Genomic DNA, 288,358 nt, shown 5'->3' with positions numbered 1-288,358 from the left:
GCTCGCAGCGCACCTCGATGCGTCTCACGGACGATCGGGTCGCTGGACTGGAGAGCGTCCTGTCGCCTGGCGCTGGAGAGAAGAGAGCTATTTTCCCTCTGCGCCCCTCTATTTATCCTCCCTACCTCAAAGGGGATGCTGCGCTAAACAATGGGCTCGCGATCCTCTGGCACGCGCACGGCGGTTCTGGGCGCTGTTGATATGCTAATCAGTGTGCTGCGTGCAAGGCGTAAATCCTACTTAATCCCTTACCCTCCCTAACAATGGGGCCTGCGCGCTCAAGCGCAATTATCCCAACCCTCCATGACTATGCGCAACAGCCCCTGTGACCCCCCTATTCATGCTGTCCCGTGCCTCCCCTGCTCGCCCCGTCGACCCGTGGGAGTGTGTGTGGGGGGAGATGCGCTTCAACCGCGGTGGCCGAATGCCCCACGCCGCGACCACACCATATTAAGGCCGGCCGCAGCGCCGCGGTGCCACGTAGCACGGGGGAGGTCATCCAATCCCCTGATCGCCGGAAACCGTGAGAATTAATCCCGATAAGGGTCTCTCGGATAAAAACCGGTCGGCCAGGCGACCTCCCCTCGGAGCTCTATGGGGGGGGGGGGGGGAAATGAGTGCGGGTGTGTTCATGTGAGGTGAGGTGAGGGGGACGCGGGGTCGGCTCCGTTGCTTGGTGGTGGCGAGGTCGGGGATTTGGTGCCTGCCGAACGGCTTCGTGGCGGCGGCATCACACGTGAATCCCGTCGCCAGTTACTCTGGAGGACGATTAAAGCATTTATTTAATTCCCCAGTACACAGCAACACTTGTGCTAACACCAATCCCGAGTATCCGCCCCTACAGCCCTTTAAATCATCTCCAATACAACCCCCACACGGCTACGCGTGTGCGAGTGACGTCCATGCCCTCTGACCCCCCGTTCAGCACGTGTGATCGGTGCGCGGGGTTGTGTGAGCGGAGACGTCGCGTTTGAGTGGCTGAGAAGCGACAGGTTGATTCCAGGCAGCCGTGCGCCAGCCCCGAGCTGTGCCCCACAAGCAGGACTCGGACTCGAGGGGCTGCGGCGCGAGGAGAGGAGCCGGAGTGCGGCAGCCCTCCCCCCGCGAGCGAGGAGTTGAGTAGCGGCGGCTCTCACACGAGCGAGGAGTCCGGAGCCCGCAGCCCTCCCGAGATCAGGAGCCGGGGGCCCGCGTCCCCCACAATGCCAATGCAGCAGCAATGGTGATGCAGCAGGAATAGTGATGCAGCAGCAATGGTGATGCAGCAGCAATGGTGATGCAGCAGCAATGGTGATGTAGCAGGAATGGTGATGCAGCAGCAATGGTGATGCAGCAGGAATGGTGATGCAGCAGGAATGGTGATGCAGCAGGAATAGTGATGCAGCAGGAATAGTGATGCAGCAGCAATGGTGATGCAGCAGCAATGGTGATGCAGCAGGAATGGTGATGCAGCAGGAATGGTGATGCAGCAGGAATGCCGATGCAGCAGCAATGGTGATGCAGCAGGAATGCCGATGCAGCAGGAATGGTGATGCAGCAGCAATGGTGATGCAGCAGCAATGGTGATGCAGCAGGAATGGTGATGCAGCAGGAATGGTGATGCAGCAGCAATGGTGATGCAGCAGGAATGGTGATGCAGCAGCAATGGTGATGCAGCAGGAATGGTGATGCAGCAGCAATGGTGATGCAGCAGCAATGGTGATGCAGCAGCAATAGTGATGCAGCAGCAATGGTGATGCAGCAGGAATGGTGATGCAGCAGCAATGGTGATGCAGCAGCAATGGTGATGCAGCAGCAATGGTGATGCAGCAGGAATGGTGATGCAGCAGCAATGGTGATGCAGCAGCAATGGTGATGCAGCAGCAATGGTGATGCAGCAGCAATGGTGATGCAGCAGCAATGCCAATGCAGCATAGGTCCGCCAGGAAATCCCTGCACCCCGCTCCACACACCACACTGCTGACAGTGGAGGTTGATTGACAAGACCCAAAGTGGTTGATGACATCTTTCCAATGATTGCTGAGTCTGTAACCTTCCTCTCGGTTTAAATTGTCTCTGTGTCTGTATATTTGGATGGCTTCATGAACGAATTTTTGTTGATAGCCAGTAGGCTTTAAAAGTACCATCGATGTAGCGGAACACACCGGTCCTCATATACGGTTTGTGGTTTTTGGGCTAATCAAAATTATTAGCCATGGTCTATCCACTGCTGGGTGAAGGGCTCCCCAAGTTGCTGCCACCTATTGCTACCTTACATTGTAATGATCAGCTTAGCACCGGCACATGAGCTGGTTCGGGATAGGTTTATGGGTTACTTAGTGGGTTAAGGCTAGGCATATGGTTGGGTTGTAGGCCGTAAGGTGAAGACGTTTTACGTTTAATCCCGTTCCCATATATGGGGCACTAAATTATTTTCATTCTAATAAAAAGATCTATTGCTGTTGGCCGTGAAAATAAAAGTTCTCCATGTCTAATCCTGCAGTTTATTTTTTATTATTGTTTAAAGTCGGCAATATTTCTTTCCTCGCGTAATAATATTTTGATCATCAGTGATGAGAATTTGCGTCACGTGCTTTCCGCTAGACCAATAAGGTGGCTGCTTTTTGGGACGAGAGGTAAACATTAGTCCAAGATGTCTGCGCCCTTGTTGTCAATGTCGAGTAGTGAAGAGGAAATTACGGCCAGACCTCCTACAAAAGTCCGTAAAAAGTATTTTAAACAATGCTACATGCATCTCACATCCATAAAGAAAGAAGAAACAAAGGATTTTACACGGACACGGTGGGATACATTCAGAAACTGCGTCAAACGGTGGCTTTTTTTGCAAGGTGAGAATCGGAGAATAGCAGAAACATACAAACATTGTCTAGAAATCGAGTTTGACAATGTTCCCGAAGACGCTGGGTTTCACTCCACTTGCTACAGGCGTTTCATTGACAAAAAGCGCTTGGATGCGGCCGAGAAACGGGCCACACAGCGTCCTGAAGCTCAAGATCAAGGCCAGTCTGTGCCATCGGGTAGTAACGTTACTATCGCTGCAGTTGATTGTCCCGCAAAAAAACTTAGGTCCAGGACCGGCCTGCCAGTAACTTGTGCTGGTCCTGTGCTTTCTGCCTTGTGCATAATTTGTAAGAAAACGGACAAGTACATTACTGTGGGAGGCAAACGCCAGAAGGACCATCTTTCACAGGCAGAAACGTCAGCACGTAGGTAAAAACAAAACACACATATACACACGTTTGAACTTTTATTCCCTTATGCTGGGTACCATGGCTAACTTTCAATTACAATTACATAATTTATGTAATGTTTATTTTACAGTCAGAGACAGATTTGCATTGTTTTGCATACAGCTACAGCCAGAACACTCAATATTGTTTAACTCTTAACACAGTTTTGTATTAGTATTTATTTATTTACAGGCAATTTGCTGAAAGCTGCTGAGATGAAGGAAGACACTAGCATTCTTGTGCATATTCGAGACAAAGACTGTGTGTCTCTGGAGGTGCGATACCACAAGTCCTGTTATAGACAGTACACCAGGTTCTTGACAAAGTCTAGTGCATCAGTTACTGTGACCTCAGAAGAACAGTGAGTTAGCAATATTTTATATTAATAAATATTAATGAATAATTCCCTCACATTTTCACATTTCAAAAGTAGGAGGTTGGCCCGTGATTTCCCCCAGCTGGTGTTTCACTCCCTCAAGAAGCGCAACATAAGTGAGATGGTTTTCGTTGAGACATTGTCTGCAGATAAGCTGATAGACAGGCTACCTCATCCATCAAGTACAGAAACAACAGAGTCAACTGAGGTAGCTAGCGAAAGTGACTGATGACCTAAATGTGAGCGAGGCAAAATCTGTCGTTCCAATTGAACTGTACAATCTGATTTCCTGGATTATTGGTGCAACTGAGGAACCAACACTGGCCCATTATGTTGATATTCCAGATGATTTGAACCTAAAAGTGATATGTATCTGTCAAGACATTGTGTATCTTGCATCTAAGGGTCAGAGGCAGACCCCTAAATCCTTGTGTCTTGGTCTAACGGTTCGCCATTTAACAGGTTCATCACAAATTGTGTCACTTCTAAATAGACTAGGACATTGTGCAGCATGGGACACAGTTGTCAGTCTAGACACTAGCCTTGCCCAACTTCAACTAGTAGAGGGCAGAGACAAAATACCAAAGGGATTCTCAAAGAAGGTTCCTACAGTACTTGTGTGGGACAATATTGACTTTGGGGAGGAGACACTGTCAGGTCGTGGAACTACCCACCACACAAATGGGATTATGCTGCAAAGTTCTGTAGTTGAACCTGTGTCAACAACAAACAGACAACCACTACAGAAGGGAAAACCCTCATTGAAAGTACCCCCTCGCATCCCTGTCCAACAGTACCATCAGTCTAATAGACAAGGACCACAGAACTTGTTTCATCAGGAAAGTGTTCCATTACAGGCGGACACATACAAATTGAACACGGTGTCTGCTGTACAAACTGAACTGGCATATGTTTTTGTAAAGTCCATAGATGCTGAAAGATGCACAATACCAAGCTGGACAGGTTTACATACATTACTTCAAGGTGATGGCACTCTGCAAAAGTCAGCACTGTATTATCTTCCAGTCATTGAGGCTTCACCGACAGAGATGTCAACAGTAAACACAATTCTAAAGCGAAGTGTCCAAATTTATAATCAGCTAGAACTGGACCATATAGTGTTAGTTTTTGAAAAAGCTATATATGCCAAAGCTCAGCAAATCCGCTGGAAAGATTATGACTTTACTCAGCGTAAAGCGATTAGACTAGGTGAATTTCACACATGCATGTCCTACCTGAGCATTCTAGGAAAAATGTTTGGAGATGCAGGACTGCAAGACATAGTCATTGAGTCCAAAGTTGTTGCCCCAGGATCCATCAATGGAGTGATCAGTGGTCATCATTACAACCGCAGCATGAGGGCACACAAACTTCTGTATGAGAGTTTGCAACGCATGAGACTTCTCACCTTCTTAGATTCTCTGCCACAAGAGGAGAGATATGAGTGTCTGGATGTCATCAATGAGATCAAATGTGCATTCCCGGACAGAACAATGGTTGTTTTGTGCGCAAATGAGATATTTGACAAAATGTGTTCGAAATATGAAGACTTTGTTAAAAGAAGAAGTGCAGAAAACTCAACGTTTGCCTTCTGGAGTTCATACATCGACATGGTACAGATACTCCTTCTATTTGTGAGAGCAACACGAGAATCGGATTGGCAGCTTCACCTGTCAACAGTGCGCTTGATGATGGCATGGTTTTTTGCGTACGATCGTGTAAATTATGCTAGGTATTTATCTTCTTACTGGCTGGAAATGATCAATTTGCCCCTCACACATCTTTCTTGCCACAGTGAGCTCAGTGTTAAAGGCCAGTGGACTGTCTATCGTCAAAGTGTCCATGGATTTGCCTCGATTTCTTGTGACCAGGCCATTGAGCAAACATGCAACAGAGATTCCAAGACAAAGGGTGGTTGGACAGGGTTAACACAGAATCGGGCTGCAGTATATCGCTGGATATTGTCGCAACATGAAAGGGCTGCCATAGCAAGACAATGTGAGGCAATGGCAGGTAAATCTCCCGATATAAGGAAACGAAAAGATCTTGACGGCACACGAATTCATGCTGATGAAAGGGCTGTGACCAGAATAATTTCCACCCTAAATTCCATGCTGAATCCTTTTGACACACACCAAGATGGCATTGTGTGTGTTCGCTCTGGGACAGTAGCAGCTGAAGAAATCATGTGGGATTTGCTCGCAGCTCTGGAAAAAGGGGGAAAATGCTGTCAAAGAGTTTATGGCCCAAAGACTGTTATATATTTGCTCCCATCAAAACACAAAAACTGAAGACCTTTAGTGACCAAGCAAAGACAAAGAAGAAATCTGCAGCAGGCAAGTAAGTGATTCTACGTGCCGACAAGAAACTATTCTCCAGATTACTCGTCATAAGTCAAAGTAGAAAAATTTACCTGCGGGAAATTCTGTCTTACTCCTTGGGAACTGTGTCATATCCTTTAGGCAGTGCTGGCATCGTCGGGTTTTCCAGAACTATCCATGCCCCTTACACGTGAGGCCCTGTACCAACACTGCAAAAGGGCAAACTACCAAGCAGCCATAATGAGACATTCTCTGAAAAGGCATAATGTGTGCCCCTTCACCCGTTGGCAATGGATGGCACCTCGAGGATGGTGAGTTAACAGTGACCTGGATGACTAGAAATACTGCCCCTGAAAGTGTGTTTCAGGCAGTCCACTGCAGTTGCAAGCATAGCAAATGTGAGACTGGAAGATGTTCCTGTATGTCTGCAAGACTGTCTTGTACTGATTTATGTCGGTGCCAAAATTGTGCAAATGTTTCACAGGAAACAGAAGAAAGACCTACATGGGATGATGGCTCTGATTAGTGATAGGGATGATACCGATGAGTAAATATGCGCTGTGTTATAATTTAAGGTGATTTTGAGCTGTAAAGAATCTGTGGTAGAATTGTAATTGTTTTTGGCAGCATTCCAAAACAAGGGGACAGTGTAGCATTTCGAGTCATTTCAGCCAACTTGGGCCAAAGTGTGCTTATATTTGTATCTTTCTGTGATTACACAGTACCTATTGAAAATTTTGATGTACAAAACATCACAGTTTTGCTAAATTTAAGATGTTTATGTTTAATTTTGCTTAGTGCCAATCCGTGAAGTTGAAGCATATTTTCTACAAATGTGCCATATTTCATGGTCTACATTCACACTTGAGTATATAATGCACCAAAACCTGTCTCAAGTGTTTAGGTACATGTATAAGTGTCAGTTTGAGAGATATTTGGTGTTGCTAAAATGTATATAAATAAAGTTACAAACAAAACCAGCAGCATAAGATTTTCGTTTTTTCCAATTCACAATTATATACATTTATGGATTTTGAAAAAAAACTGCAGGGTATTTTGCGGAGAACTTTTAACATAAAGTCGAAAATGGTTTTGTCTATAAAAAAATCATTTAAAAAGTAGTTCCCAGGTGTGGGAACGAAAATCATTTTCTAGCCACTTTTTCCTAGTTCACCTTACGGCCTATTGATCGAACTGCAGCTGACTCTTTAGGAGCCGTCCATAAATGACGTCACGTGATTTTGGACAATTTTTGACCCCCCCTCCCCCTTCGTCACACGGCGTCACAAAAAGACCCCCCCCCCCCAAATATGACGTCACAAAGCTCTGCCCCCCCCTCCAAATAAAACATACTTCAAATCGCTTTAAACTATTGTCATTGTGGTGCGTATTTAATGTGGCGCTGCACTCTGATGTCGTAGGAGAAAACATTTATTAAAAAGTCTATTTAACTAAGTAGAACGTGTTGTCTATATTTATTTAAAGTTGCGCATTTTGATGTGACGTCACATTTCTCAAATCCCCCCCCTCGTCACACATCGTCACAAATGTCTGACCCCCCCCCCCCTAGGTGCGTGACGTAATTTATGGACGGCCCCTTACACACCGCACCACGCACTCATTTGCAGTTGAGTCGACCTAGGGGAGGCCCAGGACCGGTTCAGATAATCGTCACTGGTGTTGGTAGCCGCGAGCAGGAATCGAACTCAGATGGCCGGAATCGCAGCGCAGCGCGCTAACCGATGCACTCCCGCTCCCCTGCAGTAGCGATGTGCCCACGCACACCCCCTGAGTCAGGGGGTACCTGATTGCGACCTCTGCCCCTGACCGTCCCAATCCACTAGAGGTCGGCCTTGTGTAGTGCACGGATCGGCAACACGCGGCTCTGCAGCTGCGTGCGGCTCTTTAAGGACTGCGAAGTGACGTTAAACATTGCCCCATGCTCTTAACATCACCCAGAGTCTTAACATTGCCTGCAGACTTACCATTGCCATAAACGTAACATTGCCTGTAGACTTAACATTAACCATAGACTAAACATTGCCCGTGAATCTTGATTTGAAGCTTTCGTGACTGCAGGAACTTAACATCACATGTGGACTTAAGACTGCCATAGACTTAACATTCCCATATACTTAACATTGCCTGCAGACTTACCATTGCCTATAGACTAAACATTGCCCATGAACTTAACATTATCCATAGATTAACATTGGCCATATACTTTTTTGTTTAACACGTAGGCTTTCGCGACCAATATCATCTATAATAGAGGTTTTTTTCGGGTTAGATCGCGTAAATATATAAATGTGTCGTTAAACCCGCCACCACCCAACGCAGCCAACTAGTAAGGATTGTCACGTAAACAGAACGTGCCAATTCGTCACTAGTACAGCACACTGGTGTGTTAGAGAGCCAGGCCACAACATTTACAATCTGAGTACGACGTTTCCCCAGTAATTACAATTAGCTTCATCAGGCGACAGCCAGATTTGTGGAGAAGTCTGTTTAGTTCCTAATATAGAGGCGTAGATGTGGTGAACACGCTTCTGCGCTCTTGCGCAAAGTGGGGGGGGGGGGGGGATTACTGAGTCAACGTACATCATGCATGCGCATTATGCGAGCCCTTTGATCTTGTTCTTCCTGTCTATTGTGTTAAAATAGCCGTACCAACGGTAATCCCTATTGAAGTACGCTGCCCTTTGTATGCATGCATTTTAACAATGTAGTATTTGATTAATCGTTTCCACGCAGCACTAAGGCGGTAGCTATCCGAATGGTTAAATTTATTGAAACATTTTCTAATTTCGATAGATTCTCTTATTATTCTTGGCCAGTAGTAGCTAGTTTTGCACAGAACTTCAAAATAATCAAATCAATTGAGTCCCGTAAAAATGTACCGCAACCCTTGGGATGCTTTTTGAGGGGAGAAGCTTGGGATAAATAAGAGTCGAGGCGGAGTGATGTCCTGCTCAACCAAGCATCGATGGGCGACGTTCAGCTCCCGTCTACAGACCTGAGCCATTGGTGGGAATTCCACATTCCAACGGCGGGGGAGGAAGAAAAGTTTATCCAAATGATTACAGTTGATTTAGAAGAGTAGACCAAATACTCTCTACGAGTTTCCTCTCGTGGAGGCCCCATCCGCCAGCAATTTGAGGGCTGCACCTTTACCTGTTGCTATTACCTCCCTTCCCCCCACCTGCTCTCTCTGTGTTGCTATCCGGCAGGCTGCCCCGGTTAATACTTGCGGATGCAATTCGCTTGAATATCGAGGTGTCGCAAGCCACAGGCCGCCACCGCGTGGAGGCCGTAGACTTAATATTGCCCATAGACTTCACATTTCCCTGAGAGATTTAACATTGCCTATCGACTCACATTACCCATAGACCAGTGGTTCTAGATCACACGTGTGATCTGGTCGAGGTGTCGCGAGCCACAGGCCGCCACCAAGTCGTGGCTACACTCGAGGTTTCCTGCGAAGCGTCGACGATGCGTTCCATCGTCTCTCCGTGGTCACATTGTGAGAAACTTACAACTGGACTATGGCACGTGGCAGATCGATTACGCTGGACACTGTTGAAGTTTCTAGTCTGGCCCGTTTCTGGTCTGGCCCATCGTCTCCATCATGCTGTTGACATGACGACGACCTTCCAAGCAGGATGAAAGAGAGATAATTTGGAATTGTCTGCGACCAATCCATATGTCGCACCTGGCACGCGTGTGGGCGCCCGTGCGTTTCAATGGCCTGAAGGTCCAGGGAGGCTAATCCTCTATATCTGTCGTGCTTATCCCCCCCACCCCCCATTCTCACGCCGTCACCGCAATTAGCTGGGAACCAGAGCACACGGCAAGGGCAGGGGTGTGGGAGATGGCGATAGGGTTAGGGATACCATGAAAGTGATTATTCGGCGTTCCGGTGTAACAGGCCGTAGTATACCCGGGGTTAAAACGGCCTAGGCTAGATTATACCCGGGTATATTATGGCCTAGGCCGATTTACACTTTTAGATATATTATGGCCTAAGCCAAATTATGCCCCTCTAGGCCAAATCATACCCCCATGATAGTACTAGTGTTGAGCGATATACACATGAATTACTAAATTTTTACAACATTTTATTTAAAACTGTAAACACATAGACTTTGATTGCTTCAACCAGAAAAACTTTAATAATAACCCTAACCCTAAAAATGCTTCAATTGATCAAATTGAGAGTCTTACTTCCATTAATACGCTTTTTAGATATCGACTGAAGTTCGTTGTCGGCTGTTCTCTGTGTGGATAATTGCCTTTGAACTTTCACATGGGGCATATTCTGACCTGGAGGGGTATGGTCTGGCCCAGTCGAGTTTAAACCCCCGGGGGGTATAGTTTAGCCTAGGACACTTTATCCCCCCGGGTATACTCTGGCCTGGGCCAAACTATACCCGGGTTTAATCAGGGCAGGGGTTATTTTAGCCTGTTAAATCGGTTATGACTATGGTTATGAAAGTGCTACAGTTAGTGATCCCCAGATTGCTGCTGTCGCAATTTTACAATGTAATGATCACCTTAGCACCAGCACATGAGCCAGTTAGGGATAGGTTTACGGCAAGGGTCGCCAGCCAAAATAACAAGATAATGTTTTTTTTTGTAATTCGGTAAAAAAGCTAAACTTCATATTTCAAGAGCCGCAATGCACGTGAAGAAGCATCACGAAGCAGCCCTTAAAGAGCCGCATGCAGCTCCGGAGCCGCAGGTTGCTGAGCCCTGGCTTAGGGGTCACTTGATGGGTGAGGGCTATGGCTGGAATCATGGGTAGAGCGTGTATTAGGCCAAAGGTGAGTGTGTTTTGGGCGACAGTTAGGATCAGGGATTGGGATAGCATGAAGGCTAAAGTTAGGCTGAACGTGTTAGGTGAGGACATGTGCCGACGTTAGTTAGGTGTCTGGTTGGGGATATGGTCTTTTGGCTATGGCTTCGTGTGGACTGATTTAATGTGAAGTGCACAACCACTTCACATTAAATCAGTCCACACAGCCACTTACCGTAATGGAAAAAAACAACATCACTGGTCGTAGACTTGAGAGACCAGGAATTAACAAAAATGAGGCCTTGAAATCCACGACCAAGTCTGGAAGATTCGCATAAAATCTCACCAGTCCAGCTCTGGAGAGCTCCACATCAGATTTCCACTCTGCTCCGATTGCTAATGGCGCTGGAAATACTACATCTCTTTTCAGCCACCGCCAGCGTCCCCAGAACCCGGATTCCTCAACCGATTCCATCGTTTGCCAGATGTGTACAACTCTCCTACTCTGTTTATAAAAAAAAATCGGGAAAAATCAGACATGGCGTCCTGGTGTGTGTGGCTCTTTTCCTCTGCCCAAACCCCCAAATGCCCGGTGCTTCTGTCACTCCACCATCTTCCCACGACGTCCGTCAGCCAGTCACCATGAACAACATCACTACCGTCATCCCTCAACCTAAATGACGGGAAAACCTTGTGCAACGCAGCTTCATTGAACGTGTGTTCGGATGAGGCCTGAATTCTGGAACAGCACTACCGTCTTCGTCTCCACCTCTTTGCGAAACGTCGCAACGCGAATACATCCGTCACTTGATCAATAACCACAACCTGATGTTGCATCGATTCAACCCCACTCACTTACGTCGCCGACGGCATCGTCCATCCATTCTCGTTATCCGTCGCCACTCAGGCTTTCGCCGCCACCTACTAGCCTGCCATGTGAAATCGCTTTGATTGACGTTTCGATATTCGTCGTCGCACCGACGTAAACCGGGGCATTGCTGCACGCGGTTTGACGCCGTTTAAGATTCTCATCGAATAGTAGCGCCGTGAGAGTTGCCGCATTCGTTGGAAGATGGGAACGAATCGAATCGACTGTGAGAACTATTTATTTACCAGGGGTGTGTTTGTGTTTGCGCGATAACGTAATGCACTCAACACGGACAATGCAAAGGTCACACATTGCCGCGTGCATCTGGCCGTGCAGTCATTGAGCCCGTTAGGTGGACGCCTGAGTTGGCGAATCGTGAGCGGTCAAGTGACAGTGCCAGGGGCGTTTGGGAGCGAGTGCCGCGGTGCGGGAAGAGGAATGGAGATGGCGGTTTTTTGTTGAGGTGAGATCGAAAAATAATGAGTGTCAAAGACAAAGATTCCCCCGTGTAGCCTTAACAGACTGTTGGGGCAAGTGCTGTTAGCGAGCGCCTACGAAGGTTGGAACGGCACACGAGAGGGTTGGTCGCCAGCACCACGCCCGGCCGCCTTTGTCTCCCCAGTGGCGACGTTTCCTACGCACCGCCCTAGGTACTCATTTGAGGCTGAGTCGACCGGGGGGCAGGCCCAGGGCCGTTACAGATAATCGTCGCTGGTGTTAGCCATGAGCGGGATTCGAACCTGGTACGCTGGGTTCGTAGCGCAACGCGCTATCCACTCCACACACACATACGAGACATTGAGAGTGACTCCGCATCATTTAGTAGAATAGCAAGGGTGGATATTATGAATTAGTAAAACAAAGAGGGGGTGATCATTTCAGACCCAGGTATGCAACCCTATATTTCTTCTATGGGGTCTATATTATTTGTCGAATGCAGTTTGCCCAACACGGCGTTACCAGGAACGGAACCCCCGCATTCGGCGAGGTTTGCCTGTATAGGCAATCCTCGACTCGCCAAAGTCGCCCCCTCGTTGCTTGCCCACCCTGGCCTCCTGCATTGCCAGCTTGGTCAACAACTCGGTCAAGATGTCACTCAAGACGCTCAAATATGTGTCAAGTCTCAGCTTCCTGGGGTCACACCCTCTGCTCATTTTGTCACTTTGGATGTAAAAGTTTACACCTGAGAATGTCATTCTACTCAGTTTAGAGTTACAGGTTTCTTAGAACATCCCTCCACCTCCTCTCCGCTGCATCTATGGGGGAGCGGTGGTGTAGCGGTTTGCGCGCTGCACTACGAAACTAGCGACCCGAGTTCGATTCCTGTTTGTGGCCAACACTGGATACGATTATCTGAACCGGTCCTGGGCCTCCCCTAGGTTGACTCAACTGCAAATGAGTACCTGGTGCGGTGTACAAACATTGTCACTAGGGAGACAAAGGCGGCCGGGTGTGGTGCTGGCCACCCACCCCCTCGTGTGGCGCTCTGGCCTACATAAGTGCTCGCTAACAGCACTTGCCCCAAAAGTATGTTAAGGCTATACGGGGGATTTTTGGCTTTGTCTTTTTAATGAGTGGCATCCACTCACCTACTCACTCATCTACCTACTCACATACTCGATCTCATTATACTCAGTTTATAGTTACAGGTTTCTCAGCACACCCTCCTGCTCGTCTCTGCATCTATGCCCCTATAATGACTGTGTGTATATTGAGCGGTATCCACTCACTCACCTACTCACTCATTCACCTACTCAATCAGGAATCCACTATTCGTGTCTTATGCCGACACAATAACTCTGCGTGAAGTGACTGCCGTGCATTGTTCGACTCCATAGAGCAACTGGCAAAATATTGAGCGGTTGTCTCTAAACTCGCAGCGACTTCAGCTTATAGGGCAAATGAATACAACAACTAGGAGGCATGACCTTGACAAAAGTAAAGTTGAATTCAAAGTAATCACTGAAGTAACTTAATTTATCGGTTAAATCTTCTTCCAGAACACGGCACAGGACAAAGCAGACGCACATGTTCCACAGGCACAACCCCTCGTCAGAAAATCAATCTCCCCCAGAGGCCTATTTATATATTTTACGATCGCTCTTATCAAAGACCCGCACGCAATTACAGGGGATCAGAGGGGAGCTTTGATGATGTCCCCCCCCCCCCGCCTCTCTCAACCCTCTGGTCCACTCCCAGGTTCTATAAAAGGGCCGTGGATGAGGAGGAACTCACGAACTTGACTCGGACAAGATGCTCGCCTTGATCGCCTCCGTCTTCCTGCTGGTGCAGGGTGGGTGTTGTCATCATCATCATCCTCATCACCTTCGCCACCACGACCATAATCGAAACTCACTCACCGTCGCTCGAGATACCGTGGCCGCCAATGTGCTAATGCCTATCCGTCCCCACCCATCTCCCCATGGCCCCATGTCTCCCCATGTCTTCATGTGTGCCTCATATCTCCGGTGCCCCCTGTGGTCCCCAATGTCTCTCCATGTCCCACTGTCTCCCTGCATCTGCCCATGGCAACCTGTGTTTCGCCATGTCCTCTATTTCTGTCTCCTCGTGTCTCCCCCTGTTTCCTCCTATCTCCCAATATCTCCCCCTGCCTCCTCATGTCTCCCTGGCGTGCCCGTGTTTGCACAGCGACTGCCCAGGGCTGTGGGGTGCCCAGTTACCCGCCCATCGAGAGCCGCGTGGTCAATGGGGTGGAGGCGAGACCCAACAGCTGGCCCTGGCAGGTTCGTGCCTCGGCCTGGCTCCGAGAGCCCAAGCGAAAACAAAAGAAACACAATTCATAACGTGCACATATTCCGCGTGTTGTTGCGACTGTGATTGTTGTGTTCATGTGGGTTGTGTGATCCCGGATTTTTTGTTCGGTGTATAGCTGTGGTGGTTGGTATGGTTGTGGTCGTGGTTGACGCAGTTTGTTGTGGCTGCTGTAGATCTCCCTGCAGTACCTGTCTAGCGGGTCCTGGTACCACACGTGCGGTGGGACCCTGATCGACCCCCAGTGGGTGCTCACGGCGGCCCACTGCATCTCGTGAGTTCCACCTCATCACAACCTCATCATCACCACCTTATCATCATCACCACCACCTCATCGTCACCACCACATCATCACCACCAGCTCATCATCACCATTATTAACATCTCATCATCACTGCATCTCGTGAGTTCCACCACCACGTCACCAGCATCAATATCTAATCATAACCATGTCTCGTGAGCTCCACACCAGCATCACCACCTCATGACCACCTCGTCATGATCAACATCTACAGAACAATCATGTCATCACCTGCATCAGCATCAACATATCAACCCCTATATTCACGTGCATTTGTCCATGACTGTATATGTTCCCATGTGCTGATATCCGTGTGCCCGCATATCCTTTCATAAATATTATCATCTCATGACCACGACCACCATCCAACATATATCATCTCCACACGTCCATAAGTGTCCGCGTCTCATTGTGTACACATGCCATTTAATTAACTTTACCATCATCCCATTACCAAGACCACCATTTAACAGACATAACCACCATCTCCACACGTCCATAAGTGTCCACGTGTTCATCCGTGTATGTCGGTGCCAGCTCCCGCACGTACCGCGTGGCTGTGGGTGAGCACCTCCTGTCGGTCGAGGAGGGCGGAGACGAGTATCATGACGTGGACCAGATCACGGTGCACGCCGGCTGGAACGGCAACAACGTGGCTGGCGGGTGAGTCACCTCCACATTGAGAAACGCGCATTGAGACTATTTAGATTGTCCTTTTGCTGGATGTGAACGGGATGTTGATGTGCACTCGAGTGCGTTTGTGTCGGGAATGTGAGCGATTGTTTATTCATTTAAATGAAGCCGTTATTCGAATAACCACCTCGTGGAGACTCTCTTTCCCCTGTGTCTCTACGGACAAATGCCCATCGCACAGCAGTCAAACCCGATAGCTTTTTAATTCGCAGAGCTGGAGATGAGGCAAAGTGCTGTAAGTGGAAGAACGCAACACGGTCACTAATTGGGGACTGGGCTGAGACCATCAACTCCATCAGCTCGCTGCAATTGAGAACCCAATTTAACCACGAGTGGCTGAAACCTGGCATCCAAACCCAGGATCTCAGCCGTGCCATTTCGGCACCTCTTGGCCCCTGTGCCACGTGGTTAACTCGCGCCCAGCAACTTGAGATGCCGTCACATTTAAACGCTGAATAAATACAAATTGCAGGCGACGGGTCTAGCAAGAAGGCCACCACCAGAGGGCGTAGTGGGGCACTTTGGCGCTTTGGGGTATTTCGTTGTTCTTCTCCCGTCTCTACTGCAGCGCCGCCACCACCCAAAGTCGGCCACCAGCCGCCACTAGCGGCGCCATCCTTGGGAAGGAGGCGCCCGGAGCAGCCGGCATGCCCAGCCAGCCCATCCCTCCCCCTACATCACCAGGTGTGAACTCTAACCGTGACCTCTGGCCGTAACCTCACCAGGAATGACATCGCTCTCATCCGCCTGGTCACGCCCGTGACCCTGACCAACAAGGTGCAGCTGTCCTGCATTCCCCCCGCTGGGCTGGTGCTGCCCAACAACAACGTCTGCTACATCACGGGCTGGGGCCGTATCGCCAGTGAGTCGTGACCACCGCCTTGCTCTCTCCTGTTGCCAGAGGTGGCGGAGCTGCCTGCCAGCACCACACATACCCTGCCACTGAATGCACTGCTACCACCACTAACACCACCAGCACCACCAATACCACCACTGCCACCACCAACAATGCCACCAGCAACAATGTCACCCTCCCCACCATGTGCTCATGTACTGAGTGTCCCTCCTTGCTCCATTCTCGCTTTACGTTCAGCTGGAGGCGCCCTGCCCTGATGCCCTGCAGCAGGCCAACCTTCCCGTGGTAGACCACGCCACGTGCAGCCAGCTCAGTTGGTGGTCGACCAACGTGAAGACCACCATGGTCTGTGCCGGAGGAGATGGATACGACGCCGGGTGCAACGTAAGGAGGAGCGCTACTCCGAAAATATTTGGAGCATTTGGGCCTGATTAACCCAGGATGGATCATGGGCAGGCCAGCCTGAGAATGGCCTCGCGATATGAAGTAACGGGGGAGGAAAATAGTCTGGTAATTGCAGTCTCCCTGGAGTAAGTCGGACGGTAGGCACAGTGATAGGGACGAAAGATTGGAGAAGAGGTAATGCGAGTCTTAGGTTGAGCGAGAGCAAGACCCTCAATTATTTTAGAAATGGTGGAGAGGTTAGTAATCGGGCAGTAATTGTCAGGGTTGTCATTATCACGTCCGGATTTCTTAAGACATGGTGAAACTTGTCACGTGAAATTAAAGCGGGTTGGCAATGGTGCGCTATCACAGTAGCGAGTTCAATGGAGCCTTTCTTAAAGAGGGGCCCAGGAAGGATGTTAAGAGAAGGTTTCATGTAAAGTAATTTGATTCAAGCAAGAACTTAATTCCGTGATACAGGGAAGAATATAAATTGGGGGAGCGTGAGAAATAGGAGCTGGGAAAGCAAGGGAATTTGGGTATACATTCAAAGAAGCAGTGATGGAGCTAGGAATGAGTGCCAGTTTGTGAGTAAAATAAGTGCTGAACGAAGTGGCGAGTATTGATGTGGCAAGCGAACCACTCAGAGCAGGAACCAAATTTCTGCCTGGGAGTAGGAGGTCATTATGATTTTTCCAGAGGTGTTTAGGACTGTCAGAAGCAGCTGTTATCCATGATTTGATATAGTATAGATCGTGAGGCAAGGATCTGTTTATTTGTAGGCGTACTCTGTAATGTCCGCGGTTAGTGTTGAGTCCACTAGGACAAAGGATCCGCTCCCAACGTCTCCTGCGCCGCTTAGCATGAACGGTTTGTGGTTAACCAACGGTCATCATGGGAAGACGTGCGTTTGATGTGAGATGTTAATGGAGCGAGTTTATCGAATACTTCCAGTAAATCTAGTACGTCCAAGACGTCTCACCAGCGTGGAAGAGTAGGCCAAAAATACCATCTAGTGGGGCTCTCCAAAGCTCCATCTCATGGAGACCCCTTCCTCCAGCAGTGGCATGAGCGAGCAATTGCAAGGCTGCGCATTTACCACTTTCACACGCACACTTACATTGCACCCTCACTCATCATCCCACATCTCTCCTCCACCTCCCCCCACTTCAGGGCGATTCTGGTGGCCCCCTGAACTGCATCAACTCTGCCGGCAAGTGGGAGGTGCACGGCATCGCCAGCTTCGTGTCCTCTATGGGCTGCAACTACATCCGCAAGCCCACCGTGTTCACCCGCGTGTCGGCGTTCAACGACTGGATCAACAGCGTGAGTGTAACAGGAGGGTACTGGGAAGACCTGGGCACCCCTCCCCCACCCAGTCCCCCACCACGGCAGTCGCTCTTAGGATTTGTCGTAACTCCAGCAGGCTACGGTTGTAGTGCAATCATAAATGTCGTAGGATAAAAATTGATCGCGACTCAAATGCAAATAGGGGAGTTAAATTGCGGGGGTGTGCCGGAGGCAAGCCGTGGAGTCATCATCGTGTCGCAAGTCCAAGGGCGTGTAAGATGGCCAGCGCGTTGGGGTGCGCCACGCTGGGTGATGGGAATAATCGAAATGTTAAATGTCAGGTTTGTAAGGCGCCGATTGCCGCACAATCGCTCGCTCACGAAGCGAGAGAGAACGACCCTGAGGTGCAAGGAGCCACACACAGACAAGCAGGAATTTGCACGTGTCATGGTTATATAGTTTGACCTAGTGAAAACTCTAAAGAGACTATTTACAAAAGTGACCTGGGGCATTAAGTCTACCAGTAGGGGGCGATGATTGCTGCTGTGTAGATTATAATTGAAAGGTCAGAGCTGCGTTTGAGCCGTGACTAAGAATACGGGCCCATGTGTGGGTTTATAATGAGGGGCCGTTGCCCCACGCATCAGCTATTAGGGGGTGCTAGTCAGGGCTAAATTAAGGTTATGAGGGGCCTGTGGCTAATAGCAGGGAACAGCCTAATTATGTATGGAAAGGTGTCACTTAACGCGTTCACACGTGGAACGCGACCGTTATAACGCGGGATGCACACCGCTCTAACGCGGAAACGTACACTGCTATAATGCAGAATGCACACCACTATAATGCGGAAATGTACGCCGCTATAATGTGCACCGCTATAACGCGGAACGTGCACCGTTATAACACGGGTTCTGAGCGGTGGACATCAAACTACTTTCTTGAGCTGCACGGCTGCGCGGTGTGATACAGTATGCCGAATGACACAGCACGCGGCAGCATACCCTCATCTCAGTTCTTAGTCCCGCCATGGTATGACTGCAGGCGGATTTTATAGTGGAAATGCGATTCAGTAATGGCAATTCCTCGCTAAACGTGGTTTTCGCTTAATGTGGCACTTTTCAGGAATAACTTTGAGAGAGACTAATTATAATTTTTTATTAAATAAAACATCAAATGTAACACCACAAATTAAGAACCAGTGCTTGTAGGTGCCTGTCCTCAGCGTCTGTAATTAATAAGGCCGTCTGGAATGCTCTTCCTTCCTAATATCGGAAGAGCGTTTCAGACGGTTGCAGAAGCGCATTTTAAAGCGCGCGATGCAAACAACAAACTGCTGTCCACCGTGCGTCGGTCTCTGTTCGTTACGCGATCATTAGCTCGGATTGCGAAATTGGTCTAAATTGTAATTGTTCGTTACAGCGAATTCTCGTAGAAAGAACGCTTGTTCAGCGAGACACGCCCGTATTACAAATAGCAAAAAAAAACATTAAGTCGTCAAACTTATTTATTTACCCATGTAAAATGTAAACATTCGACTCAAGGTAAATTCATCAAACATAATCTACTCACAACACTCATTTATTCTTTTTTTTCGCCCCTAGCTTTAGTTGTGGCAAATTCATGAATAAAGTAATCGCAATTCAACGACGATAAAATCCGTCGCTCGGCTGTTATCTCAATGTGGAATTTGAGGGCCTAAAGGAGGGCCTATAAAATATGAGGGCCTAAGAATCTGGGTTAGTGATGATCGTGGTGTTTTTTTTATAATTAAAAGAGATACGATTGGTATTGATCAGGAGTATTCAGAAGGTAACCTATTTGATCAGATATACTGCTCTCGTGTTAATGTGTTGTATGAATGTGTTCCTATTGATACGCCTTTGTTTTTCACAACAAAGCTGCTTGGCACAGGCTCAATACGCCAAGCGGCCAGAAACAAACAGCACTGCCAAAGCGGTAATAGATTAAGAATGTGCGAGTAATTATTGCCTTCCCACTCTTTTACAGGTTATGCGCACGTACGCGGCCCAAACGCTGGACTCGAAGCCAATCATTTACCAATGAGCGAACCATGTGCACACACACATACACCCCCACGAATCAACCTTTTCTCTCTCTTACTAGTCCCCTTCGGATTTAAGTCAAATAAAGCATCACCTGCTATGTCATGTTATTCCGTGTTTGTGTTAATGTTGCGGATGGATGATTGGAAATAATAATTATGGGTTTTGTGCGGTCATAAGTCACGCGGTGGCCATAATGGAGAACAGTCGGTCACAGCGAGGAACCGGGTGACGTGCTCACAATAAAACACAGGGCTATACATGGGGAACCGAGTTTAAGACGAAGCATCTGGTGATGCTCCGTTGGGAGGAGTGCACAATCACAGGGGAAAAAACTCAACAAGTTCGCCACGAATGCTGTGGCCTTAAATGAGAAAAAATTATAATAGACGTTTTGGGCAATGACCCTTTTTCCTAGTACACAAATGAGAGGTCAAACAGAACGCACCCGAGTTTGGGGACTCGAACCCAGGGCCTTCTTGCCGTGAGGCACGAGTCTTACACCGCTGACGCTGCCACCAAACTGGGTCGGTAGTATCCCAGCGGCGCGTTGACCACCACCGCGGAGAGGGTCGGCACGAGCCGGATGGGCACATAGCAGTGGGAGGTGGCACTCCCAGTACAATCACAATGCGGAGGCGGTGCTCGGGACATGTGGCCTTGGAAGAGTTGTCTTTTTATTTCTTCCGTAGCACCCCTAGTAATCGAGTCGTTTAATGGTAAGGTAATAGCAATTCAGAATTATTTAAATCTGGAACACAGTATTCGCTCACCCTCGTTGAGAGAGGATGGCTCAGAGGCGCGAGGAACTGCAGACAGGAGGGAAGACAGCAAGCCATGCGGTGAGCCAATGCTACCAACAATTGCCCAAGGTCTGTAGTCCTGTCTATATTAATGTGTTGTTGTGCAATTAAGGAGCCAAATACATGTGCAAGGAATCCGAAGCACCCAGAGAAAACCCAAGCGTGTGTAGGCGAGGAACACAATCCCATACAGATGGAACAGGCTAGGTTAGGTCCACGCCCATTCCCGCCAAAATCACCGAAGAAATTGAAAAGGGGGGAATCGCCATCGACGATCAATTCCACCGACTCAGCTCAAAATGGTGCCCGCCCTCACAGGCACGCACGCAAATAAACGCCACACCACACGCAGCGTTGGTGTATTTATATACACAAATAGGCAGGTTGGTGAATTTAGCTTAGCGCTTGAATGGAAAATAAAACAGCTCTGCCCCCACAACGATCGGATACTGTTGCTTGGTAATTTAAATATCCATGTTTACGAACCATCTAATCCTTTAGCCAGGGATTTTCTGGATACTCTTGATTTTTTGGATTTCATTCAGCATGTTCAGGGACCTACCCATTCCCACGATCATACACTTTATCTGCTTTTATCTATTGTTCTTCACATGCATAATATATCCGTGTTAGATATGTATCTATCTGACCACTCTGCAGTGTTCTTTGAAATATCCTTATTATGCCCTGCTCATTCATATCGCAGGATCTCCTTTCGTAATTTGAAATCCCTTAGTCCAACTGCACTTACTGATGCTTTATCAATCTTGGTTTTATCAGAGCCCATTCTACTCCGTATTGATGAGGCTGTGCTTCAGTATAAGAATACTCTCTGACATTCTCGATGCCATGACTCCACTTAGGTCCCGGTTAATTCCAGCCAGCCACCTGTCTCCTTGGTATTCATCAGAACTACGGGCCCTTAAAACGAAAGCTCGTCAATGTGAACGGGTTTGGAGGAAATCAGGCCTCATCATTAATTGAATGTTTAAACAATCTCTCTGGAATTATAAAGGGGATATTAAGCGGGTTAAATAAAAATATCTTGCCAACGTTATTACAGCCAGCTAGTCCCCTGTTGCAATTGTTTCGGCTTCAGCTGTCTTTGTCAACATATTTTACCCATAAAATAACTACCATTATCTCACAGCTGCGTTCATTTCCAGCTAGCTCTCGTCCTCCAGATGTCCAGCCTCAATTCAATGGTACACCACTATGCTCCGAGTAATTTCTTCCACTGATCTTTCTGTCCTGATCGCCAATTCCCGCCCCATATGTCCACTAGACCCCTTTCCGACTAAAATTCTCAAATAAAGTTTTGCTCCATTGGAACCATTTGCACTGGGATCTATTCAACAGATCTCTAAAAACAGATATTGTTCCTTCCGCCTTCAAGGAGGCTGCTGTCACTCTGCTTAAAAAGCCAGGCCTATATCCGGAGTGCTTTATTAATGACCGGCCTATTCCCAATCTTCCTTTTAATTATAATGTCCTTGAGTGTGGTGTGGCAAATCGGCTCTGGCAGCATCTGCCTTTAAATGAATTGCTCAACCCATTTCAATTGGGGTTGAGAGCACAACACAGCATAGAGACGGCTCTGGTTAGGGTGTTTAATGATCTGTTAGTCGCTGCAGACGATGGTACACCAAGTGCTCTGGTTCATCTAGACCACAGCGCAGCTTTCGACACAATCGACCATGGAATTTTAATCGAATGGCTTGAAAATATTATGGGGGTAACAGATTCTGCTCTGGAGTGGTTCCGTTTTTACCTACAAAACTGCAAGCAGTATGTCAAAATTGGCGGCTTTAAGTTCTCGGTCAGTTCAGTTTAGTCTGGGGTTCCTCAAGGATCGGTGCTTGGTCTCATTCTGTTTAGCATTTACATGGCCGCATTTGGAGGACTGCTGTGATTATTGGACTACACTACCACTGTTGTGCAGACTACATCCAAATTTACCTCCAGCTAACACCAGAGTCTACATCAGCAATATATTTTCTCTCATCATGTTTAACAACTGTAAAATCATGGATGCAGGATAATTTTCTCTCGCTTAATTGAATAAGACCGAACTCCTCTTAGTCGGCTCTCCCCAACATTTGATAAAACTGGAACTTTTAAGCCTAGTTATTGATGGCCAGAATGTTTGCCCGAAGTATGAGACTAGTCATCTTGGGGTTATAGTTTAATGTACCCCTTTCCATTGGAGCTCATGTTAATAAGGTTGTGAAACCCTCGTTTTTGCACCTCAGAAACATTTCTCGACTGCACAACATCATTACACCGGTTGATTCTGAGAGGTTGGTCCATACACTTATCCTCTCGCGAATCGATTACTGCCATGCCTTGCTGGTTGGTGTTTCAAATAAGGTCCTTGGTAGACTACTAATTATTTAGAATGCGGAAGTTAGGGTGCTCACCCGAACCACATTACGTGACCATATTTCTCTGGTTCTCTTATTACACATCGCATTAAAACGAGTAGAATTTAAAAGATTTCTACTAGTTTTTAAAGGCTTGCATGGGCTGGAACCGCCACATATTCACGAGATAATCCATCCATACAACCCCTCGAGGTTGTTAAGATCTGCAGACTCTGCCCTTTTGTGTGTACGTCGATCCAGGCTGCATTCCTGGGGTGAGCGGGCATTTGCTGTCTACACCTCGGTTGTGGAATTCCCTACCGTTGGAAATTTGTTTAACCAACAATGTGGAAACTTTTAAATCGCGTCTACAAAGACATTTTAAGTCAGTTTATTATTTATATCTAGCATTCTCTCTTGGCCTTTCCTTAACCTTGCAAGGCACTTTGAGACATTAATGGAAGGCGCCTTACAAATAAACTCTATTATTAGTGACGTTAGGCACAACTCAACGGAGCCAGCCGAGGCAGGCTTGACTTCACTGCATTACTCTCGGGTTCTTTCGGCAAAGTCACGTAGAAATAAAATAAATAATAGAATACGACGTTTTGATTGCAACACAAGCAACCATCATCAGGTATGAATTAATAAGAAAACAAACCGAGTAAACTTAGAAATGTAATGCAATGCAACACAGAGAGTCAGCTAACACAACAGTTAACACTTTACCTGGTTGATTACGTTCTTACAAAGATTGCTAAATTAGAAGTTAAGTGTGAGTTGTGTGGACATCCTTCCCGTAGAGGTGGTTCAAACTTGATTAGAAGCTTTCGTGACTGCAGGAATTACTCTTCGGTTCTTTCGGTAAAGTCACGTAGAAAGAAAATATTATTTAAACTATTTTAGTTTTACTAGGTAAGGCCCACTGAGCAATATCGTTCTTTTTCAGATGCGACCTGGCCACAAATAGCTCAATGAAGTGGCTCATCATGCCAATTCTAAATGTGGAGGGAGAAAAATCTACGAGACCATGGAGAAAGGGGCCATCCATTTAGTACATACGCATGGAGGGAAGAAGTTAACCCAAATGCATATGCTTGCGTATGGGGGGTCTACTGACTACTGACAATGTACGTACACATAGAAAACGGGGGGGGGGGGGTGAAGCCTCGATCATTTGTCTACATTGGCCTTCAAATGAGTTAGATTGTCCGGTGGTGGACTATGTTTGCTTAAACACGTTACTATTATTAATCCTATCGGCCGTTCTATAGGATTCTGGGGGAGGGGGGGGGGGGTGTAAAAACTATGGGTGCGTTAAGGAAGGAGTGGAGGGGTCAAATTTTGACAGATTTTTGCGTGCATACTAAACGGATGGCCCTAAACATGCAAACTCCAAATATATGGAGGTCAGGGTCAGAATCTAACCCACAACCTCCGTGTACCAGGCGAGGTATTGAACATGTCACCACCGTGGTGCCCCCTTAGCAGAGACAGTGTAGTGATGCAACCCGATGATAATGCGACTCCCTTCGAGTCATCAGAGAGGTCAATGTGTAGGCTCGTCCCCCTCCTTAGGCCCCATCCAGGCCCACCCAGATGTGTGGTCCTACTCGTACCAGTGCCCCCCCCCCCCCACCATGGTCTATACCAACTCAGCGGGAGTTTCCCGGGCAGTAGTCGACCCTTCCACTCCTGCTTGCCCATCCCTCAACTCCACCACACTCTCATCCTTATGGTCTCCCCTGGCCCGACTCCCACCCAGGATGGGGTCTGGGCCAGGTTGCCACAAACTCCACATATTTGCTGTACGATATTCTCCAGGCCGGTTAATAAAAACAATAGACTGAATTCGGAGGCGATAACTGGATACTCTGCATTGCCTTCTTCCCTCCTCTAGAGATTCGAGTGACTCCACCACCGAGGGACACCAGAGGGTTGCGGAACGGCAACTCTTTATTTCAAAGTGTTCTGTATTCATGACCAGATGTCCGTCAATCGACCCATGTTACATAACGCCTCACTGGAGTGCCGGATTACCCTTGTAGCATATGCTACGGGCCCCGAACTTTCCAGGGCCCAGCCACTAAATGCTTTCAAGCTATCAATTCCAGTTCAGTGATTCTGCACTTGCTCTATTACTATAGTACTATACTGCCTTCAACTTTTATGAACGACTCGGTGTTTAAGGTTAGCGATTTGTCGTATTATTTGGCTGTATAGCAAATGAAAATATACAATTACTTTACTATGCAAGTTAAAAATGTATGTGTGGTGGGTATAAATGGAGACTCGGGCGTCACGTTGGAGGCAACACGTTTATTCCACGCTAACACAAAGGGGCAACTGCCCTTTTACCAGTTACGCCAAGGCGGTAACCCACCGGGCTAGCTACCCTAACACACCCCCCGCTGCCATCTCTCCTCGGGTCCCACTCGGGTCCCACTCGGGTCTGGGGCCCCGGGATAGCTCCTCTTCAGACGTGGACGTAGCTTCTTCTCCAGCAACTCGCCCGGTCCCAACAGGGGACCCGCTTTTTATCCACCGTGCGGGGCTTGCTCCACCCCCAGCCCCACCCTGCTCCTGGGCCCCCCAGTAGGGATCCCCACCTGGGCATGTGGTCCCCTCAGGAGGGGGGTCCTCGGGTAAGTGCCCCTTGCGCCCTTTCCTCTGGGGATGGTACCGCATCCACCCCCAGCCTTGGCAGTACGTTCCGTGACGTGCCGTAGGCAAGCAGGCCCCGCATCCAGCGACATGCGACGATGTAGCTACATATGTTTTAATATTGATGTATTTTTCTTTATTTAGGGCCCCTTTATAACATATGCTACAGGCCCCACACTAGCTTAATCCTGCACTTCTTCACTGCTCAATCCCTGTACAGCATCCATCCGAATCTGAATAAATTACTTGAACCTCGAATTGATGACTCCACTGGTGGGCGTGGCCTACTGTGCAGTCACGTGATTCTATGGGTCCAATCCATGGTCATCAATAACTCCATTGATTACACTCTGTAACAAACCATTCTTTTTGTTCCTGGGTAGTAAGTGTTAGTTCCTAATTGCTTATGTCTCACAAGTAAAAAAAATGGCTATTATTCCCCACACACTTTGCTTTTTTGACCAGGACAGTGATATTTTAAAATGTACCTATTTTCAACGAGAAAATGGGCAAATTTGTGTCTTTTCGTTCACATAAGGTCAGAAAAAAACATACGAATCAAAATTAACATGTATTTATACTAAAGTAATACCAAAATGACTACAAAAGATTTAGACACCAAGGCGCACTACAACAGGCGGGACTGGCCACAGCGGACCGAGTTCTCTGTGGGGAGGAACAACGTCAAGTGAGAGACACTGGTGGACCCCCGGAAGTTGCTGATGCCACCACTGCACATCAAATTGGGCCTTATTAAACAATTTTTCCGAGCTGTAGATAAGGAGTTGGCAGCCTTCGAGTACCTTCAAGACTTCTTCCCTAAGCTGTCTGAGGCAAAGGTCAAAGCCGGTGTCTTCGTCGGACCACAGATAAAGAAGATCCTGGAGTGCAAATTAATTTCCCAAAAAGCTCACTAGTGTAGTGCAGTAGAACCACGCAGAGACGAGGAATACTATCACGGCTGTTGCCGTTTATTCAAACAATGTCACACTCGACATCCTACACTCACACCAGTTTAGGTGCACTTTATCTCGATTCTTTACCCCGGACAGTGAATACTATTTGGGTCCTACCTCGGCTACCCTATGGGCTCTCTCACGCGTCTGCCCGGAGCGGGGGTTCAGCCAACACCGCTCCACAATGAGATCCTCTTCAACCGATCCTTACCCTGGCTCCCCACGACGACTACGCCTCCGTCACGGGGTCACGCTTAAGAACCCTTTGAGCGGCTCCTCCCCCCAGCTCGGCTCCGCCCATGCTCCCGAACGTGCTCTCCAAAAGCCCCTTACATGACCCGTGAAGTTACGTCATTCTTGACTGTCAACCCACACACACCTACTTCTGTCTGCCCCCTCAATGGTTACTCACAATACTCCTCTACACTAGTAAAGATAAAGCGGCTTGGAACAGCTTTGTCACAGTGGTTCGTGGCTTCCGGGGCAATCACAAGGTAGAAAACTATGTGGAGCTGGTTGAGACTCTGGCAAAGAATTATGGCATAATGGGCTGTAGGATGTTCCTCAAAGTCCAAAATCCTTGATGCTCATCTTGATAAATTCTAGAAGAACATGAGAGCGTACTCGGAGCAAGGCCAGCGCTTCTACCAGGATATACTTGACTTTAAACGCCGCTCCCAAGGACAGTATAACGAGAACATGATGGGAGACTACATTTGGGGGCTGATTCGTGAAAGTGATTTACAGTATAATCCTAAATCTCGAAAAACTACTCCTAAATCTTTTGTAGTCATTTTTGTATTACTTTAGTATAAATACATGTTAATTTTGATTCATGTTTATTTTCTTTCTGACCTCATGTGAACGAAAAGACACAAATTTGCCCGTTTTCTCATTGAAAACAGGTAAATTTTAAAATATCACTGTCCTGATCACAAAAGCAAATTGTGTGGGGAATAATAGCTATTTTCTATTCTTTTAGGCATAAGCAATAACGAAATAACACTTACTACCCAGAAATTAAAAGTGTGTTACATAGTGTAATTATACATGCGATTCGTTACATTAAGCCCATAACGCGTACATTCACATATTTACTACCAATTGTGAGTTCAAGAACCTTTAAACAGAATTCATAATTATCAAACACTTAATTGAAAACCATTTTCATGAGCATTTTGAAGCATCCCTGTAAACTTTAAAAGTTTTCCTATTTAATAGAAAATGTATGTGACATTTTTAAGCAATGGCTCAAATAGGAAACCATTTTTTGCGTAAAAAGCACAGAATCTGAAAAAGCATTAAAAAATAATTTTACCTTAACCTATACATCTATGATCTTACCTTAAGGAGTGAATGATTTGTGTTTAAGGGGTGCTATAATATTTCACGGCAAAGTCCGCGCCAATAACAATGCGCACTCGTAGTTATGCACACGAGAGAACACGATGGGACTGAGAAGATGGTGGCACATGCGCGAGTTGTACAATACCTCTACACACCCCCACAGCCGAGTTCAGCTGAGCAGACTCAAACATGACCATCGAAAACGGTATTCGTCACTGGTGTTTGGCTGTGAGCGGGAATCCAAGTCGGGTCGCCGGGCTCGCACCCACGTACAATGTTTTAAACTCGGCCCAACTGAACTGAGTCAAAAACGTTGTAAATATGCGGGTACATTTTATGTTCATTCCTTAAAAAGTCGGCGACGCGAGTGCAAACAATGCATATTGAAACAACCCTCTGCACTATTGGGACTTTATCGTGAGCCGTGACCTATCCACTGCTGGATGAAGGCCTCCCCATTTCAACCACCTGGGGCATGTGTATGCCGAGACCTCTCCCGATCAAGTAATGCAAGGGTCTGTGGCCAGCAAACCTATATTCTGGCTCGATTCCCGGGCCTTAACGCTGCGAGTGTGGCTGATACGCTGCCGGTGGATATTTGGCGATTTTACTGCCACTTAGTGGCGGGGCTGGAGGTGGCAGTGAGAATCCACGGATAGCGCCGGAATTGCCGCCCACTCTCTTGCCGCTATTCTATTCTTGTACACGATGGTGGCGATGTGTCACTCCCCTTCTTTGTTTCCCTATTAGACCAAAGAAAACACCGAGCGTACTTGCAGCTGTATCTAACTTTTTCTGGTGCCTTTCGCTCTCATTATATTTAAAATTTTAAATTTCCATTAGCGTTTGTTTTGTTAAGACCTTCACTCTTCCTTCAATACTGTGTCCTCATTCTCTGCAACATTGATGTTTTTGTCTTTTGTTTTTTGCTTCTGGTGCTGTGCTAGCGCATCACGGATCAACCCGGAGTAAAATTAGCAAATGGCTACTGCGCAGTATCATCCGTGCTAAAAAAATCTAATAAACTCAATGCTCAAGGAGCTAAATTGCAATGTCGAGGTCTGGTTGCCATGAGAAGGCTTCAGGAGAGACTTGAGTTTTGCTATTCCTCTCCTCCATTGAAGGAACACAGACTACATAGCATATTACATTTTCCAAATACTTCACCCCAAGCATTAATATTTCCCGTAGACTAAACATTGCCCGTAGATTTCGATTTAAAGCTTTCGTGACTGCAGATATTAATCTTCTTGTTTCTTTCGGTAAAGTCACGTGGAAGGGAAATAATAAAATAAATAAAATAAAACATAATAAAATAATTCTCACGACGTTTCGGCCTACAACGCAAGCAGCCGTCCTCAGGTGAAGAACAGGTCTGTCGGAAAGACAGCGTCTGAATGAACACCACCATGCTTGGCAGCGTATATTGAAGCTGGGTTGGAGGGGGAAGAGCGCCTTGACAAAGGAATTTGCATATCAAGAGGAATAAAGGGAAGGAATGTTAATAGTATGGAGCTGCAGCAACTAAACCACCACGTAAAAACTAAAATATGAACTACATCAGTATCATAAATATGTAATAAAGGACTCGACCACTGTGTCTGTCTTCGTGTCCTTTATTCGGGTTCGTATACTTTTCCCACACGGCTCTCTTCCAGAGACTCTCCGCTTGGCAGCCCGAGGCTGCCGTCGCTCCCGTAGCCTCTCTCTGTTCCGTAGCAGTCCCGCTGCTGATCTCCTCGTGCAGCCCCCCCCGGCTGCCCTCACTGCAGCCTCACCGCTGCTCCCCGCTTCTCCGGGGTCGGTCACCGCTGGCCGACGGTGCCGAGCCTTACTCCGTGTGTGTGGCGATCTCGCCACCCCTCCAACCTCCGCCCTGCGTGGCCTTACTCTATCCCAGTCTCCAACAACTCTCCCTTCTCTTCTGGTTTCTCCTATTTAGACTTGAACCCTCTCCCCCACGTGACGTAACTCCTCCCCCCGTGACGTCACATCTGGGAGGTCGTTTACGCCCGCATTACACCACCCTCCCCCGTAGAGAAAAATCCAGCCGACCTCGGCTGAACAATAATTCCAACAAGTAATGCGAGCAAACACGACCGAGACACGTTAAAGGACACGAAGCATACAATAAATATAACAGTAAGAACAAGAACACAACACTAACATTCAACGAAATGTAAGGGATTTTGAGCGTGTGCGGGTCGCCGGCCCGTCCCTGGAAGGTCGGCGGCCCTCCCGCAGAGCGGGAACGTGACGGGGTTTTAGGAGCGACAGGGTGAAGTCCTCCTGTCGCTATTGGAGGCCCACCAACGTCCCGGTCCCGTATCCCCGAAGGCTCAGCCTCAGAGGTGTCCCGCGATTGTGCTCGCAGCGGGGTCGGAAGGGCTGCGGGGCTCGGAGTTCCCGCAGCCGTGGCAGGTACCCCCCGAGCAGAGCCCCTCGTCCCCTGCGGTGTCACGGCTGGTCTGTCTGTAACAGGCACGACAGGCGCTCTTGCAAGATCAAATGGCACAGGCAAGGGTGAGTGGGCAGCAACAGAACCCGGCAAGGCAACATCAGGAGATGACGCATCAGGTAGAGGGGCAACATATGGCTTCAAGCGCGACGTGTGAACGAACCAACGACGAGATCCAATCCAAACACGTGCCGACTGCGGGTTGGGAACCTCGATGAGGCGAACCGGCCCTTGCCATGGTTTATGTAATTTAGGAGAGGTACCTGGCCGCACCTGCGGGCAATGGAGCCAGGCCAGGTCCCCAACCTTCCAGGGACACTCCCGCTTGGAGCGTCGAGCATACCGCTCGTTCCGGGCCTGGGCTTTGGCCGTAGCCATACGGGCCCCCTCCCGCGCCTCAGTAACCCGGCGAACAGTGTCCCGAATGTAATCCGGAAGAGGCTTAACAGGTCTCCTCACTCCAGTTCCCAACTGCACATCCATCGGAGGCACGTTTTCACGACCGTACATAAGGAAAAACGGCGAATATCCTGTAGCCGCATGCGGCGTCATCTGGTACGCCGAAAGCACCCCAGGGATATGCAAATCCCAATCTGATTGTTGTTCACTCACCGTGTGACACAACATGGCGGACAAAGTCCGATTTAGCTGTTCGACCATACCATCCGTTTGCGGGTGGTATGGAGATGTCCGTATTTTCTTAGTCCCCAGAGCCGCGCACACTTCCCCCAACAATTTAGAAGAAAAATTCCGGCCTTGGTCTGTGAGGAGCCTCTCCGGCGCACCCTTATCCATAACGTACCCAAATAGAAAGGTGTCTGTAATAGACGCGGCCGATTGGTCGGGCAACGGCCAGGCCATCGGCCAGCGGGAGAGGTACTCCACCCCAACCAGCAAGTATTATTACCCCTCGCAGATGGTGGGAAGGGTCCCAAAATGTCCAGTGCCACCAATTCATTAACTCGAGACACCTGAATAGACTGTATCGGCGGCACATAGGGATGTTTAGGTGGCTTTTGCCGGGCACAATCGGGACACGCGCGAACGTGCCCGACAACATCTGTCGCCATGCCGTGCCAAAAGTAATTTCGCTGCAACGTCAGCAGGGTCTTCTGTACCCCCAGATGTAAGAGCGTGTCGCAATGCAGAGTCCTGATCAACTCGTACCGCAAGGATGCCGGTACAACCAGACGCCAGCGTTCCTGTAATCCTTCCCTCTACATGAGCAGACCATCCCGGAGAGCGGTTTCCGGCACACCGCCCGTACCTGGACCCCCACTCTTCTCCGCAGACCGCTTCCGTAAAGACAACAATGACTCGTCCAACATTTGTTCCCGAATCCACACAGACCTTAGAAGATTCAAAAACCCCATCAGCCGGTCCCGGCTCCATTGGAGCATCAGGCACCTCGACGGCCAACGCAACCGGCTGAGGGGGAGGCTGAATCGGCGCACACCTATGCGTCCCCGACGCGCACGCGCAAGGGGATCGCTGCAGCAATCTAGAAAGCGCGTCTGCATTCGCGTGACGCACCCCCTTCCGATGGTGAATTTGGAAGGAAAATTCTTGCAGCGTGTCCAACCAACGCGCCAACTGGCCAGGATGGTTGGTCCATCTTAAGAGCATACTGCAAGGCCGCATGATCCGTGCGCAAAATAAACAAACGACCGTTGAGATATGGTCGAAATTGGCGTAGAAAAAAAACAACAGCCAAAAGTTCCCTGCGAGTGACGCAGTAGCGGGTTTCTGCAGGAGACAAAACCCAGCTACCGTACGCCACCACACGCTCCACACCCCCTTTGGACTGAAACAACACCGCGCCAATGCCCGTGTCACTCGCGTCCGTATCCAAAATGAAGGGGTGATCGAAATCTGGATAATCCAACGTCGGCGCCATAGCCAATAGATCGCGCAGGCCCTGAAAAGCCGCCTCTTCTGGCGGTCCCCAACCAAATTTTTGTGCTTTACCTGTAAGGAGGTGCAAGGGCCTCGCGATCGTCGCAAAATTCGGAACAAATCTCCGATAATGAGGCAAACCCCAAAAACCGACGAACATCCCCCACGGTGGCCGGGGTTGGCCAATCCCGGACGCATGCTGTTTTGTCCGGATCCGTGGCCACCCCGTCAGCACTCACAATATGCCCCAAGTAACGGACGGACCGTTGCAGTAGGTGACATTTCTTAGGCTTAAATTTCAAATTCGCGGAACGCATCCTCGTGAACACAGCCTCCAACCGCCGTAAATGTTCATCAAATGTGCGGCTGAAGACGATAATATCGTCTAAATATATCAGACATGTCTCCCACCGCAACCCCGTTAATACCAGCTCCATCAACCTTTGAAATGTGGCAGGGGCAGCATTCAACCCCATCGGAAGACAATTGAATTGGAATAACCCCTGCGGCGTACGGAATGCAGTTTTCTCCCGCGAGGGCTCATCAAGGGGAAGCTGCCAGAATCCCGAAGAGAGATCTAGCGTAGAAAAGAACTTGGCCCCCGACAAGGCATCGAGGGAGTCGTCCATATGCGCCAGGGGATACGCATCTGCCACAGATATCTTATTCAATTTCCGGAAATCTACACAAAATCGCAATTTGCCGTCTTTCTTCTTGACCAAAACAACAGGCGCGCCCCATGGGCTGTTAGATGGAGATATTATGTCCACAGCCAACATGTCATCCACTGCCCCTCGAACGTGTTCTCGCTCGGCCGGACTCATCCGATGTGAGTTTAACCGAATAGGGGCAGCGTCCCCTGTGTCAATATGATGGTAAAGCAACGAGGTGCGTCCCAAATCCAAATCGTCGGAGCTAAACACATCCGAATAACTCAATAACAATTTACGAATCGCACAACGTTGTTCCCCGGACAGGGAAGGATTTTCCCCACATAAATCGGCGATCCAGCGATTATCCTGAAGCTCACGGCCCTGAAACCCCAGCGACCACGCCCTGGCTGTCCAGATAATCCTGTGCCGTAAACGCCGTAGTGGCATGCGCCACAACCGTACCAGCCGGAACACATACATTCTCGGTACTCGCATTAAGCACCTGCAAAAATGGCTGCTGGTCCGGCCGGACAATAGTCTGCACCACAACCAGCGCCGATCCGGCCATTATGGTGGCGGACGGTGACAACAAAACCCCAATTGCACCTTGCCGACCTGGCAGAGGCTTCCGATACCGTAAAGGGATAAGCATCTGTGAGCCAGGTGGAATGTCAACAGATGCCTCGGACAGCGCCTGCACCTGGGTGGCAGGAGCAGGTCGCCCCCAGGGCGACGGCAGTAACGAGATCTTACGGCCACCCGGCAATTCAATACAGTTTTCATTAATTTTAATCAAAATGGGCATCTTGGCCAGAAAATCAGTTCCCAACAAACAAGGGACTGCCAGAGATCTTGAAATTAACACAATTCCCGAGGCCGACACTTCCCCGATAGATATTTTAGCAGTCCACCTGGCCCACAATGCCCATGCTACCCCCGTTCGCAGCGACGCACGACCCGTAAACCGGACGCACGGCCTCTGGTGGGATGCCCAACAGATAGAAAATTACATCCGATATAATGGTCACGGACGCTCCGGAATCAACCAAAATACGCACGTCCACCCCTTGTATAGAACCAGGTACAGTGGACGAACCAGTAGCGGCCGCGACGACCCGCCGTGCCAATTTACGCCACTGCGTTACCGAGCAACATGGCCCAGTCGATGGCCTCCCACTGTTAACAACACCCGGATCGCACGAGAACGGTGATGGGTGAGGTGTAAAGCCTTGCCGGGTGTCTGGTGCGCACCGACTTGCCTGTCTTGGAGGTTCCTTCCTCGGCGCGTCCGTTGACGAGGCCTCCTGCTGGGGCGGATCTGGGATGCGGGCCCAGCAGTCCCTGGCGTAATGGCCCTTACGCCCACAGCGGAAGCAGTCGACGTCGTTGCGCCGCGCCGCAGGCCCCCCGTCCCGACGCGCCCGTGTCGGCGGCGCAGCTCGCGGGCCCGGCCCACTGCGGCCCGACCACGGACCAGAGGCGGCTGTCAGCTCCTGCGGGCCCCCCCCCATCAGGCACGTACACCGCCTTTTTGGGATCCTAACCCACGGCACCTCCTTCGACGATGGGCCCCCCAGTCCATGCCGTGACTTGCTTCCATCGGCGCAGGTTGAACTGGGCATCCAGACATTTGGCCGCCGCCCGGGATGTCAGCTTTTCGTGGCCACACACCGGCATAGGGATCCCCAAATCCCGGGACAGCTCAAGCATCTTACCCAAGATAAGAGGTTCAAGCAGGTCAGGCTCCGTCTCCGGGTATGCGGCCATAGCCAACTCCAGTACCGCACCCCTGTATGCCACCGGCGACTCCTCGGGTGCTCGCTGTCGTTGAACAAACCGGCGATGAGCATCATCCGGTGGCTCGTAAGCATCTGCCATCTCGTCGAAAACTCCTCTTAATGTTTTCTTCTTCTCGGCCTTTATAGAGCGAAAGAATCTGACCGACTCGTCATCGAGAAGAGTCGGCAGAACCTCCAATGCCTCAGCGTCAGTCCACCTTGCAGAGCGTACCGCCGCCAAAAATCTGCAGGCGAAAGCACTCCAATCGCCCCCGATGGAGAATTCTTTAACAGTTGTAAGATGACGACTGCGACTCCTTGGCGCACCGTCCTCAGCCGATGACTCATCCGGTGGCATGTTCAAAATGGCGTCGCATCGCGGCGTGGTCAAGATGGCGGCCCCCCACCGCGGAGAGCGCAAAATGGCGGCTTCCCGCCGTTCTTCTCCTGCCACGCCCAAGATTGCGTCTTCGTGCCGCGTGGCCGATGGCGTCGACAGCGAAGGCAAGGCGGCGACCTGCGGACCACCATCGGCTCTCCCCAACGCCGTCCTCGGTGTGACGAGCTCAAATAACTGCGCCAGTACGTTTTTCAGTGTCTCCAGCTGCTCCGCCATCTGTCCCCATCGCAAGTCCGCGTCCTTTGGTGCAGACGGGTCCGCCGACGCGGCGACATCTTGGACTCCCGGACCCGCACTCATTCCAGCACGGATCTCCTCCTCCATCGCAGTCGGGTCCACCGCTGGAGGAAGGTTCGTCGTCGTCGGATGATGAAGCAGATGATGGCAGTCGGATTATTATTTTTTCTTAGTTGTTTTGACATGCCGTTTCACTTCTGACACCAGTGTAATAAAGGACTCGACCACTGTGTCTGTCTTCGTGTCCTTTATTCGGGTTCGTATACTTTTCCCACACGGCTCTCTTCCAGAGACTCTCCGCTTGGCAGCCCGAGGCTGCCGTCGCTCCCGTAGCCTCTCTCTGTTCCGTAGCAGTCCCGCTGCTGATCTCCTCGTGCAGCCCCCCCGGCTGCCCTCACTGCAGCCTCACCGCTGCTCCCCGCTTCTCCGGGGTCGGTCACCGCTGGCCGACGGTGCCGAGCCTTACTCCGTGTGTGTGGCGATCTCGCCACCCCTCCAACCTCCGCCCTGCGTGGCCTTACTCTATCCCAGTCTCCAACAACTCTCCCTTCTCTTCCGGTTTCTCCCCCTTTAGACTTGAACCCTCTCCCCCACGTGACGTAACTCCTCCCCCTGTGACGTCACATCTGGGAGGTTGTTTACGCCCGCATTACAAATATACTAAATATACTCTCAATAAGCTGAGCTACTAACAGTAAGTCATACATTACAATTCTATGTCGCAAAAAATATAATATGCCTCCAGCTAAACTTTTTTCTCTTACATCACACGGGTCTACCCCATACTATATACTGCCATAGACAAACCCAACATTAAATTATATACTGTATTACTATACACCACCCTATACCTTAGACTATACATTGTAATATTACACTATATATTACTCTACCCACCCTACTGTATACCACACTGCTGTATATTCACTATACAATTACGATACTATATATTACCTTATACATTATATTAAACATTAAACTGTTATACTATTCATTATTATACAATCTGCTATACACTATACCATTGACCGTCGCGTGAAAGGTACTAAGAGGAAGCAACGAAATATGTCAATGGGAAGAGTGGTGGTAGGAGACTTGCAGCGGAGCAAAGAATCCATTCCCTGCGGAGAATAAAAGATATATAGTCAATGCCAGTGAATGGATTGCGGTCTAAAAGTCACCGTAAACGCGAACACAATCAGTTAAGATCCGAAATGGTTTATTACGTCCTTCCAATGATTGCTGAGCCAGAATCCATCTTCTCGGTTGAAATTGTCTCTGTGTTTGTATATGTGGATCACCTCATGAACGAATCTCTCATGGTAGCCAGATGGCTTGCAGAGAACCTCTGTATTGGAGAAGTCAATGTCATGTGAGCCCACTGAATTATAACAGTGATCTGCCACGGCTGAGGTGTTTGTCCTTACCGTGTTTTAGGTCTGCTTTATGTTCACGGATGCGGTCTGAGACATGTAGTTTGGTTTCTCCAATGTAACTGCTACCACAGAGGCAACTTAGTTTGTAGCCGCCAGGGTACTGTATGTCTGGAACCACATCTTTTACAGACGGGACCAGATCACGGATTGTATGTACTGTGTTGAATCGGACCTGGATTCTTGTGTTTTATCAGGATTTTGGAGATCTTTTTTGTGACCCCAGCAATGTAGGGTAAGGTGATGGTTTTGAAAGGCTCCTCAACAGGATCCTTCTTGATGGTTGGAGTGATGGCTTTGCGGATTGTGTAGTCGGAGTAACCATTAGCCTTAAGAGCTTGGCATACGTGCTTGAGTTCACTGGCAATGTGTTCCTGGTCAGAGATGCATTGGGCTCTATGGTATAGAGTCTTGATGAGGGAATTCTTCTGGGATGGATGGTGGTGGGAATCCGGTTTTAGGTAAGCATCCGTATGGGTGGCTTTCCTGTAGACAGAGTGGCTCATTGAACCATCAGGTCTCCTTTTAATTAGGACATCCAAAAAGGGTAGCTTGCCATCTTTTTCGACTTCCATGGTGAATCTGATGGCTGTATGGAATTGATGTGGTCGAGGAATTGGTCTAGAGCAGGCCGGTCATGTGGCCAGATGACAAAAGTGTCATCTACGTACCTCTTCCATAAGGTCGGGCGTAGAGTGGCAGTCTGGATGGCATCAGTCTCAAATTGGCTACAACCGGAGATAGGGGGGAGCCCATTGGGGTGCCCTCAGTTTGTTTATAGAAAGTTCCATTCCAGGTGAAGTATGTATTGGTTAAGCAGTGTCTCACCAGGGGGGTGCCTCAGTATTCAGTCCTTGATGAACCAAGTCTTCAATGATTGCGATGGTGTCAGGTACAGGAACTTTGGTGAATAAGGAAACCACCTCAAAACTGACAAGCAGGTCGTCTGGGGAGAGGGACATCCCCTTGATTGTCGATACCAGGTCAGTAGAGTTTAGTACCGCAGAGGTGGTTTTTCCAGTGAAAGGCCGCAGGATTTCAGAGAAAAAACGAGCCAGTTTGTAGGTGGGGGAGTTGATAGTAGAGACAATGGGACGAAGGGGTGTATTTTCTTTATGTATCTTTGGCAAGCCATATAATCTTGGTGGCCTGGCTGCAGAAGGTTTCAACGAGAACTGTTTGGTTTGATCAATTAATGCGGTTGAATCAGAAATGATTTTGTTGGTTTTAATGACGAGGCTGTTAGTGGGGTCTCTTTTTGTTTTTGTATAGCTGACATCGTTGAGTAGTTCTTGAATTTTGTTGTTGTATTCTATTTTGTCCATGATGACAGTGGCATTGCCTTTGTCGGCTGAGAGGATGACAATGTCATCCCTATTTTTTAATTGAGCTAATTCAAAACGCTCATCTTTGCTGATGTTGCTAGCTGGCATCTTAGCGTTTTTGAGGGTTGCTGCGATTTCAGATCTTGCTACGTCTGCAGCGATGTGACCCAGGCCCTTGAGAGCCACATCTACTTGGGCAATGATATCATTAACTGGTATGTGTCCAGGTGTGACTGCAAAGTTTAGTCCTTTAGCTAAAACGGATTTCAGACCATCAGAAATAGACCTGTTACTGTGATTAATTACGACTTTGTTAACGTCTAGCTTTTCGGTGTGTGGGTCCGGTCTCTTGTTAGAGAGCAGTGTGGTATACAGTAGGGTGGGTAGAATAATACATAGTGTAATATTACAATGTATAGTCTAAGGTATAGATGGTGTATAGTAATACAGTATATAATTTAATGTTGAGTTTGTCTATGGCAGTATATAGTACAGGTAGACCCGTGTGATGTAAGAGAAAAAAGTTTAGCTGGAGGCATATTATATTTTTGTGACATAGAATTGTAATGTATGACTTATTGGAGAGTATATTTAGTATATTGATGATACTGATGTAGTTTATATTTTAGTTTTTTACGTGGTGGTTTAGTTGCTGTAGCTCCATACTATTAACATTCCTTCCCTTTATTAATGCTAACCCTACTCCCTCCCTTTGATGCTGCTAATCCTGCATAATGCACGGGCATAATATGCCTATGAAACCCCCCCCCCCACCTCCTACGCATTCCACAAGTAGTGACTAATCCCATATCTGCATTTCCCATAAATATGCTAAATTCCTCTTGATATGCAAATTCCTTTGTCAAGGCGCTCTTCCCCCTCCAACCCAGCTTAAATATACGCTGCCAAGCCTGGTGGTGTTCATTCAGACGCTGTCTTTCCGACAGACCTGTTCTTCACCTGATGGCTGCTTGCGTTGTGGCCGAAACGTCGTGAGGATTATTTTATTATGTTTTCTTTTTATTATTTTATTATTTCCCTTCCACGTGACTTTACCGAAAGAACCAAGAAGATTGCCCGTAGACTTAACATTTCCCCGAGAGATATAACATTGCCCACAGAGAATAGGTTTTCCCCTTTTTTATGGCAACAAAACGGTGTTGAGATGTTAAAACACCAAACTGAAACCTTTTACAAGGAATCATGTCTGCATTAACCACAATACTTGTGGTCAGAATGCAAACAAAAAACATACTGTGATAATATATGCATTGTCTTTGAAACTGATTGGTCCACATTAGAGACAGATTTCGAGCCGAGTCTCAAATGAAATTAGACCAAAGTTCGGTGTTTTAACATCTTAACACCTGTATTGTTGCCAGATAAAAGGGGTAAGCCTATTCTCATATTTTGGTACTGGCAAAGGAGGTCCCATGATATTGCCCATAGACTTAACAATTGTCCCGAGACTTCACATTGCCCATGGACTAACATTGCCCATGGACTTAACATTTCCCTGAGAGAGGTAACATTGTCGAAAGGCATGGACTAGATCACACGTGTGATCTCATCAAGGTGTCGCGAGCCACAGACCGCCACTCGGTGGTGGCTACACTCGAGGTTTCCTGCGAAACGTCGTCGATGCTTTCCGTCGTTTGGTCACCGTCTCTCCGCGGTCACATCGTGGACTTATATCACCATCGTGAGAAACTTACAACTGGACGACTACGGGCGTGACAAATCAATTGCGCCCAAACCTTTATTTTTATGTTTTTGGTCTGGCCTATTTTTGGTCCGGTCCATCGATGGCCTCTGGCAGGATGGCGACAGATACGGAATTATCTGCGACCGTTCCATACGTCGCACCTGGAGTGTGGGTGTCCAGCAGGTGCGTTTCAACGGCCCGATGGTGCCGGGAGATTAATTCTTGATATCTGTCGTGCTTATCGCTCCCCCCCCCCGTCCTCCATTCTCGTGCCGTCATTGCAATCAGCTGGGAACCAGAGCACACGGCAAAGGCAGGGGTGTGGGGGGTGGCCATAGTGTTAGGGATATCATGAAAGTGATGGTCAAGCGTTCGGACTACATGGTTAGAGAATAGTGCTCCGTTTTGTGGTTCGTAGTTTTTGGGTTCAGCCATGATCTATCCACTGCTGGGTGAAGGTCTTCCCAAGCTGTTGCCAACTGTCACTATCTTACGATAAAATGATCCATATTCAACAGTCAACACCATTCTGCTCAGTTTATAGTGAGAGGTTGCAGGTTCTCTCCTTGGGCATGCCATTTCCGTCACCAGTTTCGAGTGTGATGGTTATCCTTAGTTCATTAATCATGTCTGATTAAAAAGTAATCACTCAAAAACTCGATTGATCAGTTAAATCACCTTCCAGCATATGACACAGGACAAAGCAGACACAAGTGTCCCACAAACCCATATAACTCCTTGCCAGCAAATCAATCTTCTCAAGACCACTATTGATAATTTTATCATCGCTCTTATCAAAGACCGTACGCAATTACAATTGTAAGGGATCCAGGGGGTTGGGGGGGGCATCATATGGGAGCTCTAATGATGCCCCCCCCCCCCACCTCTCCAAACCGCCTCCCACCTCCCAGGTTCTATAAAAAGGGCCTTCGATGAGCAGGAACTCACCGACTTGAAACGAGACTCGGACAAGATGCTGGCCCTGATTGCCTCCGTGTTCCTCCTGGTGCAGGGTAGGTGTTGTCATCATCATCGTTGTCATCATCACCTTTGCCACCACTACCATAATCACAACTCACTCATCATCCCTCTAAAACCGTGACCGCCAATGTGCCAATGCCTCTCCTGTACCAACCCATAGCTCCGCATGGTCCCATGTTTCCCCATGTCTTCCTAGTATCTTCCCACGTATACACTGCGGCTTCCAATGTCTCTCTATGCCCCCCTGTATCTCTCTGCATCCCCTTGAGTCTTGCCATGTCTTCCTGTGTTCCTCGTGTCTCCCCATGTCTCATGTCTTCCTATGCCTCTGTGTCTCCTCGTGTCTCCCTGGCGTGCCCGTGTCTGCACAGCGACTGCACAGGGCTGTGGGGTGCCCAGTTACCCTCCCATCGACAGCCGCGTCGTCAATGGCGTGGAGGCGAAGCCCAACAGCTGGCCCTGGCAGGTGCGTGCCACGGTCTGGCTCCGCGAGCCTAGAAAACAATAACCACAATCTATAGGGCGCACTTATTTCGTAAATCGGACGCGATGTTCAAGAGTCTAGAGGCGTGCAGTCGAAGCCCAGAGTCTCTCGTACAACAGCCTGCACAGGTGAGCCTGGACAGATGAGAGCCGGGACGGGGGAGGCTGGACAGGTGCAACTGAAAAGGATAGCCTAAACAAGTTAGAGCCTGAACAACTGAGCCTGAACAGGTGTCAGTCTTGAGCTGGTGCTGATGGTGGTTGGATGCTATGAATGTGCTGCAGTGGGAGAGTTCCAGATAGCTGCCACTGAAGCTACAGAGAAAGGCTGCTCGGCCAGCGTGGCACTGGTTCTGGGTGTGACGAACCCGAGCGACCCGAGATTCGATTTTCGATCACGGCTAACACCAGTATCGATTGTCTGAACCGGTCCTGGGCCTCCGCTAGGTCGACTCAGCCGCAAATGCGTACCCGGTGCATTGTATGAACATCGCCACTGGGGAGACTAAGGTGGCCGGGTGCTGTGCTGGTCTTCTTAAATGCTCGCTAATATAACTTTCCCCAATGGTCTATCGAGGATATAGGGGGATCTTTGTCTTTAGCGTGCGAATGCGATTGAGAAGCCATTGCACGCAAACCACCATTGATGCCGCGACCCCTCGGCATCGGAAAAGCCACCGAATCGTTCCCAGCCGGACACTCTGCCGACCTTGAATGACAAACCACATTAAAAAAGTTTGCACTGTTCCAACGCAAATGTCTAAATGAGCGTGTCCGCGTGTTGTTGCGACTGTGATCGCTGTGTCCAGTGTATGTTGTGTGATGCTAGTTTTTTTTGTTTTGTGTATAGTTGTGGTGGTTGATGGGTTGTGGTGGTCTCTTGTGGTTGTGGCTGCTGTAGATTTCCCTGCAGTACCTGTCTAACGGAGCCTGGTACCACACGTGCGGTGGGACCCTGATCGACCCCCAGTGGGTGCTCACGGCGGCCCACTGCATCTCGTGAGTTCCACCACCGCCTCATCACCACCTCATCATCTCCACCTCCTCATCATCATATCATCGCATCACGTGAGTTCCACACCACGTCATCATCACCACCTCATCATTTCCATTACCAACGTGCCACTATCTCATTATCATCATAAGCACTAACATCTCTAGAATCGCCATCTCATCATCATCACCTGCATCGACATCGCCATTACGTCAACGCATACGTCCACATGCATCTATCCATAGCCATGTGTCCTTGTGCACGCCTATAATTTTATCAATATCGCCATCATCTCATTACCACCAACACGACCTAAAATATATAAACACCATCTTCACATGTCCACAAGGGTCTGTCTGTTACATACGAGGAAACTAAATTGACTGGGAAATCTGCAGTGAGGACGGCACAGCTCATCTTTGTATTGGCGACAGATTGGACATCAAAGCAGATGTGAGTTTTCAGTCCGGCATTGTTAGTCAACATCAAAGCAAAATAGAGGCAGACCTCGCTTAGCGCGACACCGTGGAATGCCGATTCGTTACGGGGCTCTTTGTTCCTGGAGAGCATTTTGAGAGAAACAAAAATCCTAAGAAAATCAAAACATCTATGAAGGGCTCCCGAGTGAGAACAGGCAACAGTGCTGGTTGAGGATACAGAAAGGTCCTCACCCCCCATCATTCGCTCAGCCAATGAGAGCGACGCCAACCAGAACCCGCCCATTGCAATTCGATTATCGCGGTTCGTAGTCACAATCACATTTATTAATTAATTTTAAATATTTTTCGCCCAATGTTAGCCAAGTGAGAACTGACGAGACCGGAGTAGAGTCTCAGGTTCCATGTTAAACAAACCTCGCCACACAAATGTAGACTGAGGGCACCATCGCCAAGGTCGCGAAGGTCCTTCTCTGAGCATGACCCGGACTGGGAGCGTAGCAGCAGCGGCCTTCCAACCTCGTCTTCTACCGCGGCCATGTAGGAGCACAGGAGAATACACTCGAGAGTAGAGTACACACTGATGCTTTAATCATTTCTTCTTTTTATTTATGAAATCAAGTTTACCATCCATGTTATCACAGTAGTTATCTCGGTTAACGTGTTTAATCCATAACTGTCAACCCGTACGGTTTACCCCGAAATTGAGTTTCAGGTCCATACAGCGTACAGCCGTTTCAATACGGGCAACAGTTTTTTAACGTCTATTTTTGTGTTTCTCTCTTGTGATGGACTTTGTGCGATGAACGTTGAGATTTATAAGGGCACGGGGTGGCCAACAAGGTCTGAATTGGTCTGTAGTAAAGTAGGCACTAATACGGGGTTGATGTTAATCCGTTCCACGAAAACTGTTAACCGAAATAACTGTTGAATCGAATTCACTTATTAATTGATCAATAATTAAAAAATTAGTCTGCAAGAGAGCTGTTGTTTCCACTGCCAAAACAGAAAACGTAATAATGTAAAGCCAGTCGACGTCTCAACGCTCACAAATGGGCGTCGCTGATTGGCTGAGGGCACGGCTCAGCCCCACTAACGAGCGTTCGGATTGGCCGAAATTGGCCATCGTATGCATATCATGCAAACATACTGTTACATCAACAATGTTATTGTTAGTCAACAATGTTAACGCGAACCGAAACCATGGGGGTCCAATGGTAGGCGAAACGTTAACCGAAAAACCATAAACCGATGAATGCATCTTGAGCCACTAAACGAGGTCTGCCTGTACAAGTGAGGTCATTATATCAACCCCTTCCCCTAACCATCCTGTCTGAAAACGTTAAGACATCGAAGCAATCGTCACACCATACAACACTTCAGGATGAAGCAGTCAAAACCCATTTGCGAATGACAAAGCAACTAATTTAAGACCGGAACAATAGGATTTCTCTACAACTCTGGCTGTCGCCTGATGATGCTGGTTGTAATTACTGGCGAGACGTCACAGTACTCGAATTGTAAATGTTTTGGGTTTACACTTCAACACACCGGTGTGCTGTACTCGTAACAAATTTGCACGTTTTGTTTACGTGACAAACCATAATCATTGGCTGTGACGTGTTAAACTCACAAAGTAACTATCAGAACAACATGAGCTTGCATTGACCCCATGGTACAGCGAGTGTTAGATCACCACATTTGTCACACTGTCTGTGGTAGCACCCGCACGTACCGCGTGGCTTTGGGAGAGCACTTCCTGACGGTCGAGGAGGGCGGAGACGAGTATCATGACGTGGCCCAGATCCTGGTGCACGCCGGATGGAACGGCAACAACGTCGCTGGCGGGTGAGTCACCTCCACATTGAGAAACGTGCATTGAGATAATTTAGATGGTCCTTTTGCTGTTATAAATGTCAAAATGATGGGCCACTTTGTTGAGCTTTCGTCTGTGATAGGCAGGTTGCTTCTGGTAGGGTTTAGTTGTATTCGTGTGTTTGGGTGATTCTTTTTATCCCGTGCCCCTGCTGTACATCTGTGAAAAAGAGCTTCATGGCTCATCGGATTACTCCAGTATAAATAGGGGATGTTGACGCGTGCTCGGGGAGAGATTGTTTCCTCCGAGAGCGCATTTGTGTCAGGAATATGAGGGAATTTTTGTATTGATTCAACTAAAGCTTTTTATCTGAAGACCGCCTCATCTCTCTCTACCGATAAATGTCCATCGCAGAGCAGTCAAACCCGATAGCTTTTTATTTTTAATTCGCAGAGCTGGATATTAGGCAAAGTGCTGTAAGTGGAAGAACGCAACACGCTCAGTAACTGGTGAATGGGCTGAGACGATCAACTCCATCAGCTCGCTGCAATTGAGAACCCAATTTAACCACGAGTGGCTGAAACCTGGCATCCAAACCCAGGATCTCAGCAGCGCCATCTCGGCACCTCTTGGCCCCTGTGCCACGTGGTTAACTCGCGCCCAGCAACTTGAGATGCCGTCACATTTAAACGCTGAATAAATACAAATTGCAGGCGACGAGTCCAGCAAGAAGGCCACCACCAGAGGGCGTAGTGGGGCACTTTGGCGCTTGGGGGCATTTCGTTGCTCTTCCCCCATCTCTACTGCAGCGCCGCCACCACCCACAGTTGAGCCACCAGCCGCCACTGGCGGCGCCATCTTTGGGAATGGGGTGCCCGGAGCAGCCGCCCTGCCCGGCCAGCCCACCCCTCCCCCTACATCACCAGCTGTGAACTCTAACCGTGACCTCTGGCCGTGCCCTAACCAGGAATGACATCGCTCTCATCCGCCTGGCCAACCCCGCGATCTTGAGCAACAAGATCCAGCCGGCCTGCCTGCCCCCCGCTGGGGTGGTTCTGCCTGACAACTACGTCTGCTACGTCACGGGCTGGGGCCGTATCGCCAGTGAGTCTGGACCAACGCCTTGCTCTCTCCTGTTGCTTGCGCACACCTATGAAGTCCAGAGGTGGTGGGGCCATCTGCCAGCACCACACATACCCTGCCACTGATGTCTCAAAGCCATTTGCAGGCATTCGTGAACGCATTTATATCACCACACCAATACCGCCATAACCATCGCCGTCATCGCCACCACCACCAATACCACTGCCGCCACCACGACTACCACCAATACCATCACCGTCAGAACTTCCACCAGCACCAATGCCACCCTCCCCCCTCCATGTGCTCATGCTGCTGTGGTAATGTACTGGGTGTCCCTCCTTGCTCCATTCTCGTTTCACGTTCAGCTGGAGGCGCCCTGCCCGATGCCCTGCAGCAGGCCAACCTTCCCGTGGTGGACTATGCCACCTGCAGCCAGCCCGCCTGGTGGTCGACCAACGTGAAGACCACCATGGTCTGTGCCGGAGGAGACGGATACGACTCGGCGTGTAACGTAAGGAGGAGCGCTACTCAGAAAAGACTCGGAGCAATTGGGCCTGATTAACCCAGGATGGCTAGCTTGAGAATGGCCTCGTGATATGGAGTGACCACCATCTCTGATACGTGGTGGGTTTGTCGCAAGTGGTGGCCAGTAATCTTCCAGTGGCTGGGGAGGCAGCACCCAAGGTTGGTTGATCACCGCATAGATGTTACGAAACTCCCTTCCCGCGGGTGAGCGTCAAGGAGGTGTCATAACTGTCTCGCAAGGAGAAGGCGGTGAAGAAAAGTGCGGACTGATATAATCTGTTTCTGTCTGTATGGGATGGAGCATTGCTGCCTCGCATGCGTGGGTTTATTCCGGGTGCGCCGGTTTCCGCGTTAATTTACTGAATGTCCTCATACAAAAAAATCTGCTTGGCTCAAAGACTCTTACCAGCTGAAATATCTTAATATACGCTCTATAGAGCTCCGTCTCGTGGGGCTCTCCAGAGCTCCGTCTCGTGGGGCTCTCCAGAGCTCCATTTAGTGGAGCGAGCAATTCCAGAGCTGCGCCTTTACCATTTTCACACGCACGCCTTCCATCGCACCCTCACCTGTGATCCCGCATTTCTCCTCCATACCCCCCACCCGTGCCACTGCAGGGCGACTCTGGCGGCCCCCTGAACTGCATCAACTCCGCCGGCATATGGGAGGTGCACGGCATCACTAGCTTCGGGTCTTCTATGGGCTGCAACTACATCCGCAAGCCCAGTGTGTTCACCCGCGTGTCGGCGTTCAACGACTGGATCGCCAACGTGAGTTCAACGGGAGGGTACTGGGAGGACCTGGGCGCCCCCCCCCCCCCCATCGCCGCCACCTCCCACCCAAGTACAGCAGTCGCTCTTAAGATTCGTCGTAAATCCAGCCGGCTGTGGTCGTAGTGCGATCAAAAACGAGAAGACGGATCGCGAGTCAAAAGTAAATGGGGGAGTCGTGGTGAGGTCGTGCAACTTCTCATGTTAAGGGTGTTGCTAAAGGGAAACATCATCACTCTCACGGTGTGAACGTTTCTATGAATGTCGATGACTGTGGTGATGTTTGTAGTGTTGACATGAGCGTCATTAATGTTATTATCCACCTTGTTGTTGGTCATTGTTACTTTATTATGGGCGCCACGGTGGCGAGATGTTAACTACCTCGCCTGGTATACAGGTTGTGGGTTCGATCCCAACTCTGACCCGTATATTTGGAGTTTGTATGTTCTCCCACTGGTCACGTGAATTCTTCTCCGAATCCACCAGTTTTTCCCTCCACATTTATAAACACGCGTTTAGAGTATTTGGTTGCTATAAATGTCCACTTGACGATAAGCCACTTCGTTGAGCTATCAATTGTGGCCAGGTCGCCTGACCTAATCAAGTTAAAAATATATATAATTTTTAGTTATTATTGGTTATTGTCGACTTGCGAGTGGTCTTGACCGCTGGTAATATTTTCTCAAAACATTTCAAATACTGTAACTCTTTATTTACTTGGCGTCAAAACTATTGCCATAAACCAGACTTATGACATTGCAGCGGTGTTGTAATATGTTTCATACAGACCTATAGCAATGTTTTGTCATCATCATCCAAATTATCACCACTCATGTTAGCCATAACCAGTAATCTTGCAGCACAGTGCGCAGTAAAGTCCAGGAGGTCTCAAGACATGTCACGTTGTTTTTCCACTGCAGAAACCGAACCGTGCCGCTGATGTCACATGCAGTGAACTGAGTCAAGATGTGTGTAGATGCAACCGAGCTAAATTCATGTCTTGCCAGGATAGAGTTTAATGGTCTGGTTCTGGCTCAGATCGGCAAACAGTGGAAAACCACGCATACTGTGACGACCCTGCACTGTACACCTGTACTTACCTGATACCCACGCCTCTCTCTCTCCTCCCGCTCCTCCCCCTTAACTAGGTCATGGAAGTCTATGGTGCCCGTGATGGTCCCGATGCGATGGTCACTTATTACTAAGCAGATCTAATGGAAGACGGAGCACCTTTGTAAGCTGGTGCGGAACAAACTGAAGACTCCATTGCTAAACTGTGATTGTTTGATGATGATAATTACCATGAGTGAGATGGAATCGTAGTTCAATAAAGGATTTGTTTTATTGTGATCCGCAGTGATGGGCATTTTTTTAATGAATTAGATTAAAGATTGCTTTTGATTTATCATAATCATATTAATAGTTTCAGCAAATACTCGCTCAGAGATCGAGCCAGTATTTGCTCGATTTCTGAGATAGAGAGGACAACTCAGAGGCGCGAGGAGGAACTATAGACAAGCGGGAAGGGCAGCAGCCATGATCCGGTGCCAAATTCCCTCCCCAAGTTCTGTAATCCTCTGCGTATGAAAGTGTTATTGGTCAATTTTTGAGCGTTTACGCGTGGGGCGTGATTGGAGCACCTGGATAAACTTCATGCGTGCGAGTGGGCAACATTGTTCACGCTGGCTTGTACCGCCTTCTCCTGGTGAGCCAGGGTAGGGGCACTGCCTTCGACGCCCACAGGAAGGGAGTTTCGCAATATTTATGCCATCCACCAACCCTCATTGCCTCCACCAGTGCTGGATTACGGGCCATGTGCATAGCCACCGTTTGCTGCACCACCACCATATTACCTGGCCACCAGCCCACCAGCCCACTCATTACTACCCCCCCACCGTCCCCTCCTCGTACATGTGGATTTTCTCCCACTCATTAATGTAGGTCAAATATCCCAATATAGGACCACAGAGCTTTGGCAATAATTTCCGCCGGTTCTAGATGCCTTCCTGCCTTTGCCATTTCCCACGACTCCGTGCAAAAGCTGCCCGCGTTACAAATTTTACAGCCCTTGCCGTCACAGTGTTGGTGTTGTATCCTAACCCTTCTTCCATAATTGAGATTAATAATATTTGATGATTTTTATATATTATCTTTTTACTTGTTTTTTTAATGATTGAAACACACCAAGCGCAGCAAACTGCAAAACACCAGGTGTTGTTAAGTAATGAACTGGAGGAGGGCTAGGATGGCAGAATTTGCAACCTTGCTTCAAGGAAAGATAAGGCCTGATGAACGGGCACATGTCACCCGTGCAGGCGGCAGAGACAGTGGGAGTGTCAGCCAGACATAGTTAAGGCAAAAAGCCCAACCATCCTGCATGGTTTTAAAGTAACGTCAAAATTCGAAATTCAACAACAGAGTAGGCTAAATTATCGATCCTCGCGCTCGCTCAAATTGGAGACCAGGCTGCGAGCTACATAAATGAACCATTGCCCATTTGCTAATCCAATACTGAATGTTAATATTACTGAAGTCAAAACGAATTCTATGACCTCAGCACATGGGCAAATAATAGGGCAGTGTCGACTCAAAGGCAATGAAAGAAAACAGAGGCGCCTTTGTCTAAATCACAACCACAGAAAGCCAGGAATCATCACTGATTGTGTGTTCAGGGATTCCGAGCTAGTTAGAACACGTGCACAGGGGGGGGGAGCTGATGTAAACAACCCTGCGCGTCTGAATGTGAGGGGGCCTTGGACCTGGAATCAAGAATAACACTCCCAGAGCAGAAGGTTGGACAGGGGGAGAGGTGATTTAAAAGAGTGTTGTATATCTCTCAAGGCGGGCAAGACCCAGCTGAGTAACAAGGCTGCGGGGGTCACCAGAAGTTCGCATTCGCCTAGTTAAGACAAAAAGCTCAATTATTCTGTATTGCTATTAAAGTAACGTTAAAGTCGGAATTTAACAACAGGGTAGGCTAAAGTTATTGATATTCACACCCACTCCAATTAAACCAGGCCACAAGTTACGCCTACTGAACCATCACCATTATTAAGTCAATATGAAATGTTATTTCCATACTTCAATACTTTCTATACAACTCGACCCGAAGCATATGACAATCAGAACCTTCCTAAGTCAAAATTGAATCGCACCCAGACAGGAGCGAATAGTCGATATAAGGTTGACGAGGGAAGGAAATTAAGAGCACGGCGAACTGCAAACGTAAGCAAAAAGCCGGGAACAACACCAGCCCAGCAACAGCGAGTGGGGCTTCGACAGGCCATAAAGTAGAATAATAACTCCCGGGGTCAGGGGACACAAGAAGAAGCAGGCAGACAAAAACCAGAGCTGACTCCAAGGTTCAACCGCCCTCACACACAAGGAGTGACGGAAATTAATGAGGCCTTGAGTTAACGACGTCAGCTGGACTGCAACAACCACGGCGAGCAGAGATAGGGTGGGGCAAAGACTGCGGGGCTATGGAATGCAACTTCGTGTCAGTAAAGCCCTGACAAACAAGTTAAGTTAAAGACATCACAATACATAATATCGCACATAACATCAATGTTAAAGCTATTCACCGTAAACTATATTCCGCTTATATAACCATCCAGGCACCAAGGAATACGAATTCCTAGGATCAAAAAACTTACCCCTTAACCTAAGATATCGGAAATAAATTAATAGTAATAAGTATATGCATGAAAAGACAAAGTAAAACTTATGGAAAAGCCAGGATAACGGGATGAATCACAACCAGGTCGAATATAATACATAATAAAAAAAAAACGATGTTAAACCCAGGGTCGGAGAGAAAGGGAGATCCCGGCCGTCTTTGTATCCCCGCAGCGCGGGATAGGAGTGTGTATACGCTCGGGGAAACACCTACACTTGAGTCAAGCACCACGATGGGAAACGACAGACCTTAGGTTACATACAGAATCATAACTGTGAAATAGTAAGGGACAAATGTTAACTTCAAACTTTTAACCATTTCTTTGTGCGCCGGGTCGGAGAGAGTGTTGCCCCTCCCTCCAGGTTGTGCAACACGAACAAAGACGCCTATGAGACATTTGTAACGTCTGTGTTTTGGGTTCATGAAGAAGGCCAGACAAGAGATAAATATTGCACCCAGACAGAGAGACGACCTCGAGGCAATTTGTAACATCTGATTGTTTGCTCGTGGGTTTATAGAGGGAGTGTGACAACGAATATACCGTCAGTGATGCACACAAGGACACACGGACATACGGACAGACACATGGACACACCTGCATACGGACAGATCCTGACACAGCAAAAATCGGAAGAAGCCCCGCCTTGTGGGCGGGATCCAGGGGGATTTTTCGGCATAAAGTAAAGGATCCTGAGCATTGGAAATCAGTGCGACGGGAGGGTCCACTCAGAAGCTCGACCGGGAGGGTCGACTCAAGAACGAGTGCGACGAGAGGGTCCACTCAGGAGCGCGACCGGGAGAGTCGGCTCAGGAGGAGTGCGACCAGTGGGTCCACTCAGGAGTGCGACCAGAGAGTCGACTCAGGAGCGAGGGCGACCAGCGGGTCGACCCAGGAGCGAGCTCGACCGGGAGGGTCGACTCAGGAGCAAGCTGCGACCAGCGGGTCGGCTCGACTCATCTTCAGCTCGTCAATCTCTGCTGCCGCCGGAGGTCTCTGCTGCCGCCGGAGTGGTGATCGTTGCGGTTTGGCGACGATCCAGCGCTGCACGCTACGAGCGAGTTGTGGGCGCCACCTACCGACCGGGTTCCGAACTGCGACAGCGTATCAACAGCCATCCGAACCACCACGGTGACAGGGGATCGACTGATACGTATGACGCGCACCGCCCCCTCACCACACGACCACCAGGCGTCTGTTTGACCTAAAGAATCGACTCCGAACACTGACTATTCAAGACAACTCTTACCACTCAAAAACACTCGAACCCATAAGCCATCCGTGGCTGGAAAGCATCACAACGAGACCGAGGGATGGCCCTCCGTCGTTTATAAGAGTATTCTTAATTTTTATCTTTAATATTTAGTGGGCTGTACTCTTAATCGCATAAATTCCCAACAGATCCATCAATACGAACTGATTTTTGGCACCTCCTTCCGCCGAGCCACGCTCACGTGGGGAGTGGTGGCCCACCGGATCCTTATCAGGTGATCTGGTCCCCAATTAGTAAACTTGGTATAAGATAACGATCTTCGGAAAAGGAGCACCGTCGCAGGCCCTTACTCCGAGCCGTTCTGAGATAACCTGCCGATGTATCTGTTGAGATTGGTGCCTTTAAGAATAATAACTGTTTTTGATTGTGTTTTTTTTATCGCCGTATAATCTTTCAAGTATCTTTCAGTCATAATCGCCGCACGTACTCGCATCCTCTACAGAATATTCAACTGTTCCGTGACCCAAGGTGTTAACAACGTGATAAGGGTTGCGTATGATCAATAAGGAGTGCGGTACTGCGTGAACAATATTGAGTATAATCATTCATTAACGTTAAGGTTTTCTTAGCATAATATTTGCATGTTTTAACGACTCTCTCTCTCACTAAGAACCATCGCGTTATGCGGGATCCATGTGCCGTTGTCAAAGTGAAATCAGACAATCGTTGATGATACTGTATTGATGCCGTATTGACGTTCCGGGATTGAGAGTTCGCATACTATCATAGTTAAGGTTGAATTAGTAATAAATTGATCAATACAGAAGTGGTTGTGTGATTCTTTCCTGAAATCTATGCATAAGATCTGCTTCTGCGTTGAGATTTGAACTTGGTGACCTTAATAAACACACTAATACATACTCAGTAAATGTTAAAGCGATAACGGGGTGAACCGGGGACCTAAATATAACCACGAATACCCACTCTGGGAATGTTAAAGCGAGAATGAGACGAACCTAGACAACGATGCCGAGTTAATCTAGGTTAATCTTGCATACTTACACCACACCTGCATAACCGCATACGATTAATTGCCTTATTCCGATCGATAACCCACCCTCGTCACCGAGGCGGGGTCTGGTTATCATAACGACTTGCATTATCATAATTACACCCACTCGCATAATTAATACGATTACCTCTCGAATTGGCATAATTAAAATGTGCATAATTACATAAATTAACATATTTCCGGATAATTACACATTTGGCCAAATTTCATTTAATTATTATTATTTTCACTGAATATTCATAACCCACATATACAACATAATAATTTCACCCACGCACGCATACAACATAACAAATTTTCATAACCCAACATATACAACATTGGGTTTACGACAGCGATGGAGAACCTGCAGCTTTACGTATTACGGCTCAGGGTCACAACCGGCCTACACCACGGATTAAAACCGCGAACCTCTACAACAAGCGGCGAACACGCTACGGCTAGGCCACGCGAATGGGTTGTTTTGCCAAATGCGCACGCCAGTTGTCAACGATCTATTTCCTTTATTCAGAACAGCCTCAGGGTTGCATCCTCCCAGCACCCTAGATAATAAACAGCTGACTATTGCGGGTTTCCTAGAGACGAAAAAAAAACTCCACACGTTTGTCAATCACACTGTGTGTGTGTGTGTGTGTGGCCTTAAAAGGAAGAAAAATATATGAAAGGCAATGTTTGGGGCAATGGCCCATTTGCATAGCACACAAAGAGGTCAGTAGAGTGATATCGCGGATAGATTAAGAGTTGGAGTTTTCACTTGTTTACACCATGGCTATACGTCTCCACTGTCTGGCCTGTGTAATAATACTCTGGAGACGGCTTGTGGAATCGGTCCTTTTATTGACTTTTCTCAGTTCACAAGCACTCCCCGTTGCCGGCAGGCAACGGAAAGTGGGCAGACAGATCGCAAGAGACGCACCGCCACGTGGCACTCGGAGCCCCACTCGCGCGAGGCCCCTGTCTCTCTTCGTTCCTTGTCTGACCACGTGTCCCTCGGCTCTTCCCTTATTTAATGCCTGGGTCACGTGGTACGCTCCAGCCAATCCTTAATAGCCTGCGCTGAATGTTCCAGATTCCTCCATCAACTCCCGGGACCACGCCCCTGATTTGTCTTCCCATTGGCTGAGGCCAAGAGCAGCAGAACCAATCATCCTAGCTGACATCCCTCGATCACGCCAGGGCCATGCTCACAGGCTCTCCACCCATTGGCTGTAGAGCAGGACCGGCAGAGCCAATCACCACGTGAGCTGGACATAGGCTCTCATTACATCACCCCCCTCCCTCCCCGGTGAAAAAGTCAGCCGTCTCGGCTGGGAAAAGGGTGACAAGCCAATCCCATAAAGTTGCTTATTAGGGCGTCTAAAATGCATTAACAAGGAAAGGGGTGAAACATGCGTCTATGTGCTGAAACAAAAACAAAATCACCCATGAACAACAGACATACATTAGGGTGCCCCTGCAGCGCAGTAACAACAGGGAAGGGACTGCAAGGCAATCAACGCTATCGAAACGGAAGAGATTTCGACCGCGTACGCGCCGCGGGACCCTCTCCGCTTCCTGCGCGTGGTTGCCTTGCCGCCGGATCTGCAGGAAGTGGTTGACGTGAAGAGGAAGAAGGAGAATGTTCGGTTTCGGTCGTGTCCAGGGTAGGTCCCATTGGAGGAGGGACGGTGGGGGTCTCATCAGCCCTCAAAACCTGTTCATCTGCGGGTGGCACAACACAGTTCCGCTGGGGATCAACGGGTGAGGCAAGCGGCATATTCGGCACAGCAGACCCTGGCAGATCAACAAGTGGAGATGAGGGATCGGCATGCGGGTCAACGTAGGGTTTGAGTCGCGACGAATGGACGTACCACCGACGTTTTCCGTATTGGACGTGAACATTCTGTGGGTTCCGAATGTCCACCAACGTCACAGGCCCCCGCCAAGGCCTGTGCAGTTTAGGGGATGTGCCCGCTGGTATCTGAGGGCAGTGGAGCCATGCCAGATCGCCCACCGACCAGGGCATGTGAGTACGCGATCGACGCGCACACCTCTCGTTCCTTGCCTGCGTACGGGCCGTCGCACATCTGGCGGCCTCCCGCGCCTTTGTAACCCGCGCAAGCGAGTCCCGTACGCGATCAGGCAAGGAAAGGGACTGTTGTTTACTCGGCATACCCAGTTGTACATCAATGGGGGGTGCATTCTCACGACCATACATCAGTTAAAATGGCGAATATCCCATGGACGCGTGCGGAACCATGCGGTAGGCCGCTAGGACGCCCGGTATGTGCAAGTCCCAATCGGTCTGTTTTTCACTCACCGTGTGACAAAGCACAGCCGAAAGGTTGCGGTTAAATCGTTCCACCATTCCATCTGTTTGTGGATGGTAAGGGGAAGTGTAGATTTTTTTGGTGCCCAGCGCATCGCAAACCTCCTTGAGCAATTTGGAGGAGAAGTTATGTCCCTGATCTGTGAGCAGCCTCTCTCTCTCTTCGTTCCTTGTCTGACCACGTGTCCCTCGGCTCTTCCCTTATTTAATGCCTGGGTTACGTGGTACGCTCCAGCCAATCCTTAATAGCCTGCGCTGAATGTTCCAGATTCCTCCATCAACTCCCGGGACCACGCCCCTGACTTGTCTTCCCATTGGCTGAGGCCAAGAGCAGCAGAACCAATCATCCTAGCTGACATCCCTCGATCACGCCAGGGCCATGCTCCCAGGCTCTCCCCCCATTGGCTGTAGAGCAGGACCGGCAGAACCAATTACCACTTGAGCCGGACATAGGCTCTCATTACACCTGTACTATGAGGAAAGGCCATTGCTCGTAGCATCGCCTGTGATATTTTTTTCCCTTCGAGGTCACAGCTTTGACGATTGCTTTGAGTGTGTTTTGTGAGTTGTGCTTTGTGAACCACAGCCGACGCAGCATCACTGAGGCCGTTTGCCATTATGACTGCAGGTATTGTGGTCTATGTAAACATGACTCCTTGTAAAAAAGTTGTCAGTTTTGTTGCCAGATAGAAGGTTAAAAAAACAATTATCATATTTTTTACTGGCAAATGAGGTTCCAATGGTGTAAATGCTTACCCCGAGCTCTCATACTCTGATGGTGCATTGTCTTTGAGTTGTGCGCCTTTTGGCGTCATCTGGTCCAACCCATGTGAGACTAGGCTCTAAGGAAAGCTATCTCGGGTGTGGACCAATCAATTTCAAGGACAGTGCACATTATCAGAGTTATGTTTTTTGTTTGCATTATGACTGCAGGTATTGTGGTCTATGTAAACATGACTCCTTGTAAAAAAAGTGTCAGTTTTGTTGCCAGATAGAAGGGTGGCAAATGAGGTTCCAATGGTGAGAAACGGGAGTTGTTTGGTGCCTGGGACAAGAGACAGATAGAGGAAGAGACGGCGCAGCAGACAAGAGAGTATAGTATACGGTAGCAGTGGACAAGAAGTATAGTATAAGGTAGCAGTGGGCATAGAGAGATAGTGTACGGTAGCAGTGGACAAAGAGAAGACAGAGTAGGGTAGCAGCGGATAAAGAGAATACAGAATAGGATAGCAGCGGAGTAATGGACCTTGGTAGAGAAGCTACGACGGAGTGAGACGGCAGAGAGAACAAAGAGCGACCGAGCTGGAGAGAGAGAGAGCAGAGAGGGAGGTCGCTGGAGGAGAGGAGCAGAGGGAGAGCGAGCGAAGCCAGCGGAGCGAGCGAACGGAGGGACATTGAGTGATGTTGATGGGGAGTTTTTGCGTTGAAAGAGAATGGAGGGACATTGTGTGATGCCGACGGAGGAGATGTGAACTATACGCGTTAATAAAGAACCGAGAAAGACAAAGAAGCTGTCGCGTCAGTACGAGTCCTACATAAATGCTCAACAACAATCACCATTCGCCACTAAGTGGCGGTGACGCTTGTGCCAAGCTATGTGCTCTTTTAGGCAACGTGAAGTGTCGAATGTTCGCTAGGTAGACCCAGGTGCCAAGGGTTGACTGACCGAGATAACTGCCAGATGCACCATCTGTACCCCCTATTGTGCCAACTTCCTATGTTTTAGCCGCCCGGCACTCAGCTCGTTCTTCTGTGCGTCGCTTCTCTGCCCACTTCCCAACTCGTATACCGTACTCTCAAAACAAAGATGCTCCGTAGAGCCCAAACAGACTTTTGGGGCAAGTGCTGTTTGAGAGCACCTATGAAGGCCGGCACGGCACGCGAGAGGGTCGGTAACCAGCACCACGACCTGCAGGCCACCTTGGTCTCTCTCATGGCGATGTTTACACACCAGACCAAATACTAATTTGAGGCTCAGCCAACCTAGGAAAGGCCCAACACTGTTTCAAATAAACGTTACTGGTGTTGGCCGTGAGCGGTAATCGAACTTGTGTCGCCGGGTTTATCGCACAGTGCGCTTATCCACTGTGTCACTGGCTCCTCATGAGCAGTTGCGGTGTACTCTCACACAGCAGAACAGGTGGGGAACGTACACACTGACTCACTCGTACAACAACAGCCACCATTCGCCAGAGGTCACCACCGCCCGGTGGTGATGTCACCACGGCACTTGTGCCAGGCTAAGTACACTTTGAGGCCACGTGAAGTGTCGAAGGATGCTGCTATCAGGAGGTCATGGAACAGACCCAGGTGTTATGAGTGGACTGGCTGAGATGACCGACAGATGAATGCCCTGTGGTCCCTGCTGTGCCATCTTGCTGTGTTAAAGCCGCTCGGCATTCCACTCGTTTTTGTGAGCTTTGCTCCTCTATCCTTCGCTGTTGTTGGAGGGCGACTTCCTAAAACAGTCCAGTAGCGTCCTTCATGAGCCTCCTCCACTGAGGCCAATCTTGACACCGCTGGTACCAGTCTTTGGCAAGTCCACTCAGCTTCATTTCCTCCTGTACTTCATCAGTCCATCTCTTCTGTAGCCTGTGCTGCACCCGTTTATCATCCTCTATCCGGCCAAACAACAGCTGTTTGGGCTTGCGGTGACTGGGCATGTGGGCTACCTGTTGATGGACTGTATCCAGATCTTTCAAGGATTTGTGAGCTCCTCACACAATCCAGCCTGGTTAAACTCAGGATGGATCGTTGGCAGGAAAGGCTGAAGGTTTCCAACCTGCGCAGATGTTCAATTAGGGAAAATAAGTTCACCATAAATACATGGAGAAGGGAACACATTACTGTGGCCAAGAAGACCCAAAGCTTCGTGTGAAGTGACAGGTAGCTTCCACACAGCAGCGTTACGCAGTCGATGAAAAGATAATGGTGCCCGACTGATTCGAAGTGAGACCTCTGCTGTCAAACCAGAGCTGGTCATAAGTACACTGCCCAGGAATTATTAACTTCTCCCCTCTCTCTGTAACTGCCCCAATAACAATGGCGTATTGAGGGGGTGGAGTGTTTGATGACACAAAATACCCAGGCAGGTGCTTGGCAAGGTAATGTTAAACAATCCTTGCCAGAACATTTCCTGGCACACAGAGGAGGGAGGTGCCCCTGTATTTGTTACAACCTGTGCGATCCCCCTTCTTCAAGAGGATGACCATTAAGGCATCCTTTCAAACCTGCGGAACCGATCCACTGGTCTAGACTGTTGTAATGATGTCATATAGGGCAACCTGCGCACAAACGCCACCCTCTCTCAGCAGTTCGCTTGGGACATCAATTCTGGCCAGCGTTTTTCCAGGTCTACGACTCTGGATCCATGCATCCTCAACAGATGGCACCTCAGCCAGCCACTGACAGGGTTTGACTACTTCCAATATTTGAGGCACCGCAGCTCCAGAAGGATCATCCTGACCTTGCCTCAGTGTTATCTGAGTGGAGGGATTTCACCTCACCCAAAACCTCAAAGCAACAGTCAGCGAAACTGCAAACTTGTTGCTGGGGTTCAGAGATCGGATCACCTTTCTTTTCCCTACGGATGGTAATCGGTGTGGCACTGCAAGTAAATGTTTTGATGGCATTAAAATTAATAATGATAGTCGACTTACTGAGGCAGATTCAATCTCCTCAGCAACCCGCATCCACCAATCATCATTGCAGCGCCACCCAGTTCTTCAGACCTCAGAGTGAAGGCTGTGGTAGGCCTCCTCATTCTCCGATATGCCATACGGTTGGCATTCAGAGTGGGCCTGTCGCTTTTTCTCAGTTAGCCGGAATACCCCCTCTGCCAGCCAGCGTCTAGACCACGTACCTAATCCAGCCATTGCACCTGCATGAGCCACAGCCCTGAACCTCACCCATTTCCCCTCGGCATCAGGACGATGCCAACCCCAGTTGCAAACAATGATGAAATTCTCGCTTGTAACTTTCATCAGCTTGCTGATAATATAATCAGACTACTGTCGGTTTGATTGGGATCATAATTAGACACCCACCATCGCAGTGGAAGAATGGTAGGCACATTTTACAGATAACAAGCCGATGGTCAGTGGGCAGATCAGCTCCATGGTAGGTCCTGGTGTCGAAGACATGGGCCTGCATCCACTGGTCCATTACGAACTAGTCCAGCAGATGTTCTTGCTTGGACCAGGGGTGCAAGTAAGATACACTGGAGCAAACTTCTCCACATTAAACAGTCACCTTGGCTCATTCGTTTCCACTCAATGAATACTCACTTATTGTTCCCTAGCTCAGCCCACGATCCATTAATCTCCCCCTCATAACCACCACGATTCATGTACCCTCTTTACATTATCATTATACGACTCTCATTCATTCCCCATTCATTGAATCCACTCATCATTGTTTACGGTCTTCAATTTCGCTTTCAACGAATTCACGCATCATCACCGATTCGCCCCCATTGCTCCCCTCATCTATTTCATTCACCTAATCTCCACCACTACATTCATACGTTGTGCCATTCTTAATTCTCTGGAAAACGCCTTGGTTAAGGTGCTATTTAAATCACATTAGTATACAATGTTGTGTGGATGCGCCGATGCTGAAACAGCGCGTTGGCAATTACAAGCCCATTGATTGCACATAAGTCTAGCAGCATCCTGCCGTTATTATTGAGCTGATCTGGCTCACAGCTCCCTTAACAAACACAAACGGAGATATGCACACTTTAGTTAAGGTCGATACACATTTCTTAAAAAATCTGACATTTTTTCCCAGTATCAAAGTATGAAAAAATAACAATGGGTTTTACCCTTTCTGGAAATAAAGCACCAAATATAAACCTTTTGATTCCTGGAAAAAGATTTGTATTTGGTGTTTGAACATCTGTTTTATTGCCATAAAGGGTACAACCTATTCTTATTTTTTCATACAGATTGCTTTATCACTCATCTCGTTATTGATTGGCACACCTGTGCATGGTACAGGTGTGTGCGGAGGGCACAAAGAGGGAGACCTAAACCCTATTTTTGCCTCCGTTATCATCTCATCCATGGAGAGGTCACGGAACACTCATGGGAACGTGAACAGCAGACACAAGACGGGCGCGAGGGATCAAATGAGGTAGGGGTTCGAGGCTGGCGATGGGATTAGTCAGGGCTATGGTTAGGATAATAGTTGGGGTTGGGTTAATGAAAAATTCAGAGTTTGAGTTGTTAGGGTTTGAGGGTTAGGGTTTAGGATATGGTGAAGACTAGAATAAGTTGTGGTTAGTGTTAGGGTTACGCAAAGGGTTTTAGTTAAGGTTATAGTTATGTATAAGGTGTCAAAGTTTGTGTGAACATTAAGAGCTGGGAATTAGAAATGGGGTCAGAGTTTGTGACGCAGTGTGCTAACCACTACACAACCGCTCCCTATGCATATGCATAAAGACAAAGATCCCCCGTGCAGCCTTAACAAACGGTTTGGGAAAGTACTGTGTGCGAGCACCGATGAACACCATCACGGTACACGAGGCGGTGGGTGGCCCGCACCACATCCGGCCCGCCTTTGTCTCACCAGTGCTCATGTTTTCACACCGCACCAGATATTCATTTTTTCCTGTCACCTCCGATTATCGTGGTCAGCTATGTACGGTGCGAAAGAAGTTCAACGTACATACACATATACATTTTAAGCCCGAGTCGGCCGAGGGGAGGCCCACGACTAGTTCAAATATTTGCTGGGTTGGAAGCGTAGTTGCTCAAAACACCATATGTATACAGGCAGTGATCGATTTACGAACAACCGCACTTACGAACCAGCTTCCATGAAACATATACAGGGTGCTTCATAAAATGTGAACACTTCTGAGAATTTGCAACGATACCAGGAGAAATGTGCCTCCGGGCTCTGGAGGCCACCTGGAGAATATTCCAGGCGCGTGTTGATAATGATGGCGAACAAGTGGATACTCTTTGACTTTTGACGCTATTAACATTACATTTTATCATGTTACAGTGTATTATATGTTGTTTTGCCATTATAAACAATAGTCCCATATTGGTGTTCAACATTTTTTAAGCACTATGTATTTATTTACCATTGACTTAAAACACGAACTTGCACTTGCAAACTGAATCGCAGAACTATTTTGTTCAGTGCAGCGAACCTCAGTGAGATGTAATGAGTCAGAGAGTGTTTGTGCATATGTGCGCACACGCGCGCGTTGTGTGTATGGAGAGTGGTAGTTCAGCAGTTAGCGCACTGCTCCATGAACCTGGCGGCCCAAGTTCGATTCCCGCTCATGGCCAACACCGGTGACGATTATCTGAACTGGTCAGGGGCCTTCCTTAGGTCTACTCGGCCTCAAATGAGTACATGATATGGTGTGTAAATATAATCACTGAGGAGACAAAGGTGGCCAGGCATGGTGTTAGCCACCTACCCCCTCGTGTGCCGTCATAGGTTCTCGCTAACGGTACTTTCCCTAACAGTCTGTTAACTGCGATACGGGCAGGCTCTTTTGACTTTTTATACATACACACACATAACCCATTAGGACCATATGGACAACATTTTGGAGGTAGACAGCACCGTCTCGTGAACCAAACCGATCCCCGCCGCCAGCCAATCAATGTCATCCTGGCCTTAATCGATAATTTTATGGTCGCCCTTATCGATGATCTCGCGTGATAGTGGGGATCAAGGGGGGTTGGGAGGGGATATTGATGATGCCTTCCCCCCCCCCGCTGCCCCGGGGTTCTATAAGAAGGCCCTGGATGAGGAGGAACTCACCGACTTGAGACGAGACTTGGACAAGATGTTCGCCCTCATTCGCCTCCGTGTTCCTCCTGGTGCAGGGTGAGTGTCACCATCATCGTCATCATCGACATGATCATCTGTCTGGACAATGAGAAACATCTCGCCTGCATCACCATTCTCATCATCACTAATAAACATATTGTTCATCATTATTCTTCAAACATTAGCAATAATGATCTGTTTTCTTGGTTCTTTCGGTAAAGTCACGTAGAAGGGAAATAATAAAATAATAACAATAAAACATAATAAAATACAACACGACGTTTCGGCCACAACGCAAGCAGCCGTCCTCAGGTGAAGAACAGGTCTGTCGGAAAGCGTCTGTCTTTCCTATCTACGTGACTTTACCGAAAGAACCAAGAAGATGATTCCCTGCAGTCACGAAAGCTTTAAATCGAATTATCTGCATCTGTATAATCCGAAACATCACCATCTACAGAAGCAACATAATTATTTTCGTAATTCTCATCGTTCCTAAATCATCATTATCATCATCATCATCATCCCCGTGTCTCACTCTCGTTGTGTCCTCTGTCTCATGTCTGCCCGCATTCTGCAGGATTCCCTCCCCTTGTCTCCCCATGTGTACTCTCGTTTCTTCTCACGTTTCCCGTCTCCTCATGGTCCGTGTTGCTTGTTGCAGCGTGTCTTCCAATGCCTCCACATGTATTCCTATTTCCCCTCATGTCTTTCCATTCGTCTCCATGTCTCTCCACGTCTCTCCCTGTGTTTCGTGTTCAACTTTATCTGCCCACGCCTCTCTATGGCCCTCAATTTTATTCACATATCTCCATGACGCATGCTCCAATGCTTCCGCATCTATTCCCCATGTCCTGCCACATCGTTCCACGTGTCCACGTGTCTCAACGACCCATGTTCCCTAGGTGTCTCTTGCGAACATCCATGTGCTCCATGGTCTATCGCAACTTCCCGCGTCTCCCCCATGTTGACCCGTGACTCCGCGTGTCTCCCCGCGTGTCGTCTCTCCATGTCTAGCCACCTCCCGGTGTCTCCCCCATGTTGCCCCACGACTCCTCGTGTCTACCCATGCGTCTCTCCATGTCTAACCGCGTCCCCCGCGTGTCTCCCCCATGTTGCCCCACGACTCCTCGTGTCTGCCCATGCGTCTCTCCATGTCTAACCGCGTCCCCCGCGTGTCTCCCCCATGTTGCCCCACGACTCCGCGTGTCTCCCCGCGTGTCGTCTCTCCATGTCTAACCACCTCCCGGTGTCTCCCCCATGTTGCCCCACGACTCCTCGTGTCTGCCCATGCGTCTCTCCATGTCTAACCGCGTCCCCCGCGTGTCTCCCCCATGTTGCCCCACGACTCCTCGTGTCTGCCCATGCGTCTCTCCATGTCTAACCGCGTCCCCCGCGTGTCTCCCCCATGTTGCCCCACGACTCCGCGTGTCTCCCCGCGTGTCGTCTCTCCATGTCTAACCACCTCCCGGTGTCTCCCCCATGTTGCCCCACGACTCCTCGTGTCTGCCCATGCGTCTCTCCATGTCTAACCGCGTCCCCCGCGTGTCTCCCCCATGTTGCCCCACGACTCCTCGTGTCTGCCCATGCGTCTCTCCATGTCTAACCGCGTCCCCCGCGTGTCTTCCCCATGTTGCCCCACGACTCCTCGTGTCTGCCCATGCGTCTCTCCATGTCTAACCGCGTCCCCCGCGTGTCTCCCCCATGTTGCCCCACGACTCCTCGTGTCTGCCCATGCGTCTCTCCATGTCTAACCGCGTCCCCCGCGTGTCTCCTCCATGTTGCCCCACGACTCCTCGTGTCTGCCCATGCGTCTCTCCATGTCTAACCGCGTCCCCCGCGTGTCTCCCCCATGTTGCCCCACGACTCCTCGTGTCTGCCCATGCGTCTCTCCATGTCTAACCGCCTCCCCCGCGTGTCTCCCCCATGTTGCCCCACGACTCCTCGTGTCTGCCCATGCGTCTCTCCATGTCTAACCGCGTCCTCCGCGTGTCTCTGCACAGCGACCGCCCAGGGCTGCGGGGTGCCCAGTTACCCCCCCATCGAGAGCCGCGTGGTCAATGGGGTGGAGGCGAAGCCCAACAGCTGGCCCTGGCAGGTGCGTGCCTCGTGCCATGGCTCCGCGAGCGTTTCGCAGTTTAAACGAAGAGGCCATCCCAAAACAAAATCTCGTCGTTTTTTACCTTCTTCAGAAGTACCTAGGCCGCGTGTCCTATCCTGTTGTCACGGTGAGATGTGGGGACACATGGAGAGATAGGGCAGGACATCGGAATACACGGGGAAGTATGGGGAGACATTTTAGAACATGGGACAAGCTCTAAGCATTGTGAATGAGAATATTTAAAAAAGTGCTAAAAGTATTTGCAAATATGAGAACATGGTTTGGGCCCCACAGCTACCACCTATCACTGGCTTCCGCGCTCGCTAATCAAACACCTCCAGGGAAATTTTAATGATATAATGTATAATTAAACACCTCTAGGGATAATTAACGCACGTTGGAACGTGTTCCGTGATCCACCATGCAGTGCGGGACATTTATCCCCAAGACTAGTTTCCTCGCGTCAGACAACGTGGGACGCAGCACAAGCCATCGCTAAAGTCCAACACGTTGGAGGCTTTCGTGACCAATATCACCCATAATACAGGTTTATTTGGGTTAGATCGCGTAAATATATAAAATGTGTCGTTAAACCCATCACCACCCGACACAGCCAGTTAGTAAGGTTTGTCATGTAAACAGAACGTGCCAATCCATTACTAGTACAGCACACTGGTGTGTTGGAGAGCAAAGCCACAACATTTACAATCTGAGTACGACGTTTCGCTAGCTTAAAGCCTGCTGTTGTGGCTTGGCTCTCCAACACACCGTTGTGATGTACTAGTAACGAATTGGCACGTTCTGTTTATGTGACAAACCCTTACTAATTGGTGTCGGGTGGTGGCGGGATGAATTACACATTGATATATTTACGCGATCTAACCCAAACAAACACATGTATTATGCAAGCCAAAGCTGTGTGGTCACAAGGGAGTTGCCATCTTCCTTAAATCTTCTTGGTTCTTTCGGTAAAGTCACGTAGAATGGAAATAATAAAATAATAAAAATAAAACATAATAAAATAATTCTCACAACGTTTTGACCACAACGCAAGCAGCCGTTCTCAGGTGGAGAACAGGTCTGTCGAGAAGACAGAGTCTGAATGACATACCCCAGGCTTGGAGCGTCTATTTAAGCTGGGATGGAGGGGGGAAGAGCGCCTTGACAAAATAATTTGCATATCAAGAGTAATTTAGCATATTTATGGGAAATGCAGATATGCGATTAGTACTACTTGTGAAATGCGTAGGAGGTTTGGCGGGGGGTTTAAAGTCATTATGCCCGTGCATTATGCAGGATTAGCAGCATCAAAGGGAGGGGATAGGGGTAACATTAATAAAGGGAAGGAATGTTAATAGTATGTAGCTGCAGTAACTAAACCACCACGTAAACAACTAAAGTATAAACTATATAGTATCATCAGTATACCAAATATACTCTCCAATAAGCTGAGCTACTAACAGTAAGTAATACATTACAATTCTATGTTGCAAAAAATATAATATGCTTCCAGCTAAACTTTATTCTCTTACATCACATGGGTCTACACCGTACTATATACTGCCATAGACAAACCCAACATTACATTATATACTGTATTACTATACATATATAATCCGCTATACACTATACCATTGACCGTCGCGTGAAAGATACTAAGAGGAAGCAACGAAATATGTCAATGGGAGAGTAGTGATAGGAGACTTGCAGCGGGGCAAAGAATCCATTCCCTGCGGAGAATACAAGATATATAGTCAATGCCAGTGAGTGGAACGCGATCTGAAAGTCACCGTAAACGTGAATACAATCAGTTAAGATACGAAATGGTTTATTACGTCCTTCCAATGATTGCTGAGCCAGAATCCATCTTCTCGGTTGAAATTATCTCTGTGTTTGTATATGTAGATCGCCTCATGAACGAATCTCTCATGGTAGCCAGATGGCTTGCAGAGAGCCTCTGTCTTGGAGAAGTCAATATCATGTGAGCCCACTGAATTGTAACAGTGATCTGCCACGGCTGAGGTGTTTGTCCTACCGTGTTTCAAGTCTGCTTTATGTTCACGGATGCGGTCCGAGATATGTCGTTTGGTTTCTCCAATGTAACTGCTACCACAGAGGCAACTTAGTTTGTAGCCGCCAGGGTACTGTATGTCTGGAACCACATCTTTTACAGACGGGACCAGATCACGGATTTTATGTACTGTGTTGAATCGGACCTGGATCTTGTGTTTTATCAGGATTTTGGAGATCTTTTTTGTGACCCCAGCAATGTAGGGTAAGGTGATGGTTTTGAAAGGCTCCTCAACAGGATCCTTCTTGATGGTTGGAGTGATGGCTTTGCGGATTGTGTAGTCGGAGTAACCATTAGCCTTAAAAAAAATCTTCCTTAAACTCTGAGGTGTCAGGACACGGAGCTTGCCAGCAGGGCAGGGCTTTAACGTCCGACACAGAGACAAGTTGTCTCAGCCAAGGGGAGCGGGCCATTTCGCATCTCTGGGTCAGGGTCACCAACGGTGAGAGGCAAATGCTCGTTTGAGAAACGAGACGCACAGACCAGAGCCTACCACGGAAAATATGTGCTGTGCCAGCAGAGATCTGTCATGTGTGTGTGATAGTGTCGTTGTAGATGAAGTGGTTGTGGTTGATTTGGTGGTGTGTTTTGTTGGTGTCCTTTGATGAGATTACGGTTGTGTTGGTTGATGTGGTTGTTGTGGTTGCTGTGGTTGATGTGGTGGTTGTGGCTGTTGTGGCTGCTGTAGATCTCCCTGCAGTACCTGTCTGGCGGGTCCTGGTACCACACGTGCGGCGGGACCCTGATCGACCCCCAGTGGGTGCTCACGGCGGCCCACTGCATCTCGTGAGTTCCACCACCACCTCATTACAACCTATCATCACCACCACCTTATCATCACCATCTCATCATCACCAGAATCAACATCTCACCACCTCATCATCATCTTGTCACCATCTCATGATCATCACCAGCATAAACATCTCATCATCACTGCTTCTCTTGAGTTCCACCCCACCTCATCACCACCACCTCCTCCTCATTATCACCACTACCGTCATTTCAACACCACCACCCCCACCATTTTATAATTTCACCATCATCAAATCACCACCACTGGTATGTAGCAGATATCACCACCATCTTAACACGCCCATAATTGTCCGTGTGTCCTTTTATACACACGTCACTTAATTAATATCACCATCATCATCCCATTACCACGACCACCATGTGAACAGATATAACCCCCATCTCCACGTGTCCATAAGTGTCCGCGTGTATCCGTCCGTGTCTGTCGGTGCCAGCTCACGTACGTACCGCGTGGCTGTGGGAGAGCACCTCCTGTCGGTGGAGGAGGGCGGAGATGAGTTCCACAGCGTGGACCAGATCACCGTTCACCCCGGCTGGAACAACAACAACGTGGCCGGCGGGTGAGTCCCTCGACCTGTCAGTCACTCGACCAGTTTTGATACTTAACAAGTCAGTCACTCAGCCGGTTAATTAATCGGTCATGGACTATATCAGGTGGCCAACCACTCGGTTTATGAGCCAGGTTTGTGTCACTTAATTGGGCGGTGACACTGCTGAGTGGTAGGATCGCGGTTCAAAGATCAGCGGGACGCCCCAGTTAATAACACCGGGGCGTATCCATCGGGCAAACGCCATGTTCAAGATCCTCGTCACGTTATATTAAAGAGTAGGCCAGGCGTGTGCTGTTCTCCTCCTGTAAAGTACTGCATAGCGCAACATAAAACACAAACATCCCAGTGCTGAAAAATTACCATAAAATTACTCAATTGGGGTTACAGATGGCAGCAAAATCACCCCCTCCCCCTTACAGCATAACCAAAAACAAACTTGGCAGGACCCTACCGAAAAGGAGTCTTGAGATTCGTAATTTTGTTTTGTTGCTAAATAAGCATAATTAAATATATAAACTTATCTATATGTAATTATATACATAATCATAACCTCTGACTCGCGTCACTCGCCACGTCTGTCCACAAGATCTTACCATAAACCTTATATGGAAATGTACCTCATCTCACTGTAACCCCTTGAACGTGACCTCTCACCATAACCCTCTTACCGTGACCCTCCCAACGTGACCTCTCACTGTGACCTCTCACCGTGACCTTCTCACCGTAACTTCTCACCGTGACCTCCGACTGTGACCTTCTCACCAGGAATGACATCGCTCTGATCCGCCTGGCACAGCCCGTGGTCCTGAGCAACAAGGTGCAGACGTCCTGCCTGCCACCCGCGGGCGTGGTGCTGTCCCACAACTACCCCTGCTACATCACGGGCTGGGGCCGTCTCTCCAGTACGTGCGTGCCTCTTGCGAGCACCTATTAAGGGCCGAGCGGTGGCGCGTTCGCCGCTTTGTTCGCAGAGGTATCGCGGTTCGACCACGGCGGCGGGCCGTCATGACTATTACTGCGGTGTTGCATATTGACTGTTAAAGTAATACCACTACGCGCCGTCTGCTGTACTCACAGCGGACCTTTAAAAGAGCCGTCATTTGAAAAGAGTGGGCGACTGCGCGCCGGGTGGCGTCACAGCTCTGCATTTGCCAAAATTTGAACAATGACAACGGAAGTCACTCAATAGGGTCTCACACACAGCAGAAACATCGTTCCCTCCCTGCAAACTCCTGCGGACTGTGTGACACACAGCGGCGCCTTCCTCTGTGCGATGATCGTCCCTGTGCCACACACAGGGACAGCTGCCACTGGGGGTGCCCTCGGCTAGACCACATCAGCAGCAGCATCGTCCCCTGCAGTCAAACTAGCGCAGACTGTGTCCGTGACACGCAGCGGCGCCTTGCTTGGTTGACGACCGCCCTCGCACGATGAGAACGAATAGTGCCGATACCACGTGCACAATACTCAATGATGATTACTCACAAGGCGTTCACTGTTCGATCTCCAGCCGCGGCAGTTAAGCAAGATTTGTGAGGTGAATTCCACATTCCCATGGCAAGTGATGAATACATGTAAAATATGATTTTGCCTTTGTAAGTAAACAAAAACTGTTTCGTTTAATTAAGGTATAATTGTTGAAAAGATAGCTAGTCTTAAAGCACAGCATAAGTCGATGTTTAGTTTATATACTGTATGTTTATTAAGGTACAGCCGTATTTGTCAATCCACTGCTGGATGAGGGAGGGGGGGGGGGCTTCTATTTGACCATACTTCACCACGCTGGTCAAAGCGAGTTGGTTAAGGAGTGCGAGGGAGCAATCCGACGTGGAACCATAGAAAGTACAGTACAGTTACAATACAACTTCATCTTTCTGCACTCCCGTCGCAACGTTGAGGTAAATGTGCCGGTAGAGTTGTTACTGGTCAGCACACACACATACACACACACAAAAAAAGACAAAGATCCCCCATATAGCCTTAACAGACTGTAGTGGCAACGTAACATAGCAACTATAATGTAGCAACGATAACCTAGCAACGTAACATAGCAACGATAATGTAGCAACGGTAACCTAGCAACGTAACATAGCAACGATAATGTAGCAACGGTAACCTAGCAACGTAACATAGCAACGATAATATAGCAATGATAACGTAGCAACGTAACATAGCAACGATAAATTTCGATTTAAAGCTTTCGTGACTGCAGGGATTCATCTGCTTGGTTCTTTCGGTAAAGTCACGTAGAAGGGAAGTAATAAAATAATAAAAATAAAACATAATAAAACAATTCTTTGTTTTATTATGTTTTATTTTTATTATTTTATTACTTCCCTTCTACGTGACTTTACCGAAAGAACCAAGAAGATAGCAACGATAATGTAGCAGCATAACATATCAACGTAACGTAGCAACGTAACGGAGCTCACCACTAACGTGTTGACGGAGTTGCCTTAAGGGGTGGTGAGATGTTAACTACCTCGCCTGGTGTGCAGGAGGTTGTGGGTTCTATCCCGACCCTGACGCCAGCTGCTGCTGTATATTTGGAGTTTGCGTGTTTCTATCTTTATCTCTCTCTACCCATGGTCGCGTGCATTTTCCTCCGGGTCCTCTGGTTTTTCCCTCCACATTTCGAATCAACGTGTTCAGAGTATTTCGCTGCTATAAATTCCCACATGATGAGCCACTTCGTTGAGCTATCATTTGTGGCCAGGTCGTTGCTGAAAAATTGCTTATATAGCTTAGTGCGCCTTACCTGGTAAAATAAAAAAAAGTTTAGTTTAGTATTGTATTCCCTTTCTGATGGCGATTAGAGTGGCAGATTTGTGCCAGAAAGGCGCCACATTCATAAACAAAATGAAAATTGACTTCACTTTCCCCTCCCCTGCCCTCTTTGTATCCCCCCTCTATCCCTCCCACCCCTGCTGTGACCCAAAGCTGGAGGCGCCCTGCCTGATGCCCTGCAGCAGGCCAACCTTCCCGTGGTGGACCACGCCACCTGCAGCCAGCCCAGCTGGTGGTCGACCAACGCCAAGACCACCATGGTCTGCGCCGGAGGAGACGGATTCGACTCTGGGTGCAACGTAAGCAGGAGGCGGGGGGCGGGGGGCACCTTGAATTACCCTTCGCACAGTCGGTGGTCGGTGATGGAGAGAATCGTGAGCAAAACCAAGCAAAAGCTTTTAGGGTCCCCAAGTAGCTAAATCCCTCCCCCCCCGGATTTAATACATATTAAGAACAAACTATGGGTGCATCAATAATCAGTACGAATTCATATGCGAATTGACGTAATAAGAGACAATTGACATCCAGTTAATCTCTCTCAAACGCAGGCTGCTCATGCAAATGAGACCATATTCGGGCCACTTGAGTTTACCATCTGTTTAAACAAACTAAACCCATGGCTGCATTAAGGTAGATCAACATCGCTACCTTTTTCTCATCGCCATCAACATCACTCCACCATTCGCTACGATAAATCGCCACGTCAACGGGCCACCGGGACAACTCTCATTCTCTCACCCGTTCCGTTTCTCTTGCCTTCGGGCCAACTTCAGGGCGACTCTGGCGGCCCCCTGAACTGCATCAACTCTGCCGGCAAGTGGGAGGTGCACGGCATCACCAGCTACGTGTCTTCTATGGGCTGCAACTACATCCGCAAGCCCACCGTGTTCACCCGCGTGTCGGCGTTCAACGACTGGATCGACAGCGTGAGTTCAACGGGAGGGTACTGGGAGAACTTGGGCACCACCCGCCCACCCGCTCCCCCATCCCCACCCGGCAGTCGCCTTTAAGATTTGTCGCAACTCCGGTGGGGCTGCGGTCGTCGTGCGATCGTAAATGCCGCCGCAGGAGAAAACGGATCGTGAGTCAAACGTAATTGCTGGTGCGAGTGCCGGAGGGATGCGACAATTGATATAAAGTAGGGATGGGTTGGGACGGCAGGGGGCCTCTGGCATTAACACCTGAGCCCCAGGAACAACACAGGTACCCCCGATCTACCTCTAGAAGCCTGTCCGTCACTGAAGATTAATCCGAGCAGCATTCAAGATGCCCTAGTCTGGCCGTCTCAGCCTCAGGAATTAACACTGAGCCCAGTGATCCAACAGTTACCTTGGTCCCGCTCTGCCAAGGGGGAAACCCCTAAATCCAGTCTTGGTGGTGAGACGGAAAGAGTAGCCCTCGAAGGACATGGATATTGGGTGGCAAAAATGACAAGCAGCAAGCAGTGCGATTTGTCGTGTCGGAGAGGGCAGTGTGGTGCACAATTGTTAACGCTCGTATCTCATAGTAAGAAGGGCTTGGGTTCGATTCCCAAACTGAGCGCCTTTCCATCTGGAGTTTGCGAGTTCTCCCCTTGTTTCGCATCGCTTTCCTTGGGGTTCTCCTGTTTCCTCTCATCGCTATAAAGATGACATGCGACCTGTAAATTACTCAATGGGGCGACACACAGTAGCAGCAGCATATTCCCCCGAATGCTAAAATAAGTCAGGACCCCACTGAAAATGAATCTTGAGGCTTTGTGAATCCTCCCTGGGTAAACAAGCATAATTCATGTGGAGTGCATAACAAGAGGGGACGACCCAAAAACCAGACTGTGGTGATGGTTGGTCCATCAGACCCTTGAGGTCGGGCGTTGACTTGGCGACACTACGATTGAGATTTACATGTGCGTGACAATCGGTCGGTTGCCGGCGATCACCCCTGCCAAGCGCTTGAAGGATCTCACTTTTGCACTCGTGACCCTCTCCCCAACCCTCTTCCAGATCATGGGTATCAACCGTGTCTAAGCAGACGCCAGTGGCGGGTGAAGGCGTTGGAGATGGGGGGAGACAGAAGGGGGGGGGGGGGGGGCTCCCATGAACCCCTCCCTCCGTCCTCCCCACCGAAGTCCACTCATCCCCACTCCCTCTTCATCATCGCCGGGCGTGCTTTCGTTATGACCTCTCATTAACATCTCATTAGCGGAGGTGAAGCGAAAGCCGGTGATTATTATTTCAGAATTTACTCATTAAAAAGGAATCTCTGAAAATGTAATTGCATGTGTGGCTGCTTTATTACAACCAGTTGTTTACGGGAGCGGTTAAAGTGACAGTGTACACTTGCGTACACACAGGGTTCCATTGCACATTTTTTCCAAATTCGAAAATGACACCTTAAATGATTCAATTGGGATTACACAGTAGCAGCAATCATCTTCCCCCTACTGGCACACTCATGGGCCCCCGGTCACTGGCAAATGAAACTTCCCATCCTGGTCTCTGAGTTCTCACCTGGAACAAACTTAAAAGCAGTGTTGATTAATAGCAGCAGATTAAATGCCATTTTAGATTTGTTATTCACTCAATTGTGTTTTCAGAAGCAGAGTGGATCTCGTCCATTCCTCCTTTAAAGGAGAATTGTCTGTTGACTTCCGACAAGGCAGTGCCACTCTTGTCAACCCGAGTGACGAGGTCACCAAGTCGCCTCGCGGTTTACTTGCAGGCACCGTAGCTTTGCATTTTGACTTGACACTGCGACTACACCCACCCAGGGTCCCCCCCCCCCCTTGCAAAAGGGGGGGGGGGACGGTGCATCTCTTAACTGTTCTCTCGCTTGGGTGAAGGCCATCGATGAACTCAAATCAAACTGTAGGGATACAGCCGAAGACTTAAAACAAAAATGGCAAAAGCATAGCAGCAATCCCTACGGTTCAGCTTCCCTCTACCGTGTGGCGGGGAGAGGCGTTTTCACGCTTGCGCCCTGCACGGCGCGATGTCCGACGTTCCGTTCCACACGCCAGGCAGAACTTCTTCCTCGTGCCGAACAACGCACGGTGCGGCACCGGGAAAAGGCGTCACGAGAGCTTTCTCCGGCTCAACCGCCAAAGGTTCACGTGGCAGTAACCCTCTTTAATTTGCGTCAGCAATTGATGTACAGGGTTGGCCCAAAAGTCAAGAAACAGGGTTGTTTAATTTATTTCAACACTGGCATTAAAACGTCTTCATTGTTTATCGTTTAAGTTAACGTTTTTAGCTATCATCATTAATATTCATTTGTATTCTTCCTGTGGGGGACACCTCATACACGTTGCGTACAAAATTCGATCAAGAACCCTGAATGAATTGAGACGAAAACACCATTGATGAATGTCCAAAGATTGAACAAGTCCGAGATTCATTTCAAAAGACAATTCATGTACGCATTCACGTTAATATAAGTCCGTTTAAACATTTGATAAGAGTTAAATAACCCTATGTGATTTGTTGACCAATACATAATATAACCCCATGTGTCCTGGTCATTAAAGCACAGCACAAATTAGATATTTTTGTTTGTTTACATATTTGTTTATTGTGAATGTACAGCCGCTTTTGTCAATCCACTGTGCTAACAGTGTTAACTTTTTTTAACATGTCATTTTGGTCATAGTTTTGGACTAGTCAAAGGTAGCCTTTTGGAGTTTTAGAGAAAGTCTTAAGATTGTGAGTTTCCTGTCATTCTTTGGGTCTAGTCAACTCATAAAACATTCAGTCAAACACTCTTAGTTCTTCAATATGGGGGTAAGGGGCGAGCAATTCCAGCCCTCCCATTAAAATCATCAGTTCAGCCAATCGATTAACTCGGTGAATGTTCGTCTATACCGTACGGTCATAGAGAGTTTGGTCTTCTCAGTGAACGGAGTCTCTCATCTAGGGCGACGCTACTCAACCATCTCGGCCCGCTTACGCGTTCATTCAGTCTCGTCACGACGCTCGGTCGTGCTTTGGCCTCGCTGCCGTCGTCACGCACGATGATTCTCGTCTGCTCATCGGCGGTCATCGTCGACTACAATCGTAAAAAAAAAATCACTGTCGCTCCATTGACGAATATATTTTGTTGCATCACTTATACCGGGCCATGAAAGAATCAACATCGCGTGAAAGCCCACTTAGGCCCTGACGAAATTTGACTCCCCCCCCCCCCCACCTGCTTTATCCCAACGCTCATCAAAGCCGAAAGACAGACACAGCGCCTCACCGACCGGCGTAAATGTCCTCGGGGGGGGGGGGGGGGGAGGGGCTACACTATGGCCAACAGAAAGAAGTGCAAATGCAGGGAGGCCTCGGTTCAGCAGTGGAGCGACAAATGGGCTGTACACGAGACTGTAACAGCGGCCCTCGAAGGACACATCGACGTTGTGACGGGTGGGAGACATAAAGCCGGGTGGTGGTACTAGAGAAGCAGACCTTCCAGATGGTATATCACCTGTGCCGCAGCTGTGGGAACTGTGAAAAGAAAGTGACAGTTCTGTGTGATGGCATAGGTGGGCCACTGCCTATGACAGCTTCTTGACCTCGAAGCGGCAAGCAGTGAGATCACTTTCTTTTTAGGGGAAAATCTTCCCCGATTTTATCCCCGGTTGCGCTATCCGCGTCGCGTCAATGAGACGCAGAGCAGTGCGTCCATTCGTGTTTAAAAACAGCCCACGGAAGCAGATATCACCGAGCTTCCTCCGAGATCCCTTCAGTGGCCTCTGGTCCACACAGTAGATGGGACAGCAATTTCCCACCCACTCTGCCCTGTGAGGCCAATGTTTGTCACTAGAGAGCCAAACCGATATTTTCATTCTAAGAGCTGTAAGTAAGCTAAATGGAGTGTCAAAGCTCATTTTCATGGCGATGTTTTTTTGTGTGCGTGTGTGCACTCGGTGACCGGGACTGAGATCACCAAACTCACCGCACCTGAGAACCCGGCTAAATCACAGGCGGCTGTCACCTGGATTCTGTACCCAGAGGATTGTCAGCGGTTCCAGCTCAGCGCTCTGCACCGCTGAGCCACCCGGCCACCTCAACAGTCGGGACATCTTTTCCCCGACAGTAACACCGGCGTGCTAGTGGCAGACTTAATCACAGGGCACGGGGGCAGTACTCTGGGATCTGATGGACGAGAGCTTTGTCTTCCTCCGATTCGTCCCGCGCCAAGAGCAGGGAGTGTGCAAATCCCATCGCCACCTGCACCGTGCAAAACGAGGACCGGGGGGGGGGGGGGGGAAATCCTGTAACATTTCACGGCTTCCGCGGCTGGCCGCTCTCTCTCCAAATGCCCTTTTCCCATCCTTGGGGCATCGTTTAATCAGCGGCCGGTGATGTCGCACCATCATACCTGTTGACCCCTTATTAGTGCCCTACATTATTACAGACCAATTCAGAACCTATTGGTCACCCCGTGCCTTTAGAAATCTCAACGTTCATCCTACAAAGTCCCATCACAAGGGAGAAACACAAACAGACATTTTTTTTTCTCGTATTGAAACGTCTGTATGAAACAGATGTACACTCAATTTCCCTGTACAAGAATCCGGGTAAACCGTATGGGTTGACAGCTATGTGCAACAAACCGGGCGACGTTCACGGAAAACTCCTTCGCGAGAGTAATGACGTCATTGGGAGGGGAGGGCGGTGGGCTAGAGCAGGAGGGCAGCAGAGGCGGCGAAACTGGGGCGCCGACGCTGTTTTTAGGGCAACCGTTGCATTAATCTGGCCCAGTTTTCTATAGGGTGGCACCCTAAAAGGCAACACAACTTTATGCTAGAGCGGTGTTCTTCACTAATGTTCAGAGGCGGGGAGGGGGCCACTTTCGCCGATAAGACATCATCAGTGTGAGGTCCGCTACACACATTATTTGAAACCATTGAGGGTTTGACAGCAGCACGATGATGATGGGGGGGGGTTGTTTTCACTATTTGTGTATTTTTCAGAAGGGCCGCACTAAAGGCCGCCAGTGGCCCGCAGGCCTTGCAATGAAGAACACTGTCCTGGAGTTTCAATTATATTGGACCATCTTGTCCAGAGTTATTATGGACAGAGCTAATGCATTAATGCTCTCAATTTTAGTTGGAAAGTATTCATTAAAAATTGCCTGAATGTGTATCTCCAATCATATTCCAATTTACCTGAAATGATATGGTTGTCAGATCTTCGAAGCTAAGCAGGTTTTGCGCCTGGATAGCACTTGGATGGGTGACCACTGTGCACAACAGGTTGTTATAGCCTACGCGACTACAGCAGAAGGCAGTATAGAAAAAAAAATCATCGTTGTACTGTACTTCTATGCTCACACAGCTTTGCTCCATGCTTTTACCAACCCCGCACTGACCAGCGTGGTAAAGTGTGATCAGATCCCCCCCCACGACCCCTTCACGACGACATGGGGAGGCCACCATCCAGCAGCGGATTGTCAAAAAGGCCTAGCGGTGGATGTGTCGTGTCGTGTTCCAGTGGCGGGGCGGCGGTGCAGCGGCAACGCTCGCAGCAAAGAAGAGCCTGGGTTCGATTCACGACTCAGGGCGCCTTTCTGCGTGTGGAGTTTGTACGTCCCCCAACCCCACTCCCTGTTATATTGGTCCATCTGTACCAGGACCATGAAATGGTAGCGGAGGGGCAGCAAAAAATGGAGGGCAGAAGAAGAAAGTGGGTGATAAGAGAGAAGAGGTAAACGGTATTGTTGTCATCGAACGCCTGCCAGTGTTGTAGCCATGAGCTGTGAGGGGAGTCACCTCGTGAATGTGGATGCCACTCAGCTTCTTGAGCTCCTGGGGCACGGAGGAGGAGCGTTGCTTTCCCTCGCCGTAGCCCTGCGCGCAACACAACAGAAACCAACAAGCGGGGTAACGAGGGAGCGAAACGCAGACGCTGTGGCCGCTATGGGAGCAAGAGTGCTCCTGCGCCGGCCCGCAGGAGCAGGAAATGCCGCCCTTAGATCGCTCGCTTACGGTGGGCGGCCCAGCGTAGTGGTGGCGCGGTTCGCCGCTTGGCGCGAAGTTTCGCGATTCGAATCCGGCTGGCCACCCCCGGCTATTACCTGCAAACGCGCGTACAAACCGTAAAAATAACGTGCGCCGTCTGCCACACACGCGGATGCTAAGGAACCCGTGTCGTCGTCCGAAGAGAGTTGCGCCGTTTCCTAGCAACTGCAGTCGCCGTCGCAGGCCTTGGGCTGTGGTCATGCTGTGGTCATGCTTGGGCTCAATAGAGCCGTGCCCGGCTCAAATAAGAGCTTGGGTCCGAGTCTCCACGTCTTTTGGATGCGCTCACACGGACGACCACAAAAAAACAAACAGCGTGCCACAGGTGGCTTGTTGGACTATGTTGGTGGGCAGCTGAGAGCGGTGCTGCAAAAAACCCATTTGCTGTACTGTACTTACATGCTTCCGGCCCTGCACTCCCCACGTTCGCCAACCCACACTGACCATCAACAACCCACACTGATTTGTGATAAAGTAACCCCCCGCGATCCATAGGGACAAGGGAAGGCGCTCACCTAGGAGTGGACTGACTAAAAGGGCCGTACGTGGTAATGAGATGCTGGAGCATCTCAGAACGCTTCACATGCAACGAGTGACTTCACCGTCTCAACGCATTTCAAAATGGTGGCACCCCCCTAGTGGCAGCTGCCCCTTTGTGGGCATCAGTTGACTCTACACCGGGGCTGCAAATTGGTATTGGTCTGGCAATGATTATCGCGCAGAATCTCAATGGAGCAATTTGTGTATACGTGCGTGTGTGTGTGCACATTTAACATAGTGGGAAGGGCCTCACCAATTCTCCGTACGTTGGCCATGGGCCCCAGCTCATGGTGCTGTCATCTGATGTGATGAGGATGCTGCTTTTACTGATGCACGGACACACACAGAGGCAAGCACGCACAGGTATGCATGCACAGGCAAGCATGTACAGGTGTTCACGTGTGTGCGCACGCTGTTTGAGCGAGCGAGCGAGTGAGAGATTGTGCGTGCGGTTTTTGGACGGAGCGAACGTTTCAGCGAGTGAATGAGCGAGCACGCCATTTAGTGACGATGCGTGCGATCCATTTTCAGCGGGTGATTGGGTAACGGGGGGGGGGAGTGTCGTTTTGTGGAGTAGGCAATTGAGTGATGAGCATGTGTTTAATGAGTGAGCAAATGAGGGAGTAGTTGAGCAAGTTGGTTGCTCGAGCGAGCGAGAGTGTGGAACAAGCGATCGAGCGGGCAGACGGGCGAGTGAGCGAGTGAGCCTCACCCGCATGCGAGGCTGCGCACGTGGGTGCCACACAGGTCGTGGACGGCCTTGGGGTACATGGTCGGGTCACGCGACGTGTTGGTGGAGCCCCAGAAGTAAAGCGTTCCTGCAGGCAGTGTTCACAAGCGTGAGACGGTTTAACAACCATCGCAGTTCACCACCGCCGCTATTCAAAATCATTCACCGGAATCATCATTATGGATAACGGGAGTACAGAAGTTCTTTTGTTCAGATCCGTCATTCAGAATTGTTCAGGACTGCACAGTACGACCTCTGTTCAGAATGATCATCGTTTAACACGGTAGTTCAGAACCATTATTTAAATGCTCAGAATAGTCGCCGTAAAACCACCGGTGTCCTGAACCATCAACCGTCATCACTCAAGGACGACCGGCGAGTGCGAAGACACTCAGCCGGCGGGATGGCGCACGGGGAACCACTGCAACCGCCGTTACTGCCGCCGCGTCCGTCAAACCGCCAGCCCTCACCCACGACGTTGATGGCGAAGGTGCAGGAGTAGCCGGCGCGCACCGAGTTGACTGCGGGCGCCGGCCGGTCGAGCAGTTTGACGAGGCGCGGGAGCAGCTCGTCCTTCTGCTCGGCGTGGCCCAGGCGGCCGTAGCCTCCGAAACCCCACGTGAACACGCGGCCCCGCGTGTCCAGCGCGATCTGCGCGTACGCAGTGCATGCATTAGGGTCGACCCCTAATGGTCTAAGTACAAACAAGTGTGTATACTAGGTTAGCAGATCACAACCTCCATCCTCTTTCGTTAGTAGAGGGCGAATGCCTCCGACTGCCTCGTGACATATTTTGCGAGCCTCCTCCACGGTGGCCAATCTGAACACCACTGGTGCCGGTTATCGGCAAGTGCAATCAGCTCCAAAATGTCCCATACCGCATCAGCCCATCTCTTCTCTTGCCCACGCCAAAACCGTTTCGCCACCTCTATCCAGCAAAACAGAAGCTGCTTAGGAAATGTCGTGACTGGGCATGCGGGCTACATGACCAAGCCAATGTATCCTCGCCTGCTGGAGGAGTTCACTGTTGAGACACACAATCCATCCTGGTTACACCCTGGTTACACCCAGGATGGATCGTAGGCAAGCCTGCCCTGAATGTTTCAAACTGGCACAGATGTTTCTGTAAAGGGGTCCGCGTCTCGCAAGCATAGAGAAGGGAGGGCATGACTATGGCCGAGAAGACCAGAAGCTTCGTGTCGAGCGACAGGCCAGGCAGCTGCCACACAGCATTAGACAACCGATGAATAGACACTGCTGCTCGAATGATTTTATGTGACACCTCCACTGCCAAATCTGAGCTGGTCATGAACTGGTAAATCATGCACATAAAGACAACGATTCCCTGTATAGCCTTAACAGAATGTTGGGGCAAGTGCTGTTAGTGAGCACCTTTGAAGGCCGGCACGGCACACGAGGTGGTGGTTGGCCAGCACCACGCCCAACCATCTTTATCTCCCCAGTGACGAAGTTTACACACCGCATGTACTAATTTGAGGCTGTCCTAGGGGAGGCCCAGGACCAATTCAGATAATCGTTACCAGTGTTGGCCATGAGCGGGACACGCACACACACGTACCGTATGGTTGGCCCCACATGCCACGTCTCGTATCACCACGCCCCGCACAGTGAGCACCTGCCCATCGCGCGTTTTCTCGATGAATCTCGCCAGTCGACGCGGAGCGAGCTCGCACACAAACTCTATCCTCTGCGCCCGCACGATGTAGCGCCCATCTGTGTTGTGGCCTGAACACAGAGACGAAGATCCCTCTTGTAACCACGAGCACCGCTGGAGGGCAGAGTGATATTTATCGAGAACCTAAGAAATATGGAATGGTGTGGCCAGGTTCATGATGAGGCTGAGTTGATCTAAAACAATGAAATTATGTTTTATATTTCCAGGCAAGGTCCCCTGAGCGATATCGCTCTTTTTCACCTGACCACAAATGATAGCGCAACGAAGTGGCTTAGCATCACGTGGAAATTTATAGTAGCCAAAAATACTCAAAATAATTGTTTCTAAAAGTGGAGGGAAAAAACTGAGGACCCGGAAAAAAATCTACATGACCATGGGGAGAACATGCAAACTCCAAATATACAGATGTCAGGGTTGGGATCGAACCCACGACCTCCGGGTGAGGGATTTATCATCTCACCACCGCGTTGGGGAGTCCCAAGACAAGTTGAGATGTCATTGGCCACTGATATTAGCAGTGGTCAGGAATCGAATTCAGGAAAAAGTGCAGTGCACTAACCACTGCACCACCGTTCCAGCCATGGGTAACAAAGACAAAGATTCCCCATCTAGCCTTAACAGACTGTTGGGGCAAGTACTGTTTGCGAGCACCTATGGAGGCCAAAAGGGCACACGAGGGGGTAGGTGGCCAGCACCACGCTCGGCTGCCTTTGTCTACCTAGTGGAAATGTTTTACACATCGCACCAGGTACTAATTTGAGGCTGAGTCGACCTAGGGGAGGCCCAGGACCGGTTCAGATAATCATCACTGGTGTTGGCCGTGAGCGGGATTGGACTCGGGTCGCCGAGTTGGTAGTGCAGCACGCTAACTGCTACACGACCTGCTCCAACCATCGGTAACACACACGCACAGTATGAAGACACTGATATATTGGGGCACTTAATTACTTTGAGTGACATTTTGGCACTGTACCATATGTGTACATTTACACTCACAGTGATTTATAAAGCCACTGCTGGATGAGGGCCACACGTGACGTGGGAGTAATTTGACCATACTTCACTGCGCTGGTCAGTGCAGGTAGGTGAAGTCAACATAGACGTGATAGCGTAGAAGTATAATGCAACAACAGATTTTTCGCCCCCTGGGAAGAAAAAAAGTCCACCAGTTGTGTTCATTGCAATCGCTCAACCAAGCCCTATCCAGGCTCAAGCCAGCTTAGCTTCTGAGAATCTGACGAGATTGACTGCATCCCGAGTGATACGGTCATAGGCTGACCTCCACGTACACATATGAAAGTGGAGCACTGCTGGTAGTAGGGGCAACTATAAACAGCCACTCGAGAGGGTGTTTTGGCCTACTCTTCCACGCTGGCCACGCGTCTTGTAAGAGGCTGGGAGTGCCCCACGCTTTACCCCACTACCGCCGCCGCCTAAACGTGGTGGGCCCATTGCGGGTGGATAGAAGCGTTGGGGGATTGAGGGGTTGAGGATTTGCATAAACTTTGCGGCATCGTTTACACCTGAACCGGTGATCTCTGGATCGTAAGTCCGGCGTGATAACCGTTACAACCGCAGCGTCTCGGTTGGCATGTTGGTAGGATGCTACGTTACGTTATTTTTTGCCATTTTTTTCTCACGTATTTGTTTTTATTGCCATTTTCCTTGCGACCATTATCTTATGCGTGGCAGGGAACCGATGCTTTTTGCTGATGAAACCCGATTCAACGAGAGCTTCTTAGTTCACAGGGTACTTCAAAATAAACTTAAGTGAACTGAGCTGCCGGTAAGAGCCCAGGGAGTGCCGCAATGATCCCCACTTGTGGCGTGGCCGTACCGAGCTGTCCGTACTCTGGGCAGCCGAAGGAGAAGAGATTCCCGTCGCAGTCGATGAAGACGCTAAACTCCGCACCGCAAGCCACCTTCACAACCTGCCTCCCGCTGTAGACTATCTGCACGCGGCGGGGGCCAGGGGGGGTGGGTAGGGGGGGCGGGGGGATGCAGGGGGATGAGTGGCAGGGGAAAGGAAGTTAACCGTTCGCACCCATTGTCTAACAATCATTTTCCTGTATTGTTCACGGATGGGACCTTGTCACACGCACTTTAACAGCTTCTTAATTTTTTGTATAGACGCTTACTTCTAAATCACAGGGTCGGGATCGAACCCACTGCATCTCTCTACTCATATTATCAATACAGGGCGCCCCAGTGGCTAGATGTGAATTACATCGCTTGGTCTACAGGAGGTCGTGGGTTTGATCCCGACCCTGATGCCTGCTGCTGTATATTTGGAGTTTGCATGTTCTCCCTATGGTGATGTGGATTTTTATTTAGGCGTTCTGATTTTTCCCTCCACACTTAAAATCAACGTGCGTTTCAAGAAATGTGGCTGCTATAAGTTTCTACATTATAAGCCACTTCGTTGAGCTATCTTTTGAGACCAGGTCACTTCTGAAAAAGAGCTATACTGCGCAGTGGGCTTTACATGGTAATATACTCAATAGTACTGGTAGAAACCTCTGGTTACACCAGCCCACAGGGGATAATTGTGTCCGTCCATCCGCCGTGCAGGGAGGGGCTGGGTGGGGAGGGAGGGGCTGGGTGGGGAGGGGAGGGTGGGGAAGGGCTGGGTGGGGAGGGTGGGGCTGGATGGAGAGGGGAGGGTGGGGAGGGGCTGGGTGGGGATGGTGGGGAGGAGCTGGGTGGGGAGGGTGGGGCTAGGTGGGGGGTGGGAGGGGTGGGGCTGGGTGGGGAGGGGAGGGGCTGGTCACCCCGTGGTGCCCTTATAAAACTCAACGTTTAACCTACTCACGCCGGCTTGTATCCGCCCTCAGTCGGCCATATTTGCGGAATACACCACGCCGCCGTTGACCCTGGCCATTGACCGAGCAACCCAACGTTACTACCAGCTCCCTCCGCAGGAATGTGTTTAAATAGTAGTACATTGTAAAGATCAAGTACATCAAACCTCACTGTGACAGGGCCTGGGAAGTCAGAATAAGTCAAGAGTGGAAAACATGAAACAATGTGCAGTTTTAGAATATATTTTTGCACGAGGCCATATTTGTGTCTTGCCATATTTGTGTCATTAAGAACCCTCCACCACCCAGCATCCAGGAAGTCAGAAGCCAGGAAGTCACAATACAATCCTGAATCTTGTCCTAATCATGACCAGTGCAGTTAAACGACACCTCATACCCGATTACTACATTTGCCTGTGAGAGTGTTATTACACTTGCCGGTGATCTGAAACGATAATAATTGGCATACTAAACACTTGTACATTCGACAATTACATTTTCTTGGCCGCGTAGGGTGGTGGAGGGTCTTTACTACACAATTTAGTCAGATTATTGCCTGGCATCACCCAAAAATCTATTATTATTAATAATGATAATATACAACACCATTTCCCACCAAGTGGCGGTAATTTCACCACAGCGCTTGTGCCAGGCTACATGCACTTCAAGGTCACGTCTAGCGTGGAAGGCTTCCTGGCAGGAGATCACTGGACAGACCCAGGAGGTCACGGGACAGATCCCGGTGTTATGGATTTACTGAGATGGCACGACAGATGCACCAACTGTACTCCCCACTGTGCCAACAACAGCCACCATTCGCCTCTAAGTGGCGGTGACGTTACCACAGGCGCCTGTATCAAGCCAGGTGCACTTTGAAGCCATGTGAAGTGTCCAAGGCTCGCTAACAGGAGGCCACGGAACAGACCCAGGTGCCGTGGGTTGACTGAGATGACCGGCAGATGAACCAGCTGTGCCCCCTACTGTGCCAACTTGCTGCGTTTTAGCCACCCGAAATTCCTCTCGATGTTGTGAGCATCATTTCTCTGCCCTCCGTTATTGTTAGAGGGCGACTGCCTCCAACTGTCCAGCAGCGTCCTTCACGAGCCTCCTCCATCGAGGCCGATCTTGACAGCAAGTCCACTCAGCTCCACATCCTCCCATACCGCATCAGTCCATCTCTTCTCTAGCCCGTGTCGTGCTCGTTTAGCTCCCTCTATCTGGTCAAACAGAAGCTCCTTAGGCATGTGGTGGTTGGGCATGTGCCAAAACACGCACACACGCACACACTTATAAATGTAAAGTGCTGACGTTACCTGCGTTGGGCTTGGCACGGCATCCGTTTGGTTTCCCAGACCCAGCTGCCCAAGACGGTTTTCTCCAAACGCATACACGGTCCCCGTGTCTGAGGTCACGCCAGCGGATCATCATCATCACCATCATCATCGTTGTCGTCATCACCAGCATTAGCATCACCATTTACTATGAATACAGTGCCTCCCATGCAGAACATCTCAAGGGTTTTTTCGTGTGATAATTACTCAGGAAAGAGGAGATGCTACCACAGTGAAGAAATGGTCAGAAAGCTGGACTTGCATTTAATCGATATGTAGCTGGTGTGGTCCAATATCTCGGCACGGCAGTTGACCAATGGGGCAAGTTTCTATTTTAAATGTTTTTTATTTGTCTGCCTTTGTCCACCCGGCAGCGTAAAAATCATAGTATGCACTTTATCGGGCGTCTTTCACAATGTGTCAAGGTGCCGTGCGTGAAAAGGACGAAGATAATAACGAATTTGGTGGGAATAGAAATTGGGCCAGAGAGGTGCAATGCCAAATATAAGGAATCTTTTTGATTTCTTTAAAATGTGTTTTAGTTGGGACTTAGGAGCATACCTGACAACCCCTTATTACAGACCAACTCAGACCTTATTGGTTACCCCGTGCCCTTATAAATGTCAACATTCGTCCTACAAAGTCCCATCACAAGAGAGAAACACAAAAAATAGACTTTTAAGATCGATTTTTCTTTGCCCGTATTGAAACAGCTGTACGCAGTATGGACCTGAAAACTCAATTTCCCTGTACAAGAATACGAGGTAAACCGTATGGGTTGACGGTAGGGAGTTCCACAGCTGGGGGGGGGGGTGGGGGGGCAGAGAGGGGGGGCACCAGTGAGGAATTCCATAGCTGGGGGGGCAGAGAGGGAGTGGGCAGAGAGGGAGTGGGCAGAGAGGGGGGGCAGAGAGGGAGTGGGCAGAGAGGGGTGGGCAGAGAGGGGGGGCAAGAGAGGGAGTGGGCAGAGAGGGGTGGGCAGAGATGGGGGGCAGAGGCGGGGGCACCAGTGGGGAATTCCACAGCTGAGGAGCAGAGAGGGAGTGGGCAGAGAGGGGTGGGCAGAGAGGGGGGGGCAGAGGGGGGAGCACCAGTGGGGAGTTTCACAACCAGGGGCGGGGTCGGAGAGGAGGGTGGGCGTGTAACAATTCAATGGTTGTTACCGCAATGTTACCAGCGGGTGACCTGCCGCACGACGGGGACACGTGACTAACCTGACAGGGATCCGTTGGCTTTTAACTGCACTCACAGGTGAGGTGGTGAGGATGTGAGAGCACAGGTGAGCTCACCTGTGAGACACAGCGTGTGACTCCTCCCACAAGCCCCGTCCACGATCACGCACTCCTTGAGCGTGTCGATGATTCGAGGGACGTCCACACGGCATGTGTCTCCGTGACCCAGCTGCCCTTTCTCTCCCCGCCCTGCAAAGGTAAATACAGAGATCCCCGTATAGCTTTAACAGGCTGTTGGGGACAAGTGCTGTTAGCGAGCACCTATGAAGGCTGGCATGGTGCACAAGGGATGGGTGGCTAGTACCATGCCCGACTGCCTTTGTCTCCCCAGTGCTCATGTTTACCTACCGTACCAGATACTTATTTTAGGCTGAGGTGACCTAGGGGAGGCCCTGAACCAGTTCAAATATTCTGCACTGGTATTGGTCTTGAACGGGAACAGAACTCAGGTTACCAGATGCATAGTGCAGTGTGTTAATCGCTACACTACCGCTCCCCCATGGGGCACACAAGATCCCCCCTAAAACCTTTAACATACTGTTGGGGCGAGTGCTGTTAGCGAGCACTTAGATGCGTGCGCACACACACACAAAATAGACAAAGGTCCTTCTCTAAAGACACACAGGCTGTTGGAGTGGCTAAAATAACATACAATGTAACCCATTGCTGACGAAACATCCCAATATTGAACAAAATACCGGAAAATTACTCAATTAGGATTACACAGCAAACATCATCATCCCCTTCTGCGTAAAAATTGGCAGGACCCTCTTGAACAAGTATTCAGACTGAGTGAGGCTTTCCTGGCTAAATAAGTGTAATCATAATAAGATTTGAAGTATTTCACTATTATTACTAGGAATTTGCTCCTGATTTTTTAATATAAAGTAGAATCTCGATTATCCGCGTGCGGATTATCCGATTTGCTGATTAACCGCGCACATGAAATTTTGACATAAATGAATAACTCGTGGATTCTCCCTTACGCCCAAATTAATAATCTAAAAAGTTATACATTGTTATTCCAGGAAACGTTAATTACAAGTCACGTGCTTTAACTGAACAAATATGTTGCTCCGGTTAATCCGAAATCCACGTGATTCTGATTGGCATGGTTCTGCTGCTGTCATCCACTTAATGGGCATGAGTCTTCTGTGCGGGAGCAGGAAAGTGTTATTACCGTGCACGCGCATCGATCGGTCCATCGATCGTTCGTATTTGTTATAAATAGAAAGAGTATTTTATTAACTTTACCTATGTTAGTGGTTTTTTGGCATAGACATCCACGGAAAATTTATATTTTTGATTATCCACGATGTTGAATTATCTGTGTCCATCCTCTCTGACATTAGCATTGATAATCGAGAGACTACTGTGAATATAAACAAAATTCAAAATAAGGCCTAGATATGAAATTTTACATCGATTCAGATTAATCTGAGAAACCTGAAGTGACGTCACTAATATGCCGCCACTTTTGTGCTTTTTTTTAGTAAAGGTGATGTCACTGTTGTTAGTACAAAGACATTTTACATGAATGCAAAATGATGTTCTGAAAAATATATTTAATTGTCCTCGTAATTGCGAAATTAGAAATGTTTTCCTCTAAAACTCATCCCAACAATGCATGTGCGCCTGCATGCATGCAGTGCATTATGTCTAAGTCTGTGCGTAAAAGTGCCTTTGTATCCGTGTGGATTTGTGAATATCTATAACTGTACGAGTGTGTGTGTGTAGTGGTTAGCGTACTGCACTACGAACCCAGTGACCCGAATTTGATTCCTGCTCATGGCCAACACCAGTGATGATTATCTGAACCAGTACTGGGTCTCCCCTAGATCGACTCAGCCTCAATTGAGTACCTGGTGCGGTGTGTAAACATCGCCACTCGGGAGACAAAGGCGTTCGTGCATGTTGCTAGCCACCCACCCCCCTCGCGTGCTGTGCCGGCCTTTATAGGTGCTCGCTAACAGCACTTGCCCCAACAGTCTGTGAAGGCTATACGGGAGGGATCTTTGTCTTTGTGTATGTCACACGTGTGCTCGTCACCCCAACTGTACACGAGCCCTCGTGTGGAGATGAGGAGGCTGTGAGCTGCACACGGGCCCGTGATGACACGGCTCACAGCAATGTCACGGAGACTTCCGTAGCGGTGAGGGGCCCACAGGTTCTGGCCCAAATTCCGGAATGCAGCTGCAAAAACCAAGATGTAAACAGACTCATACAGCTATATACTCGCAGACACAGAGGAAAACATGCTGAAGCACGCACAGACACTCGTATAATACACATAGACAGCCGGTAGATACAGACACAAACATTCGTATACTTAACAAAGTCAAAGATTCTCTGTGTCGCCTTTAACGGGCTGTTGGGGCGAGAGCTGTTAGCGGCAAACACCTCTGAAGGCTGGCACGGCACTTGAGGGGATGGTGTGGCCAACACCATGCCGGACCACCTTTGTCTCCCCAGTGCTGATGCTTACACATCACACCAGTTATTCATTTAAGGCTGAGTCAACCCAGGGAAGGCCCAGCACCGGTTCAAATATTCGCCGCTGTTGGCCATGAGCCACTACACAGTCCAGTAGTTTTTTCTTGGTGTGATCCAACATACATCCAATTACACAATATGTTAGCCATTACAAGCCCATGGACTGCACAGAAATCTATCAGCCTGCTAACATTATCGTTGAACTGATCTGACCCATGCCTTGCAATCAATCTCACCCCTAGTGCTCGTGTCATGACCCGGTCGAGCATTAAAGTCACCTAATAAGATGACTGTATTCCGAAGGGCCACTTTAGCCAACACCTGGGACAAGAGGTCATAGAAGGCATCTGATTCATCCCTCTTCAAATATTCATCTAGTGCCCCTGGACCGTTCCATTTCTGCTGTAATGTGCACCGATGCCTACTTTATTGAGGGCAATATTGGCACGTAATAATAAAGATTTATTGACCACCATTGCTCACCTCCTGTTGATGGGGAAGGAAGTCTGCATTGGCTCAGGACTCACAGCTTCCCATATCCCAACACCAAACTCTGATACCCTCATTATTTTATTCAGAAGAGCTACTCACTGTTGCTGCATTGCATTTTGCCCTGTGTAGAGGACTATTCACCTCTTGTGTTATTCTATTAGTCAGAACCAATCCACCAGACCTCCTTGCCTCCCACAGAGGTCTAGGCAGTAACAATCTAGCTCCCAACAGAGGAAGAACACGACCTCTCCTCACCAGCGAGCAATCTGAAATTCCATGTGGCCTGCTCTAGAAATTGCCTATTGCTTCTGGCGACTCCCCGAGAATGTGGTGTCAGTCTCCTGCTCCACCGATTTGGGTTGGGCCGGGGAATACGATGGACGCTCGTCCCCTCAGTGCATGCTTATTTTGAATTAAGATGTTCTCTCCCTAGTCCGTTGGTCACTGAATTTAACGTGGCAGGGTTACCAGCTCCTCGCACCAACACCAATATACCAACACACGCCATTCGCCACTAAGTGACAGTAATGTCACCACGGTGCCTGTGCCAGGCCAGGTGCACTTTGAGGCCACGTGACAGGGGGTCACGGGACAGACCCAGCAGGTGCCATGGGTTGACTGAGATGACTGGCAGATGCACCAGCTCCTCGTCAGCACACACAGACACACTTAAATGTGTCTATTTAACAACACACAGAGGTGTGCAACATTCAATGTGCAAAAGCTCTAGAGCCTAGACCACCGGCTCAAAATAACTGAACGTGTGACCATTTTGTGGTTTTACATCACCGACCAAATGAGTTGAGAAAATGTGTCCATTCCAGTCAGCAGCAGTGAAACAAAGACAACTGTAGACTGGTTTCGCTCTCGTTAGGACTCACAAGTACAGTTGACACAGCTGCCTTCCAGCGGTTCTTGATATATTTAAGGAAGAGGGATTTTTCCAGTCCCTTGCAGTGAACAAGAGCCCCCCATTAGTGGAAATGGAGAATCAGATGTGAAAGTGTGGTTGGTTTGGGGGGGGGGGGTGAAGGTGAGGGGGGGAGCATCTGGGAGACCTTGTTGCTTAGGCACTTCCCGCCGCCCAACCAGATCCCAGTTGGTGGCTCCGCATATCAGCAGCTGCCCCCTGAACTTTGCACCTTCGAGACTCTGCAGGATCAAAGGAGACAATGCACACAACGATGGGGCCGATTCGTGAAGTAGCACGAGCAAAGGTGGCAAAAAGCATGAACTTTTCCAATTATTGCCTGAAAACATCTTGATAAAAAGAGCACTGCAGAGCTTGGGCAGTTGTTGATAGCGCCAGGTCACCGCCTGGCTGCTGCCTTCCAGCTTGCCTGCGGTTCCCCAGCAACTGCGAGATGCAATTTGCACGGAATGGACGACAACGCTATATAAATCCCAACATCTTTATTGTTACTCTCTGGTTCTTTCGGTAAAGTCACGTAGATAGAAAAAAATAATAAAAGAACACAACGTTTCGGTCGCAACACAAGCGTCCGTCATCAGGTGAGAAAGAATGATCTGCTGTTGTGGCTTTATATAGGCACGGGAGGGGGGGGTTGTGGCGTGCAGGGACGGGTGGGGGCTGGAGAAATTAGCATGTCAATGAGCTTGAATTAGTAAACGAAAACAGCACGGGTGGGTGAGTGAAAATCACAGCAGTTAAAACTTGACGTGGTTTATCACGTCCTTCCAATGATTGAAATTGTTGCCACCAAAACGTCGTGTTCTTTTCATTATTTTTTCTATCTACGTGACTTTACCGAAAGAACCAAAGTATGGATTGCTGCAGTCACGAAAGCTTCAAATCAAGATCATTATTGTTATGAAGATGACAAAGAGTTAACATAACAATGCCCGCTTTATGTTATTTAAACAACCCAAATGTATTTTTGGCTTTATGGGTTGGATTTATTTATTTTGAAGCTGTCTTTGAGGTGGAGTATACTGCTTCATAATGGCCAGGTCAGAGACACTTAGCAGCAATGCTGACCTCGTGGCTTTATTAGCCCTAGGTCTGGGTGTCTGTCCCCTGGCTCTCTCCCCGGTCACCCATTAATGGCCAGGTCAGAGACTGGGAATTGTTGTCAATCCACTGCTGGATTAATTCCTCCCCCACACCGTGCCGCTCGTGAGTTAAATGATGACGTCACCCTGCTGCTGCTCTATTTAAGACCGGGAGCAAGTGAGGGCATCACCATTCTTGCGAATTGCCCGATGATGCTGGATTTAAATACCAGCGAAACGTCGTACTCAAAAAATATAAATGTTGTGGATTCACGCTTCAACACACCAGTGGGCTAAAGTAGTGAACTATTTGTCTTTTGTCAACGTGACACTTTTTTGCTGATTGGCCGTGTCGGGTGGTGGAGGGTTACGACACATTTATAAATAACGCGATCTAACCCAAAAACGTTGATTATGAATAATATTGGTCGCGAAAGCCTTCGTGTTAAACTCGTGGAGGCTGTTTGGACATACTTCACCCACACCTGCTGTTACAGAGGATTTAACTGATGGACAATTATTTAAAATTCACCTACCCTCCGCTTGGGTTTATTTCACAACAGGAATTGCGTGACCCGGCGCCCAAAATGCACAAACCCTTGCTGAAAACGAGCCGTGAGTCTCAGCGAGGAGCTTCACAATGATATGCGTTGTAGTGCATACACTACCTGTAGACTGTACATCCCTATGCCAATCCACTGCTGGATGAGAGCCTACAGACGCGTCGGTGTATAAAGACGTATAGTACAAGTAAAGCAGTGGACTTCCATTCACTGCCCTCCGTTGCCAACACGCAGCGTTGGCAGTGGTGCACAAGGCCCATTGCCCAAAATGTCGCATCTGATATATATTTAACATTTAAGGTAGCCTATAAGAATGTGTGTGCATGGGGCACCCAGCGTGGTGAAGTATGGCAATGGTACACCAGCATCACAGTGGAACACATTCCTCCTGCGGAGGGAGCTGGTAGGAACGTCGGGTTGCTCGGTCAATGGCCTGCAGGGTCAACGGCGGCGTGGTGTATTCCGCAAATATGGCCGACTGTGAGGGTGGGCACAAGCCGGCGTGAGTAGGTTAAACGTTGAGTTTAATAAGGGCACCACGGGGTGACCAGCCCCTCCGCACCCACCCCTCTCCACCCAGCCCCACCCAGCCAGCCCCTCCCTGCACGACGGACAGACACAATAATCCCCTGTGGGCTGGTGGAAACAGTGGGTTCCTACTTAAAAGTAATGGGGACGCTTAGAAGCGTTCCGCAAAATACGAGACGGGTGGCAATGCCCACATACAGTGGCAAGACGGCACGCGAACACGGTCGTGGCGGTGTCGTCTTTGCACCACGCGGAAATCAAACGAAACACATTAAAATAGACAAACTTGCAGAGAAGACAAACACAATAGCAACCGCGAGGTTATAAACTTAGCAGCTTGCTAACTTAGCAGCTTGCTAAGTTTATAACCTGCAAAGGCCAAAATCCTCGCGTCAACGCTGGCCCCATGCACCACCACTGTACTCAACACTGCGCGCTCGGCACTGCGTACAGTTGTAATTTTGTGTGAGAAAAATGTTAATTTATATATCTTTAAACAAAATAGACGTTAATTTAGTGTAAGTTTGCGTGGTCTGTGTCGCGAGGCTGTACAGTATACTGTACCGTCACCATAGCAACGCGCGGTATTTATTCATATAACTTTATACAATTTAAACGCACTACGAATCAAATATCAAACATTAACGAATCGTAAGCGATCGTTTTGTAAAAAATACAACATTTACGTGTCATTACTGTCTTTTGGCGGTGGTTAACTTATAGACTGTATTGTACACTTATATAGACTGTATTGTTATATATACTGCATTGTACACTGTTATATATATAGACTGTATTGTTATATAGACATCATTGTACACTGTTATATAGACTGCATTGTACACTGTTATATATAGACTGTACTGTTATATGGACTGTATTGTTATATAGACTGTAATGTACACTGTATATAGACTGTCTTGTTATATATACTGTATTGTATGCTGTATATAGACTGTATTGTGCAGTTATATAGACTGCATTGTACACTTATATATATAGACTGTATTGTACAGTGTATATAGACTGTATTGCTATATAGACTGTATTGTACACTGTTATATAGACTGCATTGTACACTGTTTTATATATATATAGACTGTATTGTACACTATATAGACTGTATTGTAGACTGTCAATCAGACATGATCAATCAACTGCTGGATGAAGGCCGCCCACGCCCGTAGTCGTGGTTGTATGCGTTGTGGTGGTGGTGGCAATATGTACCATACTTCACCGATATGTGACCATACTTCACCGATATGTGACCATACTTCACCGATATGTGACCATACTTCACCGATATGTGACCATACTTCACCGATATGTGCACTTACACGGCGCTGCCCTCCGCTGCGCACAAGCTTTGCAAAGTCTCCGGTCCGAGTGAATCAGTAAAGCAACGCAGATGAGAGACTTTAGAAACCTGTTCACAGTGTCTATTGACGTCTGCGTCGTTCGGATGTCGGGAAAAAGTGCTCGGGGTGGCGGTGCTGGGCACAAAGCGAAGACAGCAAAAATAAGTCACGAAAGTCGCTGCAAAAGGGGCCCCAGGACTCGCGAATAAAGAGAGAGAGGAGTGGGATGAACACATTCCTCCTGCGGAGGGAGCTGCTAGGAACGTCGGGTTGCTCGGTCAATGGCCTGCAGGGTCAACGGCGGCGTGGTGTATTCCGCAAATATGCCCGACTGTGAGGGCGGGCACAAGCCGGCGTGAGCAGGTTAAACGTTGAGTTTTATAAGGGCACCAGGGGGTGACCAGCCCCTCCCCACCCAGCCCCACCCCTCCACCCCCCTCCCACCCAGCTCCACCCTCCCCACCCAGCCCCTCTCCACCCAGCCCCTCCCCACCCAGCCCCAGCCCCTCCCCTCCCAGCCCCTCCCCTCCCAGCCCCATCCCTCCACCCCCCTCCCACCCAGCCCCACCCCCCACCCAGCCCCACCCCTCCCCACCCAGCCCCATCCCTCCACCCCCCTCCCACCCAGCCCCACCCCCCACCCAGCCCCTCCCCACCCAGCCCCTCTCCACCCAGCCCCAGCCCCACCCCTCCCAGCCCACCCCCTCCCACCCCCCATCCAGCCCCACCCTCCCCACCCTTTCCTCTCCACCCAGCCCCACCCCTCACATGTTTTGATGCACGACGGACGGACGGACACAATAATCCCCTGTGGGCTGGTGTAACCAGGAGGTTCCTACCAGTATAATGTAATACAATCTCACAAATAGGCATAACGAGACAGCAATATCCGTAACAAAGTGTTTTGTGGGGGGGGGGGTAGATCGCGTAACTATAAAGATGTGTCGTTAAATCCGCCGCCACCCGACACAGACAATGAGTGAGGGTTGTCACGTTAACAAAGCTCTCCTACACACAACCGGCGTTGCTGTGCGAGTAACGAATTGGCACGTTCTGTTTACGTGACACATCTTTCTAATTGGCTGTGTCGGGTGGTGGCGGGTTTCACGACACATTTACACATTTACGCGATCTAACCCCAAATAAACCTGTATTAGGCACACACCACGTCAACAATTGTTCTTGCACACCGCGCTATCTCTCTCATTTCACTGCACTTCGGTCTTATCTAAACTACTGCACTATTTGTATTGTTTTTACCAGCCAAGGATCCCACTGAGCTGTGTGTAGCTTTTTTTAAAGAAGCGACCTGGCTCTCAACGGAGCGCATTATCATCCTGTGGGCATTCACTACATCAGCCAAATACTCAAAAACGCGTGATGTTGGTTACTAAATGTGCAGGGAAAACTCCCTCGCCGGGTATACAGGAGGTCGTGGGTTTGATCCCAACTCTGACGATGCCTGTTGTGTATTTGGAGTTTGCCTGTCTCTCTCATCATCATCATCACGGTGGCTATGAGATGTTAACTACCTCGCCTGGTCTACAGGAGGTCGTGGGTTCGATCCCAACACTGACGCCTGCTGCTGTATATTTGGAGTTTTCGGTGTCTCTCTTCCCCTGGTCGTGTGGATTTATCTCCGGATTTTCCCTCCACATTCAGTAATCAACAACAACACGCGCTTAGAGCATTTCACTGCTATAACTGTCCACATGACGACCATCCCACTTTGTTGGGGGCTATCATTTGCGATAGCCAGCTCGCATCTTAAAAATAGGGCCACCACGCAACTGAGTTGGGGCCTTACCTGGTCAAATGAACAAGACGCGGCTGTACATCTCTCTTGCCTCCCCGCTGCTTCCCTCACTCCACAAACCTCGTGCTGCGCGTGCACAACTCTCTCTCAGCTCCTCACTCGGACTTTACATTGAAGGGTGGTGGGGGGGGTGGTGGGGGGGTGGGGGGGGATGTGGGGGGAGTGGTGGTGGGGGGGTGGTGGTGGTGGGGGTGGTGGTGGGGGGGTGGTGGTGGTGGGGGTGGTGGTGGGGGGGTGGTGGGGGGGGATGTGGGGGGGAGTGGTGGTGGGGGGGTGGTGGTGGTGGGGGTGGTGGGGGGGTGTAGGGGGGGTGGTGGGGGGGATGTGGGGGGGAGTGGTGGTGGGGGGGTGGTGGTGGGGGGGTGGTGGTGGTGGGGGTGGTGGTGGGGGGGTGGTGGGGGGGGATGTGGGGGGGAGTGGTGGTGGGGGGGTGGTGGTGGTGGGGGTGGTGGGGGGGTGTAGGGGGGGTGGTGGGGGGGATGTGGGGGGGAGTGGTGGTGGGGGGTGGTGGCGGGGGGGTGGTGGTGGTGGCGGGGGGGTGGTGGGGGGGTTGTGGGGGTGGTGGGATGTGGGGGGGGAGTGGTGGTGGGGTGGTGGTGGCGGGGGGTGGTGGTGGTGGGGGGGTGGTGGTGGGGGAGTGGTGGGGGGGTGGTGGGGGGGTGGTGGTGGGGGGGTGCTGGTGGGGGGGCGGTGGCGCAGCGGTTAGCGCGCTGCGCCCACGACGACACCCGCTGGGCAGCGGTTCCCGAGTTCGATTCCCGCTCACGGCCACCGACAACCCCAAGCGAACCCGTCCTGGGCCACCCCCCACTAGGTCGGCTTAGCCTCAAAATTAGTAGCCTGGTGCGGCGGTGTAAACATCGCCCGCCACCGGGAAGACAAAGGCGGCCGGGCGTGGTTGCTGAACCACCCTCCCTGCCGCACAGCCCCAACAGTCTGTTATGGGGGGGGGGGAGATCTTTGTCTCTGACCTGGGGGGGTGGTGGGGGGTAAAGGGTATTCATCCAGCAGTGGATTACACGAAGGGGGTCGCCGCGTCGTCCTTTGTCTTTGCCGGTCCCTTTGTCCCCCGTCCCCCCCCGGGGCTCCATCATCATCGTCGTCGTCGTCGTCCCCTCCCGCGTCTGTGTCAAGTTGGAGGCGTCTCGCTACTCACGCTGCTGCTGCTGCCGACGACGACGTTGGCTGCCGTCCGCTCCGCTGCCGCCACTGCCGCTGCTGCTGATGATGATGATGTCGATGGGGATGATGATGAGGACGACGATGGTGGTGCGGGTGGTGGTGATGATGATGATGGTGGCTGTGGTGTCGGTGACGATGACGACGAGGTGACGATGATGACGCCGCCGCTGCCGCTCGCTCGCCCGTCGTCTCGCCGGGCTCGCTTCACGCCCCGGCGGATGATCGAATCGTCATCGTCACCATCAACGTCGTCGTCCTCCTCGCCATCACCAACATCATCATCATCATCTTCTTCTTCCAAAGCATCATCATCTTCATCGTCGTCGTCGTCGTCATCCTTTGCTGATGATTTTCGTCTCGGCATGTCGGTTGCAGCCGCTGCTGCTGATTATGCTGCTGATGATGATGATACAATGTCCGATCGTAGTGAAGTATTATCCGCCGTGGAACACTTTATCACTCTGGGGGGGGGGGGGGGGTTGTGTGTCCGTGTCTGCTGCAGTGAGTGAGAGAGGAAGGTTTGTCTCTCTATGTTTATTAATATTTTTATTTTAAGGGTTTTCCCCCCCTCTGTACAGAGTTATTTTATTATTTACTCTCTCCCTCCCCTCCCTTCTCCCAAGGCCCAGCGTGGCCACTCGCAGTGTCACGCCGCCGCGGCGGCATCGTCTTTACACCGCTGATGAGACACGCGGAGGTCGAAACCGGTGCAGACTTCGCCGCCTTGAACAAATGCAGCTGAATAGACACCATTGACTCAAAACAAATGTACTCATACCGTTAACGTGTTTTTTTGTTTGCTTTAATGTTTATAAAAAAAATCATACTTGCCATTAAACCGAACACACTTCGTTATCGTATTGTATACATTATAATAATAATGCTGTTTGAGTAGTTGAACAGTAGTAACATGGACGACACCTAACTATACCTATCTATGAACAAACTATATCTCGTCAGAAGCTCTGTTAAAGCTCAGCTAGGAGTTGAGACCGGATTAAAACCAATACTGCATGCACATTGTTGTACCGTACTGCTATGCTCTACGCCCTCGCCGAATCCACATTGACCTGCGGGGTCATGGTCAAATATAACCCTCACGACAAGCAGTGGTTTGAACCAACAGAGCTACACAATGAGTGAAGATCCTGAAGGGAGAGAGAGAGAGCTTCAACTGAGTCCAAGAATGATGTTTTAAGGAGGCTTTTGCCTGATAATGCTTGGTCAGCAAACTTACACAAGTCACGGTGGCTCTGAGACGTTAACTACCTCGCCTGGCACCCAGGATGTCGTGGGTTCGATCCCGACCCTGACGCCTGCTGCTGTATATTTGGAGTTTGCGTGTCTCTCTCATCATCATCACGGTGGCTATGAGATGTTAACTACCTCGCCTGGCACCCAGGATGTCGTGGGTTCGATCCCGACCCTGACGCCTGCTGCTGTATATTTGGAGTTTGCTTGTCTCTCTCATCATCACCACGGTGGCTAGGGGATGTTAACTACCTCACCTGGTATACAGAATGTCGTGGGTTCGATCCCGACCCTGACGCCTACTGCTGTATATTTGGAGTTTGCGTGTCTTTCTCTCATCATCATCACGGTGGCTATGAGACGTTAACTACCTCGCCTGGCACCCAGGATGTCGTGGGTTCGATCCCGACCCTGACGCCTGCTGCTGTATATTTGGAGTTTGCGTGTCTCTCTCATCATCATCACGGTGGCTAGGAGATGTTAACTACCTCGCCTGGTACACAGGCTGTCGTGGGTTCGATCCCGACACTGACGCCTACTGTTGTATATTTGGAGTTTGCGTGTTTCTCTCTCTCTCATCATCGTCACGGTGGCTATGAAATGTTAACTACCTCGCCTGGCACCCAGGATGTCGTGGGTTCGATCCCGACCCTGACGCCTGCTGCTGTATATTTGGAGTTTGCTTGTCTCTCTCATCATCACCACGGTGGCTAGGAGATGTTAACTACCTCACCTGGTATACAGAATGTCGTGGGTTCGATCCCGACCCTGACGCCTACTGCTGTATATTTGGAGTTTGCGTGTCTTTCTCTCATCATCACGGTGGCTATGAGACGTTAACTACCTCGCCTGGCACCCAGGATGTCGTGGGTTCGATCCCGACCCTGACGCCTGCTGCTGTATATTTGGAGTTTGCGTGTCTCTCTCTCTCATCATCATCACGGTGGCTAGGAGATGTTAACTACCTCGCCTGGTACACAGGCTGTCGTGGGTTCGATCCCGACACTGACGCCTACTGTTGTATATTTGGAGTTTGCGTGTTTCTCTCTCTCTCATCATCGTCACGGTGGCTATGAAATGTTAACTACCTCGCCTGGCACCCAGGATGTCGTGGGTTCGATCCCGACCCTGACGCCTGCTGCTGTATATTTGGAGTTTGCGTGTCTCTCTCTCTCATCATCACGGTGGCTAGGAGATGTTAACTACCTTACCTGGTATACAGGAGGTCGTGGGTTCCATCCCGACCCTGACGCCTGCTGCTGTATATTTGGAGTTTGCAAGTTCTCCCCGTGGTCACGTGGATTTTCTCCGGGTCCTCCAGTTTCCCCCTCCACATTTAGTAATCAACATCACGCGTTTAGAGTGTTTGGCTGCTGTAAATTTCCACGTGACGATAAGCCACCTCGTTGAGCTATCATTTGTAGCCAAATTGCTTCTAAAAGATATCCATAGCTCAGTGCGGCCTTACCTGGCAAAATAAAAAAAAAATATGATAATTGGTTCTTTACCCTTCTATCTGGCAACAAAACTGACACCTTTTTACAAGGAGTCATGTTTGCATAGACCGCAATACCTGCAGTCATAATACAAACAAAAGAACATAACTCTGATAATGTGCACTGCAGGTATTGCGGTCTATGCAAACATGACTCCTTGTAAAAAGGTGTCAGTTTTGTTGCCAGATAGAAGGGTAAAGAACCAATTATCATATTTTTGCTGGCAAATGAGGTCCCCATAGTGTAGATGCTTACCCCGAGCTCTCATACTCTGATGGTGCATTGTCCTTGAGTTGTGCGCCTTTTGGCGTCATCTGGTCCAACCCATATGAGACTAGGCTCTAAGGAAAGCTGTCTCGGGTGTGGACCAATCAACTTCAAGGACAGTGCACATTATCAGAGTTATGTTCTTTTGTTTGTATTATGACTACAGGTATTGCGGTCTATGCAAACATGACTCCTTGTAAAAAGGTGTCAGTTTTGTTGCCAGATAGAAGGGTAAAGAACCAATTATCATATTTTTGCTGGCAAATGAGGTCCCCATAGTGTAGATGCTTACCCCGAGCTCTCATACTCTGATGGTGCATTGTCCTTGAGTTGTGCGCCTTTTGGCGTCATCTGGTCCAACCCATATGAGACTAGGCTCTAAGGAAAGCTGTCTCGGGTGTGGACCAATCAACTTCAAGGACAGTGCACATTATCAGAGTTATGTTCTTTTGTTTGTATTATGACTGCAGGTATTGCGGTCTATGCAAACATGACTCCTTGTAAAAAGGTGTCAGTTTTGTTGCCAGATAGAAGGGTAAAGAACCAATTATCATATTTTTGCTGGCAAATGAGGTCCCCATAGTGTAAAAAAAATAGTTTCAATTTTCTGTACTACTGTATCTGCTACAACACACATACACACAATTGAACATCAGCAGAGTCAGATTTGCTGAAACGAATGCCTGTGACACTGCCATATGTTCATAGGGGACGACGGGTACTAGTTCAACCCTAAACCAAATCTAGTGTCCAATCGTCGTGCAGCCTGACTGCCCATGAGACGCTGAAAGTCGAAACTGGAGTCCAGTCTTTGGTTTTTTCAGTAAAGTCACGTAGGTAGAAATAAAATAAAGCATTATTTTATTTTATTTCTACCTACATGACTTTACTGAAAGAACCAAAGAGTATGGATTCCTGCAGTCACGAAAGCTCCAAATCTAGATTAGAGTCCAGAGTTTACCTGGACTGTATTAACAAGCCAATGCTGCCCAAAATGAAAAATCATACAGAGAGGGCGGTGTGGCTGACAGGATGAGTAAAAATAAAACTTTTTTATATTTACTATGTGGGTGGAAACAAACGGAGACACGCGCCTCGTTATTTAACATATTCACCGTTTTAGTTTGTGATCTCAGCGGTTGGGGGTTTGTTTTGTATCATCTGCGTAATGGACCGGCTAATTGATGCTGCAGATCGCTGTGAGATGCAATTGCACGAATGACGCTTGAAACAATTATTATTATTAATGATGTAACTTTTAGATGCGCAACCCCATCCACCAAGCCACGAGTGGTCCCGACGCCAGTCGTTCTGTGGCATGCCAGCGTTATAACAGCAGGGGGCACTCTTTGCCCAACAATGCCGCGTGTTGGTCTAACTCTAACACGTCGCGGTCTCGTAAGCAGGCTTTCTCGACCAGTATCCATAGTAAAGGTATTTTTGTTGCGTATGAGATCGCGTAAATATGTGTCGTAAACCCGCCGCCACCCGATATAGCTGGCCTGATGAAGCGATAGCCAGCCAAACGTCACACTACTGGAATTGTCAATGTTGCGGGTTTACTCTCCAACACACCAGTGTGCCGAGCTAGTTACATAACACTGGTCGACAGTTCTTTTAGTCGTCGTCTGCTTCAGAGATGAAATGTGTTGTTTGTTATGGATTTTGATGTGCTGAATTCAAATATGACAGTTAGAACAACTGAATGGCTACTGTTCCCAAGATATTAAAGTTTACATTTTACGTCTATGTATATTGTGTAGATAGAGTTTCTAATAAATTGTAAACCTAGGTCATTTCATGTGTTTATGGTTGCTTTACATGATAACAGGTCTCCTGTTAATGTAAAACTTAAAACAATCAGCAAAAGGGTGATATAAATACAATGTATTATTAAACAAAAGCCAAACAACTATTATATAGTTTAGTCCTTATTCAGTGTTTACTCGCCCCTTCTTGGCTTGTCTCTTGTATTCATGGAATGGAGCATCTCTTGTCACAGTCCAGCAATAGTCTGCAAGCATTGATGGGCTCCATTTCCACAGATAGCTTTTTTCATTGTTACAATGTCCTGGTGACATGGCTCGCCATGCTCGTTGCTCACTGCTCTGCAGTTCGGTGGGAAAAAATCTAGATGAGAGTGCAAAAAATGTGTCTTTAGTGACATGTTGCAACCAAGGCTTTTGTATGCCTTGAGGAGGTTTTCCACCAACTCCCTGTAGTTGTCTGCTTTGTTGTTTCCGAGAAAATGTGTTGCCACTAACTGGAAGGCTTTCCATGCCGTCTTTTCCTTGCCACACAGATGACTGTCAAATGCATAATCTCGAAAAGGTTCACAAATCTGAGGACCAACAAAGACACCTTCCTTTATCTTAGCTTCACTTAACCTTTGAAATTTTCCACGGAGGTACTTGAAAGCTGCTTGTGTTTTGTCCATAGCTTTGACAGAGTTCTTCATCAGACCCAGCTTGATGTGTAAGGGTGGTAACAAAATCTTCCTTGATTCAACAAGTGGTGGATGCTGAACACTTTTCCTCCCAGGCTCCAATGACTGTTGGAGTGGCCATTCTATATTGATGTAGTGGGAATCTCTCGCATGACTATCCCAATCGCAGATAAAACAGCAGTACTTTGTGTATCCAGTCTGCAGACCAAGCAAGAGAGCAACGACCTTCAAATCGCCACAAAGCTGCCACTGATGTTGGTCATAGTTTATGTCCCTCAAAAGTTGTTTCATGTCATAGGTTTCTTTCATATGGACTGCATGACCAACTGGTATTGATGGCAAGACATTGCCATTATGTGGCAAAACATCAATGAACAGCCTCCACTCATCTGGATCATGATGGATGTTGAGGGCTGCCATCACACAATCGATGTTGTTGCAGGCTACAAGATTACCCTCCATGAAGAATGGAACAAGATCCTTTTGATGATCACGGAACATGGAAACCCTAACACCTGCCAGTAGATTCCACTGCTGGAGTCTGGAGCCCAACAGCTCTGCCTTACTCTTGGGTAGTTCCAAATCCCTGACAAGGTCTTTCAGTTCACCTTGTGTTATGTGGTGGGGTTCAGAGGAGGAGGATGGGAGAAATTCTGGGTCATGTGACCTTGATGGTTCAGCACTAGGAGTTTCATCATCTTCCTCTTCTGGCTCAAGTGATAATGATTCTGGTGCATCAGGAACCGCCAGTCCTTCTCCGTGGGGTACTGGGCCTATAGCTGATGGAATGTTTGGATAATACACATTCCACTTTTTCTTCTTGACACACCTTTCCCAACTGGAGGCACCATACAGAAGTAACAATTGCTAATATGATCTGTTGGCTCTCTCCATATTATTGGCACTGCAAAAGGCATAGATTTCCTTTTCAACCACTAGCGAAGATTTGTTGCACAAGTGTTGCAGCATATGTGTGGGGCCCACATCTTGTCCTGATCTCCATTTTTGCAGCCAAAATAAAGGTGATAGGCTTTCTTAACCATAGTGGTTATACTACGCTTTTATGATGCAAAAGTCACTTCACCACAAACATAGCAGAAGTTACCTGATTTGTTTACACAAGTACGAGGCATCTCTGCTCACTTTGGCTAAACATAAATGTGTCCCTTTGCAAAATCAAACACTGACAAATAAGAGAGCACGACACTGTATGATTTCTAGAGCTGATATAGGGTAATTTGTTCAGCAGAGGGATGTAAAAGCCGAGTTATGATTGCATCATCCATGACTTTTCGGAATAACATGATGCAATTCATTTCATGTATTATGCAATATCAGGTTCAGATTGCATCATTCATTATTTTGCTCAAAAAGCAAGTACTGTACTGTCCAAACCCAGTCATAGATGTATTCATAGATCCAGTCAAACATGTATTTTAGTATTCTTGGTTCTTTCGGTAAAGTCACGTAGAAGGGAACGCAAGTAGCCACCCGTCCTCAGGTGAAGAACAGAGCTGTCGGAAAGACAGCGTCTTTGTTCTGCCTCATGGCAGGAGTTTTGCCTCACGGCAGATGGGAGGGGGGGGCGTATGTACACAGGAATTTCCTGTTTTTGATGCTAATTTTGGTCACGTGACCAGGAAGTTACGATTTTAGATTTCCACTGAACCACGCGGGCGTCGGCCATTACACAGATAAGTCAAGATGGCGGCACACATCGCGTCTCAGTGAAGCCAGACACAGTTGTCCATCGTGGGACTTTGAGAAGCATTGTTTGTAAGTTTGTTTATATTCTTATATTGGCAATGCTGTTGTAATGTTGGAATGACCGTTATAGTGATGTAAATGCCTTTATGGTACCGTTAAGTTGTTGTGGTAAATACGAGGCCTAGTTAGCAACGAAGCCTGCAACTTTCCTTATTGTGGATGTTACTTGTGATTTAGTAGGTCGAGTCAGACTTGTGCCCAGGTGGCTATGTTGCGATCCTGAGAGCAAAGATGACGAAGTATCTCATCCACAGTTTAGCGTTATGTGTAATGCTGTACATTTGGGGTGCAGTGGGATGAATACACAATGTGCCTTTACGCAACGCACCGGCTTGTGCTCTTGTGTAGTTGTTCAGTGGTAATGTAGGGGCCTGGTCCGTCCAGGATCTATTATTATCTAAGACAATGTTCTGATGCTGTGGTGTTCATTGTGTTGGTGTTTCCGGGTTCTAACAGATGCTGTATCTGTGTTTTCTCACCAGTTTTACCTTGTTAAAATCAATAAATGACGATTGGAGTCGGACGTTCATCCTGGCTCCGAGGGTTTATTGAATGCAAGGTTATCTACTCGACTAGCGGAGCAACGCAGCGCACAGCGAGGCCGAGATAGTCTTAATGAACACTGCAGTCATCAACATGCTAAATTCCTCTGATATGTAAACTCCTTTGTCAAGGCTCTCTGCTCCTCCCACCCAGTTTAAAATACTCTGCGAAGCTTAGCAGTGTTCATTAAGACACTGTCTTTCCGACAGCTCTGTTCTTCACCTGAGGACGGCTGATTGTGTTGTGGCCGAAACGTCGTGAGAATTTTATTGTTTTACTTGTATTATTTCCCTTCTACGTGACTTTACCGAAAGAACCAAGAATATGAATCCTTGCAGTCACGAAAGCTTTAAATCGACATGTATTTTAGTTATTTCTCATTTAAATTGAGATCCCTTCCCTTTAAAGCTCACTTATCCTCCACCATTCCCAAGTCAAGGGTCATATATACTGACCCAGTAGCATATCTTGGAAACTAGAGCCAATCAACAATTTTAAGCATCATTTTCATTCTCAGTGACCCAGAATTAGTAAAGTTGGACTACATTTATTTCGGAAGCATTTCGGCTGTAGACCAGTGTAATTGGTACGTTTTGTTTACATGACAAGTCTTACCGATCGGCTGTGTCGGGTGCTGACAGGTTTAACGACACATTTACATGATCTAACCCAAAATAACCTGTATTATGGATAACGCAACGTGTGCCAAGGGGTCAGAGGCGCAGCAGTACAATTGCTCGTTTACGCCACTGCTGGCCGAAGGGGGCCTCCACCAACTCGAGGGGGTGGTAGTTGTGAAGGGAGGCTTTAAGATGGGAAGCTTCTGCAGCGTTTATTTCGGTCTACACACTTCACCCCAACCATACGCGACCCACCTGCTCGCCTACCAATCGTCTTGACTCTTCTCCAGGTGAGCAACCACGCAGAACCACGGGAAATGTAGAGAGCCGTGCTGCAGCTCAGCTTGTGGTGGGAGTGGGGGAAGGGAGGCTGTGATCGGAGGGCAGAGAAGCGACACTCACAACAACGAGCGGAGCGCCGGGCAGCTAAAACGCAGCAAGGTGGCACAGTTGGGGAACGCAGCTTGTGCATCTGCCGGTCATCGAGGCCAATCAACCCGTGGCACCTGCTGGGTCTATCCTATGACCTCTTTCCAGCAGCGAGAGCTTTCCATACACTACGGGGTGGTCTCAGTACACACCTAGCCTAGAATAATAATTCACTGATGGAGTGGCAGCCGTGAGAAAATAAAGTCCACCGTTGAGATGGAGCGAGGAACTCTGCTCATTACATCGCAGGATCATAAGGGATGGAGTCGGCTGGAGAAACCTTCATCCAGCAGTGGATTGACCCGTGGCTCGTGGTAACTACGATGACAGTGGCTCCCAGGAGCACGTAAAGTAAGTTGAATAAACAATGTATTATCTATTTCGTAATTTCCCGCAAAAATGTCATTCAGTGTTGCTATCGGCGTCACGAGGCAAAGAATCTATTCGGAAATCTCACAGCAGAGCAGCCTTTTGTGCGTGTCGGCTATAGAACGGCCCACGGAAGCGGATATCACAGAGATACCTCAGAGATCCCTTCTTCAAGTGACACTCTTGTCCACACTCAGTAGAGGGGCAGCACTTTCACGCCCGCTCTGCCATGAGAGTAAAGTTAACTGCATGACGATCGAACGAAATATTCTAATTATAATCAGAGTTGGCACTTCAAATTAAGTGCAGATGGTTTTTGTTGTGTGCTCACCGGTGACCGGGCTGAGACCGTTAACTCATCGCTACATTTGAGAACCCGGTCTATAATCAGGGCCGGCTGTAACCTGGATTGGAACCCAAGGATATACAGTATAATAATCGCAGCAGTGCCGGCCTCAGCACTCTTCAGCGCCTTGATGCCATTGCTGGCCCTGAGCGGGGGGTTCAACAGGGGCCGATAGCCCACGAATTATCAGCCAGGTGCGCCGACTAAAAGCGTCAGCAATAATGACTTGCCCGCATAAAAAGTTAATATCGCGTGTCTCGTAAAAAAAAGTGAAAGTGAGTTCCCGATCAAATGGGCAGATGATGATGCCATGTGCTCGTCTCCCGTTAACGGCTGTGAGTCAGTGGGGTGGGGGGGGGCAATTCCACATTCTTTATGGCGGGGACGAGTCTATTCATAGGAAAACCGCCGTTGAATCCCCCGCAAAGTGGTACGTATTTTCTCGACCCCGGAAAGGAATGACGGGCTGGGTCATAACTCTCAACCGCTGAGCCACTTAGGGTGCTATAGGCTGTGGAGCTATGTACAGCAGAATCCACTGTTGTACTGTATTATGCGTCCGCATCCATGCTCCACAACCGCCCTCACCCACCCGCCTTCAGCAACCAGCATTGACCAAGTGAGTGGTTGGAGACCGCCAGGCCAAGCAGTTGAGTGACAGCAGTTGGTTTGTGGATCATGAACAACACCAGTAATGGACTGAGACGGATGTGGTCAGGGTCGGGTGGTTCCAACGCCCATCACAAAAGGCGTGTGGGGCCACTTTTAATGGGTGCTCGCATACAGCACTCGTTCAGGCTGAAAGGTGCGTGAACACGTGCGTAGTTGTACAGGGACTCCTCTACTTACGAACGAGTTATGTTCCAGAGGACTGTTCGCAAGTCGATTTGTTGATTCCCAAACACGTTGTAAGGCATGTACACTAAACACGGGGAATGGCTTTTAAAAAGTTGTACAATCTCCTGTAGACGTAGATGCCACTGGTTCTTCGCGTTCTGCAGATGCCACCACCATCATCTATAGCGCGGCAGTTGAACTTACGACTCTCGGTCCGAACAGGCAACTGGACATAATGACAGGTGCGTTCGTATCTCTGAAATTTCGTAAGTAGAATGTTCGTAGGTAGAGGAGTCCCTGTGTGTGCATACCCGTGCGTCTTTTTGTCGTGTTTCGTGTGCGTTTAAATGTCCGCACGCGCGCATGTGTGAGGTCATAACCCTATTTCTGGGAGGTCTCAACCGGGACACGTGGGGCCCGAGCTGCCAACCCCACTCCCCCGCTGCGTGAAACCCCGCCCTACTTTTACATCGCCACGCTCACTCGGCCACTAGCCCCCCCCCCCCGCACTATGACGCCACTTCCGGACACAGGGCCTCGCCTCCCGTTCACATGCCCCAGGAGGTGGCCACTCCCACTGCTCAGGTAACCCCACCACCCCACCCCCTCCTGGCTGTCACCTGAGCTCGTTGTCATTACTGGCGAAAACGTCACAGTACTCGAATTGTGGATGTCGTGGGATTACTCTCCAACACACAACTGGTGTTGCTGTACTCGTAACGAATTGGCACGTTTTTTTGTGACAAACCTTGCTAATCGGCCATGTCGGTTGATGGCGGGTTTAACGACATATTTATATTTACAAAAATGCTCTATTAATCCTATGGGCAGCCCCGCTCACTATTCAGAAAGCCCCTCCCACTCCCAAGTCATTTTGACGTTGCAAACGAGGGCCAGAACATTTGAAAACGAAATCTGCACAACACCGGAATTGGTTTCCATGCAGCCACTAGCGGGGGAGGTTTGGGGGGGGCTGTCCAAAAGTGTAAAGGAGCATTTCTGCAAGTTCTCGCTCGCGGCCACTGCTGGTGGAAGGGGGACACTTTCTACGAGAGCGAAATCTTTTAACAGGACCCTGCGGGGTGGGCTGGTAGGAACGAATAACCAAAGAATATAAACATAATGTATTATTACACTTGTTTAGCCAGGAAAGCCCCACTGAGTCTAAAGGTTTTTGTAGGGTCCTGCCAAGTGTTTGCAGCAGGGGGCAATGTTGCTACACCGAATCGGACGATACGAAGGGAGAGTGTGAGGCGTAGTTCGAGGCTTTAGGCCTAGCTGTAGGCTTTAGGGCGCTGTGAGTTAAATTTTAATTTAAAAGTTTTAATTAAAAGCTATCTGAGGGAATTATAAGGGAATGTTACACTTGTTTAGCCAGGAAAGCGTCACGGAGTCTAAAGGTTTTTGTAGGGTCATGCCAAGTGTTTGCAGTAGGGGGCGATGTTGCTACACGGACAAACGGACGGATGATATAATCTATTGTAGGCTGGTCCACTTCGTTCCTACCACGGCCGCCTGCAGTTTGCGCGCCCGCTGCTTGCTGTGCAAAAGATCCACGGGGGTTCGAATCGAGCGGGCCGCCCCTGGTCCGGCACTGCGGCGCATGTCAACGGCACGAGACACGCGGTGCTGTCTGCGCCACAGCGGATGTTCGCGACACGCCGATTGTCAAGCAACTCAAACTTTGCCAAATTAGAAAAATGCCCCGCACAATTGAGATTGTACACAGACGGCAGCAGCAGTAGCAATCATCGTCCCGGACTGGCAGCACTCATGCCTCCCCTGGTCGCTCTTGTGAACGAGAACTCTCGACCTGGTCTCTTCACAGTTCTCACCTCGTTACACTAAATGCAGTATACACACGTTACAACACAATGCCCCCGATGTGTTATGTCGTGTGTACGCGCGTATTTGTGTTCATCCTTGGGTTGTACACGCATAGCTACACACACACACCTTCCTGAGTGTGCATACACCTGGACAAGTACCTATGGTGTGCACCAGTGTATACCTGTGTGTGTACCTGCCATGAGTATTGTATGTACCTACATGCACATGTACAGTGTTGCCAAAGTCAGGACACATAGGGTTATTATATTTATTGTAACACATCATATGGGGTTATTTAATGTGCAGGGACTCCTCTACTTACGAACGAGTTTGGTTCCTGGGGTCTGTTTGTCAGTCCAACTTTACTCCTGTCGATTCCAAACATTTTGTACGGCATGTACACTAAACACGGGGAATGGCTTTAAAAGTTGTATAATCTCCTGTAGATGTCACTGGTTCTTCATGTTTTGCAGACGTTGATGCGTCTGGTTCTTCATATTCTGCAGATGTAGGTGCCACTGGTTCTTCACGTTCTGCAGATGTAGATGCGACTGCTTCTTCACGTTCAGCAGATATAGATGTCACTGATTCTTCATGTTCTGCAGATGTAGATCCACTGGTTCTTCATGTTCTGCAGATGTAGATGTCACTGGTTCTTCACGTTTTGCAGATTTAGATGCCACTGGTTCTTCACGTTCTGCAGATGTAGATGCCACTTGTTTTTCATATTCTGCAGATGCCACTACCGCCATCTATTGCACGGCGGTTGAACTTATGATTATCGGTCCGAACGGGCAAATGGACATACGGACAGGTTTGTTCGTATCTCTGAAAGGTCAGAAGTCGAATGTTCGTAAGTAGATGAGTCTCTATATTTTAACAAATGTTCAAGCAGATTTCAATGAACGCAAATGCATGCACTAACAATTTTTCCAAATAAATTTCAGACTTTTTTTTTCAAAGATTAAAGGTATCATCTTTGAACATTCATGTTCCGTCTCAATACATTCAGGATTCTTGGGGCGTCGAGGTTTTGTTAACGGATTCGAGGCGAACCTACCAGCATAACAACATTTAAATATGAATAACAGTTGAAATGTTATCTTAAATAAAATAAGCAATTGCAGCGTTTTAATGCGAGTGTTACAATAAATGAAATAACCCTGTGTGTTCGTTCTTTGGGCCACCCTGTGTACACCTGTGTGTACCTGCGGATGGGGGAGCGGTGGTCCAGCGGTTAGGGTGGTGTGCTAGGAACCCGACCACCCGAGCTCGATTCCCGCTCACAACCAACACTGGTGACGATTACCTGAACCGGTCATGGGCCTCCTCTATGTCGACTCAGCCGCAAATGAGTACCTGGTGTGGGGTGTAAACATCGCCACTAGGGAGACAAAGTCGGCCGTAGGCTATACGGGGGATCTTTGTCTTTGTTTGTTGTACCGGCGGTGTGTACCTCGTTGTACACGTACCAGTCAGCACTTGTGTAACGATTGTCGATACGTGCACCTGTGTTAAGGTTTACCTGTGTACGTGTGTGAGTATGCATAACCTTTTTGACAATCCACTCCTGGATGAGGGTTGTGATGTACACACCTGCGTATATGTACCTATGTGTGTACCTGGGTTTAGATACACCTGTGTATGCACGTGTATTCACGTATATCTACCTATGTGTATGTACCTCTGCGTATATGTGTGTGTGCCTTTGTGTGATAATGCACCTGTACCTGTGTACCTATATATGTGTCCTTGTGTGTATCCATGAGTATGTTTACTGAACTGTATGTGGGTACCTGTGCGCGCATGCCTCTGTGTATACGTTTATCTGTGTGTGTGTACCGATGGATGTACCTGTCGACGTACATGTTCGCTTTATCTGTGTGTGTACCAGTGGGGGTGGGGTGCGGTAGAGTAGCGGTTAGCGCGCTGCGCTACGAACCTGGCAATCCGGGTTAGATTCCCGTTCTTGGCCAACGCCAGTGACGATTATCTGAACCGGTCCTGGGCCTCCCCTAGGTCGACCCGGCCTCAAAGGCGTCCAGGTGTGGTGTTGGCCATCCACCCCCTCGTGTGCCGTGCTGGCCTTCATAGGTGCTCGCTAACAGCACTTGTCCCAACAATCTGTGAAGGCTATACGGGGGAACTGTGTCTTTGGGTAACGGTAGTGTAGCGGCTAGCACTGCCCTACCAACCCAGCGACCCAAGTTCGATTCCTGCTCACGGCCCAACACCAGTGATAATTATATGAACCAGTCTTGGGCCTCCCCTAAATCGACTCAGTCTTAAGTGAATATCGAGTGCAATGTGTAAACATCACTACTGAGGAGACAAAGGCGGCCGGGCGTGGTGTTGGACACCCACCCTTTCGTGTGCCGTGTCGGTCTACTTCGGGGCTTGCTAACAGCACTTACCCCAACAGTCTGTTCAGGCTATTCTGGGCACCATTGCCTTTGTGTGTGTAGCTGTCTTTGTATACGGTATTTCAGTAGCCCTGTGTGTATCTGTATAAGTACCCTGGGTTTAGAGATGTGTGTGTGTGTGCACCTGCTTGCATTTAAAAAATTGCTTAATTTAACATTTATTTTTCCATACCTTAAAACACAATAAAAATATCTTCCATCTCCTAATGAATATATAGACCAATATATTATTATTATCATCATAATTAGAATTATTTTGTAAATTCAATTCTTTTTTTCAAAAAGGGGTAGAAAGAGGGGGATGGTGGGTAGAGTTGAGAGGTCAGAGGTCGATGTCACGTGCCAAGGGCCAAGGTCATGGCTGCCATCAGCAAGCACCGCTGCAAAGGATTCTGGGTCCTCGTAGTACCTGTCCAAAGGTGAGAGGTGACGCAGGTGAGCAGTGGCACAGGTAAGCGGTGACGCCGGTGAGTGGTGATGCAAGTGAGCGGTGATACAGGTTAGCGGTGACATAGGTGAGTGGTGAGCGGTGACACAGGTGACGCAAGTGACGCAGGTGATGCAGGTGAGCGGCGACGCATGGAGTTCCCCCCCATCTCACCTCCGGTTGCCACCGCCGGCAGCCTCTGGCGTCCGCTGGCGGCGGCCGGGTTCTCTATGTGGGCCACACACAGACGCAGCGGACGAGACAAAGCCGTGCACGCGTTACCACCGTGCGCGTACCACGGACAACGCTAACCCCGCGCCCGCCGAGGGTAAACACCTCCGACCAGTTGCGCACCGCAACTTGCGGATAAAACGACATCGCTTGAAGGATGATTGCGGCGTCGTCGGAGAAATAAGTGGATCGGTGCCAGTGACGCGGTTCTGATGCTTTGTTTGCAGGAGGGTTCACGGTTCCAATCTGGCAGGTCGACCCCCCCTCCCCTAGTTAATGCTGCGGAAAGTTGTGCGCTAACGGTGTAGAGTAGAACCCGTCTTGACGACCACCCCAGTTCAGGACTAATCGCTTAACGACGGGCCTCCATAGAGCCCAATTTGTAGTGTATAGTAGTGTAGTGTATAGTAATGTATAGTAGTGTATAGTAAATTTTTACTTAAAACTTTCGTGACTGCAGGAATTCATATTCTATGGTTCTTTCGGTAAAGTCACGTAGAGAGAGAAAATTATAACAATAAAATAATAAAAATAAAGTGAATACAAATATTACGACGTTTAGATCGCAACACAAGCAGTCGTCCTCAGGAACAGGGAGGTTAGCCTCTGAGGGCAAGCTGTTTATAAAGGTGTAGAAATGGGCGGGGCAGCTAATGTTAATGTAGGAGAAAGCTCCGACACCGGCAGTAGGTTTACACCAATCAAAGCATTGCACCTCGCTCCACACATCCACACTGCTGACGGTGGAGGTTGACAAGAAAACACAAATCAAGTCATGACCCAAAGTGGTTGATGACATCTTTCCAATGATTGCTGAGTCTATAACCTTCATCTCGGTTGAAATTGTCTCTGTGTGTAGATATGGATGGCTTTATGAACAAATCTTTGTTGATAGCCAGTAGGCTTGCAAAGTACCATCGTCTTAGAGAAATACATTTCGTGTGAGCCAGCCGCATTAAAATAATGATCAGCCATGGCAGAAGTATTGATCCTACCGTGTTTCAAATCTGGCTTATGTTCACGAACACGGTCCGAGACATGTCGCTTAGTTTCCCCAATGTAGCTGCTGCCGCAGATACAGCTTAGTTTGTAGATGCCGGGATATTGCATGTCAGGAATCTTTGTCTTTCGCAGGTGGGATCAGATCATGAATTTTATGTACTATGTTAAATCGGACCTGGATCTTGTGTTTGTTCATGATTTTGGAAATATTTTGGTTACCCCTGCTATGTATGGCAGGGTGATGGTTTTGATTGGATCCTCAGATGGCTCCTTCCTCACGTTCAGGGTGATGGCTTTGCGGATTGTGTAGTCAGAATATGATTTCGCCTTGAGAGCTTGGTGTAGGTGTTTGCGTTTACTGGTTAGGTGTTCATGGTCGGAGATACATTGAGCTCTATGGTGTAGCGTTTTGATGAAGGAATTCTTCTGGGATGGATGGTGGTGTGAATCATGTTTTAGGTAGGCGTCAGTATGGGGGGCTGATTGAGCCATCTGGTCTCTTTTGTATTAGGACATCCAAGAAAGGTAGCATGCCATCCTTTTCTACCTCCATGGTGAATTTGATGGCTGGGTGTATGGAATTACTGTGGTTGAGGAATTGGTTTAGAGCCAGTCGGCTATGTGGCCAGATGACAAATGTGTGTGGAAGAGGTATGTAGATGACAAACGTATCATCTACATACCTCTTCCACAGCGACAGTGGATGCCTGGAATGTGTCCGTCTCAAATTTTCCATTAAAATATTGGCTACAACCAGAGATAATGGATAACCCATTGGGGTTTGTTTGTAGAATGTTCCATTCTAGGTGAAGTATGTGTTGGTGAGGCAGTGTTTCACCAGGGCCAGTACATCAGCATTCAATCATTGTTGGAACAGGTCTTCAATGATTGCAATGGTATCGGGCACAGGTACTTTGGTGAACAAAGAAATTACATCGAAACTGACGAGTAAATCATCTGGGGACAGTCTCTACAGGGAGGGTTTCCACATAACCATAAGATATTTTAACAAACTCCGAGACAAGAATGCTTCATCTGATCTAGTCACTCACATTTCTGAAGAGATGCTGCGACTCTAAGGTAATACCGACCTCATTCACACTGACCTCTGCTGCTGTCACATCTTCCAATGCCAAACGAATTTAGTTCAGGACTAGCTTGACCCTGATCTCAGAGAGAATTAGACTGCTCCGTACTGAACTAGATCATGTAGACAAGAGACTCTTGAAATCACACTTAAAATTGATGGAAAAAATGTCTACATCTGATTGGGAACATGTAGATAACATGACTGCTTCATCAGCCGATTCAATGTCAGCTAAGTTCAACCTCCTTTCCAAGAAGAAATCAAATCCACACGTAAAAAAGTTAGACGTTGACAAGGTTGTTATTAATCTGAGTAATAACCCAATTTCCGATGGTCTAAAGTCAGTTTTAGCTAAAGGGTTCAACTTTGCAGTCACCCCCAAACAGATACCAGTGGATGACATCATTGCCCAGGTCGATGTAGCTCTTAAGGGTTTGGGACACATCGCTGCAGATGTGACAAGATCTGAATTCACTGCAACCCTCAAAAGCACTAAGATATCAGTCAGCAATATCAATAAGGATGATCGTTTTGAGTTATCTCAATTGAAAAAGAGGGATGATATCGTTATGCTCTCAGCCAACAAGGGCAATGCCACTGTCATCATGGACAAATCATGTCAGGACCTACTTAATGATGGTAGCTAGACAAGAAATAAGAGAGATCCCACCAACAACCTCGTTACAAAAACGAACAATATCACTCATTCAGCTTAATTAATTGAACAGACCAATGGTTTTCCTTAAAACCTTCTGCTGGAAGACCACCCAGATTATATGGCTCACCAAAAATCCATAAAGAAGGTACACCCCTTCGTCCCATCGTCTCTACCATTGATTCACCCACCGACAAACTGGCCCGATATCTGTCTGAGACCTCACAGCCATTCACTAGTAAGACCACCTCTTCTGTTCTTAACTCCTGGTATCGTCAATTAAAGACATCTCACTGTCCCCAGATTATTTACTCGTAAGTTTCGATGTAGTCTCTCTGTTCACAAATGTACCTGTACTTGACACCATTGCAATCATTGAAGACTTGGTCCAACAACGACTGAATCCAGATGTACCAACTTTGGTAAGGCACTGTCTTACCAACACATAATTCACCTGGAATGGTACATTATACAAACAAAATGAGGGTACCCCAATGGGTTCTTCCTTATCGCCAGTGGTAGCGAATGTTTTCATGGAGAAATTTGAGACAGATGCCATCCAGACATCCACCCTACATCCTCCCTTGTGGAAGAGATGCGTAGATGAGACATTCGTCATCTGGCCACATGGCCTGCCAGCACTCAACCAATTTCTCAACCACATCAATTCCATACACCCGTCTATCAAATTCACCATGGAAGTGGAAAAGGATGGCAAACTACCATTCCTGGATGTTTTGATCGAGAAGAGACCTGATGGCTCGTTGGGACATTTGGTCTACAGGAAAGCCACCCACACGGATGCCTATCTAAAGCCTGACTCCCACCACCATCCAGCCCAGAAGAATTCCCTCATCAAAACACTACACCATAGGGCCCGTTGCATATCTGACCAGCACCACCTAGTTAGTGAGTTGGAGCACGTACACCAAGCCCTCTCGGACCGTACAATCCGCAAAGCTTTCACCCCAGCCATGGGGAGACAACCTTTTGAGGATCCAACCAAAACCATCACTTTACCATACATAGCAGGGGTTACCAAAGATATTTCCAAAATCTTAAACAAACACAAGATCCAGGTTCGTTTCAACACAGTACACAGAATCCGTGATTTAATCGCATCTGTAAAGAATGTGATTCCTGACATGCAATACCCTGGTGTCTACAAATTGAGTTGTGGTTGTGGCAGCAGTTACATTGGGGAAACGAAACGACATGTCTCGGACCGCGTTCGTGAACACAAGGCAGATCTGAAACATGGTAGGACCAATACCTCTGCCATTGCTGATCATTGTTTTAACGCTGTGGACTCACACGAAATGTATTTTTCCAAGATGGAGGTACTCTGCAAACCTACCGGCTCCCTTCAGAGATTTGTTCATGAAGCCATCCAGATATATAAACACAGACACAACTTCAACCGAGAAGATGCGTACAAACTGAGCAATCATTGGAAGGACGTTATTAACCAGGTAAAGTCTTAACTTACTGTGATGTTTCCATCCTACCTGCCTATTTCAGCTGTTATTTCCGACTCTCTGTGTGTCTCTCTCTATGCCTCTCTCTTAAATCTCTCACATGTCCTTTGGATTGCACTCTCATGCTCATATGTCCTTTGGATTGCACTCTGATGCCCACATGTCCTTTGGATTGCACTCCCATGGTGCTAATCTCTCATTAACACTGCTGTTGTGCGCATATGCGGGCATGGTCCTCTTATGTGGCGACGGAAGCTCATTCATGCTAATCTCCCTCTCTAATCCCTCTCTCCCTAATCTCCCCCATTAACACAACTGACGTGCTTGCGTCCGTGGATGGAATTCCTTTCCAGCTCAGACCCTGCTTGCTTACCTATTGCCACGTAAATAACCTCTTGTTGTAACAGCTCTCTCGCTGGTTCAGCAGTTCCACTGCTGGATTATATTTTTTCCGCCTGAGGACGACCGCTTGTGTTGCGATCGAAACGTCGTGATTTATTTTATTTTAAACCTACGTGACTTTACTGAAAGAACCAAAGAGTATGGATTCCTGCAGTCACGAAAGCTTCAAATAAAAATTAGTGTATGGTAGTGTAGTGTATAGTAGAGTAGTGTATAGTAGAGTAGTGTATGGTAGTGTAGTGTATAGAGTAGTGAATAGTAGTGCAGTGTATAGTAGTGTAGTGTATGGTCGAGTAGTGTATGGTAGTATAGAATCCCTCTTACCGACCATTCCCCTCTTAACGACGGGCTGTTGTAGGTGCAGTAAATATTAATTAAAACATGTATTAACTGTGTTTCTTTTAATATTATGTGTTTATAATGTTGTTCATATCTTTATGTATTGCTCTCCATTGTTAAACTATTATAAAGTACTTTTTTAGACGAAAATGGGTAACTTTCGTTGCTTTCTCAACGCAAGCAGGACAGCTGCTTGCGTTGTGGCCGAAACGTCGTGAGAATTATTTTATTATGTTTTCTTTTTATTATTTTATTATTTCCATTTTACGTGACTTTACCGAAAGAACCAAGAAGATGAATCCCTGCAGTCACGAAAGCTTTAAATCGGAATTTAATCCTTTAACGTGCATTCCCGACACTCGCTTAACGACCAAATCACCTAACGACCAATTACCGTCGTTAAAACGAGGAGGAGTGCTTATCCTCTAACAAGCCGCTGCTGCGACTCCGCACCGGCTGCTATGCTCGCAGCGGACGTTAAAGATCCCCGCGACGTCGTTTGTAGCGGACAGCAGGCAGCTCTGTGCGCCCGCGTCACGGTTACAGATTTTGACTAATCGAAAGAGAACGACACAACCGCAACTCACTCAGTCACAACTACGGACAGCAGCAGCAGGAGCAGCAGCAGTAAAAGTCGCAGGAGGAGCAGGAGGAGCAGCAGCAGTAGAAGCCGCAGCAGGAGCAGCAGCAGGAGTAGCAGCAGGAGCAGCAGCAGTAGAAGGAGCAGCAGCAGTAAAAAGCTGCAGCAGGAGCAGCAGTAGGAGCAGCAGCAGGAGCAACAGCAGCAGCAGTAGCAGCAGCAGGAGTAGCAGCAGTAGAAGCTGCAGCAGGAGCAGCAGCAGTAGAAGCCACAGCAGGAGCAGCAGCAGCATTGCCTCCCTACTGCCAAACTACTGTCGTGACACACACAGCGGCGCCTTGCTTCGTGATGATCACCTCGTTCCACGCAGGGGCACACCGAATATGACGAGGCGTGTGTATGTGGTGAGTGAGTGGTGAGTAGTGAGCGTACACACACACACTGAATATGATGAGTCGTGTATGTCTGTGGTGAGCGAGTGTTGAGCGTACACACACACGAAACATGATGATGCGTGTGTGGATGTCTCTGGTGAACGAGTGGTGAGCGAGTGGTGTATGTCGATAGTGAGTGGTGAGCGAGTGGTGAGTGTACACACACACACCGTATATGATGAGGCGTGTGTGTGTGTCTATAGTGAGCGAGTGGTGTATGTCGGTCGTGAGTGAGTGGTGAGTGGTGAGCGAGTGGTGAGTGGACACACACACACCGTAGATGATGAGGCGTGTGTGGATGTCGGTGGCCCCCAGGGCGTTCTCTGCGGAGCAGCGGAACATGGAGCCGTTGAGCGCCGCCCCCGCGTTGTCCAGCAGCAGCCGCGGCCCCTCGCTGTGGGGGCGCCCGTCGGGCAGGGGGCCCCCCACGCGCGTCCACCTGTACAGCGGCTCGGGGAACACCTCGCTCTGGTGGGGGGTGGCACGGGGGGGGGGGGGACACGGGGGGGGGGACACGGGGGGGGGCCATGGGGGGACACATGGGGGGTGGGTGGGGGGTACCGGGGGGGGGGGTGTGGGGGGCCACCGAGGGTGGGAACACGGGGGGGGGAGGGAGGCCACGGGGGGTGGGGATGATACGGCTCACAAAGGGACCGCAGCTAAATAACAGCGGTGTATTTATATTTGAATCGGTCCTAGGCGTCCCCTAGGTCGAGTCAGTGTTAAAGGAGCACTGCACTTTGGTGCAGTAAGCGAACATCAGCACATGCGGAGACTAAACTACAGCGTCACTATTGTTTTTATTTTACCAGGTAAGGTCCCCTGAGCTACGCAGCTCTTTTTCAGAAGCAGCCTGGCTGCAAATGACAACTGAAGCAAGAGGCTTATCATCATCATCATCACGTAGTCATTTATAGCGGCCAAATTGAGGACCCGGAGCTAAATCCACGCGACCACGGGGAGAGAGACACCACAAACTCCAAATACACAGCAGCAGGCGTCAGGGTCGGGAACGAACCCACGACGTGCTGCCTACCGGGCGAGGTGGTCAACGCCTGGAGACAAAGGCGGCCGGGGCGTGGTTGTTGGCCACACGACCGCCTCGTGCGCTCCCAAACGGCGCTTGCCCCCCAACAGTTTGTTGGGGGCTGCTTGGGGGATGTTTGTGACGGGCGGGGGGGGGGCAACATTTTAAAACAGGCAACGTTCCGGGCAACGGCCCTTTTTCACGACACACAAACAGTGCCGTCACAGGATGGCAATCGGGCGAATCGTCTCCCGTTGTGTATTTATAGACCCCCCCCCACGTCACCGTGCTGGACGTCGGCGGGGGTTCCGCTTACCTGGAAGTCGACGCTGAACCGCACCGTGCGTCCCACCAGGGGCCTCCGCGGGAGGATGTCGATCCGCAGGCCCTTGGGGGCGGCTGGGGGGAGGCAACAATGGAGGGAACGCGGCCCCCACGTCGCACGCTCCACGCGGGTACGGTGTCGTTTAGTAACAGTGGGTGGGTGAGCAGGTGGGTGGGTGGGCGAGTGGGTGGGTGGGTGAATGAGCGAGTGGGTGGCGGGTGGGTGAGTGGGTGGGTGAGTGTGGTGGGTGAGCAGGTGGGTGGGTGAGTGGCTGGGCGAGTGGGTGAGTGGGTGTGTGAGTAGTGTGAGTAGGGTGAGTGGGTGGGTGAATGAGCAGGTGGGTAGGTGGGCGGGTGGGTGAGCGACTGGGTGGCTGGGCGAGTGGGTGGCGTGTGGGTGAGTAGGGTGTGTGAGTAGGGTGAGTGGGTGGGTGAATGAGGTGGGTGGGTGGGCAGGTGGGTGGGTGGGTGAATGAGCAGGTGGGTGGTTGGGTGAGCGACTGGGTGGCTGGACGAGTGGGTGAGTGAGTGTGTGAGTAGGGTGAGTGGTTGAGTGAGTGGGTGGATGGGTGAGAGAGTAAGGTGGGTGAGCGAGTGGGTGGGTAAGTGGTTGGGTTGTTGAGCGAGTGTGTTGGTGGGTGGGTGTTTGAGCGAGTAGGGTGGGTGGGCGAGATTAGGAGTGAGTGGGTGAGTTCAAATTGATTTTGTTCAACCGGGCGAGACCTCGGGAGACACGATAGGAGTGTCATTTATAATGGTGAGTGGGTGAGCGAGTGGGTGAGCGGGTGAGTGAATGTATGAGTGATTGGATGAGTGAGTGAGTGCAAACTCAGGACAGTAGCGATAATAGCAATAACACAATGTATAGAAACCAGATGGAAAAAACCCAAACACATGTACAGGTACAACAACAAACAACAACCGCCATTCGCCACGAAGTGGCGGTGATGTCACCACGATGCTTGTACCAGGCTATGTGCATGTTGAGGCCACGTGAAGTGTCAAACGCCTGTTGACAGGAGGTCACGAGGCAGACTCAGGTGCCACGGGTCGACTGACTGAGATGACTGGCTGATGCACCACCTGTGCCCCCTACTGTGCCAACTTGCTGTGCTTTAACCATCCGGCGCTCCGCTCGTTGTGAGTGTCGCTCCTCCCCCCTCCGTTGTCGTTGGAGGGCAACTGCCTCCAACTGCCCAGTAGCGCCCTTCACGAGCCTCCTCTACAGAGGCCGATATTGACACCGCTAGTACCAGTCATCAGCAAGTCCACTCAGCTCCACATCCTCCTGTACCACATCACTCCATCTCTTCTCTAGCCCGTGCTGCGCCCGTTTAGCCCCCTCGATCCGGCCGAACAAAAGCTGTTTAGGTGGCTGGGCATGGGAAGGCGAGCCCAAAGTAGCCTGGGGCTTACAGCGTTCCACACCTCACTGCCACGCTCCAACACTCCCTTAATTCGTTTGTACTTAAGAAGAGCCACTCCCTGTTGTTTGGCAGTCTCCTGCCCCGAGAAGAGGACTGTCCACCCCTCATGGTGGCAGGAGCCAGAGCCGGTCCACCAGACCTCCTGAATACCACAGAGATCCAGGCGGTACCAGTCCAGCTCCCGACAGAGGAGTGGCAGCCTCTTCTCCGCAGTGAGCGTTCGAATATTCCACGTGGCCACACGTAGTAGTTTTTTGTTGCTTTTGGATGAGCCCTGAGGGTAAGGATTCAGTCTCCTGGCTCCGCCAAATGGGGTTTGGCCAGGAGACGTCATAGACGCCTGTCCCCCCGGGGCCTCCGGCACAAGCTAATTAATTAAAATTTTCCCTCGTGGTTTAGTGCTCATTAATTGAAGGTTGAGGGGTTACCAGCGCCTCGCACCCGTCCAGAGCCTCCATTTGGCTACTGTGGTGATTACGAACGCCATGACGGGAAAGAGCAATTTAAATTGGTCCTCCCCCCATGGCGATGCCCACCACAGCATTGACGCCCGGCACCACGAGGAGGTAGTGGGTTGTTTTTTGCCAGACTCCCCACACACACACGTGTACACACACACGTGTACACACACACGTACACACGTATATACACACACAAAGTGTACACTGTGAGTGAGTAGCGCCTCTAAAAGCCGAAATGGCTCAACAGGGCCTGGTGTGGCCTCCACCACGCCCGGCAACCTTTGTCTCCCCCCTGCTGATGTTACTACACACTGCATCAGCTACTCATTTGAGGCTGAGTCGACCTAGGGGAGTCCCAGGACCGGTTAAAATATTAGCCACACGTGGACATCCACAAATGTGCACGTGTGGTGTGTACGGACGCATATGTGTGTACACCAATGAGCGTGTACATACGCATGGCCCTGCTGTCATTCTACTGCTGGGTGAGGGCCTCCCCAGGGCAGTGTGGGGCGGGCGGCGTCAATCCACCATACTTCCCGTGCTGGGTCAGCGTAGGGCCGGTAACAGCCGGGAGCTCGGTAACTTCCAGGAAATCGGAGCGCAGAAGTACAGCGCAACACACCGGACTCTGTTGCACTTGGCCTCTGCGGTTCCAGGAAGCGTAGCGCAGCGGCCTATAGCACCTGGTAGGCACGCTGCCAGCATTGTCAGGGCTAAACCCAGCGGCAACACTCCCTCGCCGTCGTGGGTGACCGGCGCGGTGAAGTACGGTCGCTCGGTGCGCGCGTCACCACCACCCCCCCTCCACCGTGCTCCCCCCCCCACCAAGCACCCCCACCAAGCACCCCCCCCATTGCGCCCCCCCCACCACGCTCCCCTCCCCAACTGAGCACCACTCCCCCCCCCCACTGCGCCCCCCCCCCCCCCACTGCGCCCCCCCCCCCCCCCACTGCGCCCCCCCCACCCGCCGCGTCCTCACTCAGGGTGCGCTCGAGCTGCATGGCCATGGACAGCGCTGGGTGCTGAACCTCGCAGCTGAAGAGGGCGAGGTCGTCCAGCGTGGGGCTCAGCAGCCAGGTGAGGCGCGCACGCACCTCCACCGTGCCGTCGCTCACCTGCACGCTCACACACACTCCGTGACTACAGCCTGACTACACTCTGACTACACCCTGACTACACCATGACTACACCGTGACTACATACACAAAGCACCTCCACCGTGCCGTCGCTCACCTGCACGCTCACACACACCACCGCCGCTCCGTGACTACACCCTGACTACACTCCTACTCCACCCTGACTACACCGTGACTACACCCTGACTACACCCTGACTACACTCATACTACACCCTGACTACACTCATACTACACCCCGACTACACTCATACTATACTCCTACTACACCCTGACTACACCGTGACTACACCGTGACTACATACACAAAGCACCTCCACCGTGCCGCCGCCGCTCACCTGCACAGCCACACGCACCACCGCTCCGTGACTACACCATGACTACACTCATACTACACCGTGACTACACCGTGACTACACCGTGACTACACCCTGACTACACTCACTCTACACCGTGACTCGCGAGTGATGGGGGGCGCGAGCAACTCACAGGAATCTCGCCCTGGTGCAGAAAGTATACCGGCTCCTCGTGCAGAGACACCACCAGGCGGGGTTGCGACCCCTTGGGAGTCTGGGTGAGGTCAGGAGTCAGAGGAGGGGGGGGGGGGTTACAGGGTTCACAGAGTAAAGATCGACAAATCGGCTGCACGACGTGGCATGCACCCAAGGGGTCGCCGGCTCTCACCGAATGTTTCTTGGGTCGCCGGTTTGTACCGGCGCAGGCGGCACGCGATCATTAGCCACGGCCAGAGGGATTCTGGAGAGTGGCGTGTCGGGTGCGGTCACTTTCTTAGAGAGACTCGGCTGAATTGAACCCCTATGGTTAGGACTAGTGTCAGGGTTAGGGTGTGGAGCTAGGATTTGGACAATAATTATAATAATAATTTACTTATTAATCCAGGAGAGTCACACTGAGTAATAGGACTACGTTGGGGTGTTTATGAGTGAGACGTTTCAGCCGATTGACAATCTTGAGTCGTCCTGTTTATTATCCACGTGGGGGGAGGAGGAAAGCGGAGGACCCGGAGACGATCCCACGCCTCGAGCGAGGGAGCAACACTCGATCCCACTGCCATCCCGCCGCCATCACCACCGCCACCACCACCACCAACGCCACCACCGCCACCACCACCACCACCACCACTATCGCCACCATCACCACCGCCATCATCGCCACCGCCACCATCACCACCACCGCCATCACCATCACCGCCATCACCGCCAGCGCCACTGGAGGGGCTCTCGAAGTTTCCCTCTCGCGGACTCCCTTTCGCCACTGATCAGTACGAGTGTGGGAACTGCAGGGCTGCATCTTAACCACCTCATAACTAACACCTGGATTTAAAGCGGGCTTCTCAAGCAGAGATAGCTGGGGGTGCCAACAGCCATTATGAACCTCCCCGAGAGAAAGAGAGAGCGAGAGGGAGACACGCGTGCACACACAGACACCCACCCCGAGCCTCAGGCCTTTAACCTTGAAACCACAGAGCCGGCGTTGTCAGCTCCTGGCCCGTCTTGCCGTTACGAGGCCACAAAACCTCCCGGCAACGTCTTTACAACGCGCGAGGAGTGACGCGGGCACGCGTGCGGTTAACGCGCCGGGGGATTTACGGGCTGGGCTCCTCTAAATCTCCACCCCCCCCGCACCCCCCTACCCCCCCACCCCACGCCGACGCCCCCCCCATGAACTCGGTCGCATCCGTCGCATCCCAACTTGAGATATGCTAGACAAATACGAATTGGTGATCAGCGTAGAAATTACAATACTTATTTTATTACTCTATGATTCTTTCGGTAAATTCGGGTAGAAAGAAAATAAATTAAATAATAGAATACGATGTTTCGATTGCAACACAAGCAACCGTCATCAGATAGAACTCAATTTGAGAGAGACAAAACACAGACATGGAGGCACACAGACGGACACACAACAGACACACAGAGACCCAATGCCTCTGTGTCGATGTCTTATATAGAGAGAGGGGGGGGGGGGTCAGAGAGAGAGGTTGGTCTGCTGGAGCAGAGAAATTAGCATGTCAATGAAAGACCCAACAAGACTGGTACATTTTAGAGAGAGTTGTGTGGAAATCCACCCCGAAGCGACCGAGGGAGAGAAAGAGCGAATGGACCTATGAGAGAAATAGGCAGTTTGAGAAAACAAAATGTAGCAATTTTTTGGGAAATGTAATGCATTGCAAACACAGAGTCGGCTAACACACAATTAACGCATAGCCTGGTTGATTACGATCTCCAAAGATTGCTATTTCATTATACACTATGTCCCACCCTCCCCTCTGCACCCCCCTCCCTGCCGGGCCCTCTCCACCCCCCCCCCCCCCCCCCCCCCCGGTTTGTCTTTTAGTGTCAATCTGATTCCTAAATCTTGGCACTCATAAAGAAGAGTTATTTTTGTTCATGCTATTTTACAGTATTTATTTGCCAGGCTGAGTCCCAGCGCCGACGATGGCGGCAGGCGGCGTTGCCGCTTGGCGCGGGGTCATATATCGTGAACTTCACAACGGCTTCCCCGTGCCAGCGTCGTTGATCGTAATGGGACCTTTTTGCCAGTATAAAAAAAGTCCCATTTTGTAGCTGCTCACCCTGAACTATGAATGCCCTGATAGTGCATTATTTGTAATGTTTAACACGTAGGAGGCTTTTGCAATCAATATCATCCATAAGAGAGGTTTTTTTTGTGTTAGATCACGTAAATATATAAATGTGTCGTTAAACCCGCCACCACTCGACACAGCCAATTAGTAAGGTCAGAACATGCCAGTTCGTTACTAGTACTACTAGTACTACTAGTAACGAACTGGCACGAGTAACGAAACAGAATTGCACGTTCTGTTTACGTGACAAACCTTACTAATCGGCTGTCGGGTGGTGGCGGGTTTAACGACACGTTTATATATTTACGTGATCTAACCCAGATAAACCTGTATTGTTTTTGTACGGTTCGCCTTTTGGCGCTGTTCTCTGGTCTGACACTGGTGAGACGAGGCCCTAAAGAAGGCTGTTGTCTCTGGTGTAGGGCAATCAGTTTCAACGGTAATGCATCACATTATCATAGCATGTTTGATTGCATGTTCACCACAAGTGCTGTGTGTGGTTAATGCATATTTGATTCCTTGCAAAAGGTTTCTATTTGGTGTTTGAGCATCTTAACATTGCCAGAAAGAGTAACAAACCTCTTCTTATTTTTTCATACGTCGTTCATCGTCACCACGGCTTCTTCATCCGAGTTCCTGCGTGTCGCAACACGGTGCTCCGTGCTCGTACGCTGCAGCGTGCAGGCGGACGAGCGGCAGGGCTCACGATGGTCGTGTCGAACCAATTCCACAAAGAATCAAAGCTCTGATTGGCCTGCGTATCCCACTCTCTCTCTCTCAGGGGGTTCATCATGGCCGTGTCAGAGACACCGAACCAATTTCACTAAGGATAAAATCTCTCACTGGCCTGCGTGTCTCTCTTTCTCTCTCAGGGGGTTCATAATGGTCTTGTCGGAGACACCAAACCAATTCCACTAACAATCAAACCTCTCACTGGCCTGTGTGTCTCTTTCTCTCTCTCTCTCTCTCTGTCTCAGGGGGCTCATAATGGCCATGTCGGAGCCGGCGGGCCAGCGGTGCCGAGATATTTGTGCTGTTCAAGCCCAAGATTTTGTTGTTGCGAAACATCCACCGCCTGACACGGCGAGAGAAAAAAAAAGGTCGCGTGGGGTCGGGAAGTGGGTCCACGATCGCTTCAGCTCCGACTCGCACATTCAGCCGGAGCACCACTCTCACCACCACGTCGAGCGGTGATCAAATCAGATTGTCGATGTTGCCGCTTGAAACCACGTCAAGCATCGTCAGTTCTAGACCCGTATGCAACTTTTGCATGCAACTTTTGGATTTTACTGTGAAAGTTGCCGTTCAATTTTATTCTTCAAATGTTTTTTTAATTCTATCAGGTAAGGCTCACTGGGCTGTAATGTATATCTCTTTTTCAGAAGCGACCTGGCTTTTACAAATGGATAGCTCAACGAAGTTCCCTTATCGTGTAGAAATGTATAGCAGCCAAATACTCTAAACGCGTGGCGTTGATTCTAAATGTGGAAGGAAAAGCCAGAGGACCCGGAGAAAAATCCACTCGACCGCGGGGAGAGAGAGAATCCGCAAACTCTTTTGCGTCCAATATTATTAACGTTGATAATCGTTTTTTTGCTTTGGCTCAGATGGCCGCACAAGTTAAATGTTGTGCTGTGCACCCCTCCTCCACCTCGACACAGCCAATTAACAAAGTAGCCACGTGATGAACAAAGTGGCCCACATACTGCTGCTTCAGCGGCACCACTCGTAGTGTTGCTGGAGAGCGATCCACACAACATCTAACATTGGGGAGTCCGGCGCTTTTTGCCATCAGTTACAACCGGCACCATCAGGCAGTTTCCAGAATTGCAAAAATGTCTTGGGCTTTAAATAGGAGATGCGATGCAATCAATGTGGCCCACACGGGAGCGGAGAGTGACAGGAAGCGATACCTAAGAGGTTAATGTACGTATGCTGAAATTCTTTTCCACCGTACGTAGCCAACCGTGCTTATGAATTAATGTGGTCAAATCACTCAATATGCCATTGCTTTATTAATAGTTTTTCAGACTTCCCGATGATAACCGGAGTGTCCTAAAATACTCGCCCAGCACGTGGAAAATTAAAATTAAATTTGGGGGGCCCCCTCCACGGTGTCGGTGGAGGGGGCCTCACGAACATGGACGTGGTCGCTTCGTGATGTTGGCCCTAACCCACGAACAGCAAATTTTCGAATCGTGACGTCGGCTGAAAAAAAAAATGAAACTTGCCCTACTCCTCGCCCTACTCACCCACCTTCGCCTGCGACGCCGCCACCACCCCCTGGGACTTGTGGGAGGGTTGCAGTGGTGGGGGGGCGGCCGCGACCGCCCTATCCCCGTCCGCCTGGGGTCTGGATCCTGTGGCTCCCCTTGTTCCGGGACCCCGCGAGTGGGCGTGCGTCTCGCCAGGTCGGGATGTGGCTGGGTCCGGTTTGGTGTCATCCGGGTCGATCCAGGAAGCTGCGAGGAAAATCAGAGCGAGACAGAGAGTGCCAACGGGTGAGGGGAGGGGGGGAGAGTGAGCTGCAATGCGATCTGTCGTGGAAAAAAACACAAAGGCCAACCAAAGGACTTGTTAGCAGCCCTAACACTGATTATCCATCACCGCGCGATTATCCAGCCTCCAACATTATCTGATGCTCCCATGGGCCGATCTGGCATTGCAATTCCGGTGATCGCCGGAAAACCACTCCAAAGGCTGTAACTAGTCCGGCGATCGGCACCATGTGCGTGACAAAAAAGTCGCCATGCTTGATTTCAGTTTTAAATATTATATACGGTACATTATACACGACATACAACTTAAACAATGAATATACTGCAAGTATATATACAGTTTTCATGCATGACATATACAGTCCGATCCAGCAAAAAGTGCTATAGTTATTAGTATTACTGTAGTTATTAGTCATGCAAATTGTATATAGTGCAGCATTTTCATTATTTAAGTGGTCGTATGTAGTGTATAATGTACTGTATATAATATATGATACTTAAATCAAGCATAGTTGCATTTTTTGTCACGCTACATGATGCTGCTGATCGCCATAACTAGGTGACAGGCTTTGGAGCGGTTTCGCCCAGGACCGTCGGATTATAATTAATCGATGATCGACTGTATGTTGAACATCTTTCTCACCGTACGTAGCCAATCGCAAGCTAGAGGCCGCACTCACCACTCTAGTCCACCACACGCTAGAGGCCGCACTCACCACTCTAGTCCACCACACGCTAGAGGCCGCACTCACCACTCTAGTCCACCACACGCTAGAGGCCGCACTCACCACTCTAGTCCACTACACGCTAGAGGCCGCACTCACCACTCTAGTCCACCACACGCTAGAGGCCGCACTCACCACTCTAGTCCACCACACGCTAGAGGCCGCACTCACCACTCTAGTCCACCACACGCTAGAGGCCGCACTCACCACTCTAGTCCACCACACGCTAGAGGCCGCACTCACCACTCTAGTCCACCACACGCTAGAGGCCGCACTCACCACTCTAGTCCACCACACGCTAGAGGCCGCACTCACCACTCTAGTCCACCACACGCTAGAGGCCGCACTCACCACTCTAGTCCACCACACGCTAGAGGCCGCACTCACCACTCTAGTCCACCACACGCTAGAGGCCGCACTCACCACTCTAGTCCACTGTCCGCTAGAGGCCTCACTCACCACTCTAGTCCACCACACGCTAGAGGCCTCACTCACCACTCTAGTCCACCACACGCTAGAGGCCTCACTCACCACTCTAGTTCACCACACGCTAGAGGCCGCACTCACCACTCTAGTCCACTGTCCGCTAGAGGCCTCACGCACCACTCTAGTCCACCACACGCTAGAGGCCTCACTCACCACTCTAGTTCACCACACGCTAGAGGCCGCACTCACCACTCTAGTCCACTGTCCGCTAGAGGCCTCACTCACCACTCTAGTCCACCACACGCTAGAGGCCGCACTCACCACTCTAGTCCACTGTCCGCTAGAGGCCTCACTCACCACTCTAGTTCACCACACGCTAGAGGCCTCACTCACCACTCTAGTCCACCACACGCTAGAGGCCTCACTCACCACTCTAGTCCACTGTCCGCTAGAGGCCTCACTCACCACTCTAGTCCACCACACGCTAGAGGCCTCACTCACCACTCTAGTCCACCACACGCTAGAGGCCTCACTCACCACTCTAGTCCACCACACGCTAGAGGCCGCACTCACCACTCTAGTCCACTGTCCGCTAGAGGCCTCACTCACCACTCTAGTCCACCACACGCTAGAGGCCTCACTCACCACTCTAGTCCACCACACGCTAGAGGCCTCACTCACCACTCTAGTCCACTGTCCGCTAGAGGCCTTACTCACCACTCTAGTCCACCACACGCTAGAGGCCTCACTCACCACTCTAGTTCACCACACGCTAGAGGCCGCACTCACCACTCTAGTCCACTGTCCGCTAGAGGCCTCACTCACCACTCTAGTCCACCACACGCTAGAGGCCTCACTCACCACTCTAGTCCACCACACGCTAGAGGCCTCACTCACCACTCTAGTCCACTGTCCGCTAGAGGCCTCACTCACCACTCTAGTCCACCACACGCTAGAGGCCTCACTCACCACTCTAGTCCACCACACGCTAGAGACCTCACTCACCACTCTAACGTGAGTGAGTGAATGGGGTTTGTACAGTGAGGGAAAAAGTATTTGATCCCCTGCTGATTGTGTACGTTTGCCCACTGACAAAGAAATTATCATTCTATAATTTTAATGGTAGGTGTATTTGAACAGTGAGAGACAGAATAACAACAACAAAATCCAGAAAAACGAATGTCAAAAATGTTATAAATTGATTTGCATTTTAATGAGGGAAATAAGTATTTGACCCCCTTTCAATCAGCAAGATTTCTGGCTCCCAGGTGTCTTTTATACAGGTAATGAGATGAGATTAGGAGCACACTCTTAAAGGGAGTGCTACTAATCTCAGCTTGTTACCTGTATAAAAGACACCTGTTCACAGAAGCAATCAATCAATCAGATTCCAAACTCTCCACCATGGCCAAGACCAAAGAGCTCTCCAAGGATGTCAGGGACAAAATTGTAGACCTACACAAGGCTGGAATGGGCTACAAGACCATCGCCAAGCAGCTTGGTGAGAAGGTGACAACAGTTGGTGCGATTATTTGCAAATGGAAGAGACACAAAATAACTGTCAATCTCCCTGGGCCTGGGGCTCCATGCAAGATCTCACCTCGTGGAGTTGCAATTATCATGAGAACGGTGAGGAATCAGCCCAGAACTACACGGGAGGATCTTGTCAATTATCTCAAGGCAGCTGGGACCATAGTCACCAAGAAAACAGTTGGTAACACACTACGCCGTGAAGGACTGAAATCCTGCAGCGCCCGCAAGGTCCCCCTGTTCAAGAAAGCACATATACATGCCCGTCTGAAGTTTGCCAATGAATATCTGAATGATTCAGAGGACAACTGGGTGAAAGTGTTGTGATCAGATGAGACCAAAATGGAGCTCTTTGGCATCAACTCAACTCGCCGTGTTTGGAGGAGGAGGAGGAATGCTGCCTATGACCCCAAGAACATCATTCCCACCGTCAAACATGGAGGTAGAAACATTATGCTTTGGGGGTGTTTTTCTGCTAAGGTGACAGCACAACTTCACCGCATCAAAGGGACGATGGACGGGGCCATGTACCGTCAAATCTTGGGTGAGAACCTCCTTCCCTCAGCCAGGGCATTGAAAATGGGTCGTGGATGGGTATTCCAGCATGATAATGACCCAAAACACACCGCCAAGGCAACAAATGAGTGGCTCAAGAAGAAGCACATTAAGGTGCTGGAGTGGCTTAGCCAGTCTCCAGACCTTAATCCCATAGAAAATCTGTGGAGGGAGCTGAAGGTTCGAGTTGCCAAACGTCAGCCTCGAAACCTTAATGACTTGGAGAGGATCTGCAAAGAGTGGGACATCCCTCCTGAGATGTGTGCAAACCTGGTGGCCAACTACAAGAAACGTCTGACCTCTGTGATTGCCAACAAGGGTTTTGCCACCAAGTACTAAGTCATGTTTTGCAGAGGGGTCAAATACTTATTTCCCTCATTAAAATGCAAATCAATTTATAACATTTTTGACATTCGTTTTTCTGGATTTTGTTGTTGTTATTCTGTCTCTCACTGTTCAAATAAACCTACCATTAAAATTATAGACTGATCATTTCTTTGTCAGTGGGCAAACGTACAAAATCAGCAGGGGATCAAATACTTTTTTCCCTCACTGTATGTTCCCCTATCCTGCAAAGTGAAAAACCCCCGCCCACCTCCTACGCATTTCCCATAAATATGCTAAATTCATCTTGAAATGCAAATTATTTTGTCAAGGCGCTCTTCTTCCCCCCTCCAACCCAGCTTAAATATACGCTCCAAGCTTGGTGGTGTTTCATTCTTCACCTGAGGACAGCTGCTTGCGTTGTGGCCGAAACGTCGTGAGAATTATTTTATTATGCTTTATTTTTATTATTTTATTACTTCCCTTCTACGTGACTTTACCGAAAGAACCAAGAAGATGAGTCCCTGCAGTCACGAAAGCTTTAAATCGAAATCTGCAAAGTGAGTTTGAGTGATTCAGTATGAGTGAAAGAGAGAGTGAATGAGTGTGTGAAAGTGAGTGTGTCTTTGAGTTTGTTTTCTCCCCCTGTTATGTAGATTGTGAGTGAGTGCGATAGTGAGTGTGATAGTGAGTGAGTGTGATAGTGAGTGAGTTGGCACAAGAGGGTGCAAACTTGGTTGTACCTGTCACCACATCTCAGTCAACCCATACATAGCTCCCGTGACCTCCTGACGGCCAGCCTAACCTGGCACAGGTGCCACATGGAGTCATCGCCGCTTAGTGACGAATCGCATCCATTGTTGTGTGTGTGTGTGTGTGTTTCAATGAGTGTGAGTGTGTAGCCACGTAGCCCGCATGCCCAGCCACCGGATGACCAATCAGATTCTGTTTGGCCACACAGAGGAGCCTAAACGGGCACGACATGAGCTGATGCTGTACGGGAGGATTTGGAACTGAGCGGACCAGCAGTGTCAAGATCGGCCTCTGTGGAGGTGGCTACTGGGCAGTTGGAGGCAGTCGCCCTCAAACAACAACGGAAGGCAGAGGAGCGATGCTCACAACGACGAGCGGAGCACCGGGTGGTTAAAATGCAGCAAGTTGGCACACTAGGGGGTACAGCTGGTGCATCTACCGGTCATCTCAGTCGACACTTCACGTGGCCTCAAAGTGCACCTGGCCTGGCAGAGGCGCCGTGGTGACGTCACTGCCACCACGTGGCGAATGGCGGCTGTTGGTATTGGTGAATGAGTGGGTGAATGAGTGTGAGCGGTAGTGTAGTGGTTGGCGTGCTGCGCTACGAACCTGGTGACCCGGGTTCGATTCCCGCTCATGGCCAATACCAGTGATGATTATCTGAATTGGTCGACTCAGTCTCAAATGAGTACCTGGTGCAGTGTGTAAATATCGCCAACAGAGAGACAAAAGCGGCCGGGCGTGGTGTTGGCCACCCACCCCCCTCGTGTGCTATGCCAGCCTTCATAGGTGTTCGCTAACAGCGCTCCTGCAAGTCTGTTAAGGCTATACGGGGCATCTTTGTCTTTTTATGAGTGTGAGTGACTGCCGTTTGTATGTTCTCCCCGTGTCCACCATGGGTTTGTTCGGGGTTCTCCGGTTTCCTCCCATCGCGAAAAGAAAAACCCTCCCACACAACGGCACCGGTCTTATACAAAACATCCCAATGCTTAAAAGTTACCCGCAAATTACTCAATTAGGGTTACACATTCAGCGACATCGCCCCCCCACCCGCCTACTGCCAATGCCTGGAAGGACCCTCTTGAAAAGAGTCTTGAGACTCTAAAATAATAATTAAAAAAACTACACTTCTAGAAGGGAAAACGACCGATGGACGAGACCGCTGACAGAATGGCTGCCAAACGGAGGGAACGTGGCCGAGAGTACGCCCACCGCGGAGATGGAGCGACGACGCGCCGACGGAACACGATATCCCTGGGCTGTGAGGGATGCTGACGGCTTGGGGAGGCCCTCATCTAGCAGTGGATAGACAATGGCCGACGGAAACGAGAGGTGGCCTGTGCGGCAAAGACGTCTGCTAAACGGCTGGATGTCTTTCGATTTAAAGCTTTCGTGACTGCAGGGATTCATCCTCTTGGTTCTTTCGGTAAAGTCACGTAGAAGGGAAGTAATAAAATAATAAAAATAAAACATAATAAAATAATTCTCACGACGTTTCGGCCACAACAAAAGCAGCCATCCTCAGGTGAAGACCAGGTCTGTCGGGGAGACAGCGTCTGAATGAAACACCACCACGCTTGGAGCGTATATTTAAGCTGGGTTGGAAGGAGGGAAGGGCGCCTTGACAAAAGAATTTGCATATCAAGAGGAATTTAGCATATTTATGGGAAATGCAGGTATGTGATTCGTACTACTTGTGAAATGCGTAGGAGGTGGGCGGGGGGTTTTCAAAGTCATATTATGCCCGTGCATTATGCAGGATTAGCAGCATCAAAGGGAGGGGATAGGGGTAGCATTAATAAAGGGAAGGGATGTTAATAGTATGTAGCTGTAGTAACTAAACAACCACGTAAAAAACTAAAGTATAAACTACATAGTGTCATCAGTATACAAAATATACTCTCCAATAAGCTGAGCTACTAACAGTAAGTAATACATTACAATTTTATGTAGCAAAAAATATAATATCCTTCCAGCTAAACTTTTTTCCTTACATCACACGGGTCTACCCCGTACTATATGCTGCCATAGACAAACCCAACATTAAATTATATACTGTATTACTATACACCACCCTATACCTTAGAATAATACATAGTGTAATATTACACTACACACTACACTTATTTTATTATGTTTTATTTTTATTATTTTATTACTTCCCTTCTACGTGACTTTACCGAAAGAACCAAGAGGATGGCTGGATGTCTGTCAGAAAAAGCTTCATAGGTCATCGGATTCCTCTCGGATAAAAACAAATCAAGATTCTGATTGTGATCTCTGTCTTGGGATCTATAAACGAGCATGAGAATGCAGCCCAGATGCCACAGCGTGTGTGTGTGTGCATGCACGTTTGCACATCGTGTTTAATGAAGAGGCCACGTAAAGTGTGATTCATATCGCACGAGGGAATTACATTTTTTGCCGAAGATTTACAACTCGTAAAAGCGGTCGCGTTTATTCTGCCTCGTGTATTAGCCCGCAGTTTTAATGGCAAAAGTTGCCAAGGAATGTTACGAAAGTCCAGCCCTAGTACTACTCCTCGCGAACCAGCCACGAGCACCATCTCTACCCCTGACACTACCCCCAGACAACCACTAGCACCAGCTCTACCCCTGACACTACCCCACACAACCAGTCACTAGCACCAGCTCTACCCCTGTCACTACCCCAGACCACCACTAGCACCAGCTCTACCCCTGTCACTACCCCAGAGAACCACTAGCACCAGCTCTAACCCTGTCACTACCCCAGACAACCACTAGCACCAGCTCTACCCCTGACACTATCCCCAGCCAGTCACTAGCACCAGCTCTACCCCTGACACTACCCCAGACAACCACTAGCACTAGCTCTACCCCTGACACTACCCACAGACAACCACTAGCACCAGCTCTACCCCTATCACTACCCCCAGACAACCACTAGCACCAGCTCTACTCCTAACACTACCCCAGACAACCACTAGCACCAGCTCTAACCCTGACACTACCCCAGACAACCATTAGCACCAGCTCTAACCCTGACACTACCCCAGACAACCACTAGCACCAGCTCTACCCCTAACACTACCCCAGACAACCACTAGCACCAGCTCTACCCCTAACACTACCCCAGACAACCACTAGCACCAGCTGTACCCCTGACACTACCCCCAGACCACCACTAGCACCAGCTCTACCCCTGACACTACCCCAGACAACCACTAGCACCAGCTCTACCCCTGTCACTACCCCCAGACAACCACTAGCACCAGCTCTACCCCTGTCACTACCCCAGACAACCACTAGCACCAGCTCTACCCCTAACACTACCCTAGCCAGTCACTAGCACGAGCTCTACCCCTAACACTACCCTAGCCAGCCACTAGCACCAGCTCTACCCCTGTCACTATCCAGACAACCACTAGCACCAGCTCTATCCCTGACACTACCCCAGACAACCACTAGCACCAGCTCTACCCCTGTCACTACCCCCAGACAACCACTAGCACCAGCTCTACCCCTAACACTACCCCCAGCCAGCCACTAGCACCAGCTCTACCCCTGTCACTACCCCAGACAACCACTAGCACCAGCTCTACCCCTCACACTACCCCAGCCAGTCACTAGCACCAGCTCTACCCCTGACACTACCCCTAGACCACCACTAGCATCAGTTCTACCCCTAACACTACCCCCAGACAACCACTAGCACCAGCTCTACCCCTGACACTACCCCAGACAACCACTAGCACCAGCTCTACCCCTCACACTACCCCAGACAACCACTAGCACCAGCTCTACCCGTGTCACTACCCCCAGACAACCACTAGCACCAGCTCTACCCCTGACACTACCCCCAGACAACCACTAGCACCAGCTCTACCCCTGACACTACCCCATCCAGTCACTAGCACCAGCTCTACCCCTGACACTACCCCCAGCCAGCCACTAGCACCAGCTCTACCCCTGTCACTACCCCAGACAACCACTAGCACCAGCTCTACCCCTGAAACTACCCCCAGCCAGTCACTAGCACCAGCTCTACCCCTGTCACTACCCCAGACAGTCACTAGCACCAGCTCTACCCCTGTCACTACCCCAGACAGTCACTAGCACCAGCTCTACCCCTGACACTACCCCCAGACAACCACTAGCACCAGCTCTACCCCTGACACTACCCCAGACAACCACTAGCACCAGCTCTACCCCTAACACTACTCCAGACAACCACTAGCACCAGCTTTACCCCTGACACTACCCCCAGACAACCACTAGCACCAGCTCTACCCCTGACACTAGCCCAGGCAGTCACTAGCACCAGCTCTACCCCTAACACTACCCTAGCCAGCCACTAGCACCAGCTCTACCCCTGTCACTATCCAGACAACCATTAGCACCAGCTCTATCCCTGACACTACCCCAGACAACCACTAGCACCAGCTCTACCCCTGTCACTACCCCCAGACAACCACTAGCACCAGCTCTACCCCTAACACTACCCCCATCCAGCCACTAGCACCAGCTCTACCCCTGTCACTACCCCAGACAACCACTAGCACCAGCTCTACCCCTGACACTACCCCAGCCAGTCACTAGCACCAGCTCTACCCCTGACACTACCCCTAGACCACCACTAGCACCAGTTTTACCCCTAACACTACCCCCAGACAACCACTAGCACCAGCTCTACCCCTGACACTACCCCAGACAACCACTAGCACCAGCTCTACCCCTCACACTACCCCAGACAACCACTAGCACCAGCTCTACCCTGTCACTACCCCCAGACAACCACTAGCACCAGCTCTACCCCTAACACTACCCCCAAACAACCACTAGCACCAGCTCTACCCCTGACACTACCCCCAGACAACCACTAGCACCAGCTCTACCCCTGACACTACCCCCAGACAACCACTAGCACCAGCTCTACCCCTGTCACTACCCCAGACAGTCACTAGCACCAGCTCTACCCCTGTCACTACCCCAGACAACCACTAGCACCAGCTCTACCCCTGACACTACCCCAGACAACCACTAGCCCCAGCTCTACCCCTGTCACTACTCCAGACAACCACTAGCACCAGCTCTACCCCTAACACTACCCCCAGACAGTCACTAGCACCAGCTCTACCCCTGCCACTACCCCAGACAACCACTAGCATCAGCTCTACCCCTGACACTACCCCCAGACAACCACTAGCACCAGCTCTACCCCTGACACTACCCCAGACAACCACTAGCACCAGCTCTACCCCTGACACTACCCCCAGCCAGTCACTAGCACCAGCTCTACCCCTAACACTACCCTAGCCAGTCACTAGCACCAGCTCTACCCCTAACACTACCCTAGCCAGCCACTAGCACCAGCTCTACCCCTAACACTATCCCCAGCCAGTCACTAGCACCAGCTCTACCCCTGTCACTATCCAAACAACCACTAGCACCAGCTCTATCCCTGACACTACCCCAGACAACCACTAGCACCAGCTCTACCCCTGTCACTACCCCAGACAGTCACTAGCACCAGCTCTACCCCTGACACTACCCTAGACAACCACTAGTACCAGCTCTACCCCTGACACTACCCCCAGACAACCACTAGCACCAGCTCTACCCCTGTCACTACCCCAGACAACCACTAGCACCAGCTCTACCCCTGACACTACCCCAGCCAGCCACTAGCACCAGCTCTACCCCTGACACTACCCCCAGCCAGTCACTAGCACCAGCTCTACCCCTGTCACTACCCCAGACAACCACTAGCACCAGCTCTACCCCTGACGCTACCCCAGCCAGCCACTAGCACCAGCTCTACCCCTGACACTACCCCCAGACAACCACTAGCACCAGCTCTACCCCTGTCACTACCCCAGCCAGCCACTAGCACCAGCTCTACCCCTGACGCTACCCCCAGCCAGTCAATAGCACCAGCTCCACCCCTGACACTACCCCCAGACAACCACTAGCACCAGCTCTACCCCTGTCACTACCCCCAGACAGCCACTAGCACCAGCTCTACCCCTGTCACTACCCCAGACAACCACTAGCACCAGCTCTACCCCTGTCACTACCCCAGACAACCACTAGCACCAGCTCTACCCCTGTCACTACCCCACACAACCACTAGCACCAGCTCTACCCCTGTCACTACCCCCAGACAGCCAGTCACTCGCACCAGCTCTACCCCTGACACTACCCCAGACAGTCACTAGCACCAGCTCTACCCCTGACACTACCCCAGACAACCACTAGCACCAGCTCTACCCCTGACACTACCCCAGACAGTCACTAGCACCAGCTCTGCCCCTGACACTACCCCAGACAACCAATAGCACCAGCTCTGCCCCTGACACTACCCCAGACAGTCACTAGCACCAGCTCTGCCCCTGACACTACCCCAGACAACCACTAGCACCAGCTCTACCCCTGACACTACCCCAGACAGTCACTAGCACCAGCTCTACCCCTGACACTACCCCAGACAGTCACTAGCACCAGCTCTACCCCTGACACTACCCCCAGCCAGTCACTAGCACCAGCTCTACCCCTGACACTACCCGAGTCAACCAGTCACTAGCACCAGCTCTACCCCTGACACTACCCCCAGACAACCACTAGCACCAGCTCTACCCCTGACACTACCCCAGACAGCCACTAGCGCCAGCTCTACCCCTGTCACTACCCCAGTCAACCAGTCACTAGCACCAGCTCTACCCCTGACACTACCCCTAGCCACAGGTTCCCCGGCCCTCTCGTCTCCCTCAGCGCTGTTGACAGGGCGCAACGGTCGAGATGTTATCTCCCTCTCCTGGTCTACAGGAGGTCGTCGGTTCGATCCCGACCCTGACGCCTGCTGCTGTATATTTGGAGTTTGCGTGTCTCTCTCCCGGCAGTCGCGTGGATTTTTCTCCGGGTCTTCCGGTTTTTCCCTCCATATTTAGAAACATGCGTTTAGACTATTTGGCAGCTATATATTTACACGTTATGATGATAAGCCACTACGTTGAGCCATCATTTGTGGCCAGGTCGCTTCTGAAAAAGAGCTACTATATAGCGCAGTCGACTTTCCCTGTTAAATAAAAAACAGTTTGGATCGTATAGGCAGCGTTGTCGCTCAGACTGTCCGCTCTCTTCAGGCACCGGCCAATCCACCCACAGCCATCACCATCACCATAATCGCCACCATCATTGTCACTATCCCCATCACCTCCATCATCACCACCACCGCCGTCGTCCCTCTTCTCCGCGTCCGCCATCGCCATCTCCTCCTGCTCCTCCTCCTCCTCGTCGTTCACCTCTTTAGTCCGGGGCCGGCCACGGGGGTTGGTGAGGAGGGAGGAGGGGGAGGAGGGCACCGCCAACGCGTCCCCCTGCGCCTCCACGATCGCCCCGTCGCGTTTAAATCGAACCTGGTGGGGAGGGGCGGTGGGGGGTTTAGGAAGGGGCGGTGGGGTCAAAATTTTTTTATGTCAAATCGACCTAGGGGTGGCCCACACCAGGTCGAGGTTCCCTGGGGTGACTCGCATGTGCGGGACAGCCCGGACGTATGCACAGCGCTCGCCCTGACTGTCCCCGTCACCCGCGAGCGTCGCTTTCTCCGACTCCATCCCCACATCAATCTTCACGCCGTCGCCTTTCGCCGAGCGTCGCCTCAGAGCCCAACCCGCGCACGCGTCGCCGGCAGCGCCGTCGCCATCCTCCTCGCGCCTCCTCCCTCGCTGTCCGGCGCCTCTCAGCCGTCGCCTCCACCATCACCAACCACCTGCTGTTGCTGCTTACCCTGTTACACCGCTTCGATCGACGCCGTTCAGTCAATGCATCTCCAACGTTAACTTGGGTGTGGCCGTATCTGACTTGAGTAGTCGCGTCAATGGGTGGCGGTGGTGGTGACGGTGGCGGCGGTGGTGGTGGTGATGGTGGCGGTGGTGGTGACGGCGGTGGTGGTGGTGGTGACGCTGGTGGTGGTGGTGACGGCGGTGGTGGTGGTGGTGACGCTGGTGGTGGTGGTGACGATGGTGGTGGCCGTCGAATGTTCGTAAGTAGAGTCCCTGTATAATTTTAGCGCCGCACTAAGACCACCCCCCCTCCCCCCGTGTAAGATTGGCGGCTCACCAGCACTGTTTTTGGAGAGCCTGACTCTGCTGGTGAGACACTGATGCGTCGAAACCATGTCTAGAAGCTGGCTCTGTCATGGAGCAACATCGCTGAAATGATGCACCCACCCCCAGGAATGAAAGGCCGTGCGGCCGAAGGGCTGCGTCAGAAATACTTTGAGAATTTTGTATGTGGATTCGATGTTGAGGAGAGACACCACTCGGTTAATCCGAAATCTGTGTGATCGCCTCTACAATACAGTAGTTGCAATATCTTTATAACAGTGGGCAGAGTTTGATTGACTTTTGATTGGCGTGGCTCTGCTGTCATCCACTCAGTGGGCCGAGTCCTCTGAGCACCCGCAGTGATGACAAACTCTATTTTCCTAATGTAAACATATATTAGTGTTTTTTCCCATAGAGGTTCGTGGACAATGGTTATCATTTATGATTATCCGCGAATTTAAATTATCCGCGGCCATCCTCCCCGTCATTAGCGCGGGTAATTGAGAGTCTACTGTAGTTTTAGTTACATTTCGTGACTTACTTGGCTTTCCTATACTTTGCACTCTGAGCATTTTTTTTCTATTTTTCGTTGTCATTTTCTGACCCGACCCCCAAACTGGACATCCGTGCGGAAAAAAGGAGCTTCACAAGCTCACTGGATTCTTCCAGCCGACGTAAAGATTTCAGATTTTTTATTTCTGAGGAGCTTTTGATCGACGGCGGAGTGGCTGCGCCCATTATCCGAGAGGAGACGGGAGGCAGAGAAAAAAATTGGGGTCAGAATTATCGGGATTCGTTCGCTCCACGTCTGCACAGAAATAATGCAAATAATAGCTTGATCGCGGAATGACACCTCGGCCATCCTCATGTTGTTTTAAGGAGGATGATAAAGCCGCCTGGAAGAGTTACTGCAGAACCCGTCTCTGCTCACGCCGCGCGGATGGAAATTGATCACTGGGTAGGAAATAATTGAACGTTTAGAGGCAACCAAGCATGTGAGCTGTCCGCGTGAGCCGTCAGTCGGTTTGTGAGTATTCAACAATTAAAGTGAAACTGATGGTGCTGCCCTGTCGGCGGTGAACATAAAATGTTGAGCCGACGTTGGTGCCAACAGATTCCAAGGATGACAACAACATTACGACGATTGCCCCAAAAGTTGGGGCAACGTTCAACCTTTACTGGGCCATTACTAGGCCTAGCGGGCCCCTGTACTTGGTCGGGGTAGGGGGGTGTCGCCTACCCCCCACGCTAGCCTAGCGCCCTAGAAGAGGTGGAAGTGCCCACACCAATAACAATCGCCATTCCCCACTAAGTGGTGGTGACGTCACCACGTTAAGGCCACGTGATGTGTCGAACGCCCGTCGGCAGGAAGTAACGGGACAGACCCAGGTGCCACGGGTCGACTGCTGAGATGACCGGCCAATGCCCAACGCTGCCGCACACACGCGACCTGCCGTCACCACGGCGCCTGTACCAGGCTAGGTGGACGTTAAGGCCACGTGAAGTGTCGAACACCCGTCGGCAGGAGGTCACGGGACAGACCCAGGTGTCATGGGACAGACCCAGGCACCACGGGTCGACTGACTGAGATGAACGGCCGATGCGTGCACCTAACCCTGCTGCACACACGCGACCTGCCGATTGCGCGACTTGCGTGCGGACCCGTTCACACTGCGTGCCACGAAGGTGGATTGTGCCCGGACTGGGCGATGGGGGTGGGGGGACGGTGAGGGGGGGAGTTCCAGATGCTTTCCACCGTCCATTACAACTGCACCGCGCGGGGACATGGAGCTGAATCGGAACCGGCGACGACACCGATCGCATTACCGACGCATGCCACCGACCCGTACCCTCGCCGCCCGCTCGCTCACCTGCTCGCCCACGTGGCAGCGTTTCCAAATCCAGGGTAGGGGGTGGGGAGTGGAAGTGGGGTTACGGTGGTGGTGAAGGTGCCGGTTGTTATCCGTGCGTGTTTTTTTCTCATCCTCCCACCCTGCCTCCCCGTAACGTACGGTGGGCGCTGGCTTGCCCCCGGAGACGATGCACACCAGCGTGAAGTTGCGCGCCTCGTAGCGGTTGAACGGCGCCGGGGCGTCCGCCGCGATCAGAGAGATAGACGACGGTGGCACTGACGGAGAGGAAAAGAACGAGAGAGAAAGCGAGCGAGAGGTTCCAATCACCCGCCACGCCGCCGCTACCCCGCGCATAGCCGATCAACCAGGGTGCTGTCAGCGAACGACTGTGTAAGGCCGGTGAAAGGCGTCGGGGCGGTGGGGCGGGGTGAAGTTTTGAACACGCGCCCGCGAGCTGCTCACTTGAGACCGTCTGCATTTGGGAACGGTCGTGACTGTGGCGTATTTAACAAGTAAAAATATTCAATGAAAGTGAAAGTAGAAGGGGTGCACTTCAGCCCCAACGTTGAGTTAACAACGTTGACACGACAGGCAACTCCTTTCAGGGGTGGCTTGGCACAGGGGAGGACCCAGCACGTGGTTCAGATATTCCTCACCGAAGTTGGCCGTGGGTGGGAGAAGTGAACTCGCATGACCAGGCCGTTACGAACCCATCTCGTACAGAGCGAGAGAGAGAGGGGCCACGGTGACTATGAGGTGTTAACTACCTCGCCTGGAATGCATGAGGTCGTGGGTTTGATCCCGACCCTGGCAACGCCTGCTGCTGTATATTTGGAGTCTGTGGTGTCTCTCTCTCCGCCCGTGGTCGCGTGGATTTTTTCTCCGGGTCCTCCAGTTTTCCCCTCCACATTTAGAAACACGTATTGAGATTATTTAGATATGTTTTTCTGCTATAAATATCCAAATGATGAGCCACTTCGTTGAACTGTCATTTGTGATAGCCAACTCGTTTCTGAAAAAGAAATGAATACCTCAGTGGGCTTTGCCTGGTAGGATGGGGATGGTTTCGTTTCATTTCTATGTGTTAGGGGGATTTGTTTACCTTTCTTATACTTTGCACGACTACCGTATTTTTCTATTGTTTGCTATAACGTTCTTACACGCTCCTACTGGACATCTGTGGGAAGAAGAGCTTTATAGCTCATCGGATTTGTCTCTCCAGGAAGAATAAAGATTCTCCCGGTGGTCGAGAACGGAGGCGGAAGCTGAGTAACGGAGCACGTCCCGGGGCAGGTGGGGGTGGGGGGGGATACAACCCAAGGAGAGACGGATCAATGAAATCGCCGGCTGGTGGTGGTGATGATAGTGATGATGATGGTGATGGTAGTGATGATGGTGGTGGTGATGATAGTGATGGTGGTGATGATAGTGATGCTGATGGTGGTGGTGATGATCGTGATGATGATGATGATAATTACTTCCGCGTGGGCTGAGTGGTTTGGTGGCAGCCGGGGCGTCCCTGGGGGTGATCAGCCCCACATCAGCATGCACGCTGGAGTCTAAGTCATAATTCAAGAAAATTGAGCCCCTTTGTGGGCAGGCGGCAGAGAGACGCGGGGAGGGAGGAAGGCGTTTCAAGAGGAGGTTTTATACGACTGCACGTGTGTGTGAATAGGTTAGGTTGTGTGTGTGGGGGTAGGTTAGTTTCTGTGTGTGTGTGGGTTAGTTTGTGTGTGTGAGTAGGTTAGTTTGTATGTGTGTGTGGGTAGGTTAGTTTGTGTGTGTGTGTGGGTTAGTTTGTGTGTGTTTGTAGGTTAGTTTGTGTTTGTGTGTCTGTAGGTTAGTTTGTCTGTCTGTGTGTGGGTTAGTTTGTGTGTGTGGGTAGGTTAGTTTGTGTGTGCGTAATGTACCGGAGTGTAGCGATTCGCTACGAACCTGGCGACCCGAGTTTGATTCCCGCTCACGGCCAACACCAGTGAGGATTATCTGAACTGGTCAAGGGCATCCCCGAGGTCGACTCAGCCTCAAATGAGTACCCACACATCGCCGCTGGGGAGACAAAGGCGGCCGGGTGTGGTGCTGGCCACCCACCCCCTCGTGTGCCGTGCTGGCCTTCATAGGTGCTGCTACTCGCTAACAGCACTTGCCCCAGCAGTCTGTTACAGGCTACACGGGGGAGCTTTGTCTCGGTATTGCATTGCTAGTGTGTATACTTGAGACACAGCTAAAGGTGCAGCACTGAAACTGCAAGCTGACGCCACTGTTGCCGGAAGGGCCCTCTGCTGCAGTGATATTTCGAGTGGCAATTTCCTCCCCCTACTCCTCCTCCACGTTTACCAGAAGACGTCTTGGGAGAGGTGGCAGTACCCACACTCCACACTTTACCCCACCGCGCGTGTGAGCAAGTGGCAAGTGCTGCTCGCTAACAGCACTCGCCACGAAATTCGGTTGAGGCTACGAGGGGGACTTGTGTCTTTGTAATACGGCAAGGACTTGCTGACAGCACTTACCCCAACAGACTGTTCGGGCTCATGGGTTGTCTCTCTCTTTTTTTGGTGATAATGTAAGTGTGTGTGTAGGTCTGTGCGTGGGTGAGAAAAAAAATGTGTGTGTGTGTTTTTGCATGTGTGAATGGGTAGTTTATAGGGGTGCGTGGGTACGTATGTATGTATGTCTGCGCTTGTGTGGGTCGGGTCGTGTGTGTGTGTCTGCGTGTCTGTGATGAGGTTCAAAGATCCCCCGTATAGCCTTAACAGACTGTAGGGGCAAGAGCTGTTAGCGAGCACCTATGAAGGCTGGCACAGCACACAAGGAGGCGGGTGCCCAACACCACGCCCGGTCGCCTTTGTCTTCCCAGTGGTGATGTCTACACACCGCACCATGTACTTATTTGAGGCTGAGTCTACCTAAGGGAGGCCCATAACCGGTTCAGACAATCATCACCGGTGTTGGCCGTGAGCGTGAATCGAACTCGGGTCACTTGGTTCGCTAACCTCTGCACTGCCGGCCTTATAGGTGCTCACTAACACGTAAACACACGCACACGCGTACACACATTCACGCAATACCCTAAAAGCGAACAGCACTTGCCTCAGCAGTCTGTCGAAGGCTATCCGGGTCATCGTTGTCCCTGCATGCATATGTCTGTCGTGTGGGGCAGCCAGCCAGCGCCGGGGAGACGACAACGGCGGCCGCCCCATCGTAACACCACTTGTCCCAGCGGCTTGTCAAGGACGATACAGGGAACCTTTATCTTTGTATGGTACCGCAGGTGCGGGGAGCAGTCGTGTGGCGGCTAGCGCGCCGCGCTACGAATCCTGCGACCCGAGTTCAATTCCCGCTCACGGCCAACACCAGCGCCGATTATCTGAGCCGATACTGGGCCTCGTCTAGGTCGACTCGGCCTCAAATGAGTACCCGGTGCGATGCGTAATCATCGCCACTTGTCTTCACGCGGTCTGTTAAAGACTGTATAGGGGGCCTGCCTTTGTCTTTTAAACGCGCGCACGTAAGATTTGCGTAGCCGTGTGTGTGTTGTGTTATTTGTGTTTCTGTCAGCGTGTGGACTTTACACTTTTGCTGTGATATATACACATAGCGCTCCGTGCGTGCGTATGTGTGTGTACGTGCGTGTGATTTATGCGTGGCCCAGTTTAAAGGTATTCGTCTTGGCAATGAGCTGTTGCTGCTATATTGGCCGGGCAGCCGTTGTCTGCTTGTATGTGTGTATATGTGTATGTGTGTCCGGCAAAAACAACCCCCTCCTTCCTCGTGGTGCCAGCCCGCAACGCTGTGGTGGGCAGTGCCGTGGGGGGAGGGCCAACTTAAATTGGCCATTCCCCTCATGGCGTTTGTAACCAACAAAGCAACCAAATGGGCGCTCTGGACGGGTGCGAGGGGCTGGTAACCCCTCCATCTTCAATTAATTACCACTAAACTACGAGTTTAAAAATGTATTAATCTTATGGGGGTACATGCGTCTATGACGTCTCCTGACCAAACCCCATTTGACGGAGCCAGGAAACTGAATCCTTACCCTCGGGGCTCCTCCAAAAACAAAAAAAACGAACGTGTGGCCACGTGGAATGTTCGAATGCTCACTATGGAGGAGAGGCTACCACTCCTCTGTCGGGAGCTGGACCGGTACTGCCTGGATCTCTGTGGTATTCAGGAGGTCCGGTGGACCGGTTCTGGCTCCTGCCACCATGAGGGGTGGACAGTCCTCTACTCGGGACAGGAGACTGCCAAACAACAGGGAGTGGTTCTTCTTCTGAAGAAATAATGAATGGGGCGTGGGAGCGTGGTGGTGGTGGAAGCTGTAAGCCCCAGGCTACTTTGGGCTCACCTTCCCATCAACCAGAGGCGAGGAGTGGTGGTCGTGATTAATTATGCCCCCACCGAAGACGAACATCCGTGGAGGGATGCAGGCAAGGCCGATGAGTCAGATGTTTTCCATGACCTCCTGTCACAGGTGCTAGCTAAAGTGGCCCCTCGGGATAGAGTCATCCTGTTGGGTGACTTCAATGCCCGAGTTGGTCATGATGCTGGCACCTGGTCTGAAGTGATTGGAAGGCATGGGCCAGATCAGCTTAATAATAACGGCAGGAGGCTGCTGTATTTTTGTGCAGCCCATGGGCTTGTAATTACCAACATGCTGTTCTGGCATCGGCGCATCCACACAACATCATGGATGCATGCCGGGTCCAAGCAAGCACATCTGCTGGACTACATAGTGACGGAACAGCGGATGCGGGCCGATGTCCTTGACACCAGGGCCTACCTAGGAGCTGATATGCCCACTGACCATTGACTTGTCATCTGTAAGACGCGCCTGCCATTCATCTACTCCGGTGGTGGGTGTACACCCAGGACCCCATTCAAACCCATAGTGGCATGGTCTCAGCTATTTGATGAAAGTTGAAAGTGAGAATTTAATCATCGCTTGCAGCTAGGGGTTGGCATTGTCCCCGACTTGTCCTGATGTCGAGGGGAAATGGGCGAGGTTCAGGACTGTGGCTCATGCAGCTGCAATGGCTGCTTTGAGTACATGGTCCAGACCTCCCCAGAGATCCTGGCTGACAGAGGAGGTGTTCAAGCTGGCTGAGAAAAAGCAACAGGCCCACTCTCATCGGCTACAACATCCCACGTCGGAGAATGGCCCGTGATCACAAATCGCTCTTTAATTCCATCAAAAAGTTACCTGCAGTGCCACACCTATTACCATCATTAGGGGAAAAAACGGTGATCCAATCTCCGACCCCCAGGAATAGGTTCGCAGATTTGTTGAGCATTTTTGTGGGGTCCTGGGGGAGGGGAAATCCCTCAGCCTGGAAGCAACGTGGCACAAAGTGGGGATGACTCTGCCGAGGCTGCGGTGCCTCAAATATTGGAGGAAGTCACCCCCTGTGAGTGGCTGGCTGAGGTGCCAACTGTTGTGGAAGTACTGAAGGCGGTCCGGAGTCTGAGACCAGGAAAGGCACCGGGCAGAGATGATCTCCCAAGCGAAATGCTGAGGGAGGGTGGCGTTTGTGCACAGACTGACCTACATGACATCATACAAACAGTCTGGACCACTGGACGGGTTTTGCAGGATTGGAAGGATGCCCTAGTGGTTCCCCTCTTTAAGAAGGGGTACCACATGACTGTAACAACTATAGTGGCATCTCACTCCTCAGTGTGTCGGGAAAGGTCCTGGCAAGGATTATTCAACATCGCCTTGCTAGGCACGCTGAGGAGAGGCTTCCGGAGCCCCAATGTGGTTTCAGGTAAGGGCGGTCCTGCACAGACACCATATTTTCTGTCCGTCTGCTACAGCAGAGGTGTAGGGAATTCCAACAAGACCTACATCTCTGCTCTATTGACCTGGTCAAGACCTATGATATCATCAGTAGGCCTGGGCTCTGGGTTGTTCTTCGTGCTTTCGGAGTCCCTGACCCGCTGCTCACGATCATTAAGGACCTTCATGATGGTGAGTGGGGCCGGGTAAAACTACGTGGCCAGGAGTCGGAGCCATTCCTTGTTCACTTTTGGATGTCCTCTGGCTCCCACATTATTTAACATCTATTTCGACCACATAGTTTGTGAAGCCTTCAATAGCTGTACCAGAGGAATTTCCACCTGGTACAGATACAATGGGAGGCTGATCGATGCCCGGTGCGGTCAAGAAATGGCTCCCTATTGCTCAACCATGTTACGTATGCCGATGATCTGGTTATTGCTGCTTCCTCAGAGGAGGAGTTGGAGGTGCTGCTGCTCAACCTGGAGCTTGCCACTAAGAGGTGGGGCCTTACCATCAGCCCCACCAAAACGAAGCACCTGCCTGGGTATTTTGCACCATTGGACATTCCACCCCCACAACTCCCAATTGGTGATAGGGCAGTTGTGGAGAGAGTGGAGAGTTTCCCATACCTGGGAAGTGTGCTCATGACCGGCTCTGGTTTGACAGCAAAGGTCTCCCTCCGAATCAGTCAAGCGGAATTATCTTTTCATCGGTTGCGTAACACTGTGTGGAAGCTACCTGGTCTGTTGCTCCGCACGAAGCTTCAGGTCTTCTTGACAACAGTCATTCCCTCCCTTCTCTACGCCTGCAAAACGTGGACCCCCCTAATGGAACATTTTTGCCGGTTATAAACATTTAGGCTGGCCTGCCTACAATCCATCTTGCGTTTAACCAGGCTGGATTGTTTGAGGAGCTCACATATCCTTGAAAGATCTGGACAAAGTTCCATCGGTGAGCTCCTCCGGCAGGCAAGGCTGCGTTTGCTGGGTCATGTAGCCCGCATGCCCAGCCACCGCATGCCTAAACAGCTTTTGTTCGGCCGGATCGAGGGGGCTAAACGGGCGCGGCACGGGCTAGAGAAGAGATGGAGTGATGTGGTACAGAAGGATGTGGAGCTGAGTGGACTTGCCGATGACTGGTGCCAGCGGTGTCAAGATCGGCCTCTGTGGAGGAGGCTCATGAAGGATGCTACTGGGCAGTTGGAGGCAGTCGCCCTCCAACAACAATGGAGGGGGCAGGAGCAACGCTCACAACAACGAGCGGAGTGGCGGGTGGCTAAAGCACAGCAAGTTGGCACAGTAGGGGGCACAGGTGGTGCATCAGCTAGTCATCTCAGTCAGTCGACCCATGGCACCTGCTGGGTCTGCCCTGTGACCTCCTGCCAGCGGGCGTTCAACACTACACATGGCCTCAACGTGCACATAGCCTGGCACAAGCATCACGGTGACGTCAATACCACTTAGTGGCGAATGGCGGTTGTTGTTGCATGTTTGTATGTGTGTGTATATGTGTGTGTGTGTGTATGTGTGTGTATGTGTGTATGTGTGCGTAGTGGGGAGCGATAGTGTAGCGGTTAGCGCGCTGCGCTATGAACCTAGCGACACGGGTTCGATTCCCGCTCACGGCCAACACCAGTGACGATTATCTGAACCGGTCCTGGGCCTCCCCTAGGTCGACTCAGCCTGAAATGAGTACCTGGTGTGGTGTGTAAACATCGCCACTGGGGAGACAAAGGCGGTCGGGCATGGTGCTGGCCACCCACCCCCTCGTGTACCGTTCTGGCCTTCATAGGTGCTCGCTAACAGCACTTGCCCCTACAGTCTGTTAAGGCTATACGGGGGATTTTTGTCTTTGATGTATGTGTGCGTGCGTGTGTGCGTTATATATGCCTTAGCTAACTGGATGCAAGCAAGGGGCGGCGAGCTTCGTGAATCTGTAGAGGTGGGCTGAGTAGCTTTCTGGCTTGGGCTTCATGTGTCAATAAGTTGTTGTCGTTGTTGTTGTCGTTGTTGTCGTCTTTGTCGTCGTTGATGTCGTTGTCGTCTTTGTTGTTGTCCGTGTTAAGTTCGCACATTGCAACCCTGCAGTGCTCTATGAGTCTCTATGTCACGCTATGGATCTCTATGTAATTCTATGAGTCTCTATGTCACGCTATGAAACTATATGGATCTCGATGTAACTCTCTGAGTCTGCTGCCGAGCAGAGGCCCAGAGAGGCCCAAAACCTCAAGCTGCCATCACAGACAGCAACAAACAGCACCGCCGTCAAATGTGTAATTGGAAAAGAGTGCATGAACGCGTTTCTTGAACGCAGCGAGGTTGTTGTGATTATTGTTGTTGCTGTTATTGTTCTTTTTTTGTTGGTGTTATTGCTGTTATTGTTGTTGTTACGAGAGCTTGGGGTGCAAAATAGATGACGACACCGATGATGATGATAGTAGGAGGAAACTCCACAGTGGAACAGTGTGAGGGAAGAAGCGGAGAGAAGTGTAGTGGCCTGCAGTGCGGTGCGTGGGTGGGTGGGTTAGTGGGTGGGAGGATGGGTGAGTGGGTCGGTGTGCGAGTGGGTGGGCGGGTTGGTGAGCAAAGGGGGGGGGGGGGCGAACGGGTGGGTGAGTGGTGGGTGAGTGGATGGGTGAGTGGATGGGTGGGCCAGGGGGTGGGTGAGTGGATGGGTGGCTGAGGGTTGGGGGTGAGTGTCTCTGTTACCCATGACGTTGAGGAACACGTGCCCCGTGGCTTCCAGCATGCGGCTCCTGTCGTAGACGCTCACGTGGCACTGGTAGGGCCCGTGGTCTCGCAGCTTCACGTCTGCCAGCCTGGGGTCAGAGGGATAATAGGTCATGGAGGATGGCATGTCTGGGTAGAGGTCACTCAGGAGGATGACCTGAGTGGCTCGTAATAGTCGCGTCTTAAGCATTCGGTCAGAATTGGTTGGGATTCGCTGTTAAAAGGCATGCAGCAGTAGTCGTAATCGGAGGGTTTTCTAGACCAATGTTATCCATAAGCTTTTTTTTGGAGAGTTTTTTTTAAGGTGTCGTTAAACCTGCCACCACCCACATGGCCAATCAGTAAGGGTTGTCACATAAACAAAACGTGACAATTCGTTCGATTCCTGGACACGGCTAACATCAGTTCGTGAGAGTGGTGGCACAGTGGTTAGCACACTGCACTCCGAACCCCTGGCAACCCGAGTTCGATACCTGGACACGGCGATAACATCAGATTGCCGCGAGTGATATCTGAACCGGTCCGATAAAAAAAACCCACGATAACCAGCGTGGTGAAGTATGGTCAACCCCCCCCCCGCCCTTATGATGAACACGGTGTGGGGAGGCCCTTCATTCACCATTGAACGCTCAAATGTCCGCACGGATTGGGTTCACAATGCCACCATTCGGGACCCCATCCATCACCGTAGCCGGTTGTGGAAATTACACATTCCTATGGCAGGGGGCAAGTATTTCTACAGGACGTCTGTTGACTTCCCCCCCCCCCCCCGCGAGGGAGGGAGGGCTGATGGGCTGAGTCGAACGAGAATGTGAGCGGTGGGCTCAGTGGTTAGCGCGCGGCGAGCCGATGTCAAGTCAAGGTGTCGACGTCGGAGGGGAATTTCGAAACGACGGTGGAGGCCCAAGCGGTGCTGGGCACCATCACCCCCTAGGTCGATTCAACTTGAACAAAAATAAAAATGTATGGCTGGTGCAGTGTATATAAACAAAAACATCGCCACTTAGGGAGACAAAGGCGGTCAGGCGTGATGTCGGCACCCCAATCGCTCATAGGTGCCACGTGTGACGGCCTTAATAGGTGCACGCTAACAGCACTTGCCCCAACAGTCTGTTCAAAGGCTATCCCGGGTATTTTCATCTTTTTTTACATACGGCAGTGTAATTCGCTGGTGTGTTTATTTTAATGTGTTTATAAATACATTGCCAGTGAGGGTGGGCTGTTTATTATGTGTGTGTTTATACACACGTATGCAGTTTGCATTTCAATGCATAAAACTCGATTTCAATGCATAAAACAAGTGTACAGTCTGTCCGTTTGTGTGTGCGTGGGTATGTGTTGCATTGTCAGTGTGTCTATGTATGTGTGCGTGGGTATGTGTTGCATTGTCAGTGTGTTTGTGTATGTGTAACGGCTCTCGGACAACATGGATTGTAGAGGGTTTATTTATTTTTGTCGGTCGCTTCACAGCAATGACTTGAACACAGTGGCGACGCGAAGACAGCAACGACCGTGGTCAGGGGCGGAACGTGGCCAGCGCTCTGCCCCTGGCCACGCCCTTACTTCTCGAACTCTCTGGCGAGTTGCTGAACCTTCCTGGAGCTTCTAGATCGTTCGATTATCTGTCACCTAGCCTATTATTACCACTTGTGATTGCTAGCCTTCTATACTATCTCCACACCCGTAATTACCGCTCGTGACCGCTAGTCCGCGCATTGTCATTACCCACACACTGTCTTTACATACACACTGTATTTACATCACCCCCACCCCCCCCCCCCTTTCTTAAAAAGTAGCTGTCTCGGCGATTAACAATGAAAAAATGTGCGTTGGGGCAGAAGAACTGCATACAAATAGTCCGACGCCCGACGATCGCAATTATAACGGCCTATTATGATGGGTGAGCGGTGTGAACCGACCCACCCGATAACAACAATCAAGAACACAATAATTATCTCCCTCGACCGACCGCCACAATAATAATCATAACCGTCATGGTCACCAACCATACACCACCGCAGGTCGCTCAAGGGGATTTTTCAAAGTCCATGGTTTAGGGCTTCCAGCTCTACTAGCGCATCTTGAAGCACTTTGACCAGGTTCTTGATGCAGGTCCCTTGCCCATGGCGGATTTTTGTGCCTCTATGCACAAAAGCCTTGAAGGGGCAGGCTCATCCCTGGCTTCCTTGGAAGGACTAGACCGGGCTCCAGAGACCGGTCCATCGCACGAGGCGGATTCTTGTGACTCCCCGGACATCAGGGGCTTGGAAACTGTGGGCGGCACAACACATTTTCCTTGACGTACGGTTTCTTTGGCCGATCACCCCGGCACGTTGGACCCACCAGATACCGGCCATACAGGACATGGGGATGAGCTGTCTGGGTAGGGATGTACAAATGGTTTTAAGTGTGACGGCGACATCCTGCTTGCATTCACACACACTGCGGCCGTTTCACTTCTATGACTTCCACGGGACCACGCCATGGCCGGTGTAGTTTGGAGGGCGTACGCAGCGGCACCTGTGGCCAAAAAAACCATGCCGTGTCCTCAACTGCCCATGGAAGCACGTGCTCATGCTGCTCTGTGTGTTTTTCATTCACGGCTTGCGCCCTGGCAGTATTTTCTCGAGCTGCTTAATGCGCCTCTGCCACACGATCGAGCGTAATCTGCAGAGGTCCGGGAATATATGTTTTTGTCTTCCCTGAGGCCGTATCCAATTGAGCCTCAATGGGGGGTTCATTCTCCCGCTCATACATTAGAAAAAAAGGGGAGAATCCCGTAGAGGCGTGTGGGGCTGCCAGGACCCCAGGAACATGCAAAAGTCCAAATCCGTCTGTGCCTCATTAACCACTTGACAGATCATAGATGTTATAGTATGGTGAAGTTCTAATCCTTTTCTTACCCAGTACGTCACACACTTCGTGCAGCAGTTTAGACGAAAAATTTCGACCCTGGTCAGTGAGAAGCTGCTCCAGGGCTCCCTTGTCCATCACGTAGCCGTGCAGGAATGCATCTGCAATGGATGCAGCTGTTTGGTCAGGCAATGGTCAAGCCATTGGCCACCAGGTAAAATACTCCACCCCGACCAGAAAGCACTTGTTCCCATTTTGAGTACACGGAAAAGGTCCCAGGATGTCTAGCACAACTAATTCGTTGATTCGGGACACTGTGATGGACTGCAACAGGGGCTCAGACTTTTTCCACAGGGGCTCTTGGCACGCACACTCTGTGCAACCCGCGACTAAATGGTGAACATTGGACAACATTCCCGGCCAATAAAAGTCCCGTTGCAAGGTCAACAACGTTTTCCAATGCCCGAGGTGCAATAATTTGTTGTCATGTACCGCCCACGTCAGCTTACCCCGTAGGGAAGTGGGGACCACTAGCCATCGACGCTGTGAGACCTCGTCCCATCTCATTAGTAGACCTTCACGGAGCACAAACCCCGAGACTCCCAAAGAGGTAGGGTTGTCGCGATTTGTTTCCGCGCGGTGCCGCAAAGTTAACAAGGAGCTGTCCTCCATCTGCAGTTGCCCCCATTCCACGTGTGAGCCCCAAGGTGTTATTCGTAGGCGTGACCACTCCGGATGGCTCTGCATTACTTAGTGCTGCTACGACCTGTGGCAACCCAGCTGCAGGAGGTTTACACCGCCCGCGCCGGACACACATGCACACCGTTCTTCCTGAGGCAACCGAGATAGTGCGTCCACATTGCAGTGCCTTAAGCCCTTCCGATAGAATACACGGAAGGAATATTCCTGAGGTATCTCCAGCCAGCTGGCCGGAAGGCTGGTCTACTAGTAGGGAATACTGCAGGGCCGCATGGTCCGTGCGGATTGCGAACTCCCCACCGTATAGATAAGGCCTGTACTCTTTGGTTCTTTCGGTAAAGTCACGTAGAAAGAAAATAAATTAAATAATAATAGAATACGCCGTTTCGATTGCAACACAAGCAACCATCACCAGGTAAGAATGAATGAGAGCACAAACATAGTAAAATTAGAAATATAATGCAATACAACACAGAGAGTCGGCTAACACAACAGTCAACACACTACCTGGTTGATTACATTCTTCCAAAGTTTGCTAAATTTGAGAGAGAGACAAAACGCAGAAACAAAGACACATAGACAGACACACTAGCAGAGAGAGACACACACAGAGACACACAGAGAGAGACACACACATAGACAAACAGAAAGACAACGCCTCTGTGTCAAGGCCTTAAATAGAGAGAGGGGGGTGGGGCAGAGAGAGGGGGGGGGGGGAATTGGGGTAGAGAACAATGAGAGAGTTGTGTGGAATTCCTGCCCATAGCGGCCGGAGGAGAGGCAATGGACTTATAAACTAACAAGCACGGCAAAATTTAGAGAGAGAAATAGGAAGTTTAAGAAAACAAATGTAGTAAAATGTTTGTTTTCTCATTCATTCTTACCTGGTGATGGTTGCTTGTGTTGCAATCAAAACGTCGTATTCTATAATTATTTAATTTAATTTCTTTCTACGTGACTTTACCGAAAGAACCAAAGGGTAATTCCTGCAGTCACGAAAGCTTAGAATCTAGAAAGGCCTGTACTGTTGGATAAAGTAGACCATGGACAAAAGTTCCCGGCGGGTAACACAATACCGCTGCTCCGCAATAACCCTTTGAACCCCACCTTTCACCTGAAATAGGGCAGCCCCTATGCCTAGGTCACTAGCATCTGTGTCTAGGATGAACGGCAGGGAAAAATCTGGATATTCAAGGGGGGGCACATTGGAGAGGTGATTGCGAAGCGCAACAAACGCAGCCTCCTTCTCATTACCCCATTTAAACTTCTGGTTTTTAGCAGTCAGGGCATGCAAGGGTTTTGCAACTGTCGCGAACTGTGGAACGAACCATCGGTAGGAAGAAGCAAACCCAGCACAACTGTGCACCTCTTCCACAGTCTTCAGGGTTGGCCAATCATGTATGCACTCCGTTTTGTCTGGGTCTGTAGCTATTCCAGAAGCGCTTACAATGTGGTCCAAATATCGTACCGAGGTTTGTAACAGATGATATTTTAGAGGCTTAAATTTCAGATTAGCCAAACGTACTCTTGAGAAAACTGCTCGCAACTATTGCAAATGTTCTTCGAATGTGCGACCAAACACAATGATATTGTCCAAATAAATGAGGCATGAGTCCAATTTCAAACCTGCTAGGACCAACTCCATAAGTCCCTGGAATGTGGCATGCGCCGAATTAAATCCCATAGGAAGACAATTTAATTGATACAGTCCATGAGGCGTTCGAAATGTAGTCTGTGGTTTAGATGACTCGTCCAAGAGTATTTGCCAAAATCCCGACAATAAATCCCATGTTGAAAAAAAACGAGTGCCTGACAATGCATCCAGAGAATCATCCATACGCAGAAGCGAATATACATCTGCCACCAAGATCTTATTCAAATGCGGGAAATCAACGCAAAACCTGAAACTCCCATCTGATTTTTTCACCAATACCGCAGGGGCTCCCCAAGGGCTGTTTGACAGTGAAATTATATCAGCCACCAACATTTCCTCCACTGCTTGCTGCACATGCACCTTTTCTACAGGACTCAAACGGTATGAGTTCTGGCGAATAGGAGCTGCGTCGCCCGTATAAATATGGCGCTGCAGCAGCGAGGTACGACCAATGTCAAACTTGCCCTTGCTAAAAATATCCGAAAATTGCCGTAGCAATGACCACAATTCGCCCGTTGCGCATCAGATAAATCCAGAATCTCGTTGCACCAATTTTAAGCCCATGCCCCATTCAACTAATTTGACTCAGCTCCCTCCTCCACCGCACCTGCGACATACACCGCAGCTGAGTCCACAGCCTCGAAAACATGTAGCCGTTGCGTGGGCCAGTACAGTACCCACCTGGACCACAGCCATCCCCGCACCCATATTTAACACTTGCAGAAATGGCTCCTGGCTCATCCGCAGGATCGTCTGCACGCCCCCCAGCGTAAGCCCACGGGTCGCTGTGTTGGACGGAGTAAGGAGGACTCCCGCATTGGGGTCGGCAAAATGTAAGCATTTGTGGTAATGCAAAGGGACCAACATTTGCGTGCCTGGCAGAATCTTTCCCAATTCATTCACCAGGGCTTGAACTGTTACATTCATAACTGGCTTCCAAAAACCACAATCGCTGCCCTAACAGCATTTCGATGCATCTCTGGTCCGTCAGAATCTTAAGAAGCATTTTACTAAAAAAGTCGGTGCCCAACAGACAAGGAACTGCCAGTGTTTTTGAAATCAACACAGGCCCGACATTTCAATTTCCCCAATCTTTACGCAAGCCCCTACCTGCCCTACGATTCCCATCCTCCCTCTGTTAGCTGCAATACATGCATTCCCCAACCAGCGTAACGCAACGGCCCCTTGATGGTAACATCTCATATATCCACTCCGAGATAATAGTAGCTGAGGCACCTGTGTCTATCAAGAAGCGCACCTCTACCCCTTCGATGGAGCCGGCCACTCCCAATGTGGGGTGAAAATGACGCTTGGAACACGGGATGCCCTAGATGCGTGAGGTGGTTTGGCCCAGGTGTCTGGTGTGTCGCGACTTGCCTGCCGGGGCTGTGGAGGGGTCGTCGGCGGAAGGGTGGATCTCGACGATGCCGTCGTTGGTCGGGCATCGCTCCTGGTTGTCGACACATGAAGCAGGCGATGGCGGGTGTCTCCTGCTGAGGAATCGCCTCCTCCCATCGCCCCCAGCCTCGAGGCTGTCGCGAGGTCTCCCCTCGCCGTCAAACCCAGCCTTGCCGTCAAACCCAGCCACCCACAGCACGACCCCCATCTCCTGCGCCAACACCAGCATCTTTTCCATGGCCAAAGAGTCCAGTGCCGTTTGATCCATACGTGGGTACGCTGCCTGCCCCAGCACCATCAGCCCATCTCGGCCTCCCCCCACCTCCGCTGCAGGGACTTCTTGCATGTGCCGGATGGCGGAACAAAAACGGCCACCATCTCCTTCTATGCCTGCTGAAGGGTGGCCCTCATGTCCTCAGGAAGCGCAGTCAGCAAGGCCCTCAGAGCTTCATCCTCCATCGACCCTGTTGATAAATATGCCTCCTCAAATCTCTGGGTGAAAGCGGCCCAGTAACCCCCCGCTGCAACAAACTCCCTAACGGGAGGCATTCGTCTTGGCCGGTCCGCTGCTCTCCACTGCGTCACCAGAGACGGAGCTGATTCCGTTGCCACCTGGGTCACCCGTGAAATGGCGGTTGTCGATCACGCCGACTCCACCGTGGGAGAAATGGCGGCCAGTGATTGCGTGGGCTCCACCGCGGGGGCAATGGCAGTTGCCATTCGTGCGGGCTCCACCACGCAAATGATGGCAGCCGCCGTTCGTCTCGTCCCATCCACCGGGACCTGCAGTGCACTCTCCGTGGCTCCCCTACTTGCTGCAGCTGCGCCCAATTGCAGGGAGAGATGCGCGACGGCTGTGAGGAACCATCCTGCCACCTCACACCACCCCTTCGTGGTTTGTGGCTGCTGGTAACCAGCTCCCTCTTTTTCCGCCACTGCCATCGCTTCTCCTGCACCCACGGGTTCATAGACCGAGACCCCATTTCCTAGGACTGCTTGGAGGGGGGTCTCCTCATCTTCTCCCTCATCCGAAGTCGATTCAGGTGGGTTATTTGTTCTTGTATATTTTGACATACTGATGCAGCCACTTCTGATACCAGTTGTAACGACTCGGACTGTAGAGGGTTTATTTATTTTGGTCGGTCGCTTCAAAATGATGACTTGAACACAGCGACGACGCAAAAACAGCGACGGCGCGAAGACAGTAATGACCGAAGACAGCGACGACCGACGTGGCAACAGCGCTCCCGGACCGTGACGACCCCGACTTCCACAGCAGTCTAGAACCTTGATTCTCACCCCTTTTTATTCCCAGTGTGGCCAACGCTCCACCCCTGGCGATCGCTCTTACATATCTAACTCTCTGGCGAGTTCCCGAACATTCCTGGAGATTCCAGATCGTTCCCTTCTCTGTCACCTCGCCTGTTATTACCATTTGTGACCGCTAGCCTTCTATATTATCTCTACACCCGTAATTACCGCTTGTGACCGCTAGTCCGCGTACTGTCTTTACACACGCACTGTCTTTACATATGTGTGCGTGGGTATGTGTTGGATTATCAGTGTGTTTATGTATGTGTGCGTGGGTATGTGTTGCATTGCTCATGTGATGGCTAACAGTACAAAGCCTAACAGTCTGTTAAAAGACTATATGAGAGAGGGGGGGTCTTAGTCTTTGTTTATGTAGGTTGACTCAGCCTCAAATGAGTATCTGGTGCAGTGTGTAACGATCGCCACTTGGGGAGACAAAGGCGGCCGGGCGTGGTGCTGGCTACCAACCAACCCTTCCTGTGCCATGCCAGCCGTCATAGGCACTGCTGCTCGCTAACAGCACTTGCCCCCACCACCACTACACCACCACTACACCACCAGCACTACACCACCGCCACTACACCACAACCACTACACTATCACTACACCACGACACCACCACCACCACTACACCACCATGGCTGCTGCATTAGTTTTTTTCTCAATCAAAAACATGGACGCGTTATGTATATTGCCAGGCACTTGTATTTTATGTGGCAAAAACCGGTTATAACAGTAACCAGTTTTCATTGGGTTTTACGATGTTACCGGTAATTCAAAACAAGAAAATACGATTTTAACGACCCGGCCACTTGGTGTGGCGAATGTCCACCACCAGTGGTGTCGACCACGAGCAGTGTCCACCACGAGCGGTGTCCACCATAAGCTGTGTCCACCATGAGTGGTGTCCACCATGGGCAGTGTCCACCATGAGCGGTGGAGACTGCCCGAGTTTTCAACCTTAAACTGTCCACCATGGGCAGTGTCCACTTTGAGCAATGTCCACCACGAGCAGTGTCCACCATGGGAAGTGTCCACCATGAGCGGTGGAGACTGCCCGAGTTTTCAACCATAAACTGTCCACCATGGGCGGTGTCCACCATGGGCGGTGTCCACCATGAGCCTTGTCCACTATGAGCAGGAATCTCATGGCACAACGCCGTGCGACGCGGCCCCTATTCACCGTCTAAAGACACGGCTCCTATTCACTGTCTATATCCCGTGGATGTTCCCTATCACAAGCGGTCTATTCTACACAATAGCTCGGGCAGCCTTTTAATGAAAAATCTACTCATAAGCAGCTGCGCCCATGCTGACCCTTGCTATCCGAGACATCTGTGATTCGGAGAGATAAAACGCGATTTAAATATATATCTTTGTTAGCATTTGCCACCCTCTCTAGTAGAGTGATAAAACCATTCTTTGGTGGCCAAAGGCTCATGGACACAACAAATATTGTTTTATTACTAATGCCAAGGCTCTGTGACTTATTATATCACGACCGTGATATATTCATCCAATTATTTGGTGGTGGTGCTGCTGCGTCAGGAGTCTTGCATGAGCAAATACTCAACTACACGAATGCCTGTCAGTAATATAACGCCCTAGCCTTCAAGGGGAATGTATAATATGCGATACATTTTCACGCGTTACGTGCTTTCAAGAAAGGCCCAGTCGGCACCCCCAAAACGTCGGCCATATTATATTTGAACCTGTCCTGGACCTTTTTCTCGAGGTCGACTCAGCCTTAAACAAACAACAAAAATGAGTACCCACCTGCAGTGTTGTGTGTAGTGAGTCCAACTGAGTCGCAGACGATAACTTGGTAGCAACACTATTTATTCACACAACAACACGAACATAACACGACCTACGCTCGGGTCTCGAATGCCCATCTAACCACGCTACGGCAGAACTAGACACGGTTCGCTATCCCGGTCCGGACCACAAGCTGGGTCCCGAACCGCGTGGCGAGAGACTTCTTCTCCCCGACGTGGATCTTCGAACACCAACACTTGAAGAACCCCGAGCTCCTCACGGAGCTCTCGTTTTATGCTCCCGGGCTGGGGCTGGCTCCGCCCTTAGCCCCGCCCACATTCCAGGCTTCTCGAGCTCCTTCTCGAATGTTCCCAAGAGCTCTCCGGGACCACGTGACCGCCCCTCGGCCCCCGTCCACCGGTAGCCCCCCTCCAGTATCGTCCGGTCACGTGACAACAGGTCAGCCAGAGCGTCATGCCCCAGAGTCACCCTGGCTGGTTGACGCTCGCTCTCGCTCCCTCACTGGGTGCCGGCACCGCACTCTGTTCGCCGTACCTCCGCGTTAACCCGCGCTCACCCAACCACCGCTAGTGTTGGTACTGCAGCCCGCAACCCGGCCTGCCCGCAATGACAACATTATCGGCCGTGACTTCGCAAGTTCCGGCACCACACAGTGCAAGGTACAGTCACTACACAAACATTAGCACTGGGCAGACGAAAAGGCGGGTGGGGGTGTTGGTGCTGGCCACCCACAACCCTCCTGCGTGCCTTCATAGGCGCTTGCTAACAGCACTTGCCCCAACGGTCTGTGACAGACTATGCTGCTCGTTAGAGTTTGGGGGTTCTTTGTCTTTAAGTAGTAACTGTGCCTCGGGGGTGTCTGTCCACAATGCAGTGGATATCTGGAGCTAGTTCCATGCCTGGATAAAAAAGGAGGGAGGGGTTGGGGGCTGAAAAGCGTGGTACCGATACTTCGGCCGTGAAGAAAAATAAAAAAAAACGGAGAGTAAATACAATGCCACGTGACTCCCACAGAAGAAAAAGAAGAGGAAGCGTAAGAGGAAGAAGAAGAATACCGGCTAGGACGTCGGCTTGGATCAACAAGGTCCGCGTCTCCCAGACGAGCAGCCCTGCAGGATTGGGTTAAAAAACTTGCTACTGGCAAAGCAGCAGCAGTAGCAGCAGCAGCTATGACAGCCGTTAGGAAAGAAAGCGGCCAACTTCCCAAAAGAACGAAGAGGCTGAGAATGGCGAATGAGGAGACCACAGTCAGGGGCGTGGAGTGTGAGAACACTGTGGGCAATGGGGCAGTTAAGAGCCACGAAGAAAGGAAATGGAAATATACCAAGCACGACGTACTAGGACTTGCAGAAATGCGATGGACAGGAATGAGGGAGATAAATGGGGGGTGAAGTCATCTGGTCGTAGGATGATAAAGTGCACACCAGAGGATTTGGGGCTCTTGTTGAGCGTGAAAGCCAAAGCATCATTATTTGGAGATAGACCGGTTAGTCCGACGGTAATTGTAGCGAGATTTAATGGGCAACACCTAAATATCTCCATCGTCCAAATGTATGCAACAGCATCAGTCAGCACAGATGATGACACTGAAAAATGCTACGTAACGCTGGAAAAGCACTTTAAAGGAACTGCCTCAAAAAGATATTAGGACAATTCTGGGAGATTGGAATGCCAATATTGGGAAGGATAACACTGGATGGGAATGCATCGTGCACAAGGAACGGATATGGAGAGAGAATGAAAGAAGTGGGAAACTGTGCAAGAATTTGCTTCGAGACATGACATGCTAGGATGTAATACTAAGTTGAAACAAAAGGAATATGATAGCTCTGGTAATGATCGACAGAGGCTGGAAGACATCGGTTCGACTATGCAGAACATCCCTTGGAACCGATGTGTCATCAGACCACGGCTTGCTTGGTACTGCACAACGTACGGCTCAAACTAAAACCTATATACCCAGAACGCGATATGAGAAGAAGAGGAACACAGATAACTAGGAGGCCAAGAGGGAGATGAGGAAATACGAATTAGGAAATGTCGAGTGGAATCAGGGGGCGGGGGGGGAATAGAACACCTTAGCATCGACAGCAAGGCACTAGCACTGAAGGAGATCGTGGAGCAAGCGGTAGTAGCAACACGCAGGGTGGCCACCCATCCCTACAGGCAAACTGGGGCGGTCACCTCGGGTGCCAAGTTAAGTGGGGCGCCAAATTCGAGGGAATATGAATTATAATTAATTTCTCAACGTTTCTTAGAATTTCTTCACTTAACGAATTTTATTTAATGCAAAAATAAATCGTGTAAATCGGACTTAAATATCGTCTAGCTGTCGTGTATAAATCTTTTCTGAAAATGTCGTGTGTCTCTATTTAATCTCATCTCAAAAACATCAATTGGACAGGTAAATGGATAGACAAACCAAATACTTATGTCTCTATTTAAAAACAATTCTCTTACAAATACATTAAACGGAACATAGGGGCAACAAGTTTCCCAGTTTACCAAAAAACCTCAGCCTAGATCTGCCCTTGGGGTTTTGGGGTGGGGTGCCGATTGCATGCATCACCTTAGGGGGGCACCAGTTGCTGGCAGCCCGTCTCGGGCCGCCCCTAGCAGCACCACCATTAGTTGTAAAACCCAGAAGAAAATGGATAACTGAAAAAACCTTGGAACTAGCAGAGAGGAAAAGATGAAAAATAAGATGAAAGATAAAGCAATCGGATAAGATGGCAATAAGTACAAGTAGCTATGCAATGAGGTAAGGACATCGGCAAAAAATTATGAGCAGGGGTGACTGGAAAGGCAACGTAGTGACATTGAATGTTGCGCTGGAGAATACAAGACCAAGAGAGGTGCACAAACGAGTCAAGAGCACAAAGAGGAAGTGGCAGCCGAGGAAAACGGCGATAAAAGGCAAGGACGGCAAGATCTTGGTGGACAAAGAAGAGACAACAAAGAGGTGGACTGAGTATTGCAGCGATTTGTATCAGGATACGGGTCAAGAGAACAAAGAGCTGCTGGATGAACTGGAAAAGATGTCCCCACCACCGAGGGATAATGAAAATGATAACGTCTTGTACGAAGAAGTGGAAAGGTCAATAAGACATGTGAAGAAAAAGTCTAGGAGCGGGCGGCATAAGCGGAGAAAGGAGCGGGCGGCATAAGCGGAAAAAGTATGAAAGCCGGAGTGAAGGAACTTATCAAATCAATCCACAAACTATGCAAGCTAGTTTCGATTTAAAGCTTTCGTGACTGCAGGGATTCATCTTCTTGGTTCTTTCGGTAAAGTCACGTAGAATTGAAATAATAAAATAATAAAAATAAAACATAATAAAATAATTCTCACGACGTTTCGGCCACAACGCAAGCAGCCGTCCTCAGGTGAAGAACAGGTCTGTCGAGCAAGTATCGAGAGAAGATGAAATACCAGAGGAGTGGACAAAATCCATACTTGTGACGATACCCAAGAAAGGAGAGCTCACCCATTGTAAAAATGACAGAACCATCGCAGTAATGAGCCAGCTCAGGCAGGCCCAGAAGTCATGCCAGTGTCGTTAAACTGGCTTCCATTTCACCATAATTAAAAGCAGCCAGGTCTCGACTCCAATGTTGTGTCAGACTGTAGGCCGATTTCACATCTTCCATTTTTGTCAAAAATCTTGGAACCATGTGGTAGCTCAGCAGTTGCAGGAACATCTTACAAACCACAACCTCTTTGGGCCATTCCGGTCTGCGTTTAGGCCACTGCACAGTACTGAGACAGTGCTTGTTAAGGTGGTCAATGATATTTTCATGACCTCTGATTCGGGCTTACTTTTGAGCCTGGTGTTGTTGGATCTTAGTGTGGTGTTAAACTACCGTCTGCTCAAGAGCATCGAGACTCCGATTGGCATCAGTGGTGCAGCTCTTTCCTGGCCTATCGCCTCTCTGGCCGATCGGAAACAGTTTGACACGTTAGGGGGCCACACATCTGAAACTTGCCCAGTCGTCACTGGTATCCTCCAGAGGTCGATTTTAGGGCTCTTTGTTATTTTCCATCTCTATGTTGCCTCTTGGGAGCATTTTCAGTCACCATGGTCTGAATGATCATGTTTATGCCGACGACACATCTGCAGACTAAGCCGGTACTGATTCCACTGTTTCAGTCCTGTCTCAGTGTCTCTCCAGGGTCAGGGTGTGGATGAATACAAATTTCCTGACACTTAACCGTGACAAAACCGAGGTCATGTTGCCGGGTTCCCCTCAACCTGCTTCATCGAGTAAATGGGTTAAGTATAATGATTGATGATCTTGAAATCACATCATCATCATCAAAGGTATCGAGAACCCCAAGGTAATTTTTCTATGCCGCCTTGACTTGTTTGAGTGTCACGTAAGGAATCTGACCGAAGATCTCCTCCTTTCACCTGAGAGATATTTGTTGAGCATCACGCAAGGAATCTGACTGAAGGTCTTTCCCTTCTTTCGCCTGCGAAATATTTCACGCGTTCGATCATTTCTCACCAAACGCTGGATGTTGGTGGCACAATGCTTCTCATTTCATCAAAACGCCCTGTTCAGTTGGTGCGACACGGAATGTTTTAAATGAGGTTGCAGCTTGTCCAAAAACTCTACTGCCCCGGGGTTTTGTGTGGACTGAGGAAACATGAGCAAGTCACACTTCTTCTTCGTTCCCTGTGTAGTGGGCTCAAACGGAGACTCAGGCTTAACATTGGAGGCAATACATTTATTAACACCAACACTATACACAAAGGGGTAACTGCCCCTTCACCAGATATTAACCTATGGTGGTGGTCCACCAAGCTAACTACACTAACTATACTGGGAGTAGCTACGATGGACTGGACCCAAGCTTGGGTCCAGGTCCGTGTCGGTCTTGTCTTCAAGCGGAGGAGTTGCACCTCGATTCTTCAGGATCACGACAGCAGCCGGTCCCACTGAGAGCCTGGCTTTTATCCCCCGTGGCAGGGCTCACTCCGCCCCTAGCCACGACCTCCTCAAACCATCGAGAAGGATCTCTGCTGGACAAGTGGTCCCCCCAGCCCCCCTTTTGGGGGTCCTCGGGTAGACGCCCCCGGTCACGTGTCCTCCGGGGTCAACCAGAGTGCCATGGCCCCTTGGAACCCCGTTCCCAAAGCCGGCACCCCCCCTGCACCCTATCCTCAGCACAGACTGAGGATTATTTGTCAGACGAACAGGCGATTTTAGGAAAAATAGGAACACGGTGCAGCAAATCTTGATGTGAAGACTTATAGCAGAGAAAGCAAAGAGAAAGGATATGCTGCTTTACAACTGCTTCGTAGATTTCCAGAAAGCATTCGATTCGACTGAGAAAGCTATAACATGTGCAACATGATGATCGTATGGAGTAGGGAAAAGACTAACGCAGATTCTGCAGGATAGAGGTAAAAGGTCAAAGTCAGCAGTAAAAGTTGGGACAGAAAATAAGAGAATGGTTCCCAAAAACAATAGGTCTACGACTGGGGGATCCACTATCACCAAACAACATCGTCCCATAGTTGGCGAGAATGATGGATGCCATTCAGGACAATGGCACAGGAATATATGTGCAAGAAGAAATAATAAATACCCTGAGATTCGCGGACGATGTAGATCTGAAGAAAAAACATTGTGTGGTACTGCAGGAAAGTGTTTGTACTGCTGAATAAGTCAGGAAAGGATGCAGAACTGAGGATTAATGTGGAAAAGACAAAGACGGTGGTCTTCGGAAGGGAGGCCATTAAGAAAGAAGTAAGACTAGAAAGCAGAAAAAAAGTGTGAATGTAAAGGAATTTGTAAACTTGGAAAGTCTACTAACATGACACAACGTCTGCACAAAATAAATGAAAGCGAGAATCCCAAAAGCAAAAGGAGTAGTGACAGGATTTAATAACATCTGGAGAAGCAAGCAAGTCAGCTACATGACCAAACAGATCATCTTAATAAACATGCGTGTTCAGTACAGCTTTGAATGCCTGCGAGATTTGGACATTATAAAAGACTGACAGAGATAAGATATTGGCACTGGAAATGTATTTCGACAGAATTATACTGCTGCTGCATCTAAGCTGGACCCAAAGAGTGTCTAACGTAGAAGTGAGAAAAGGGCTACACCATAGAGGAAGGCAACCTGGTGATGATGCAGGCAGTGATGATAAGGAAACTGGGCACTGTTGGGACACACGTAGTAGGGTGGACAACAACAGGAACATTAATAGTGGTGCTGTTCGGAAAAATGGAAGGAACCGGAAAGAGAGGAAGACTTCTCAGGGAATGGCTTGGTGACGACGTAAAGAGATTGGCGCCAGAAAGACGCGGAACTGCTTGAGGATATTGGCACAAGACGAAGAGAAAAGTGGAAACAAATGACGAAATGTGCAGTGGACACCTCTGCCCATGGATTGTGATGATGATGAGTAGTGTAGTGACTAGCGCACTGCCCTACAAACCCAACGACTCCGATGTCGATGATCGCTCATGACCAACAACAGTGGCAAATATATCAACTGGTCCTGGGCCTCCTCTAGGTCGATTCGGCCTTAAATAAACGAGTACCCATCGCGGTGCGTTAACATCGGCACTTTGGCGAAACAAAGCTGGCCATAAAGCGTGGTGGCTGGCCACATGCACAACCTCTCCTCGTGTGCCACGGTGCCGACCCTCATCGGTGCTACTCACTCACTGCACTTGCCCCCCAACAGTCTGTTAGGGCTATAAGGGGGAGGGGGGGATGTTTGTCTTTGTTACAGTCAGAGTTGGAACAATGCCGGAGGTCGCACCACCACCTCGCAGAGCCTTCGGGTCTGCACAGCGGCGTGCCAGTTGAGTGGTGGAGAGATTCTGCGTGGCCCGGCCCCCGATGATGATGTTTTTTTTTCTTCCCGTCGCCGATAAAGTAGTCTCACCAAGCTACCGGATCTGAACGTGGGCCCACAGAACGAAGAGGCTCCATTATCCATAATAGAAGGGTTTTTTGGGGGGTTAGATCGTGTAAATATAAATGTGTCATTAAACACGCCACCACCCGACACAGCCAATCAGTAAGGTTTGTCACGTAAACAAAACGTGCAAATTCGTTACTAGTGTAGTGACATAGAATCCGTCACAAAGCAGCATTGTGCTGGCTGCTGGCAGGGACGGGGATCTACAGCTTGCAGCAGCCCTGACTGACAGCAGGGCACGTGATAGACCAGAGAGGGGTGTAGGGGAAATGTTAGAGAAGGGACACGTCGAGAACCCGCGAGTAGGTTTCAGAAGGGGGGCGTGGCCTTGGGGGCGGAGCCAGGCCATGCTGACAGTATAAGAGGGGCGCCGGGAGGGGACCTCGGGGCTGTCGTTTGGAGTGGGATCCCGTCGTTGCTGTTGAAGATCGTCGCCATCGTCGCTGTCGTCTCATCGCCATCGTCACTGTCGTCTTCACCTGATATTGCGCTGCTAGACGGTAGTTGGCTGTCTCAGTTCAGTGCTGTCAGTGTCAGATGGCTAGCATTGTGAATAGGCTAGCAACTTATGTAGAGTTGTGTATAAATGAGAGGGAGAAGAGTGTGTACCAGCGTAGCATGTATATTGTGCAAAGTGTGCTCAATTTAATGAAATAACTGTCTCCAAGAACTTGCGTCTCCAAGTCAGTCACTACACTAGTACGGCAACACCAGTTGTGTTGGAGAGTAAACCCACTACAACATTTACAATTCGAGTGTCGTGACGGTAATTAAAACAACAACCAAATAGAGGGATGGAACTGATGTTGTCACTTGTGAGCCAATCAGGTGCCAAGGCCAAAGCAAGAGTAGGGGGGGGGGGGTTAATATATGCAGAAAAACTAAAATGGATGCGCGTTACCAGTTGGGTTATTCATAGGGTAACGCTCCATTGGCCAGCACGTCCACAACGTCCCCATGGCAGCCGTCTGTCCCGTGTGTGCCGCCTGTGCGTCACGATGGAGGGTTGGTTTGGTTCGACTCACCGCACAGTGGCCTGGTGGCTGAGAATCTGCCTGGGAGTAGACTTCGTGTCGTTGAGAGGCCAAAACGTCTCGTACGAGAAGATCTTCTCTCGCGTCGCGCCAGCATCCAGCACCTGTGCCATGGTGAGAGGGCAGGGGGAATTAGGGGTATGGAGAGGGTTTAAACTATAAGCTATACTATTTATATTTTACCAGATAAGGCCCACTGATCTATACAGCTCTTTTCCAGAAGCGACCTGGCTACCACAAATTAAAAGTTCAACGACGTGTGCTCATCACGTGGACATTTACAGCTGTCAAGCACTCTTAACGCATGTTTTAAAATGTGGATGGGAAAACCGGAGGACCCGGATAAAAATCCACGCAACCACGGGGGGGGAAGAGAGAGAGACACGCAGACTCCAATTATACAGCAGGCGTCAGGGTAGGGGTCGAACCCACGACCTCCTGTACACCAGACGAGGTGGTTAACATTTCATCTGGGGTTAGGGGTATGGGGAGAGTTAGGGGCAGCAATAGAACTACGATTATATATCATTGTTTATGGTTCGGGTTAACGTTCAGTATTTAGAGTCAAGTTTGGGTTATCGTTAACAAGAGGCTTCAAACCTTTACGGGATTGGGTTAGATTCGGGTGCAGGGTTTGGGGTGAGGAGGTTAGTGGGTAAGAAGAGGTGAGCAGGTGAATGGGTGAGGAGAGCTTAAGTGGTGACGAGAGGTGAGCGGGTGAGGAGAGGTGAGCGGGTGAGGAGAGGTGAGCAGGTGAATGGGTGAGGAGAAGTGAGAAGAGGTGAGGAGAGGTGAAGAGAAGTGAGGAGAGGTGAGGTCAGGATAGGTGAGTGGGTGAGGAGAAGTCAGGAGAGTTGAGCGGGTGAGGAGAGGTGAGCAGGTGAGTGGGTGAGGAGAGGTGAGACGTGAGGAGAGGTCACCTTGTACCACGTGACCTGGCGCAGCGCCCCCTCAGTGCGAATGTTGCACCGCAGGCTGACGTCATCGCCCGCTGTCGCCGTGGTGACGCGGTGCTCCACCGACACGGTCAGGTGGGCTGCGTCATCACCAACATCACCACGATCATCAATACCATCATAAACATCATCAATCCCATCATCAACAATACCATCATCACCAACATCATCATCATAAACATCATCAATACCAAGACCTTCACCGGGCCATGTGGCCCAGCGGTAGAGCCAGTGGCCCGCAATCCCCGAGGTTGTGAGTTTAAATTCTGGGTGGGGGTTAACTCAGCCCATAATCCCTCCGTGGTCGATACAAATAGATACCACTTTGTAGAGAAGCCAGCTGTGGTTGTTCTGTGGAGAGAGTTGCTCCCGCCATAGGAATGTGGAATTTGTAGCGAGTGGCTCAGGGCTGTAGACGGGAGATGAGCACCAATATTTATTTATTGCCTAGGCCAGTATTTCATAGCCTTGACTGCAGCCTTGCACCCCTTTGGTTCTCAATCGATAAAAATGTATAATGTTAATAATAAATACATAGGGTTTGATGAAACAAAGTACTATAGCTGTACTTACGTGCCCGTGCTTAATGTGTTTTCGATGATTGACCTTCTTTAAAACAAATCTGGCCACGTCTAGCACCCCCAGAAAGGGCATCTCGCACCCCCAGGGGGTGCACGCACCCCAGGATAAGCACCACTGCCCTAGGCGGACCCCCCTAATGCAGGCTTTCCCAAGCCCACCATCACACTCCGTCTGTGCGCGTCCACCAATTTCCTCCCCATTCACGTTACCTCGCTCCACGCCGCACGCGCCCGATGACAGTTAAACACGTCCCACGTGACGCGCCCAGTAAATTAACGCCGTCCGAGTCACGTGGTGCTGGTCACTCCACCCCACCCTCTCGTGTACCGTGCCGGCCTTCATAGGTGCTACTCGCCAACAGCACTTACCCCAACTAGTCTGTTAAAGGCGGTGTGTACCCCCCGTGTGCCACGCGTGGTGCGTATTCCGTGGCACACATGCACCGCAAATGCACCAGAGCCGGGCCCATTTCTCGCCCGGCTCTAAGCGACGCGCTCGTCGCTTACTATGACACCTTCACTCACTTTATTATGACCCCTTGAATAAAAGATTATTATATTTCTATAATATAATAACAACTATGAAATTATTACATCATTATTACATCATGAAACTATTCATTAGTTATTATATTATACTATTAATTACTATGTTATAAATGTTTATATTATTAATTGTTATTAATATTATGTTGAATCTTGAGTTAAAGCTTTCGTGACTACAGGAATTCATCCTCTTTGGGTTATTCGGTAAAGTCACGTAGATAGAAAAATAATAATAAAAATCACGACGTTTTGATCGCAACACGAGAAATCGTCTTCAGGTGAAAAAAGCAGTTATTACCTTGTTAAATGTTTTTACATTAACAGGCTAAATGTCTCACTAACATAGCTACTGCTCCATTTTCCTCGACGGCGCTCGTTGTTTAATCGGCTGAATGTCTCTCATCAACACGGCCGCTGCTGTGGGAGCCGTCTCACATTGACATGCTAATCTCTCATCTCGAGCAATGCAATGGCTGCTTCAGCACCGTAGTCGTGGGGTTACATTAACAGATTGACATGCTAATCTCTACCAATACAATGGCCGAGGTATAGAGAGCTCTGCGATCTTACACTTACTTGCAAACTCCATCTCTAGCCCCGCCCACTTACCCTTGGGTTGTACCCATCTCAAACCTATAGAACCTCTGGCTGCAGTAGCTCTCTCGCGATATCTCTTCCTGCCTCAGCAGTCCGTCTGCTGTATTTTTTCACCTGAAGACGAAAGACCCAAAGAGTATAATATTATATTAGTATATGATTAATTATATTACTATTAATTTTATTAATATCATATATTATTAATATGATAAATAATGAATACAATTAGATTATAAATTATTGCATTATTATTGATTATTATGACACTATAATCGCTGCCGCCGCCGCCTCCTTGTCAACGCGTACGATTCGTCTCCGTGCAAGAGCAGGCAATCGCGGCGCTCGCACACATCGCAGGAGTGACTGAAGGCGTCCATAATAAAGCGATTGAAGGTGTCAAAATAATTAATCATATAATAAATAACTAGTGATATATAATAATGAATAACAATACAATTAATGATATAATAATTGAAGGTGTCGTAATATAATGATTAATAATGTGATACTATAACAAAACAACTAGCAATATAGTAATTCATAATATAATAAGTATTTTAACACAATATCATCCATAAGAGGTTTTTTGGGTTAGATCGCGTAAATATGTAGTGGAGTAACGCGCGCGGGGTTTTGCAAGCAGTGTGCATGCACGCGTGAGCCGCGGACAGTAGAGTCACGTCAGGGCAAACAGGTGCGGTGAGAGCAATCCAGAGAGAGACGACACATTAAGGTGCATAGCGGTGATTGGCTGGCTGCAAATGCAGACACGGTGCAGGCGCCTCGGAGTCTGCAGATTGAGGCGATAGCAGCGGAAGCCAAGCGCGAGAGGCGACGGGAGGACGCCAGCTTAATTAGGGCGTTTAATGAGGAGCAGGATAAATACGGCAACGTGTGAGGCAGGGGTGGGTTGGAGTGAAGAGTGAACACAAGAGAAGTTGGGGGCCCCGCCCTCCACACCAGCAAGGGCGAGGTTAGAGAAGCGAGCGTAGAAAGGCTAGCAGTAGAGAGGCTAGCAGTGGAGAGGCTAGCGGTAGAGAGGCTAGCAGTAGAGAGGCTAGCAGTGGAGAGGCTAGCGGTAGAGAGGCTAGCAGTAGAGAGGCTAGCAGTGGAGAGGCTAGCGGTGGAGAGGCTAGCGGTGGAGAGGCTAGCGGTAGAGAGGCTAGCGGTGGAGAGGCTAGCGGTGGAGAGGCTAGCGGTAGAGAGGCTAGCGGTGGAGAGGCTAGCGGTGGAGAGGCTAGCGGTAGAGAGGCTAGCGGTGGAGAGGCTAGCAGTAGAGAGGCTAGCAGTAGAGAGGCTAGCAGTGGAGAGGCTAGCAGTAGAGAGGCTAGCGGTAGAGAGACTAGCAGTAGACAAGCTAGCAGTAGAGAGGCGAGCAGTAGACAGGCTAGCGGTGGAGAGGCTAGCGGTGGAGAGGCTAGCAGTAGAGAGGCTAGCAGTAGAGATGCTAGCAGTAGAGAGACTAGCAGTAGACAAGCTAGCAGTAGAGAGGCGAGCAGTAGACAGGCTAGCGGTGGAGAGGCTAGCAGTAGAGAGGCGAGCAGTAGACAGGCTAGCAGTAGAGAGGCTAGCAGTAGAGAGGCTAGTAGTAGAGAGACTAGCAGTAGACAGGCTAGCAGTGGAGAGGCTAGCAGTAGAGAGGCGAGCAGTAGAGAGGCTAGCAGTAGAGAGGCTAGCAGTGGAGAGGCTAGCAGTAGAGAGGCTAGCGGTGGAGAGGCTAGCGGTGGAGAGGCTAGCGGTAGAGAGGCTAGCGGTGGAGAGGCTAGCGGTGGAGAGGCTAGCGATAGAGAGGCTAGCGGTGGAGAGGCTAGCGGTAGAGAGGCTAGCGGTGGAGAGGCTAGCGGTGGAGAGGCTAGCGGTAGAGAGGCTAGCGGTGGAGAGGCTAGCAGTAGAGAGGCTAGCAGTAGAGAGGCTAGCAGTAGAGAGGCGAGCGGTGGAGAGGCTAGCGGTGGAGAGGCTAGCGGTGGAGAGGCTAGCAGTAGAGAGGCTAGCAGTAGAGATGCTAGCAGTAGAGAGACTAGCAGTAGACAAGCTAGCAGTAGAGAGGCGAGCAGTAGACAGGCTAGCGGTGGAGAGGCTAGCAGTAGAGAGGCGAGCAGTAGACAGGCTAGCAGTAGAGAGGCTAGCAGTAGAGAGGCTAGTAGTAGAGAGACTAACAGTAGACAAGCTAGCAGTAGACAGGCTAGCAGTAGACAAGCTAGCAGTGGAGAGGCTAGCAGTAGAGAGGCGAGCAGTAGAGAGGCTAGCAGTAGAGAGGCTAGCAGTGGAGAGGCTAGCAGTAGAGAGGCTAGCAGTGGAGAGGCTAGCGGTGGAGAGGCTAGCAATGGAGAGGCTAGCAGTAGAGAGGCTAGCAGTGGAGAGGCTAGCGGTAGAGAGGCTAGCAGTAGAGAGGCTAGCAGTAGAGAGGCTAGCAGTAGAGAGGCGAGCAGTAGAGAGGCTAGCAGTAGAGAGGCGAGCAGTAGAGAGGCTAGCAGTGGAGAGGCTAGCGGTGGAGAGGCTAGCAGTGGAGAGGCTAGCAGTAGAGAGGCTAGCAGTGGAGAGGCTAGCAGTAGAGAGGCTAGCAGTGGAGAGGCTAGCAGTAGAGAGGCTAGCGGTAGAGAGGCGAGCGGTAGAGAGGCTAGCGGTGGAGAGGCTAGCGGTGGAGAGGCTAGCGGTAGAGAGGCTAGCAGTAGAGAGGCTAGCAGTGGAGAGGCTAGCGGTAGAGAGGCTAGCGGTAGAGAGGCTAGCAGTGGAGAGGCTAGCGGTAGAGAGGCTAGCAGTGGAGAGGCTAGCGGTAGAGAGGCTAGCGGTGGAGAGGCTAGCGGTAGAGAGGCTAGCGGTAGAGAGGCGAGCGGTGGAGAGGCGAGCGGTGGAGAGGCTAGCGGTGAAGAGGCTAGCGTTGGAGAGGCTAGCGGTGGAGAGGCTAGCGGTGGAGAGGCTAGAGGTGGAGAGGCTAGCGGTAGAGAGGCGAGCGGTGGAGAGGCTAGCGGTGGAGAGGCTAGCGGTAGAGAGGCGAGCGGTAGAGAGGCTAGCGGTAGAGAGTCTAGCGGTGGAGAGGCTAGCGGTGGAGAGGCTAGCGGTGGAGAGGCTAGCGGTAGAGAGGCTAGCGGTAGAGAGGCTAGCGGTAGAGAGGCGAGCAGTAGAGAGGCGAGCAGTGGAGAGGCTAGCAGTAGAAAGGCTAGCAGTGGAGAGGCTAGCAGTGGAGAGCGAGCAGTGGAGAGCGAGCAGTGGAGAGGCTAGCGGTAGAGAGGCTAGCGGTAAAGAGGCTAGCGGTGGAGAGGCTAGCAGTAGAGAGGCGAGCGGTGGAGAGGCTAGCGGTGGAGAGGCTAGCGGTGGAGAGGCGAGCGGTAGAGAGGCGAGCGGTGGAGAGGCTAGCGGTGGAGAGGCGAGCAGTAGAGAGGCGAGCGGTGGAGAGGCTAGCGGTGGAGAGGCTAGCGGTGGAGAGGCTAGCGGTGGAGAGGCTAGCGGTAGAGAGGCTAGCGGTAGAGAGGCTAGCGGTGGAGAGGCTAGCGGTAGAGAGGCTAGCAGTGGAGAGGCTAGCGGTAGAGAGGCTAGCGGTGGAGAGGCTAGCGGTAGAGAGGCTAGCAGTGGAGAGGCTAGCGGTAGAGAGGCTAGCAGTGGAGAGGCTAGCGGTAGAGAGGCTAGCGGTGGAGAGGCTAGCGGTAGAGAGGCTAGCGGTAGAGAGGCTAGCAGTAGAGAGGCTAGCAGTAGAGAGGCTAGCAGTAGAGAGGCGAGCAGTAGAGAGGCTAGCAGTAGAGAGGCGAGCAGTAGAGAGGCTAGCAGTGGAGAGGCTAGCGGTGGAGAGGCTAGCAGTGGAGAGGCTAGCAGTAGAGAGGCTAGCAGTGGAGAGGCTAGCAGTAGAGAGGCTAGCAGTGGAGAGGCTAGCAGTAGAGAGGCTAGCGGTAGAGAGGCGAGCGGTAGAGAGGCTAGCGGTGGAGAGGCTAGCGGTGGAGAGGCTAGCGGTAGAGAGGCTAGCAGTAGAGAGGCTAGCAGTGGAGAGGCTAGCGGTAGAGAGGCTAGCGGTAGAGAGGCTAGCAGTGGAGAGGCTAGCGGTAGAGAGGCTAGCAGTGGAGAGGCTAGCGGTAGAGAGGCTAGCGGTGGAGAGGCTAGCGGTAGAGAGGCTAGCGGTAGAGAGGCGAGCGGTGGAGAGGCGAGCGGTGGAGAGGCTAGCGGTGAAGAGGCTAGCGTTGGAGAGGCTAGCGGTGGAGAGGCTAGCGGTGGAGAGGCTAGAGGTGGAGAGGCTAGCGGTAGAGAGGCGAGCGGTGGAGAGGCTAGCGGTGGAGAGGCTAGCGGTAGAGAGGCGAGCGGTAGAGAGGCTAGCGGTAGAGAGTCTAGCGGTGGAGAGGCTAGCGGTGGAGAGGCTAGCGGTGGAGAGGCTAGCGGTAGAGAGGCTAGCGGTAGAGAGGCTAGCGGTAGAGAGGCGAGCAGTAGAGAGGCGAGCAGTGGAGAGGCTAGCAGTAGAAAGGCTAGCAGTGGAGAGGCTAGCAGTGGAGAGCGAGCAGTGGAGAGCGAGCAGTGGAGAGGCTAGCGGTAGAGAGGCTAGCGGTAAAGAGGCTAGCGGTGGAGAGGCTAGCAGTAGAGAGGCGAGCGGTGGAGAGGCTAGCGGTGGAGAGGCTAGCGGTGGAGAGGCGAGCGGTAGAGAGGCGAGCGGTGGAGAGGCTAGCGGTGGAGAGGCGAGCAGTAGAGATGTGGTGGTCAAGGTTGACACCAAGGTTGACACAGGTCACACAAGTCACACAAGCTAGGGGAGAGGTACGTACCGATCTGGACCGGCCCGGATTGACGGGGACGAGAGGTGGTTGGAACGGCTCTGAGGGGAGGGGGCTGGCGAGAGCCAGGGCCCGAGACACCCCCGCCCCTCAGAGAGAGGGGATATATAAGACGGCTCCCGAGAGAGCGGAGGGGGCGATCGGAGGAGAAGCTGAAGAAGGAGAGCCGGAGATCCTGGACCCCCAAGCCTCAAGGATGCCGCCCCGCTGGAACTGAGTGGGCTGAGTAGCTGTAGGCTAGGGAAGAGAGTGACAGAGTAGCTGTAGGCTAGGGAAGAGAGTGACAGAGTAGCTGGAGGTTAGGGAAGGAGAGAAATGAGAATAGAGACGGAGGCTGTACCTCCCTAGGTTGTGTGTGTGGGACTGTCTCCCCAGTGAGTCCTGAGGGCTAGTGTTATCGGAATAAAAGCGTGTGGCCTCTACGAAGTGTCGGTCTCATTCAAGGATATTACATTTGGTGTTAGAAGCGGCCAAAGAACCTCGCCGACATGGAGACAAGGCAGAAAACGCTCACCAGGGGCCAGGAGAAGGACGTCGAGGGAGACGCTGAGCCGGAGGCGGGAGCGCCATTTCCGGGGGACGGGTCTGCGGGGGCGGGCTCGGGTTCTCCGGGGCCCTCCAGGAGTCCGCCGACGTCGGGATGGGCGATCCAGTCAGCCCATGCCCGGCTGGCCGATCTCCTCCATGCCGCTGCCTCCATCCTCGACGAGCTCACGCTGGGGGGAGCGGGAGCGCCGGGTGGAGTACCAGGCCGAAGGATGGGACGGGTTCCCGCCGAGAAACGCGCCATTCCCGCGCAAAACTTTGACGTCACCTCCGGAGGGGGAGACGTCACTTCCGCCGGGGATGCGGCCGCCGGGGATGACGTCACTTCCGCCGGGGGGGTCACCGCTTCCGGAGGACATGACGTCAACCGCCCAGGAGGTCAGGGGGCAGAGGTGCCTCGCGTCACATCCGCCATCTGCGGCCTTACACCGGGAGAAGCAGAGTTTTCGGGTAGGTGCCCGCCGATTCCGTCTGATATTCTGCCGCCGCAAGATGCTTCACATACTGCACTTGGGACGCTGCTGTCTTCAAGGGGGGACTACATCCCGGCGCTACAACAGCGCTTGCCTTCGCTTCAGGTTTTCACGGCAAAGGGGGGGGACTGGGCTGCTTTTTCACGCCGTTTCGTGGCAAATGCCGAGACGGCTGGGTGGTCTGCTGACATCGCTCTCCGAGCCCTGCCTTCCGCCTTGGACGACGTGGCCTTGGCCACGTTCCTCCTTATTCCACGGAGGCAACGCTCCACTTTGCAGGAGGCCCTCGATCGGATGGCCTTAGTGTATGGACCTCCATCCGAAACTAGACATCGTTTCGCCAGTCGGAGGAGGGAGGCGGACGAGACACCTCTTGCCTATCAGAGTGCACTGATGGCGTTGGCTCAAGCAGCCTATCCTCGAATGGACGATGTGGGCCTGGACTCCATCGTGCTTGAGAAGTTGCTGCTGCTGGCTCGGGAACTGAGGATTGCCATCCACGTCAAAGATGAAGCTAACCTTTCCTCGCTGGGGGCGGCACATTACCTGCACACAGAGTTGCTCCTCCAGCGGGATGGGCAGGTGGCTGCGTGCGCCGCTGCAAGAGTTGACGAGGTCCCGGATGCCCAGGCCTTCGCGTCACAGCGGGCCGCCAGTTGGAGGGGGGCCGACCGGCCTCGCCAAGGGGAAACCCGGGGGAGACACGGACCCCCGCGGGCGTTGGCCGGCGTCACGTGCTACAACTGTGGCCAGCTGGGTCACCTGGCATCGGGTTGCCCTGCACCCCGGCGCCGGGCTTCGGGTCATCCACCATCGTCCGCCCGTCCGCCGGCCGCTCCACAAGACCCCCAGGCATGTCGCGACACCTCACGCACACGGTCCCTGCCCGCATCTCATACACCGCGATTCGGCGCGCCAGTAGATCGCGTTGCGTTGAGGGGTGGGGAGCGGAATGGGGCTGATGTTCGGGGGCCACTTCGCGTGGCTCAGTGGTCCGAGTTGGCCCACAGGGTAGTGGCCGCGGCGACGGGCTCGTCGGTTATTCTCGGGGATATTGAGGGAATTCAATTTCGATTGTTGGTCGATACGGGGGCTTCGGCTACTATAATCTCCGACCTCATATACAACGTGTTACCAAAGAGATGTCAGGCACTCACCCCGTTCTCCGTCCCTTGCTTTGCGGCAAATGGGGGTTCCCTGGGGATTATTGGCCAAATAACTGCCCAAATTTGTATTGGCGACATTAAATTATCTGGTCCCATTTTGGTTTCCGATGCCTTGGCCGTTCCCTGTCTGTTGGGTACGGATTTCTTGGGGAGGATGCCCATCAAAATTTTGATTGACAAAGGCTGCATCGAGCTTCCTTCGGGCCGCCGGATGGCGTTTCTGCCTTCACCAAACCGGCTGCGCACAGCTTGCACGACCGTTCCGGCTATGGCGTCTGAAACCGTGCGGATTCCGCCGGGTGCGCAGATGCTGATACCGCTTCAGTTGCGCAAACCACTGGAGGCAGACGCTACATCGGGGGTTTTGTTATCTCCTTCAAATGCGACCGAGCGAGGGTTGGACCTGGTGGGTGCACAAACGCTTGTTCCTAGAGATGGACAGCCCTTCATTCAGGTGCTGAATGCGGGATTGCGGACGAAGGTCGTGCACCGAGGGGCTGTCATTGCACATGCGTCGCTGCCGCTGCACACTGACTCCGTTGCAGCTCATGTCGGTGAGGCGCCGGCGTCCGGGACGCAGGTGGGTGTCGATGAGGCATGGATGGATTCTCTCTGTTCAGGGGCTGAAAATCTTTCAGAGTCACAAAGATTCAAGCTGCGCATGTTGCTTCGTGATTTTCCCGATGTTTTTAGCAAACACAAATTCGATGTTGGGTGCACTAATCTATTGAAACACCACATTGATACGGGGGATTCTGCTCCCATTCGGCAAAATCCGTTCCGATTAAGTCCGGCAGAGAAGGAACATGTCCGGTTGGCAGTGAATGACATGCTTGCCGCAGACATTGTGGCTCCCTCCAACAGCCCATGGGGTGCGCCCATTGTGCTTGTTAAAAAACATGATGGCAGTTTGAGGTTTTGTGTGGATTTCCGGAAGCTTAACAAGGTTTCGCTGGCGGACGCGTATCCACTCCCTCGCATGGACGAGTCGCTCGATGCCTTGGCGGGGGCACGGTATTTTTCTACCTTGGACCTTTTGTCAGGGTTTTGGCAACTGCCCTTGGATGACGCTTCCAAACCTAAGACCGCGTTCCGTACACCACAGGGCCTTTATCAGTTCAACCGGTTGCCCATGGGATTGCACTCAGCTCCAGCGACGTTCCAGAGATTGATGGAACTGGTCCTCGCTGGCCTGCAGTGGGACTCTTGTCTTATATATCTGGACGACGTGATTATTTTCAGCCGTACGTTTGAGGAACATCTGGACAGACTGCGGGCTGTATTTCTCAGAGTGCGATCGGCTAATCTTAAATTTAAGCCTCAGAAATGTTTCCTGTTGCGTGAATCGGTGCGGTACCTCGGCCACGTTGTCAGTTCTACGGGTATAGCCACCGATCCTGCTAAAACTGACTGTGTAAGGTCGTGGCCCACGCCCACGTCGGTGGGGGAAGTCCGCAGCTTTATAGGCTTTGCGTCCTATTACCGCCGGTTTGTTGAGGGGTTTGCGACGATCGCCAAACCCCTTCATGCTCTGACGGCTAAGGGGGCTAAGTTCCATTGGGGGGATGAGGAAGACAGGGCGTTCAGGGCGCTTCGCGATGCCCTTGTCCGAGCTCCTCCCTTGTGCTATCCCGATTTCACGTTGCCCTTCATCCTGGACACCGATGCCAGCAATACCGGCATCGGCGGGGTGCTTTCGCAGGTTGTCAACGGGGTCGAACGGGTCGTTGCCTACGGCAGTAGGGTCCTGTCTCCGGCAGAGCAACGTTATTGCGTCACCCGCCGTGAACTGCTCGCTATTGTCGTGTTTGTTCAACAATATCGACCGTACCTGTACGGTAGGCATTTTACGGTTCGTTCCGATCACGCCGCGCTACAGTATGCGTTGAAGATAGACCAGCCGTCCGGCCAGCTGTCACGTTGGCTTGAGGTCCTACAGGACTACACGTTCACGGTGGTGTACCGGAAGGGGACACAACATTTGAACGCGGATGGCTTGTCACGCCTTCCTCCGGGTGATGGGTGCGCGTGTTTTATGGGCTCGGGGAGATGCAAATCGGCCACGAGTACCGCTCCGGCTTCTCCCTTGGCAGGGGCAGCAGGGGTGGTCGATGGGGAACCTGTCGCCGAGGGGGACTCGCAGGTGTTGGTCGCTCGCGACTCACTCCTCGATCTGCCTCTGGACGAATGGGGACGGTTCCAGATGGAAGACAATTCCCTCCTCAGGTTACGCCGTCGTGCGGAGAGAGGGGGAGATTGTCAGGAAAGGGTAGGTACTGTCAGGTTGCGGGAGGGTCTCCTCATGTCATGGGACGCCAGCTCGGGGCGTTACAGAATCGTCGTCCCCACCGCTCTGCGGGGCAGGGCCGTGTGGGCGGCGCACGAACGCGTCCTGCATTTAGGTATTCACAAAACGCTCGCTACACTGCAATTGGATTTTTTTTGGCCGGGAATGGCGCGCGATGTCGCCGACCTTTTGAATAGTTGCACACAGTGTGCGCGGCGGAAACACCCGGCTAGGGCGGCTTGCCCACCCCTTCAATCTATTCAGGTGTCCCGGGTTAATGAGTTGGTGGCTCTTGACATTCTGGGTCCCTTCCCTGTCACCGCTCGGGGAAATAAGTACCTGCTGGTTGGGGTTGAATATTTCACCCGTTGGCCTATGGCCTGGCCCCTCCCCAACCAGTCGGCAGCAGCCATTGCGGAGGCGTTTCTCCAGGGCTACGTCCTGGATAAGGGTGCCCCGGAACGGCTGCTAACCGACCAGGGAAAGAACTTTTCGTCCAATCTTCTGCGGGAGGTTTGTGACCTTTTGTGCACACAGAAGGTCCGGACTTCCCCCTACCACCCGCAGACCGATGGTATGGTCGAACGTCTACACCGGACCATTACCTCTATGTTGTGTCATCAGGTAGACGACACACAGTTGGATTGGGACCTGAGGATTCCCGGAGTTCTGGCCGCATATAGGTTAGCGCCTCACGCGGCCACGGGCTATTCGCCCTTCTACTTAATGTACGGCAGGGAAGTCGACCCCCCCGTGGAGGTGCAATTGCGGGTCCAGTCTGCGGCTTCTCGCTCGAAACTGTCCGAACACGCTCAGTTCAATATTCGGAAGTTGGTCGAGGCGAGGGTGGCCGCGCAGGAAAATTCCAGGGCAAGGCAACGGGCCAATGAGCGTCTGTATGATCGCCGGGTTACGGTGTATAAATGGGCGGTAGGGGATAAGGCGTGGCTGCACTGCCCGCAGGTGCCGCTGTCGACGTCATCGAAATTGCTGCGGCCCTGGCGGGGGCCGGTCGACATTGTTCGGGTCGTTCGGGACCAGTGTGTTAGGGTCGCGTGCGGACGGCGTTCTTGGTACGTGCACCCCTCGCGCCTGAAGCCCTATGTCGCACCACGCACTCACACACCTTCATCTCGCAGGGGCCGGCCGCGTGACGTGTCCGGCAGGTTGGGGGAGGGGCCTCGTGACCCCCTTGTTGTTCCAAAACCCCCTGCCACTCTTTCGGATGCTGCAGGTGTGAGTCCACCTAGGGTGGTCTCGCCAGAGGAGCGGGAAGCGAGCCGGCCGCCTGTCCAGCAGGAAGACGGCTCGCGGGCTGTGTCCCCGGGGCCTCGAAACGTGCCGGACGCCCGTCATCTGGGCCCTCCTGACCCTCCGCAAGGAACGCTGGCTTCTGGCGATGGACCCGCCACACGGACTCGTTCGAAGGGTCTCAGGTTCTCCTGAGACCTGTCGCAGACACACTGCCTCCTCACGGGGCCTGGGTGTTCGAGTCACCTTGTTCGTTGGTGTGGTGTGTCCGCGGTGTTCTTGTGTACAGGGGGGTTGGGGTAATTTATCGGGGATAGTTGTGTTGTTGTTGTTGTTCTGTTGTTGTTATTGTTGTGTTGAGGCTCACGCATTGTTATTGTCATGTTCAGAATTCCTGGTTCGCGAGTTAGGGTTGGGATGTGGATAGTGATGCAGCCGGGACGGCTGCGTGCTGTATAGGGGGGGGTGATGTGGTGGTCAAGGTTGACACCAAGGTTGACACAGGTCACACAAGTCACACAAGCTAGGGGAGAGGTACGTACCGATCTGGACCGGCCCGGATTGACGGGGACGAGAGGTGGTTGGAACGGCTCTGAGGGGAGGGGGCTGGCGAGAGCCAGGGCCCGAGACACCCCCGCCCCTCAGAGAGAGGGGATATATAAGACGGCTCCCGAGAGAGCGGAGGGGGCGATCGGAGGAGAAGCTGAAGAAGGAGAGCCGGAGATCCTGGACCCCCAAGCCTCAAGGATGCCGCCCCGCTGGAACTGAGTGGGCTGAGTAGCTGTAGGCTAGGGAAGAGAGTGACAGAGTAGCTGTAGGCTAGGGAAGAGAGTGACAGAGTAGCTGGAGGTTAGGGAAGGAGAGAAATGAGAATAGAGACGGAGGCTGTACCTCCCTAGGTTGTGTGTGTGGGACTGTCTCCCCAGTGAGTCCTGAGGGCTAGTGTTATCGGAATAAAAGCGTGTGGCCTCTACGAAGTGTCGGTCTCATTCAAGGATATTACAGAGAGGCGAGCGGTGGAGAGGCTAGCGGTGGAGAGGCTAGCGGTGGAGAGGCTAGCGGTGGAGAGGCTAGCGGTAGAGAGGCTAGCGGTAGAGAGGCTAGCGGTGGAGAGGCTAGCGGTAGAGAGGCTAGCAGTGGAGAGGCTAGCGGTAGAGAGGCTAGCGGTGGAGAGGCTAGCGGTAGAGAGGCTAGCAGTGGAGAGGCTAGCGGTAGAGAGGCTAGCAGTGGAGAGGCTAGCGGTAGAGAGGCTAGCGGTGGAGAGGCTAGCGGTAGAGAGGCTAGCGGTAGAGAGGCGAGCGGTAGAGAGGCGAGCGGTGGAGAGGCTAGCGGTGGAGAGGCTAGCGTTGGAGAGGCTAGCGGTGGAGAGGCTAGCGGTGGAGAGGCTAGCGGTGGAGAGGCTAGCGGTAGAGAGGCGAGCGGTAAAGAGGCTAGCGGTAGAGAGGCTAGCGGTAGAGAGGCGAGCAGTAGAGAGGCGAGCAGTGGAGAGGCTAGCAGTGGAGAGGCTAGCAGTAGAGAGGCTAGCAGTGGAGAGGCTAGCAGTGGAGAGCGAGCAGTGGAGAGGCTAGCGGTAGAGAGGCTAGCGGTAAAGAGGCTAGCGGTGGAGAGGCTAGCAGTAGAGAGGCGAGCGGTGGAGAGGCTAGCGGTGGAGAGGCTAGTGGTGGAGAGGCGAGCAGTAGAGAGGCGAGCGGTGGAGAGGCTAGCGGTGGAGAGGCTAGCGGTGGAGAGGCTAGCGGTAGAGAGGCTAGCGGTGGAGAGGCTAGCGGTGGAGAGGCTAGCGGTGGAGAGGCGAGCGGTGGAGAGGCGAGCGGTGGAGAGGCTTGCGGTGGAGAGGCTAGCGGTGGAGAGGCTAGCGGTAGAGAGGCGAGCGGTGGAGAGGCTAGCGGTAGAGAGGCTAGCGGTGGAGAGGCTAGCGGTCGAGAGGCTAGCAGTGGAGAGGCTAGCAGTGGAGAGGCTAGCAGTAGAGAGGCTAGCAGTGGAGAGGCGAGCAGTGGAGAGGCTAGCGGTGGAGAGGCTAGCGGTAGAGAGGCTAGCGGTGGAGAGGCTAGCGGTGGAGAGGCTAGCGGTGGAGATGCGAGCAGTGGAGAGGCTAGCAGTGGAGAGGCTAGCAGTAGAGAGGCTAGCAGTGGAGAGGCTAGCGGTGGAGAGGCTAGCGGTGGAGAGGCTAGCGGTGGAGAGGTGAGCGGTGGAGAGGCTAGCGGTGGAGAGGCGAGCGGTGGAGAGGCGAGCGGTGGAGAGGCTAGCGGTGGAGAGGCTAGCGGTGGAGAGGCTAGCGGTAGAGAGGCTAGCGGTAGAGAGGCCAGCAGTGGAGAGGCCAGCAGTGGAGAGGCCAGCAGTGGAGAGGCTAGCAGTAGAGAGGCTAGCAGTGGAGAGTCTAGCAGTGGAGAGGCCAGCAGTGGAGAGGCCAGCAGTGGAGAGGCCAGCAGTGGAGAGGCCAGCAGTGGAGAGGCCAGCGGTGGAGAGGCTAGCGGTGGAGAGGCCAGCGGTGGAGAGGCCAGCGGTGGAGAGGCTAGCGGTAGAGAGGCGAGCGGTGGAGAGGCGGGCGGTGGAGAGGCTGGCGGTGGAGAGGCTAGCGGTGGAGAGGCTAGCGGTGGAGAGGCGAGCGGTGGAGAGGCTAGCGGTGGAGAGGCTAGCGGTGGAGAGGCTAGCGGTGGACAGGCTAGCAGTAGAGAGGCTAGCAGTGGAGAGGCTAGCGGTAGAGAGGCTAGCGGTAGAGAGGCGAGCGATAGAGAGGCTAGCGGTGGAGAGGCTAGCGGTGGAGAGGCTAGCGGTGGAGAGGCTAGCGGTGGAGAGGCTAGCGGTGGAGAGGCTAGCGGTGGAGAGGCTAGCGGTAGAGAGGCTAGCGGTAGAGAGGCTAGCGGTAGAGAGGCTAGCGGTAGAGAGGCGAGCGGTGGAGAGGCTAGCGGTGGAGAGGCTAGCGGTGGAGAGGCTAGCGGTGGAGAGGCTAGCGGTGGAGAGGCTAGCGGTGGAGAGGCTAGCGGTAGAGAGGCGAGCGGTGGAGAGGCTAGCGGTGGAGAGGCTAGCGTTGGAGAGGCTAGCGGTGGAGAGGCTAGCGGTGGAGAGGCTAGCGGTGGAGAGGCTAGCGGTGGAGAGGCTAGCGGTGGAGAGGCGAGCGGTGGAGAGGCTAGCGGTGGAGAGGCTAGCGGTAGAGAGGCGAGCGGTAGAGAGGCGAGCGGTAGAGAGGCTAGCGGTAGAGAGTCTAGCGGTGGAGAGGCTAGCGGTGGAGAGGCTAGCGGTAGAGAGGCGAGCAGTAGAGAGGCGAGCAGTGGAGAGGCTAGCAGTGGAGAGGCTAGCAGTAGAGAGGCTAGCAGTGGAGAGGCTAGCAGTGGAGAGCGAGCAGTGGAGAGGCTAGCGGTAGAGAGGCTAGCGGTAAAGAGGCTAGCGGTGGAGAGGCTAGCAGTAGAGAGGCGAGCGGTGGAGAGGCTAGCGGTGGAGAGGCTAGTGGTGGAGAGGCGAGCGGTGGAGAGGCTAGCGGTGGAGAGGCGAGCAGTAGAGAGGCGAGCGGTGGAGAGGCTAGCGGTGGAGAGGCTAGCGGTGGAGAGGCTAGCGGTAGAGAGGCTAGCGGTGGAGAGGCTAGCGGTGGAGAGGCGAGCGGTGGAGAGGCTTGCGGTGGAGAGGCTAGCGGTGGAGAGGCTAGCGGTAGAGAGGCGAGCAGTGGAGAGGCTAGCGGTAGAGAGGCTAGCGGTGGAGAGGCTAGCGGTCGAGAGGCATGCAGTGGAGAGGCTAGCAGTAGAGAGGCTAGCAGTGGAGAGGCGAGCAGTGGAGAGGCTAGCGGTAGAGAGGCGAGCGGTGGAGAGGCGAGCGGTGGAGAGGCTAGCGGTGGAGAGGCTAGCGGTAGAGAGGCTAGCGGTAGAGAGGCTAGCGGTGGAGAGGCTAGCGGTGGAGAGGCTAGCGGTGGAGAGGCGAGCAGTGGAGAGGCTAGCAGTGGAGAGGCTAGCAGTAGAGAGGCTAGCAGTGGAGAGGCTAGCAGTGGAGAGGCGAGCGGTGGAGAGGCTAGCGGTGGAGAGGCTAGCGGTGGAGAGGCTAGCGGTAGAGAGGCGAGCGGTAGAGAGGCGAGCGGTGGAGAGGCTAGCGGTGGAGAGGCTAGCGGTGGAGAGGCTAGCGGTGGAGAGGCTAGCGGTAGAGAGGCTAGCAGTGAGAGGCGAGCAGTGGAGAGGCTAGCGGTGGAGAGGCTAGCGGTAGAGAGGCGAGCAGTAGACAAGCTAGCGGTGGAGAGGCTAGCGGTGGAGAGGCGAGCGGTGGAGAGGCTAGCAGTAGAGAGGCTAGCAGTGGAGAGGCTAGCAGTGGAGAGGCTAGCAGTAGAGAGGCTAGCGGTGGAGAGGCTAGCGGTAGAGAGGCTAGCGGTGGAGAGGCGAGCAGTAGAGAGGCTAGCGGTAGAGAGGCGAGCGGTGGAGAGGCGAGCGGTGGAGAGGCTAGCGGTGGAGAGGCTAGCAGTAGAGAGGCGAGCAGTAGAGAGGCTAGCAGTAGAGAGGCGAGCGGTAGAGAGGCGAGCGGTAGAGAGGCTAGCGGTAGAGAGGCTAGCGGTGGAGAGGCTAGCGGTAGAGAGGCTAGCGGTGGAGAGGCTAGCAGTCGAGAGGCTAGCAGTGGAAAGGCGAGCGGTAGAGAGGCTAGCGGTAGAGAGGCGAGCGGTAGAGAGGCTAGCGGTAGAGAGGCTAGCGGTGGAGAGGCTAGCGGTGGAGAGGCTAGCGGTGGAGAGGCTAGCGGTGGAGAGGCTAGCAGTAGAGAGGCTAGTGGTGGAGAGGCTAGCGGTGGAGAGGCTAGCGGTAGAGAGGCTAGCGGTGGAGAGGCTAGCAGTAGAGAGGCTAGCAGTGGAGAGGCTAGCAGTGGAGAGGCTAGCAGTAGAGAGGCTAGCAGTGGAGAGGCTAGCAGTAGAGAGGCTAGCAGTGGAGAGGCGAGCAGTGGAGAGGCTAGCGGTAGAGAGGCTAGCAGTGGAGAGGCTAGCAGTGGAGAGGCTAGCAGTGGAGAGGCGAGCAGTGGAGAGGCTAGCAGTAGAGAGGCTAGCAGTGGAGAGGCTAGCGGTAGAGAGGCTAGCAGTAGAGTGGCTAGCGGTAGAGAGGCTAGCGGTAGAGAGGCTAGCGGTAGAGAGGCTAGCGGTGGAGAGGCTAGCGGTAGAGAGGCGAGCGGTAGAGAGGCTAGCGGTAGAGAGGCTAGCGGTAGAGAGGCTAGCGGTAGAGAGGATAGCGGTAGAGAGGCGAGCGGTAGAGAGGCGAGCGGTAGAGAGGCTAGCGGTGGAGAGGCTAGCGGTGGAGAGGCTAGCAGTCGAGAGGCTAGCGGTGGAAAGGCGAGCGGTAGAGAGGCTAGCGGTAGAGAGGCGAGCGGTAGAGAGGCGAGCGGTGGAGAGGCTAGCAGTGGAGAGGCTAGCGGTAGAGAGGCGAGCGGTAGAGAGGCTAGCGGTAGAGAGGCTAGCGGTGGAGAGGCTAGCGGTGGAGAGGCTAGCGGTGGAGAGGCTAGCGGTGGAGAGGCTAGCGGTAGAGAGGCTAGCGGTGGAGAGGCTAGCGGTGGAGAGGCTAGCGGTAGAGAGGCTAGCGGTGGAGAGGCTAGCAGTAGAGAGGCTAGCAGTGGAGAGGCTAGCAGTGGAGAGGCTAGCAGTAGAGAGGCTAGCAGTGGAGAGGCTAGCAGTAGAGAGGCTAGCAGTGGAGAGGCGAGCAGTGGAGAGGCTAGCGGTAGAGAGGCTAGCAGTGGAGAGGCTAGCAGTGGAGAGGCTAGCAGTGGAGAGGCGAGCAGTGGAGAGGCTAGCAGTAGAGAGGCTAGCAGTGGAGAGGCTAGCGGTAGAGAGGCTAGCAGTAGAGTGGCTAGCGGTAGAGAGGCTAGCGGTAGAGAGGCTAGCGGTAGAGAGGCTAGCGGTGGAGAGGCTAGCGGTAGAGAGGCGAGCGGTAGAGAGGCTAGCGGTAGAGAGGCTAGCGGTAGAGAGGCTAGCGGTAGAGAGGATAGCGGTAGAGAGGCGAGCGGTAGAGAGGCGAGCGGTAGAGAGGCTAGCGGTAGAGAGGCTAGCGGTAGAGAGGCTAGCGGTGGAGAGGCTAGCAGTGGAGAGGCTAGCAGTGGAGAGGCTAGCAGTGGAGAGGCTAGCAGTGGAGAGGCGAGCGGTGGAGAGGCTAGCGGTAGAGTGGCTAGCGGTAGAGAGGCTAGCGGTAGAGAGGCTAGCGGTGGAGAGGCTAGCAGTGGAGAGGCTAGCAGTGGAGAGGCTAGCAGTAGAGAGGCTAGCAGTGGAGAGGCGAGCAGTGGAGAGGCTAGCGGTAGAGAGGCTAGCGGTAGAGTGGCTAGCGGTAGAGAGGCTAGCGGTAGAGAGGCTAGCGGTAGAGAGGCTAGCGGTGGAGAGGCTAGCGGTAGAGAGGCGAGCGGTAGAGAGGCTAGCGGTAGAGAGGCTAGCGGTAGAGAGGCTAGCGGTAGAGAGGCGAGCGGTAGAGAGGCGAGCGGTAGAGAGGCTAGCGGTAGAGAGGCTAGCGGTAGAGAGGCTAGCGGTAGAGAGGCTAGCAGTGGAGAGGCTAGCAGTAGAGAGGCTAGCAGTGGAGAGGCGAGCAGTGGAGAGGCTAGCGGTAGAGAGGCGAGCGGTGGAGAGGCTAGCGGTAGAGAGGCTAGCGGTAGAGAGGCTAGCGGTGGAGAGGCTAGCGGTGGAGAGGCTAGCGGTGGAGAGGCTAGCGGTGGAGAGGCGAGCGGTGGAGAGGCGAGCGGTGGAGAGGCTAGCGGTGGAGAGGCTAGCGGTGGAGAGGCTAGCGGTGGAGAGGCGAGCGGTGGAGAGGCGAGCGGTGGAGAGGCGAGCGGTGGAGAGGCGAGCGGTGGAGAGGCTAGCGGTGGAGAGGCTAGCGGTGGAGAGGCGAGCGGTGGAGAGGCTAGCGGTGGAGAGGCTAGCGGTGGAGAGGCTAGCGGTGGAGAGGCTAGCGGTGGAGAGGCTAGCGGTGGAGAGGCTAGCGGTGGAGAGGCTAGCGGTGGAGAGGCTAGCGGTGGAGAGGCTAGCGGTAGAGAGGCGAGCGGTGGAGAGGCTAGCAGTGGAGAGGCTAGCGGTGGAGAGGCTAGCGGTGGAGAGGCTAGCGGTGGAGAGGCTAGCGGTAGAGAGGCTAGCAGTGGAGAGGCTAGCAGTGGAGAGGCTAGCAGTGGAGAGGCTAGCAGTGGAGAGGCTAGCAGTGGAGAGGCTAGCGGTAGAGAGGCTAGCGGTGGAGAGGCGAGCGGTGGAGAGGCTAGCGGTAGAGAGGCTAGCGGTAGAGAGGCGAGCGGTAGAGAGGCTAGCGGTGGAGAGGCTAGCGGTGGAGAGGCTAGCGGTGGAGAGGCTAGCGGTGGAGAGGCGAGCGGTGGAGAGGCGAGCGGTGGAGAGGCGAGCGGTGGAGAGGCGAGCGGTGGAGAGGCTAGCGGTGGAGAGGCTAGCGGTGGAGAGGCGAGCGGTGGAGAGGCTAGCGGTGGAGAGGCTAGCGGTGGAGAGGCTAGCGGTAGAGGGGCTAGCGGTGGAGAGGCTAGCGGTGGAGAGGCGAGCGGTGGAGAGGCTAGCAGTGGAGAGGCTAGCAGTGGAGAGGCTAGCAGTGGAGAGGCTAGCAGTGGAGAGGCTAGCGGAATCCTAAGTGTGAGTACGCGAAGACTAGCAGTGGAGAAGCTCGCAGAGTGTATAGTGATAGGCTAGCAGTGGAGAAGCTAGCAGAGTATATAGTGATAGGCTAGCAGTGCGATCCAAACTAAAAAAAACCTCTTAAGGATAATAAGTATTATAATTAATAGTTGAAGGTGTACTAATAAAATGATTAATACTAATTAATACTCTCGTAAAAACATTAATTAGTAATATAATAATTACTAATATAATTAGTATTATAATAATTAATACTTGAAGGTGTCATAATAAAGTGATTCATAATAATAATGAATACTATAAAATAAACATTCATTAGTAATATAACAGTATAGATTTTAAGTTTTCGTGACTGCAGGGATCCATACTCTTTGGTTCTTTCAGTAAAGTCACGTAGGTATAAAATAAAATAAATTAAATCACGACGTTTCGGGCGCAACACAAGCAAGCATCGTCAGGTGGAAAACAAAGAAGACAATAAAACGTCGTAATTTAATTTATTTTATACCTACGTGACTTTACCGACAGAACCAAAGAGTAGTAATATAACAATAAAAAATATAATTAGTATTGTCATAGTTAATATTTGAAGGTGTCATAATATATAATTCGTCTTATAACAATTAACAATTTAAGGTGTCATAATAAACGACGGGAGGCGCTCGTAGAGCCGTGCGACAGCACCGAGCGACGCGAGAGAGAGACGGAGAGAGTGGTGGGGATTGTAAACAAGCGGAGAGATTTTATACAGAATCTCGACAGCGAGAAAACCAAGATGAATATATACGGCGGGAGTGTGGTCATTTATTTTCACTGGAGCAGCAGCAGAAGGATGGTCCAGATGTCACACTTGAAGAAGCGACCACTGTACACAGACCGGTACAAAGGTGGCGAAACCTCCACCGGACCGCGAAGCAGCAGTGTCAATTCTCATCATCATAACCGAGTGTACTGGGCGCTGTCGTTCTTGTGACGCATTAACTGGTGCTGCTGATTATACAGCCGCTCCGTGTGCTGGTTATCACAGCGGGATGCGATTTTAGTGTGTTGTCGCCGCTGCGTGTGCGCGTGTGTGCCGATCACGTTCGAGTAAAAAAAATAACTTCCAGTATAAAATGTTCTTGTTCAATTGTGGCAAAAATTGGGAGCGTGACGCACGACACCACGGGCTACCGGGCCGCTGCTCCCTTCCTACGACGCTCCACGGGATTCTTCCAAACGTCCGCTGCGGAGCGGACGGCGCAGACTCCATAGCGGACCGCGGTGTTAACCAGGGTGGCCCGCCAGGATTGAACCACGATGCCTCGGCAACAAGATCGGCAAAAACGTGCCGCGGCTGGGCCACGCTAGCGCACCACCCAGTAATCGTGGAATCCTGGCCCAGCGTTGGCCGAACGTCGGTGTCAACGTCGGTGCCATTGTCGGTGTCAACTTCCATCCACATGCCAACGTTGGTACCAACGATTCCAGACATGGGCAGATTTTTTTTTTAGAAGGTAAATAATCCAAAACACAAATTAAGCAGGGCTAAGGAAGCACAACAACCACTTTGTTTCGCCAAACCCTCTGTATTTATGAACATCATTTTTTTACGATTGAGAATCAAAGGGGTGCAAGGCTGCAGTAAAGGTTAATGACAACTGCTCTACACGAACAACAACAACACTGACGATGATAATCCCCTTAACAACAGCAGCAGCAGCTGTAACCTCCACCCGAGTTTCCACATCTCAATGAAATCCTCCACTTCCCCAGCCCCCCCCCACTCCCTCTATATTTCCCCCCAACCCCCCATCCGCACCCCCCCCCCTCCTACAAATGGAATTCTGTCGAAAAACACAAAGTTAATCGATGCAGTAATTAATCTTGCGATCAGTTCCAAGAAAACGAATTAGGGGCCTTCAAGTGAGAGTGCGGGGAAAGGAAAGCCAGGGAGGAGGGGGGGGTAGGCACTGGTGGTGAACCTGAGGCGGTCAGAGTGGGGGGCTCAGGCGTAATGCGGATCTCCTTGTTGTGGTTGTACGCACGATGGGGTAGGGAGGGGAGGGAGGGAGAGAGGGGAGAGGGGAGGAAGGGTAGGAGGGAAAGGGAGGAGAGGGAGGGGGAGGAAGGGGAGGGAGATGTCGGGAGAGAGGGGAGGGAGGGAAGAGAGGGGAGGGAGGGGATCGAGGGAGGGAGGGGATCGAGGGAGGGAGGGAGGGAATGGAGGGAGGGGATCGAGGGAAGGAGGGAGAGCTGGCGCTGGCGGCTTGAGGAGCCCTTTCATCCAGCAGTGGATCAATCGTGGTCGTTGTCGACGACGATGGTGAGCAACTGTTATAAGGATTTGGTCGTAAGCGACACATGGGACAGCCAGGTCGACTTGGGACGCCGTGGCTTGGGCTCTCGCTTGCAGAGACAGAGAGAGAGGAGGGATGTTTGTGTCTACGAAGAAAGTAGCACACATTGATTTTGTTTCACAATGGGAAAGTCCGTGAAATCTTTCATTTAAAAAAAAGGGGGGGGGGGGGGTAGCACATAAATCAAAGCAATGGAAAAAAAACGAAATGATGAACGAAGCAAAGTAGCGACTAAACCGAGCATCTTCTTGTTTCCTCTGATCGTAAAAAAACAAGGAGGGAGGGAGGACTCAAGAGACGCGAGGAGGAACCGGAGACGAGAGGAAAGTCAGCAGCAACAGCTGCCACGCGGTCAGCCGGCCCCGCACCAACGATTGCCCGAGCTCTAGGGTACCCTACATATACTTATTTATTTAGATGTTATCGGCCAATTAGCGAGAGTGTTTTACATGTGGCAGGAAACCGTGGCGGCCGTTGCTCACACGCGTGCGAACACACACTCACACACTCGCATTATCGCAAGGGCTCGGCAAAACCTGCGGCTCCAGAGCCGCATGCGGCTCCGAAGCAGTCCTACGGCTCTTCGTAGGGCTGCTTCGTGACCGTTTTTCACATCGAAATTGCGGCTCTTGAAATACTGAGTGAATTAAAACATTTCATCACCGAATTCGAAAAACGGAAATGAGCTCTTCTTGTTATTTTGGTCCCCCCCCCGAACCCCTGCTTTACACCATACATATGGAACAGGTGGAGTCGGTACAGATGGAGATTAATCCGCACTTTTTCTGTAGCGCATTCTCCTGCCGAGCCAGGCTACATGGCACCCCCTCCAGGGAGTTTCGGCAGCACTTGTGTGGCCCGCCAACCCTCCCTCGCCATTCGGTGGCTTTGCCCCCAGAGAGCCCCCCACCCCCCACCGGGGGCGAGGGGTAATCGCGTCGGCATCCGCCAGCCCCCACACAGAGCCAGCGCCGTCGGGGCAGGAACAGCGCGGAGTGACGCGCTCCGTGGTCTGGAATTCGTAACCGCAGTCTCTCACGCAAGAGGGGAGAGAGCCTTTTGATTTTTCCACTCGTGCATTCGCTAATCCGTGTCTTCTGTGGTCTGCGCTGATGGGGTTAAGCGCTCGAGTAGGAATAAAGACGATGGTAATACTGATGTTGATAATTGCCAGGTTTACGGTATGGATTTTTGTGCAGTGGTGGTGGAAAACCTCGCTAAGTGGTGGTGATTGTGTTGATGATTGGCATTGTGGTTTTTTTTTCCTCTGAAATGTTCTTGTTCTTGCGCTAGAGTTGTCCGAGTGAGTGAGTGAGCGAGCGTGTCTGTCAATGTACGAACGTCTGTCGTTCATAATCAACTCGTCATAATCTCAGTATTATTTGATTATTGTGTCTGAGTGTGTGTGTGTGTGTACGTTAGTGGGGAACGGTAGTCTAGCACGTTGCGTACTGCGCTAACAACCCCGCGACCCGAGTTCTATTCCCACTCATGGCTACAAACACCGGTGAAGATGATCTGAACTGGGCCTCCCCTCGGTCGACTCGGACTCAAATGAGTACCTGGTGCGGTGTGTAAACATCGCCACTAGGGAGACAAAGGCGGCTGTGCGTGGTGCTGTCCACCCACCCCTCGTGTGCCGTGCCGGCCTTCATAGGTGCTCCCTAACATTACTTGCCCAAACTGTGTCCAGGCTATACGGGGGACCTTTGTCTTTTGTGCAGGTTAGCTGTGCGCGCGTGCGTGCGTGAACACGGAAGTGGTGTGGTGCGTAAACACCATCACTGTTCAGTGTCCGAGTGTTTCTGTTTGTGATTGCGTGTGGCTGGACCCACCTCTGCATCTAAGCGTGAATGCATTCAGCGCATCGCCATCGCCATCACCACCATTCGGGTCCGCAGCTCCCAGATCTGACTGTGGGCCAACGCCCTTTCTCCCAACTCACTTTTACTGAAATAGCTACGGATGGTTTTTAATCCCGTATTTACGACTATAACGAGCCAAGGATATCTGTGTGTCCTGCGCGCGACGTCACTCCACGTCGGCCAGCCCCCCTCATTAATAATCATGAACAGGTGACGTCCTCCACATGGATTTAAGTCGAGGTACACCAATTGTTCTCTTTAGCCCCCCAACACCCCCCAACACGTTCCATTCACTGGCTACCACATTCAGATAAGCGCCTCCCCCTTAACTTGTATTTAAGAGCTTGTCTCTTGGAATTTTGCCTCACTTGATACAGTAAATTTGAGCTGTGACGGTTCCACCTGATGACGGAGACTTGTGTTGCCTCCGAAACGGCGTGATTTATTATTTTATTTATATTATTACTAGCTGTACTACCCGGCTTAGCCCGGGCCTTGTATCCACCACGGCCGGCCGCCTTTGTCTCCCCAGTGGCGATGTTAATACGCCACACCAGTTACTCGTTTTGAGGCTGAGTCCCTCCCTCGCCACTCTCCCTCCCTCGCCACTCTCCCTCCCTCACCACTGTGTAGAGGACGTGAAACTTTTATGAATTTACCTCAGAGTGGCGTGGTGGGTGTCGAGGCCTAGCACCGTGCAGAGCCTCCCGCCTCGCCTGATTTTCCCACCCGGCTGACGCTGGGTACGGGTGCCGGTCCCCCCCCCCCCCCCCCCCCCCCGCGCTACAATAATACTGTGTAATCGCTATAATTTAATAATCGACCGACCTTATAATAGTAATAGCACACATTGTGGTGGGGGGGAGTGAAGAGGACGTGAAACTTAGATGAATTTACCTCAGAGTCGCGTGTTAATGCGGTGGCCTATTTTTAACGGGAATTAAAAATGGCGTCCACCCCGCGTCTCATCGCTAGCCGTTGCCAGGGGCAACCGCCGTCCAATGAAAGCGGCGAAGGCGTCGCTAGCCGTTGCCAGGGGCAACCGGCGTCCAATGAAAGTGCGTATGGTCCGGGGACACACACACAGACAGACAGACAGATTCGCGATTTTATATATATAGATTTCTATAATTTTTATTATTTATTTTTACCTACGTGACTTTACCGAAAAAACCTAAGAGTATGATCCCCCCCTCATTAATAATCGTGCGTGGGTGACGTCACTCCACATGTAGCGCCCCCCCCCCTCATTAATAATCATGAGCAGGTGAGTCACTCCACATCGAACAGCTCACCTCATTAATAATCATGAAGAGATGACGTCTTCCAAATGGACACCCCCTCCATGAATAATTAGCGAGTGACGTCACTCCACATGGGGGGGGGGGGATGCGCCTCCTCCCCCCTCCTCGGCGTCAACTCACAACCCTCACTACAAAGGCAGAACCCTCACATCACGTGATCTCCGTAACGCGATTGATACATCAAAGTAAAAAGGACGTCATGATGAACAAGGGATTATAACCTTTACATGAAATAAGTCTATGTCACCGCGGCCTAACAAATTGCACACGAATTGATGCAATGAATATATCACGTCGCGGTCTGCTTTTCGCTTGCAAATTCCAGATTTACTGAAATACACCCGTCTTTGGATGGGCGAAAGGCTAGTACAATAATATGTTAAGCTATAACTATATTATATGCAAGGTGCTTGAAAAAAATGTCGCATGACGCTACCACGTGCCCCCATCACCACCACCGCCATGAACATTACAATCACTCATCATCTTCATCATTACCATGATCACTACCATCACTCATTATCATCACCACCACCACCATGAACATTGCCATCACAGTATCATTATCAATCACCACCATCACCGTCGCCGTCATCAGCATCATCACAGACACCACCACCTCCAGCAGGCTGTTTTCACGACTTGCCCCCACCACGGGAATGTGGAATTTCCACGACAGCGATGAGTTTCACACTCGGTCGGGCAGGGGGCGGCACGGGAACGGCTCGAGGCGCAGGCCCGTGGCGCCCCTGCGGGCGGAAGAGGCCTTCGCCACAGAGGGGCCTGGCGTCTCGTGGAAGAGCTGGGAGGACCCACACTTTATAACAGGAGCAGAATATTGATTAATACCGGTAGGAATCAGACGAGCTATGAAGCTCTTTTTTACAAATATCCAGTAGGGGCGCGGGTAACAACGTTACAACAGCAAACAGAAGAAAAACACGACAGTAGCAACAAAGTATAAGAAAGGTAAACAAATCACCCAACCACAAATACAGCTTAACCATCCCCATCACACCAGGCAAGGCCCCCCGAGGTATCAAGTTTTTTTCGAGAAGTGACCAGGCCACAAACGACAGCTCAACAAAGTAGCCCATCATTTGGACATTTACATAGCAGCAAAATCATCGAAATCTCAATGCACGTTTCTTAACCACCGCACGCGGCCTGCTGGGTCACACTGGTCAACAAAAAAAAACATTTTTTTCTGGCCTGGACTTTTGCAGCTGTTGTAGACTAATTTCAGGGTGCTGATTCCAAATCTGATCTCAGATTTGCTCTATCACATCATTTTTATGCTATCGGCATACCCCATTTTCATTGATTTTATCCAAAATTAACTCTGTCACTTATTATTGCAAGTTGTTGCGAGTCAGTGACTGCTTTAGTGTTAAAATATGGTGCTGTATTTTTAGGTTAGTGTGTTTATAATATCATTTAATGTAGATATCACATTTATGTAATATTTTTCTTCTGCAGTTTTTATTGAAAATGCAATATTTGATATCTCAAAAACCTGATGTGATAGACAAAAACTGATGCCAGGTTTGGAATCAGAACCGCAAAATTACCTTAAAACCGTTGGAATACCTTATGCCAGAAAAAGTTGTTGACCAGTGTCATAGACGACGTGCGATGGTGGGACGCCCGCACGCACACAGCTCCCCTTGGGTGAGGACAGAGGCGGCTGGGGTATGGGTGGGGGCGGGTTAAACAAATAGCCGGATCGCTGTAGGTCAACCACCGCCAGGGATGGGAGTCGAACCGGCGACCTCCGGGTGGCAAGTGCGGCCGTGTGCACCCGCCACACCGCAGCGGCAGAAGCGGCATCCGTCCCGTGCGTCATAGTCGGGGCGACATTTATCGGGGACGTGCTGTTGATGTGATGAGTTTGGGCACGAGAGGGAGGGCGAGCCGAGGAGAACGCGCGGAGCCACCCGCAGAGATTTTCCCCGTCTGTAATTTATTTTTCGGCTCGGATTTGCCACGCGCACGGTACAATATTGGGTCGTGCAGAACCTCATCCACCCCACACGGCCAACGAGGAACAAACCGTGGCCAATTCATTACCACTTCAGAAATAATCATTTGCCCAAGCTCTGCTGTCCTCTACATGTCAAGGGGCTACGAGCCAATCAATGAGTGTTTTAACATGCGAAGGGTAACCGGAGCAACCCGCCAGGAAACCCGACGCGTGTGAAGGGGACACGATCGATCCCCCCCATACTCATGGAACAGATGAAGTTGCACATTTCGCCATACCGCCTTCTCCCGGCGAGCCGGGGACATGACAACTCATTCTCGACGCCCATTGGGATGGACTGGATTGTTGAACTTTTTATTTCGCGCCGCACGTAGCCAACCGTGCTAATTGGACTTGCGGAGGCTCACCCACCCCCCGTGATCCACCAAGTCCCCCTCCCCCCATTGCTGCTGCCTCCACAGCGCCAGAGGAAAACTGCCAGCCACTGCCAGCCACGTGCAGTGGCCTAGCCACAGCCAGTCACTGCCAGCCACCGCCAGGCACGTGCAGTGGCCGAGCCACCGCCAGTCACTGCCAGTCACTGCCAGCCACTGCCAGCCACGTGCAGTGGCCTAGCCACCGCCAGGCAGCGGGGCTCTCTGATTAAATAGCAAGCGAGGGATGCACGGTGGTGGGAGTGGGGTGGGGCCGGTGTGGTGGCCATAACTCAGTCATGAGCTCTGGGCCCGCGAGCCAACTTCAGAGTTAATGGATTGAGATGCAAGCAGTGGTGGAGTGGTCATCAGGGGCCCGTGGGGTCAGGCCGCGCCAGCGTGGTGGAGCAAATAAATAAATAGATGCGACATTATCAATAAAATATTACAATATTCGGCTGCATATGTTCGAGTTTACTGTTTGCATGTTAACTGAAAGCAGGAAGTCAGAATGGGCTTTATTCTCTCCTCCTGTATCTTGTCCTAAAGCTGTTTATCTGTGTCGGTGGTGGAGGGCCGGCCACAAAAACCACCACCACGACGTACATCCCTTTCTCAATGCACCGCTGGATGAGGTGCGGGTCACGTGGAATGTATTTGACCATACTTCACCACTGTAGTCGGTGCGGGTTGGTTAGGGCAGTGGTTTTTAACCTTCACTGCAGCCTTGCACCCCTTTGGTTCCAAATTGTAAAAAAATGTACGATGTTAATAAATGTATCGGGCTTGATGAAATTAAGTTGCTGTTGTATGTACATGCCAGTGATTAATTTATGATGTCGATGATTTACCTTCTAAACAAATCTGGCAATGTTTCGCACCCAGAGAAAGGGCATCTCGCAGGGGGCGCGTGCAATCCCAGGTGAAAAACCATTGGTGTAGGCAGTGGCAGAGCTGCGGCAACATAGATGTGCAGTACAACAATTGATGTTGCGGCACTCTTTTGCTGGCCACCACGTAGTCCCACAGCGGCCTCTGGCCACGTGGCATGCCTCCCCGTTATCCACCAAGTCCCCCTCCACGTGGCATGCCACGTGGCATGATGCTAATGATTGATGCTGACTTTAATCAATTTGATGATGAATTCGATGTCAGCACAAATCTTTGTGATCAAGGTGGAGCATGTGACGACGGTTGATGATGATGACGACGATGATGACGATGATGACGACGATAATCATGATGACAGACTATTCATATATTCTTAACATTTGTGGTCAAACAAAACCGGATGATGACAGCTTGGGAAGGAGGCCTTCGTCCAGCAGCGGATTGATAACGACTGGTAATGATCGTGAATGGGATTCCCGAAGATGATGAGGACAATACTTTAGTAGTGAAGATGACTTTTCTGTCCATGGTGATACGCTTGAATATGATCATCTTGTATGAGTTGCTCATATCATGTTGTTACAATATTAATTTTGTGGGATTCAGAAATAACGAGATTAAGTTTTAATTAGGTTGCGTTTGTGTTTGTTCACGAGTGCGTCTGTGATAATGTGTGCATGTGTGTATGTATGTATGTGTGCATGTGCGTGTGTGTGTATGTGTGCATGTGTGTATGTATGTGTGCATGTGCGTGTGTGCGTGTGCGTATGTGAGGAGCGGTAGTGTAGCGGTTAGCGCGTTGCACTACAAACCCGGCGATCCGAGTTATATTCCCGCTCACGACCAACACCTCTAGGTCGACTCAGCCTAAATTGAGTACCAGTGTGGTGTGTAAACATCACCACAGGGGAGCCAAAGGCGGCCGGGCGTGGTGCTGGCCATTCACCCCCTCGTGTGCCGTTCCAGCCTTCATAGGTGCTCGCTAACAGCACTTGCCCCTACAGTCGTTTAAGGATACACGGGGAATCTTTGCCTTTTGGAGCGATGGTACAGTGGTCAGGCCATAAAGAAGGCTGCTGCTGTCTCTAATGTAGGCCAATCAGTTTCAAAGACAATGCCATCTATTATGAGCGCATGTGTTGTTTGCATGTTCAGCACAAATACGGTGTGTGGTTAATGCACTACTTGATTCCTTGCTCCTGTTTTATTGCCAGGAAGGGTAAAAATAAAATAACCTATGCTTATTTTTCATACTTTGATGCTGGAAAAAAAAAGAAAATGTCCCGTTGATATGTCAGTGCATTGTTGCTACGAAACCGGCGACCTGGATTGGAACCCCCAAGCAGGCGCCGACGAAGGTTGGGGAGTGAAACCTAAAAGCAAACCGGGGGGACCCCTCGGGATCGACTCCTTTGGTGCGCGGCGTGGGTATATCAGCACCGGGGGAGACAAAGGCGGCCGGGCGTAGTGCTCTCCCCACTGCCCCCCCCCTCCCCTGCATACGCCCTTTTTCCCGGCCTCAATTGGTGCTTGCGAACAGCAACTTGGCCCCAACGGTTTTAATGAATCTCCAAGCGGGATGTGGGGGGGGGGTGATCTTTGTGTAAATGTCTATGAATATATGGATGAGTGGTTCCCAGTATGTGAGTGTGCGCACGACGACCAAGCGAGTGAATGTGCCACTGCCGCTGCGTTGTGTGTGTGTTTGTTTAAGGAGCGGTGGTGCAGCGGTTACCGCGCAGACGCTACGAACCCGGCGACCCGAGTTAGATTCCCACACAAGGCCAACACCGGTGACTGATTACACTGGTTTACAGCCAAAATGCTTCCGAAATAAATGTAGTCCAACTTCACTAATTCCCGGTCACTGAGAATGAAAATGATGCTTAAAATTGTTGATTGCCTCTAGTTTTCAAGATATGCTACTGGGTCAATATTTACGACCCTTGACTTGGGAATGGTGGAAGATAAGTGAGTTATAAAAGGAAGGGATCTCAATTTAAACCAGAAATTACTAAAATACATCTTTGACTGGATCTATGAATCCATTTATGACAGGGTTTGGACAGTATTTGCTTTTTGAGCAAAACAATGAATGATGCAATCTGAACCTGGTATTGCACCATACATGAAATGAATTGCGTCATGTTATTCCTAGAAGTCATGGATGATGCAATCATAACTAGGCTTACATCCCTCTGCTGAACAAATTGCCCTATATCAGCTCTAGAAATCAGGCAGTGTCGTGCTCTTTTTTTGTCAGTGTTTGATTTAGCAACAGGACACATTTCTGCTTCACCAAAGTGAGCAGACATACCTCATACTTCTGTGAACAAAGCAGATACCTTCTGCTATGTTTGTGGTGAAGTGACTTTTGCATCACAAAAGCACAGTATAACCACAATTATTGAAGTTTTCGTGACTGCAGGAATCCATACTCTTTGGTTCTTTCGGTAGTCACGTAGGTATAAAATGAAATAAATTAAATCACGACGTTTTGGGTGCAACACAAGTGCCCGTCATCAGGTGGGACAACCACAGCAAGAAACAATTGCTGAAGTGGGCAAAAGGGGCTGCTTATAACAAGAGGCTATATAAGTAAGAGAAGGGGGGGAGGAGCCAGGGAGGAGAGACAGGGAGGGTGGGGGTGTGGGTAGGGGGAGTGGAGAAGTACAAGCTCCAACAACGAGTACGGCAAAATGTCGGGGCTGGGAAGTGAGCCAGGCTGTGGGGTAGGAGGCTGAAGAAACTGGAGATGCGGATATGAAGGCAAACTATGAAGCAGTTAAGGTTTTACCTGTTTAATAACATCCTTCCAATGATTGCTCAATTTGTATCCATCTTCTCGGTTGAAATTATGTCTATGTTTATATATCTGGATGGCTTCATGGACAAACCTTTGATAGTAGCCTGAAGGTTTGCAAAGCGCCTTGGTCTTGGAAAAAAACAATAGCGAATGTTTTCATGGAGAAATTTGAAACAGATGCCATCCAGACATCCACCCTACGTCCTTCATTGTGGAAGAGATATGTGGATGACACTTTCGTCATTTGGCCGCATGGCCTACCAGCACAGAACTAATTCCACAATCACATCCATTCCATACACCAATCCATTAAAGTCACCATGGAAGTGGAGACGGATGGTAAGCTACCATTTCTGGATGTTTTGTTTGAGAAGAAACCTGATGGCTCTTTGGGACACTGTCTACAGGAAAGCTACCCACACATATTCCTATCTGAAACCTGAATCCCACCACCATCCAGCACAGAAGAATTCCCTCATCAAAACACTGCATCATAAGGCCCACTGCATCATAAGGCCCACTGCATTGCTGACCAACACCACCTAGCCAGTGAACTAAGCTGAGATTAGGAGCACTCCCTTTAAGAGTGTGCTCCTAATCTCAGCTCATTACCTGTGTAATGCGGGCGTAAATGGGCGGGGCGGATATGACGATCCGAGAGGGAGGAGTCAGGGTGACGTGGGGGAGAAGTTATAGCGGGGAGACAGGAAGCTATCTGGGTCAGTCGGGGGAGTGAAGGGTGGTGAACACGTTGGGTGGTCGCCGTGCCTCAGCCTGGTGGCTGAGGGGCTCATGACGGTGCCAGCCAGCGGGGTGGAAGAGAGAATGGAGGATTGAGGTTGGAGATGGCGAGGTAGCCATAGAGGCCACGAAGGGCTAACTTGGGAGGTGGCGAGATCGCCACGCACGGAGGAACAGGGAGCAGCGATGGAGCTGCTGTGGGGGCAGCCGGAGGGCTGCACCAAGAGCCTGCAGCGGAGCTGCAGGAGCGTGGAAGGCTACGGGAGCGAAGGCAGATGTGGGGCTGCCAGGGAGAGAGTCTCAGGAGGAGTGCCGTGTGGGAAGGAGAACGCGAACCCCAAATAAAGGACACGGAGTCAGTAAGAAGTGTCTGAGTCCTTTTATTACACTGGTGTCAGAAGTGAAACGGCATCTCAAAACAACTGAGAGAAAGAAGAAAAAAAAGAATATTCCTGCTACATCATCCGACGACGACGACCTTCCTCAGACGGTGGACCTGCCTGCGATGGAAGAGGAGATCCGTTCTGGAACGAGTACGGGTCCGGGTGAGCAAGGTGTCGCCGCGTCGGTGGACCTGTCTGTGCCGGAGGACGCCAACTTACGATGGAGACAGATGGCGATGCAGATGGGGACCTTGAAAATCGTGCTGGCGCAACTGTGTGAGTTCACCACGCCGAGGACGACGTCGGGGAGGCCCGGTGGTGATCCGCAGGCCTCTGCCTTTCCTGCGCTGCCAGCGCCATTGCCACGTGGCACGAAGACGCCATCTTGTCTTCACCGCGGCGGGAGGACGCCGCCATCTTCAACATCGCGGCGGAGAGGCAGCCTTGCGCTGCCATCTGGAGGTGCCGCGGGGTGAGCAGCCTGCTGTGAGCTGCTGGTTTTCGAGGGGGTGCTGCGAGGAGAAGACGCCGATGCTGCAGCTGCTGGGGCGGGAGCTTCCCGTCCTGGCTCGGGTGCGTGACAACGGAGCCGTCAAGTCGCCGAACGAGTTCTGCGAGGCGTCTCAAGTTGCCACCCTGCCGTCCTCTTCTTGCTGCAGCCCCGGGCGAGTCATAACGATACGCACCCGGCCTTAACACACACCTCACTCATCTTTCGAGGGCCGGGGGGCTATTTTGGTTTTCTCTTATGACTCGATTGTGCGGAGCGCGGTTCGGACTGTGTGTATATGTGTGTAATAACGATGAACGCGCTATCTGCTTGTTGCTTGGTGTCAATATAAGTGTGTGCGTGTGTTGAGAATGGACGGAGAGTCTGCTGTATTTGCTGAGTGTCAAATTGTGTGTGTGCGCTGCTGCGTGGAGTTGTTATCTTGATGGTGAAGTTAATTATTAACTTGGGAGCGTCGGGTATCTTGCGCTGTATTATTTGTGGGTTACCTTGTGTGATGGGCTTAATTGAAAAAAAATATATATTTTTTTTTGGTGTATTGTGCTGCGAGGTGCTGTGTGCGATGCGATTGTTGCAAGAGAGAGAATAATTGTGTTGTTGCTGCAAAGTTACGACAGGATTAATGGTGTGTTGGTTGCCTGCAGATCTGCTTGCTATTGTGCTTAAATGTACGCGTGTGATCGCGATATGCTGATTGCATGTGCTGTTATACCGTTCTGTATGGTTATGGGGTGCGATGCAGTGGTTGACTATTGGAATTGAGATTGTTATTATATTGTGCGTACTTGTTGGAAATTGGTAACAAATTGGAGGGGGACCCAAAAATTTGGTTGTATGGGTGTTGTGCACACGAGATTGCGTGTATATTATAGGGGTAATTGAGCTTTTTGAAAATGAGAGTGCGCGATGACGCCGTTGTGGGTGGCTTAGATGTTAATGCTAATGGGATCGTAAATGGGCGCCAAGTGGCGTCGTGTATTGGTTGATTGCATGCAGCCACGAGTTGCTTTGCGAGTTGGGTTGTGTAACTAATGTGGTTGGTAAAATATTGGTTAAAAATTCCCCGATATGACTGCTGCGCGCAGCAAGCTGGGGCTGTGCGTCTATCGTTGTTGGGGTTGTTACAATAAGACGGGGGATGCATTTTGTGACCCCCAGCATAGGGAAGCTGGGGTGCACGAATGGAGAAAACTGGCCACGTGTTCGCACGTTGGGCCGCCATTTTCTGGCCACGTGTTCGCACGTTGGGCCGCCATTTTGCGCGCACGCGGGGTATGGCGACGATGCGCTTTGCGGAAAGGGCCGCCATTTTGAGTGCGCGCGAGAGATTGCGCGAACGCGCTGGGCGAAGGGGGACGCCATTTTGAGCGCGCGGGAAAAACCGGGGTGGGGCAAATATTCCATCTGTTATGCCTGCCATTGTTGATTGGGTGATGCACGAGTTGTGGTCACATCGGCCTATGGCTGATGGCTGACCTGACAGCCCGGAGGCGAAACCTCCGTGGTATGTCTTAAACTAATGGGCCATGTGCTCATATGGCTCGGGGAGTCATGGTTCAGTTGTGCGGTGGCAGACTGAACCTGGTGTGCCGGGGGCTCACGGGATCTGGGTTAGGGTGTTATTGTCTCTATAAGAGAACATTGCCCCGTGGGGGGAGTACAGGGGGTCTGGCATTGCTGGGGGATGAACCTTCCCTGGGCTATAAAGCATCGGACTATACGAGGCTGGTGTGTGTCCATCTCTGATGGGATAGTAAGGGAGGAGCATGGCCGAGTTGCTGCTCATCCCCGAAATTGCACTAGCTGAGAGTATGGTCAGTGGATGTTGCTGTGGGTTGACGACCACGGTGGGGGTTAGGGCGAGTTAAACGTTACCGCTGGGGAGCGTGGCTCTCTCCACGCGAGGGTGTGTGATTAGGTGTTTTGTTGGGTTGCTGAGAGTGACCGTGGGTACATGCTGTGTACGTGCGATGTCTGTGCTGGTCCTCAAGGGAGGACTGCTGGTGGGCAAGAGCAGGAAATTTTGTTGTTGTTGTTGTTACGTGTAAATAATATTGTTGTTAAAATGTAAATACTGGGGCATCCATTGCGTTTATTTTGGGTATTTATGGGGAGTTTTTTTTAAGCGGGCCGGATTTACATCATCTCCACTACCCTGGGGCCGGGTGGCTGTCGTGTACGACATGCGGATGTGCGTTGTTGTGCTGTGCCTCAGGGGATTGGATTCTCCTTCTCGTCACAGATTCTTCAGCTCCCGTCGCACTGGGTGTTACCTGGTGTGCTAGCTGGATGAGGACTTGAAGGAGCAATTGAGCGCCGTTCGTCATTCTGCTCTACCACTTGCTCTTTGACGTTGGACTTGAGCCGAGCGGATGGAACTGCAACATGGACACGCACTAAAACATCACATTCTGGGTTGTGCGCGTTGGCCGTTCTTGCGTGTCAGTTGCCGTTGTTGTTCATTGTGCCATTCTTATTCTTGTTGTTGTTGTGCAGAGGACAGGCCGGTGTTCTGTTCCAGTTCCTGATACCTCCCCTTTCGTTGCTTGTGTTGTTGTTGTTATAATCTCCGTTGTGTCTGGGGGACTCCTGATTGTGATGCCTTCGCCCGCATTATTTTGTTCTGTTTCAGCCGAGGACGGCTGGGATTTTCTCTACGGGGGAGGGTAGTGTAATGCGGGCGTAAATGGGCGGGGCGGATATGACGATCCGAGAGGGAGGAGTCAGGGTGACGTGGGGGAGAAGTTATAGCGGGGAGACAGGAAGCTATCTGGGTCAGTCGGGGGAGTGAAGGGTGGTGAACACGTTGGGTGGTCGCCGTGCCTCAGCCTGGTGGCTGAGGGGCTCATGACGGTGCCAGCCAGCGGGGTGGAAGAGAGAATGGAGGATTGAGGTTGGAGATGGCGAGGTAGCCATAGAGGCCACGAAGGGCTAACTTGGGAGGTGGCGAGATCGCCACGCACGGAGGAACAGGGAGCAGCGATGGAGCTGCTGTGGGGGCAGCCGGAGGGCTGCACCAAGAGCCTGCAGCGGAGCTGCAGGAGCGTGGAAGGCTACGGGAGCGAAGGCAGATGTGGGGCTGCCAGGGAGAGAGTCTCAGGAGGAGTGCCGTGTGGGAAGGAGAACGCGAACCCCAAATAAAGGACACGGAGTCAGTAAGAAGTGTCTGAGTCCTTTTATTACACCTGTATAAAATATACCTGGGAGCCAGAAATCTTTCTGATTGAGGGGGTCAAATACTTATTTCCTTCATTAAAATGCAAATCAATTTAAAACATTTTTGACATGCCTTTTTCTGGATTTTGTTGTTGTTATTCTGTCTCTCACTGTTCAAATAAACCTACCATTAAAATTTTAGACTGATAATTTCTTTGTCAGTGGGCAAACGTACAAAATCAGCAGGGGATCAAATACTTTTTTCCCTCACTGTATACCAGGCCCTTAAGATGAATGGATACTCGGACGGCATTATCCGCAAAGCGGTTTCTCCAACCATGGAGAAACAACCCCCTGAGACGCCGATCAAAACCATCACGTTACCATACATAGCAGGCGTTACCAAAAAGATTGCCAAAATCTTAAACAAACACAAGATCCAGGTCCGATTCAGTACAGTACATAAAATCCGTGATCTAATCCCATCTGTGAAGGATGTCATTCCTGACTTTCAATACCCTGGAGTCTACAAAACTAAGTTGCATCTGTGGTGATTGTTACATTGGGGAAACGAAACGTCATGTCTCTGACCGTATCCCCGAGCACAAGGCGGATTTGAAACACGGCAGAACTAATTCTTCCGCCGTTACTGATCATTGTTTAAACGCTGTGGGCTCTCATGATATTATTTTTTCCGAGACCAAGGTGCTCTGCAAACCGTCTGGCTACTATCAAAGGTTTGTTCATGAAGCTATCCAAATATACATACATAGACACAACTTCAACCGTGAAGATGGATACAAATTGAGCAATCATTGGAAAGATGTTATTAACCAGGTAAAACATATTTAACTGCGCATAATTGTCCCAACTTTTTTAGTGGATACTAGTCTATTTTACCAAGTCAATTGCATCCCCAGCGTTTAAGAGTGCTGCTATTTTGCTTTGGGCGCCAATATCGGCTGTAACTGCAGTCGTCGCTCTGTCGCCCCCCCCCCCCGCGCATCTCCAGCTCCCTCAACCTCTCACTTCTAGCCCCGCCCACTCCCCCCCCCCCCACAGTCTCCGGTCCCAGTCCACACTTATATATAAACTCCTTAGCCCCGGCATTTCTCCCACTTTAGTAAACATTTTCTAGCTGTGATTTTCACAGCTGATGATGATTGCTTGTGTTGCAATCGAAACATCGTGATTTAATTGACTTTTATTTATTTTTATTTTTACCTACGTGACTTTACCGAAAGAACCAAAGAGTATGGATCCTGGGTCTGATGAAGAACTTGTCAAAGCCATGAACAAAACACAAGCAGCTTTCAAGTACCTCCGTGAAAAATGTCCAAGGTTAAGTGAAGCTAACATAAAGAAAGGTGTCTTTGTTGGCCCTCAGATTTGCGACCTTCGAGTTTAACACGTAGGCTTTCGTGACCCATATCATCCATAAGAGGTTTTTGGGTTAGATTGCGTAAATATATAAATGTGGTGTTAAAACCAGCCACCACCCGACACAGCCAACTAGTAAGGGTTGTCACGTAAACGGAACGTGGCCAATTCGTCACTAGTACAGCACACCGGTGTGTTGGAGAGCCAAGCCACAACATTTACAATTTGAGTACGACGTTTCGCCAGTAATTACAACTAGCTTCATCAGGCGACAGCCAGATTTGTGGAGAAGTCTTACTGTTTCGTTCCTTATATAGAGGCGAAGATGTGTTGACCACCCTTCTGCGCTCTTGCACAATGATGGGAGGGGGGAGATTACTGAGGCAACGTACATTATGCATGTGCATTATGCATGGGGATTATGCGAGCCCTTTGACACATTTATATATTTACGCGATCTAACACAAACACCTCTATTATGAACTTCTTCGAGATAATGCATTTGACAGTGGACTACGTGGCAAGGAAATGACGGCATGAAAAGCCTTCCAGTTAGTGGCAACACATTTTCTCGGAAACAACAAGGCAGACAACTACAGGGAGTTGGTGGAAAACCTCCTCAAGGCATACAAAAGCCTTGGTTGCAACATGTCACTAAAGACACATTTTTTGCACTCTAAACTAGATTTTTTCCCACCGAACTGCGGAGCAGTGAGCAACGAGCATGGCGAGCGATGTCACCAGGACATTGTAACAATGAAAAAAGCTATCTGTGGAAATGGAGCCCATCAATGCTTGCAGACTATTGCTGGACAGTGACAAGAGATGCTCCATTTAATGAATAAAAGAGACAATCCAAGAAGCTCCGAGTAGACACTTAATGAAAACTAAACTATGTATACTCTTTGGTTCTTTCGGTAAAGTCACGTAGGTATAAAATGAAATAAATTAAATCACGACGTTTCTGGCGCAACACAAGCGTCCGTCATCAGGTGGGACAACCACAGCAAGAAACAATTGCTGAAGTGGGCAAAAGGGCTTCTGTAACAAGAGGCCATAGAGGTAAGAGAGGGGGGGGGGGAGCCAGGGAGGAGAGATAGAGAGGGGGGGGAGTGTAGTGCTGCTCACTAGAGGGAATGAGGAGCGAGGGAGCCAGGGAGGAGAGAGATAGAGAGGGGGGGGGGAGTGTAGTGCTGCTCACTAGAGGGAATGAGGAGCGAGGGAGCCAGGGAGGAGAGAGATAGAGAGGGGGGGGGGGAGTGTAGTGCTGCTCACGAGAGGGAATGAGGAGCGAGGGAGCAAGAACAAAATGCCGGGGGGGGGGGAGGAGAAAGTGAGCGGGGCTGGGAGTGGGAAGCTGAGGAAACTGGAGATGTTACAGCAGGATGTGTGATGTGTGAGTGGTGAGTGTGATGTGTGAGTAGTGTGTGTGATGTTTGAGTGGGGAGTATGATGTGTGAGTGGTGTGTGAGCGGTGGGTGTGATGCGTGAGTGGTGAGTGAGTGGTGTGTGGAATGTGTGAGTGGTGTGTGAGTGGTGTGTGAGTGGTATGTGGGTGGTGTGTGAGTGGTATGTGAGTGATGTGTGAGTGGTGTGTGGGATGTGTCCGTGATCTATGAGTGGTGTGTGAGTGTTGTGTGAGTGGTGTGTGATTGGTGTGTGGGATGTGTGAGTGGTGTGTGAGTGCTGTGTGAGTGGTGAGTGTGATGTGTTAGTGGGGTGTGAGTGGGGTGCGAGTGGTGTGTGAGTGGTGTGTGAGTGGTGAGTTAGTGGTGTATGAGTGGTGAGTGAGTGGTGTGTGAGTGGTGTGTGAGTGGTGAGTGAGTGGAATGTGTGTGTGGTGTGTGAGTGATGTGTGAGTGATGTGTGAGTGGTGTGTGAGTGGTGTGTGAGTGGTGTGTGAGTGGTGTGTGAGTGGTGAGTGAGTGGTGAGTGAGCGGTGTGTGTCATGTGTGAGTGGTGTGTGAGTGTTGTGTGAGTGTTGTGTGAGTGGTGTGTGTGTGTGTCACATAATGATTCTTGCCCGTGTGATTGTGTTGAGTGCTTGACAGCTGATTATTAGTGCACAGATAAATGCACGTGTGCGTGTGTGTGTGATAATGGTATGCGTGTGCGTGTGTGTGAGTGGCGTGTATATTGTTGCATGCCAATGTGCGTTCGTGTTGTTAACACCTTTTATTTAAGCGCCAATGAACCGTTAACTTAAACCGGTTTTAAACCGGCTACCTGTTTTTTGTCGAACCGTACATACATTTCCTAGAAATAAATTAATTATAAATAAATCTTACCCTCCCCCCGACACACGCAAAGCAGCTGACTGGAGCTGTCGTGGGGTTAACACGCCACGGCCACGACGGACATTCAGTGGGTCGCCCAGCACGGCGAGTCGATCTTCCGGCGTGGAAGCTTAAAGAATGCGTACATGCATTCTTCTACCCACCCACTCATCCACCCACTCACCCACTCACTCACCCATCCACCCACTCAACCACCCACTCACTCACTCATCCACTCACCCATCCACTCACTCACCCACTCACTCATTCACCCATCCACTCACCCACTCACTCACTCACCCACTCACCCACCCATCCACTCAGCCACCCACTCACCCACCCACTCACCCACCCACTCACTCACTCACCCACTCATTCACCCATCCACTCATTCACCCATCCACTCATTCACCCATCCACTCACTCACCCACTCACTCACCCACTCACCCACTCACTCACTCACCCACCCACTCACTCACCCACCCCTCCTCGGCGCCACCTGGCCGATGTCTAAAATATCGGCAGCGAGGAGAGACAAAGGTGGCCGGGCGTGGTGCTGGAACGGACCACTGCAGAGAGCCGTGCGCTCAGCCGGCCTAATTTAATAGGCGCTTGCTAACAGCACTTGCAGCCCGGCTGTCTGGCTGTACGGGCAGGTATCTTTACACGCTTGTGTATGTATGAGAGTGTTATGATTGGATTTATTCATGAGCATGCACATCTATGTACAGTAAACACGAGAGAGTGTATATATATGTGTGTGTGTCAGTGTGTCTGTGTGGAATTGTTTGTGTACCTGCTGTGTATGTATGAGTGTCCCCATGTGTCTTTGTGTGTGCACGAGTATGTAAGTGTATCTGTAGAGGAGCGGTGGCGCAGTGGTTAGCGCACCGCACTGCAAACCCGCGCGACCCCGAGTTCGATACCCGACGCTCACGCCCAGCGTCGCCGACGGAATTATCTCAACGGTCCCTGGGCCTCCCGTAGGTTCGACTCGGCACCTGGGTGGGGAGGGGAAACAAAGGCGGCCGGGCGTGGTGCTGGCCACCGTCACACTCTCTGCGTGCCATCCAGCCGGCTTTCATAGGCGCTGCTGCTATTCTCTAACAGCGCTTGCCCCAACAGTCTGTGAAGGCGACACGGGAGGCGGGGCGTGATCTTTGTCTGTATCTGTGTGTTCATGTGTGTGTGTATTCATGTGTGTGTGTGTATTCATGTGTGTGTATGTATTCATGTGTGTGTGTGTGTATTCATGTGTGTGTGTGTTCATGTGTGTGTTCATGTGTGTGTGTGTTCATGTGTGTGTTCATGCGTGTGTGTTCATGTGTGTGTGTGTTCATTTGTGTGTACAAACACGTGTATGTGTGTTCATGTGTATGTGTGTTCACGTGTGTGTACAAACACGTGTGTGTGTGTGTGCCTGTGAACCCATCCCTTTGTCCGACCCCTCTCCCTCATCCCTCATTAACGCGCGCTCGCTCCCTTGCTTCATTAAACCACCGAGATATTTTAATGAGCGATGCCCATTGAAGGGGTCCGGTGGAGGGGTGGGGGCAGTGGAAGAGAGGGAGGAGGTGACGGGAAGGGGGATGGGGGGGATGGGGTTGAGCAGTCTTGGCTGCCTGTGCATGCCACAATTCACCAAGTCGGATCGCGCCGTTTATTTCATTCAGTTGCCACTTTTTCCACACAGGTTTCAAGCCCGGATACAAATTATATCTGGCCTCTATATATATGCTGTGAAGAAGGATGATTGCCTGAAACGTCACATATTATATATTGATTTGTGTTTGTTTCTACGGCCACAGTATTGTTATTAATAACTGTGATTATATTTTTGTTAATATTTATAAATACAATTGTGCTCGTTTTAGCACTGCCCACCAGCTGCAGAATCACCAAATGATTTGTAATAATGTTATGGTCAAACCCAGACAGGTTGCAACCCCAGTGGGTGTACGAGTGGGTGAGTGGATGAGTGAGTGGTTAAGTGAGTGAGTTAATGAGTGACTTGGCAAATTAATGAATGGGTGAGTAGATTGATGTGTGAGTTACTGAGTGAATTGGCAAATTAATGAATGACTGGGTGGGTGAGCGAGTGGGTGAGTTTCTGAGTGACTGGGCAAATTAATGAATGCGTGGGTGGGTGAGTTACTGAGTGACTGGGCAAATGAGTGAACGAGTGCGTGGGTGAGTGGGTGGGTGTGTGAGTTACTGGACAGATGAAAGAATGAGTGGGTGCGTGATCGTGTGTGTGTGAAGAAGTGGAAGGGTGGCGACCTTTTCTATTGTAGACCAAACTCGTTCTCAGTCAGCGCTCGGTCCGTCATTACGACGGTGAACTAAACTCCAACAAAGTTCAACGCAACTCAGCGCCACTTGGCGCCCAGACCCCGGCAACAAGCCGGATGCCGGATCGTCCCGGCTCCACGAGGACGGGTGGCAACCCTCCCTCTCAGTGACATGACACAATCATAGCCGGCGAGACGTTAATGGGTAGTTGAATTTATGGTCTCGGTGGCGCATTCGGCCCAATGAAACCTTCTACCGAGATGCCGAAGAATATTAACTTCGTGCGATAGTGTAATTAGGCGTAGGAGCTAAATGCCAGTACTAAAATAAAAGACTAAACCCGTTTTTTTTCTTTTACCGGGTAAGGTCCGCTGAGCTACGATGCAGCTCTTTTGCAGAAGCCACTTTGACCACAAATGATAGCTCAACGAAGTGGCTTATCACGTGGAAATGTACAGCAGTAGCCACATACTCTCAACGCGTTCTTCAAAAATGTGGAGGGGAAAAACTGGAGGACCCGGAGAAAAATCCGCACAACCACGGAGAGAGAGACACGCAAACTTCAAATGTACAGCAGACGTCAGGGTCGGGATCGAACCCACAACCTCATGTATATCCAGGCGAGGTAGTTAACATCTCCTCGCCACCGTGATGATGATGACAAGAGAGAGAGAAAGAGACGCAAACTCCAAATATACAGCAGGCGTCAGGGTCAGGATCGAACCCACAACCTCCGATGTACGAGGCGAGGTCGTTAACATCTCCTAGCCGCCGTGATGCTGCTACCGCTGGCTATATTTATATAGTTCGTGACCTGCTTATATTTCCTCCACTTTGCACTCCTAACAGTTTTCGTATTCTGTTTGTAATAATAATAATGATGCCATTTATAACGCGCAAATTTTTTGCAGACAAGTCAACAACTCACAGGCGCGGGAGTCAGGCTCAGGCAGGGCTGCTCGAAAGCCCTGAAACCCAACACAGAGAGAGGCCTTTAAGACGTTTTATTGAAAGTCGTCAGAGTGCGTTCGATGTTGCGGATGTGCAAAGGGATTTGAGGCTTCCACGCCGCGAGGGGGGTGACAGCAGAGGCACCGACGTGAGGCTGTACCAGTCCGAGACCTTGCCGTGACTCTCTGAGCCACATCCCCCTGCCGTGACTATCTGAGCCACATTACCTGCCGTGACTCTCTGAGCCACAGCCCCCTGCTGTGCATTTGTGTCGAAGAGCTTCTTAGCTTATCGGATTATTCCAGTTCCAAGATGATTCTGACAAACATGCTCCCGCAGTTCGAAGTGCATGGCCTCAGCCGCGCGACTGCAGTTTGTCCTCAACGTATCTGCGAGTATCTCCACGAGTCTCCATGCGTCTCTGCGTGCTCTCTGCGCCTGCACGACCTCGTCCATAATTTGAGTTGACCAGCGACATCTGCACAACTCTGGCTCGTCGTGAACGTGTCGCCACGAGCCCCTGTGGACATCTCTGTGGAGGTCGCATCGCTCGCTTGACGTGGTGGACAACCACCGCGGCACACAGATAATCTGGAAGTAAAAAATACAAGCCGCCCCCCCCCATCTCTCTGATTGGTACTTAACGGGGCCTGGCAAGAGGAGTGGTTCGAGGAAGGGGACATTGCGGGCGATTGGAGGTACAAAAACACAAATGGAAGGAGCGGGAAACGGAGGATGATTGGCAGGTTGGGATCCGTTGGAGAAAGCGAGGAAGGTGAATGGCTGGAGAGTGAAAGTGGGGGGGGGGGGGGGGGGGGGTCAAGGAACCATCGAGAAAGCGGTTTGAGGAAGAGATAGGTGATGGGGGGACGCTTGGAGTAAAGTGAATCCTTGAAGACCCGCGTGTGTCTCGTGCTGGGGGAGAAATAAAGACGTCCAATTGTTGAAGACTGCTGCTGTGTCGGGCGGCACGAAATCTCCGTGCATCTCTATGGGTTTAGCATACAGTCGAATGTTTCATTTTAGGGAGATGCTGCAGCATCAGCCAGTAGACGTTCTGATGTGGTTGACGGTTGCAGCAGTGTGTTGGAAGAGCGGGAGCTTTGGGTCTGGAATGAGGAGGCGTTCATTTCCGGACGTCCGCGGTTGTTCCCACTCTGTTCACACAGTAGCAGCGTTCTTCTGGATCTGGGTGATGACATTCTAGGAATGTATGCCAAAGCATTAAAACTAAACTATTATTTTTATCTATCCAGGTAAGACTCCACTTAGTTATATCGGTCCTTTTTTTCAGAAGCGACCTGGCTATTAAAAACGATAGCCCCAACGAAGTTGTTTATCACGTGGGAATTTATCGCTGCCGATTGAGAGCAGCCAAACGCCTCTAAACGCACGTGTCTAAATGTGGAGAGAGAAAAACTGGAGGACCCGGAGAAAAATCCACGCGACCACGAGAAAGAACACGCAAACTCCAAATATACAGCAGCAGGCGTCAGAGTCGGGATCGAACCCACGACCCCCTGTGTACCAGGTGAGGTAGTTGACATCTCGCCACCGTGGCGCCCGTACATCACCTTTCCAGTGAGTGATATCAACTATTTTGCCACACGTGATTTGGTGGCGCTGCTGCTGCTGTTGCGTTGGCAGTGGTGCAAAACCAGTCAACAACAACCACAACCAACTCATGCACAACGCAGGAAGATGCCCACTGTGCCAAGCAATGCGACTTCGCAGTTCTTGTCCCAAATTTACACAATCTTTTTTTCACAAGTAGCAGATTTTTTTTTAAACCCTTGAAATAAAATGTGTGCGTGTGTGTGTTTGTGTAACATGCGACGTTCAGGCGACGTTTCGGGCAATGACCCTGCTTCAGAGCATATCACATATCGACAGCACATGCATGTGTTATGAAAAAGGGCCGTTGCCCGAACATTGCCAATTATATAATTGTTCTATTTTTAAGAAGAAGAATCTCCTGTATAACCTCAGCAAATTGTTGGGGCAAGTGCTGTTAGATAGCACCTGGATGGCAGTGCTGATGTTTACTGCACACCGCACCAAATACTCATTTGAGGCTGAGTCGACCTAGGGGATGGATCGTCACCGGTGTTGGCAGTGAGCGGGAATCGAACTCGGATCGCTGGGTTCGTAGCGCAACATAGTGCTATCGCTCCCCAGTACCACAAAGACAAATAACCCCCGTATAACCTTCACATACTGTCGGTGCAAGTGCTGTTAGCAAGCAGCACCTATGAAGGCCGGCACGGGGCACGGCACACGGGCGGGTGAGTGGCCAGCACCAGGCCTGACCGCCTTTGTCTCCCTGGTGGCGATGCTTTACACACCACATCAGATACTCATTTGAGGCCTAGTCGACCTAGAGGTGGGCCCAGGACCAGTTCAGATCATCGTCATGATCCCAAGTAAGAAAATTCAAGACACAAGTCACAGAAAATTCGAGCGATTGTGGCCATGTAACCCAAACTATAAAACCAACGTCGTGAACCCAGAGACACACAGAGACTCAGATAGATGGAGACGCGTAGAGACGGAGAGATACAGAGACCCATAGAGGCCCAAAGAGATATATATATAGACTAGTACAGATACAAATAGACCCATTGAGATAGTAGAGAATCAGAGATATAGATAGTCATGGAGATAGATGACCCGCAGAGGCACACTGATATACAAAGAGAGACAGAACCATCAATATTAATGCATAGCAGTGCGTCCGTAGCCATGCAACCCTAACTATGAAACATCGAGTAAATAGAAAGCCACATAAAGACACAGAGAGATGCATATCGACTTATAGAGATGCATTAAAAACAAGCCACAGTGGAGCGACTTTGGCGCTGCAACCCACACTATAGATCGTATAAACTAAACTAAAACCATATATATTTTATTTTATCAGGTAAGACCCACTGAGTTATTTAGCTCTTTTTAAGAAGCGACCTGGCCATGTGATAAGCCACAATGAAGTGGCTTATCACGTGGAAATGTAAAGCAGAAAAATTGTCTAAACGCGTGCTTCTAAATGTGGAGGGAAAACCCGGAGGACCCTGAGAAAAATCCACGCGACCATGGGGAGGGAGACACCGCAAACTCCAAATATACAGCAGCAGGTGTCAGGGTCGGGATCGAACGCACGACCTCCTGTATACCAGGCGAGGTAGTTAACATCTCATAGCCACCGCGGGGCATTTAAACCCCCTGTGGTAGTCTGCGCTGCTTGAACTGAGGAGGAACAGCGATACGACACAAAGTCTCTCTCGTAGCAGCAGTAGCAGCAGTAGCAGCAGTAGCAGCAGACCCCTACATTTGGAATGTATCTCCCCAGCCACAGGGCCCATCACACGCAAGAGCGGAATTGTCATTTGCAGGCGATGTTCTTTTTGCATTGGGATGTCTTGGCCCAATACCAGTGACATTGCATGGTTTGGTTTTCAGCTAAAGGGGGGTGGGGGAGAAAACCAGGAACCTTTGTAGCCTTGAACAGACTGTTGCGGCAAACGCTGTTTGCGAGCGCCTATTAAGGCCGGTAAAGCACACAGGGCGGTGTGGTGGCCAGCGACACGCGCGGCCGCCTTTGTCTCCTCGTGTCCTTTCGACACCGCACCGGGTAATCATCTAAGCCCGAGTCAGGCGAAAGGACTCTGACCGGCCCAGATATTCGCCACCGATTGTGGTGGCCGTGAGCGGGAATCGAACTCTTGCGCCCCGCAGGTTTCACAGCGCAGTGCGCTAACAACTGCGCCACCGCTCACGAAGACGACAACAGCAGCCGCCGAGCGCCTGTGCCAGACTAGGTGCACGAAGACTCACTCAGTTTAACACGTAGACTTTCGCGACCAATATCATCCATAACACAGTCCATAAGTCCATAACACAGGTTGTCTTGGGTTAGATCGCGGAAATAAACGTGTCGTTAAACCCGCCACCACCCGACACAACCAATTAGTAAGGTGTGTCACGTAAACAGAACAGGCCGAATTCGTCATTAGTACAGCACACCGGTTGTGTATTGGAGAGCAAATCCACAACATTTCCAATCTGAGTTCGACGTTTCGCCAGTAATCGCAACGGGCATCATCAGGCGGGCAGCCAGACTCACCTCCACTGGGTGCTTGGCCGATTGCGAGCGCCAGGACCAACCACGTGACCAGCGCGGACCCCCCCATGGCCCCTCCCCCACCCTCACACCTGCACAAAGCCACGCCCCTTCCCACCGGTCCACCAATCACATGGCTTCCCCAGAATCCCCCCCCCTCGCCGCCCCCCCCACCAGACCGGTGATCCCCCGGTGTCGGCTCACGGAGACTCAACCGTGGCGTCCGCTGGAGTTCGTCTCCAGGCTGATGATGACGATGATGATGACGATGATGCAGAGCCCCCCCCCCGCGAAGTCTCGAGCGCCAAAGTCCGCCCGTCCCGGCTGGGATTCGAACTTGTTCGCCCCCTTTGCCGCGTTGTTTTGGGTCGGCGGCTCTTCAGCGCAGTCGCTCAGCGGGTGCCGCAAAACACTCGCGGGCGCCGTCTGCGCGGTCGCGCGGAGGAGAACGACGCCTCCCCCGGGTGTCGCCTTCAAGAGACGATTGTGGCGGGCAAGGGCCGTTGTTAGCGATCGCCTATTTTTGGCCTCCAGGAACGGAGGTGGGGTGGTGGGTTGGTCGATGTGGTGTGGGCAGCACCACGGCAGTCCTCTCTCGAGTGTTGATGTTTTATTTGAGGCCTGAGTCGACCAGAAGCGAGGTCCAGGACCGGCTCAGATATCCGCCACTGATGTTGGTCTTGTTAGCGAGAATCGAACTCGGGATCACGAACTCCACTTGCAGTTGGTGAAGCACATAGTCACATCGTCACTTTAAGATGTTTTCTTGTTCATGTTTTTTGTTTGTTGCGGTTGCACCCGATTCAAGAGCCGAATGGCTCACAGGGCTACTGAAGTTGGAGGGAGGGAGCGAGGCTCGGGATCGGCTTCGGATGTCACTCGCCACAGATGTCATCCGTGGGCCCAGGGAATCGAACTCGTAATGCAGTGCCCTAACCACTGCGCCACCGCTCCCCCCGCCCCACGCTCCCTTATACACTTACACCCGTAAATTAACTCGTGCGCTCACGCATGTAATCACTTTCCACGTTATCCACTCGCCATCTATTCACTCACTTAGCCACCAATTCACCTACAAGCCCTTGTTTTACTCACTCGTAAACCTGCCGACTCACTCACATGAAGTCATCCGCTAACACGCACTCACTCCTCACACTCACTCAAACATGAATTCACTCACTCAATAATTAACTGACTCACTAATTCACTCGCTCAAACACAAATTTACTCAATCACTAATTCACTCACTCAATAATGAATTTGCTCACTAATTAACTCGCTCAAACACGAATTTACTCAATCACTAATTCACCCCTCAATAATAAACTCCCTCATTAATTCACTGGCTCGCCAATTCACTCACTCAAACACAAATTTACTCAAGCACTAATTCACTCAGTCAATAATAAACTCACTCACTAATTAACTCTGACTAATTCACTCACTCAAACACGAAATTACTCCCACACTAAATTCAATTGCGAGCTCACTCGTCAATTCACTCGCTAACTCAAACACCAAATCGCTCACTAAATTCACCCACACCGCTCACAGTCTCAGACATTAATCTATTCACTCGTTCGCTAATTCACTCACTTCTTGACGCGAATTCACTCTGGAGACGAAGTCACTCACTCGGTCACGATTTTGTCTCTCTCACCCATTCACTAATTCACTCACTTCAGACGCAAATTCACTCACTTGGCCCCACACACCAGCGAGTGGTACATTCCGCGCCGTCCAATTCTATGGCTTTGTTGTTGTTGTTTGTTGTAGGATTCCGCGTTGATGTCTTCACTCCGGCTCAAAAAATATTTCGGCGGGTTTGATGGCTTCTAACCGGTTTTTCAAGGATTTCGGTTTTTCCAGTTCTGAAAATTCGTTGCAGTGGTCAGCCCCTGATGGCTCGCTTCAGGTCTTCAAGTGCTCGAACCGGTTTTTTTCCCCGAACTGGTTTTGATGGCCGTGATATCCCGGTTGAAATATCCGGCTTTGAACTTTCCGGTTCGAGATGTATTAATACGATATTTGATGGCTTTAATCCAGGTTTTTCCCTCCCCCCGCTATCTTCCTCGATAGCTTTGATGACGTTTCGAACGATGCGGCTTGAACGCTCAGGCTTGGGCAGTCCGGTTTAAACGATCCGATTTTTAACAATCCGGTTTTGGATAATCCCGCCGCGTATGCCGAGAAAAATAAACCCTCCACATAAAAAATAGATCCGGCTATATTTGGCACAGGTTGAGTATCTTCTGATCCGGTTTACTGTCGCCCAGATTGAATATTTCCCCTAACTGGTTGTAGAGTCGATTGATCCCGGAGATTGTCTGCGCGGTCCAGCACGTTGATGATTGATGACGGTGGGGGGCTTTCTTTTTTTTTTCAGGATCAGATTTTTTTTATTGATCGGCTTCAGCTTGATCGGAGACGATGTTTCTCTAATCCGATTCGAATGATCGAATATGCTTTTGGAAGTTCCGAACCCGGTTTAGAGCGAGAGAGATGTCTAAAAAGAAACCGAAGATGCGGGGTGGATCGAGTTGACTGGATTGGATGGTCCGGCCTTGAAGGACTCCGATCCGGTCCGCGTGTTGTTCTGTTCCGTTTGAGAGAGCCTGCTCACAACATCCTGGAACCGTTGATCCCGAATTTGAAGTGCCACAAATCCAGTTCCCACGATCCCGCTAGAGTGATCCGATCCGATTGGAGCTGAGGCGCCAGGTTTTCAGGATCGCTGAGCCCACTCCACTCCAACGGAATCTGAGGTTGAAATCGCGCGTTGATGAGAATGGTGATGACTGTCGTGGTGATGAAAGTGACTCGTGATGAGGATAAATGATGATAGTGATTACGATGATGATAACTGGAGAGATGATGATGATAGCGATGATGGTGACTCAGGGTGATAATTGACGTTCGTGGAAGGTAAATATGGAAATCATGCTGTTGTAACGGCAGTCTATTATGATGATTGTAACGGCAGTCCGTTACGATGATTGTAACTGCAGTATATTACGATGATTGTAACTGCAGTATATTACGATGATTGTAACTGTAGTATATTATGAATGATTACAACTACAGGCTATGATGATGATTGCAACTACCGTCTATGACCGCAACCAGGGTGGTGAGTGATGATGATTACAACATTAAGCGTGCAGCCCGCAGAACAGAAAGCAGCACCAGCAGCAGCACCAGCAGCAGCACCAGCAGCAGCACCAGCAGCAGCAGCAGCACCAGCAGCAGCAGCAGCTGCAGCAGCAGCACCAGCAGCACCAGCAGCAGCAGCAACACCAGCAGCAGCACCACCAGCAGCGGCAGCACCAGCGGCAGCACCAGCGGCAGCAGCAGCGGCAGCAGCAGCGGCACCAGCAGCAGCGGCACCAGCAGCACCACCACCGGCAGCAGCAGCGGCACCAGCAGCGGCAGCAGCAGCGGCAGTGTTTAAATGAGGCTCATGGAGCAGACGAGCAGGAAGACTCGCGCACGCTCTCTCTCCCCCCATCTCTCTCTCCCCCCATCTCTCTCTCCCCCCCATCTCCCTCTCTCTCCCCCCCCATCTCCCTCTCTCTCCCCCCATCTCCCTCTCTCTCCCCCCATTCTCCCTCTCTCTCCCCCCATCTCCCTCTCTCTCCCCCCATCTCCCTCTCTCTCCCCCCCATCTCCCTCTCTCTCCCCCCATTCTCCCTCTCTCTCCCCCCATTCTCCCTCTCTCTCCCCCCCATCTCCCTCCCCCCCTTTCGCCTCCCCCTCCCCGTGCACTCGCCCCTCTCTTTTCCTTCCCCGCTCTCCCTCCCCGCCCTCTCCCACTCTCTCGTCTGTCTTCTCTCTCCCTTTCATCTCACACTCTCACCTCCGTCTCCCTCCGCTCTCTCCCTCTCCTCCAATCGTCTCTGCTCCCTCCCTAAACTCTCCCCATCTCTCCGCGCCCTTCCCTTTTCCCGCTTTCTCCCTCCATCCATTTCTCTCATTCTGTCCCCTCTCTCTCGTTCCCTCTCTTTTTTTTTCCCGATCAGAGGAAACAAGAAGATGCTCGGTGTAGTCGGCACTTTGCTTCGTTCATCATTTCATTTTTTTTCAATGTCTTGCTTTATGTAAACCCCTCCCCCTCCTTTTTAAATGAAAGATTTAGTCCTGGCGCACGAACTCCAGCAGATGTCGACCATCATCAGAGACTTCTACGGCAGCCTGTTCTCCCCTGAAGAAACATCGGGATCGGCCCAGGCGGAGGCATGGAGTGGTCTACCCACCCTGGGGGAAGACGGGAAAGAGCTGCTAGAGCAAAAGCTCACCAGGAATGACCTTAATGCAGCTGTAAGAGGACTGGCCCCAAATAAATCCCCAGGGTTAGACGGGCTAACAGGGGAGTTTTATGCCGCTTTTTGGCCATCCCTACGGGAGGACTACAGATAGGTGCTGGAGGAAGCCTCTGTCACCGGTGTGATGCCTCAGTCTTGGAGGAGGGCGGTGCTCACTCTGCTTGCCAAGAACGGAGACCTGAGGCACCTACAAAATTGGCGTCCGGTGTCCCTCCTGAACACAGACCACAAAATATTGACGAAGGCTCTCTCCCTGCGACTGAAAGGGGTGATTGCACAAGTCGTAAACAGGGACCAGTCCTACACCATCCCCGGACAAACCATCCACGGACGAACCATCCACGACGGCATCTTCATGGTCAGGGACCTAATCGCGGTGTCCCAGAGGTTGGGCATCCCAATCGTGTTTCTGGCCCTTGACCAGGAAAAGGCTTTTGACAGAGTGGACCACAAATACCTGCTGGGAACCCTCAAGAACTTTGGTTTTTGGGATGGCTTTGTCCGAACGATCCGCCTACTCTACACCAAGGCGGATTGCATGATCAAGGTCAATGGCGCCTTCACTGCCCCGGTCAAATTCGAGCGAGGAGTGAGAGAGGGATGCCCATTGTCGGGCCAACTTTATGCCCTGGCATTAGACCCTTTCTTGAGTCTCATAAGGCGGAGACTCAGCGGCCTGGTGCTCAGGGAACCAAGCGTCAAGTTGGTCCTGACGGCATACACCGACGACGTCCTCCTCATCCTGCGTTCCCTGGATGATGTCGCCCTGCTGCACGAGTGTCAGGAGGTCTTTTCGAAGGCCTCCTCATCAAAAATGAACTGGCAAAAGTGCAGCGACCTGCTGGTTGGAGCGTGGGACATGACCGAGTGTCCCGAGAAGGCAAAAACCATCAATTGGAGCACAACATCACTGCACTACCTGGGGGTGTTCCTCGGACCAGAGGAGGAACCACCGCAGAGGAACTGGGTCGAGCTGCAGGAGAATGTGAAGGAGCGGCTGGGCACCTGGAGTCGCCTGTGCAAGTTCCTCACCTTCAGGACAAAGACGTTGGTGGTGAACCAGCTGGTGACGTCCATGCTGTGGCACCGACTCCCTGCACCCCCCCCCCCACCCCCACCATGAGCTTCGTCAACGCGCTTCAGAAGCGAGTCCTCGACTTCTTCTGGTCGAGCGGAGGACACCGGGTCGTGGCTGGGGTCCTGGCCCTGCCACTGGACGAGGGCGGTCACGGGCTGGTGTGCGTGCGGAGTCAGCTGGCCACCTTCTGACTGCAGGTTGCGCAAAAGTTCCTGCACGCCGCCCCTGCACCGGCCTGGAGCGTCACGGCCTCCTTCCTCCTGAAACAGCTGGGGGGTCTGCAGTGCTCCAAACAACTATTCTACATGGACCTGCAGGGCCTCCCACTGGGACAGCTGCTACCTTACTACAGGAGCGTCCTGCAGACATGGAGCTTCCTCGCCGTCAGGAGGCTTAACCAGCCGCAATCAGCCGAGGATCTGGTCTTCGAACCGATCCTCAGGAACCCACAGACAAATCTGCCATCCACCACCGCCACCCCAGGCATGGAGAGGCGCCTCGCCAACGCGTGGCTCACCAGGATGGGAGATCTGGTGGAGCCTGAAACACGGGGCCGGTGGCTCGGACCAGCAGACATGGCCGCAAAGACAAGGCTGCAGTCACTCCGGGTGGCTGCCCAGATCCTGGCCGAAGCCGAGGGGGCCTTCTCAGCGGCAGCGGGGAGAACGCCCCCCATCGGCGTTGGGATGACAAGGCCCCTCTCGGTCCCCCTTCACCGGAGCTCTCCGTCATGCCACTGCATCGCCAATGCCAACAAACGAAGGCAGATCACAACCTGTGCTGGCTCGAAGACCTACTGCAGGTGGCCTTTGCAAATGTAAAGAGCAAGGTGCTCTACTCCTACATGGTCCGGTTTCACCAACAGGACACCCTGAGGAGCCACAAGGACCATGCCTGGAAGAAAGCCCTGCCCTGCATCTCTCCTCGCTGGAGGCAACTCTACTCCAGCCTGACATACAACCGCATCGGCGACCTCCGCTGGAGCATCGCCCACGGCACCGTCACCACCAATGCCTCCCTGGCACGCTTCACCGACACGTCCCCGGAATGCCGGTTCTGCAGTAAAGTGGAGACGGTGCCGCACCAATACGTGGAGTGCAAGAGCCTGGACTCGTTCAAGGTCGTGAGAAACATCCTCCTAAGGTTCAGCCTCCACTTCTCTCCAATGGTCCTCATCTTTGGATACCCGAAGGGTGACGGACCCCAACATCTTCAGGGGCTGGTCAATGTGCTCTTCGGCTACGCCAAGCTTGCCATATACAGGGCGAGGAAGGTGTCCCTGGAGGGGAAACGTCCGGCCAGTAGCCTGGGCATCTTCCACGCTCTGGTTGGAGCCAGGGTGTGGCTGGAGTTCTGCTATGTGCGGCTGACCCACGCCGTGCCGGCCTTCAAGGAGCAGTGGGTGCTGGAAGAGGCCGTGTGCTCGGTGGCAGATGATGGAGAGCTCTGCATACAGATATGAGCTACCCGTCGGAGGCCGTTGGACTGCAAGAAGGGCTGCGTGCAGATGCAGCACGCAGCCCTTCTCACAGTTAAAAAAAGAGAGCGAGAGAGCAAGAGAGAGAGAGAGCGAGAGAGAGAGAGAGCGAGAGACTTTTACTTTTATAAATTGTATTCACCAGCGGCAATTGTGCTGGAGTTTTCCGATGCATGAGCCTTTATGGCAACAAAACCAACACCGGCCCACGTGCCGCTCCGCGACACGCAGTGTCAGCACCACAATCACCACACACCATCTGCACAACATCGCCATCGCCCCACAGCCAGTGTCCGATGCGCTCTGTCAGTCCGGACTCTGATGCTCCTTTGCCTGGCAGGGCCCCCCCTGCTCATCCACACCCTCCTCCCCTGTTGGGGGTGGGGTAGTTTCTTCACCTTGGTCATCATTGCCTTCAACCAGTAGATCTCCTGCCGGTTGAAACTGTACCTGTGTGGGTCCTTGACCACCATCCGTGCCATCTTCATGAAAGCTTCCCTATTGGGATACATTTCCTGCACATGAACGTTTCGCTTTCCATACACCCTCCTCATCCAGCAGAGGAGTCTGTTTGGCGTGTATTCCTCCGGCGGCGGCACATTCCTCCAACCTCTGGTCTTTTTGGGGTATTCCGTCTCGTCCCAATCATCATCGGAGTCCCCACAGCCGATCGTCACATCGGCGCCGGCCCCCCCTGCCACCTCCGCCGACCCCTCCGGAGCCAGGGTCCCGCTGGGCTCAGTCCCAAGCCCGGGCAACCCACTCCCCTCGGGTTTTTCCATCCCCTCCTCGCCACCGCTCGGGCCGGGCGAATGGGTGCTCCCCGGAGCCGCAGAACCGCTTGGCATGCCTATGGCGCCGGAAGCGCTCAGCAGCTTCTCCTCTTTTTCCTCTTGTATCGGGGTGGCCGAGGCCGGGTCCGGCGGTCACGCTCCCTCGGTTGCTTCCGCCATGTGCGCGTCGCCGCTGGCCTCCATATCCGCCGGGCAGCTGGTTTGCTCGGCAATGTTTTCTGTCCCGTCGCCTCGGGCTCCACGCTCCCCTCCCCGCCACCCCTCAGGGTGGGTGAAGGGGTGCTCCCCGGAGTTGCAGCACCACCCGGCACACCAATGGCGCCGGCGGTGGTCGGCGGCCCTTCTCCTCCCCTCGTCGGGGTGGGTGAGGCCAGGCTCGGCGATCGCGTTCCCGGCTTGGTCGCATCCGCCGGGTGCACGTCGCCAGTGGCCTCCATGGCCTCCACCCCTCGTCTCCACCGGACAGCTGGCTGGCTCGATGGTGTCGCCAGCTGTAGCTGCCCTCTTGAGCTGGCCGTTCTCGTGCCTGCTCGTCTTCCTCTTTTTCCGCGCGTTTCTAACGATGGTGAACCCTCCACCATCGTCGTCGGTTTTCTTCCCAGGTGCCGACTCTCCACCTGGCAGAGTCGGCACCACCTTGCTGCTTCTGCCGCTGCTGCTGCTGCCGCTGTTCTTGCTGCGGCGGCAGGTGCTCCCGCTGCTGCTGCTGTTGCGGCTGCCGTGGCTGCTGCAGTTGCGGCACCCGCGTTTTCTCCCCGGTCGCTGCTCTGCCAGACCTTCCCACTCCCTCCTTAGTCCTGGCAGAGCAGTTCTTCCTTATATGCCCGGCGCTGCCACACCCGTAGCAACGCGGCACAGCTGTGGCCAGGTAGACCGTATGGACGCGGCCACCAGCGGTACGCTTGATGGCCACGTCCAGTTCGGTGCGCCCACTCTTCAACACGAGGAACGCCTGTCGTTGGCCCGACAGGACGTGCCTCGTTTATTTATGCTGTGTCCTCATGGCCAGCAGCACGATGGGCGATACCACCACCCGATAGCGCTGCAGGTCCGCCCTCAGCTCCGCGTTCATGAGGTACGGCGGCGCGCCGGAGATGGTCACTCTCACAGCTGGCGTGGAGAGAGGGGTGCACTGGACGAGTAGCCCCCCCTTTCCCCCGACGCTGAGCCCCCTCTCCACAACGCACGCCGCCGCATCCACCGTGGCCACGTACACCACGTAGCCGTGGTTCTCTTTCTGCACCACACGGACGGCCGCTGGCCCGATGTGCTCCGCCACCGCAGCAGCAACGCCGTCAGGTGACGTCCCCGGCGGAGGGAAGCATCGGAAGCCGTGCTCATCCGTGAGGGCTTCAAAGCTACCAAGCTGAGCCATGGCACTCACATAGCAGCAGCGCGACAGCATGAAAATAATAACAAAAATAATAACAGTAAAAGGTAATAACAAAGGCTAGGTACAGAGAGAAATGCGCGGATTACGGCGCATTCCTCCCCCAGTTACCTCTCCCTAGGCCAGGCTTAGGCTTCACCTGTGCCCGGGCCTCCGTCCATACACTTGGGAAGTCAGGAGCAACCGCTAGGTGCGGCCACCCTCCACGGTGCCAGAGAGATAGCGAGAGAGAGTGACATGGAGTAGGGAGAGAGAGGGAAGGGGTAATGAGAGCAGAGCGAGAAATCTTTTGTTAAATCTTTCATTTGAAAAGGAGGGGGGGGGGGGGTTACATAAAGCAAAGCATTAAAAAAACGAAATGATGAATGAAGCAAAGTGCCGACTACACCGTGCATCTTCTTGTTTCCTCTGATAGTAAAAAAGAAAAAGATTTCACAATAGATTTCGCGCTCTGCTCTTCTTACCCCTTCCCTACCTCTCTACCCCCTCTCTCTACCCCCTCTCTCTACCCCCTCTCTCTACCCCCTCTCTCCCTACTCCATGTCTATGTTCCCCTATGTTTTCTATGTAATATTCCCTCTCTCCTACCCATCCCTCCCGTCTTCTCACGCGCCCCCTCTCCTCCTGCCTCTCTCCACTCTCTCTTCTCCCTCCCCAACTCCCCTTCGTTCCTCCATCTGTCACCCAACAACATCTCTCATTCCATATGCCCCCCCCCCCCGTTCCTCTCCCTTCCCTCTCTACCCAACTATGTTCCCTCACGTCGCCCTTTCTCCTCATCTTCTCTCATCTCTCCAAGATTCCCTCCCCCTCTCGTCTACCTCTCTCGCCTCACCCCTCCCCCTTATCTTATCTCTCCCGTTCATCACTCCCCTCGTCCACCTTTCCTCTTACCTTTTCTGCCCACTCTCCACGTCTCTCTTTCTCTCATCTCTCCTCTTCTCTCTCTCTCTTTTTACAATCAGAGGAAACAGGAAGATTCTCGGTGTAGTCGGCACTTTGCTTCGTTCATCGTTTCGGTTATTTTGGGGTTTTTTTTCAATGCTTTGTTTGTTTAAATAAAAGATTTCACGAAAGATTTCACGCTCTGCTCTCCTTACCCCTTCCCTCTCTCTCTACCCCCTCTCTCCCTACTCTATCTCCCCCCTGTGTTCTATGTAATATTTGTATATTTTACTACGACAAGTGCTGCATCTGCACCCAACCCTCCTCGCAGTCCTAGGGCCTCCGACGGAAGCTCGTATCTGCATACAGAGCTCTCCGTCTTCTGCCATCGAGCACTCCCTCGCTCTCCCCCTCTCTCTCCCCACTCGTCCCTGCCTCTCCCCTCTCTCTCCCCACTCGTCCCTGCCTCTCCCTTCTCTCTCCCCACTCGTCCCTGCCTCTCCCTTCTCTCTCCCCACTCGTCCCTGCCTCTCCCTTCTCTCTCCCCTCTCTCTCCCCACTCGTCCCTGCCTCTCCCTTCTCTCTCCCCACTCGTCCCTGCCTCTCCCTTCTCTCTCCCCACTCGTCCCTGCCTCTCCCTTCTCTCCCCCCACTCGTCCCTGCCTCTCCCTTCTCTCTCCCTACTCGTCCCTGCCTCTCCCTTCTCTCTCCCCACTCGTCCCTGCCTCTCCCCTCTCTCCCCCCACTCGCCCCTGCCTCTCCCCTCTCTCTCCCCACTCGTCCCTGCCTCTCCCCTCTCTCTCCCCACTCGTCCCTGCCTCTCCCCTCTCTCTCCCCACTCGTCCCTGCCTCTCCCCTCTCTCTCGCCACTCGTCACTGCCTCGCCCTTCTCTCTCCCCGCCGCGTGCTCAGTGCGGGGACTCTCCACGCGTGCGCCACGGAGAGCGGGAGAGGTGTGGTGGTGGGGTGGTGTTAGTGGTGGTGTTGGTGGTGGGATGGTGGTGGAGTGGTGGTGCGGTGTTAGTGGTGGGGTGGTGTTAGTGGTGTTGGTGGTGGGGTGGTGGTGTTAGTGGTGGGGTGGTGTTGGTAGTGTTGGTGTTGGGGTGATGGTGCGGTGATCTCTACATTGGGTCAAACTTAACATCTCTTAATGTTCGATTACCTGCTGGATCTCCTCTCTGTTTCAAAGAACAAATTTTACCTAAGGTCTTCGCTCATTTACCAGCTTCACATTCCCTATTGCCGTACAAATACTGGAGGAAGGGACTTTGCTATTGATGCCCCCAGGGTCTGGAATGCTATTGCCAATAAACTGCAACTTGAATCTCTACCTATGAAATCTTCACTAAAAACTGCTCTAGAGGAGTTGTACACCCCTAGCTGCCAGTGCTATTCAGTGGCCTAAAATACAATGTTTCGCTCCGGATGATCGCTGCAAAGTATGACCTGTGTTTTGATTTAGTGTGCTGATCCTAAAGGTGCATTTAATTTTTTTGATACTCCGACTGATGCTCCTGCTGTTGTGGAGTGACTCATGCAGCCAGCTATGAATGCAGGGTTTGGTGGTACATGTTGTTTATGTCGTTTATTGTGATAATTCGGTCACAGTTCCTATGATCACTGTTTCATTGCTTTTATGGCTTTATTTTGGTGATTTCGAAAGTTTTTTGCTTTGGCTATGTTTATTTATTGTAGTACGGAGTAAGTTTTCTTGTGGTTGTTGTTGTTTGACTTGCATCCCGCTGGGATTTTTGCACACAGCGTTGGTGTACGGTGCTTTTTCGGCAATATTTTGCTGTCTTTTCTTGGATTTTCTGTTTGCACATAGTCACATAGTCACTTTAAGATGTTTTGTTTTTCATGTTTTTGTTTTTTGTTTGTTGCGGTTGCACCCGATTCAAGAGCCGAATGGCTCACAGCGCTATACCTAATAAATTAACTTGAGCTGGTGGTGGGGTGGTGGTGCGGTGTTAGTGGTGGGGTGGTGTTAGTGGTGGGGTTGTTGGTGGGGTGGTGGTGCGGTGTTAGTGGTGGGGTGGTGTTAGTGGTGGGGTTGTTGGTGGTGGGGTGGTGTTGGTGGTGGGGTGGTGGTGCGGTGTTAGTGGTGGGGTTGTTGGTGGTGGGGTGGTGTTGGTGGTGGGGTGGTGTTGGTGGTGGGGTGGTGGTGCGGTGTTAGTGGTGGGGTGGTGGTGTGCTGTTAGTAGTGGGGTGGTGTTGGTGCGGTGTTAGTGGTGGGGTGGTGGTGCGCTGTTAGTGGTGGGGTGGTGTTGGTGCGGTGTTAGTGGTGTTGGTGGTGTTAGTGGTGGTGTGGTGTTAGTGGTGGGGTGGGGTGGTGGGGTGGTGTTAGTGGTGTTGGTGGTGGGGTGTTAGTGGTGGGGTGGTGTTGGTGGTGGTGCGGTGTTGATAGTGGTGTGGTGTTGATAGTGGAGTGGTGGTGTTGGTGGTGTTGGTGGTGGTGCGGTGTTAGTGGTGGGGTGTTGATAGTGGTGTGATGTTGATAGTGGTGGGGTGTTGATAGTGGAGTGGTGTTGATAGTGGTGTGGTGTTGATAGTGGTGTGGTGTTGATAGTGGAGTGGTGTTGATAGTGGAGTGGTGTTGATAGTGGTGGAGTGGTGGTGCAGTGCGGTGTTGTGTGGTGGACTCGCACAGTTGACTACGTACGATGCGAGAGAAGTTCAACATGCAACGCGGCGGTGGTAGTTGTTATGGTGTGGTAGGGTGACGTGGTGGTGGTAGTGTATAGTGTTTGTGTGGTGTGTCTATGTTTAGTCAGGTGTGTTTGTGCGGTGGTGTAGCGGTTTGCGCGCTGCGCTACAAACCCGGCGACCCCAGTTCGATTCCCGCTCGCGGACAATTCCAATGACGATTATCTGAACCGGTCCAGGGCCTCTGCTAGGTCGACTCAGTCTCAAATGAGTACCTGGAGCGATGTGCAAACATCGCCACTGGGGAGACAAAGGCGGCCGGGCGTGGTGCTGGGCACCCACCCGATCGTGTGCTGTGCTCCCACCCGATCGTGTGCTGTGCTGGCCTTCATAAGTGCTCGCTAACAGCACTTGCCCAAATCGTCTGTTACAGGCTATACGGGGGATCTTTGTCTTTGTATGTGTATGTATGTGTGTTGAGTATTTTGTGTGATGCGTGTTTATCATTGTGCGTGGTTATGCCTATCGATGTGTGGTTGCGTATATTAATTAGTGTGTACGAGATCGTGCGTGTGCTCATGAAGGTGTATGTATTGATCAGTGTGCATGTAGTTCTCGCTGTGCGTGTGTAGTTTAGTAAGCGCGTGTGTGTGGTGGTGGTGTGTGTACAGATCAGAATGGGGAGTGGTAGTGTCGTGGTTAGTTTTACGATTATCTGAACCGGTCCTGGGCCTCCCATAGGTCGACTCAGCTTCAAATGAGCACGTGGTGTGGTGTGAAAACATCGCCACTGGGGAGACAAAGGCGGCCGGGAGTGGCGCTGGTCACCTAACCCACACCCTCGTGTACTCTTCCAGCTTTCATAGGTGCTCGCTAACAGCACTTGCCCCCAGACATATGTTAAGGCTACACGGGGAACCTTTGTCTTTGTATAGATCAGTGAGGAACGGTGGTGCAGTGGTTAGCGCACTGAGCTACGGCACCCAGCAACCGGAGTTCGTTCCGCGCTCAGGGCCAACACCTGTGACGAACGTCTTGAGCCGGACTTTCCGTCCTCCTCCTCCCATAAGGTCAACTCAGCCTTAAACGAGTGCCCTGGTGCGGTGTGTAAACAACAACAACATCATCATCATTATAATCATCATCATCATCATTAAAATTATAATCATCATCATCATTATAATCGTTATTATAATCATCATCATTATAATTATCATCATTATAATCATCATCATTATAATCATCATCATCACCTATCTGGAACCCTTTCCCGCTGCAGCCAGGGTTCTCTGCGTGATCTCCCGTCTGGGTCACCCAAGCGGAGCCACGGGGCCGTGACGACCACGGGGGGTGGTGGTGGTGGTGGAGTGGTGGGGGTAGTGGTGGGGGTGGTGGTGGAGTGGTGGGGGTGGTGGTGGAGTAGTGGGGGTGGTGGTAGTGGTGGTGGTAGTGGCGGTCGGGGTGGTGGTGGAGTAGTGGGGGTGGTGGTTGGGGTGGTGGTGATTCTCACTCGCAAGCGATGGATCAGAATCATATCCTCTCTTTATCCCCATTGATTGTAAATGCTAACTGATTGAGAGCGCCTCTCTTGTTTAGCATGCCGCAAATATGACCGGCCCGCGCAAAGGGAATGCAGGCCGCTTCAAACAAGATGTGAACATTTCTGAGAATTTGCAACAATACCACGAGAAATGTGCGTCTTCAGGCTCCAGAGACCACCTGGTGAAGATTCCAGGCACGCGTTGACAATGATGGCGAACAAGTGGAACCTCTTTGACTTTTTGAAGCTATCCTCTTTGGTTCTGTCGGTAAAGTCACGTAAGCATAAAATAAATTAAATCACGACGTTTCGGACGCAACACAAGCGTCCGTCATCAGGTGGGACAACCACAGCAAGAAACAATTGCTGAAGTGGGCAAAGGGGGCTGCTGCAACAAGAGGCCATATAGGTGTAATAAAAGACTCGGACGCTTCTCTCTGTCCTGTGTCCTTTATTTGGGTTCGATCTCTTTTCCCTCACGGCACTCCCCCTTACTCTTCGCTCTGCAGCCCCAGGCTGCTATCGCTCACGTAGCCCACTTCACAGCACTCCCCTATATACTCTTCGCTCTGCAGCCCCAGGCTGCCGTCGCTCACGTAGCCCACTTCCCTCCTTGCAGACCCGCTGCTGTCTCGTCGTGCAGACCCCCGCTGCCCAACTCCACCCTTGCAGACCCGCTGCTCTCTCTGCAGTCTCCTCGCTGCTCCTCCAGCCCCGGGGTCGGTCACCGTTGGCCGACGGTGCCGATCCTCGGGGTCTGTGTGTGTGGCGATCTCGCCACTCTCTCTCTTCCCTACTCCGCCCTGCGTGGCCTCACACTTTCCCAGTCTCCGATCACTCCCCTACTGCTTCCGGTTTCTCCCCTTATAGACCTGAACCCTCTCCCCTACGTGACGTAACTCCTCCCCCCATGACGTCACCTCCGGAAGGTTGTCCACGCCCGCATTACATAGGCAAGAGAAGGGGGGGAGGAGCCAGGGAGGAGAGACAGGGAGGGTGGGGTGGTGGAGTCGGGGGAGTGGATAATACAAGTAAGACTCAAGTACGGAAAAAAAATTGCCGGGGTGGGGAGGAGAAGTGGGCGGGGCTGGGAGGGGTAGGAAACTGGAGATGCTGGATGTGAAGGCAGCAAAAAGCAGTTGTGGTTTTACCTGGTTAATAACATTCTTCCAAAGATTGCTCAATTTGTATCCATCTTCTCGGTTGACCTTATGTCTATGTTTATATATTCTGGATGGCTTCATGAACAAACCTTTGATAGTAGCCCGAAGGTTTGCAGAGCACCTTGGTCTCGGAAAAAACAGTACCATGAGAGCCCACAGCGTTATAGCAATGGTCAGCCACGGCGGAGGAATTAGTTCTGTCGTGTTTTAGATCTGCCTTGTGTTCGCGAACACGGTCTGAGACATGTCGTTTCGTTTCCCCAATGTAACAATCACCACAGGTGCAACTTAGTTTGTAGACTCCAGGATACTGCATGTCAGGAATGCCATCCTTCACAGATGGGATTAGATCACGGATTTTGTGTACTGTACTGAATCGGACCTGGATCTTGTGTTTGTTTAAGATTTTGGAAATCTTTTTGGTAACACCTGCTATGTATAGTGATAGGTTTTTACCCTTTCAACTGGCACAAAAACTGACACCTTTATACAAGGCATCATGTTTGCAATAACTACAACAACAAGCAGTCAAAATGCAAACAAAAAGAAACAACTCTGATAATGATAATGTTATGCACTGTCCTTGAAGTTGATTCGTCCACACCCGAGACAGCTTTTCTTAGAGCCTAGTTTCCATTGGCGTTGGACCAGATGACGCCAAAAGGCGTACAACTCAAAAAACAGCGCACTATCAGAGTATTGAGAGCTCGGGGTAAGCATTTACACTATGAGACCTCATTTACCAGTGGCAAAATATAGTGATAGGTTTTTATCCTTTCAACTGGTACAAAAACTGACACTTTTATACAAGGCATCATGTTTGCAATAACCACAACACAAGCAGTCAAAATGCAAGCAAAAAGAAACAACTCTGATAATGATATGCACTGTCCTTGAAGTTGATTGGTCCACACCCGAGACAGCTTTTCTTAGAGCCTAGTCTCCATTGGTGTTGGACCAGATGACGCCAAAAGGCGTACAACTCAAAAAACAGCGCACTATCATAATATTGAGAGCTCGGGGTAAGCATTTACACTATGAGACCTCCTTTACCAGTGGCAAAATATAGTGATAGGTTTTTACCCTTTCAACTGGTACAAAACTGACACCTTTATACAAGGCATCATGTTTGCAATAACCACACCACAAGCAGTCAAAATGCAAACAAAAAGAAACAACTCTGATAATGATAATATGCACTGTCCTTGAAGTTGATTGGTCCATACCTGAGACAGCTTTTCTTAGAGCCTAGTCTCCGTTGGTGTTGGACCAGATGACGCCAAAAGGCGTACAACTCAAAAAACAGCGCACTATCAGAGTATTGAGAGTTCGGGGTGAAGCATTTACACTATGAGACCTCCTTTACCAGTGGCAAAATATAGTGCTATGTATGATGGTTTTGATCGGCGTCTCAGGGGGTTGTTTCTCCATGGTTGGAGAAACAGCTTTGTGGATAATTCGGTCGGAATATCCATTAATCTTAAGGGCCTGGTGTATGTGTTCTAGTTCACTGGCTAGGTGGTGTTGGTCAGAAATGCAGTGGGACCTATGGTGTAGTGTTTTGATGAGGGAATTCTTCTGTGCCGGATGGTGGTGAGAGTCAGGTTTCAGATAGGATTCTGTGTGGGTGGCTTTCCTGTAGACAGAGTGTCCCAAGGAGCCATCAGGTCTCTTCTCAAACAAAACATCCAGGAATGGTAGCTTGCCATCCTTCTCCACTTCCATGGTGAATTTGATGGATGGGTGTATGGAATTAATGTGGTCAAATAACGAAAGTGTCATCCACATATCTCTTTCACAAGGAAAGACGTAGGGTGAATGTCTGGATGGCATCTGTTTCAAATTTCTCCATGAAAACATTCGCTATCACTGGTGATAAGGGAGAACCCATGGGGGTACCTTCATTTTGTTTGTAGAAAGTACCATTCCAGGTGAAGTAAGTGTTGGTAAGGCAGTACCTAACCAGCGTAGGAACATCAAGGTTCAGTCCATGTTGGACTAAATCTTCAATTATTGCTAAGGTGTCAGGCACAGGAGCCTTGGTGAACAGAGAAACCACATCAAAGCTGACGAGGGGACAGTGATTAGAGAGACCAAGTGAGCTGAGTTATGTACTGCTGAGGTAGTCTTGCCAGTGAATGGAAGCAAGGTATCAGATAGAAAACGGGCCAGCTTGTAGGTAGGTGAGTTGACAGTGGAAACAATGGGCCGAAGTGGAGTGCCTTCTTTATGGATCTTAGGAAGCTATTAACATACATTTGTTATGTTACAGTGGGTCATCGGTTCTTTTTTTTTCAACGGTTTTACTTAACTTGATTCCTATGTTTGTCGTGGTCAAATCTTGTAATCAAAATGTTGTCCTTTTCCTGTTGTCCAATCAATTCCAAATTTACACACGTACTCAGATCCGGCGACAATGCATGCCTGTATCAAAATCGGCATCAAGTAATGAATTAATTCGCTACTTTAAAGCAATTAACATTATGTATGGACACCTTATTATTTATATATATTCGTGTGTAGGTCAAAAACGCCGCGGTCCCTAAACTCTGGAATAGCCTCGCCCAAGAAGCAGGCGTCACGTGACTCTCTCGGGGCGCCACGTGACTCGTCTTGGGGCGCCACGTGACTCTCTCGGGGCGCCACGTGACTCTCTCGGGGCGCCACGTGACTCTCTCGGGGCGCCACGTGACTCTCTCGGGGCGCCACGTGACTCTCTCGGGGCGCCACGTGACTCTCTCGGGGCGCCACGTGACTCTCTCGGGGCGCCACGTGACTCTCTCGGGGCGCCACGTGACTCTCTCGGGGCGCCACGTGACTCTCTCGGGGCGCCACGTGACTCTCTCGGGGCGCCACGTGACTCTGACTCTCGTCTCGGGCGTCACATGTCTCAGGCGCGCCTGCTCCATGTGAACGAGTTACCGGAGTAATTAATTCAATTCAGCGTTGATGTGGGAGCAGGCGCCGCATCATTGACGTACTTCTCAACCGTGAGTTAAACGAAGTTGTTTTAAAACAAAACATTTAGTTAAGGAGTTTTTCCCCATTAAAAACTATAGTCCCATGTAAGTGTTAACATTTTTTGAAGCACCCTGTACTGTATATTGAAGAGCCGCAGCGCGGCACGCACAGGGTGCTGTGATCGCCCTTCCAGCACAGGGGGTCACCGCCTCCCTCTGTCCGTCTGGTGTGGGCGGGGGTGTGGATCTCTCAGGAGGAGCTTCACGGCTGCCCGATTCTCACCGCTGACGGCTTTTGGGGGCTGCTCTTCCGCGCTCTGCAGGCTTCCCCCTACCCCCTCTGCTCGCGGTGATGCTGAGCGGTGTTGGTGGTGGTGGCTTGACGTGGCGTGGCCTGTAATCCAGCGCCGTGGAGGGGTTGGTGGATGACCGCGCACACGGATGTTGTTGTGAAACTCTCTTCTAGCCGCTCAACACGTAGGAGGCTTTCACGACCAATATCGTCCGTAATGGATGTTTTTTGGAGTTAGGTCGCGTAAATATATAAATGTGTCGTTAAACCCGCCACCACCAGATGAGTAAGGTTCGTCACGTAAACAGAACATGCCAAGTCGTTACTAGTGCAGCACACCGGTGTCTGTCGAGGTGGTGCCGTACTGCTGGCTCGCGGGATCGAGCGTTGCCCCCTCACGCGAGGCGTGGGATCGTCTCCGGGTGCTCCGCTGCCCTCCCCTCACGTGGATAATGATAAACACGATGACTCAACATTGTTCATCGGCTGAAAACGTCTCGCTCATAAACATCCCAACGTGGCGGCAGCAGCAGCCTCCTGAGTCCTGAGTGTCTCTCCTGGGTAGGTTAAGTAACATTATTATAATTACCGTATTACACTCAACATTATTGTAATTAACATATTAGATTCCAAGAACACAGGATGATATGTTACTACTTTAACATATTACACTCAACATTATTGTAATTAACATATTACACCTAACATGATTATAATTGCCGTATTACACCTCGCACTTGCCCCAACAGTCTGTTACAGGCTATACGGGGGGTCTTTGTGGAGCTCTGCTCTTGCAACGTATTTGATCATGTGTGCATACGGATTACTTTAAAGCCATTGGTCAATCTAGTGCTGGAGTTAACTCCTAATGGGCGGGGGGGGGGGTGTTTCGACCATACTCCACCACGCTGGTCCGTGCGGGTTGGTGAAGGTGGATGGGGAAACCATGACCTGCTTTACGAATGATAGCCGTGACCGGAAATCAAACTCAGGTGATGGCGTTCATCGTGCAAACCAATGCGCCACCGCCCCTCCCCCCGGCCGCCCCGGTACGTACGGTGATGCACATGGGCGGAGCGGTGGCGAAAATGAGGCTGACTCAGCCTGAAATGAGTCTCTGGCGCGGTGTGTAACCAATTAGCACTGGGGAGACAAAGGTGACGTGGTTGTGGCCACCCCCACTACCTCGTAGGGACGTCGTTCCGACGTTCACAGACTGCTGCTCGCGAACGGCACTCGCCCCAGTAGCCCCATGCAGGCGAAATGTCAACTCCCTCGCCTCGTATACAGGAGGTTGTGGGCTCCATTCCGACCCTGACGACGCCTCTCTCTCTTTAGTGCTGCCTAACGGCTTGTGCGACTTCACGATGATATTGGTCCCGGTCTAGCACGGCATGTAGAGTTTGTGCTGTTGTTAATTGTAGCCATGTTTTGATGTTACTGAGCCATGTCTTTTTTGGCCGTCCTGGTCGTTTTTTTCCTTCGATTTTTCCTTCCAGGATTTGCTTTAATAGCTGGTATTTGTGGTCGTTTCGGGCAATGTGGCCTAGGTAGTAACACTTCCTGCTAATGATGGTCTTCAGCAGTTGCCTGCCAGTGCCCATATCTTGCAGAACTTGTGTATTGGTGGTTTTGGCTGTCCATGGGATTTTCAGCATTCTTCGATACAGCCACATTTCGAAAGCTTCGAGCCTTTTTGTTGCTGTTGTTGTCAGTGTCCACGTCTCTACTCCGTACAGCAAAATTGACCAGATGTAGCATTTCAGTGTACTCAAGTTGCGGTCTGCAAGGAGTGTTTTCCATTTAATAAATGCTTGCCTTGCTTGTTCAATTCTGCTCATGATTTCGACTTCATGGTTCAACTGATCGTCAATGATTACACCAAGGTATTTAAATCGGTGTACTTGTTCCAATTTTTCGCTGCCCAGCTTGATTGTTATTTCGCTTGTAGTTCGGCTGACCTTCATAACCTTTGTTTTCTTTTTGTTAATTCGTAAGCCCCATATTTGACTCTCTGCGGTAACCGCGTCCAAGATTTGTTGTAGGTCTTGTTCCGAATCGGCCAGCAGTGCAGTGTCGTCGGCATACCTGATGTTGTTGATGTATTGTCCATTGACTTTAATACCAATGTTTTTGTCTGCTAGTGTTCGATCAAAAATCTGCTCCGAGTAGATGTTGAAAAGAATCGGTGACAGTGGGCAGCCTTGTCGTACACCTTTTCGTATTGGTGTTGGGTCTGTCAATTCGTTGTCATATCGGAGTTGGGCTGTGTGCTTCCAATAAAGAGCAATGATGAAGTCGATGTCGTTTTTATCTAGTCCCAGTTGTTTTAATAGAGCTGATAGTCGGTCGTGGTCTACTGAGTCAAAGGCTTTCTCGTAATCTATGAAGCAGATGTACACTTCTTTCTGATGTTCGTAGCATCGCTGTAGTAGTATCTGTAGACAGAAGATTGCTTCTCTTGTGCCTAGTCCTTTGTAGAAGCCAAACTGTGTGTTCTTCAATGCATTTTCGCATGTGGAGCGTATGTGCTGTTGGATCACCTTCAGGAAGACTTTCAGCACGTGGCTCACCAAGCTTATCAGTCTGTAGTCCTCGCATTTCCGGCTTGTTGCTTTCTTTGGTATGGCCACAAAGATGGATTGTAGCCAGTCAGATGGAATTTTATTGCCGTTGTATATTTGATTGTACCAATTAGGCAGTTGTCTATGTTGTTGCTGTCTAATAGTTTGAGCAATTCTACATGGATTGTGTCGGGCCCGCACGCTTTGCCTGGCTTAGCTGTTTTGATTGCATGTTCTACTTCTGATGTTAAAATGTGTAGAGCGTCTTTCGACTTCTGTTGGTCTTTTTCTGCAGGTGTCCTCGCTGCGCCAAAGAGCTTGTGTATATAGTTTGTCCAGGTGTCCATTTTTTCTTGTTTATTTAGGATTGGTTGGTTGTTGTCCGCATACAAGGTAGCTGTTGGGGCTGGTCTGTAGATGTTACCAGCTTCTTTGAGTCTTAATTTTGGAGCTTTCGTGACTGCAGGAATTATTCTTTGGTTCTTTCGGTAAAGTCACGTATAAAGATAAAAGTCACGAAAGCTCCAAGATAAAAGAATACATTTAATAATAGCATACTATTATTTAATTTATTCTTTTATCTTTATACGTGACTTTACCGAAAGAACCAAAGAATAGCTTCTTTGAGCTTCTTGTGCAGATTAAAATTGTCATGTTTTTTTATTAGTTCTTCAATCTTGGCGCATTGTTCTTCCATCCACTTTTCTTTTGCCTGTCGGATTGCTTCTCTGATCTTCTGTTGCATTTGTTTGTACTTCTCCAAGTTGTTATTTTTGTACATTCTTCGTTTGCTCATTAGATCGAAAATATATTGTGTCATCCATCGTTGTTTTTTTTTCAGTGACTGGTGTCCCAGCATGACTTCTGTTGTTTCTGTGATGCATTGTTTGAACGAGCGCCAGTACTCCTGAACATCTGCTGTTTCTGTTGTTATTGAGCGGATGCTATTGTTGAGATCTTGCTGTACTTGTCTTTTATCGGCGCTGTTCTTCAGTTTCTCCAGGTCTGCTCGTCTCGTCTTTGTACATTGTATTGATCGCAATTTGAGTCTTATTGTAGCTGTTACTGGGTTATGATCTGACGATATATCGGCTCCAGGGTAGGTTTTTGCTGTAATCACACTGGACTTAAACCTGATGTTAATTAGGATGTAATCGATTTGGTTCCTGACGATGTTGTGGTCGGAGTCTTGCGGCGAGGTCCACCTGTACAGTCGTCGAGGTGGTAATTGGAACCACGTGTTAGCAATACTGAAACGTTCTTCTTGGCAGAATTGAACCAGTCTGTCGCCTCGTCCATTCCTTGTTCCTAGTCCGTGTTCTCCGACAATGTTCTGCATTCGACCGTGGCCAACCTTGGCGTTGAAGTCGCCGAGGATTATGGTGATGTCTCGTTTCTTCAGCGGCTTCAGCGTGTTGGTTAGTTGCTCATAGAACGTCTGCTGCTGTCTATTTGGAGTTTGCGGTGTCTCTCTCACCCAGTGGTCGCGTGCATTTTTCTCCGGGTCCTCCGGTTTTCCCCTCCACATTTAGAAAAACGCGCTTAAGAGTATTTGGCTACTGTGATACATTTCCACATGATGACGATAAGCTATCGTCAAGCTGTCATTCGTGGCCAGGTCGTTTCTGAAAAAGAGCTGCAAAGCTAAGTGGACCTTACCTGGTATAATAAAAAAAACCAATGTGAATAGTTAATACGTTTTTCATTGTCCGTTGGTGCGTTTTTCATATTGCTCGCCTGTAAAAGGGCGATATGAACAGACGGATGTATATAAGAGAGTTGCACGGGATATGAAAACCAGCAGAGACAGGCCGAGGGCACGCCGAAGGGTATTGGGTGGTTGGAGAGATTTGGAGCACAAGTGACGGAGGAGAGGGGAGAGATGAGAGAGAGCGAGCCAAAGAGGCTCTGTGATCACGGTAATGTGAGCTGGTGGGCAACAGTTAAAATCCATACGGTCCCTTCCATCCCGAACAAAAAAGATCAAATCATGAAAAGGTCAAACAGCCTCCGTACTCTGTTATGCACTCACATTGCAGCGCATGCAATCCGATACACACCACGTGGTGCCTGCTGGCCCCTGCACCCGATACACACCACGTGGTGTGTTCTGGCCCCTGCACCCGATACACACCACGTGGTGAGTTCTGGCCCCTGCACCCGATACACACCACGTGGTGTGTTCTGGCCCCTGCACCCGATACACACCACGTGGTGAGTTCTGGCCCCTGCACCCGATACACACCACGTGGTGTGTTCTGGCCCCTGCACCCGATACACACCACGTGGTGTGTTCTGGCCCCTGCACCCGATACACACCACGTGGTGTGTTCTGGCCCCTGCACCCGATACACACCACGTGGTGAGTTCTGGCCCCTGAACCCGATACACACCACGTGGTGTGTTCTGGCCCCTGCACCCGATACACACCACGTGGTGCGTGCTGTCCCCTGCCATGGATACACACCACGTGGTACCTGCTGACCCCTACACCCGATACACACCACGTGGTTCGTGCTGGCCCCTACACCCGATACACACCACGTGGTGCCTGCTGGCCCCTGCACTCGATACACACCACGTGGTTCGTGCTGGCCCCTGCACCCGATACACACCACGTGGTGCGTGCTGGCCCCTGAACTCCGATACACACCACGTGTTGCGTTCTGGCCCCTGCACCTGAAACACACCACGTGGTGCGTGCTGGCCCCTGCACCCGATACACACCACGTGGTGCGTGCTGGTCCCTGCACTCCGATACACACCACGTGGTGCGTGCTGGCCCCTGCACCCGATACACACCACGTGGTGCGTGCTGGCCCCTGCACCCGATACACACCACGTGGTGCGTGCTGGCCCCTGTACCCGATACACACCACGTGGTGCGTGCTGGTCCCTGCACTCCGATACACACCACGTGGTGCGTGCTGGCCCCTGCACCCGATACACACCACGTGGTGTGTGCTGGCCCCTGCACCCGATACACACCACGTGGTGCGTGCTGGCCCCTGCACCCGATACACACCACGTGGTGCGTGCTGGCCCCTGCACTCCGATACACACCACGTGGTGTGTTCTGGCCCCTGCACCTGATACACACCACGTGGTGCGTGCTGGCCCCTGCATCCGATACACACCACGTGGTGCGTGCTGGCCCCTGCACCCGATACACACCACGTGGTGCGTGCTGGCCCCTGCACCCGATACACACCACGTGGTGTGTTCTGGCCCCTGCACCCGATACACACCACGTGGTGCGTGCTGGTCCCTGCACCCGATACACACCACGTGGTGCGTGCTGGTCCCTGCACCCCGATACACACCACGTGGGGCGTGCTGGCCCCTGCACCCGATACACACCACGTGGTGCGTGCTGGCCCCTGAACTCCGATACACACCACGTGGCGCGTGCTGGCCCCTGCACCCGATACACACCACGTGGTGCCTGCTGGCCCCTACACCCGATACACACCACGTGGTGCGTGCTGGTCCCTGCACCCAGATACACACCACGTGGTGTGGTGCTGTGTTTTTCGGGTTGCGTCACGTGTTGTTTGGTACGATGTCCAACGTTTCGCTCCACGTCCTGTAGTATGTGTAGAGGAGTAGTGGAGAGTGGTGGCGTCGTGTGCGCTGTCCGGTGCGGTGACCTCACGGGACGTGGGGTCGCACGCGCTGGGCAGTGCACGTGACATCACCCCTCCGAGGGTATATAAGGGAGACCCCGTAACGTAAGCGGGGTCACTGGAGGAACGGGGATAGTGGAAGGGGTAAAGAGGGAACCAGGGATAGTGATAAGTGCACCCGTCCCGGCTCAAACGTTATGTTCCATCTACCCTGGGGGATCCACCCCCAATTCCGGAGCGGCCGGCTGATGATGTATCCGGCGTGCCTGACCGGCCGGGTCTCGTTGACGGAGGTGACGTCCGACCTGTGTGTGTGCCCCCAGGCCCCTCCCGAGTGAGGCCGACAGAGACCCCCCAGGCACCGGAGGCCACGGCGGTGGGCCTGTTGCCCGCTGACGGCCCACCTGCACGGGTGGCGGACACCGCACGAGGGAGCGGGCCAGCAGCGCATACCCGCTCGAGGGGGGTGCGGCTCCGGTGACGGCCCTGATGGCCGTTCAGCGGGCCTAGCCCCTGGCGCCCGTTCGGCGCTATCCGGCGGATGAGGCCTTCGGGCTCTATTTGTTTTGTTTTTTGTTGTTACTGTTCTGCTTGAAGGGCCGTGCTGCCCTAAGGTTGAGTTTTCTAGCAGCCGGGTTTACCTTCAGGCACACGAACTCGTGATTATTCGGTCTTCGGTCCGGTGTGGGGCCCCGCTTGCGGGTTGATTGCAGCCGGGTCGGCTGTTTTTTTTTCACGGGGGGGGGTGATGTAGAGGAGTAGTGGAGAGTGGTGGCGTCGTGTGCGCTGTCCGATGCGGTGACCTCACGGGACGTGGGGTCGCACGCGCTGGGCAGTGCACGTGACATCACCCCTCTGAGGGTATATAAGGGAGACCCCGTAACGTAAGCGGGGTCACTGGAGGAACGGGGATAGTGGAAGGGGTAAAGAGGGAACCAGGGATAGTGATAAGTGTTAATAAACCCTGGCGGAAGCCCCTAACTCAACCTCCGTCTCCGAGTACCTCCGTCTACGATACAACATATGTATATGTGCATGGGGAGAGCGGTAGGGTAGCGGTTAGCGCGCTGCTCTGCGAACCCGGCGACCCAAGATCGATTCCCACTCATGGCCAACACCAGTGACGAATATATGAACTGTAAATGAGTACCTGGTGCGGTGTGTAAACATCACCACGAGGGAGACAAAAGCGGACGGGCGGACGGGCGGGCGTGGTGCTGGCCACCCACCCCATTTTGTGCGGGGCCGACCTTTTATCGGTGCTCACTAAACAGCACTTTCCCCGCAAATATGTCGATGCTACGTGGGGCGTCTTTGTCTTTGTTCACGTACATTGGTAACCGGGCGAAGACCGTCAAGCTCACCGCACGTGAGAATGCGGCGTTATATTCACTCTTTGAGTTCCAGTCCACGGCCCTCTACGTTAATGTGGTAGTCACCGCTACATGGGGGGGGGGGTCTCTGTGTGAGCGGACAAGTTCACCGGTGGCCGGGCCGAGATGCATCGACTTCACTTGCACTTTCAGAAGCCGAATTCATCAATTTGCTTGCTTGGGATGGGCGGGCGGCTGAAATCCCACGGACTCAAAGCCAAGCAGCGTCTCAGCGGTGGTGGCTCAGAGTCTCTGAGGGCCCCCTTTGACCCACCACCCTTTGGGCACTCTGCCACCCTCTATCAGACGGGGGGACGGACAGCTTTAAACTCGGATTAAAAGGCTGCTCCTGCTGCTCCTGCTGCTGCTACGACTGAGCTCGCACGGCAGAAGCAGCCACAGCAGCAGTAGCAGCTGTAGCTGCTGTATCGGTGTACAGGGGCCAGCACACACCACGTGGGGTGTGCTGGCCCCTGCACCCCGATAGACGCTGATGGTTTACGTCTTCCGTGTTGTGTATTGTACATTGGTTGGTTTTGCGTCGAACCAGCGTCCATGTCTCACAGAGAGAGAGAGGAGGGGGGGGGTCCCGATAAACATCTGTGCAGTGCAAGCGAGCCTGCCTCTGCTGATGAGACTCAACAATGTCGAAACCAGTCCTTGGCTATAGACAATTGGCAGTTCACCAGCGTTGGTTGAAGCGAGCCTGCCTCGGCTGACGAGATCCCGAATGTCAAAACAAGTCCAGCGTTTTAATTTTGTGAACCAATACTGATGAAATAAGTGAGATGTAATACATGCGTGTTGCCTGTCAGGATCAGAATATTTATACTGGACGAATCCGATGAACTATGAAGCTCTTTTTCACAAATGTCCAGTAGGGGCGGGCCAGCAACTTACATGTAGGGAGTGGTGGGCACAGGCAGGGCGTCGCCATTGGTTTGTTCACCCATCACGCCTAAAGCCATATGTTTCTCCCCAGATAGACGGTTCATCCCCAAGTCCCATACGGCCGGTGTCTGATGTGTCCGACGAGCCGGGGCAGTCGGCCATGGAGATTGTGCGGCAGGAGTGCTGTCCACAGTGTTCGAGCCCCTGAAGGCCAGAGAGTCACAGAAATCCGCCACATGCCATGGACTGCTGGCTGGTGCCTGGCCAAATTCTTACAAGGAGTCCCCCTTCAAGGCTTTTGTGTAAGCCCCCATTGCCCGGAGAGATGCAAGATATCGCCCACAGCGATGGACCGCGTCAAGAACCCGGTCAAAATGTACTCTGACATCGGGTTGTTAACTGTTGTTATCCGTCAGGTTTGTTTATACCACTTACATTGTTAGTTATGTTGTTATCGGGTGGAACGGTCCATGCCGCGCATCCGTATTAAATACGCGTCGTGCTCGCGATCGACGGACGTCGGGTTATTTAAAAAATATATATTGGAGATTTTTCTTCTTCCCTAAATGAAGTTTTTGTAATTAAGATTAGCTGGGACTAGCGGCCATAAGGGCTAATTATGGGTGGGAGAAAAGCAGACAAACTACAGAAGAGAGTATGCATGCGAGCGACCACAAGCGGGGATAACTAGGCCAAGGGTCAAAGAGGGGATCTATCCAGAAGCTCCCAGAACCCGCGGGAGAGTTTGAGAAGAGGGGCGTGGCCAGGGGCGGGGCATGGCCACGCTGGGGGGATGAAAGGCGGAGAGAAATTGGGCTCTGGGCTGCCATGGGGTTTCGGGGTCCTGGCTGTCGTCGGGGTCCTGGCTGTCGTCGGTGTCATCGCTGTCGTCGCTTCGTCGCCGTCGTTGCTATATAGTCAACCAGCTATATATTCAAAACGTCACCGTCGTCGCTAAATAGGCAGCCAGCAATATAGTCAGTCAGCACGATGTCCTACACTGTGACTGTGTCGTCAAGTTGTAGCAGTAAAACGGACGAGAATTAATAAGAAGCCCTCTACAGTTCGAATCTAGTTTTAAGCCCTCTATAGTTCGTGTCTCTGAAGTTAAATTTCGATTTAAAGCTTTCGTGACTGCAGGGATATGCAATTAGTACTACTTGTGAAATGCATAGGAGGTTTGGCGGGGGGTTTAAAGTTATTATGCCCGTGCATTATGCAGGATTAGCAGCATCAAAGGGAGGGGATAGGGGTAACATTAATAAAGAGAAGGAATGTTAATAGTATGTAGCTGCATATCTGCATTTCCCATAAATATGCTAAATTCCTCTTGATATGCAAATTATTTTGTCAAGGCGCCCTTCCCCCCTCCATCCCAGCTTAAATAGTCGCTCCAAGCCTGGGGTGTGTCATTCAGACTCTGTCTTCTCGACAGACCTGTTCTCCACCTGAGGACGACTGCTTGCGTTGTGGCCGAAACGTCGTGAGAATTATTTGATTATGTTTTATTTTATTATTATTTTATTATTTCCATTCTACGTGACTTTACCGAAAGAACCAAGAAGATGAGTCTCTGAAGTTGTTGCATTATAGAGGTATATATGTTCTATGTTAGTCTATGAGTCTCTATGGTGGTATATAGGTTTATAGTCAATGGGTCTCTATGGTGGTATATCATCATCAATCATAGGCCTGTGTGTCTCGAGAGACAATTATGTTGCACCTTACGAGGTCAGCTGTAGGGTTTGCAGCACCGAGAATGACTTAGGGCAATCCTTAAGTGACAATGCTTGCCACAGCAATTGCAAGTGAATGTGGTGGCAGCTCCAGAGGTATTTATTGTTTTTCTTAACGTCGCTCCCTCTTGGTCTGCCAAGCAGTGTCTAGTAACCCCTCGCCTCTCCTGAGGCCTGTTTTCACAGCCTGCTGCCAGCTGATTCGGTCGCCGGCAGTTTTCTCCCAGTCATTTGGGTTGATGTCACAACTCTTCATGTCCTGTTTACAGACATCTTTGAAGCGCAGGACTGGGTGACCAGTGACCCGCGTGCCTGATGCCAGCTCGCCGTACGAGACATCCTTGGGTATTCTGCCATCCTGCATGCGACGCACGTGTCCAAGCCATCTCAGGCACCTATGACAGAGTAGAGAGTACATGCTGGGAATGTTGGCCAAGTTGAGGACTGAGGTGTTGGGAATGCGATCTTGCCATCTAATACCGAGGATGCGCCTGAGACAGCGGAGGTGGAATGTGTTTAGTCGATGTTCTTGATGGGCGTATGTTGCGCAGGGCTCAGACCCATAGAAGAGGGTGCTAAGGGCGTGGGCCTGGTACACCTGTATTTTGATGTTGAGCGTTAGGGATTTGTTCTCCCACACTCTTATGGTAAACCTAATCATTGCTGTAGACGCCTTCCAAATGTGCTTGCCAATCTCTGTGACAAGGGACAAATTGCAGATGGTGGTGGAACCCAAGTAGGTGAAGTCCTGAATGGCTTCCAGGGTGTAGCTACCAATGTTTATGGAAGGGGTGTTTCTGACATCCTGGCCCATGACATTGGTCTTATTCAGACTGATTGTCAGACCAAAGTTGTTGCAGGCATTGGAAAGGTGGTCGATTTTAGTGTCTGCAGACCTTGTTCTGTGTGAGCTGTCAGCGCGGCATCATTAGCGAATAGGAGTTCTCTGATGAGGACTTTGCGGACTTTGGTTTTGGATCTGAGACGGCCAAGGTTGAAGAGTTTGCCATCAGATCTTGTATGGAGAAAGACTCCCTCTTCTGCTGTCCCAAAGGTATGTGTGAGCATAAGTGAGAAAAGATGCCAAACAGTGTTGGGGCAAGCACGCACCCCTGATTTGCACTGCTGAGTATGGGGAATTCCTCTGAGGTGGTGCCGCTGTGCTGTGTTGTGTTGTCATGGAAAGAGGAGATGACTGCCAGCAGCTTCGGTGGGCAGCCAATCACTTTGAGAAGTTTGAAGAGGCCTCCCCTACTGATGAGGTCAAAGGTTTTTGTATGATCAATGAATGCCAAGTACAGGAGCATTCTTTATTCTTGACATTTCTCCTGTAGCTGACGCAAGGATAAGAGCATGTCAATCGTGGACCTTCCTGCTCTGAAGCCACACTGAGCCTCAGGATACATCCTCTCAGCTCGTATCTGTAACCTGCTGAGGACCACACGGGCAAAGGTTTTCTCCACGATGCTCAGCAGGGAGATGCCGGGGTAGTTATTGCGGTCCCTACGGTCACCCTTGTTTTATATAGTCCTCCTGATGTTGGAGTCTCTCATGTCTTGAGGCACTGCTCCTTCTTCCCAGCAATGGCAGATAAGTTCATGGAGTTTTGTGAGGATGGCGGGTTTCGCACATTTCAGTACCTGAGGTGTGATGCCGTCCTGTCCCGGGGACTTGCCACTGGCTAGTGAGTTGATGGCGTTATCAAGTTCCTTCAAAGTTGGAAAATTGTCCAGTTCGTGTATCGTTGGTAGGAGCTTTACAGCAGCAAGGGCAGCTTATGACACACCGTTGTCTCGTGAGTAGAGCTCTGAGTAGTGTTCTACCCACCTGGCCATTTGCTCTTGTTTATCAGTGATGATGGCCCCTGTACTGGATTTAAGGGGGCAGTCCTCCTGATGTTTGGACCAAAGGCTGTCTTGATGCCTTCATACATGGCACGGATATTGCCAGTGTCAGGGGCGAGTTGTATCCTACTGCTGAGGTTCACCCAGTAGTTGTTGGTGCAGTGTCTGGCGGTCGTTTGAGCTGCACTGCAGGCAGCTTTCGGACTTGTTTGTACTTTAGGAGCGACATGCGCTTGGCTTGCAGGATGGGTTCCAATATAGCCAGATGTTCCTCAAACCGGTCTGTGTTCTGCCTTGTCTGCTTGCTGAAGGTATTGATGGCTGCATTGCAGATGGCGTCTCTGATGTACGCCTACTTTGTCTCCACGCTTCCATCTGGTGTGTCGTGTAGGGACTGCTCAAGGCTGTGTTGGAATTATTGAGTGAGCTCTGGGAGGGAGGTCTTGGCAGAGTTGATGCGTAGGTAGCGCTTTTGTTTGAGGCGGTGTATCTTTTTGGGGCGTAGTCTGACCTTGCTGGATACCAGCGAGTGATCGGTGTCACAGACTGTTCTGTGGTAGCTGTGTGTGATGAGTACTGAGTTGAGGAGGGCTCGTTGGGTGATGATGAGGTCCAGTTGGTGCCAATTAAGAGACCTTGGATGCCTCCATGATACTTTATGGCATGGTTTTGTGAGAAAAATGAGTTTGTGATACAGAGATTGTGGTATGAACAAAGCTTCAGTAGTCTTTGGCCACAGGCATTCATCTTTCCGATGCCGTGATAGCCAAGGCATGCGGGCCATGCGTCGTGGTCAGCCCCAACCCTTGCATTGAAGTATCCCAACAGAAACATGTGCTCAGAGCTGGAGATTTTGCGAATTATATTGTGAAGCTCTTCATAGAACTGGTCATGAATCTCCAGAGGTGAGTAGAGTGTTCGGGCGATGTTTACATGGCCAGAAGCAGTGAGCAGTCTCATTAGCAGAATCTGCTCGGAGCCTGCGGTCGGTGGTTCTATCATGCCAAGGAGTGTGTTTTTGACGGCGAACCCAACACGGTGTTGCCTTGGTTCGTTCTGCTGTTTGACTTGCCAGTAGAAAGTGCAGTCACCCTCTCGTAGTGAGCCACTGCCAGCAAGCCGGGTCTCCTGCAGTGCTGCAATATCCACATGGAGTCTCGCCAGCTCCCTGTCGATAACTGCAGCCTTGCGGATGTCCTCAATCTGCAATAGATCTTTGGAGAGTCCAGAACACATTGTACATACATTCCAGCTTGCAAAGTGAAGGGCTGGAACCTTTCGTTATGTTTTGCTTTTGTCTGGTGCAGGTGTTGCAGCCCACTCGTCTGGTGATGAACCATAAACTCCAAGCACTCATTGGAGCAGGTGAGCCGTGGCGGGAAAGCACCTGATTGGCCGCGGGCTGCTTGAGGCGGGCGGTAGCTATCCATTGGGGTGCAATGACCACTCCCACCGACCATGGAAACCCGTGGCGCCCATTTTGTATGCCAATATAAAATTAGCTTAGAACCCGTGACTGCTGCCATCCGTGTTTTTTGGCCACGATTAGGTGGCCGAGGAGTGTCCTCTCCCCATCTTTGCACCTCTTGTTGGCGCAAAGCCCGGGCAGGTTATTCTGGAAATCCTGGGTTGCCTATGCGTCAGGATCCCACCCTCAGCCTTGCTGGTGAGGTCAAAAGGAGTGCGTAGCATGACGTTTGGTACCAGTTTTCCTGCAGGGGCTGCCGGGAATGTGCCGCTGTGCGTCACAAAACCGCCTAAGAGGCCCACTCCTGATTTTCTGTCGGGGTTTACTCCCTTAGCCATTGACTTTCCCGAGACACTCACAAGGCAGTGAGAAAACCGTGTGACCCTGGGAGGGGCCCTTACCAGGTACTGACAGCCGGGCCAGCTGTGCCTGGGACTCGCGTAAGGTAGGGTCGCCACGCCCTGAGGTAGTTTATCACAAACTACCCGCTACCATTGGTGGTATATATGGTCGATATTAGTCTATGGGTTCTATGCTGCTGCACAGAATCACATCAACAAGTAAACGCATTCGACAGCAGCAGCAACACTGAGTGTGTGTGGCCTTGAAAAGAATACTCAATAAGAGACAACGTTTCGGGCAGTGTCCCTTCTTAATAGTGTAATGCGGGCGTAAACGACCTCCCGGAGGTGACGTCATGAGGGGAGGAGTTAAGTCACGTGGGGGAGAGGGGTCAGGTCTATAGGGAGAGAAACCGGAAGAGGAGGGGGAGTGACGGGAGACTAGGAACGAGGTAGGCCACGTAGGGCGAGAGCGGGAGAGTGGCGAGATCGCCACGTACACGGGGAGCGAGGTTCGGCACCGTCGGCCAACGGTGACCGACTCGGAGCAGCGAGGAGGCTGCAGGTGGCAGCGGGGGTCTGCATACGGAGTTGGCAGCGGGGGTCTGCACACGGAGTTGGCAGCGGGGGTCTGCACACGGAGTTGGCAGCGGGGGTCTGCACACGGAGTTAGCAGCGAGTCTGCAAGGAGAGGAAGGAGGCTACAATAGTGATAGCAGCCGGGGGCTGCAAGCAGAGTATCTATAAGAGAGTGCCGTGAGGGAAAAGACAAGAACCCAAATAAAGGACACGGAGTCAGAGAGAAGCGTCCGAGTCAATTATTACACTGGAGTCAGAAGTGAAACGGCATGGCGAAACAACTCAGAAAAAAGAATATTCCGTCTCCGGCATCGGCTTCATCTTCCGACGACGATGATCTTCCTCCTGAAGTCGGCCTGACTCTGGCAGAGGAAGAGATCCGTGCTGGGACGAGTGCGGGTCCGGGGGTCCAAGATGTCGCCGTGTCAGCGGACCCGTCTGCTACAAAGGACGCGGATTCAAGATGGAGCCAGATGGCGGAGCAACTTGTAACTCTCAAGAACGTCATTACTCAGTTGTGTGAGCTTGTCACGCCGAGGGCGGCGTCGGAAGGAGATGTTGGTGGTCCGCAGGAGTCCGGGTTGTCTTCGATGTCGCCGCCATCGGCCACGCAGCACGAAGACGCCATCTTGGGCGTGGCGCACGACGAAGAGCGGGAAGCCGCCATTTTGGGACCTCCGCGACGGTCAGCCGCCATCTTGTCGACACCGCGTTGCGACGCCATGTTGAATTTGCCACCGGAGGAGCCAGCGGCTGGAGGGAGCAAGCCAAGGAGTCGCAGTCGTCACCTAACAACTGTCAAGGAATTCTCCATCGGGGGCGATTGGAGTGCGTTCGCCTGTAGATTTCTGGCAGCGGTACGCTCAGCGAGGTGGACGGACGCCGAGGCACTGGAGGTTCTTCCGACCCTCCTCGTTTTTTTCGCTCTATAAAAGCCGCGAAGAAGAAGACTCTGCGAGGGGTGTTCGACGAAATGGCGGACGCGTACGAGCCGCCGGATGATGCCCATCGCCGGTTTGTGCAACGACAACGCGCACCCGAGGAGTCACCGGTAGCGTATAGGGGCGCGGTGTTGGAGCTAGCTATGGCCGCTTACCCGGAGACGGAGCCTGACCTGCTGGAACCTCTCATCCTGGGGAAAATGTTGGAGTTGTCCCGGGATCTCGGCATTCCTATGCCGGTGTGCGGTCATGAAAAGCTCACGTCCCGGGCCGCGGCGAAGTGTCTGGACGCCCAGTTTAACCTTCGCCGCTGGAAACAAGTTACGGCGTGGACAGGTGGTCCTGTCGTCAAGGGGGGTGCCTTAGGGTGGGACCCTAAAAAGGCCGTGTACGTGCCGGATGGGAGCAGCCAGCAGGAGCTGTCAGCTGCCGCCGCTCCGTGGCCGGCCCGGGGTGGGCCGGGGCCACGGGCTGCGCCGCCGATACGGCCGCGTCGGGACGGGGTGCCCGCTGCGCGCCGCAACGACATCGAGTGCTTCCGCTGCGGGCGTCGGGGCCATTATGCCAGGGACTGCTGGGCCCGCGTTCCGGGTCCGCCCCAGCAGGAGGCCTCGACAGTGGACGCTCCCAAGAAAGATTCTACAGCACAGGCAAGTCGGTGCGCACCAGACACCCGGCAAGGCTTGACACCTCACTCATCGCCGTTGTCGTGCGAGGCGGATGTTGTGAAATACGGGAGGCCATTATCTGCGCCTTGTCGCTCGGTAACGCAGTGGCGCAAGTTGGCTCGGCGGGTTGTCGCGGCCGCTACCGGTTCGTCCACTGTACCCGGGTCGATCCAAGGGGTGGACGTACGTATTTTGGTGGATTCCGGTGCGTCCGCGACCATCATTTCGGACGTGATATTCCACCTTTTGAACATTCCACCAGAGGCCGTGAGGCCGGCTTACGCTTCTTGCGTCGCTGCGAACGGGGGTAGCATGGGCATCGTGGGCCAGGTGGACGCTAACATATCTATCGGGGGAGTGTCGGCCTCGGGAATTGTGTTAATTTCGAGGTCCCTTGCGGTTCCTTGCCTGTTGGGTACTGATTTTCTGGCCAAAATGCCCATTCTAATTCGAATCAATGAAAACTGCATTGAATTACCGGGGGGCCGTAAAATGGCATTTTTACCGTCCGCCTGGGGGCGACCTGCTCCTGTCGCCCAGGTGCAGGCGTTATCGGAAGTTTCTGTTGATATTCCACCTGGCTCACAGATGCTCATTCCCTTACGATATCGGAAGCCGGTGCCTGGTCGGCAGGGAGCTTTTGGGGTTTTGCTGTCGCCGTCCGCCGCTATTACGGGCGGATCGGCGCTGGTGGGGGCGCAAACTATTGTCCGGCCAGATCAGCGGCCGTTTTTGCAGGTGCTTAACGCGAGTACCGAAAGCGTGTGTGTGCCGGCTGGTACCGTTGTGGCACATGCCACTACGGCGTTTACGGCTCAGAGTGATCTGTCCAGCGGGGGGCTGGTTGGGGGTGTTTCACATGATGGAGTGGTGGATGATCGTTGGATCGCTGAATTGTGTGGGGAGAATTCAGCCCTTTCCGGCGAACAACGTTGTGCGATTCATAAATTATTATCGAGTTATTCGGATGTGTTTAGCTCAGATGATTTGGACTTGGGACGCACCTCGCTGCTTTATCATCATATCGACACAGGGGACGCTGCCCCTATTCGCTTAAACTCGCGTCGGATGAGTCCGGCTGAGCGAGAGCATGTTCGAGGGGCAGTGGACGACATGTTGAAAGCGGACATAATATCTCCGTCTAACAGCCCATGGGGCGCGCCTGTTGTGTTGGTTAAAAAGAAGGATGGCAAATTGCGATTTTGTGTCGATTTTCGTAAGTTGAATAAAGTGTCGGTAGCAGATGCGTACCCCCTGCCGCGTATGGACGATTCTCTCGACGCCTTGTCGGGGGCCAAGTTCTTTTCAACGCTAGATCTCTCTTCGGGCTTCTGGCAGCTCCCCCTTGACGAGCCCTCGCGAGAAAAGACTGCTTTCCGTACGCCGCAGGGGTTATTCCAATTTAACTGTCTTCCGATAAGGTTGAATGCGGCCCCTGCCACTTTTCAGAGGTTGATGGAGTTGGTATTAATGGGGTTGCAGTGGGAGACATGTCTGATATATTTAGACGATATTATCGTCTTCAGCCGCACATTTGATGAGCATTTACTGTGGTTGGAGGCTGTATTCACCAGGATGCGTTCTGCTAATTTGAAATTCAAGCCAAAAAAATGTCACCTACTGCAACACTCCGTTCGATACTTGGGGCATATTGTTAGTGCGGACGGGGTGGCCACTGATCTGGAGAAAACTGCGTGTGTCCGTGATTGGCCAACCCCGGCCACGGTGGGTGATGTGCGTCGGTTTTTGGGGTTCGCCTCTTATTATCGGAGGTTAGTTCCAAATTTTGCTACAATCGCGAGGCCTTTGCATCTCCTTACGGGGAAAGGACACAAATTTGCTTGGGGACCGCCGGAGGAGTCGGCGTTTCGAAGCCTGCGCGATCTATTGGCTACGGCACCGACGTTGGATTATCCCGATTTTGAACATCCCTTCATTCTGGATACAGATGTGAGTGACACTGGCATTGGGGCGGTGTTGTCTCAGTCAAAAGGTGGAGTTGAACGCGTGGTGGCGTATGGTAGTCGGGTTTTGTCTCCCGCGGAAACCCGCTACTCACTCGCAGGGAACTTTTGGCTATTGTTTTTTTTCTCCGCCAATTTCGACCGTATCTGTACGGTCGGTCGTTTATTGTCCGCACGGACCATGCGGCCTTGCAGTATGCTCTTAAGATGGACCAGCCGTCCGGCCAATTGGCAAGGTGGCTGGACACGCTGCAAGAATTTTCCTTCCAAATTCACCATCGGAAGGGGGTGCGTCACGCTAATGCGGACGCGCTTTCCAGGTTGCCGCAGCGATCCCCTTGCGCGTGTGCGTCGGGGACGCATAGGTGTGGACCGATTCAGCACCCCCCTCAGCCTGTCGCGCTGGCGGTTGATGTGCCTGAAGCTCCGCTTAAGCCGGGACCGGTTGATGGGGGACCGGCTGATGGGATTTTGCGTCTCCCGAGGTCTGTGTGGATTCGGGAACAAATGTTGGATGATTCCTTGGTAACGTTACGAAAGCGATCGGAAAAGGCGAGTAGGGGACTCGGTGCGGGTGGTGCGCCGGAAACTGCTCTCCGAGATGGGTTGCTGATGTGGAGGGAAGGGATACAGGAACGCTGGCGTCTGGTTGTACCGGCATCATTGCGGTACGAATTGATTAGGACTCTGCATTGTGACACACTTTTACATCTGGGGGTGCAGAAGACCCTATTGACGCTGCAGCGAGATTATTATTGGCACGGCATGTCGACAGATGTCGTCGGTCACGTTCGCGCGTGTCCCGATTGTGCCCGCCGGAAGCCACCTAAACATCCATATGTGCCGCCGATACAATCTATTCAGGTATCTCGGGTTAATGAATTGGTGGCGTTAGATATTTTAGGACCCTTTCCGCCATCCGCTAGGGGAAATAAGTATTTGCTAGTGGGGGTGGAGTACCTCTCCCGCTGGCCGATGGCCTGGCCTTTGCCGGACCAGTCAGCGGCGTCTATCACAGACGCATTTCTATTTGGGTATGTTATGGACAAGGGGGCGCCGGAGAGGCTCCTTACAGACCAAGGCCGGAATTTTTCGTCTAAATTGTTGGGGGAGGTGTGTGCGGCTCTTGTAACTAAAAAGATACGGACATCCCCCTATCACCCACAAACGGATGGTATGGTGGAACGGTTAAATCGGACCCTGTCCGCCATGCTGTGTCATACGGTCAGTGAAAAACAATCAGATTGGGATTTGCATATCCCTGGGGTGCTTTCGGCGTATCGCATGACGCCGCACGCGGCTACTGGATATTCGCCGTTCTTTCTTATGTACGGCCGTGAAAACGTGCCGCCAATCAATGAGCAGTTGGGAACCGGAGCGAGGGGACCTGCTAAACCTCTTCCTGATTATATTCAGGACAACGTTCGCCGTGTCACTGAGGCGAGGGAAGGAGCCCGCGTGGCTACGGCCAAAGCCCAGGCCCGGAACGAGCGGTGTGCTCGACGTTCAAAGGGGGAGTGCCTCTGGAAAACGGGGGACCTGGCCTGGCTTCATTGCCCACAGGTGCGGCCAGGTACCTCTCCTAAATTACATAAACCATGGCAAGGACCGGTCCGCCTCATCGCGGTTCCCAACCCACAGTCGGCGCGTGTTCGGGTTGGTTCGCGGCGCTGGTTCGTACATACATCTCGTTTGAAGCCATACATTGCCCAGCGACCTGATGCGTCATCTCCTGAGGTTGCCTTGCCGGGGTCTGTTGCTGCCGACTCGCCCTTGCCTGTGCCTGCTGACCTTGCAAGAGCGCCTGTCGTACCCCTTACAGACAAGCCGGCCGTGACGCCGCAGGAGGGAGGACGCTCCGCTCGCGGGGTGCCGACCAGGGCCGCGGAATCTCCGGGACCTGCAGCCCTTCCTGCCCCGCTACGGACGAGATTACGGGACGCCTCTGAACGGGACCGGGACGGTGGCAGGCCTCCAATGGCGACGGACGAACTTGCTCCTGTCGCCCTTAAAACCCTGCCACGTTCCCGCTCGGCAGGAGGGCCGCCGACCGTCCGGGACGGCCCGGCTACCCGTACTCGCTCGAAATCCCTCACATTTCGTTAACTTGTGTTGTGTTCTTGTTATATTGTTGTTGTATGCTTCGTGTCCTTTATTGTATTGGTCTTTTACGCTTGCATTACTTGTTAAGTTGTTGTTCAGCCGAGGTCGGCTGGATTTTCTCTACGGGGGAGGGTGATGTAATGCGGGCGTAAACGACCTCCCGGAGGTGACGTCATGAGGGGAGGAGTTAAGTCACATCGGGGAGAGGGGTCAGGTCTATAGGGAGAGAAACCGGAAGAGGAGGGGGAGTGACGGGAGACTAGGAACGAGGTAGGCCACGTAGGGCGAGAGCGGGAGAGTGGCGAGATCGCCACGTACACGGGGAGCGAGGTTCGGCACCGTCGGCCAACGGTGACCGACTCGGAGCAGCGAGGAGGCTGCAGGTGGCAGCGGGGGTCTGCATACGGAGTTGGCAGCGGGGGTCTGCACACGGAGTTGGCAGCGGGGGTCTGCACACGGAGTTGGCAGCGGGGGTCTGCACACGGAGTTAGCAGCGAGTTTGCAAGGAGAGGAAGGAGGCTACAATAGTGATAGCAGCCGGGGGCTGCAAGCAGAGTATCTATAAGAGAGTGCCGTGAGGGAAAAGACAAGAACCCAAATAAAGGACACGGAGTCAGAGAGAAGCGTCCGAGTCAATTATTACAATAGTACTCTGCTATGTGTGGATGAGAATTGCATTAAAATTTGAATTTGAAAACCATTTTTCAAATTGGCCATCAGGCCCCATGATGTCAACGCGTGCAGTGTCCCGACTCTCGGCGTCTCTCCGCACTTTGTACCATTGGCACAACACGCAGCTGCTACAGCTGTGATGGGAACCCGGGAAAGTACCTCCTCACATACCCCTAGCTGATGGATCAGGTGTATAAGCTACCTGATAGAACCCCCCCCCCCCCGACTCAGCCTTAAATAACTACATCAATACTGGGGAGACAAAGGCAGCCGGGTATTGTGCTGGCCACCCACGCCCCCCATGTACCATGCAGGCCTTCATAGGTTATATTTGCTAACAGCATTGCCCCAACAGTCTGGTCGAGGATATACGATACATCTTTGTCTTTGTGTTGGATGTGGTTGTTAAGTTGGAAGTGGTAGTGTTTGCGGTTAGCGCACTGCGTTATCAACCCGGCGACCCGAGTTCAATTCCCGCTCACGACCAATAACAGCGGCGAATATTGAAACCGGTCCCGGGCCCTCTCTAGGTTGACTTATCCATCAACCGAGTACCTGGTGCGGTGTGTACATTTTAGCAGCGGGGAAACAAAGGCGGTCGGGCGTGGTGCTGGCCACCCACCCCCTCGTGTTTCCACAGTGCCGGCCTTCACGGGTGCTACTCGCTAACAGCATTTGCCCCAAACAGCCCGGTAAAGCTATACGGGGATCTTTGTCTTTGGTGTTAAGTTGTTTGGAATGAAATCCCGGCTTCTATAGAGACCCCTCTAATCTGATCGCTCGCGCAGTGGGGAATCATTCCACGTGTTCCGTGCGTGTGTATGCGTGTGCGCGTGTGTGTTTATGCGTGCGTGCGTGTGCGTGTGGGTGCGTGTGCACTACGCGCACGCGCGCGTGTGTGTACGTGTGTACGTGTGCACCACGCGCACGCGTGTGTGTGTGTGATGGAGTGTATATTATTGGATCCTGGGCCTCCCCTAGGTCGACTCAGCCTTCAGTGAGTGCCTGGTGCGGTGTGTAAAAGCTCAGCACTGGGGAGACAAAGGCGGCCGGGCGTGGTGCTGGCCACCCACCCCCTCGTGTGCCGTGCTGGCCTTCATATGTGCTAACAGCTCTTGCCCCAACAGCCTGTTAAGGCTACACGGGGGATCTTTGTCTTTGTGTGATGGCGTATCATTCGTGATGTCAATATGTATGTAATGTATATACGCGGTGTGTGTGTGGTGTGACTCCGTGTGCTTGTGATCGTGTGTTGTAGTATGAGCGATGTGTCTCAGTGTGTGTAGTATGCGTGATGTGTGTCTGTATGGAATGTATATGATGTGGGGAGCGGTGGTGCAGCGGTTAGCGCGCTGCCGCTACGAACCCAGCGACCCGAGTTCGATTCCCGCTCACGGCCAACATCAGTGACGATTATCCCCTAGGTCAACTCAGCCTCAAATGAGTACCTGGTGCGGATTATCTGAACCGGTCATGGGCCTCCCCTAGGTCAAATCAGCCTCCAATGAGTACCTGGTGCGGTGTGTAAATATCACCACTGGGAAGACAAAGGCGGTCGGGCGTGGTGCTGGCCATCCACCCCCCCCCCATGTACCATGCAGGCCTTCATATGTGCTCACTAATAGCTCTTGCCGCAGCAGTTTATACGGGGGACCTTTGTCTTAGTAGCATGAGTGATGTGTATGTTGTATTGTGACGTGCATGCACGTATGTTGGATGTTTGTGTATGTATGTAATCTGAAGGTTAGGGGCCATCCATTTAGTAGGTACGCAAAAATCTGTCAAAACTTGACCCCCCCCCCCCTGCCTGTACACACGCGGACTTTTTACACCCCCCCCCCCACCTGCGTACGTACGCCTGACGCCCCCCCTCCCCCCCCCCAATCCTATAGAATGGCCGATATTTAATCCACGCAGAAACGATCAAGGATGAATAATTTGAACGTGTTTAAGCAAACATATATTCCACCGCCGGACTATGTAACTCATTTGAAGGCCAATGTAGACAAATTATTATCGAGGCTTCACTCCCCCCCCCCTCGTTTCCTATGCGTACATTGTCAGTAGACCCCCATACGCAAGCGAACGGATTTGGGTTAACCCCCCCTCCCCCTCCATGCCTACGTACTAAATAGAAGGCACCTTCCGTGACGTGTATGTCTATCTGTATGTCTTTGCGTATTAATTATTCACGTATTGATCTATACGACTACAGAAACAATACTAATATGGTATATATGTAGTGGCGGTACGCGCTGACAAGGGGGGGGCGTGTGTGTGAGCGCGCCGGGTGTGGCTACATCGAGTGTGGTGGTGTTGACGCGCGCCGACAGTGATGGATCACGGGGCGGCGCGGGGTGCGTGGTTGTGCGCGCTGACACAAGGTGGGAAATAGGATCGTGGGCAGCGCGCAGTGATTGGTCAACTGGGGTGGGTGCTCTCAGCGACGTCCGCATGGGCTCCGCCTCCCCGGGAGCGGAGGACTATAAAGGGGGACGCGCGGGAGCACTCGGGGAGTTGATAACCAGTTGAAGATCGAAGACGGAGTTGAAGAGGTAGGGCCCTGAGACCCCTAGTCCCGCTGTCCTTGTAAGGGCCGGGACCCTGTGCGGCTCAGAGGCGAGACTGTGGGACCCGTGGTCTGACGTCCATGTGGGACGAGGCCGTGGGACCCAGAGTCGAGACTGATAACCCAGCCGGGTGGGTTCCGAGAAGCTACGGGGCGTAAGAGCCCGTGTGGGTGTAGCCAGGGGAACCCTGTGAGTTAGGCTGCAGTTAGCCACCCGTGTAATATAAGTTGGTGTTAATAAAGAGTGTGCTACCCGTCAAAGTCGTCTCCCGCCAAGTTACTACTTTACATATATAATACTATTTGTATACATACTCATACGGATTATGATTTTATATGGTTAACAATGAAAATTATACGTATCAAATTGTATGTGACGTGTGCTGTGTTTGTGGATAGTGTATGTGGTGTGTGTAGTGTTCGTGTATGTGGTGTGTGTAGTGTATGTGGTGTGTGTAGTATTTGTGTATGTGATGTGTGTAGTGTGTATAGTGTATGTGGTGTGTGTAGTGTTTGTGTATAGTGTATGTGGTGTGTGTTGTGTATAGTGTATGTGGTGTGTGTAGTGTTTGTGTATAGTGTATATGGTGTGTGTTGTGTTTGTGTATAATGTATGTGGTGTGTATACTGTTTGTGCATCTGGTGTGTGTAGTGTATGTGGTGGTAATGCTGTGGTAGATGCGACCAATTCCATTCAGCTTTTCCTCTCATGGGGCTTGTAGCCACCACTGCAGAAAATGGGGGCTCTGGATGGGTGTGAGGGGCTGGTAACCCCTCCATCTTCAATACAAGTCTAGTGACATCGCTGGATGTCAACATGTTGCGTGCAGTGCCAGCCTTAGAGAGGCACGGCGTGCAGTGGAGCGACATCGCGGATACCACAGGGGTGTGGGTGTAGTACCAGCCCTAGAGGGGCCCGGTAAGCTCCGAATCATAGCGCTAGATGGCACCACGCTTTGCGTGCAGTGCCGACTCTACAGGACAGGGTGTGTGGGTGCCGGCCGAAGGATGAGGTTACTTGAGGCCATGGCACTCTGGTTGACCCGGGAGGACACGTGACCAGTTAAGTCTACAAAGGGGCCCCAGGAGGGGGTTTGGGGTGGTCACGTGATTGGGACCCAGATTCTTCCTGAGGATTCTGGAAGATGGACGTGGCCAAGGATGGAGCCGGCCACGCCACAGAGAATATAAGACGGGTCCCGAGAGGGACCGGGGTTGTTGTTCATCCTGGTAGAAACCTTCGTCTACATTCTCCTTTCAACGAGTCTCCAACACGTGGACCCGGGCCGAAGCTGTTAGTCCCAGTCTGTAGTAGCAGTTACGTTGTAACTAGTGTAGTTAACCTGGTGGTCACCACCATTGTTTGTTATTCTGTTAAGAGAAAAGTTACCCAGTGTGTTGGAACTGAATAATTGTGTTGACTCCAAGTCTACATCTGCGACTCAGTTGAACCCACTACAACTAGTGTCGGAAGTGGCCAAACGTTATTTTGTCAGTAAAATAGGCCGAGTTAGGTTATGCTTATGCAACGCAGACTACATACCAGGACGTTGTCGGATGACGAGGATGACGACGGCGTTATTCCTCAGACAGCCCTGGGGATGGCGACCCCTGAGAAAGGGAGTGAGGCTCCGCCAGCGGAGCATCGCGACGACCATCTCAGCGACAGCTCACCGCCGTCGGGGAAAGAGTGCCGCACGTTCCGCACCCGCATCGCGGAACTCCTCGAGGCTGTGAGCGCGATGGTCATGGAGTTCGAACGCGAAGAGCCAGCGGTGGAGGAGAGAGCATCGGAGCTGTGCGGGGTCGAGCATCCCGTCGCTGTTTCCCGCCAGTGGGAAAGTTCCGTGGCACAGCCCGTGCACGTGGCCGCCATTTTGTTTGCGGAGCGGGACGGAGAGCCCGCCAAGTCTGAGAGCGCGCCAAGTCTGAGACTGCGCCGAGTTTGCCTGTTAAGATTCCATCCCTCAGGCGACATCTACCCTTTGTTAAATAATTTTCTGCCACAGGAGGCGACTGGTGGCCTTCAAGTGCCGGTTTCAGACAAACTGCGACCTAATGGGGTGGACTGAGGCAGAGGCGCTGAGAGTGCTGCCCGTCGCGCTTGACGACGATGTCTTGGCGGCGTTTTGCACCATCCCGCCGGTGGAAAGGGCCACGCTCCAACAAGCCTTTGTTCAGATGGTGGAAATCTACTAACCGCCGTCAAATGTTCGCCTTCCGCAGTGCACTATTGGCACTAGCGAAGGCTGCCTTCCCAAAGATGGACCACGACGAAGTTGACTCGCTGGTCCTTGAAAGATTGCTGATGCTGGCGAAAGACCTCAACATTGTTCTGCCGGCCGTCGACAAAGACAATTTGTCTTTTCTCAAGGTTGCAAGATGCATCCAGGCACACCTGCTTTTGCAACGACACAAGGGGTTGGTGGCGTGTACCATGCCTTGTGAGACACGTGATACACCCGAAGATGTGGAGCCCATCTAAGCCTGTGCTTCCGTCCAAAGCGGAGGCTAGCGGGGGGCCGGCATGGTGCGATGGGATGAAAAACTTCGATGGTGAAAGACCTCTCCTCGTCGTGGGAGCGGGCTCGTCGTGTGCTACAACTGCGGCCTGCCGGGACATGTCTCGTCGGGTGCCGTGACGATGCCTCCCCAGACCACTGCCGTCATCCGTCCGACCGTCCTCCACTCCACTATATTCGAAGGTGAGTTGCGACACATCACACAATTGGCCCCTGATTCCACCTCACTCATTGCACTCAGATGTTTTTCATTCCCATCGTATGTCGGGTTGTGAGGGTTTGGATTTTGCTCGGGCTGACTAGCCACTCCGACCGGGTCAGTGGTCGGAGTTGGCCGCGACCGTGGGTTCATCCGCTAAATGTCGTACCCTATGTCCTGTCGGGGATCCATGCTTTGCCACAAACGGCGGCTCATTGGGTATCATTGGGAAGATAATGGCAGAGGTGCGTATTGGAGATATCAAATTGACGGGACCAGTTCTTGTGTCAACGTCCCTTGCTGGTCCTTGCTTGCTCGGGACTGACTTCCTGGGGAAGATGCCCCTGGAAATTTTCATTGACCAAGGTTGCCTTGAGTTACCATCAGGTCGTCGTGTGGCCTTTTTGCCTTCTCCCACTCGATTGTGCACCGCCAACGCTACTGTACAGGCGCTTGCGAGTAGGACCGTAAAATCCCCCCCGGCGCGCAAATGTTGATTCCTTCACGGTTGCGGAAGCCACTTGACCAGGAGGCGATTATGGGAGGAATCCTCCTAGGATCCTCAAACAAAGCCATTCATGGGTTGATGTTGGTGGGGGCCCAGACTCTGGTGTCCAATGACCAGGAACCATTTATTCAGGTCCTCAATGCAGAGTTGCAGACGTCTTTTGTACAGGAGGGCACCATGCTAGCCCACACGTCGCCCGCGCTTCGCGAGGGAAACATCGTTGGTGGAGTGGGAGTCTCGTCGGATGTAAAGCTGCAACAGGTTTCCGATGAAAAGTGGATGGATACGCTTTGTTCTGAAAATTCAGAATTGTTCGGGTCCCAGAGGGGGGAGTTGAGGGCACTTTTGCGTGAATTTCTTGATGTGTGTAGCAAAGGCAAATTTGACATCGGCCGCACTATCCTTTTGAGTCACCACATCGATAAGGGCGACGCTGTTACTATCCGGCAGAACCCCTACCGGTTGAGCTCCACAGAAAAGGAACACGTACTGGCTGGCGGTTGACTAGATGTTGGCCGCCGATAGTATCTCGCCATTCACCAGCCCGTGGGGAGCTCCGATTGTTCTTGTTAAAGAGCAGCTTCTGTGTTGACTTCTGTAAACTTAACAAGATCTCTGTGGCTGACGTGCACCCCCTTCCTCGAATGGATGCTCTAGCAGGAGCACATTATTTTTCGACTCTTGACCTCCTATCCGGATTTTGGCAGTTGCCCCGAGATGATTCCTATAAGCCCAAGACAGCCTTTCCTACATCACAAGGCTTATTTTAATTTAATCGGCTTCTGATGGGTCTTCACTCTGCTCCAGCTACGTTCCAGGAAATGATGGAACTGCTTCTGACTGGCCTCCAGTGGGACTCGTGCCTGATATATCTTGACGATGTTATCGTTTTTAGTCGTACGTTTAAAGAACATCTCGAACGGTTATGTGCTGTTTTTTTTAAGATGCGTGCAGCGAACCTCAAATTTAAACCGCAGAAGTGTCACCTGCTCCAAAAATCTGTTCGGTACCTTGGCCACATAGTCAGTAAATCAGGGATAGTGACAGACCCGGACATGCACTGATGGAAAAGGGTCAGAAGTTCCATCGGGGGGAGGAGGAGGCCGCATTTGTTGTGCTCCTGGATTGCTTGGTGAACGCCCCTCCCCTCCGATACCCCAACTTTTTCTTGACGTTCGTCCTTGATACGGACGCTAGCAACACTGGAATTGGCGCTGTTCTGTCTCAAGTCGTTAATGGCGTGGAGAGTGTTGTAGCATATGGCAGCAGAGTGCTGTCTCTGGCCAAACAACGGTACTGTGTCACAAGCGGGAACTTTTGGCTATTGTTTTTTGTGTGCAAAAGTATCTCCCCTATCTTTGTGGCAGACACTTTGAGGTGCGCTCTGACCATGCAGCACTACAGTACGTGCTGCGTATTGAACAGCCATCTGGCCACCTTTTACGTTGGTTGGAAGTCCTGCAGGACTATTCCTTTACTGTTTCCTAACGCAAAGGTACCCGACACATGAACGCGGATGCCCTATCGCGATTACCAATGAGCGACGGGTGCGCGTTTTTCTCCTGCTCAGGGCACTGTAAGATGCCTGCTGAGGACTCACCCCCTCCCCTTGCGGCGTCGGCCGAGGTTGACACCTCTGATGAAGCCAACGATCTTGAGGCGCGTGACGCCATTATTGGCTTGGACCATGCAGAGTGGGGACGCCTCCATGTTGAGGACGTTTCCCTGTTTAAGTTACGACGCCGTGTCAAGGGGGCGGACGGGGGTGGGGATCCTTCGATCCCCACCCTTCGATCCCCTCTGTCATCCTCAGAGGTAGATTACTCATGCATTGGGATGGAGGGTTGCGCCATTACAACATTCTCGTGCCCACTGCCCTGCGGGGTAAAATCATCTAGGCGGTGCACGAGCGACTATTGCACCTGGGTGTGCATAAGACACTAGCCACACTTAAGCTCGACTTCTTCTGGCCCGGCATGGCAGAAGATGTCACTAATGTATTGAAGGGGTGTGTGCAGTTTGTGCGTCTAAACCCTGTTGTCCACCGTTGCAACCCATCCGAGTTTCCTGCATAAATGAGCTGGTCACATATCCATGGTCCATTTCCTACCACCCCTCGCGGGAATAAGTATTTACTGGTGAGCGTCGAATAATTTTCATGGTGGCCGATGGCCTGGCCGCTTCCCAACCAGTCAGCGGTGGCCATCACCGAGGCATTCCTCGACGGCTATGTGATACACAAGGGGGCCCCCAAGTGCCTTCTGACCGATCAGGGTTAAACATTTTCTTCGAAATTGCTGCGGGAGGTGTGTGATTTTTTTGGGAACAAAGAAAGTACGTCCGTCGCCCTACCACCCTCAGACAGATGTAATGGTGGAGCAGTTACACAGGACTCTGACTTCCATGTTGAGCCATCAGGTCAGCGAGTCCCAGCTTGACTGGGATTTGCATGTTCTCGGGGTTCTGGCTGCCTATAGAATGGCCCCTCACGCGTTCACCGGCTAATCGCCATTTTTTTTATGTACGGGAGAGAACACGACCCCCCATTGATGTCCAATTACGAGCCGAGCCAAGCAAGGCTAAATCTAACATTTCGGAGTTCATGCGCCTCACCCTTCAGAGGCTTTCGGAAGCGCGCGAGGCTTCCAGGGAAAATTATAATTTGCGCCAATTGGCAAATGAGCGGCTGAGGGGTCTCCATCTTTCCGGACATGAGTGGGCTCCAGGTGACACAGCCTGGCTGCACTGTCCCCAGGTACTGGTGGGTACATCACCCAAATTGTTTAAACCCTGGTGGGGGCCGGTTGATGTGATTAAATACGTTCAGCGTATTTAATGTCCCCCAAGCCGCCACCTGTGTCGTCTTCACAAACTTCGGGAGTGGAAAGCCCGTCTGCCCGGCCGACTACTCTTCGTGAGGAGCCGGGTTCATTGGGAAATTTTCAAACTCCCCCCAGGGAGAGTATGCCCACCTCACCTGGGGGCCCAGTCACAAGGACTCCCATCAAAGACTGTTCGGTTTTTATGACCCCCATACACACACACTCCCACGCCGTCAGTTGGTTGTCACACTCGGCATGTCGTATTGGTCATTGGCTGAACCTGGCCTTTATTATGCTTGCGGATGTTGTTACACGGTGAGGGTGGGAGATGCTGGTGACTGAAAGACCCAAGAGTATGAATTCCTGCAATCACGAAAGCTTTAAATCAAGATTTAAGCCCCAGGCTACTTTGGGCTCGCCTTCCCATCAATCAGAGGCGACGAGTGGTGGTGTTGGTTTTCTATGCCCTCACTGAAGCTGAACATCAGTGGAGGGATGCAGGCCTGGTCGATGAGTTAGGTGCCTTATATGACCTCCTGTCACAGGTGCTAGCTATAGTGGCCTCTCGAGATAGTCATCCTGTTGGGTGAATTTAATGCCTAAGTGGGTGATGATGCTGGCACTTGGGCTGGAGTGATTGAAAGGCATGGGCCAGATCAACCTAATAACAACAGTAGGAGGCTGCTAGACTTCTGTGCATCCCATGGGCTTGTAATTACCAACATGCTCTTCTGGCATCAGCGCATCCACACAACATCATGGATGCACACCGGGTCCAAGCAAGAACATTTGTTGGACTACATAGTGACGAATCAGCGGATGCAGGCCCATGTTCTTGACACCAGAACCTACCGTGGAGCTGATCTGCCCACTGACCATCGCCTTGTCATCTGTAAGATGTGCCTTCCATTCTTCTACTCTGGTGGTGGGTGTACATCTAATGAAAGTTGCAAGCGAGAATTTCATGATCGCTTGCAGCTGAGGTTGGCATCGCGCCCCCTCCTCCTGATGCCGAGTGCAAATGGAGGAGGTTTAGGACTGTCACTTATGTAGCTGCAATGGCTGCTTTGGGAACACGGTCCAAACCTCCCCAAAGAGACCCTGGCTGACAGAGGAGGTATTCTAGCTAGCTGAGAAAAAGCGACAGGCCCACTCCCACCATAAACACCATCCCACGTCGGATAATGAAGAGGTTTACCGGAGCCTTCACTTGGAGGTTCTGAGAGCCGTGAGGCGCTGCAATAATGGGTGGTGGTTGCAGGTTGCTGAGGAGATGGAGTCTGCCTCAGTAAATTACTCTTTAACGCCATCAAAATGTTATCTTGTAGCACCACACCTATCACCATCATTAGGGGAATGAAAGATGATCCGATATCGGATCCCCAGGAACAGGTTTGCCAATTTTCTGAGCATTGGGGGAAGGGAAATCCCTCAGCCTGGAAAACACCATGGGGGCAAAGTGGGGATGACCCTGATGAGGCTGCGGTGCCTCAAAAATTGGAAGAAGTAATGTGATTTTATTGTTTTATTTTTATTATTTTTTTTCATTTTTTACCTACGTAACTTGACCGAAATAACTAAGAGTATAGAAGTAGTCACCCCCTGTGAGTGTCTGGTTGAAGTGACATCTGTTGAAGAAGTACGGAAGGCGATCCAGAGTCTGAGACCAGGAAAAGCGTCGGACAGAGATGATCTCACAACGAAATGCTGAAGGAGGGTGGCGTTTGTGTACACACTGCCCTATATGACATCATAATAACAGTTTGGACCACCGGATGGGTTCTGCAGGATTGGAAGGATGCCCTGGCGGCCCCCCTCTTTAACAAGAGGGACCACACAGACTGTAATGACTACAGGGTCATCTCCATCCTCAGTGTGCTGGGAAAGGTCCTGGGCAATGATTATGTAACACGATTTTTGTTCCTGGGTAGTAAGTGTTATTTTCTAATTGCTTATGCCTCAAAAGTAAAGAAAATGGCTATTATTTCCCACAAACTTTTATTTTATAAGAGGATGTCGAGGTGAGTGGACTTGCCGATGATTGGTAGCAGCGGTTGTCAAGATCGGCCTCTATGGAGGAGGCTCGTGAGGGATGCTGCTACTGAGCAGTTGAAGGCGGGCGCCTTCCAACACCGGATGGCAGATGTGCGACGAGTAGAGCCAACTTGTTGTGCAGCAAGTTGGCACAGTAGGAGGCACAGCTGGTGCATTGGCCAATCATCTCAGTCAACCCGTGGCACCTGGGTCTGTCCCGTGACCTCCTGCCTGCGGGCGTTCGACACATCATGTGGCCTTAATGTGCACCTAGCATGGCACAGGCGCCGTGGTGACATCACCCCCACTTAGTGGGGAATGGTGGTGGTTGTTGTTCTGTGTGTGCGTGATGTTTGATGATACAAGACAAAGAGCCTTAACAGACTGTTGGGACAGGTGCTGTTAGCGAGCACCTATGAAGGTCAGAACGGCACACGAGGAGGTGGGTGGCCAACACCACGCCCGGCCGCCTTTGTCTCCCCAGTGGCGATGTTTACAAATGGCACCGGGTACTCATTTGAGGCTGAGTCGACCTAGGCGAGGCCCAGGACCGGTTCAGATAATCGTCACTGGTGCTGGCCGTGAGCACAGCGCACTAACCGCTACACTACCGCTCCCCACATCCCCACATCATATACATTACATAAAGACACACATCACGCATGCTGCACACACACTGAGTCACATCGCTCATACTACAACACACGATCACATCACACACACACCACATCATACATACATACACACATCACGTATACTGCATGCATACTGTCGCATCACTCATGCACACACAATGACACATACGCGCGCGCACGCGCGCTTCCCGTCAGCCGCGAGGCACTGACCCAAGTCGAGAAAATGGGAATAATATAAAATAAAACCAAATTGAAAAATAGAAATCAACAGCAAAATAAGCGAACAGCAAAATTGTTCTGGCCCGGTGGTGAGAGCCGGGGGGGAGATGGCTGTGCAGGTGACGCAGCTGGCTGGGGACGCACTGTGGCTGTCGCTCCGCTTGTGGCCGCCCAGTTGGTCAGACTAAGGCTCGTTTCGCATTCTTCGGGGCTCAGTGGTCGGAAGTCCAGCGCCAGACAGACGAACGCAAAGTCGTGGAGCCGCAGGGTTCAGGAGTCCGCGAACGCTGTCGTGCATCGTCGCGCGCGATGCGCCGAGTGAATATTAAACGTTATTGATGATTTAAATTGACTCGTATAGAGCCAGGGGGTTCTTCTAAAATGTTTACGCGTTCAATTTAACACGGTTGGAGATGATGATGATGATTATAATAACTAAGACGATTGCGATCGTGATGATGATGACCGCGATGGTAGTTGAATCGAGCAGCAATCACACACAAAAAAGATTCCCCGTGTAGCCTGTAACAGACTGTTGGGGCAAGTGCTGTTAGCGAGCACATAGGAAGGCCGGCACGGCACACGAGGGGGTGGGTGGCAAGCACCACGCCCGGCCGCCTTTATCTCCCCAGTGGCGATGTTTACACCACCGCACCAGGTACTCATTTGAGGTTGAGTAAACCTATGGGAGGCCCAGGACCGGTCCAGATAATCGTCACCGGTGTTGGCTGCGAGCAAGAATCGAACTCGGGTCGCCAGGTTCGTAGAGCAGCGCGCTAACTGTTGCACCACCGCTCTCCACACACACAACAACAACAGCCGCCATTCGCAATTAAGTGGCGGTGACGTCACCACGGCGCTTGTGCCAGGCTAGGTGCACCTTGAGGCCACGTGAAGTGTCGAACGCTCGCTGGCAGGAGGTCACGGGACAGACCCAGCAGGTGCCACGGGCCAACTGACTGAGATGACTGGCTGATGCACCACCTGTGCCCCCTTCTCTGTCAACTTGCTTTGTTTTAGCCACCCGGCGCTCCGCTCACAACAACGAGCTCACGCGCACACACGCACGCACACACACACGCACGCACACGCACGCACACACACACACCGATATACAAACACCCACGCACACACACCGCTATACAACAACCGCCATTCGCCACTAAGTAGCGGTGACGTCACTACAACGCTTGTGCCAGGCTATGTGCACCTTGAGGCCACGTGAAGTGTCGAACGCCCACTGGCAGGAGGTCACGGGGCAGACCCAGGTGCCACGGGTCGACTGATTGAGATGACTGGCTGATGCACCACCTGTGCCCCCTACTGTGCCAACTTGTTGTGCTTTAGCCACCCGGCGCTCCGCTCGTTGTTGTGAGCGTCGCTTCTCCGCCCTCTGTTGTTGTTGGAGGGCGACTGCCTCCAACTGCCCAGTAGCGTCTTTCACGAGCCTCCTTCACAGAGGCCGATTTTGACACCGCTGGTACCAGTCATCGGCAAGTCCACTCAGCTCCACGTCCTCCTGTACCACATCACACCATCTCTATTCTAGCCCATGCCGCGCCCGTTTAGCCCCCTCTATACGGCCGAACAAAAGGTGTTTAGGCATGCGGTGGCTGGGCATGCGGGCTACATGACCCAGCCAACGCAGCCTGGACTTTGCCCAGATCTCTCAAGGATTTGTGAGCTCCTCACACAATCCAGCCTGGTTAAACCGAGGATGGATCGTAGGCAGGCCAGCCTAAATGTTTCTAACCGGCGAAGATGTTCCATTAGGGGGGTCCTCGTTTCGCAAGCCGAGAAGACCTGAAGCTTCGTGCGGAGCGACAGACCAGGTAGCTTCCACACAGCGTTACGCAACCGATGAAAAATATAATGCCGCTCAACTGATTCGGAGTGAGACCTCTGCTGTTAAACCGGAACCGGTCATTAGCACACTGCCCAGGTATTAGAAACTCTCCACCCTCTCCACAACTGCCCCATCAACGATTGGGAGCTCTGAGGGTGGAGTGTCCGATGGTACAAAATACCCAGGCAGGTGCTTAGTTTTGGTGGGGCTGATGGTAAGGCCCCACCTCTTAGTGGCACGCTCCAGTTTCAGCAGCAACGTCTCCAACTCCTCCTCTGAATGAGCAGCAATTACCAAATCATCGGCATACATAACGTGGTTGACCAATAGGGAGTCATCCCTTGACCGCACCCGGGCATCGATCAGCCTCCCATTATATCTGTACACAAACACACCCACGCATACACCCACACACGTACACACCCCCACACACGCACACACCCCCACACACGCACACACCCACGCACACACACCCACGCACACACCCCCACGCACACACACACCCACGCACACACCCCCACGCACACAGGAACGCATGCACATACACACCCACGCACAGACACGCACACACCCACGCACACACCTCCATGCACACCCACGCACACCGACACACCAATTATGATGGTGGCGACGGATGGGGTCGACTCAAAGCGAGATATAACGACTACAGGAGTTTTGGGAGCCCATCGCGAGTCGGGTAGCTCGGCTCCGACCACAGCGAAAACCCCAACTCACTCCAACACGCTCGGCCCTTTGCTCTCCGCAAGGGGAGATCTGGGGAGAATGCTAAACGCTCCCCGCTCCTCTGCTCGCTCCTCCTCTGCCCTGTGGCTCCCACCCTGACCCCCCTCCCTCCTGCCCGCCTCGTGCGTGGTGGTGGTGGTGGGGGGGAGAGCCATGAGTGATGGTGTGACCCGGCAGGGAATTGAGATGTGCCGGGTCTCTATGAATCGATAAGTGAATTTGTATTTAACCGTGGTATTTACACGCCGGCTCCCTCGCGGTGTGCCTCGGAGGGAGAACGCGCGGTTGGTTGAGCAGGTGGGGTCGGTCGGTGGGAGGGTGTGTGGGTGATCGTGTAGGTGGGTGGGTTTGGTGAGTTGTCTCGTGAGCAGGTTGTTAGGTGAGTGAACGAGCGCGTTAGTGGGGTATTCGATGAACGGTTGAGTGGATGAATGGTCGGGTAAATGAGTGGGTGGGTGGGTAGGGGAATGAGCAGGTGGGTGGATGTTTGGGTAATTGAGTGGGTGGATGAGCGAGTGCATGAGTAGATGAGTGTGTGTGGTAGTGGGTGAGTAGGTATGTGTGTGATTTTGGTTGAGTTAGTGGATTAAATGGTGGAGTTGGTGGCTGTTTGATGGGGTTGGTGAGTTTGCGGGTGGGTGAGTGGGTGCGTGACTGGAGTTTTCGTGCAATTAGTGGAGCGAGCGGGTGAGCGAGCGGGTGAGCGAGTGGAGATTTTGCTGTGGAGAGCCAAGCCTTAGCGATAGATGAGGAATCCCCGAGCCATTGTCCGGGTGACAAATCCAGCCCTTGAGAAGATTTAGGCTCAAAATCTGAGTGTGCATCGACCCAGGGCGTCACTCAACCTTACTCAGTGAGAAGTTGCATGTCTGAGTGGATGGGTGGTTGGGTACCCAGCCATCCAGCCACCCAGCCACCCAGCCACCGAACCACTCAACCACTCAGCCACCCAACCACTCAACCACCCAGCCATCCAGCCACCCAGCCACCCAGCAACCCAGCAACCCAGCCACCTTACCACTCAACCACCCAGCCACCCAACCACCAAACCACCCAACCACCCAACCACTCAGCCACCCAGCCACCCAACCACCCAGCCACCCAGCCACCCAACCACCCAGCCACCCAGCCACCCAGCCACCGAACCACCCAGCAACCCAGCCACCTTACCACTCAACCACCCAGCCACCCAACCACCAAACCACCAAACCACCCAGCCACCGAACCACCCAGCCACCCAGCCACCGAACCACTCAACCACCCAGCAACCGAACCACTCAACCACCCAACCACTTAGCTACCCAACCACCCAGCCACCCAACCACCCAGCCACCCAACCACCCAGCAACCCAGCAACCCAGCCACCCAACCAGTCAACCACTCAACCACCCAGCCACCCAACCAGTCAACCACCCAACCACCCAGCCACCTAGCCAGTCAACCACTCAACCACCCAGCCACCCAACCAGTCAACCACCCAACCACCCAGCCACCCAACCACCCAGCAACCGAACCACTCAACCACCGAACCACCGAACCACTCAACCACCCAGCAACCGAACCACCCAGCCACCGAACCACCCAGCAACCGAACCACCCAGCCACCGAACCACCCAGCCACCCAGCCACCGAACCACCCAGCCACCGAACCACTCAACCACCCAACCACCCAGCCACCTAACCACCCAGCCACTGAACCACCCAGCCACCGAACCACCCAGCAACCGAACCACCCAGCCACCCAACCACCCAGCAACCGAACCACCCAGCCACTGAACCACCCAACCACCCAGCCACCGAACCACCCAGCCACCGAACCACTCAACCACCCAACCACCCAGCCACCTAACCACTCAACCACCCAGCCACCCAGCAACCCAGCCACCCAGCCACCTAACCAGTCAACCAGTCAACCACCCAGCCACCCAACCAGTCAACCACCCAACCACCCAGCAACCGAACCACTCAACCACCCAGCCACCGAACCACCCAGCCACCCAGCCACCGAACCACTCAACCACCCAGCCACCGAACCACCCAGCCACCCAGCCACCGAACCACCCAGCCACCCAGCCACCGAACCACTCAACCACCCAGCCACCGAACCACCCAGCCACCCAGCAACCGAACCACTCAACCACCCAGCAACCGAACCACTCAACCACCCAGCAACCGAACCACCCAGCCACCCAGCCACCGAACCACCCAGCCACCCAGCAACCGAACCACTCAACCACCCAGCAACCGAACCACTCAACCACCCAGCCACCGAACCACCCAGCCACCCAGCCACCGAACCACTCAACCACCCAGCAACCGAACCACTCAACCACCCAGCAACCGAACCACCCAGCCACCCAGCCACCGAACCACCCAGCCACCCAGCCACCGAACCACTCAACCACCCAGCCACCGAACCACCCAGCCACCCAGCCGCCGAACCAGTCAACCACCCAGCCACCGAACCACCCAGCCACCCAGCCACCGAACCACTCAACCACCCAGCCACCGAACCACCCAGCCACCCAGCCGCCGAACCACTCAACCACCCAGCCACCGAACCACTCAACCACCCAGCCGCCGAACCACTCAACCACCCAGCCACCGAACCACTCAACCACCCAGCCACCCAGCCACCGAACCACTCAACCACCCAGCCACCGAACCACTCAACCACCCAGCCGCCGAACCACTCAACCACCCAGACACCGAACCACCCAGCCACCCAGCCACCGAACCACTCAACCACCCAGCCACCTAGCCACCGAACCACTCAACCACCCAGCAACCGAACCACTCAACCACCCAGCCACCGAACCACCCAACCACCCAGCCACCGAACCACTCAACCACCCAGCCACCCAGCCACCGAACCACTCAACCACCCAGCCACCGAACCACTCAACCACCCAGCCACCGAACCACTCAACCACCCAGACACCGAACCACCCAGCCACCCAGCCGCCGAACCACTCAACCACCCAGCAACCGAACCACTCAACCACCCAGCCACCGAACCACCCAGCCACCCAGCCACCGAACCACTCAACCACCCAGCCACCGAACCACTCAACCACCCAGCCACCGAACCACTCAACCACCCAGCCACCGAACCACTCAACCACCCAGCCACCGAACCACTCAACCACCCAGCCACCGAACCACCCAGCCACCCAGCCGCCGAACCACTCAACCACCCAGCCACCGAACCACTCAACCACCCAGCCACCGAACCACTCAACCACCCAGCCACCCAACCACCCAACCACCCAGCCACCGAACCACCCAGCCACCGAACCACCCAGCCACCGAACCACCCAGCCACCCAACCACCCAGCCACCCAACCACCCAGCTACCCAAACACCCAACCACCCACGCACCCTCGTCCTCCCACGCAGCCATCCCAATGTTCTGGCACCCCCCATTGCACGGCCGCATTTTTCGAAGATTATGTGCAGAGATTTTTGTTGGATTAAGTCCTTTTAATCAGGCAGAGAGTGGGAGAGAGCAGTGCGAGAGTGCAAGAGGAGGACGGAGGGGAGGGAGGGTTGACGAGGTTACGTGTACAGTGTTCAGAGCTGGGCTCACGGTTTCGTGAATTTCCCCTCTCCGTCTCCCGCGCGAGGATCGTGCGGGAGACGGAGCGCGCGGCGACCCCCGAGTGTGGATTAAAGGTCGCGCGCGCACGTGCACATTACACACACACGCACTTGTTCAATACACACACGCGCTTATTCAATACACACACGCGCTTATTCAATACACACACGCGCGTGCACATCACACACGCGCGTGTGTACAATACCCTGGTGCTGCTGCTGCGTTGGCAGTGGTGTACAAACACAACGAACACGTTCGTCAATAACGCTGTAGCTTTAAACAGGAGAGAAGCCCAACACAATTGGCGACGTTTCGAGCACTGGCACCTTCTTCATGAGCACGTGGATGATTTGCAGAGAGACCTGCACACGTCTCCGTATGCACCTGTGCCGTCTCTCATTCAGCTGAAGCCTCCCGTACACCACGTGACTTGCGTGTGTGTGGCCACGCCGCTCCTCCTCCATGCAGCAGCAGCGTCTCCCTCCCTCCCTCTCCTCATCTATTCCTGAACCCGCTTGCTCCCGTCTCTCCGTCCCTTCTCGCCGCGGTGACTATGAGATGTTAACTACCTCCCCTGGTACGTAGGAGGTCGTGAGTTCAAACTCGACCCTGACGCCTGCTGCTGACGCCTGCTGCTGTATATTTGGAGTTTGCGTGTCTCTCTCTCCGTGATCGCGTGGGTTTTTTTCTCCGGGTCCTCCGGGTTGTCCTTCCACATTTAGAAACAACGCGCTTAAGAGTATTTAGATTATTTCGTGCTGCTATAAATGTCCAAATGATGGGCCACTTTGTTGAGCTGTCATGTGTGGCCAGGTCGCTTCTGAGAAACAAGTGAACACCTCAGTGGGCTTTGCCTGGTATGATGGAGATGGTTTAGTGTCGTGTTTGTGTTTTGGGTGATTTGTTTACATTTCTTGTACTTTGCACTCCTGTCGTGTTTGTTGTTGTAACGTTATTACCCCGTGCCCCTACCGGACATGTGTGAAAAAGAGCTTCATAGCTCATCAGATTCCTCCTGCAGCATGGCCCTTCTGACGAATCGTCTCCATACCTGTGCTCTCAATCCCCACTCTTCCTCCTCTCTCCTCTCTAAGAGAGTGAATCCGAATCCCGATTGTTCCAGAAGGCCGTGGCGGACGTGCGGAGTTTATTAATAGGTCGGAGCCGCTGATGTGGCTAATAAGTTCGATAAGTTCGAAAGGCTGCCGCTCAAGCAGCCTGGAGGGCACCACAAGGTGGCAGCCAGCATTTTGTAGCAGCCGGATATCCGGTTATCCAGATTACCGACTTTCCCAAAATTTCAGGGGGGCTGAACCCCCCCAGCCCCCCTGTGGCTGAGCCCCCCCTCAGCCCCCCCCCCCTGTGACTCCTCCCCTGCCTCTCTTCCCACGTCTCTCTACGTTTCCCATCCCACTCCATTGCTACGTCCGCGACTCCAATCCCCTTGCCGCGTGTCGCAGCCACCACGGCGATGGAGTTCGCAGGTCACGGTCAAACTTCTCGAACGCCGGAACAATTTGCGTTTGTCGAGGAGCCTCGATTGCAGGCTGTCCGACATACTGCATTGTAAATAATAATCCACAAACCCGTTTGTGTTGTAAGAAGTTTCACGCTCGTGTAATCAACACACAACGCGGTTAATTAAGACTTGTAAAGTGGCAGGATTATATCTTGTGACAGATAAAGATCCAACCGTGTCGCCTTAACAGGCTGTTGTAGGCAAGTGTTGTTAGCGAGTAGCACCGATGAAGTCCAGATCTGCACACGAGGGTGTGTGGGTGGCCAGCACCACGCCCGGCCGCCTTTGTCTCCCCAGTGACCATTTTTCCGCACCACACCAGGTACTCGTTTGAGGCTGAGTCGACCTAGGGGAGGCTCAGAACCAATTCAAATATTCGTCAATGGTGTTGGTGGCCGTGAGCGGGATTCGAACTCGGGTCGCCAGGTTCGTAGCGCGCCAACCGCTGCACCACCGCTCGCCACCACCACCTGCCGTTGCCACCGCTCCACCCCTTATAGAAATCAGCCATCATCACCATCGTCACGAGCCACGGTCAGTCCACTGCTGGATGAAAGCCTCCGCCAACCTCTGACGATCCCGCGATGCCACAACGAGCACGCTGCAGCACGCACGAGCTTGATCTCGTCAACATCGTCGCTCCATCTCTCCTGTGGACGTAGTGCTCATCGTCTTATTCCTCTCCTTTCGTATATAGATTCAAAGCAGCGGATTAAAAGTGTCATTTATTTTCGCGATCCACTCAGTTGTCTGCTCAGAAGCAAGAGTGGATGGTTCTCGTCAGTTCCGCTTCGGAAAGGGATGAAGGAGGCAGCAGCAGCAGAATGTTTACGATGTGGGTCTATTGGTTTGGGATTCTTGGCCGAATCTTTTATGGCGCCATTCGTGCATCGGGTGGGCCGCACCGGTCACCCGATGCACCCCTCCCCTGTCCGATTCCCGATCCGGTTGATTATTCGACCATTGGCGGCGTTGGAAGGTTGGGAAACCCGGGAGGTTCGACGGTAACGGGGGGGGGGGGGGTCCTTACCCTTCGCGAGGGATGTTTCATTCGTGATGTCGGCCGACGTAAAGACTTGGAGTGCGGCTGAACTGAAACACTCAAAACTCAATTAGGTAATAAAACATTTAAAAAAAATATTTTAAAATATTAAAAAAAACATGCTCCTCAATGCACGTGCCTTTATTTTGCACTCAAAAGTAGAAATTAAGTTCGTTTGACCCCAGAGTTAATCAAATTTGATGTGCTGAATAATACTGGGTGGTTTCCTTTCACCCACTTTTATTGAGCGCATCAAATTTGATTAATTCTGGGGTAAAAATAATTTATTTTCTACTTTTGAGTGCAAATAAAAGTGTGTGCAGTGAATGTTTTTATCATATGGCAAAAAGGCACAGATGACATGGCGACAGTGCCCACGAACCCGGTGAACTGCGTGAGCGTGTGTTCTCTCAATGTCCGTGACGTAGTTTAATTATTTCTCTCCGTCTTGTTGCTTCTTCATCCCCGTTGTGTACATCGGTTATCCCTACATGTCTGGTGACCCCCCCCCCTCGCGCCGCCACCCCCCACGCCGCCCCCCCAAATAATTGACCGCAAAATTTTTTTCCGGATGAGTTCAAGTTGGTTTTGTTTAGCCAGGTGAGAACTCGGATAAGACCAACTTGAACTCGTCCGTGATCTCACCTGGCTTAACAAGACCAACTTGAATTCGTCCAAGTTCTCACCCAGGTAAACAAGACCAAATTGGACTCGTCCGAGATCTCACCTGGTTTAACAAGACCAACTTGAACTCGTCCGAGATCTCACCCAGGTAAACAAGACCAATTTGAACTTGTCCAAGTTCTCACCCAGGTAAACAAGACCAACTTGAACTCGTCCGAGATCTCACCTGGTTTAACAAGACCAACTTGAACTAGTCCGAGATCACACCCAGGTAAACAAGACCAACTTGAACTCGTCCGAGATCTCATCCGGCTAAACAAGACCAACTTGAACTCGTCTGAGATCTCATCTGGATAAACAAAGACCGTCTTGAACTCGTCCAAGATCTCACCTGGTTTAACAAGACCAACTTCAACTCGTCCAAGATCTCACCTGGTTTAACAAGACCAACTTGAACTCGTCCGAGATCTCATCCGGCTAAACAAGACCAACTTGAACTCGTCTGAGATCTCACCTGGTTTAACAAGACCAACTTCAACTCGTCCAAGATCTCACCTGGTTTAACAAGACCAACTTGAACTCGTCCGAGATCTCATCCGGCTAAACAAGACCGTCTTGAACTCGTCCAAGATCTCACCTGGTTTAACAAGACCAACTTCAACTCGTCCAAGATCTCACCTGGTTTAACAAGACCAACTTGAACTCGTCCGAGATCTCATCCGGCTAAACAAGACCAACTTGAACTCGTCTGAGATCTCACCTGGTTTAACAAGACCAACTTCAACTCGTCCAAGATCTCACCTGGTTTAACAAGACCAACTTGAACTCGTCCAAGATCTCACCTGGTTTAACAAGACAACTTGAACTCATCCGAGATCTCATCCGGCTAAACGAGACCGTCTTGAACTCGTCCAAGTTCTCACCTGGTTTAACAATACCAACTTGAACTCGTCCGAGATCTCACCCGGCTAAAGAAGATCAACTTGAACTCGTCTGCTCTTCGCAATGCAATTCACGGTACGTATTTCCCTCCGTCGATGCAATGGTGGGAATGCGTTTCATCATCGGCTGTGCACTGACATTGAACTGGCAGCCTTATCAGTGAATGTCTTGTGTGTTTATAAGTTCTCGTGTATATATACCGTATTGTATGACGAGGAGTGGTGGTGCAGCGGTTAGAGCGCTGCAATATCTGAACCAGTCCTGGTCCTCCCCTAGGTCGATTAAGCCTTAAATGAGTACCTGGTTCCGTGTGCAAACATTGCCACTGGGAAGACAAAGGCGGTCGGGCGTTGTACTGGCCACCCACCCCATCGTGCGCCAAACCGGCCCGCAAAGCTGCTCGCTAACAGCACTTGACCCAAATATCTGTTAAGGCTATAAGGGGGATCTTCATCTTTGTCTACCACACTGTATCCGTGATCTGGATTTTTTTTCTCCCTCCGGCTTGTGCTGGACTTGTGTGGCGCAAATGACTGCATTGGGAGGCTAATGCTGACCTAATCTCCCTCTCACTCACCACACACACACACAGACAAAGATAACCCGGATAGCCTAAACAGACGCTTGGGGCAAGTGCTGTTAGCGAGCAGCTATAAAGGGCGGCACGACACACGTGGTGCGTGGGTAGCCAGCATCACGCCCGGCCGCCTTTGTCTCCCCAGTGACAATGTTTACACACAGAACCATGTACTCATTTAGAGGATGAGTCGTCCTAGGGGAGGCCCAGGACCGTTTCAGATAATCATCATTGGTGATGGTGGCCGTGAGCGCTAACCACTACGCCATTGCCCCCCCACACACACGCACCAGCATGGGGACACATACTACGCACACAACAACCGCCATTCGCCACTGAGTGACGGTGATGTCACCACAGCGCCTGTGCCAGGCTATGTGCACTTTAAAGCTACGTGAAGTATCGATGGCAGGAGGTCACGGGGCAGTCCCAGGTACCATGGGTTGACTGACTGAGATGACTGGAAGATGCACCACCTGTGCTCCCTACCGTGGCAACTCGCTGTGTTTTAGACACCCGGCGCTCCGCTCGTTGTTGTGAGCATTGCTTTTCTGCCCTTCGGTGTTGTTTGAGGGCGACTGCCTCCAATTGCTCAGTAGCAGCGTCCTTCACGAGCCTCCTCCACAGAGGCCGATCTTGACACCGCTGGTGCCAGTCATTGCAAAGTTAATTCCGCTCCACATCCTCTTGTGCCACATCATTCCATCTCTTCTCCAGCCCGTTCCTCGTCTGTTTAGCCCCCTCTATCCGGCCGAACAAGCACTGTTTAGGCATGCGGTGGTTGGGCATGCGGGCTGCATGACCCAGCCAACGCAGCCTTGCCTGCCGGAGGAGCTCATCGATGGGAATGTGTTCAGATCTTTCAAAGATTAGTGAGCTCACACAATCCAGCCTGTGAAACTCAGGATGGTTCGTAGGTAGACCAGCCTGAATGTGTTTAACCTGCGAAGCTGTTCCATTAGGGGGGGTCCACGTGATGAAGGGAGGGCATGACCGTGACCGAGAAGAACCGACGCTTCGTTTTGAGCGACAGACCAGGGAGCTTCCACACAGCAGCGTTATGCAGCCGATGAGAAGTGGTGGCCATAAGTGCGGCCATTGGCGGCCTCTCGTGGCCTTGAGTGCGGTTGTTGGTGGATGGTGGTGGGTGGTTGGTTGGTGGTGGGTGGTGGTGGGTGGTTGGTGGTTAGTGGTGGTTGGTGGTGAGTGGTGGGTGGTTGGTGGTGAGTGCTGGGTGGTTGGTGGTGAGTGGTGGTGGTTGGTGGTGGGGGTGGGTTGGTGGTGGGTGGTGGTTGGTGGTGGTTGGTGGTGGGTGGTGGTTGGTGGTGGGTGGTAGTGGGGGTGGATGGTGGGTGGTGGTGGTTGGTGGTGGTCGTGGTTGGTGGTTGGTGGGTGGTTGGTGGTGGGTGGTGGTTGGTTGGTGGTGGGTGGTGGGTGGTTGGTGGTGGGGGTGGGTGGTGGGTGGTTGGTCGTGGGGGTGGTCGTGGTAGTGGTGGTGATCGGTTGATGGTTGGTGGTGGGTGGTGCGTGGTCGTTGGTTGGTGGTGGGTGGTTGGGTGGTGGTGGTTGGTTGATGGTTGGTGGTGGTGGTTGCTTGGTTGATGGTGGTGGGTGGTGGTGGTGGCAGTGGTGGTCGTGGTTTGTGGTGTCGTCACCGCCACGAATGAGAGCTGCTCACCCCTAGGTACAAATGCTCTGATAGTGGCATCGTCTTTGTGCTGTTCGCCTCTTGGCGTTGTTCTCCGGGCTAACACTGCTCGTGAGACTGGGCTACGAAGAAGGCTGCTGCCGTCTCTTGGAGGCCAGTCGGTTTGAAAGACAATGCCATCCATTATTATCAGAGCCGCGTGTCTGTTTGCATGTTCACGACAAGTTGCGTGTGTGGCTAATGCCTGATTCCTTGCAAAGGGCATCTATTCGGTGTTTGAACATCTTAACATCTCCTGTTGTATTACCAGGAAGGGTAAACACCTATTGCTATTATTATTCTTGCGTTGATACTGTCAACAACAACAACAACAAAAACGTCCCACGATGTTGTTTGTTCTTACTCGCCCTTGGTGTGAAGCTTCGCCTCGCCAACATCGCCCTCTCGTGGTGGGCAACAAAAATTGGAATCCCAACATCCTCTGGGTCTTGGCACCTTGATTGAGGCTCGCAAGGGACGACATCACATTTGTACCCCTCCTCGATTAAAGAGCGAAACCAGGAGGGAGGATTTCTCCACAACTCTGTGGCTGTTGCCCAATGAGGATGCTGGTTGTTGTTGATGTTGCTGTGTTGGCTGTTGTTGTGGTTGTTGATGTTGCTATGGTGGTGGTGATGGTTGTTGTTGTTGTTGCTGATTTTGCAATTACCGGCGAAACGTCTCGGCGACTTGAATTGTAAATGTTGCTGTGGGTTTACTCTCCAAATCAACAACCCGTGTGTGCTGTGTTAGTCACGAATTGGCATGTTCTGTTTACCTGACAAACCTTACGAATAATTGGCTATGTCGGGTGATGGTGGGTTTCACGACACATTCATATATCTACGCGATCTACCCCCCCCCCCCATTATGGAATCTAAAGTCGAGTCCAGAGCTTCACATTAACACATTAAAAGCAGTTGGCCAAACATAAATGACGTCACGCGATTTTGGACGATTTTTGACCCCCCCCCCCCCTTCGTCACACGACGTCACAAAAAGTCAGACCCCCCCCCTCAAATATGACGTCACAAAGCTCTGCCTCCCCAAAAAAAAATAAACCATGCTTCAAATCGCTTTAAACTATTGACATTGTAGTGCGTATTTAATGTGGCGCTGCACTCTGATGTTGCAGGAGAAAACATTGATTAAAAGTATATTTAATTAAGTAGAACGTGTTTTCGACATCACATTTGTACCCCTCCTCGATTTAAGAGCGAAACAGGAGGGAGGATTTCTCCACAACTCTGTGGCTGTTGCGCATTTTGATGTGACGTCACATTTCTCCCCCCCCCCCTCTCGTCACACATCGTCACAAATGTCTGACAACCCCCCCCCCCCCCCCCAGGTGCGTGGCGTATTTTATGGACGGCCCCTATAGGGCCGCAGTGCTAGGGCAATTGTCGGCTTTCCGGGGTGAACGAGCAGAATAAATAAAGAATCTAGAGTGGATTAAAGCGAAGGAGGTTACCGGGCCGCATTTTCAATTCCTGCTCCGCCCACCCAGCAGAGCCTATATATTTCGACATATAAGTAGTTAAATAGAGTAAAGAAAACAATGAAATTAAAATTGTTTATTTTCGTATTTAGTCGTTCATGAAACAAAACAGGAGTTGTGTTAAGATGTTCAAACACCAAGTTGATCACTTTTGCAAGGACCAAGCAGTGCATTCACCACACACGATACTTGTGCTGAACATGCAAACACACGTGGCTCTGATAATAATAGATGGCATTGTCTTTGAAACTGATTGGCCTACACCACAGACATCCTTCTTCATGGCCTAGTCTCAGCAGTGTGAGACCAGAGAACAACGTCAACAGACGAACAGCACAAAGACAACGCCACACGTAACAGAGCATTTATAGCTCGGGGCGAGCAACGATATAATGGAGCAGCTTCGTTCCATGCCAAAGGTATCGATTTGGTGTTTGAACATCTGAACAGCTGTTTTATTGCCAGAAAGGGTAAAACCTATTCTTGTTTTTCATACTCTGATACTGGCAAAAAGGTCCCAAAGCTAAAAGCTGTTTTTATATTTGAACAGGTAAGGCCCCACTTCGCTGTGCGGCTCTTTTTCAGAAGCGACGTGTGGCCATTACAAATGACAGCCCGACGAAGTGGCTCATCATCGTCGTGTTTAAATTCATAGCAGCCAAATACTCTAAACGCGTGTTGCTCATTACGAAAGGTGAAGGCAAAAACCAGAGGACCCGGAGAAAAATCCACGCGACCACAGAGAGAGAGAGAGACAGCAAACTCCAAATATACAGCAGCTGCTGAAAGTGTAATTCTACATGGAGCCCTGACTGGAGGAAGGACTGGAGGCACCTCAGGGTGCCCGCGCGAAGCTGGCAGCTGCAGCCAATGGAGAGAGTACAGAGCAGTAGAGAGAGCCTGACCAGCGCAGCCACAAGAACGAGTGTCGGCGCCAGATGTTCGACACAAATATAAAGATCCCCCGTATAGCCTTAACAGACTGTAGGGGCAAGTGCTGTTAGCGAGCAGCTATGAAGGTCGGAACGGTGGGTGGCCAGGACCACGCCCGATCGCCTTTGTCTCCCTAGTGGCGATGTTTACACACCGCACCAGGTACTCATTTCAGGCTGAGTCGACCCAGGGGAGGCCCAGGACCGGTTCAGACAATCGTCACTGGTGTTGGCCATGAGCGGGAATCGAACCCGGGTCGCCAGATTCATAGCGCAGCGCGTTAACCGCTACACTACCGCTCCCCCCACACACACATCGACACACACACATCGACACACACACATCGACACACACACATCGACACACACACATCGACACACACACATCGACACACACACATCGACACACACACATCGACAGGTGTGAGGAGCGGCGTTCAGCGGACGAGCTGCAAGCGCTATCTGACGACGGGATCATCGCGCACGGGCGCTGCCGACGGCGAGCATCGTGCCGGCTCAACAACCACCCAGCAGTGGAAAGAACCTGTCGGCGCAGCCAAGAGAGGGAGTGTCGGCGCAGGCGGGATCGCCGTGTGTATGACACGCACACACCCCGACCCATCGCCCCCAGCTGGGAACCGAGGTATTTTCGGTACAAGGAACGCCTCACCTCGGAGCCCGCTAACTCAAAGAGTTAAGCAAGATGACAACACGTCCACACACACATAAGATTGCTCCAAAAGTGATCTTTATGTTTCAAAAAGGGTAGCCATCCCAAGGTGGTGCGTTAACTATTAGCGGATTGTCAAAAGCATTGTTCTGTCCAGTGAGTTGCACGAATAAGGTCGTTTAGAAGTATTTAGTCATTCGTTTTCGTTAATTGCATAACCTTGCCAATGAATGCATTGATGGCACACAACATCTAAAAGCATCGATGTTACGAATCTACACACTCACAGGAATACTATTGTGTCGAGATTTTTCTTTTGATCACATAATCTTGCCCGCTAATTCATCAATGTCCCCTTTGCCAATTGATAAGCATCTATCTTCATTTGAAGCTTTCGTCACTGCAGGAATCCATACTCTTTGGTCCTTTCGGTAAAGTCACGTAGGTAGAAAATAAATTAAATCACGACGTTTCGATCCTCAGAGCTGTTACAACAAGGTTAGGCAAACAGGCACACTGCCGCACACTCTTGTTCCAGGACATTTCGTACATTGCATAATCTTACCAATGAACTCATTGATGACACGCGAGACATTTATAAGTATCCTATCAGCGTGTGTTATCGCGCGACTCTGAGGGATAGCCTGTTCTCATTCAAGCTCCATTAGACAATTGATCAGCATCTGTTAGCTATTGTTGCGGGACACGTCTTAATTACATCATTTTATCAATGAATTAATTGACGTCTACTTTTGCCCTGGGCAGATGTTTATTTATCACTGTTCGTATGAATATTGTCAGATTATTTTTTTAAGGACTTTTCCTATCGCCGTGCATGGTCGCTCTCCTCTGAGAAATTAGCCGATTGTTCTTTTGCTCAGATTTAACAAACGTAACCATTGAGGGTTAATTGTACGGATCAATGAGTAGGACATCTCCAGGTGTACTGTGTTGACAATTCCGAGCATATTAGAGTGCTTTTAGAGATTAAAGTTGCTTAACACAGAAGAATGGTTCCTTCCTAATTTCATGCATAATAATGTTAATGATAAGAACTGTATCCTGCGGTGAGATCTGAATTCTGAGACATGACGTGAATACACTAAAACATAACCAGTACAAGTTAAAAATTGCAGTGGTTTACATAGTTACATAAATTAGCATAATTTTCTGTTTTCATTACATTTTTCATATTTTTCAAGACAATATATACAACAGCCCCTCCCCACCCCCCCCCCCCCAATCGACCGTCTGCTTGTCGACCCACCCAGGCAACACCTCACAGAGTCTCTTCTCGGCCCCCCTTGACTGGGACAAACTTCCCCCGACACGTTAAGCCAAGCCTGTAATTATCATATATATTGGGGGGGGGGGGGGAGGGACACACCCCCCCCCCCCATATTCAAATATGCTCAAAATGTCCCCCCCAATATATTGCTATAAAAATAATTGCTATGCTATGTAAATAAAAACAACAATTTGCTCAACCTTGGCCACAATATCTGGACTTGTCTTCATATAAATCAATGCATAGATTGCTGTTTATATGATTGTGGTTATGGTTGTTCTTTATTAATCCCTAATATCTGCCATTACATAAAATGAAACAAGAAATTGTAAAAAAAGTAAAAACAGAGCAATGTAATACAATACACCCATTAGACATTATTGTACAAATTAAATAAAAAGTCCATCCCATGTGTTAGTAAAAAAAAAATTATTTTAGGCAAGAAATTAGTTTTTAAATTTGGATATTTTTTCTGGGTTGGGACCCCCAGACACCCTGGAAGATTTGGTCCCCCCCAATGTTGACCCATGGCTACGGCCTTGCATTTGCTCGCTAAGCTTCCACTCCTCACTCACAACTCACTCCGATTGTTATCCCGAGCTCACCACCACGACCCCCCCCCCCCTCCCTCTTCACATTCTCATCACATGGCTATCACGCATTCACCCCCATTCATTCAATCCATTCGTCATCGTTATCGTATCCTGTCATCGCTTTCACCGAATTCACGCATCATCATCACAGATTCGCCCCCATTGCTTCCTTTCATCCATTTCATTCTCATCTCCAAAAACACAAAGAACCCCCGTATAGCCTCACCAGACTGTTAGGGCAAGTGCTGTTAGCTAGCACCTATAAAGGTCAGAACAGCACACGAGGGGGTGGGCGGCCAGTACCACGCTCGGCTGCCTTTGTCTCCCGAGTGGCGATGTTGACACCGCACCAGGTACTCATTTGAGGCTGAGTCGACCTAGGGGAGGCCCAGGACCGGTTCAGACATTCGTCACCGGTGTTGGGCCGTGAGCAGGACTCGAACTCGCTGGCGCCGGGTTCGTAGCGCAGCGTAGCGCCCTCACCGCTACACCACCGCTATTTTATCAGAGTGCTTTATGCCAACCGTTAAGACGAGAGATGAGTATCAAGACTTCCTTTTCAGGAGGCTCCTGCCAGCTCCCCGCAGTAGCGGATGGGTGCAATCATTACTGCCGTTCTCACGATGCCGCGTAATATTTGAGTAACTCGGTCGTTGTGAGTTTTGTTTGTCTCTCTCTCTGTCTGTCTCTCTCTATGTAGATGGCGGTGTACATAACGAGAAAAAAGATGCTGGAGGGTGACACTGACGGCTGCTCTGTGCTTCCAGTGTTCAGAGGCCTGCTTAAGGCGCGGCTCCGGCTGGAGCACGCCATGTACCACACACATGTTGGTGATGTGCACGTCTTCTTCGAACGCTGGAGCCGGAAAAGCCCCTCTCTGTACCAGCGTGGACGGCACCCTCGTGTTCACCTTCTGAAGCGCTCGCTCGTCACCGTGGCGTGCGCGATGACACCACCACCACGTGCCCTTTTCTTTTGTATTGTGCGCGGTGCTTTCAGCGCCACAGCGCGTCGATTTGTAGCGTTTGTTTTCTTTTGTTTGCTGGTGACTTTGTGCATTTCATATTGAAATCGCCTCCAGTGATTTTGCTGCTGGCGGCAATAAAAGTTGTTTAAAAGTCAAAGTCTCTATGTATCTCTCTATGTCTCTCTTTCTGTCTCTCTGTTTCTCTTTCTGCGGCTCCGACTGGAGCACGCATACCACACACATGCCGGTGATGTGCACGTCTTCTTCGAACGCTGGGGAGCCGAAAAAGCCCTCTGTACCAGCGTGGACGGCACCCTCGTGTTCACCTTCTGAAGCGTGCGCGATGACCACCACCACGTTACTTTTATTTCGTGTTGTGCGCGGTACATTTAGCGCCACAGAGCGTGGATTTATAGCGTTTATTTTCATTTGTTTGCTGATGACTTTGTGTATTTCATATCGGAATCGCCTCCAGTGCTGTTGCTGCTGGCGGAAATAAAAGTTGTTTAAAAGTCAAAAGTCCGTCTCTGTCTCTGACGCTCTGTCTCTCTCCAAATTTGAACCGTCGGATGTCTGGCCCACAACGGGCCTTGCTCCCGCGAATGGCGTCATGGGACCACTCAACGTGCTGGGCTCGCGGTTTACACTTTGACTCGGCGCCTCGAGCGCAGAGCGCGGATTTGACTCTGCGCGACCCCCTTCACTGGATTCCAAAACCGCGACACGTTCTGGCGCGACATGGGCCGGCGGAACAAGCGCCGCTCCTTTGCCACTGGGTCCCGTCGATGTCTTCACGTCACGTTGCCCGCCTCGCCACAATGAGCACGCGAACGTACCTAGCGGAATCCGCATTTGTTTACACTGCAGGAGGAATCCGGCGAGCTGTTGAAGCGCCCTTTCCCGCAGGTGTCCAGTCGGGGCACGGGGTCAGAACGTTACAAAAGTCACGGAGAGGAGCGCAAAGTACAAGAAATGTAAACAAATCACCCAAACGCATACAAATTCAACATTAAACCATCCCCATCCTACCAGGCAAAGCCCACTGAGGTGTGTTCACTTATTTGTCAGAAGCGACGTGGCCATCACAAATGATAGCGCATCAAAGTGGCCCATCATCTGGACATGTATAGCAGCAGAATTATCTAAATAATCTCAATCTCGTGTTTCTAAACGTGGAGGGGAAAACCGGAGGACCCGGAGAAAAAAATCCACGCGACCACGGGCAGAGAGAGAGAGAGACACCGCAAACTGAAAATAAACAGCAGCAGGTGTCAGGGTCGGGATCAAACCCACGACCTCCTGCATACCAGGCGAGGTAGTTAACATTTACACCTCCCATCAGCACCGCGATGACCTTTTGGGAATGAATACATTCAGTAGCATTCATTCAGGACGAGCACAAGTGCGGAAATGTTTTGACGCTGACATTGTCTCGTCAGTGAAAGCCCTGCTTGCTGTGGGGCCAATCTCTCTCTCTAAATCACAGCAAGGCCTCACACTCACAAGGACCATTCTGTACGATCTCTCGCCCGGCAACATTCCAATTAAAACATCGGCAATTATAGTTGTTCTTTAGGGGGGGCTGGCGCCTGTCATGCGAATGTGGAGTTTCCACCGTGCTTTGGGGCTGCACGTGGAGATGAGCGATGTCGTTCGTTGTCGTGCATCTGTCCTCATAACCATCATCACACCATCACATGTCCCATCGTCACCATCACACGATAACCCCCATCACAACCCCATCTCTAACCCCCACACCATCACATCCATCACCATCACACTATAACCCCCATCACCACCCCATCTCTAACCCCAACACCATCACATCCATCACCATCACACGATAACCCCCATCACAGCCCCATCTCTAACCCCAACACCATCACATTAATCATCATCACACGATAACCCCCATCACCACCCCATCTCTAACCCAACACCATCACATCCATCACCATCACACGATAACCCCCATCACAACGCCATCTCTAACCCCTACACCATCACATTAATTATCACCATCACACGATAACCCCCATCACCACCCCAACTCTTATCCCACACCATCACATTAATTATCTTCACTTGCGAATCCCCATCACCACCACCATCATCCCACCCAGTGGCGGCTCGTCAATAGAGGGCGCAGGGGCGCCGCCCCCATCAAAATTCAAGAAATAAACATATACAAAATTTATATAAAAATACATAAATAAAATATTTTTTTCATACGATGTGCCGGCTGGTAGTAAGAAAAGCATCAGCATTTAATAAAAACTGGCCTTAATCGGTCAACTATTTTCTATGTTTTTCAATGTGTTTCATGCGGGGCGCCGGACAAATGGATGTCTATGTGAGACTTTACATTTTCGGACAGCATGTGACCTGAAGCTGGTCTCTAATTGGTTTCTTAAAGATTCTGCTCGGGGCGCAAGTCGTTGCGTCCCTGGCCAATCAGAATTGGATACATGTTATTTTATCCAATCTGATTGGTTCTCGTCACCTGTCATTCAAATTTACGCTACTGCGAGTGCGCAGGCGACACCACTTTGACACTTGCTAGGCTGATCAAATTTTTTGTGTAAACAATGGCAGCAGTTCATCCAAATTCTGTAATTTATTTACAAAAAAACCCTTTCACAAGGCTTTCGCTGAAAGAAATAAAAAAGATAAAGGATCTCGGACCGGACCAACCCGATTTACAAATCCAGCAGCAGGCCAGTGACAGAGGACGAAGCTACACACGAAGCTTCACCCGCGCTTGTTATGAGAAACGGAGGTGGCTGGCTGGATGTGATGTTAGCAATTCTCTTTTTTGTTTTCCCTGTCTTTTATTTCAAAGTGTCGGCACTGAAGTTTTGTGGACAACGACGGGGGTAAGAGACCTCAAACATCTCTCTGACAAATGCAAACGTCATGAAAGTAGCCGCAGCCATATTGCTAATAGCATGAAACTAACGTTTTTATGTTCAAGTAGGAAACATGCTTTTTGGTACTTTGGTCTGAAATGTATATAAAAGAGAAACATTTATGTTCAAGTAGGAAACATGCTTTTTGGTACTTCTTTTGGTCTGAAATGTAAATAAAGATAATCAAAATTTATATTCAAGTAATCAAAATGGTTTTTGGTACTGCTTTATATTTATTTGCCCCCCTCAATAAAATAAAAAAAATGCGCCCCCCCAAAAATAAATATCACCAGCCGCCACTGATCCCACCTCTCACTTCACATCATCACACGCTAACCCCCATCACCACCATCACCCCACCTGTTATCCCTTATCATTTCACATTCATCATCATCACACGCGAACCGCCATCACCCGGCACCATCACACATTCATCATCCCCATCGCACGCGATCCCCCATCACCACCATCACCCCACACCATCATATTCACCACCATCGCATGCGACCCCCCATCACCACTACCATCACCCCACCCATCACCCCACACCATCACATTCATCATCACCATCATCGCTCGCCATCAACCATCACCCCAAACCATCAC

The 288,358-nt window shown here is 51.2% G+C and overlaps 5 protein-coding genes and 2 pseudogenes across 6 annotated transcripts; 4 read left to right on the top strand and 3 right to left on the bottom strand.

Annotated features, from left to right (window-relative positions):
• The first annotated feature begins 13,797 nt into the window (after positions 1 to 13,797).
• On the top strand, positions 13,798 to 20,059 carry LOC133352299 (chymotrypsin-like elastase family member 2A; annotated as a pseudogene).
• A 20,814-nt stretch (positions 20,060 to 40,873) lies between these two features.
• LOC133352386 (chymotrypsin-like elastase family member 2A) lies at positions 40,874 to 48,403 on the top strand. The gene is made up of 8 exons (XM_061567997.1): positions 40,874 to 40,980; positions 41,320 to 41,414; positions 42,333 to 42,430; positions 44,585 to 44,710; positions 45,646 to 45,782; positions 46,127 to 46,272; positions 46,901 to 47,053; positions 48,202 to 48,403. The coding sequence occupies exons 1-8, from the start codon at positions 40,941 to 40,943 to the stop codon at positions 48,256 to 48,258; spliced, it is 852 nt and encodes a 283-aa protein (XP_061423981.1). The 5' UTR covers positions 40,874 to 40,940; the 3' UTR covers positions 48,259 to 48,403.
• A 13,593-nt stretch (positions 48,404 to 61,996) lies between these two features.
• On the top strand, positions 61,997 to 72,694 carry LOC133352353 (chymotrypsin-like elastase family member 2A; annotated as a pseudogene).
• Positions 72,695 to 73,543: 849 nt separating this feature from the next.
• Positions 73,544 to 96,678, bottom strand: LOC133352491 (protein RCC2 homolog). The gene is made up of 12 exons (XM_061568168.1): positions 96,173 to 96,678; positions 89,797 to 89,890; positions 87,803 to 87,946; positions 85,811 to 85,942; positions 84,504 to 84,592; positions 82,227 to 82,341; positions 80,273 to 80,439; positions 79,164 to 79,344; positions 78,676 to 78,781; positions 78,217 to 78,289; positions 77,175 to 77,252; positions 73,544 to 75,630 (listed from the first exon to the last, which is right to left on the bottom strand). The coding sequence occupies exons 1-12, from the start codon at positions 96,560 to 96,562 to the stop codon at positions 75,526 to 75,528; spliced, it is 1,674 nt and encodes a 557-aa protein (XP_061424152.1). The 5' UTR covers positions 96,563 to 96,678; the 3' UTR covers positions 73,544 to 75,525.
• A 9,774-nt stretch (positions 96,679 to 106,452) lies between these two features.
• Positions 106,453 to 215,850, bottom strand: IGSF21 (immunoglobin superfamily member 21). 2 transcript variants are annotated; one of them, XM_061567907.1, is made up of 13 exons: positions 215,492 to 215,850; positions 168,296 to 168,411; positions 167,367 to 167,479; positions 149,683 to 149,792; positions 141,355 to 141,470; positions 138,451 to 138,652; positions 126,698 to 126,907; positions 122,324 to 122,404; positions 121,679 to 121,814; positions 118,801 to 118,883; positions 117,733 to 117,925; positions 111,424 to 111,477; positions 106,453 to 111,231 (listed from the first exon to the last, which is right to left on the bottom strand). In XM_061567907.1, exons 1-13 carry the CDS (start codon positions 215,556 to 215,558, stop codon positions 111,087 to 111,089), a joined length of 1,626 nt encoding a protein of 541 aa, XP_061423891.1. In that variant the 5' UTR covers positions 215,559 to 215,850; the 3' UTR covers positions 106,453 to 111,086. The 2 variants fall into 2 exon arrangements, with proteins under 2 accessions (XP_061423891.1, XP_061423890.1); XM_061567906.1 differs by having other exon boundaries at positions 126,702 to 126,907; positions 215,492 to 215,659.
• LOC133352477 (uncharacterized) lies at positions 151,147 to 159,582 on the bottom strand. The gene is made up of 4 exons (XM_061568147.1): positions 159,395 to 159,582; positions 156,287 to 156,771; positions 152,607 to 152,717; positions 151,147 to 151,974 (listed from the first exon to the last, which is right to left on the bottom strand). The coding sequence occupies exons 2-4, from the start codon at positions 156,651 to 156,653 to the stop codon at positions 151,775 to 151,777; spliced, it is 678 nt and encodes a 225-aa protein (XP_061424131.1). The 5' UTR covers positions 156,654 to 156,771; positions 159,395 to 159,582; the 3' UTR covers positions 151,147 to 151,774.
• On the top strand, positions 175,292 to 181,487 carry LOC133352510 (uncharacterized). The gene is made up of 3 exons (XM_061568193.1): positions 175,292 to 175,799; positions 176,379 to 176,674; positions 180,510 to 181,487. Exons 1-3 carry the CDS (start codon positions 175,292 to 175,294, stop codon positions 180,513 to 180,515), a joined length of 810 nt encoding a protein of 269 aa, XP_061424177.1. The 3' UTR covers positions 180,516 to 181,487.
• Positions 215,851 to 288,358: the final 72,508 nt, after the last annotated feature.

The sequence above is a fragment of the Lethenteron reissneri genome, chromosome 40 (assembly GCF_015708825.2).
Source record: "Lethenteron reissneri isolate LAM-NWPU_2019-01 chromosome 40, ASM1570882v1, whole genome shotgun sequence".
Taxonomy (NCBI): domain Eukaryota; kingdom Metazoa; phylum Chordata; class Hyperoartia; order Petromyzontiformes; family Petromyzontidae; genus Lethenteron; species Lethenteron reissneri.
This window is presented reverse-complemented; position numbering and strand designations above follow the sequence as displayed.

What these genes read in the sequence shown, in the direction of transcription:
- LOC133352386 (XM_061567997.1), top strand. Translation starts at nt 40,941, where the DNA reads ATGCTGGCCCTGATTGCCTCCGTGTTCCTCCTGGTGCAGG. An exon ending in ACGGCGGCCCACTGCATCTC is followed by an intron (nt 42,431 to 44,584) that starts GTGAGTTCCACC and finishes TGTCTGTGGTAG; the next exon opens with CACCCGCACGTACCGCGTGG. An exon ending in GATACGACTCGGCGTGTAAC is followed by an intron (nt 46,273 to 46,900) that starts GTAAGGAGGAGC and finishes GTGCCACTGCAG; the next exon opens with GGCGACTCTGGCGGCCCCCT.
- LOC133352491 (XM_061568168.1), bottom strand. Translation starts at nt 96,562, where the DNA reads ATGCCGAGACGAAAATCATCAGCAAAGGATGACGACGACGACGACGAT. An exon ending in CTTCGCCATCAACGTCGTGG is followed by an intron (nt 78,782 to 79,163) that starts GTGAGGGCTGGC and finishes CACTGCCTGCAG; the next exon opens with GAACGCTTTACTTCTGGGGC. An exon ending in GGCCAACGTACGGAGAATTG is followed by an intron (nt 77,253 to 78,216) that starts GTGAGGCCCTTC and finishes TGTTGCGCGCAG; the next exon opens with GGCTACGGCGAGGGAAAGCA.
- LOC133352477 (XM_061568147.1), bottom strand. Translation starts at nt 156,653, where the DNA reads ATGCAAGAAGTCCCTGCAGCGGAGGTGGGGGGAGGCCGAGATGGGCTG. An exon ending in CCCCTCCACAGCCCCGGCAG is followed by an intron (nt 152,718 to 156,286) that starts GCAAGTCGCGAC and finishes CATCCATTGCAG; the next exon opens with ATGCATTCCTGCACGGCTAC. An exon ending in CGAAGTGTGTGACGTACTGG is followed by an intron (nt 151,975 to 152,606) that starts GTAAGAAAAGGA and finishes TGCCGCCCACAG; the next exon opens with TTTCCAAGCCCCTGATGTCC.
- LOC133352510 (XM_061568193.1), top strand. Translation starts at nt 175,292, where the DNA reads ATGGAGACAAGGCAGAAAACGCTCACCAGGGGCCAGGAGAAGGACGTC. An exon ending in GGGAGAAGCAGAGTTTTCGG is followed by an intron (nt 175,800 to 176,378) that starts GTAGGTGCCCGC and finishes ACCTGCACACAG; the next exon opens with AGTTGCTCCTCCAGCGGGAT.
- IGSF21 (XM_061567907.1), bottom strand. Translation starts at nt 215,558, where the DNA reads ATGGGGGGGTCCGCGCTGGTCACGTGGTTGGTCCTGGCGCTCGCAATC. An exon ending in AGCCACCAGGCCACTGTGCG is followed by an intron (nt 149,793 to 167,366) that starts GTGAGTCGAACC and finishes CTCTGACCCCAG; the next exon opens with GCTGGCAGACGTGAAGCTGC. An exon ending in GGGGCAAGCCAGCGCCCACC is followed by an intron (nt 138,653 to 141,354) that starts GTACGTTACGGG and finishes CCTCCCCACCAG; the next exon opens with GTTCGATTTAAACGCGACGG.